The sequence below is a fragment of the Cervus canadensis genome, chromosome 9, assembly GCF_019320065.1.
Source record: "Cervus canadensis isolate Bull #8, Minnesota chromosome 9, ASM1932006v1, whole genome shotgun sequence".
Lineage (NCBI taxonomy): Eukaryota > Metazoa > Chordata > Mammalia > Artiodactyla > Cervidae > Cervus > Cervus canadensis.
In genome coordinates this window covers 12201550-12474704 of record NC_057394.1, presented here as the reverse complement: position 1 = coordinate 12474704, position 273155 = coordinate 12201550, and the positions used below count along the sequence as shown (strand labels likewise).

The 273155-nt window shown below is 42.4% G+C and overlaps 1 protein-coding gene across 7 annotated transcripts; it reads left to right on the top strand.

Annotated features, from left to right (window-relative positions):
* The first annotated feature begins 84589 nt into the window (after positions 1–84589).
* Positions 84590–249411, top strand: MBNL2 (muscleblind like splicing regulator 2). Of its 7 annotated transcripts, XM_043477896.1 has the most exons (9): positions 84590–84820; positions 134412–135188; positions 194127–194291; positions 203093–203293; positions 206021–206284; positions 211878–211931; positions 212577–212730; positions 221283–221377; positions 246592–249411. In XM_043477896.1, the coding sequence occupies exons 2-9, from the start codon at positions 135015–135017 to the stop codon at positions 246604–246606; spliced, it is 1122 nt and encodes a 373-aa protein (XP_043333831.1). In that variant the 5' UTR covers positions 84590–84820; positions 134412–135014; the 3' UTR covers positions 246607–249411. The 7 variants fall into 7 exon arrangements, with proteins under 7 accessions (XP_043333831.1, XP_043333832.1, XP_043333829.1 ...); XM_043477897.1 differs by lacking the exons at positions 221283–221377; positions 246592–249411 and adding an exon at positions 219959–221273; XM_043477894.1 differs by lacking the exon at positions 221283–221377 and having other exon boundaries at positions 84592–84820.
* The last annotated feature ends 23744 nt before the right edge of the window (positions 249412–273155 follow it).

The following is a 273155-nucleotide window of genomic DNA, read 5'->3' as shown; positions in this document are numbered from 1 at the left end:
GATTGAACCCAGATCTCCTTCATTACAGTCAGATTCTTTACCATCTGAGCAACCAGGGAAGCCCTACATATTAGAATTCTTTCAATTGCTTTCTATGCTGAATATCCTTCATTTAAATGCAACACACATATTTTTGTGTTTTTTCCTCCTGTCTTAAAATGTAAATATATTATGCCTAGAATTCATTTGAAGCTTCTGTGCCCACTGCAATTTATGCACGCTGTACCACTCCTTGCTTATAGTCTATAGATCATTTAATGTAGCTCAAAGCCCTCAAAGCTTTGGTGGGGGTGGTAATGGGGCCCTGGGAAAGCTATGATTCTGCGAAGCTGAGAGGGCAAACTCCTGAGCAGTACACAATGACTCACGTTTGTCGGTGACATGAGTCACTCCTGTGCCAAACTGGAGTCCTTAGCTACTACATCGCCCGGGGCTGTTTGTCTGTTGTGAAAGCAGATGGAAGGTAGACTTTGCAGAGGCTGGGGAGCTGCGGCCAAGGAGCCACCTCTCCAACAGGAAGAGTTGTGCTTGCTCACCTCTTCTCTAGGTCTCTTCTATCTCAGAATATCCGGTTCCCTTAAATAAAGCATGGCCAATATTTTCCACCCAAGGATCGGAGCCAGAGAAGTTAACTTACAGAACAAAAACAGAAGAAAATTAATAACTCTATATGGAACATTGACAGAGGGGGGGAAAAGGAACAGAGCAAGAGATATAAAAGCCCAGGGGATGTTATCCTTCTCATTTAAGGAGAACTAGTGCAGATTATTGAAGAAGGAAATGGCAACTCATTCTAGTACTCTTGCCTGGGAAATCCCGTGGACAAAGGCGCCTGGTGGGCTACAATCCATGAGATCACAAAGAATCGGACACAATGTAGTGACTAAACCACTATCACCGCCAATGCGTGTTATTACTGTCCGTGCTGTTGTTGGTCATCACTAACTCTGCATACAGGTTACATAAGCAGGGTGACAACACACAGTCTTGACATACTTTTTTCCAATTTGGAACCAGTCTGTTGTTCCATGTCTGGTTCTAACTGTTGCTTCTTGACCTGCATACAGGTTTCTCAGGAGACAGGTTAGGTAGTCTGGTATTCCCAACTCTTTAAGAATTTTCCACAGTTTGTTGTGATGAATCACAGTCAAAATCTTTAATGTAGTCAGTGAAGCAGAAGTAGATGTTTCTCTGGAATTCCCTTGCTTTTTCTATGATTCAACAGATGTTGGCAAGTTGATTACTGCACTATTTATTAGTAATTGTATACAGAACAGTAGAAAGTGGTTGATTTGATAGAAAAGTTTAGTAAAGAGAAGGTATTAATAATTGTGCATTTTTTTCATTCATTCATTAGTAGTACTGGATTTCCTACAGAGAATGAAACTTGGCTTGTCTTACTGAAATAATATATTCACCTCTGATTTCTTGATTGTATATAGAATCTTCACATGCTGAATGCAAAGGCTTTGTATCTAGCCCCTTGAAAACAATTCCCACCACAATGATATCTTTGAAAGTATTTGGAACTGCTATGGAAAAAGGTATGATACACATTTCATGTCCAGGTAGAAGCTTCTGGAGACAATGTCTGCTTCCCCACAATGAGCAGCGCCCCCTGACAAACTGCCATGAATGGTGTGGAATGCTAAGACTTTGTTGCTTGGAGCATCAGAAGGTTGGGGGATGTTTGTTATTGCACTGTAACTTGGTCTAGCCTGACCAATGCTGAAGGAACAGACAGCAGGTGAGAAAACGCCAAACACAAACATAGTGAGAAAAAAAGTGAACGATTTAGAGATGAAGAAAAAAGGAGGGGGAAAGGAGAGCTAGAGGAAGACATGGAGAAGAGAAGGTCACGGAAGGAAGTGTAAGAGAGAAAAGAGCCATCTGAGGATTTCAAGAACAAAGAGAAGGATAAAAGTGTCAAAGGGAAAAGGATGAGGTAATGGAAGGTGTGGTGGTCCAGAAGACCTGGAGTGATGCTTGCCATATGAAAGTAAGTGTATGGACCTTGATACTAACTATGCATTTTGCTTTATTTCAAAAATTGTTGTTAGCTAATATCCCCTGGGTTATGCTTCAACCTGTATATTTGAGGCCAGTGTTATTTTTACATAGAGACAAGCTAAAACATATGGACATTGGATGGTGTTTGAAACTGAACAGTCCAGCTTTATTAGGAAATAGTAGTTTGGTGCAAAAAAAAGAACTTGATGAATCACCTAGTTCGGAGCTCTTCAGATGCTCTGCTGGGCTTTAAGACCTCTGCGTGGCTGTCTCAGGCACTGATACCTGAAACAAGGCAAAGCAGACCAAGCAATTGACATATTAGCTTGTTTTCCACCAGCGCAGGTACATTTTGATCTGATGTGTATAGCAGGCTTCCATATGAGATTTTATTTGAAGAAAGCATTCTCATTTTAAAAGACAAAGTTTTCAAAACATATCCTGCCCAAAACGGACAAAATATCACAGCATTTTGTCCAGTATTCCACCCAGCATCATGTATAAAATGAACTCTTCATTCAGAATGAAAGGAGGTTTGCAGTTTAAAAATATGACTTACTAATAGAATCTTGTTGGCTAGAGATCTCACTTAATCAAGGGGCCTTAAGAACAGCCAGTGGGTGATGAAAGACCTACAGAGAGGATCCTATGGAGGGAGCACCCTTTATGCTGTGGGGATGACTACTGCAGGAAATTACCTGAAGCTCTGACTTTACAGAAAGCCTTTTCCCTATTCAGAATCCCAAGCCACATTCTAGCATTTTTGTTAGCATGCATGGCTAATCCTCCCTCCTACCCAAAGCCAGGAAGGACTGCCAGGGATGCCCAGGACATATTTTGCTCCCAGGGGACCACGGCCAGTCACCCAACAGTCAGAGAGGTTATTGGCTTCTGAGGATAAAGTGTAGGAGATCAAAACGAAGCCTTAGAGGCCACTTCCTGTTTGGATGAGAAAGCCAAGGAAACCCACAATGGCCATCTCTCAGTTGAAAGGCCACCCTTGGGTCTATTGCAGAGCTGCAAGGGGGATGGGGTTCTCGTTGTTCTGTGCACCACAGTAGATCCCTACTTGTTTGGATAATTTGGTAAAAAGGAGGTGGAAGGCAGCAACATCAGGAGGAGGGTGTTGGACGCTAGATTATAGGGGAAGGGAACGTCATGGCAGTTGTCCAAACAGGAGCAGAGACAAGAGCAGCAGCTGGAAATCTGAAAAGTTAAATGAACTACTACGGTTGGCTCTTCAGCTCCTTAGGTTGCTCGAAAAGTAGGCACGTTGCATGAAGCGTGAGAAACGCCTCGTGGTACTTCTTGCGCTGATTGCACTATCCATTCACTTTATATTATTCCAGACTGAGATCCTTGCAGGAGTGTTTTTCATCTGTGGATTGGTGAGATTTCTAAATTCAGAATGTATGAAGGTAATTGGAGCTGTGTTTATATAATGTGTGTTCATGTTGGCGGTTGTCCGCAGTTCTATTTCCATAATCATGCCTCCCCGCTCAGTGCTGTAACTTTGGCTGAGAGTAAAGCAATAGCCCACCAGTGGCTGGGAATGGTCCCATGTGGACAATCTAGAATGATTTTTTTCCCACTAACTAAAGAAATGTTCATAGGTACCCCATTCTATAGCTTGCAAATGAAATAGGCCATTTCTCACATAGGTTAGAGTTTAGGAGCTGTTTGGTGCTGTAAAAAATATAATGGAGCCAATGAAAACTAGAGCTTTCTCTGCCCTTCATATCTAGAGAGAAAAGAAATAGCATTGAAATCAACATCCGTTTGGGTACCCAAGGAAGGATGGCAAAGATGGCTTCATCTGACTCCAGGGCATGGTCTTCAGCAGAAACAAGAAGAAATCACAGTCTGAGGACATGGTCTGTAGATTCATGGGAGTCGGTGAGGAGGTGACTGAGCAGACGCCAGCGTTAAGAAGCAGTGATACAAAGATGCCTAGTGCAGGGAGTGGGAGGGGAAGGCAAACAGAACCCTAAGGCAGCCAGAACCCTGTTGCTGGCTCTGGGCAGCAACAGGAGAGAACTAGAAAAGAGGAAGATATGACTGCAAGCCAGGCATGGGTCAAGGCTCTGGTCAGTCTAAACTTCTCTGTGCAAACTTGACCTTGGAAAGAACAGGAGTTGGCATGGTTGAGAAGCAGAGATGCTGAACTTTAGTTACAGGGAAAACAATAACAATGCAGACTGTCCCTGAAAGCATATTCATTTATTGACAATGTTCATCTGAGAATTGGTGAAGAAAAAAAATTTTTTTTGTCGGAGCCTTGCTGTATTATTTGAAAAGTTTCTAATGTTTCACAGCTGAGACAATTCTGCCTGTGGAATGCGGGGAGGAAAATCTCGGTAGTCAGGTCCTATTCTCTCAGGTGGTAAAGCCCAAAGAACTATTAAAATAAACCACGGGCACAAATCATTACACATTTGTCAAAACCTATAGAAGGTACAACAAAGAGCAAGTGAAGCCTGAGGTAAACTACAGACTTCGGCTAATTTTGAGGTGTCAGCGTCAGTTCGTCAATTGGAACAACTGTCCACTCTGGTGGGGGATGTTGACAATGGGGAAGGCTGTGCAAGTGAGCGGCAAGGGATCTACAGATATTAATCTACAGATTATTATACAGGTAACCTCTGTATCTTCAGTTCAATATTGCTGTGAATATAAAACAGCTGCAAAATAAAATCTATTTTAAAAGAAGAAAAAAATCTATGATCCTAAAAGGAAAGTGAAAATGATAGTGAAAGTCACTCAGTCATGTCCAACTCTGCAACCCTATGGACTGTGTCTAGTCCATGGAATTCTCCAGGCCAGAATACTAGAGCGGGTAGCCTTTCCCTTCTCCAGGGGATCTTCCCAACCCAGGGATCGAAGCCAGGTCTCCCGTACTGCAGGCGGATTCTTTACCAGCTGAACCTCGAGGGAAGCCCATCCTACAAGGAGGCAGCATCACAAAAGATACAGATCAAGATTACTTTATAATTTACTATCCTCCATGGAAAACTTCAAGATTTTTTTTGCTAATGTATATGCTATATACCTGATATGTTCAGAGTTAATGGGGGTCTTGCATAGGATGTAATGAAATCCAAAGTGACTTTGTATACTGATAATCACTATTATTAAAAGTGGACTGATTAGTTTCATTCTTTGTAGAAACACATATGCAGTCAGGTGTGGTATAACACACACTCACACACACACACACTCAGAGGAATCTTCATGATTCAAAACAAATTAAAAACTCCTAGAGAAGAGCAAAGACCCAAACCCAGCTTTAAACCTGGGAACTTTCCGCACGATTGTTCAGTGTGTGTGTGAATTTGATGGAACAGGTTCTGTGCTCAAGCCAAGACACACCATTGCTGAGGCTGTTTATCTCAGAGATGCAGGGCCTGGGCTTTGAACTGTGTGGGTGTAAAACTGGGGGCAGAGAAAGTAATGAGTTCAAGATGCAGCCCTGGCAGGCAGGGGGAGAATGTGATATTAAGCTTCCTGTGGTACCTTCTCACTAGTGATTAAATGAGGACCTGTTCATGCTCCAGATGGATGTTTAATGCCTTAAGTTAAGTGAAATGTTCCTGGAGATAAATCTGCTTTGGGATATGATCTGAATAGTCATTAAATATTTAATGTCAACTCTGCATCTTCTTCGGAGCTTCCCTGTTGGCTCAGCTGGTAAAGAATCTGTCTGCAATGCAGGAGACCCCAGTTCGACTCCTGGGTTGGAAAGATCCCCCGGAGAAGGGATAGGCTTCCTCCAGTATTCTTGGGCTTCTCTGGTGCCTCAGATGGTAAAGAATCCGCCTGCAATGACAGAGACCTGGGTTCGATCCCTGGATTGGGAAGATCCCCTAGAGGAGGGCATGGCAACCCACTCCAGTATTCTTGCCTGGAGAATCCCCATGGACAGAGAAGCTTGATGGTCTAGGGGGTCGCAAAGAATTGGACACGACTGAGCAGCTAAGCACAGCACAGTCCTGTGTCTCCCTCAGATTCATTAAGTCATCCTCTGCTTTTCCAGAGAGCAGCCTGGCACTTCCCAAGAGATGAGACCCTGCTTCTTGATCCATATCTTCAAAAGCAGCCACCCAGGAAGAACTCTGAACTGGTTGGGGGCAGACACGCTACCCATAAGAACAACCCAGAATAGCAAACATTTAGGGAGCTTGTGAGCCAGCCTGGGGGCTACTGCCTTTCACAGACTCCTTCCAGTAACCTCCCCAGATACTTACTATTACTTCATTTTCCGGAAGATGGCATTTAGCAAAAGACAGTTGCCCAAACACAAATGCCTAGAGACTGGTGGGACAGAGGTTAAGACCCCCATATTTCGAACTCCAAATGCGTGTACTTATATAATAGACTCTTTTACTCCTCCACGGCCTCACATGTTCCTATGAAATCATTTATCAACTGCCTTCCCACATTTGAAAGCTAAATCTTAAGGAGACAGATACCTGGATCCTTTTCCCTCGTGGCTCGGCAGGGAAGTTTCTCTCTCGGACGTGAAGTCAGGAAGTTCGTGGAAATGACTGGCCAGGGCTGCACCCACCATGTCCCATGCCAATCACCAGACACAAGGTCCCCCAGGCGCTTTGGAGCACGTTTTCGATTGTACTTCCACGCGGGATGGTTACCTTCTGTCACAGGAGTGGTTTTTTTTTTGGTCTCCCAAATTGTTGCCAATCTTGCAACCAAAAGTGGAAAAGTTTTTCAATCCACAATCATCAGCCACCCTACATGCACCACTGTTCTGTCCACCAGGCACAGAAGGAAGGGAGCCAGCAAGGCTTTATTCTTGTCGGGCACACGTTTTTGTTCAGTAATCTGCCCAGAAATGCCTTTTGTTCTCCAGAATTATTCACGCTGAGATGTCTCCTTACCTCTCGGAGCTGAAAACCTGAATTTAACAAGATGAATGGTGTGAACCTTCAGACTGCATGGAATGGGGGCAAGATTAGTTATTTCTCAATTGCCAAATAAATTCTAACCAATTTACAGGCCGACAGGTAATGGTTCAAATCCACGGGATCTCTTCAGGTTGCCCTGGTACTAGGAAACTTTTCCAAGAGAAAATATGTACATGTTTTGCAAAGACCACTAAGAGGGGGTTTTCAAAAAGTCAGAGTCGCTAAGTTTGTAGCAGTTGGCCAAGCCCTGAAGAGCATCAAGCAAGGACTTAACAAATACTCCATCCTCACTTTATGTGGTTCTGCCCTGCCCCAAATGATTCTGACCTGCGTATTATTACCTGGAGCCCAAGGAAGGCTGCCTTGGTGGTGGGGTTGCCCAGGGTCCTGAGAGGCACTTCTGGGTGATCTCAGGGTACGAGGAGTGTCTCTGAACCACTCTGACACTCAGCCTGCCCCTAACACACCATAGAGTCTTCAGCTCAACTTTGGGATTAAAAAAAAAAAAAAAAAGGCAGAGTGAGCTTGCCTTTATTTTACCCCTCCCTCAAACCACTAAACGGACCATAAAAGGTTTAAAAAAAAAATGGCTCAGACGGTAAAGTGTCTGTCTGCAATGCTGGAGACTCGGGTTCGATCCCTGGGTTGGGACGATCCCCCCAGAGAAGGAAATGGCAACCCACTCCAGTATTCTTGCTTGGAAAATCCCATGGACAGGGGAGCCTGGCCGACTACAGTCCATGGGGTTGCAAAGAGTCGGACACGACTGAGCGACTTGACTTTACTTTCATAAACCCTCAACAAAGAGGAAACAACAGAAACCTAACCTTGCGCATTGGAAAACAGATGGGTGAATGGCCACTGACTTGGCAGTTATGAGAAAGCTGAAACCTCCAGCCAGCAGCAGGTAAAGACAAGAAGCAACCTGGCTGTGCTTCAGAAATCCAGGCGTGGGGGTGCAGGTCCTTTTCAAAGTGCATGTGAAGAGAGGGTGGAAAACAGGAGAAAGTGTGAAAGTGAAAGAAAGTGTTAGTCATTCAGTCATGTTCGCCTGTTTTATGACCCCATGGGCTGTAGCCCACCAGGTTCCTCTGTCCATGGGATTCTCCAGACAAGAATACTGGAGTGGGTTTCCATTCCATTCTCCAGGGGACCTTCCTGACCCAGGAATCAAACCTGGGTCTCCTCTACTGCAGGCAGATTCTTTACTGTCTGAGCCACCAGGAAGCCTGGTAAACAGCAGGGTGGTTTGAAAATCTGAGAGGCAGATTGATATTGGATTTCTGCTCTCTCTCCCACTCACGCTTCTTACCCCCAGCCCTGGCAGGAGACTCAAGGTGTGTTTTTAGAGGGGTAAACCAGAGGAGTTCTGGTACAGAGAAAGACTAGACACAGCTACGGGCAGGCTTAGCCTGCTCCATGGAGCTCTGGTAAACAATCAACTCAGGGTTGGGGCGGGGTTGGGGAAGGCGTTGGTGGTGCAGAGAGACAATTTGTCATCATTACCAACTTCAGACATAGAAATACTAGCACCCAAGCTAGTTTCAAGCAAGCAACGTAACATCTCTGATCATCTGATCATGGAATAGGGAAGAGATGCCTATGATCGGCTTTCTGTGAACTGGGCCAAGCTGGCTCCAGGACCACTGAGAATGACCTCCAGGTAATAATATGGAGGTCAGAATCTTTGGCACAAGGCAGAACCACCTGAAGTGAGGATGGAGCTACCAGTATTTGTTAAGGACCTCTGTGACGCTACTCAGGGCTTGCCCAACTGCTACACTGGTGGTGTCTATTTCTCAAAAATGGAATCTCACACATCAAACTGTGAAATAACCTCTACCTTCATCCCCTTCACTATTTGATGCCTGTATTCAGGCAGTCAGGATAATGCCTTATAGACAGTATATTGAAAGTTTTTCCGTTGGAGAATCTGACAAGTTGGTGAGAGGTAACATGGACCTGAAAATTCTTACAGCCATCAGTGCCCCCCAGGGTTGCTCAATAAAGAATTTCATCTGAGAGTAAGCTCTCTCCACAAAAGTCTCCAGTGGTACTTTATGCTGCTGCTGCTGCTGCTGCTGCTAAGTCACTTTAGTCGTGTCCAACTCTGTGCTACCCCACAGACGGCAGCCCACCAGGTTCCTCTGTCCCTGGGATTCTCCATGCAAGAATACTGGAGTGGGTTGCCATTTCCTTCTCCAATGCATAAAAGTGAAAAGTGAAAGTGAAGTTGCTCAGTAATGTCCGACTCTGCGCGACGCCATGGACAGAGGAGCCTGGCGGGCTACAGTCCACAGGGTCACAAAGAGTCAAACTCAACTGAACAACTAACACTTTCACTTCACTTCGCTAACTCTGGATTGGAGGAGAAAGACAGAGGCTCTGGAAGGATGTCTCAGAAAAGAACCGATGACTAACCAAACGTGTGTCAAAAAGGAGACTGACATTTATGCTAAAGAGTTTAGGGATTAATCAGTAATAGGTACCTAAAAAATTAAGCAACCCCCCACAATCAATGAAAATAATTACTATCTCAGCGCCAAAAATGAGTAAAAGAAAGGAAATGGAATAGTTCACTACCCATCACAGTTGTGAAGTGTTCTCCAAATTTACGGCAACAAAAAAGACCATATACAGATGCAAATCAACACTGCAATACAATTGTATAAGAAAAATATTGGTTGAGACTTTGCTGGTGGTCCAACGGTGAAGACTTTGCCTTCCAGTGCAGGAGGTGGGGGTTCGATCCCCGGTCCAGAAGCTAAGATCCCACTGCCTCTCGGCCAAAAAACCAAAGCAAAAAACAGAAGCATGGTGTAACAAATTCAATAAAGACTTTAAAAATGATCCACATCAAAAAAACCTTTATAGAAAAGAAAGAATATCAGGAGGGGTAGGTCTGTGGGTATATGCGCTGAAGGTGAGGGTCTATAAAATCAAAATTCTAGTCACCTACTGAGAACTAAAAAAGTGACAGAAACTGTATGGGCACATTATTTAGATACATATAAGTATAATCAAAAGAAATAATCAAATAGAATTAGTTAAAAGTCAAAGTAGTTGGGAGGTAGGTGAAAGAGGCTGCTGGGTTTTTAAAATAAGCCTTGTAGAAAAAATTTTATTCTAATCCCATGTACACAGATAATTTTTGATTCAATAGTAAATGTAAAACAAGAAAGAAAATGATTATATTTAGAGAAAACAAATATAGAGACTAGAACTATCTGTGACTACCTGAATATTCTCTGAATGATCAATTTTAGTATATGTGCTGCCCAAGCGAGCACTCTCTGAATGATCAGAACAAAGGATAGTGTATACTTCAGGCAGAGGTAAACCATGATATATTACCCCCAATCCTAGAGGTCTGATGTCCATTCACAAAGGGCTGACAACAAAGTGGCCAATGACTTGACCATGTCCACCTACCATGAGATTTCCTAATGCCTGAAAAACTTGCCAATATGCTGGCTTTCAATAAATTGTGCCCATAAATTTCTCCCATACATTATGACTACCTTTTGACATACTTCTACGTGGAAGAGACCTAACCAGACTCTAATGATTAATTTCTTTATCTGCCTCCTTCACTAGATGTTGACTCTGTAAATTCACTTTCCCAAATTAAATATTTCTGGAAGACAAATACATTGTGCCAGACTATATAGTGTATTTGGGAATCGAAGGCACTTTTTCCTTCTTTCTTTCATTCAACATTTGTATCTAATATGTCTCAAAGCTAGAGAAACTTGATTAGTGAACAGGTAGAATTTCTTCATACTAGCCCCATAGTCATAAAAGGGAATTAGATATGTACTTTAAAAAAAAATAGACAAGAGATGGACCAATCTTCTCAATCTCATAAGAATCTTGGATGATGTTTTTAGTTTTCACAAAAGGATTTTAACCCTATTTTTCACCAAGTTGAGTTTTTAAGCATATGGATTAGCATCAGCAGTGCAAAAAAGGGAGTGATTCAATCTGTCTGGAAGTAGCAGAGAAGGCAGTGTAGAAGAGAAGAGAAGAGTGTTTTGTTCTGCTTTTATCCCTAATGCCTAGCACAGTACTTGTCACGTGATTGTTACTGCATAAGTGTTTCTTGAATGAATAAATGGTGGATGGATAGATGAATGGATAAGCAGATTCATTTGAAATTCACCTTGGCTTACTAGAAAGATGATTCTAAGAGTAGATGGAACATACATCAGAGACTGTATAAATGTTAATAGATAGAGTTGATTCCAAAAAAGGAATCCTTTGGGTAGATCTGATTCTGTGGCTTCTCTTACAGTCAGGACATGAATATTCCAGCCCTTTCAGCTTCCTTAAGTACAAATTTGAGATGAGCCTAGGCTCGCAAGGGCCATACTTTTTAAAAGGGCTCATTTTCAGAGTTCCTTCTTTCCTTGGCTTAGATTTTGGGGAACCATGGGACTAATTACACCCATGGACTTCAGGATATTTTTTAGCTATTTTTATGTGAGTCAGAAACACATTTTCCATGCTCTCATTCCAAGTTGTTCTCTTTAGCAATGGTTAATATATGTATTTTTAGATTCAGGTTTTAAATAACTTTTCTGTCTAAAATCGAGTTCTGTTCCTCTCTTTCTCACCCTTGTCTAAATCCAAAGGCTTTATATTTGCTGGAAAGGAAGTTACTTTCTTACATTTCAGAGACAGGATAGCTGTTTGGGGACGAATCTCTGTACCATGAACTCTGGAGTGAAAGAATCTTCTGGAATTAAGCAGTTGTCTCTCAAGCCAATTTTGTAATTTAAGGTGAGTCGTAAGGAAATTCCAAATTGCCTTTATCTCACCTTGCTGAGCTCCGCGCTTCCATCCTTGCTGCCATAGGCAAGAAGAACACCCTGAATAAATCTCAGATTGTTTTTCACTGAAAGGAATCATTGCTTCAAGGTAAGAATAAATGTAGGTCCACTGAAACAGGATGAGTTCTGCTTACAAGAAGTCTTAAAGAGCAGTCATTTTTTTTGTTTGTTTCTGTCTAACTGTATTTAGTTTGCATTTAATTGCTGTTTGGAAACAGTGTGGAAAATAAGGCAGCACTAACTTCAGTGGCTTGATTGTGAGGCACTTAAACGCACATAGAGACACAGACAAAATTAGGCGGGTGAGCCTGTAAATATGCTTAAAAGGTCTATGGCCAACTGTAAAGGCATCTTTTGAAGATTAAAATTACTGGCTCCATCAGTTCTCTTTTGGATCCCCGCACTAAGCTCTCTTGGCTTTGTAGGTGAGTAACTCAGGGCAGCGTTTGGGCCATTTTATTTATGGAATGTAATTTATGAGGCAATAATAAACCATTTAAGCCTGTTCTCAGCCCCCATTTATTCTCTGAGCGCGGAAGTGCTTTTCCACTTGCTCTCAGATGGGTGCTGTTAAGCTGCACAACCCCAGTTGGCCAATATCCACTGCCTGCAGTGCTCACGCTCTCTCCAGCCTGGGTGGCTGCCCCTCTGCTTCATTAGAGCTGAGCTAACCGTATTTATTGGCATCAGCTTTTCATTCTCAAGGATAAACACCTTGGAATGAGAATCAGGAATCTGAGCTTTCCAGATGCAGCCAGAGATGGGCTTTACGGCTTGCCGAAGAGGGACTTATTTCATTTCACTCAATAACTGTTTACTTCTTTCCAACCTTATTGCTTCTGACACCATCGTTGAGGCAAAAGTGAAAAGAAGCAATTTGCACTTAATTTTTCAATGAAGATGGAGAATGCCATGCAAAGTCACGTCTGAGATTGAAGTTGGGGTTTTCTGTGGTTAGTCCTCGATGAGCAAAGGGTGATCTGTAGACAAGATCACCTGGAAGATTTTAAAAATAAGGGATCTCAATCCCTCTGTCTTCTTTATAACAAAATCCCCAGGTGATTCATATGCACAGCAGAGTTTGAGAAGCACTGGTTAGGATGTTGATTTTCACTGAAGCCAGTGCAGACTAATTCCAATGGCACTGGGTGCTGAAAGGAAAATTAATCCAGTTGGACTTCATATGCATTGTTATTTAAGAACCTAGAATCTTCTTTTGCCCACCCACCTCTAGAGACTTCATATTTGGCTCCGTTCTCATGGCTTGTCTATTATAATCACCTTCTTGACTCCTTTTGCAGCTAAGTTGAATCTCACCAGAGAGGATGAAGGTAGTCTTTGGGTGGATTCCATGCCAGTTGATGGACTTTAAGGTTGGAAATTCCCAGAGGATGCTGGAATTTTCAGATACTCTAGAGACTTCCTCCTACCTTAGTATCAATAGCATCCTTGTTGCTGTTGTCCAGACAGTCAAGTCTGAGTCTTTGTGACCCCATGAACTGCAGCATACCAGGCTTCCCTGTCCTTAACTATCCTGGAGTTTGCTCAAACTCATGTCCATTGTATCAATGATGCCACCCAACCATCCTCTGTCACCCCCTTCTCCTCCCGCCTTCAATCTTTCCCAGCATCAGGGTCTTTTCCAATGAGTCGGCTCTTCACATTAGGTGGTCAAAGTATTTGAGTTTCAGCTTCAGCATCTGTCCTTCCAATGAATATTCAGGGTTGATGTCCTTTAGGATTGACTGGTTTGATAACATCCTAGATTCTAAAAATTTCAGACAAAACCTGTATGACTAATTATGAATTTTCATTATAATTAACACTGTAGCTATAATATTTTTTATGAATGAACCAATAAGCTTAGGAATTACCATGAAAGTATCTAAAATATGCATTTATAATAGAAGAGCACATTTGAGATGACCATGAATTCTGTCATTACGCTGACAGAATATAAACATACCTGTTAGAACTGGGAACTTAATCGCAGTAGATGAACAAGAGCTTGCCATGTCTTTAGTTGCCCCAGGCTATGAAAATTACTTGGAACTTGGAGACACATTGCATTGTTTAGGATCCATTTTTTTAAGTCTTTATTGAATTTGTTATGTTTTGGCTTTATGGCCTGGAGGCATATGAAATGGTTTTGTGGCCTGGAGGCATGCAAAATGGTTAGCTCCCCAACCAGAGATTGAACCCACACTGCCCTACATAAAAAGGTGAAGTTTTAACTACTGGACCACCAGGGAAGTCTCTAGGATCCATTTTTTAAAATATATTGAGAGTGACTTTTTAAAAGATAAAAGCTCTATATTTTAACACAGCAACACAGGGTCTGAGGAGTGAACCCAGTTGAGATCTATTCCTCCCTTTGCATGTACTGCACACTCTCAGGAACCACCCCCACCAAGCCAACTCTAAGAATAAATAGTATGGTGGGAGACCAAGAAGCAGAATGCTTACTGGGCTCCATCCTTGAATATGTTTGAGATGGAAGCAGTGGCTCATATACAAGAATTCTTGCATAGATAGAGGATGCTCCTGTGTAGAGAGATGAATGTATTTTCTATTGAACACCTGTTACTTTTTAAAATACATGTGTGCATTCATATGCATAAGTTTCTTTGTCTTACAACAGCAGTTCCTGCTGCAGGAGGCTTGGGGAAATTGTGGAACTATGAAGGGAAGGTCCTAGAACACAACAATGGATGGGTATCTGGCGGTGCTCCTCACTCTTGTTTCACCATCGTCAGGAGGAAGTCAGGACAGTCACCAAAGAAGGAAAAGGAGATTGTGCTGCAACCCCACCTCTCCCTGCTGGCTCAGATGGGATGGAGTGAATTGACTCATCTTTGGAATTTACTCTTTCTTTGCATATTGCTCAAGAGTGTAAACCTGCGCAGTTACATTTTTAAAAAATTATCTTTAAGGTCTAACAGAAAACTTTCTTCATACCTAGTCAAGGTTTTTAGGTTTTATGAAGTTTTAGGTTGTATGAGAAGATAGGAGAGGCAGGGCATTTGAGGAAAGATGGGAAGGACCACAAGTCTTGAGAAGTTTGGGCTTCCTAGGAGGGGGGGTTCAGATGTTCAGGGGAAGAGGAAGTAATATCACAGAAGATCATTTCCTTTGCCAGCCTGAGCATGATGAGCCCACTCTCAGCTGCAGAATAATCAGATTTGTAAACTACTACCACCAACAACAACCACACAATGACAACAAACTACAGCCAAGGAATGTGCTCTGACTTGACAAATTTGAGGAGAAATAAGGTATCAAGCCGAAAGAGCATTGTGTAACAGGTGATTAGTGTGGCCAGCTTGAGACAAAAGTACCCCCTCTGTCTGGTCCCTATGGGCAGAAGCCGGGGTCGTCTCCTCCCCCTGCCTGCACTTCCCACTCTCATCAACCACCCCCATCCTCTGGCCTGGGGGCCCAGGTGTCTTTCCAGTTCTAGTCCCCTAAGGTCATTCCCATTTGCTCAGCTGGCCAATGACTTGCAAAGAATTTCTTTTGGACTGAATGGGAGGTGCCTGTGTTGCAGTGTTTCATATACGCAGGGATGCTGAAGGGTGGGACCCGGGGCTGGACCGTCTTGCCCAGGTTTAAGGTGGCCCTCTGGCCCCACTGCCAACAACGAATCACCTTTTGCTAACAGTGTTACCTTTGCCTGGAATGCCTATTAGCACTACCGCACACACACACCATTTCTTCTGTCTAGGCAACTCCTGTTCATCCATCAGGACCAAGATCTCTTTTTATCCTCTTTCTTAAAGGAAGCAGCTATTGAAGCCCTGACCCTCAGTACTTGAGAATGTGACTCTACTTGGAAACAGGGTCATTGCAGATGTAATTTGTTAAGATAAGGTCCTATGAGACTAGTGTGAGCCCTTAATCCAGGGCTTCCCGGGTAGCGCAGTTGGTAAAGAATCCACCCTCCAACGCAGGAGACACAAGAGATGTGGCTTTGATCCCTAGGTTGGGAAGGTCCTCTGAAGAAGGAAATGGCAACCCGCTCCAGTATTCTTGCTTGGGAAATCTCACGGACAGAGGAGCCTGGTGTGATATAGTCCACAGAGTCACAGAGATTCAGACAGGACTGTATGACCAGCATCCATATAAGAAGAGAGTTCACCTGAAACTATGCAACATTGTTAATCAGCTATATCCTAGTACGAAATAAAAAGTTCAAAAGAAAAAAAAAATCTTATAGGCAAAAAATATGTATATACAAAGAAAATAATTTAAAATGTAATAAAATAGTGCCACTTGGGAAATCTAGGTGAAGAGTATGTGGGATATATTGTTATTTTTTTGTAAGTTTGAAATTATAGTAAAAAAAAATTATTTTATGAAATGCATGCACACTAAGTCTCTAAGTCTGACTCATTGCAATGCTATGGATGGTAGCCTGCCAGGCTCCTCTGTCCATGGGACTCTGCAGGCAGGAACACCAGAGTGGGTTGCCATGCCCTCCTCCAGGGGATCTTCCCAACCCAGGGACGGAACCCACGTCTCTTATGTCTCCTGCATGGGCAGGCAGATTCTTTACCACTAGTGCTGCCTGGGAAGCTCTGTTGTAAGAAGAAAGAAACACAGAGAGACACAAATAGACACAGAGAGAAGAGAATCCTTGTGAAGATACAGACTCACAGAAGAAAGATGGCCCAGTGACCATGGAGGCAGAGATAGCCAAGGCAGGCCAAGGACGACTGGCAATACCAGAAGCCCAGAGAAAGGCATTTTCCTCCAGAGCCTTCAGAGAGAGTGCGGTCCTGCTGATACCTTGATCTCAAGCTTCTAGCCCCAGGACTGTAGGAGGAAACATTTCAATTATCTTAAGCCACCCAGTGTGCAATACATTTTATAACAACTTTTTTGAAACATACAGAGACCATCCTCAAAATGCCAGGCACAGCTTGCTGGTGCTCCCTAAATGGGCCCCTACTTCACTAAGGCACCAATCATACTGGTGTGGTTCGGATTTACGTGCCTAACTCGTGATTCCTTTAAGCACTGCTAACCTGCCATATCACCGAGTATCTCCCAGCACAGGTCCTGGAACAAAGAGGGACTCAGTAGATGCAGAACGAGCAGATGATTGCGAAGGTTCACACAAAAGGGGAGGAAAAAGTAAATATTTAATTACAAGTTTTGGGGAGGCAGCAGCCATAGCAAAGAGGGAGGGGTGAGAATGGCACAGTGCAAATACTCCTCTTGTGTTACAACCTAGCAGGGGCTTTTAAAGGGTTTTATCACAGAGTCCCGAGCGGAGCCCTATGTGCGGGACAGCTGCTTGTCTCTAGCTAGCCAATTTACACATGGCAGTGTGTATACGTCAATCCTAACCTCCCAACTTGTTCTGCTCTCTCCTTCCCCCACTCTGTCCACATGTTCATTCTCTCCATCTGAATTTCTTCTCCTGCCCTGTAAATAGGCTTATCTCTACCATTTTTCTTGCCCAGGTGGCTCAGTGGTAAAGAATCTACCTGCAATGCAGGAGACACAGGTTCAATTTCTGGGTCAGAAAGATCCCCTGGAGGAAGAAATGGCAAGCCACTCCAGTATTCTGGCCTAGAAAAATATCCCATGGACAGAGGAGCCTGGCAGTCTACAACCCATGTGGTCACAAACAGTCAGGCACAACTGGGCAGAAGTAGACTCCACATACATGCACTCACACACAATATTTGTTTTTCTCTTTCTAACTTCACTTCACTTTGTTTAATAAACTCTAGGTCCATCCATGTCTCCACAAATGACCCAGTTTCATTCCTTTTAATGACTGAGTAATATTCTACTGTGTGTATAAATATGTGTGATTGTGTTTGTGTACCACATCTTCTTTATCCAATTATCTGTTAATGGACTTTTAGGTTGCTTCCATGTTCTAGCTATTGTAAATAGTGCTGTAGTGATCTGGATGTGTGGGATGAGAGCGGGGGAAGGGAGGCCCAAGAGGGAGGGGATATATGTATACACATTGCTGATTCACTTCATTGTACAGCACAAACTAACACAACATTGTAAATCAATTATATGCCAATAAAAAAATAACGTATTGCATCCATTTTTCTATTCTTCCTCTTTTGCATGTATGCTCAGTCACTAACTTGTGTCTGACTCTTTGCAACCCCATGGACAATAGCCCACCAGGCTCCTCTGTCCATGGAATTTTCCAGGAAAGAATATTGGAGTGGGTTGCCATTTCCTTCTCCTCTCCAACCCAGAGTTTCTTCCAGACCCAGGGATTGAACTCATGTCCCCTGAGTCTCTTTCATTGGCAGGTAGATGGTTTTACTATTGAGCCACCTGGGAAGCCATTCTTCCTCTTTTAGAAACAGACAAATTTAGATAATTTTTTTACAATTGGAAAACAGGTGATTGATTTTCCCTGTTTCTGAGTAATGCCAGGGGGAAGAATGCCTCTTAGCCTAGGCAATCACAGTTCTGATTTTTCACCTGATGTGATGAATCCAATGCCACTAATGACTGTCTCCTGGGCCACATACAAAGGTCTAGTGTAGGCCTCCCAGGGAGAGAGTCAGTCTCATTATGTTCCCAGACTTAGGAAAAGAATATAAACTCTATTTCCAAAACAAATGCTAAGGGGCTATGAAAAAATACAGCCTGAGGGAATGAGGAGAAATGAACATTCTTATAATAATCCCTTAAAAGGGGAAATGTCACCTTAATTTAATTGGGGCTTTGCTATTACATTACTGTTCTTCTCTATCTGTGACACAGTTAAACTCTATTATCTAAAGCACTGACCCAAGATGAGCTACCTTTTCTCAAAAAAAAAAAAAAATCTTCCTGACATCATTTTTCCAATGTCTTTTGTGAGTCCTTCGGTTCTGAATTCATTATTCGGAGGAAAGGAGAGTGAAACAAAACATCAGTTCGAGGGTTTGGGGCATGAGTAGCTTGAAAAGCATATTCAACGTTGTGTTACAGATTTATTCTAGAAAATTTAAAGAGATACTTTGATGATACAAACCGTGGGAAGTAAAGGATGACAAGCGCTCATCAATAGGGACACATGAATGATAGACATCTGAGTACCAGCAACTCACCAGCACCAGGACATTTTATTCCACTAATTATTATTCTTCACAGAGGGAGGTAGTACCTCTATTAAGAATAACATTTTAATATTCGTTGATTCATCGACTCAACAAATATTCTTGGCATTGTCTCTGTGTTGGGTAGCATTCAAGGTATTTCCCTTATCTAAACTTTGTAACGAGAGCAGAGACTACAGGTAGATTGAGTAAAAGGAGATCTCCAGGTTGTTGGGGTGAGGGTCTTTCCCAGAAGGGATTTTTTTATGAGAATCTTGAACTTGAACCTCTAGTGATACACTCATGCTTATTCCAAAGAGGGATATGCTTTTAAAGATACATTTTTTATAAATTACTTTATATACATATAAATATTTATCAATATTAATCATTTAATCTGGCAGGCTCTTCCTATAATTCACAATGTCCATTTGGAGCCCAGCTTTGGATACCAAGAGCCTTGAAATCTGTTCCCAAATTTGGGAGCTGTAGCTTATTACTTGGGGTATAATTCCTCCATGGTGGAAAATGTGCTTTTCCCCTCTGTGGCTACTGCTTACCAATATTTCAAGACAAGTCATTAGAAACCCTTTCTGATGGTAGCAGACAGTTGCCATGAAAACACAAAGTAACAGTTTGTTAGGAACCTAGGGGGGATGGGGAAAACACTGCATGACTATCTTTTGAATATGAAGTTGGTATTCCACATTGATTAAAGACCATATTAGGGGCAGACACGGGGATTTTTTAACTTAGGAGATGAATCGTGTAGGATGCTTCCTCCCTCAATTAAATAAACTATCAGGCAGCTCATGAATCATAGGAACTCAAAAAATCCTTTTAGACAATCTATTAACAAGTTCATATTCTTACACCAGTGGATGCCTTTCATCTCGATCTTAGCTTCAGGTGTGAACGAGAAGGTAAATAAGGCTTAGGACAACCATGTGCCTCAATTCTTTCCTCTTCTGGGTAATTCTGATTCTGCAACATGCAAGGATGGAGGAACCCCAACAACCTGAAGGCCTCCTCTACCCAGATCTACCAGTTGCCTCTGCTCTCATTACAAGTTTAGATAAAAGAAATACCTTGAATGCTGCCCAACACAGAGCAAACACGCAATAATATTTGTTGACTTGATGAATAAATGAATATTAAAATATTAGGTGACTACCTCCCAACTGGGGGCTTTCCCAGTGGATCAGATGGTCAACAATCTGCCTGCAATGTGGGAGACCTGGGTTCAATCCCTGGGTCGGGAATATCTCCTGGAAAAGGGAATGGCTACCCACTCCAGTATTCTTGCCTGGAGAATTCCAGGGACAGAGGAGACTGGTAGGCTACAGCCCACGAGGTTACAAAGAGTCAGACACGACTGAGTGACTAAGACTTTCACCTCCCTATATTAAGAATAATAATTAATGGAATAAAATAGCAAAGAATCATTCAATTTGAAATCTCTGGAATTGAGCTTAATATCCAAAATAACAAAATAAATCTAACAGAACATGTGTAGGAGAGTACACAGGGGTGTAGGAGTGTGTTTAAAGAGATAAGTTGATTGAATTGCTTCTGAAATGCCTCTAAATTGTAGCATTCACCTACATGCTCCACAATGCTGCCATCGGCATTGTCCAAACACCGGAAGATCAATTAATGATTTACTTTTTTAAAAGGTGGATCTTAGAAGTGGAAACCAGGAAGTTGAAGTTCTTATAGAAAACCTAAAAAGTAAAGGGAATAAAGTATTAAATATAAACAGCAAATCAAAACCAAAAAGCCCTAGAGAAAGAACTCTTTTTGTTTATCAGTCTGTATTTCATGGTTTTCAAATTAGACTCACTATATTTTATATTTTTGTAAATCAGCTTATTTAACATATTTAGACAATTATAGTTGAATTTCATATTTAGTCATAAAGCTGGTATATGCAGGACTTCATTCTATGTGGCTCATAGACATGACCTTGGGGGCAACATTTTCCTCTCCTTCTACTTAAGTTCCTTATGTTCCTATATGTAGAGACCATTTAGAAGATAGAAAATGAGGTCTGAGGATTCAGTGCTTCTATCATGTCCCCTGGAAAAGGAAATGGCAACCCACTCCAGTATTCTTGCCTGGAGAATCCTATGGACGGAGGAGCCTGGTGGGCTAATTAGCCCATGGGGTCGCAAAGAGTCGGACACAACTGAGCGACTTCACTTTCACTTTTTTTCACTTTCACATCATGTCCCTAAGTGTTAGTCGCTCAGTCGTGTTGAACCCTCTGTGACCCCTTGGGCTGTAGCCCACCAGGCTCCTCTGTCCCTGGAGTTCTCCAGGCAAGAATACTGGAGTGGGTTGCCGTTTCCTTCTCCAGGGGATCTTCCCAACCCAGGAATCAAACCCAGTCTCCTGCATGGTAGGCAGATTCCATACTGTCTGAGCTACCAGGGAAGCCTCATGTCCCCACAGCGTGTTTTATTTGTCCCTTAACCTATGTATTTGCCAAATTTTAAATTGACTAATTTCTTGCCATAGTAGCATATATTGTGGCAGGAGGGAAAGAAGTTCCAAAATTGTTGATAGTGTATGCTTTAAAAAAACAAACAAAAAAAAAATAGTCCAGAAATTTTAAAAGAACACCTCCAAAACACAAATAATTCCCAAATTAACTTTCATTTCCCTGTGGTTCCCTAGAATTGTCAACAAATGAATAACAGTAAAGAAAAAACTAGATATTATGAAACAAAAGAGACTGGAAGTATTATATAAATATTGTATTCCCCATCTCCATCTCCATTTCCTACTTCACTTCCCCCACCCACCACCCTGGTTGAACTTTCCATTTTCTGATATTCTATATGATTTTTAACTTTGTTTCTTTTCTCCTCCCCTACTGGAAAGTAAGCTCCCTAAGGGCCCAGAATTTTGCATGTTTTATTTTCTGATGCATTCCCAGTGCTTAAACAGTGGCACATAGTAGGCACATCACAAGTATTTTATAGACTGAATAAGGCTAACACAAGACTTGCTTCCTAGGTGGTGGTAAAGAATCTTCCTGCCAGTGCTGGAGACGCAAGAGACACGGGTTCGGTTTCCAGGTCAAGAAGATCTCCTGGAGGAGGAAATGGCAACCCACTCCAGTATTCTTGCCTGGAAAATCCCACGCACAGAGAAGCCTGCTAGGCTCAGTCCATGGGGTCGAAAAGAGTTGGCCATGACTGAGCACGCACACACACAATGCAGGGCTACAAATATCATGTCAACACACGCAGCTCAGAGCCCCATTTTCTACCAGCATTCATGTAGAACAATATGTGGTGTAGTGTTTTCTCAAGGACTACCAGGTCGCTCTTCACGGAAACAATAGGCTAAATAACATTGCTATGGCACTTCAGCAACACGCTAATGCTTTCTCTCGCATTGTCTCTCTAGATTTCCCAGCAGCCTCTTGGGGAGCTTTTCCCATTCTCGCCATATCACAAAGGGGGTTACTGAAGCTCTGATAGGCGAAAGGATTTGTCCTAAATCACCCAACACAGAAAGTGCAGGAGCTTGGACGTCAAGCTGCATCGTTGGAAGGAAAGTTTATTTACTCTTCCTTCAGCCACATGATCTATTATTTCTGGATTCTTCCCAAGCAACCCTCCGTGTAGTATCCCTGTAAATGTCTATTTTGGCAAACAATGACTTGTCAGAAATATATCCCAGTTAGATTGCTTAATATGCCATAATTTCAGATAACTCTTACTGGACAACCATGTTCTTGTAGTTATTATGGTCAGTTTCCTACATACAAACGAGTTCTGCTCCAAGAGCACGTTTTTAAGTCCAATTTGTGCATAAGTCCAACAATGTTAGCCTATGTACCCAACTAACACAATCAGCTATATAGTACTGTACTGTAATAGGTTTACAATACTTTCCACACAAGTAATACATTTAAAAAAGCAAACAAAAAATAGAGAAACCATTTTTAATCTTAAAATACAGTACCTTGAAAAATAGATTAGTATAATACAACAGAGGTATGTTCGCATCTTTGAAAGTTCACAACTTGAAGGTTTGTGTGTAGGGAACTTACAGTAATAGAAACAATTTTGTTCAATGAAATAGAGAGGGTAGTTATCTCAGGTGGTTTCATTTCCCTTCATTCCTATCTCCCAACAGTTGATCATATACAGAATACAGCTGACCCTTAAGTAACACAGATTTGAACTCTGCAGGTCCACTTAGAGGCAGATTTTTCCAATAAATAATACTAGAGTACAATATGATCCACATTTGATTGAAGCAGCAACTATGCAAACAAGTTTATGGAGAGCCAACTGTGAAGTTACATGCAGACTTTCAGCTATGCTGAGTGAGGGTCAGCAACCCAACCTCTGCATTGTTCAAGTGTCAACTATGATGCTGGAATCAAGATTGCCGGGAAAATACCAATAACCTGAGATATGCAGATGACACCACACTTATGGCAGAAAGCAAAGAAGAACTAAAGAGCCTCTTGATGAAAGTGAAAGAGGAGAGTGAAAAAGTTGGCTTAAAACTCAACATTCAGAAAACTAAGATCATGGCATCTGGTCCCATCACTTCATAGCAAATAGATGGGGAAACAGTGGAAACAGTGACAGACTTTTTTTGGGGGGGAGCTCAAAAATCACTGCGGATGGTGACTGCACCCATGAAATTAAGAGACTGTTGCTCCTTGGCAGAAAAGTTATGACCAACCTAGACAGCATATTAAAAAGCAGAGACATTACTTTGCCAACAAAGGTCCATCTAGTCAAAGCTAAGGTTTTTCCAGTAGTCATGTATGGATGTGAGAGTTGGATTATAAAGAAACCTGAGAGCCTAAGAACTGATGCTTTTGAACTGTGGTGTTGGAGAAGACTCTTGAGAGTCCCTAGGACTGCAAGGAGAGCCAGTCAGTCCATCCTAAAGGAAATCAGTCCTGAATATTCATTGGAAGGACTGATGCTGAAGCTGAAACTCCAATACTTTGGCCATCTGATGGGAAGAGCTGACTCATTTGAAAAGACCTGATGCTGGGAAAGACTGAAGGCAGGAGGAGAAGGGGATGAGGAAGAGATGGTTGGATGGCATCACTGACTCAATGGACATGGGTTTGGGTAGACTCTGGGAGTTGGTGATGGACAGGGAGGCCTGGCATACTGCAGTCCATGGGGTCAAAAAGAGTCGGACACGGCTGAGTGACTGAACAGAACTGACTGATGATGCAATTAGGTGTCAGACCCTCTGCTCACACTGGAGATTCAGTGATGAACAGAAAGGGCTTGAGAAAATAATGGTTTCCGTGATAAAAGCTCTCAGTAATAAGAAGAGAGAGGAATTTCCTCAATTGATAAAGAACATCTAAAAAAATCCTACAGCTATTACCATACTTGATGGTGAAAGACTGGAATATTTTCCCCTAAAATAAGGTACAAGGCCACGATGTCCACTTTCACCATTCCTGAACCTAAAACTGCTCTTAAAAAAATAGTAAAGGGTTAATACACACACACCAGTCAATCTTAAAGGAAATCAACCCTGAATATTCATTGGAAGGACTGATACTGAAGCTAAAGTTCTAATACTTTGGCCACCTGATGTGAAGAGCTGGCTCATTAGAAAAGACCCTGATGCTGGGAAAGATTGCAGGCAGGAGAAGGGGGCAACAGAGGATGAGATGGTTGCATGGCACCACCAACTCAATGGATATGAGTTTGAGCAAACTCTGAGAGATGGTGATGGACAGAGAAGCCTGGCGTGCTGCAGTCTAAGGGGTTGCAAAGAGTCGGACACGACTTAGCGACTGAACAACAAAACAAATACACACACACACACACACATAATCTGATGGTTTCATGTCTACCTATTAATCTTTGGGTGCTTCCTCAAATGTCCTCAACATGAGATACATTAGGTTGGAAATTTTGCAAAAACAAGATTTTTCTCCTTTCATAGTTATCTGAGAAAACTCAAGCTGGCCAAAGTCACATAGTTTACTATTTTTTGAAAGTTTCTCGAATCTCTAAAGGAAATCATGAATGCAAAATAACTGTGTAATTGTCCTTTGTACTTAAAGTTCTCCATCTTTCCTAAAGTTTATAGCAGGATATGTGAAAAGGTCAAGTGAGAAAGTCGAGTAACAAGACTATCCATCTTCCTTTCACACTGCTCCTTCAGTTTGCCCTCCCGTTTATGACTGGGGCTACTCTTCCCAAACCTCATTCAGTGGACAGGCTTGAAAGGCGCTCCCTATGGTGTTAGATGCTGACTTGGTGGTGGTCTGGAAGCTTGCTTCATTAAAGTGCTGCCAGGCTGATACGGCCCTTCAGCAGGGAGCTCACACGGCACACTCAGTTCCACAACTTGAATCCCGATGAAATGACTTCAATTTAGCATATTTTGGAAAAGAAATCCAATTACTAATATAAGAAGTATCTGGTTGTTCTTTACTTATATTGCAACCACATCCTAACATCAACCACATAAATCATTAGAACTCCCAGGCTGAAGTTCTCCTAATTTTAGCAGTGGTTATTCTAATCATTCTGACACTACGCATCGTAGCGCCCCCTTTCATTTGGGATAATTGTCTGTGACTAGGATGTCAATTTCCTCACTCACCTAAAGTGAAAGAAAGTGAAAGTCGCTCAGTCGTGTCAGACTCTTTGCGACCCCATGGACTACACAGTCCATGGAATTCTCCAGGCCAGAATAATGGAGTGGGAAGCCTTTCCCTTCCCCAAGGGATCTTTCCAACCCAGGGATCGAACCCAGGTCTCTCGTATTGCAGGCAGATTCTTTACGAGCTGAGCCACAAGGGAAGCCCTTATTCACTAAGATCAACCTAAATTCTATGTACTAGGAGATGGTTAAAAGTTGCATGTGGCTTTGTGATGATATTTAAAATGTGCGTATGCATGAATGATACTAACAATTATCACTCTGGTGCATTGAGCATCAACTATGAACTGGTTGTTATGCTAGGTGCCGTACATGTGCTAGCTCATTCAAAACTCCCGGCAATAGTAATAGGACATAAGTATCACTGGAGTGAGTAATGAACTTGCCCAAAGCTGGACAGTGGAAATGCTGAAACCCAAACGTGGGTTTGCCTGATCTGAAGCATTACACAGGACTGCTCTTCACTCCAATTCTAAGATTTTTTAAAGTGGCCAACCATTCCTACTTAATTATAATAAAAATAAATCCATAGCGCTCAGCACTCATCAGGAGCCAGGCACTATTACTGCTTATATATTTTCTCATTTAATACTCATAAATAAGGCTGGGGAAACCAAAGCCTACAGTGTTTAAGGATCTTGCCCAAAGATCCTTGCACCCAGCTTGCAACTTCAGAGAGTCAGAATTTGAAATATGACAATCTAGTAGCAGAGGCTTTGTTGATAAATACTGCATGATATTAGCTTCTCAGCTTAATAAATGCCTTTGGAGAGAATTTAGCAAAATCACTAGAAGGGTAAAAATTTTCTTTCATGCCATGTAAATGTATTTGTGTGTACCTACTGTACACTACACCCACACACAATTTGTACACTTAAAACCCTTTCTTCACCATATGAATCATTTACAGCTTTAAAATTTACCATGCCAAAGACAGCCCTTCTGCCAACCGAGAATACATCTAGAATTGCCTCCCCACCCCTCCAGCACCACCCGCCCCCCACCCCTTGATTTCCCACTAGGCAAATCTACACGGATTTCTTGGACACCAAGCCAAACAGGATAGGAAAAAAGAAGCAACCTGTGTGCAATTCATTCTCATTGGTCCATTCCAGGATGAAGGAGGAGAGCATATTCATGTGGAACCCAGCATCACAAACTGAGACCCAAGGCCACTGAGGCTCAGGCCACTGCCTGACACTTAGTCAACTGTGAACCCTAAATCCTCCTGCTCTTACTCCAGTGCTCTGTTCCACTTAGCCCTGGGCTCACTCCTCGTCTCTGTTTTGTTCTCTGCATAAAGTGCAAGCAATTTATTTGGGGCAGAGCTCTGATTTGGATGTCAAATAAAACTGATTGATTTTATGATTCTGTAAAGGTTACCTCAAAAGGTGAAACGATTTCTGCAGCAGAAGCGCATCCATAAATCCAAGCTATTTGTGACAAGTCCTGTCCCACAGCGGGAAGATGGATTCTGAAATCTGCAGCGAATCTGGAAGAGATGGTGAATTTACCAGTAGATGTGGCTTAGGAGCGCAGGCTCCTTAGGTATCAGGGAGGCTGACATATACAAAGACAGCGTGGTTAAAGGAGAATTTGTTGTCAATTTTTCCTAGAGTCATACATACCAGGAGAATGAAAAATGAAATTGCCACGCTATTCTATCGGCAAAATAAAACAACACGTCTGACACCTGTTAGTTACCTCACTGCCATCAGTTTAGAGCCCGGGAACATGTTGTCTACAAATGATTCAGAAGGTCAGTGTGTGACTAGAAGCCTTCCAACTGTCTCAGTGCTTCCAAAACTCCCCAGAGGCAAGGTGTTTTCTTGTTGGATGTCATAGGCTAGGTGCTCAAATACATTTCACAGAATCCTTAATACATCTTGAATTTCTGAAAATCCTCAAAATTCTTTGGGATTCTTGGCCCAGAAAATGGAGAACAGGAGCCATGGGAGATGGTGTTGTAGTTGTTGTTCAGTCACCAAGTCATCATGTCTGACTCTTTGTGAGTCCATGAACTGCAGCACGTCAGGCTCCCCTGTCCTTCACGATCTCCTGGAGTTTGCTCAAATTCATGTCCACTGAGGCAGTGATGCTATCTAACCATCTTATCCTCTGCCACCCTCTTCTCTTTTTGCCTTCAATCTTTCCTAGCATTGGGGTCTTTTCCAATGAGTGGGCTCTTCACATCTGGTGGTCAAAGTATCGGAGCTTCAGCAACAGTCCTTTCAATGAATGTGTGTGTGTGTTAGTCACTCAGTCGTGTCTGACTCTTTGTGACCCCCTGGACGGTAGCCTGCCAAGCTCCTCTGTCCATGGGATCTTCTTGGCAATAATACTGAAGTAGGTTGCTATTCCCTTCTCTACCTTCCAATGAACATTCAGGGTTAATTTTCTTTAGGACTGACTAGCTTGATCTCCTTGCAGTTCAAGGGACTCCCAAGAGTCTTCTCCATCGCCACAATTTGAAAGCATCAATCCTTAAGCGCTCAGTCTTCTTTATGATCCAACTCTCAGTGGCACCAGTGGTAAAGAATCCGCCTGCCAGTGCAGGAGACCCAAGAGACATGGGTTTGATCCCTGTGTCGGGAAGATCCCCTGGAGTAGGAAATGGCAACCCATTCCAGTATTCTCCCCTGGGAAATCCCACGGACAGAGGAACCTGGCAGGATACAGTGCACGGGGTTGCAAAGAGTCAGACACAACTGAGTTCACATGCACACACATCTACACCATACGTGACTTCTGAAAAAACCATGGCTTTCACTGTTCAGACCTTTGTAGGCAAATTGTTATCTCTGCTTTCTAATACACTATCTAGATTTGTCATAGCTTCCCTGAGATGCTGACTATAGTATAAAAAGGAAGGAGGAGAGGGATGTGTGTGTGTGTGTGTGTGTGTGTGTGTGTATGCGTGCATGTGCACCCACCAGTCTGTAAAAGAGATATATCACAGAGGATGCATGGACCGTGGTGCACGCTAGTTTAAAGCATGAGGGTCCCCAGAGCATGTTTACTGGTCATGCCAATTGGCCTCAAATAGCTCCCTAAAGCAAGGGAATACTGGAGGTTACTTAAAAACATGGAGTGAAGAAAGGGGGTGAAACCGCAGCTTATGTGCCAAGGAGCATGTCAGGCTCTTCACCGGCTCAGCCTCTCTAGAGCCCAGAATTAATCACAGGGCACAGAGTATGGTTCCGGTCCGTAGGAATGAGGCTGAATGACATAATGCAGAAGTGATTGGCAGAGCAGCGATTCCAGTCTGGTCTTTTGGCTTTGATTGCTGCCCTTATTCTCCTCAATTCCTGCTCTCACCCACCTGGTTCAGGCTCTCATTGCCAATTGCCAGCCTGCCCTGCGTTCTCCTTAGTCCTTAGAGCCTAATCCAACTGTTGTTTTTGTTGTTGCTTAGTCGCTCAGTCGTGTCCAACTCTTTGCAATCCCATGGACTGAAGCCCTCCAGGCTCCTCTGTCCATGGAATTCTCCAGGCAAGAACACTGGAGTGGGTTGCCCATTCCTTCTCTAATCAAACTGTATCAATTTCCAAGTCAGACCATGGCACATTTCTTTAATTCCTTGAAGCAGTACCAGAGGACCCCGTGGTCTGGCCCTCGCACTTTCTAGCATCCCCTCAGGGCACCCCTCAACCTCCCACTTACCCCTTTGGTCATAGTTTCTGCCACGCAGCCGGGTAAATATTCCTCACCACTGCACACTGGCTGTTCTAACCCCTGTTTCTGGAATGTCTGCCCCTCCCCCCTTTGCTGGGCTGACTTAGTATCATACAAGGCTTAGCTGAGACCTCAGTTCCTCTGGGGATCTTGCCTGGTCCCCAAATTGACTTAGAGGTCCCCCTCTGTGTTTCCATAACATTCTCTATATACCCGTGCCATAAAAAATTTGCCACATTATGTGAAAACAACCTTTCTACATCATCTACCTCACTAGTTTTACATTTTTTTAAGATTTTTTTAACGTGTACAGTTTCTAAAGTCTTTATTGAATGTGGTACAATATTGTTTCTGTTTTATGTTTTGGTTTTTTTGGCCACAAGTCATGTGGATCTTAGTTCCCCAACCAGGGATCGAACCTTCATCCCCTGCATTGGAAAGCAAAGTCTTATCCACAGGACCACCAGGAAAGCTCCTCTCACCAGTTTTAAGCTCTTTCAAGGCCAGGGCCAAATGCTACATGTTTTTGGACACATGGGGCTTTCCATGTTGTGCCTTAAAAAAATTTTTTTTTTTTTTTTTTTTGCTTTTCCCTATTATATATAATGGAGAAGGAAATGGCAACCCACTCCAGTATTCTTGCCTGGAGAATCCCATGGACAGAGGAGCCTGGTGGGCTGCTGTCCATGGGGTTGCACAGAGTCAGACACGACTGAAGCAAGATAGCATTATATATAAAGGGGCTTCCCAAGTGGCTCAGTGGGTAAAGAATCTGCCTGCCAATGCAGGAGACACAGGAGACCCAGTTTCAATCCCTAGGTTGGGAGAAAGAAATGGCAACCCACGCCAGTATTCTTGCCTAGAGAATTCCATCAACAGAGGAGCCTGGTCAGCTACAGTCCACAGCGTCACAAAGAATCAGACTTGACTGAAGCGACTGAGCATACACACACATTATGTATATAACACATAGGAAAGGGAGATTTCTCTTAGACAGAGTGGAGAGGTGACTAATCTAAACTGCTCCGGAATGATACTGGCAGGTGGGCAAGGGACATGAGAGATGGTAGGTTTCCAAGAGGAAACAAACCAGAGGGCATTCAAGGGAAACAGCCTCAAATCTCAATCTACAACCACAGAGCTATCCCTGTCTGCACCCGGTTCTTTCAGATTTTCTTCTGACCACATGGAAGAGTTGGTCTCTCTCAGATTTAAATGTATCCTTTCGTCTCCAGATGCCATCTTCCCCTTCCTCCGAAGGCCCTCAGATAATTGATTATCCCTCTCCCCTCCTGAATTCTCAACTGATAAGTCCCATCAGAATTTACACATCCTCTGATCTCAGAACTTCTAGGTAAAGAAAGTAGGTTTCCTATTTTCTTTACCTCCACTTCCATCCCTGAATCCATAAGAATAAAGGAACACAAATGGTGCAGATCCACTAGGACAAAGAGAAACAGGACATTTTGAGTTTATTTTTGTGTATGGTGTTAGAAAGTGTTCTAGTTTCATTCTTTTACAAGTGGTTGACCAGTTTTCCCAGCACCACTTGTTAAAGAGGTTGTCTTTTTTCCATTGTATATCCTTGCCTCCTTTGTCAGAGATAAGTTGTCCATAGGTTCATGGATTTATCTCTGGGCTTTCTATTCTGTTCCATTGATCTAAATTTCTGTCTTTGTGCCAGTACCATACTGTCTTGATGACTGTGGCTTTGTAGTAGAGTCTGAAGTCAGGCAGGTTGATTCCTCCAGTTCCATTCTTCTTTCTCAAGATTACTTTGGCTATTCGAGGTTTTTTGTATTTCCATACAAATTGTGAAATTCTTTGTTCTAGTTCTGTGAAAAATACCGTTGGTAGCTTGATAGGGAGTGCATTGAATCTATAGATTGCTTTGGGTAGAATAGCCATTTTGACAATATTGATTCTTCCAATCCATGAACACGGTATGTTTCTCCATCTGTTTGTGTCCTCTTTGATTTCTTTCATCAGTGTTTTATAGTTTTCTATGTATAGGTCTTTTGTTTCTTTAGGTAGATATACTCCTAAGTATTTTATTCTTTTTGTTGCAATGGTGAATGGTATTGTTTTCCTTAATTTCTCTTTCTGTTTCTCATTGTTAGTGTATAGGAATGCAAGGGATTTCTGTGTGTAAACCAATGGATTAAAGATCCTAATGTAAGCAAGAAACTATAAAAACTCCTAGAGAGAACTAGGCAAAACACCTGCGACATAAATCACAGCAGATCCTCTATGACCCACCTCCCAGAATATTGGAAATAAAAGCAAAACTAAACAAATGGGACCTAATGAAACTTAAAAGCTTTTGCACTACAAAGGAAACTATAAGTAAGGTGAAAAGACAGCCCTCAGATTGGGAGAAAATAATAGCAAATGAAGAAACAGACAAAGGATTAATCTCAAAAATATACAAGCAACTCCTGCAGCTCAATTCCAGAAAAATAAATGACCCAATCAAAAAATGGGCCAAAGAACTAAACAGACATTTCTCCAAAGAAGACATACAGATGGCTAACAAACACATGAAAAGATGCTCAACATCACTCATTATCAGAGAAATGAGGTACCAAACGCAGCAGGATGGCTGCTATCCAAAAGTCTACAAGCAATAAATGCTGGAGAAGGTGTGGAGAAAAGGGAACCCTCTTACACGTTGGTGGGAATGCAAACTAGTACAGCCACTATGGAGAACAGTGTGGAGATTTCTTAAAAAACTGGAAATAGAACTGCCATATGACCCAGCAATCCCACTTCTGGGCATACACACTTAGGAACCGGATCAACCAGACACTGCACCCAATGCATCGCAGCACTGTTTATAGCCAGGACATGGAAGCAACCTAGATGCCCATCAGCAGATGAATAGATAAGGAAGCTGTGGTACATATACACCATGGAATATTACTCAGCCGTCAAAAAGAATTCATTTGAATCAGTCCTAATGAGATGGATGAACTGGAGCCCCTTATACAGAGTGAAGTAAGCCAGAAAGATAAAGAACATTACAGCATACTAACACATATATATGGAATTTAGAAAGATGGTAACGATAACCCTATATGCAAAACAGAAAAAGAGACACAGAAATACAGAACAGACTTTTGGACTCTGTGGGAGAAGGCGAGGGGGATGTTTCGAAAGAACAGCATGTATATTCTATGGTGAAACAGATCACCAGCCCAGGTGGGATGCATGAGACAAGTGCTCCCCGCGCTGCCACTGGGAAACCCAGAGGAATCGGGTGGAGAGGGAGGTGGGCACGGGATCTGGGGAATACGTGTAACTCTATGGCTGATTCATATCAATGTATGACAAAACCCACTGAAATGTTGTGAAGTAATTAGCCTCCAACGAATAAAAAAAAAATAATAATAATAAAGCCAGGTTAAAATAGAAAAAAAAAAAAAGAGAGAGAAACAGGACAGAAATCTACAGTGGGTGATGATAAAACATCAACCAAATTTTGAAGCTGGAAAGAGGGTGTATGAATGAATGGCTGTTGACTTGGCAAAGGAAAAACAGCTGAAAGCTGTGTCTATGTACATAGAGAAATAGCTAGAGAAGCAAGTTGATTTACGCCATAAACCCCAGCACAAACTTGAGACTGGAGGTGTGAGGTACCATACCTCAAAAGGCAGTTTATAAAGGTATGGTTGAAAACAGGGTTGGTTATATAAGAAGCAGACTCCTAAATCTCACCACCCACTTTGCAACCGATTAATCACCCTTCCCTTGCTCAGTATTAGAAGGATTGCTTTTTGGAAAATCTTTTGAAGCAGAGACTCTCCGGGCTCAGAAACACAGCAACCAGGGGAAAGAGGTGATGACTCACTCACCTTGAAAACAAGAAGATTCAGTGCAAGTCCATAAACTGATCATGATATTCTCAGTCCTTTCTCTCCTCAACCCACAGATCACTGGCAACCAGACTTGGGTCGTTAAAAAGAAGACTATAACATTTTTCTGTTGACAAAACACCTGTGGCCGTCAAAGAATGACTAGATGCTAAATCCCAGTGTAACCTTGCTGGGAATGTACTGGGGCTGATAAGGGAGGAAAGAGATTAGTCACTACAGAAGCTGGAAGATTTAGCTGGCACGGACTAGGAGGAACTAGCGGGGCACCCCTGGGATTAGATTTGAGAGCGATTGATCAAGGGGGCCAGAATATACAGCTGGGTAGGTGAGAATACACTGATCTGGGGGCTCTTTCTCAGAAAATGGAATTAAATACTCTGTCTAGGATTCTGGGGCTTGAAGCAGACTCACTATTAGACAAAGCCTGTACATGCTTGCCCTGCACTGAGAAAAACTGAAATGCCTGGATTTCTCTGGCAGATAGTTGTTGATATTATTCAGTTGCTAAGTCGTGTCCAACTCTTTGCGACCCTATGGATTGCAACCTGCCAGACTTGGTTATCTCCCAGAGTTTGCCCAGGTTCACGTCCAGTGATGTCCATAATATGATCATCAAATGTTATAGTCTCCTTTCTAAAGACCCCAGTCTGGTTGCCAGGGATCTGTGAGTTGAGAGAAAAGATTGAGAATATCCAGTCCATGAATCAGTGATGCTATCCCACCATCTCATCCTCAGCGGGACTCATTGGAAAAGACCCTGATTCTGGGAAAGATTGAAGGCAAAAGGAGAAGAGGGTGGCAGAGGTTGGCAGGTGGTGGAGGAAGGCTTAAACATGAATAAAGATAGGCCTGCTGGAGTAGACAGACTACAAGAGGCCCTAAGTCCCTCTGGGGATTAGTCTCTTCAAGAGGACCCAGAGGATACAACAGTCACCGAGGCCGTCAGGAATGCACTGGCAAGAGAGTAAACAGCATCTTTAAGAAGTTCAGCTTGTGCTGCATAAGAATTTGCAAATGCTCTGAGGGGAAATGTCCCAAAGAATGCAAGACCCACCTCAAAATATTCCCCTTCTCTCACAGATCTTGGTCCCTCAAGTCCTAGATGACTTAGTAGCCTTGTGTTACCTCTCATTAGAATATTTTTTATATATTGCTGTATGTTTTCAGTTGTATCTTGTAGGGGATTATTCTGTAATGAACTACGTTACCACTACAGAAGTAGTTATCCCTCCAGCTTTTTGAGGTATTTAAGTTTTTATGCCTGAATATGAATCTTCCTGGGATCTTCCTGACCCAGGGATCAAACCTGGGTCTCCCACACTGCAGGCAGACTCTTTACCATCTGAGCCACCAGGGAAGCCCTGAATATGAATATGAGCCTATAAATAATAATCAGCATTTAATTAATTGATTATACTAACTGGTATAGTAGATTATACTAACAGGAATACACAATTCTTTTGGAGAGGACTTTTGGAGAGCATTGAAAAATTGATGCTTTTGAACTGTGGTGTTGGAGAAGACTCTTGAGAGTCCCTTGGACTACGAGGAGATCAAACCAGTCAATTCTAAAGGAAATAAATTCTGAATATTCACTGGAAGGACTGATGCTGGGACATGAGTTTGGGCAAGCTCCAGGAGATGGTGAGGCACAGGGAAGCCTGGTGTGCTGCAGTCCATGGGGTCGCAAAGAGTCAGATACGCCTGAGTAACAGAACAAGAGCAATTAATAAATAATGAAAATAAACAAGAGTCAAATCGCCAGAGAAAACTGACTAACTTGAGAGGCAGATACAAAACAAACAATAAAGGAGAAACAAACTTTGGGAGATGGCTATGAAGCAGGGAGTAAAAGAATAAAAACATATAGCATCCTTACCAGAGAAATTAGAGAAGCTATTGCAGCCATGAAAAAAAAAAAAAAACAGGCTACCATCAAAATGGAAGAATAACTAGAAACTTTTCAAATTTAGAAATCATTATTTCTAAAACACTATATTCTAAAATACAAATCAGTAACTCTACAGAAGCTTGGAGGATACAGTTCAAGATAAAGTAGCACCAAAATGTGAAAAAGAAAAGGCAAACAGAAGAGAAAAAATAGGAAAATAGGGGGTCCATTCATCAGTTCAATGTTTCAGAAACAGGAGACAGAAAGAAGAGAAGAAAGTTATCAAGAAACAAATATTTTTCTACAAGTAAACACTTGTGCTTGTAAAACAAATCCTGAAAGAATACAATGACTAGAAACATGAACAAGACATATTATCACTCAACTTCAGTTTACTAAGGTTAAGAAGATAATTTCAAAAACTTCCATAAAGATAAAATGTGTCACCTGTTAAGGATCAAGAATTGGAATGGCATCAGACATCCCCATTTACAATAGTGAGAACTAGAAGAAAATGAACAGTGTCTTCAAATTCTGGTGGAAAATGATTTTGCACCTAGAATTCTCCAAGATGAATTATTAAGTATGAACATAGATTACTTCCATTTCCAGACATGTGAAATTCTCAAAAATTTACCTCCTATGCATTGGCTCTTAGGAAGATACTGGAGAATTTGTGCTACCAGAATGATAGAGGAAACCAAGAAAGCCAAAGACATAGGATCTAGGAAACAAGGACTCTGACAGAGAAAGAGCCTGTGTGAGTTAATCCATGGGATTTTGGCAAAGAAAATGCCGGGATGACAGCCCTTAGGCATAAAGAGAGAGCAGCTAGGGTGGAGTGAAGCCAAAGAATAGATGTCGACAGTAAGAGAGGCCTCAATAACATCAACAGCTATGAAAATGGACCTGGTTTATTTACGTGTTTGAGTATACTAACAGGAATACAGAATTCTCTTGGAGAGGCTGGGGAAGAATTAATGATAACACAGAGAAATTTAATGAAAAAGAAACTGTGCAAGATAGAAAAAGCAATAGTGCACTTTGTAGCTCCACATGAGTAATAATTATACAGTAAACCCTGAACATTTATTTAAATAAAAATAAATATTATTTTTTATATAATAAAAATTGTTATATAACCATTTTGAGGAAATAGGGGAAAGGAAATATGATATGGGTACCTAGATTTTCTCTAAGAGTCATTCCACCTCATCTTTCATGGTAGGGAGTCAATAGGAAGGTCCAAAATGAACATTAATCAGAGACACAATGGCAAATATCAACATAAACAGCTAAAAGCATTAAGCCTATTTCTAGGAAGTAAGTCTTGGAGATGGAAGGTTGAGACAGGGGAGGTATAGTTATTTTTATTTGCCTTTGAGCCATTTGACTTTTTAAAACTTTGTACATGTATTGCTTTGAATATATATATATAAATTGTATATAAAATTTAAGATCGAATGAATCACTTACACAATAAGTAAAAGCAATGAGTAATTCATAGACATTTAGGCGTACACCAGCCCCTCCCATCTTGAAACAAAGAATACCATAAACCTCCCTTGACACGTTCTCTTCAACTTTCTGCTCCATTTCATTTTCTTCACAGGCCAGCTTCTTTAGTGGCGATCATCCTCACCGTATGCATTTCTCACCAGTCACTCAATTATTCCCCTCCGTTTCTTACTGGCCTCTTTGTCGTTCAACCCCATGAATTCAATGTCCTTGTTTGACGATGTCAGCTGACTTCTCTTTCTGTCTTACCTACCACAGTTTCTCCTGCTCTCTGTGTCCCTCTGATCACTCCTTATCTCCTCATCCCTCCAGAGCTTCTGCCTTTTCTGTCTGACAGGCCAACGGGCTCGGAAAACTCCTCTCGGCACCTGCCAACTCCGCTTCCAGGCCAGTTCCCAGGTTCCTCTCTGGACTGACCCTTCAACGGAATGTCTTCTCCTTGTTTCCAGATCTGCTGGCTCCTTCAGACATATGGTTACCAGGTTCCCTTGAACTATGCCCTGAATCTCTGGGCCTTTTGCTCACCCTTCTGCCCAACCCCATCTTCTGAGACTGCTGCCTAGACCAGAGAATCCAGTTTCTACTTGTCCAGGCAAACAGTATGCATGACAGCCATAAGTTAGAAAGGAACGTGGTGTTTCAGAGAGAGAAAAAAAGAAGTCTAAAGTTCCTAGAGAAGACAGAGCCAGGGAAACAGTGATTGAAGGTACAGCTGGAGAAAGATGCTGGGGCCATGTAACACACCGCATTTTATTTAGCACGAGAACTTTTGTCTTTTTCAAGGCTAGTGGGAAAGCATTGAATTCTTTGTAGCATAGAATAATTGTGATCAGATTTCCATAAAAGATGAGTTTGGATGAAGTGCAGAGAATGCATAAGATGTGGGTGAGAGCACCCCAGTTAAGAATGGTGCAAAGAAAGATAATGGTAGTCAGATTAAAGTGTGACGGTGGAGACAGAGAGATGGAGTTGAAACAGAGAGAGATTTAGGTGGTAAAATCAACAAGATGCCATCATATTTGGTTGGGGTGATGAGGGAAAGGCATCAAAAACTCTCCTTGGACGGTTGAGTCATTGATCGTAGCAATCAAAGATAATAAGGAAACTGGAGGAGAATCAAGTTTTGGTGAGAAGATCCTGAGTTTTTGAGCTTGAGTTGTGTTTGAGACAGCTAAGCGAAGATTTTTAAGTTAGCTAGCTAGATAGTTCTGGAGGATAGAAGAATTATCTGAGTTGGTAGCTATAAATGATGTTGTCAGAGGTATGTCAGTTTCCTATCATTGCTATAACAAGTTATCCAATCTGCTAGTAGCTTAAAACAATATAGGTCTATTATTTTACAGTTCTAGAGGTCAGAAATACAAAATGAAGGTCAGAGGTCCAACATGGGCTTTGCTTGGACAAATCAAGGTGTTGGCTCAAACCAAGTCGTCAACTCTTAGGGAGAAACTGTTCTTTTGTCTTCCCAGCTTCAAGACACTACCTGCATTCTGCATTCCTTGGTTTGTGGCTCCTTCCTCAATCTTGAAAGCCAGCAAAGGAGCATCTTCACATCTCTGTGTCTCTGCTCTGTTCCTATTTCTGCGTCTATTTCTCTCTTCCCACCTCATTCTCTTTCTCTCTCTGACCTCAGCTCCTATTGTCATTTCTCCTATGATTCTCACCCTCTGGCCTCCCACTTATAAGGATCCTAGTGGGTGCCTTGAGCCCAGCCAGATAATCCAGGAAACAGCTCCTATCACAAGATTCTTAACTTAATTGTATATATAAAATCCTATTTATCATACAAGGTACAGTAATATATTCACAGTTTCTAGGATGAGGATATCTACTTTAAGTGTAGGGACACACCTCTGAAAATGTTTATTGAGTAGGCGATGTAAACAACAAGTGAGGTATTTTACATGAGATGCTGTTTTCTTCAAATCTGAGAGAATCAAACTCAAAGATAGGGAAGCATAATGGATAAAACAAGAGAATAGATAGAATTTACAGTCCTGCTGAAATCCAGGTTGTTTTCACCAAGAAAGTTTTAGGTACTTATTTTTAAGATTTATTTATTGACTGTGCCGGGTCTTCATTGCTACACATGGGCTTTCTCTACCCGCAGCAAACAGGGGCTCCCCTCTAGTTGCAGTTCACAGGCTTCTCATTGCAGTGACTTCTCTAGTTGGGGAGCACAGACTTGAGGCATGTGGGCTCAGTAATTGTGGCTCCCGAGCTCTAGAGCATGGGTTCAATAGTTGTGGTGCGTGGGCTTAGCTGCCCCATGGCATGTAGGATCTTCCCAGACCAGAGATCCTACTGAGGTTCCTTACAACGCAAGACAGATCCTTAACCACAGCACCACCAGGGAAGCCCTAGGTAATTTTGCTACTAAAGAAATTGTTGCTTTTGAACAAGTATAGACTTTGCCATGTCCTCAGTAAACAGAGTACACAGCCCCCACGAAGGTGACCTCACTCATGGCTGGATCCAATGAGATACTCAGGAAAGTTTTGTTTCCTGCCCCTGTAACTCAGATGTGCTAGTCTGAGAGATTTTAGTGTCCAAGGGAGTTCTATTTCCATCAGGGGACACAACATGGTTGCAAAGGAGTAGCAACTTCCTTGTAACCTGGTTTTTCATCATACCACTGGACAAGCAAGCAAAGAAGGATTAGCATTCAGGTTGGCTTGTTTGATCCTCACTCTCAAATGACAATAGGGCACTGCCACTCAAAGATGGCAAGAAGAGATATGAAGGGAACTATTCTGTCTTATAATACCATGTCCATTGGATGACTCATGCAACCTAAACAGAGAGGTCCATCTAGGACTCAGAAGCATATGCATGGCAGGGGACTCCAGTCAAGCAGAAACTGAAGTAGAGGGAAGAAGGAAGTCGTGAAAACTCAGCTACTACCCAAAGGCGAGATGTGGAAACAAGAATTGCAACTGTTCCTCAGATTTCCTTCTTTGTGATGTTACGCATGTATTAAATGTTATCTGAGCTCCTTCTCTTTCCTCTCCCTGCTCCCACTATCAGATTAGAGTCTTCCTTGTGACATGCAGGCCATTTTGCTCATAGGTGGAAGACGACTAATGAGAACGATGGAACACAATGGAGCAAGAGGAGGAGAGGCATCACTCAGTTAATCCAGCTTAATCAGATAATCAGAATTCCAAGAGCATGTTGAATTCACCCTGGAGAATTCCTTCCTTCCACTGTATATTTCATGTTGGCAAGGAAACTGGGTTGATCTCGTGAAAAGGAATGCATGCTGGCAAGGGTGTGTGCATGTTTGCTCATCTGTGTCGGACTCTTTGTGACCCCATGGACTTCAGCCTGCCAGGCTCCTCTGTCCATGGAATTTTCCAGGCAAGAATACTGGAGTGGGTTGCCATTTCCTTCTCCAGGTGATCTTCCTGATCCAGGGATCAAACCTGCATCTCCTGCACACATGCTGACAGCCAAAAACAAAACAAGAAGTACAAAGATCCCCTGCAAGTTCCACCACGTGTAGTGGTGTAGTGTTCTCCATATTTGGAGAATAATTAAGAATAATTTGTTCAAGTTCAAGAAGTTTACAGCATCAGTATAAACGGCTGATTTTTTTCTACTGCAAAATGGAAGTACATACAATTACAGTGGAGTCAAGCATGAATGCAGATCTATCAAAATTGAATGTTACAGAGTAGGTCTCTTAATTCTACTCTCTTTTTGACAAGAAACTGAAGAAAGCTTAACCACATGTGGCTGAAGGATGTGTCTCTAGTTGGGTTTTCTCTTCTGCTTTGATAGTTCAGTACCAGCAGTCTCTCTGTGTATCTCTGTTAGTCCCAATGATTCCTTCCATTATTATATTTAATAGAAATTGCAGCAAATTCTACTAATATCTCTCAGAATAATACTCAAAATTCAGCAACTATGTTCTCAAACTCCAGTTACCTCTATTCTTAGTTACACAGAAGTGAAGAAGATTCCTTCTGTTTCCAGTGCACTCATAAAATTCCTTCCCATTGTTTATTGCCTGAGACTAACATTTTTCTATTTGGGAGATGCATTTTTTCAAATGTGTCCTCATCACCCCGCTGGTCTCTCCCTCTGCCTTTTTCTGAGCCCTCCTCAATCTGCCATCAGTCTCTGCCAAATGCCCAATGGGATTCCCTCTCTGCCCAGATACTCGTTTGTATTTCTCCTAAGTACATAGCAGTAAACACCTGGCCTTTGACAATTTCACGCCCGCAGTTGGGTACCTCTCAGAAAGCATCTCAGCCTGATCTAACTGGAAGGTAAATATGCATCCTTCAGTACATACCTTCCTTTACTTCTTTAATTTTCCTCCTAATGGTATTTTTTAACGGTGTGAAAGGAAAAAATATTGGAATCTTAATGGTAATTTCTTATCCTCACCAAGGTGAATGGTGCCTTATGTTGGGAGTTTATTGTCCTACTTCTTCTGGCATTACCATTTTTTTTTTCAATTGTTGAATTGCTCACATAGAAGTGCTTCTAGGTGAGAGAACTAATTGTTTGGCCTCCATAGGAATCAGACAACTGGATATGAAGCCAAACCCTCAGTCTCTTTTCTTTACCATTGTGCTCTGTCTAATCATTCTCATGAGAGAGAGCAGTGAAGGCTTTTTAAATGGAGCTAGAGATTTCGGAGATGAATATAAAGTATTACAGCTTAAATGATCTTTAGAGACCATCTAATCCAAACCATGCTTGTGAAAAATGAGGAAACTGAGGCTCATCAAATGAAAATACCTTTCCCACAGTTAGGGAGAGAGAAGACTAGTCTCACAGTCATAGCATATTCTCATGGTTGTAACACTACAAGGCACTGCTTCTCTTTCCTGCAAGACCCATGGTGTTATCAAGGAAGATCTAAAGAGAACATTCAAAACAGCCTAGCTCTTGTCACTCGGCTCTGCCTGATGCTTTGTTCAGAATTGAGAATCCCCTCTCTTCTCTTAAAAACGATGACAACAGCTACAACCACCTCAATTGCTTTACTGGTCCCTGGCTTCCAGAAAGTTTTGCTTTCATTTTTCCCTTCCGAACTAAGGATCTGCTCTGATGGTCTCCAACATAATCCCTCACTGTCTTACCTACCTCCCCACCTCACCCTGAAACTGCTCCTCCTTCACCCACCACCAGTGGCCATCTGACTCCCCAGTTTTATTATTTCTTCTTCACTTTTTTTTTTTAATTTGGCTGCCTCGGGACTTAGTTTCAGCACTCAGAATTGTTGTTGCATGTTGCCATGAGGGATCTTTCTTTGCAGTACAAGGACTCTCTCTGCCAGCTGTGGCTTTCAGGCTCAACAGCGGCAGCTCATGGGCTTAGCTGCTCAGGGGCATATGGGATCTTAGTTCCCCGACCAAGGATCAAACCCGTGGCCCCTGCATAGCAAGGCAGATTCTTAACCACTGGAGCACCAGGGAAGTCCCTTCTTTCATCTCTTCCAGACCCTGAAAAATTCTTTACTATGTCACTTTTTAAAAGCAGTTTTAAATTATTTTATTTTTTACATTACAGAATGCTTGAGAATTAGAGAAAAGGGCCAAAGTGTGATTTGTATTCCCATATTTCTAATGAAACAATATTCATTTGACATATTTCCTTTTGGACTATTTTCACATTGCAAGTATATTATCTCAATTATTTTTGTGTTCCTGCAAATTTTTCATGCTTTTTAATCATGAAAGCTGAGGACGGGGTAACATACTTTAAAGATGGAATGGGCCATGAGCCAAGAATATGGGCAACTTCTAGAAGCTAGGAAAAGCAAGGAGAAAGATTTTTCCCCTGGAGGCTCCAGAAGGAACAGAGATCTGCCAATGCCTTGATTTTAGTGTGCAAAGCCAATTTTGGACTTCTAATCTCCAGAATTGTAAGATAATAAATTTGTGTTGTTTTAGGCCACTAAGTTTGGGGTAATTTGCTACAGCAGGGGTAGGAAACTAATACAATCTTATCCCATACTCAAGGCCAGAACTCCAGATGCTCCATACAAAAGACGATGGCTTTTTTCAGTGACTCGGGGTCTCCTTCTAAAGTCTAGCTCCCACCTGCAAGGTCACTGCTTCTCCTTATTTCACCACCTTTGCCCCACACCTCGGTTTTTCCTCTCTACTCAACCCCTTTGGATTAGTGAACTGGACTGACTTCCACCTGGATGCCCTCTCTTGATAATTCAGCTTTCATCTCTTCAGTGTCTGACCTCAGTACCTCAAGTCCTAGGCTGGAAAGAGCACTCTGAGATCAACACCTGTTAGATTAGACAAGGTTTTCAGATCCATAAGACATGGACAATTTATCATTACCCCAGAACTTTCCTGAGCTCTAGACTCCCATGTTCAATAACTAACTGGTAACTTACACCTACAAGGAGGTACTCATAGATACTTAAAGTCAACATGTCGAAAAGTGAATTTATAATTTCCCCAAGAAATGCAAAATTTCTTTTGCATTCCCAGTTCTGGTTATTGGTAACAGCCAATCTTCTCAGAAGAAGGAGGAGGGCATGGCAACCCATACCAACATTCTTGCCCAGAGAATCCCATGGACAGAGGAACCTGATGGGCTACAGCCCATGGGGATCGCAAAGAGTCAGACATGACTGAGTGACTTAGCATGCTCGCAATAATCTCATTCTCAGACCTCAAAGTTATTGTGGGTCCCTCCATCTCCTTATATGCTACCCTATGCTCCACATGGAGAACTGCTCATTTGTGTACTGTGGAACACATAGCTTACCATTCCTCAAGGACCACAATTATAGTAGACTTTATTATTTTAGTATAATTTAGCTATCACTAGCCATTAATACAAAAATGCATGGCTTTTCCAGTAGTTATGTATGGATGTGAGAGTTGGACTATAAAGAAAGCTGAGCACTGAAGAATTGATGCTTTTGAACTGTGGTGTTGGAGAAGACTCTTAAGAGTCCCTTGGACTGCAAGGAGATCCAACCAGTCCATCCTAAAGGAAATCAGTCCTGAATATTCATTGGAAGGACTGATGCTGAAGCTGAACCTCCAATACTTTGGCCACCTGATGTGAAGAGCTGACTCATTTGAAAAGACCCTGATGCTGGGAAAGACTGAGGGCAGGAGGAGAAGGGAATGACAGAGGATGAGATGGTTGGATGGCATCACCGACTCAGTGGACATGAGTTTGAATAAACTCTGCAAGTTGGTGATGGACAGGGAGGCCTGGTGTGCTGCAGTCCATGGGGTCACAAAGAGTCAGACAGGACTGAGCAACTGAACTGAACTAATATATATATTATCAAAATTTGTTTGTCAATGAATGAAACAGGACAGTGTGACTATCTCCCCATATGCAACGTATGTTCCCCTTACTAACCAGAAAACTGCACCAGGCCTTCACCAGTCTAACAACAGACGCTTCCCTCTCTGACCGTGGGTACTTCCAAATTCTTCTGGAGGTCACAGCAAATTAGGCTTTTATTATAGAAAGAGATTATTCCTGTTTTCAGTTTACCAGTTTGTCCTGATAATAGCATTTAAGACTCTGTGCTCCCAATGCAGGGTGGGCAGGGTTCGATTCCTGATCAGGGAACCAGAACCCACATGCCACAACTAAGAGCTCACATGCCATAGCTAAAGATGCCATAGCTAAGACTCAGAGCAGCCAAATAAGTAAATAAACATTTTAAAAAATGATCATTGTACATCATGACACAAGCATTGGTATTTAGATCATATGTGGGAAGGGGTAGCAGCCCACACCTGTCACCACCACTGCTCAGAAAGCATTTCTGGCTTAAGATAAGATGTACTGAAATTGAATCCCATGGGCTCCCAGAGATCACTCAGTGACTTCATTTTGTAGGGGACCCATTGAAGTCCATTGTTTTACTTACACCTTCAGTGAGAAGAATAAGTCTTTACCAATTGATTCCTTGTCCAGATTATTTTGTTTTACTGGAAATGAGATTCTTTAAGATCCTAATTTTTACGAACAGGTGACTGCTTAGAAAGTGTAAGTGGAGATGTACAAGCCATGTGCTTTTTGGTTTAGGAGGTTTGCCATTTTTATGTTTCCAAATGGGATTCAGCCTTACTGCTTTTCTGTTTATAAAAATATATATTCTCATTGCCAAGAAATGAAGGTAACTATAAATGAAGATACATAAGATAAATGCCATCTTAAATCCACCCCTGAGATTTAGTTACTGTTTACATTCGGTTCACATTCTTTCAGGATTTTTGTCTAAGTAGCAAGTAACTCAAAGACTTTTGTCTGCGCCAGAGGGGCAAAAATGAAATTGAGAAGCTAAAAGTTTCAAAAATAGGAGAAGCACACTCCTATTTCTGGTGTGGCAGTAAACAGAAGGAACCAGAGCCCAGAGCCATGCATAAGGCTCCCTAATGTAATTAGAAAGTCAAGCCTATCTGTTTCCTTCTGGCATTGGGAACCTTCACATCATGCAGAATGCAGTTTAAAAAAAAAAAGGAAACCGACATAATATCTTTCCTTAAATGCTCATGAGGACTAAGATATTAGCCCCTCGCCCATGGAGAATTGATGTAGCCCTTGATTTACTATAAAAATCTGCTGGGGAACAATTTCGTTTTTCATCACCACCACTGACAGATTCATGCTCAGAACAAGGCTGCTTTAGGTTGCAGGGGGAATATTTTCCCTAAATTCAACCCACAGAGTAATTGTCCTTAAAATGAAACTACAAAAGGTGAGAGGATCCTTAGGAGGCACTTGGGCTGACAAATGGCTCCGCCGCAGCCATCATCAAAGAGACAGGGTAATTCCATCACCTCACCAGATCCTGGCTCCCTTCCCTGCATGGTGGAGCTAGAAATTCATGTGCAAGACTCCTCACAGGATGCTTCCCCAAATACAAACCTGACAGTGGACATAAGGATGCCTCAAAATGACCATCGTCACACACAAACATCAGGAATTCTCACCGCTCTTGGGGCCATAATCATATCCATCATCTCAGAGTGGTGAGATTTACTGGGGGACACACACGTGCCTCTCCTCCTGTATTTCTGTTTAGATCACAGAATCCACATCTGCCACACACGTACTGAAATCTACGATGCTTTCTCCTCGACCGGATCCACTTTTTCTTATGGTTTTCTGAATCAGCTGACTGAGAAACCAAGCATTTGTATGCAACTGATGCGCGTATAATTTCCCCAGAACAAGGATACATGTGAAAATCAAGCCAAAAGAAAAAGAAGAGCAAGACAAAAATAATACACACCATTAAAGCCTTATTTTTCACAAAACCCACGCTGATTTCCTTTGGGCCATGGACCAGAGCTTCCTTGAGCTCAAATTCTAATCTCCTCATCATGACACCCCATTCCCTCATTTCTGTCAATCTCTTCTGGTCATCTCTCACTGTCCCAGCCACAATCTACTTCCCCAAACCAGGCCTCACTGACTTCTTCACTCTCAATTCCTGACAGAACCATGCCATCCTGGGCTTCCACACCCACACAAGTTCATCTCTCCCTCTGGGACTCTCCTAACTCCACCTGCTATTAAACTGTATCCTTTAAACAGGTGATGCGACCCTTGACCTAGGAAGTCAAAACCTGTCACCCCAAGGTAGGCAGTGAGCTCCACATGCTTGTACTCACCCCGTGAGAACCCCACCCACCGAATTCCAGCAGGGAGGCAGTTCAGTTGCCTGGGTCACTCACTGTTGTAGGAGGGGATTGAGTCTTCCATCTTCATTGTATAAATACTCAGTATACGGTGGAACTCCGGAAATGCCGATTTCAGAGAAAAAGGAAAGAAGTTAGTTCAAGGTGGATCAGTGCATTCTGGCTTTGTTAAGGTGAAATTGAGTATTTTGGTAGGAGAAGAACCAAAATAGTTCTTTATTTCTGTGGGGAAGGACACATACATACATATGGGTGTGTAAACACATGAACATATATATCTTTTGTTGTTGTTGTTCATACATGTATCAGCATAAATGTATATACATGTGTGTGTGTTAGTCACTCAGTTGTGTCTGACTCCTTGTGGCCCCATGGACTGTAGCCCACTAGGCTCCTCTGTCCTTGGAATTCTCCAGGCAAGAATACTGGCGTGGGTTGCCATTCCCTTCTCCCAGGGATCTTCCCAACCCAGGTCTCCCGCATTGCAGGCAGACTCGTTATCATCTGAAGGACCTAGGACACCCCTATATACATATGCATGCACATTTGTTTATATGTATATACATCACATATATTTATATGTATATACACGTATAGGGCAAGTGTGTGTCTATGTATCTGTGTGCCTATATGCATGTATGTGTGCATGTATACACATGCATAGATGCACACAAGCATGCTATACATTTATTTGAGTCTCCCTGGGTCATCTAACAGCAGATCTACACAACCCTCAGTCCACACAAATGAAATTAAGATGATCACGACTTAAAGGGACAGGTAAGGACTTTCAGCCAGTTTTCAGCAAATGGATATTGATGTTTACCTTGGAAAGCACAGCACAGCATGTGCAAGCTGGTGACGCTGCGTGGGCCACCTGCTACCTCGTGCTTCTTCAGTCACGCCTGATTACAAAGATGACAGAGAAAAATACCAGGTAGCCCACACTGATATGTATTTTACCACTTAGTCTGTGTTTGGGCAAAGGAGCTCAAACCGCACATGTCAGCAGTCTATAGGACGGCCTGGGGCTCTGGCCACCTGCCGCAGCAGATCCCTCGCTTGGTGTCCATGTGCTCTGTTAGCAGGACAGAGAGCAAATCCAACTGGCCACAGTAGGTGACAGGAGCTAAGGATCAGCCCTTCCTGAAACCGACCCGTGGCCTCGCTAATGCTGACACTGTTCTGAATAAATTTTCCAGTTCCCTTGTCTTGTGTAAATTAATTTAAAAAAAAAGAAAAGAAACGATCATCAGTAGCGAAATAAAAACATTTTATGAAGACTAGTCGAGTTAGCCTCGCTCTCCTTTGGACAGTGCTTCACAGTTTTGGGGGATTACCCTAGTGACTCAGAGGTAAAGCTGCTGCAATGCAGGAGACCCAGGTTCAATCCCTGAGTCAGGAAGATCCCCTGGAGAAGGGACTGGCTACCCACTCCAGTATTCTTGCATAGAGAACTCCATGGACAGAGGAGATCGGCAGGCTAGTCCATGGGGTTACAAAGAGTTGAACACAACTGAGCGACTAACACCTCGAAGTTTTTTCACTGCTTGACATCTATCATTTCGCTTGTTCTCTATAATAACAGGAGAAAGAAGATAGAATGTAATTTGTTTTTTACGTGAAGATAATGAAAATAGAGAGGTAAAGCTGTTTCCCGTAACTGCTCATGATAAGTCTTGAAAAGTCATGTGTATTCTGTGTCAGATATTTACCCTAAAACAAAAATGCAAAATAGTAGAATGATGGGCTTAGAGGCAGAAGAACTTTGAGTTTGTCCATGTACATCTAAGGACTTGGGCAAGTCATTTGCTTTCTCTGGGACTGATATTCTTATCACTGGAAAGGAAACCCCAGCCTTTTGCATGTCCGAGGAGATGGTGCATACGACAGAATGTTGTGAGTTATGAAGGGCTAACTCCTACAGGGGGTGACCACCCCCATGCTGAGTACTTATCATCCACGCTGATTGTCTGTCTTCAGACACCCATCTGACAGAGTCTGAAGCCTGAATCTGAATTTACGATGTCCAGAGAATACGTCGGCTTCTATCATTCCTTTGCAAACTGGTTACTTATTCAAAATTTGCAGACTGGTTTCATCTTTTACTAACTTATCTGTTGATTAAAATATCTTCTGTTGCTTTGATTCTGAATATTAACACTGAAAGTTTTAATGAATGAAAGATGGGCACTTTCATCGAAAATAAGTCAAATGAAATTGAAAATGTGTTTGTTTACTTGAGAATCAAAATGCCTACAATCAAGTCATGCTACTGTGTATGAGACAATGTAATGACTATCTCTGATAGAAGCGTTGTCACCTGAACCCCCTGTAGGAGAAATTTTCAATTTGTATAAGGATTTGTTCCAGAAGTTCACATGTAAGTTTATACTTATTGAAATTTATAAATTCAAAGCACACAGAAAAACATGTTATCTGTGTCAGTTCAGCCAATGTTTTAACGTTGCTTGAAAGAAAGTGAAAGTCCCTTTGTGGTGTCCAACTCTTTGCGACCCCATGGTCTATACAGTGCATGGAATTCTCCAGGCCAGAATACTGGAGTGGGTAGCCTTTCCATTCTCCAGGAGATCTTCCCAACCCAGGGGCCGCATTGTAGGTATATTCTTTACCAGTTGAGCCACAAGGGAAGCCGTTAATGTTGCTTATTTTATTACCATTTAAAAAATTTTGGCTGTACCTTGCAGCACATGGGACTGAAGTTGTAGTTCCCAACAAAGGATCTGTAGTTTCACAACCCAGTTTTGAACCTGTGCCCTCTGCATTGGAAGGCAGAATCTTAACCACCAGGCAGCCAAGCAAGTCCCACCAATGACTGTTTAATCACTGTGTGGGCAAAATGTAAGAGAAATAATTTTGCCATGTGTTGGATTAGAAGGAATTGTGTGGACCAGCATGATTTTAATCTATTCACCGTTCTTGGGGGAAATTTTACTCATGAATGGGAGCTGTGAGTACACATCCCCACTTTCAGAACAGTTGGGAAAGACACTCCCCTGCCGATGAGAAGAGTCTCCGGGGCAGGGGACCCCCTCCGCAGCTGTGCCGGGCACCTGGCACCTGGCGCAGATGAGAAGGCCCCGTGGTCTACCGGGGCCTCTCAAAGGAGAAGAAGAAAACGTTCCACCCACGCTGTGGGACTTGGCACAGTACATTCCTATATATAGAACATTCATAATTTAGGTGTTTATATGTCATAATTTAGGTGTTTATATTCCAATGCATTTCCTAATTTTTATTCCCTGCTGTAGACATGTAAGACTGGCAGTCTTTAAGAAAGAAATCATCTGGCCCCTGGTTAGCCTTGTTACTATGGCAGCTTGGTTGGCCCTTTCAAGCTTAACATTCAAATCCTCCAATGAAAGAAAGCAATGTGAGAAATTAACATCTTCAGTAATTGAGGCAGACCTGATATTAAAGGACATTTATTCAGGAAAAAAAAAAAAAATCTTCATTGTCCATGCTTTCCCAACAATGCGCCAGCTATTATTTAGCTTTGATCTGATGCCATCGGTATCTTTCCAGTGTAATTTTTGCTTCTGATATGGGTGTGACCCTGCCACGGACCCGAACAGTCACGAGAGAAAATAAGATCAGACCTGGTCCTTGGGGCAGATGTGAAGTGCAAACAGAGGCAGAAAGGAGGCTAAGTAACTTGGAATTGAAAGCTGGGCTATTACCAGAGCCCAGGAAAATAATTAATACTCCGAAGGTTAGATCAGTTGGAAAGCAGGTGGAACCGAACCCATCTGCGAAGACAAGGGTACCCCAGGATAGTTGAATCTGGACAGGCTCATGGGTACCTGGGCAGATGAACTGGCCTGTTTGCTATCCATGGCTTGCCTATCAGGAAACCCAGGATCCTGAGAAGGGGCCAGAAAGTCTTTACACACCAGAGGGTGGAATTACCCAGAGGTTAGAATTACTCCACGTGCAGAGATGTTGATTGGGTTGATTTATGGCAGCCCCAGGTAACACTAGTGATAAAGAACCTGCCAATGCAGATGTAAGAGACACAGGTTCAATCCCTGGGTGGGGAAGAGCCCCTGAAGGAGGAAATGGCAACCCTCTCCATTATTCTTGCCTGAAGAATCCCATGGACAGGACACGGGGTTACAAAGAGTCAGATACGACTGGAGAGACTTGGCAGAAAGCACGCACTGCTATTTGGGGGCTTCCCAGGGTGACCGGTGGTTAAGAATCCACCTGCCAATGCAGAGGGCGCAGGAGCTGTGGGTTCAGTCTCTGAGTCGGGAAGATCCCCTGGAGGAGGGAGGGCATGGCAACCCATCCAGTATTCTTGCCTGGCAAATTCCATGGACAGAGGAGCCTGGTGGGCTACAGTCCAGGGGGTCACAAAGATTCAGACACAACTGAGCAACTGAACACACGCACACGGCAGCCCCAAGAACCTGTGAGTCACGCTTTGGAAAACTGTACTAGAGAACAGTATTAGACTTCACGCTGAAACAAGTAGGTCCTCTGGGATGGTAATAAAGGAAGACATTGAGATTAAAAGGAGGTAAAGTCAAAGGGGGTGCAGATGCCCAGTATCAATTAGCAGTTCCACATGAAGCTTGAAACAAACCAAGGATGAAGCCAGCAGATGAAAAATAAGCCCTAGACCAGTTCTGAGCCTTGATCCCCAGACAGCTTATTTGAGAGGGACTTGGTGGATATTTTGATGTGATGACTCTGCTGCCTATTTTTCCTCTAAGCCTGAAGAACCCTGGCATGCTTTTCAGCTGGACGGTCACATAGAGGCAAGGACCTGCTTTGAGAGAAGATTGCAGGCAGAGACCTGGTGTGGAGAGCTGAACCGGATGTAGATCATCAGGAAGAGGTTGAAAGGGAAGGGAAGCCCATTAGGTGAAAAAGTAGCAGCAGCACCATTGTCGAGAGAATGAATGAGTTCTCCTAACATTGATACTTGCTTCCCTAGACAAGTCGGCCCTGGAGAAAGAGTTACCCAAACAACTGAATTTGGTTCTGCCAGCTTTGGTTCACACCCCGAGGGTGCCTAGGATGGTGGTGGGCAATATGTGGAAGAGTGAAAAGGTTGAACCCTGAAAAGTATGTTTGATGGATGTGGAACTAATGGAAACACATGGACTTGTCGGTTTCCACTGGGCTTAGAGCTGACAGAATGGGAAGAATGTACAGCTCAGGGTTTTAAGAGGCAGCTCCTGTGGCTGAACAAAGCCTGCATCTTGGTGTTACTGATTTTTAGCTTCAGAAACCCTGGGCAAAATATTTGAATTTCAACTATTTTATCAGTAAAATGTAGATAATTATAGTTTCTACCTCTTGGGTTCTTGTGGGGATTAAATGTGAAAATCAAGGTAAAGTGACTAGAAATTACTGGGTAGGTGCTACCTATGAGGGATGTTGCTATATTAAGAAGTTCTTTGTCTTCTCGGCCTTTCTCTGTCAATCAATCCTCCTTCTTTTCATGTGCGCCCTGACCACTGACTCATTCCTTTCAGCGTGTGCACTCACGCTGCAATTTGCTCCATGTTTTAGCACTCCAAGCCAACCTTGCTTTCAAACGAGACTGCTTGAAGGATTCAACTAGACTCTGTCATTTCCTCGCTAACTGTTCATTTTTGCCTCCACCCATCCTTCTTCAGCTACTTTCGCCAGTGTCCCTGGTGAGATGATTGCTAAATCTGCAGGTACCGTTCAGAAGGTTGTGTCGGGGGCTCCTTGCCAGCCCTGGCACTTGCCCACTCCCTGCTCTTTGGGTCTCTCTACCTCCTTGCTGGCCATTCTAGCAGGCTCACCTGGTTTCTCCAGGTTTCTCCATTTCATGAGCTATCATCATACCTTCTCAGTGTCCCAAATCCCTCTCTGCATTGTACCACCTTCCATCACTTTGCCTGGCTCTCCTTGTCTCTCAGCTGCCTCCATCCCTATTGTAGTTCTTTTTCCCAGTGTGTTATTAGAACCTTCTTAACCTCAGAATGTAAAATCTTTTAGACTTATGGAAGTCTCCCCAACATTCCCCACATCTCACACACTCCCTGAAAAGCTTAGTAAATCCACCAAATCACAATTTCTAAAGTGTAAATGTCTTATTTCCTGTTCCACTCCACCCGGTGTTTCCACATTTCAGTAAATGGCTTCCTCACAGACCTGGTTGTCCAGGTCAGAAAGCTAGGAGACATCAGTGATTAAATGCTGGCCACCTCATTCCACAACAATGTTGTCGGAAGGCAGAGCAGAGCTGCCTCCAAAATGTACCTACTTCTTGTCATGTCTCCTCAGTCCCAGCCACCATGACTTCCTTCCTGGACAACCACCACATGCTTGGTCTTCCTGCTTTCAATCTTATCTATCTGCAACCCAGTCCCTACCTAGCAGCCAGGGCTACGTCAGGTCATCCTCACCGCTCAGGGCCTTTAAACACCTTCCTAGAGCATCTCCCATGAACCACCAACACTTTCACCCTGGCCGTCCTGGTCTCCTGGGATCTGGCTCCTATTAACTCCTCCAGCACCATCTTGGATCACTCTCCTCTCTTGATATGCTCCAGTCTCGCTGGTCTTTTCGTTTCTGGAGTAGGTCTAGTTGTTCGCCCACCTCAGGGCATAATAGTACCTGAATATCTTTCTGGAATATTCTTCTGCCTGCAACATTCACCCAGGTCTGTGTGTGAGTGCTTCTTTCTTAGCCTCCAGGTCTTTCCTTCCAAAACACCTCCTTAGAGAGGTCGTCTCTGAACGTCCCACGCAAAGTCCATTCCCCTGGCCCACACTTCTCAACACACACCTTATTTCCTCTGTAGCACTAACAATAATTTGTACTTATTTTATCCTTTAAAATTGTTTTCCTGGGCTTCCCCAGTAGCTCAGGGGTGGAAAGTCCACTTGCCAAAGCAGGAGACACAGGTTCAATCCCTGGTCCAAGAGGATCCTACATGCCACAGGGCAGCTAGAGAACTCAGACGTGATTTTCTCTATGATTTCAGCTATCCCCCAGCCCACCCCAGAGATGCCAGCTCACCCCCTCCACTATGCATGGCTCCCTATTAGGAATCATTTGTCTCTTCCCAACCCTGCTCTCCTTTGGACTGTCTGTGCCTCAGGGACAGAGTATTTGTCACTGTTCTGCTGGAACCTAGCACCTTACATAACACACAATTGGTGCTCGGGAAAAAAAAAAAGTCAAATAAATAAATGAATGAATAAATAGCCCTCTCAGAAGGTTCTTAAAATAGCTGCATTAGAGAACTCATTTATACATCTTACTGAATTTGATAATTTTAAACTAGAAATTCACTATGGCACGTAGAGTGAATTAACACCATATGGGCCATGGTACTAAAATTATATATAATAGCATAATTATACCTGGTATCAGATAATTAGATAAGATAAGTGACTTTAAAAGCTTTTTGGTACATTTTCACTAATGGTCAATTCTTGGTAATCCTGGACATTTTCAATCTTGCCAGTCGACATGTAGCTTGGTAACGACCCATTTTACTTGCGAGAGGCTTATATCTGCGCTGTGTTGTTTTTCTTTCTAATGGTACAGCAAATGTTACTTTATACATTCATTACACTCGACAGCATCAGTCAAAGGTAAGTGGAGGATCATCTCCAAGGACTTCCATAGTCCCAGCAAGACAAATATGTACAAGTGGTTTCATTTGTTGCAGACTAGAGAACATCAGTTTTCAAATAATTTTGACCTTAATCTTTCCCTCACTGTATTCTCTACCAGTCCCATTAAACAATAACAAATATAAACCACCTTTTTGTGCCTTGCAAGGTTGAAGCTCTGTTCCTCCAGCATTCTCTCTGAACATGACTGGAAACCTCAAAGACTGAGAAACGACCTTCTTAAGAGGGAGGTGGATCCAATTGCCAGAGGACGCAAACAGCTCTGCACAGGGCCTATAATTCATCAACAACTTTTGAATAGATATATTAAGATTGCACTGCATTTGAAGTGTCATAGAGGGTGTGTTAGGGATTGTAAAACTATGTAGTCCCTACCCTTCAATTATTTTGTTGCCACTTAGAAATTACTGAACACTCCTGTGTCATTCGAGGGAGCAGAATCTAATTTAAATGGTTGAGAAAGATTGTAAAGAAGGGACTGTCCACAAAGGTAAAGAAAGGCAGGGTAAAAGCAATCTATAAGAGAAGTTGAGCCTCCCAGGGCTTATCAACAGTGTAAGCCGCTATCACCTTCAGGGCTGAAGGGGAAAGGCCAGGGAAAGTGTTCCTGGGGCCATGGAGGAGGGGCCCAGGGCAGCAGCTGGTGCTACGAAAGTAGGAGTCACTTCCAGAAATGCAACTCAAACAAGACAGGAAAACGCCTCCTCCTGGGAGTCCAAGCGATTCAGTCCAAAGAGGACCAACTCCAGACTACTGAAGAGTAAGGGTGAGGGGGAGGCAAAGGCTGAAGAGTCAGCTAAATCCCACAATTCTAATTACCATAATCCTCCCTACATACTTTCTTCTGAACCTTTCCCATTTCCAAGATATTCTTTGCCCCATATGGTTCTGAAGCTCCGTCTTTGAGAATCAGCAGCCTAGAAACATGCAATTTAAATTGAATGTCTCTCTAACGTCCCTTTTGTGATCTTTGTTATTCAGAGTGTTTACGTAGACCAAGGGTCACCAATTACTTTGCCCCTGGAGCTAGATTGTGGAATGCCAGGAAATTGCTTTCAGTGATACTGCAAATTAAAAAGCAGAGTCACAGAACCTCAAAAGACATTGATTATCCAGCCTGCTACTTAACGGCGGAGGTCAGGTACCTCCCATATTAACTCCCCTTTCTGTAAGCTCAGCGAGAGGTTTTTTTTCTATTTTAGTAACAAATATATACTTTATTTCTCATGTAGATAAGTTGTCTTGATATCACAAGCCTACTTTTATTTTAAAAATGACTGTTCCTTGCGTGCACAATCATTCTGCCTTATGCCCTACACTTTTACTAAATCAGAACAAACTGATGAATGAATTCATAATCTCTGCAATAGAGTCATCTTATAATAAATGAAATTATCTATTTCCCATCCCTGGTTATGACGATGATTTCTGGTATTCCTAAGTTATTGAGTGAAAGAAGTGAAAGTCGCTCAGTCATATCCGACTCTTTGCAACTCCACGGACTATAGAGTCCATGGAATTCTCCAGGCTAGAATACTGGAGTGGGTAGCCTTTCCCTTCTCCAGTGGATCTTCCCAACCCAGGGATCGAATCCAGGTCTCCTGCATTGCAGGCGGATTCTTTACCAGCTGAGCCATCAGGGAAGCCCAAGTTATTGAGTTTCTACATTTATTCCATTAGTGTGTCAAGCTCAGCTTTATGTTTATTCATTTTCCTGAAATAGTATTGCTAATCGCTTGAAAGTTTGTTGCTACAATTGGTTTTCTTTTCATTTGCCCTAGAAATAGTTTTTCATTTGTTCGGGCATTTATATGTGTGTGTTTAGTCAGTTTTTTCCAGCCCGTTGTGCTCATTTTCTCTGCGTTCTCATACTCAACTCTCTTGATAAAAATCACATAAATGATATGTTTGTATTCTTTGATCTACAAACAGACTACTACTTTATTTGAAGTATTCATAATTCCCCTAATTTTGATTTTAGTAATGTAATGCTCCTCTAGAGAAAAATATTAATGGGTCTTTTACCTGATTTTTTTATTTTTCGGGGAGGTGGGGAACCTGCAATGCGGTAGACCTGGGTTCAATTCCTGGGTTGGGAAGATCCCCTGGAGAAGGGAAAGGCTACTCACTTCAGTATTCTGGCCTGGAGAATTCCATGGAGTATATAGTCTATGGGGTCACAAAGAGTCAGACACAACAGCGACTTTCACTTTCACTGCCTGATTTTTTATCCTTAATTCTTCTTCTTTATCTGTTTTTTTTCCACTGTAGTTATGATTTGAACCCCTACTTCAATCCTGAACACAAATTTTAAACAGAGATCCTGCTGTCAGGAAGATTTTAGTACAAACAAGACTCCCAAGATTGGATTTCCTGTCCAGTCCTGTCCACTGAACTTCAAACCCATGTTCAGCTGCCTTCTCTCTAATGTCTAACGAGTACCTCCTATTGAGCCCGTCTCTAACCAACGCCTTCAATTCCCTTTGCACACCTGCTTCTCCTATGGTCTTCTCTTCCTTAGTAAATGGCAACTCCATCCTTTTAGGTACTGGGGCCCAAATCCCTGGAGCCATCATGGGCTTCTATTTTTCTATCACATTCCAGAACAGTCCTTCAGAAAGACCCTCAAACATACATAGATCCTTCAAAACATACACAGATCGTGCATCCTGATCCACTGCTGTCTTTGCCTGCTGCTGCTGCTGCTGAGTCACTTCAGTCGTGTCCGACTCTGTGCGACCCCATAGACGGCAGCCCATCAGGCTCCCCCATTCCTGGGATTCTCCAGGCAAGAACACTGGAGTGGGTTGCCATTTCCTTCTCCAGTCTTTGCCTACTGCAACCATCGAAGGCTTCCTAGCCGGCCTCTCTACTCCTACCACTGGCCTCCATTGTCTACCCTCAATGCAAGAGTCACTCTTCCACTCAAAACCCTCCAGTGCTTCCCATAGGACTCAGAGTAAAAGCAAAAGACCCTACAAATTGCTTGCAGAAGGTCCAACACGATTTGCCCTTGCTACCTCTCCCATCTGTCCACTTCCACTGTCCTCTTTGTGCATGCAAGTTTGTCCTATCAGTCTCCCTGCTGTTCCTGAGACAATGTACCAGGCCTTCTTCCTTTCAGGCTTTGTCCATGCTGGTATCCCTTCCTAGAATACTTGTCCTCCAGACCTCCAGTAGCTGGCTTCCTTACTTCTTAATGTCTCTACTCAAGCAGCACCTGGAGAAGGAAATTGTAACCCACTCCAGGATTCTTGCCTGGAGAATTCCATGACCAGAGGAGACTGGCAGGCTATAGTCCATGGGCCCGCAAAGAGTTGGACATGACTTAGCAACTTTCACTTCACTTCTTCAAGCAGCTCGTGGTCAGAAAACCCTTCCTTTCCCATCTTATTGAAAAGAGCAGCCTTCTATGCTTGACAATTCCTATCAATCTTATTTTTCTCTATAGCAACAATCACCTCCTTACATATAATATTGTTATTGTTCAGTTGCTCAGTCATGTCTGACTCTTTGCCACCCCATGGAATGCAGTATGCCAAGCTGCCCTGTCCTTCACCATCTCCTGGAGCTTGCTCAAACTCATGTCCATCAAGTCAGTGATACCATCCAACCGTCTCGTCCTCTGTCATCCCCTTCTCCTTCTGCTTTCAACCTTTCCCAGCATCAGGGTCTTTTCAAATGAGTCAGCTCTTGGAATCAAGTGGCCAAAGCATTGGAGGTTCAGCTTCAAAATCAGTCCTGCCAATGAATATTCAGGACTGATCTCCTTTAGGACTGACTCGCTTGATCTCCTTGCAGTCCAAAGGACTCTCAAGAGTCTTCTCCAACACCACAGTTCAAAAGCATCAATTCTTTGGCACTCAGCTTTCTTTATAGTCCAACTCTCACATCCATATCTGACTACTAGGAAAACCATAGCTTTGACTAGATGGACCTCTGTCAGCAAAGTAATGTCTCTGCTTTTTAATAGACTGTCTAGGTTGGTCATTGCTTTTCTTAAAGTTATGCTCTTTTTAAGGCATAGCTTTTAATTTCAAGGCTGCAGTTACCATCTGCAGTGATTTTGGAGCCCAAGAAAATAAAGTCTGTCATTGTTTCCATTGCTTCCCCATCTATTTGTTATGAAGTGATGGGACCGGATGCCATGATCTTAGTTTTCTGAATGTTGATTTTTCAGCCAGTTTTTTCACTCTCCTCTTTCACTTTCATCAAGAGGCTTTTGAGTTCCTCTTCACTTTCTGCCATAAGGGTGGTGTCATCTGCATATCTGAGATGATTTATATTTCTCCCAGCAATCTTGATTCCAGCTTGTGCTTTATTCAGCCCAGCATTTCACATGATATACTCTGAATAGAAGTGAAGTAAGCAGGGTGACAGTTCATATATAACATATACACTCTTCAGTGTGATATCTCCCGACTAGTATATAAGCTCCACAGGGGCAAGGAGTTTGCTTATTATGCTGTATCCTAGCATGAAGATGTAGCCTAGCCCCAAATAGGTACTTAAGAGATATGTGTTTGATTTTGGACGAATGAACCAGTGGGTAGCAGCTTGTAGCAAGCAACGGCTGGAAGCAAGACCTTAGTCCCCTGACTGGCAATTGAACACTGGTCACTTTGATGGAATCCAGGAACCTTAACCACAGGGGCCAGTGACTAGACTGTAAGTTCCTAGTCTTTGCCTGCCTTATAAGGAGGAATCAGACAAGAAGATAGAAGCTCTAGAAGAAAGTAAAGTATTAGGAGAGCAAAGTACATGTAGAAAGACGTACGGAACAAACTCAGCGAGAGAGGTGCTAGAGTTGCAGCCTTGGGAAGCTCGAATCCTCTATAAGGGGGAGGCTTCACGGTCTTTGTCTTCTTCTTGGCCAATTATCTTGCTTTGACCTCCCTGGCCAGTTTGTCTCACGACCCACCCCTGGGTGTGCATATAACCCTCAGTCAAGACAAATTTCATCGAAAAGGCATATGAGAGGAAAATAGCAAGACTTACTATGGTCTGCCCCCCCCCACCTTCCCCACTGCCTTTTTGACCCCATGAAGCCTTTTGCTCATGCCCCTACGATGGGAAATGTATGACCTCTTGATCTTTTGCAGGGTTTAGCCCCTCACTGATCCTACCATAAAGTACCCAATGTCTAGTTATCTACCCTATTCCTGTTGTTGTTTCTTATATTGAAGTGCAGATCTCAAGATGTAGACAGAATGATGGTCATAAATATGTAGCCTGGAGCCCATTTGTCTCTTGCTTCTGGAAATGTAAACACAAGCCTAGGAGTGAGTATCTGGCCTGAAGCCCATCTTTTTCTCACCCCAGGAGGTGTGAACAGGAGGCCAGTTGTAAATGTCTAGCCTACAGCCCATCCATCTCCTACCTCATGTTGACTGAATGAATAAGCACGGGTAAGGATGGCCATTGTTGAAAGTAGAATGTCTTGATATAGCTGCTATCCAAGATTCATCAGACAAGTGCACTGCATATAGAGATGAGAGATGACTCCTGATGGGAAGACCAAGGAAGGCTCCTACCTGAGGAACCTCTGATCCTCATTCAGGTAGGACTGAAAGCTGATGGCACCTTCGTTAAAAGCTCCTGCTTCCTACCAGACACACCTGGGTTCAGACTCTAACCTTGCCATTTACAACTCTGATGACCTTTTGCAAATCTCTTCACTCTTCTCACCCACCATTTTCTTAACTGGAAATGAGTAATAAGGCTTGTTTCCTAGAGTTAATGTGAAGATTGATAGGATTAATATAGGTCACAAAAAGCAGACACAAAAAGCACATCTCAACACACGGTCACTCTTAGAGAAGCGAAAATTGGAGGAGGCATTCTAGATATTGGGCTTCCCTAATGGCTCAGCAGTAAAGAATCAGCCTGCCAATGTAGGAGACGCAGGTTTGATCCCTGGGTTGGGACGATCCCCTGGAGGAGGAAATGGCAACCCACTCCAGTATTCTTGCCTGGAAAATTCCATGGACAGAGGAGCCTGGCGGGCTACAGTCCATGGGGTCCCAAAGAGTAGGACACACATGAGCACACATAGCACATTCTAGATCTAGAGACCTGGAAAAGCAGTTATAAGAGGTGGGGAAAGACAAGATGTGGCTTGTGAAAAGCAGAAAGTCTCCTCTTTCTGTACATGAGGGCCTTACATGGGCAGCATGAGATAAAGATGAAGAAGAGATGATCATAGTCAGACTTAGGATCTTAGATGACAGTCATATGTGTGAACTTTATCCAAAGGCACCAAGGAGTCATTGAAGACACTGCATAGGGGTGCAGCTGGGCTGAGATGATCCGGATAAACCCATTCTAGTCAAGTGTGAAAGAAGGACTGAGACATTCATGTGCGAGTTTTTACTACAGCATGGAATTTAGAATGAGATAAACCTGGCTCCCAGCCCCCATTCTACAACATTCTAGCAAGTTAGTCTCTCGGAGACCTGTCTCTGTCTGCTTCATGGAGGCAGAAATGGTGCATATATCATATCACACAGTAAACATGAAGCTTCAGTGAATTAAAACATAAAAAAAGCTTAGACTGTTCTGATTTATGGGAGACACCCTATTAAGCTCTTTTCAGAGCCTCTCTGGGTAGTGACATTGGGAGAGAAAGAAGAAGACAAACTCTAAAGGCATTTTGCAGATAGATGCAAAAGGACTCCAATCTTGCAACTGCTTAGAAATGAAAAAGATTCTGATGTGTTCCTTTTATGTGTCTACATCAGCCACGGTTCTTAATCACAAGTAAGAGAATCTGGTCTAATTGGATTAAGTGTTTAATCCTGCCTACCTGGCTCATAAAGTCTTTGGAATATACAAAGAATCAGGCTTGGAGACTATTTAACAGGAACAGAACACAAATCATACCACCAAGTCCCTACTGTTGCTATGGGGAGCAGACATCACAATTCTCACCTCAGAACTGGGCAACAGAAACCAGAAACTCTACGCTTGCTGTCCTGGGAAGCCCAAATCATCCAACCACCACTCTTGCCAGAAAGTGAATTCCACCTGGTACCTACTCTGTCCCCCGTCTCCTTTAAGTGCAAGACTTGCCTGGCTACAACTGATGGGGGTGGAGTATGTCAGAAACCTTCACCAGAGCTGCAAGGGAGGGGGGTGCAAGGGAGTTTCCTGGGATGGGACTAACCACATGGGAAATTCCCCAGATATAGATAGGAAGTGGGGTTTTTCTTTGGTTGGTTTGTTTTTAACATATTTATTTATTTTATCTTTTGGCTGTGGTGGGTCTTCATTGATGCAAGTGGGCTTTCTCTAGTTGTGGCAAGTGGGGGCTACTCTGTGTTGGGGTGTGCAGGCTTCTTACTGCAGTGGCTTCTCTTGCGGCAGAGCACGGGTTCTAGGGTGCTTGGGCTTCAGCAGTTGTGGTGTGTGGGCTCCATAGTTGTAGCACACAGGTTTGGTTGGTTCTCGGCATGTGGGATCCTCCCGGACCAGGAATTGAACCAGTGTCCCCAGCATTGCAAGGAAGATTCTCAACCACTGGACCACCAGGGAAGCCTAGAAGTGTTTTTAAAAGATACTTAGAGGCTACAAATCATGACAAATGTCCATTTCTGCTGTTAACAGAAATTAGGAAGTCCAGAGAAAGAGTATATTTGCTCAGGGTAAGGAAATGTTGAAAAATTGAGTTTGGGGGAGAAATTTCAATGGACTACTCCATGGAATACATCTAGCAGACATTGGACATGGGTTTGGAGTTCTGAATGGCATTGGGGGGATGTCATCCAAAAGTGGAGATTGCCCACACGTTCACTGCTGAGAGTATGGGTTCCATTCCTAGTTAGGGAACTAAGACTCCACAAGCCACACATCACTGCCAAAACATTTTTTAAATTAGAAAAAGTTTTTAAATTGGAGATTGCTGAAGCAATGAAATTTATGAAACTGTCTGCTAAACTCTTAATGGGTGGTTTTGGACATTTCTCCTTGATTTTGTTTCTTTAATTTTGAGAGTTTACTTATAGTTGATAAAGCAAAAATATACAATGAAGCTGAAAAATCTATATTGTTGGACTTCATAGAGTGATAAATTTATCTTCCTATAAGTTTTGTACTATGGGCTTCCAGGTGGCACCCTGATAAAGAATCTGCCTGCCAATGCAAGAGACGAAAGAAACCCTGATTAGATCCCTGGGTCAGGAAGCTCCCCTGTAGTAGGAAACAGCAACCCACTCCAGTATTCTTGCCTGGAAAATTCCATGGACAGAAGAGCCTGGAGGATTACAGTCCATGGGGTCCCAAAGAGTCGTATGAAACTTGAGCATGCACAAGAGTTCTGTACTGGCCAAATAATTATTCCATTCAACATTTAATAAATGTTCAATTTTTATTAGAAGTATTTAATGTCTGACTGAAGTATATAATTTAACCTAGAATTATTAATTTGGTTATTTTAGCAAATAATTATTATTACATAATAATTATTATAATTATCCATTATTTAGGGTTTTTTTGGTAAAAAGGAAAGTTTGCTTTAATCAGAAGGCTGGCAATCTAGAATTATTAGAATTATAAGCAATGATTATAATTAGTTATAAATGTAAAATATATGTTATAAATTATAATTTAATTAAAATTTATTATAATTATAATAAATTATATCAATTAATTAGAATTATTTCAGTTTTGACCTTTTAGTCTTAATGCACAGAATATTAATTAACAGATATCTTGATGAATCAAGAAATACCAGTTACAATTTTACAAGCAATATTCATATCGTTGGCCAGTTGAGGAGACTTTATATGCATTCTGGAAACAGTGCAGACATTATTTTTTGGGGCTCCAAAATCACTGCAGATGGTGACTGCAGCCATGAAATTAAAAGATGCTTGCTCATTGGAAGGAAAGTTATGACCAACCTAGACAGCATATTAAAAAGCAGAGGCATTACTTGGCCAACAAAGGTCCGTCTAGTCAAGGCTATGGTTTTTCCAGTAGTCATGTACAGATGTGAGAGTTGGACTATAAAGGAAGCTGAGCACTGAAGAATTGATGCTTTTGAACTGTGGTGTTGAAGAAGACTCTTGAGAGTCCCTTGGACTGCAAGGAGATCCAACCAGTCCATCCTAAAGGAGATCAGTCCTGAATATTCATTGGAAGGACTGATGCTGAAGCTGAACCTCCAATACTTTGGCCACCTGATGTGAAGAGCTGACTCATTTGAAAAGACCCTGATGCTCAGAAACACTGAGGGCAGGAGGAGAGGGGATGACAAAGGATGAGATGGTTGGATGGCATCACCGACTGGATGGACATGGGTTTGGGTAAACTCCCGGAGTTAGTGATGAACAGGGAGGCCTGGCGTGCTACAGTCCAGGGGGTCGCAGAGAGTGGGACACAACTGAGCCGACTGAACTGAACTGACTGATATGCATTCTGGAGGATATTTTTTCCAGTAAGCACCAAATGAATTTCAGTCTCTGAATGGTTTTCCTACCTCATGGAGTTAGTGTATCAGTCAAGAGTTGACCAAGAAGCAGAACTGCTAAGCATGGGGCCTGTGTGCACGTGTGAGAGCCGGTGGTGCAGTCTCTTGTTGGCTGTGCACCCATCTCAGGACGAAAAGATGGAGCCTTCGGGTCAGCCAGACCGGCAACTGAGGAAGAAAGCTGGGTCCCCTATGCCGCCGAGGTGGGGAGAAGTTGGGCTCTCAGCGCAGAGATGGCACGCGCACCTGGCTCTGAGCCTCGAAAAAGCCGGAAGAGAAGATCTCGCGAGAGTTGGAGGTGGGGTGAGGCGGGATGCTGTGACCCCACCCGCTATGGGGTCAAGGGTGATGTGCACCCACGTGGGCTGCAGACTCTGGAACCTGGCTCTGACCTTCCGAGTGCCGCAAATATGGCTGCGACTGCCCTTCCTCTCCTCCCAGCAAATGTCTCTTGTGACCAGCGCTAACCCAGAACCGTACAAGGAAAGGAATCCGGAGAAACACAAATCTGGCTGAGCCAAGTCGATGCACCACAGTTGTTAAGAATTTCTACTCATAATATTTGCATTTTACACGTTATCTCTCTATGTAGAACGTTAATAGACATTGGACAGCCAAAAAAAAATCCTCTTGGATTACACTTTTTATGATTTTGACTGTAAACAGTTTTAAATAAATTTTGATCACATCTCTTGAAAATGTGCAAGTTACTTAATCCCTCAAATATGACTTATATTTGAGTGTCTTATTTAATATCCTAGCACCTACAGATAACACTTAAAGATGAATGAAACAGCTGTGGAGGATTTTAAACTAATGGCAACCCACTCCAGTATTCTTGACTGGAGAATTCCTTGGACGGGGGAGCCTGGTGGGCTACAGTCCATGGGGTCCCAAAGAGTCGGCCACAACCGAGCAACTAAAACACTTTTAAGTAGACATATTGAATCACTGCACACTAAGCAAGCACTTTGCTCTACCCTCTGTTCTGGAGACAAGTTCCACATGCATTAAGAAGCGGGTGCTAAATGGTTCTTTTGAGAACCTTGTCTACCCAACTTCTGCCCAAGGTCCTGCAGTACTGTATATCCTTCCTTTTTTCCTTTAAACTCTAAATTTGTTTATGGAGCTTCATTATTCTTCATCCATCCTACGCTCTCTCCTTACTTTTGACTTCAGACTCTTCTTTCTGAGATTATTTCCTCTCTCTTGCTCATTAAGCTAATAGCCTAGGAAGAAGAAAAAAAAAAGTTCTTTGAAAGCCACTTCTTCCTTGAAGCCCTTAAGTGATGAGATTTTAATGATCTATCACTTTCTTCTTGGTAAAACAAGGCTGGGTGGGGGGCAGGGGACAGTGAGGGTCAGAGTCATCTGCCCATAAGAAGAAAAGTGAAACTTCAAAGACCATCTTCTCTTTAGAAACACATAAGCCCTCCTGTCTGATTCTCATCTGAGGTTGCAATTATTTCCCTTTTTTCTCCATATTACATAACAAAGTAACCATACTTATAATGTTATAGTTCACTTGCTTGACTGTGTTTTGGATTCTGTGAAAAATAATAGCTTCATTTCACATATTAGTAAAAAAACTACTTTTAGACATATGTCTTCCTAGATATATAGGTAGGCAGGCATGTGTATTGACGGATAGATAAATGGAGTGGTGAATGGGTAGATAGATAAATACATTGAATGTTAGAGGAAGAGGCTACTGGAAATCATTTACCTCTTGTTCCTTTTTAACACCAATGATTCCACTTTTCAAGTTTAGAAAGACAGTCCACTAAGGGAATCTTATTTACCAAACAAAACCCCTTTGGGATATATGTGTGTGTGTGTGTGTGTGTGTGTGTGTGTGTGTGTATAAAATAACCTTCAGAAAGTTCTAGAATTTGGGAATTCTGAATTATAAACCACTGATTGTTCAAGTTCATTGTTTTATGTATAGAAAACTAAGGTGCAAGAATACAAGCAATAAACTTAAACATAGGAGCCAAAACTTGAAACCTAGATTTCCTAAATCCTATGGCTTTCTACTATGCCATTTGGAGAAATACATGGCCTCAGCAACTTGCATGTAAAATAGTCTCATTTGATCAAACATAATTTAAGGGTCAATGCTGGAATACAAATGATACAATTAGGAGTTGGTAGATCTACTTCATCTGTACCAAATCATGTCCTACCTAAAAGATTATGGCCTTTGTAGTTAAACTACAGCTTGAGACTGGATATTTGTCATTTTTAGTGAATTATTATTAATACTTTTAAGATGAGATAATGGTATTGTGGTTATTTTTTAAAGTTCTGTTTTAGAAGTATATACTGAGATGTTTATAGATGAAATGATCTGGATGTCTTGGATTTGATTCAAAATTAATCAGTACTGGAGAAGGAAATGGCAACCCACTCCAGTATTCTTGCCTGGAAAATCCCATGGACAGAGGAGCCTGGTGGGCTACAGTCCACGGGGTCGCAAAGAGTTGGATAGGACTGAGCGACTTCACTTTCACTTTCACTTTCAATCAGTATTGGGGAGAAAATAGATGAAACAAGACTAGCCTTATTTGATAATTATCAACACTGGGTGATGCGTGCATAGGAGCTCTTTACACTATCCCTTCTACTTCTCTTCATGTTTGAATTTTTCCATAACAAAAAGTCAACTTAGAAAAAAAAAACACTGTCAGTGGAGCATCGGGGTGATGACCATAGGTTCTGGAATCAAAATGAGGGAGATTTCAGTTCCAGATTGCCACTTACTGCCTCTCCAGTTATAGAATGCATGTAAAGTAGCTTCCTCACAGGGTTATAGAAATTAAATGAGATAATACATGCAGAACCCTTAAAACAACCCCAGCACATTTGTAATCATTCAAATTTTACCTAATATATTATTGCCGTGATTGTCATTATTTGAAAAGCTGCCTTATCTCAGAGCTTTCTGTTCCTCCACACCTACTGTTAAAAAAGAAATACTAAATGAATAAAAGATGTGAATACTATTATCCTAGGTTTTGAGATAGAAGGAGTACTCACTGAAGTTTTTATATGACATGCAGCAAAGAAGTTGTAAAGTTCGATTGCTGACTACAGAAAGGAAAAGAAAAGAAATGCTCTTGATTATAAAGATGAATCTTTACCAAAATATGAGCAGTCTTATATCTTACACTCAGCTGAGAAGTGGGCATCACAGGTGGCTTTGGCCTGGGGCTGGATGTGTGGTCTGTCACAGCCATCAGATTTCATTCATTCATTCATTGCCAAAGGAATCGTTTGGTGTTGACTCCCTTTGGCTTCTCTTCTTCTGTGTTTGTCTTTATTCCTTAGTTCTTTCATCAGCTGTTTTTCTTGTCTTTTTTCATGGAGAATCAGGGACTAGCACTTATTTGTAACATAGACCACGTTTAATAAAAAGGTCAAGACCCATTGCTTTGCAGAAGACTTGGGTAGGGAGTGGGGTGGGCTGTTGTTGTTCTGTCCCTAAGTTGTGTTCCCATGGACCACAACTTTGCGACTCCATGGACCATAGTCCACCAGGCTCTTCTGAACATGACAGGATGGGTAGTCAGCAGTATTTAGCCAGTACCCGTTTTAACACTGCTAAGTGTATGGATGTAGAAAAAAAACTTGATGTTTTACGTTGCTAAGGTAGAGGTCCTTATTAATTCACATATACATTGTTAAGTGCAAAAGAGTTCAATAATTTCATCATGCAAGCCAAAGTCTTTAGACCATCATATGAGTCTATATCCAGAGCGCCTGTCCAGGGCACCTCTGGCTGTCACCCTCAACCCCACGTTGTAACTGGTCCAACCCCTTCTCGACCTCTTTCATCACCACCCCAGTGTGCTCCAGATAAGACCCCCTACTTCAAGCTCTTTGTGCTTGTTTTCGCTCCACCTCAAAAGCTGATGTCTTAGGTATCGCTATGGCTTGATTCCTTAATGTCTGATCTGATACAACCTTCTTGGGGTGGCCTCACCTGACAACCAATTAATACAATAAACCACCACATGAATCTGCATTCATTATCTCTTTTCTCTGTTTTACTATTCTACCCAGCAGTTATAATCTTTTAACACATTATGTAATTTACTTACTTAGAAAATGCTGATGCTCTCCCCAGCCCATGAAGGCCTGTATTTGTGACTGTTTTCGTCTTTTATGGATTGCCAATGCCTAGAGCCCTAGCTGACACATGCCTGTGTGCTAAGTCACTTCAGTCATGTCTGACTCTCTGCGGCTTTAGGGACTGTAGCCTGCCAGGCTCCTCTGTCCATGGGATTCTCCAGGCAAGAATACTGGAGTGGGTTGCGATTTCCTTCTCTGATGGATCTGCCCGACCACGGATCAAACCTGTGTCTCTCATGTCTTCTGCATTGGCAGGCAGGTTACCTGGCCCAAAGTTAGTGTTACATAAACATAGTTTTTTTGTTTTTGTTTTTTATTTATTTGACTCTGCCAGGTCTTAGTTGCAGCACAAGGGATCTCTGTGGCTGCATTGGGCCCTTAGTTGTGGCATGTGGGATCTAGTTCCCTGACCAGGGATTGAACCCGGGCCCCTTGCAATGCGAGCATGGGATCTTAACCAATGGACCACCAGGGAAATCCCTAAGTAAACATGGTTTAATTGAATGAATGATAATGAATAAATGAACCAGGGAAAGAAGCCCTGAAAGAACTGTAAAACTTGTCATCACCAAATGTGACGCATGTTCATTTTTAACTGGCAAAGGTCATTTCCCTCTTCTGCCTACGTAGGGTCTGTCTCCCAAGTCCCAGCCTGAGAATCTGATTTACCCCCGACAGTCAGAGCAGGGATGAGTGTCCCCTTTCTAAGGGAAATGCCATGTCACTGTGTCATCATCTCCTACAGCTTGAAACATGAGCTCATCTTCTCAATTCAGTAAATCCTAGTTTTCCACATGTAGGGTGGGGGCTGCAGGGTGTTACAAGGTTCCAGAGCTTAACCAGAGAGAGTTTTAAGATCCATGCTTGGATTTAACGCCTTGACCAGTTAGTAAATGTCTTAGAAAAAGACTTATCTGGAATAATAAAACATCCACTTAGAATACTTTTTAAAATACATTCAGGAACTTCCCTGGTGGTCCAGTGGTTAAGACTTCGCCTTCCAATGCAGGGGGTGCTAGTTAAACTCGTGGTTGGGGAGCTAAGCTCCCACATGCTTTGTGGCTATAAAACCAAAATATAAAAAAAAGAATAATATTGTAGCAAATTCAGTAAAGACTTTAAAAATGGTCCACATCCAAGGGGAAAAAAAAATCTTAAAAAAAAAAAAAAGGCTATACAAAAAAAAAAGAAGACAATTTGGAGAATTCCCTGGCAGTCCGGTGGGCAGGACTCCACACTTTCACTGCCAAGGGCACAGGTTCAATCTCTGGTAGGGGAACTGAAGTCCCACAAGTCAAGGGACATGGCCAAAAAAAAAATTTTTTTGAAAGAAGACAATTTTGTTAATCTAAGTATATAGAGGCAACTCACACTGCTAACAAGAGGAATTCTTAGCGTTGTTTCTTTGAACACATAGAGTTTATTTATTACGAAAGCTTTTATTTGCGTTAACTATTTGAATGTAGAAAAGAAAGCTATATTTTCTTAAGAACGTTCAACATTTAAAAAATTATTTAGCAGTTTTAAAATTATGTATCAATTTATTTAGGAAATAATTTTTTTCTAAAAGAGTAGGAAGGGGTTTGCAGCTCAACCCACTTCCACCTGTCCCCCACACTTGTTAGATGTTGAGACCCCAAGTCCACACAATTGTATGTACAGCCGTTCAATGATTTCTGTAAAGTAATGCTAGGCATATAAAGTGAAATGTCAGAAGCACAGTGTGCCCCTTGAACTCTCCCCTTCTTCAGTGTTCTTCCTTAACAGTAAGTTGGAATCTATGAGTCTTGCATTTTATAACAGAGCATCCTCTTAAAAGATTCAACACAGGACATTTAGGATGGATTACAATTTATATCAATTTCCCCCTTGTAAGAAGAAAACTCTCACTCAGAATAAGATTTGTCAGAAGGTGACAGCTGTTTTTTGTTGGATGCAGATTTAGGTAAACAGTTAAGACAGTGGAGCTTTTACTAAGATGATTTAATAAAGCTCATTAATCTGGCTGATTTACATAGCTGACCCGAATAGAATATGAAATTCATCTCTCTGCTGCAGTAGGGTGTCGTCAAAATATACTGATGTACTAAATGCCCTGCCGATGTTAAATTTTAATCCTGAACGTAATCAACCTCGTTAAGACAAAAGACGACACAAAAGGAGAAATATTTGGAATATTGGAAATAGTTCACAGGTATTTTCCTTTGTTTTTAAGTCATATAAAGTGCTCAGTCCCCTCAGGAAAGTATTCCCACCATTATGAAAAAAAAAACAAAACATGAGTTATTTTCGAGATTATAGATCAAAGCTATTAGATCAATCAATACAAAAGCCAATGAGTAGTTAGAGATGCTCTCAGCATCCCCTTGTCTCACTCAGCCACATCCACAGACATGAGTCAGCAAGAAAGCGTTTGACCCAGCAAAACTCACCCTCATGTCTGAATTGTGAGTCATACGACTCTGAGCCTCAGAGCAGAAGCCACTTGGATGTTTTCTATTTTCTAGTTCCACACTCGGTGCTCTCACTCTTCACCACACAGTGGGTGGGTATCATATAGTCTACTTGCCAAGTATGTGACTTTTCACATATGAAGATCCCTTCGTCCCCCTTCAGCTTTAGGAGAGAGGAAAGAGAGAGGGACTCAATTTTACATTTGATCCCAGTAGTTCCTGACATAGCCTTGGCTGTGAAACCTGTAAAACGTGAGAATTAAGCTATGAAGAATAATAATAAAAACAACTGGTAGCAACTATCATTTACTCGAATAGTAATGAGAAGCTTTCAAAGTATTTTCTGAACACCAGCTCCCTTCATCCTGTCAACCGACCTGTGCGGATTACTATTCCCTGTTGAAGAGATGAGGAATCGGAGGCAGAGGGGACCCCAGGCAAAGTCACAAGCTAATCAGTGGGCAGCAGGGAGCTGAACTTGAGGGCTGGCTGGAGCCTGCACCCACTGTATCATGATGCCTTTTCCGAAGTGGCGATATTAGCGACAGTGGAAGATTATGCTAAATGTAATGAAGTTCAAGAGCAGGGATATGAAGTCAGCCATGTGGGTTCAGATTAAAGCTGTTCACTGAACGAATAGAGTCAGCTGAAGCAAGCATTTCATTTCTCTAAGCCTCGATTTCCCCAAATGTAAGATGGATTTGGGCGCCCTGGATGGCTCGGTGGGTCAAGAATCCGCCTGCAATATGGGAGTCACAGGAGACACAGGTTTGATCCCTGGATTGGGAAGATCCCCTGGAGGAGGCAATGGCAACCCACTCCAGTATTCTTGCCTAAAAAATCCCATGGACAGAGGAGCCTAGCAGGCTACAGTCCAAAGGGTCTCAAAGAATCGGACACGACTGAGCAACTAACCACCCAAGACGGATTTAATAAAACAGGGCCAGGTAACAGGGCTGCCTTCCCTGCAGGAACCTTGGTCACCTGTCTGTGGTTGCTTTCTCTCTATTCAGCTCTGTGTCCCTAGGACCCCCAGGTTCCTCCTTCTCTTTGTTGTATGTAGGGTTGTGACGCTCAACTCATTCTACAGTGAAAACCTGTGAGGTGCTTGGGAGAACCTGTAAATGGTCAAGGCTGTGCTGTGCACACTATCATGGATGCTAAAAACGAGCTAACTAGTAAGGGCGAGAAAGTTTTAAATCATATAGAGAAGCACTGTTTGTAGAGCTTGTAATTCTGTAGACTAATGTTTCCCAAAGTGCATTCTTGACATCGATAGGAGCTATGAAAAATAAATAAGCTCAAACATAAACAATATTAAACAAATTTATTTCTTGCAGGACTTCTCAGAGCCTGCTAACACACTGTATGAGTCTCCAAGTGGAGGACACAGCATGCAGTGTTTCTCAAACAAATCTAAAAATTTAAACAAATCTAAAAATCATTTTTTAAGTTTCCCCAGATCATCATGCAAGACCAGTACTTAGCAGGAAAAAAATTGGGGAAAGTTTTGGGCTCTGATGGCACCAACGAATAAACGTAGAACTCAATGCTTGGGGTTGTTTTCTGTGACTTAGGGAGTGAAGTAGTGAGACAAGCTCCACACCACTGATTGCTTTGTAAGGCTGGAACTTGAACCTTTTGAGGAAGCTGCAGCCTGGCCCAGATTGTACAACAGAACTAGATTGTTCCTAGAACTCTAGAAGTAAAAGCTGATTCATGGATTTATTTTATCAGTCTCCTGGGATACAGAAACCCTAGTTACTAGTCCTTAAGCTATTATGAGCAGGGGAGAGAAGTCTCAGTTGTAGATGTATATGGGTCAGGGGCTTGAGAAATGAAAAAATACTGAAAGCATTTACAGAAGAGTAGGAAAAAGTCAGAGGAGAAACACAAAGATTATCTAAAAGTGGCAAATCTGTGACCAGCCCCATTGGCATCTACCACTCCAATCTTAATCTAAAGATGTTAACTGGACAGACATGTACAGTTGAGCAGGTTGTGTACTGCCTAACTCCAGTGGAGCATGTATTTTATGAATGGTGACTGCAGAATGCAGTCACCTGAATAACGCCCTGGAAATAACACCCTGAAAATTTGCCACGCATAACCTCTCTAGTCATATACAGTGGTCCTGGACATTTACCTCAGGGACTAAGTAAACTAACTGAAAATGTGTGCTTACAAAACACTTGTTTGATCTGTCAAGCTGTATCTGGTTCGTCCACTAAGCAGTTCTTAAAGTCAGGGGGCAGTAAAATCAAACAGGCCACCCAAGCAGCTAAAAACATATAAGATATGAATTCAGAATACCATAAAGAAATGATTCAAGTAATTTAATTATGCATTTTAAAATTAAACCTCTGTGTTTTCTTTAGAACATTCAGGGAGTTCTCTGTATTTCCATGTTTCTAAAACAAGCCTTTTCCTCTTTATTTTCCTCTTCATGAACAAGAGAACTCACCAAAATTTCACTTGCCACCTCTCTGCTAAAACTGAGTCTGAATCTTTCCTCAAGTTCTAGGATTAGACTATGTCTAGAGTATTTGTGCCACTGAAGGGCCTACATTCTACACAAAATCTGGGTTCACCACCCACTTATGTTCTTTAGAGACTCAGAGTGAAGCCTTCATCCTCCGGTGCCTCAGTTTCTCTACTTGTAAAATGAATGTAAAGAAAGTGGCCTCCCAGATTGAGTACAAGTATAAAGTAATGTTATGGTAAAGCACTTTTCAAAAGAGAGTATATGAGTGCTTAATAATAATCTTTCCACTATTGAAGACATAAAGATAAATTAGCCCATTTTTCCTCCTCTGAGAACAATGATAAGATTCATATTGGGGTGTCAGTTAGTTTAATTAGGGCAACGAGTACTTATTAGTTGATTCAGTATGAAAAACACATTCTAATTGCCCATTTGGTGAAGCTTACATTTCTAGAAGGTTGGAAATTTTTTGTTTTGCTGTTTTCAATATTAAGAAATCCTTTCAAAGGGAAATGTTGATTTCCAACCAAAAGGCAATTTCTTCATTATACTTAAACATGAAATCTTGAGAATACACTTTTTAAAAGTGTGGTGCAAATTATTAGCTCAGCAATGTTATGTAACTCCAAGTATATATAAAGCAAAGTTATAAGTGCTTAATTATGTTAAAAATAACTTTAAGATTAAAATAGATTAAAAATATCATCTGTGCTTCTTAGTCAGGGATCCAGCAAATGGAGAACTTTTGAAATTACTTTTGGAACACGACAGCTAATGTGTGATGAGAGCTTATGAAGGAAGTCTTTGTGTTTGTAGCAGAGCTTGTGGTTTTGAAAGCTGAGAGCCTAGGTTAGCCAAAGTGTCATATGTGGATAGTTTTCTATTCATTGATAGCAAATTTCTCCTGTCGATATATACAAATGTGTATTACTACAAATAAACATAACTTAAACAATCCCACACATCTGTGAATTTTGAAAAGTTATTTATTTTGAGACCACAGTCAGTATTTAAACTTCTAAGTGGAGGAATTTCAGACCAGATTCTGGTACAAGAAGGATTTCTTGTTCTTGTAATTCAGCCAGTTAGGTGTCTGGAATTTTTGTGTATTGAGAAGATCATGGGGAAGGGCCTGGGGAGGGATGCAGGGAATTCGGGTCCAAGTAGTCTATAGTATTCAGTTCAGTTCAGTTCAGTCGCTCAGTCATGTCCGACTCTTTGCGACCCCATGAACCGCAACACGCCAGGCCTCCCTGTCCATCACCAACTCCTGGAGTCCACCCAAACCGATGTCCATTGATAGACTATACTATACCCAGTGTATACTATGACCCCCTGTAATAATCCTCACGGAAATTTTGAGGAAGTACAAACTTCTAGAGGGTTAAAATTTCTTCTGCTTTAATAAAAGTCAAGCATTGTGTTTCTGTTTCCTCGCCTTCAAATAAGGGGCTAGAATCTAGATGCATAGTAAGATATCTTTCAGCCCTGGGCTCCACGATTGTAATCTCACGATAATCGCCTCAGGGACTGGGCTGCTTTGCAAAATAAAATAATTACATTTGTAAGTGATCAGGCTTGTTGGATAGGCTGGCCATCCAATGGGCTGGGGGCACAGAGAGGGAGCGCGTGGGCTTCAGCTCAGGTGGAGAGATACAAAGAGGCAGGCAAAGTAGTGGCAAAAAATGGAGTGAGTCGAAAAGGAACTGTTCTCATTTTGTTTGGCTGTAGAAAAGAGACCGGCTTAAGAGAGTTCAGGATTATGACTCAGTGAATATTTAACTATGGTGATTTCTTCCTTTCTCATCAAGGCTTTTCAATGCAGAGATCTATAAAGCGTTGGGATTTAAAGGTTTAAGATTTTAGAGAAAGAACACAGTGACATGAGACCAGAATGATGCGAGGTGATGACATTGGCATCAGAATCCTGTTGCTAAGGTGAACCTGTTTTTCTCTCTGATTCAGAAGGAAGGCTAAATAATTGCACATCTCTGGTAAAAGAAAAAAAAAAATCTATCCATGGCATGATCCCTTTCCTGTAGCAGATAAAACAAAGCCAGATGCTTTCTCTTTGGACAAATTATTTTTTTGAACAAAGATAAAATTTTTATTACAAAACATGTCACATGGCCTTTGAAGAAAATTCAGAACACTTTATATAAGTTTGAAATTTTAATGATTGAGAATATACAGTGAGATCTCAGTGGATTATATGCATGAGATGATGATTTGATGAATCAGCCTAAATTTAGTGAAAAGGCAAACAGGGAAACATTTAGAAGCCAAAAGAAAAATCTGTTCCCCTTCTGATGGTTGATGGAGGGAAGGCAGCGAGGGGAGTCCTGGGTTGGAAGTCAGAGAAACAGAAGCCAGTGGAATGGACTGAATTGAATAATGGATTATGCCATTAGTAAGGAGAGAACAGGGGGTACAGTGGTAAAGAATATGCCTGCCAATGAAGGAGACACAGGAGACACGGGTTCAATCCCTGGGTCGGGAAGATCCCATGGAGGAGGCAACCCACTCCAGTATTCTTGCCTGAAAAATCCCATGGACAGAGGAGCCTGGCGGGCTACAGTCCACAGGGTGGCAAAGAGATGGACACGACTGAGCGACTCAACAACAGAAACAGCAAGAGAGAGAACAGGACAGAGCTGAGAAAAACCATGAAGAAAGAAGGGGTGGGATTCACTGACAAAGTGGAGGCCAGAGCACTTGAACACAGAAGTCCCTCCCACGGGAAGGTCTTCCAGAGCTCTCTCTGGAGTTTGCATCTTCGGCTTGGAACAGGCTCCTCCAGCAGCCCATGACACACTCCCTCACCTCCGCAAATGCCAGCTCAAAGGGCACTGTGTCAAGGAGGCCTGTCCTGCCTACTCATTGTAAGGTTGCCTGGTCCCCCGTACCGTGTCCTACTTTTCCTTCTTTTCTTTTTTAAACACTTGACACCTTCTCATTTACTGTATGATTTTTTTTTTTCTCTGTCACACTTACAGCCAGCATGCACTAGGAGCAAAGAAAATGGACTCTGAGGCCAGCCTGCTTGGGATAGATGGGCTCTACCAGTGTGTAGCCGTGTGGCCCCAGAAAGGTTCCTTCACTGCGCCAGTGACTTTTCTCCTCTGTAAAATAAGGCTGGGATAGTAATGGCATGTATTTCATAGTGCTGTACACAACACATAGTAATTACTATGTAAATGTTTAATAAATTGTCTCCACCCCTTTGGAGGGCTTCCCAGGTGGCGCTAGTGGTAAAAAATTTACCTGCCAACGCAGGTAGACATAAGAAATGTGGGTTCGATCCCGGGGTCAGGAAGATCCTCTGGTGGAGGGCATGGCAACCCACTCCAGTATTCTTGCCTGGGGAATCCCATGAACTGAGGAGCCTGGCGGGCTGCAGTCTGTAGGGTGGCTCAGAGTCAAACACGATTAAGTGACTTCTCATGCAGCACGGACCCTCTCCGAAACCCCCAAGACTATGGGAACTCCTGAGAAGCACTTGTCATGAGTGGTATTTGATGGAGGGAAGAGATGAATAACTCATTTTCCAGAACTTGGTGTTCTCATTGAAACATAGAATTTAGATACAGTTACGATTTGGAAGGATATTTCTGCACACAGGTCTCTATAGAACCACCAAGGACCCTCTGCTGGCCAGAAAACCTGGGCAAACGGTCTCCAAGGTTTGAACAGGAGGGACAGCTGTGAACGCATGGTCTATCCAAGATGTCCTGCAGCCACGGGGATGTCCAGGTAATGTGGTCTCAAAGAATGAGCAGTAAGTTAGCCCTGGGGACATGTTGGTCTCAAGTTGGTCACACATTGCTAGCAAAGTTGAGGACCTCCATAGAGTAGGAAGATCCGGCATCTGACAAAAGATGTTGGGGATTCCCTGGTGACTCAGTCGATAAAGAATCCGACTGCCAATGCAGGAGATGCAGGTTCGATTCCTGTGTCAAGAAGATCTCCTGGAGGAGGAAATGGCAACCCACTCCAGTATTCTTACCTGAGAAATCCCATGGACAGAGGAGCCTGGCGGGCTGCAGTCCATGGGGTCACAAAGAGCCGGACATGACGTTGTTGGGTAGCACAAGGTTTCACCGTCAGTCACTGGTCTTGAGTCAACCCTGGTTTGCACTAATGACCCTTGGAAGGCCCCCAGGAAGTGCCACTCCAACCTTGCTGGTTGTGTCTCATGCACAATTTCCTACTCGCATTTCAGGCCTCTCATGTTTTATTCATTTATCTAATGGATATTTATCATCAGCCCCACGTCAAGTACCATGATAGGCACTTGGACTATACTAATGAACAAAACTGGAAAAGCTCCCTGCCCATGGGTACTTACATCCTAGCAGAGGAAATGGACAATAAACAATAAATATCAAGTCGATTATATATGACGGTGAAGTGGCAGGTGCTATGGAAAAGAAAGGGAAGGAGAACCAAGTAAGTAGATGTCCTTCCATCCAGTTCTTATTAAACCCCAGTCCAGCTTGATTCTTCACTCAGAAGATGAGCAGAAGTAATGGACGGGAGATTCTTTCAGGTAACCCAACAAGGGAGCCTGCCAGCCCCCTCTGGAATTTCAGGTCTGGAGGATTCTTCTCTCTGACAGGCACGCCACTTGGCTACAAGAAGGTAGAGACAAGGTCTAAGGATACTCACCCTTTCTTATAAGTGAAGGGTCAAGTTATGGTGGACACAACAGGAAGTGGAAGGGAAGCATGGTGATCTCACAGCTGGCCTGGAAGAACCATGGGGATGAGCTGCAAAAGACGTGTGTGGTCTTAATGAAGAGAGATTATAGGAAAAAGACTCATTGTTCCTTCCTCTTTGCATTTGTTTTCAGAATTCATAATTTTGAAAGGCAACTGGTCACTATCAAGTTCTCCCCGTGAACAGCTGGGAGCATCAGCTTCCTCTTTGATCCAACATGCTCTTCTCTCTTTGACCCACAAGCAGCTGAAATTCTGAGGACCATAAGGTTCACCCACTCCTTAGAAGTTTGTTTTTAAAGCCCTCAGTTTCAGGAATGGACATGTCCTGACCTTGTCTCTGCAACTATAAATGTCCTTGAACCTCAGGACAAGAAGCCTGATAAAGCTGCCATACCAGAAGGAAAAAAAAAAAAAACCCATGGGGACAGGTGATGTTGGCCAACCTATCTCAACTCTTGCTTTAGTGCCATGGTTCCCAAATTGAACCACGAGTCACCCTGGGAGATTGCAGTGAACACAGGGCCCTTCCATGGGATATTTCATATTTCCAGGGGAAACATAGAAATATTTAACATTTGTCAGATACTATGCAAACTATTAATTCAAGGTAATTCAATTCCAATAATAGAATCACACTTCATTCCTTTCAATGATATCATATATCTTTGCAAAGTTAGACTTTTAGCACTTGCTAAGAAGAAAAGCAAGTGCCACACAAAAGTCAATATGGAGCAGGAAACCAGAGCAGTGCTTTTCAATCTTATTGCAAGCTTTGAGAAATGTAGGTAGTGCCCAATAGGCACTCACATTTCATTAATAACTAATTAGGGTTATTCAAGAATGAAATAAAAATATTGTTTTTTCTTTCAAACTTTTTATAGTAACTTTTCAATCAGTTAAAAATTTGTGAAAACCTAAACACTAAGTTGTTAGAACCTAGTTAATAAATAGAATAATTAGATGTTTCTTTGGCCTAGCAGCACAGTGAAAAAAATACTGCCACAAACCAAGAAAGGTTGGAAATCTCTAGTCCACAACCACGTGGACTCCTCAATGAAATCTTGCTAGAATTCTAGAAACTAAAGATGATGATAATAATAGCAGTAGTCATAAGAGTTGTAGTTAACATATACGAAGCATTTATGTGCAATGTTCTATGCAAAGGATTTCTCAGACAGTATTTCATTTACATGCTTTAGGCAATTCATGTTTTTTTAACCCAGAAGTGTTAGTTTTAATTTTTCCCAGAGTCTACTGCCCCTGGACCTACAGAGAAAATGTAGGAACCAGTTGAACTTTTTGTAATAAATTTAATTGAAAACACTATAATTTTTTTCTAACAATTATAAAACAAAGTTTCTATTTCTTGCTGCATTTTCAACAACCTGCATGTTTAAAAACAAAAAAACAACTATCCATTTCTTCTAATTATGCAACTTTTTCTCCAGATTCATAAATAAAAATCCATCAACCAAAATTAATTCAGCATTACTCCATGCTAGGCGGTAGAGACATACAACAGGACTTAAATGCATGGTGTGTCCTCAAACGACTTCCAATAGGATTTATACATAAAACTGTGCTTAGTCACTCTATTGTGTCCAACTCTTTGTGACCCCATGGACTGTAGCCCGCTGGGCTGCTCTGTCCATGGAATTCTCCAGGCAAGAATACTGGAGTAGGTTCCCATGCCCTCCTCCAGTGGATCTTCCCAACCCAGGGATCGAACCCAGGTCTCCTGCATTGCAGGAGAACTTAACCCTCTGAGCCACCAGAGAAGCCTGTGGATACTGGAGTGGGTAGCCTACCAGAGGAAAATAAAAGCCGTATCTACTAAAGGACTAAGTAGGGAAGTATAGAGTAGAAATATTACACTGAGAGAGGAATGTGCCCTGAGGTTGAATTGTCATGGACCTGGCCCATCTGCAAGTTGTTGTCCTGTCTCATTTCTCTCTTGCTGTAAACAAACTTCTCCTTTCTAGCCATCTCTTCCGGAAACTCAACACTTGCACCTGTTCTAGGACACCTATCCATTTCCACTCGAAGGAAGGCTTTGTTTCTATGGAAATCACCTCCATTTTGCACATCATCAAAGATTAATTTTCCTCTTGCCTGTAAGCTTGCTAACTCTGATGTATCAACAAAGAAGATGATCATAACTACATGGTTTTTTGCTTTTATAATATTTCAACTTTTCCTTGTTTAGAGAAATATTTTTTAATATATAGATCAAATCCATTGCCTCTATCATTATCATTTTTTTTTTTTGCCTGAACCCTGAATTTGCCTTTGCCACTTTATTACTAGTGCTATTTTCAAGTTTGGGCACACCAGGTGGCTCAGTGCTAAAGAATACACCAGTGCAGGAGAGTCAGCAGATGCAGGTTCGATCCCTGGGTCAGGAAAATCCCCTGGAGGAGGAAATGGCAACCCACTCCAGTATTCTTGCCTGGAAAATTCCATGGACAGAGGAGACTGGAGGGCTACAGTCCAGGGAGTCACAGAGCGTTGGACATGACTTAGCAAATGAGCACTTTTAAGTTTATCCGTTTAACCATTAAACAGCCTTCAGGCTCCTCTGTCCATGGGATTCTCCAGGCAAGAATACTGGAGTGGGTTGCCATGCCCTCCTCCAGGGGATCTTCCTGACCCAGGGATTGAACCCACGTCTCTTATGTCTCCTGCATTGGCAGGGGTGTCCTTTACCACTAATGCCACCTGGGAAGCCCTCAACCACTTAATAACTATTAATAAATGTCTATTATATCACTACATATTCTAGGTATTGGGATAAACTAATGAGTAAGAAAGACATGGTCACATCTCTCATAGAGACTAGTGAGGTACATAAACAAGTAAGACATATTTAATTGCTAATTGATGTGATAATTGCTATGAAGAATAAAATATCAAATTGTCAGGGACGTTACAGGGGTCAGGAAAGGCTTCCTGGGAGAGGTGATGAGTACATTAAATGTTTCTGGATGGAAATACATTTGATAAAAGTAAAAGGAATAAAAGATGTTTCATGCAGAAGAAATCCAGGCTCTAAATTAGAGAGGGAAGGGACTTCCCTGGTGGTCCAGCGCTTAAGAGTCCACACTTTCACTGCAGGACATGCAGGTTTGATCCCTGGTCTGGGTATTAAGATCCTTCATGACGTGGGGCAAGGCCATAAAAAGGGAAAGGGGGCATAACACAGTCTAGGGAATAAAACTAACATTTACTAGATGTGAATAGGAGGGAAGTGAGTTCTGGAGGAGTGTTGAGAGAATCTACTCAAGTCTTAGTCATTTAATCTGCAGGTAATAGGGAGTCGTTGACTGACTGTGCAGTAATGTCATGATTCAATTTGTGTTTTTAAAAGATGAGTTTTGTTGTGGTGTTGTGAATAAAGTGAGAAGTGAGGGGCTAGACTGGAGGCAGAGAGGTGAAGAATAGACAAAAAGTGATGGGGATTTAAATCAGGCACAAAGCAGAGGAGGAGGAAAAAAAGGAAAAAAAACCCAGAAGTCCAGCTTGGATCTGCAGTACATTGTATTGATCAGTTCATTCATTCCACACACATTTCTTATTGAGACTCTCCTCTTCTGTGCCAGGCACATTCTAGCTTAGATGCTGGAGAGGCAGTGATGACTCTGACACTGACAAGCTGGTTGAGAAGACAGATCTTAAGCAATTAACCAAAGAAATGAATCACCATGTCCTGTAAAAAGTGCTATAAGGTGAACAAGACCTATAAAGTCTTGCTACTCAAAGAATAGTCCATGGACCAGCAGCCGCAGCAGCATCACCTGGGAGCTTGTTAGCAATGCTTAGCATCTACCTAAAAACTACTGAACTAGAATGTGCATGTTAACAAGATCCCTGGGGGGAATTTACATGCGTATTAAATTTGAGAAGCACTGCTCTAGAGCGAGAGAAAACAACAGGTGGACCTGAGCTCATCTTGGGGGTTGGGGAAGGGTTCCCTGAAGAAATGGCCTCTGGTTAGGCTGGAGAGGTAGGCAAGAGCTGGATAGCTCAAGACCTTGTGGGCCATTTTGAGAACTGTCACCTCTTCCTAAGAGCAACTCAAAAGGGTTCAAAGGTTAGATTAGTCAGTCCAAGCGGCCGTAACCAAATACCATGCAGGCTGGTAGCTTAAACAACATAAATTAATTTTCTCACAGTACCAAAGGCTGGAAGTCTGAAGTCAGCATGCCAGCATGGTTGGGTTCTGGTGAGAGCTCTCTTTCTGACAGCCTTTTTGTTGTATCCTCAGTTGGCTGAGAGAGAGAGAAAGCAGAAAGATCTCTCTCCTTGAAGTCTTTTCTTATGAGGACACTAATCCCATCATGTAGGCCCCACCCTCATGACCCCACCTTTCATAAGTGAAAGAAAGTGTTAGTTGCTCAGTTGTGTCCAACTCTTTGAGATCCCATGGACTACAGCCAGCCATGCTCCTCTGTCCATGGAATTCTCCAGGCAAGAATACTAGAGTGGTTTGCCATTCCCTTCTTCAGGGGATCTTCCAGACCCAGGAATTGAGCCTGGGTCTCCTGCATTGCAGGCAAATTCTTTACCATCTGAGCCACCAAGGAAGCCCCATGACCAAATTACCACCCAAAGGCCTCATCAGCAAATGCCATCACACTGGGGCTTAGGGCTTCAATATATGAATTTTGGGGGTGGGGACACGGTTCAGCCTGTAGTAAAGGCTTTTAATCAAAGGAATATGGAGTAATCAGAATTCAATTTTTAAATTATTATTCTAGCTGATGTGCAGAAAAGGGATTGAAGGGATTAAGAATATATGCAGAACACCTGCTAAGAGGCTATTTCAGTAGTCATGATGAAGAACACTGAGAATTGGGACAAAGTTGCACAGGTGGAGATGGAGCACAGTGACACATTTCAAAATATCTAAATATGCTAAACTTGACCATTAGGCTGGAGCTCCAATATTTTGGCCACCTGATGTGAAGAACCGACTCATTGGAAAAGACCCTGATGCTGGGAAAGATTGAAGGCAGGAGGAGAAGGGGACGACAGAGGATAAGATAGTTGGATGGCATCACCAACTGAGTGGACACGAGTTTGAGCAAGCTCCGGGAGTTGATGATGGACAGGGAAGCCTGGAGTGCTGCAGTCCATGGGATCGCAAAGAGTCGGACACGACTGAGCAACAGAACTGACTGATTGAAATTCGACAAGCTTTGATGATAGATTTCATATAATGCCTGGGGAGAGGAGGGTTAAGAATGACTGCCAGATTCTTGGCTGGTACAGTTGGATGGACATATCAATTCTTGAGATACAAATTATGAATTCAGCAAGTTTGTGCATGGCATCTTGCTACATGCAATGACCAATATAGAAATTAAGATAAGAAGAACCATCGGTTAGTGTTTATCATGTATCAGCCATGGTATAGACACTTTACATACAGTAACTTAATTAATATACTATCAAGCCAAGCCTTCTGAGATGGGAACGTCAGCTCTTCACTAAGGGTTAAATGGTCTGGTACAGCAAACAGCGCAGACTGCTTTTACAGGAGAGCATCAGAGAAGACAATGTGAGCAAGGAAGCCATCAGAAAAGAAAGAGGATTCAAGCAGAGATCTAAAGATTGGGGGATATTTTGTTGAGTGAAGCTCTGGGGAGTCAGGTCTGTAGATGGTTCTAGAAGCCATGGAGACTCAGGCATGACTCCACCAGAAAGTACTTAGAAAAACAGCTCAGAAAAATGTGGGTAGAAAGGAGGGCCCAGATTATGGAGGGCCTTGAAAGCCAGTCATTTGGATTTTATAGAGAGAAGACTTGACTAGGAAAGGAACATGACACTACATGACTTTGGAAAACCTGTCTGGCAACTGGGGAGTGTGAACGTGGGTAGGCTTGAATCTCAGAAGCCAGCTTATTAGCATTTGTATTAGCTGGGTAATAGGTCAGAGTTGTGAACTAGCTAGAAGGAAAAAATTTTCCAGATTTAGTTTCACTGCATGCAAATAGAAAATGAGTCAAAGAAGACTAAAATTTCAGGATTGGAATCAAGGGAAAGGTGGTTTTACAGGCATAATCAGAGGGGGGTCAGGAAGCGGATATCCATAAACCTGAGATATTCCATTTACATGAAGCATGATAATAAGGGTATTTAAAAATAGTGGTTTAGCTGTTCAGCCACAGAGATCATTTAAATTTTCAGAAAAATTATAGTAGATGATAGCCTGCAAGTTATGTATATGATGGATTTACACTGGGATGAAACGATAAACATAAGATTCGAGGGGAATAAAGTATGGTATTCTATTAAAAGAAACAACCTACAAGCCATTAGGAAATATTGTGATTTTTAAATGAAATTGGTAAAATCGAAAGAAACCATTACATTCCACTCCAACTGTCACTTCATCACAGATGCAGCGAACAATCACTTATAAACAATAGTACCAAGGATTCAACCTTTCAGACGAATGGGGCTTTGTTCCTGCCTTGGACTAGCTTTGTAATCATAACACAGATTTTCCAAAAAATTCAAAATGTTGTGTTTAGTGGAAGGAAAATGTATACTTTTCGTGTTTTCTAAACACCATACATATATATATATGTGTGTGTGTGTATCAAAACAGTAACATTGACTGGGGAAAATAAATAACGTTTACCAACCTTTCTGTTCCTTTCTTGCTTTATCTCAGGGAACTTCAGCACCTCCACATTATCCTTTGTGGGGTCGCACCTGATGGTGACCCTAGGATCACGGGACAAGTGTGTCCAATAGCAAACAGCCTCTGGTTAATGGCTGCTTCATTAATGACAATATGGACCAATGCACGGTATTTATCAAGTGGTACGTGAGGAAACTTAGAGTCAGGTGACGGCACACCTAATCCTCTCAGGGGGGCCTGCCAAGGGTGAAGCAGAGATATCAATTCTATTGTTCAGAATTCCTCAATTGAAGGCCCCCAGGAGTCTGAAAACTTAGAGAAAAGGTATATGGGCTCCAGTAATTAAGCACTGCCCTAACAGATGTTATACAGGAAAACTGTGTGCGGGACACAAGCCTGTTTTGAATTTTGACCATGCACTTGGGTTAACACGTTCCTCCTCACTAGTGAAAATCAGATGCAAATGTTTTGCAAGGTGTATTCATTTCCACGGCAGACACGGAATTGTTTGCCTTTAAAAAAATAGATAGATAGATGCTTTGTCCAATGGGATAACGACTTCAGTTTCATGCACAACCTGGAGGTCTCCTGAATCTGCCCGAGTTTTGTGTTTTCCGAAGTATTGGCAGTGCTACCGCGGGCTCTGGGCTGGCTAGGCTTAAAGGGTGTTCTCGGGGAGGTGCCCCCTCTCTCTGCTCTGCCAATGATGTGCCACTTTGCCTTGGGGCTCTGACTGCTTTCCTCCGAGAGGGAAATTCCTCTTTCATCAGTATGGATGCACTGTTTTCACACACCGCAAGTGCCGTGTTGCTGTGTCCGTCGTCCTATGAGCGCCCGGTTCAGACGAGCAGCGCTGACGAACTGGCTGGCGATTGGCTGCGCGCGGCGGGGAGGGATTTGTCGGAAGGAAGGGCTGCAGCTTAGAGCAACAGAGTTTAGACTGTCTTTGCTTCATCATCTGAAGGCAAAATTTTCCAGATACGGCAGACGGCTCCCAGAGTACAATAAGCAGGGAATGAGAACTATTTACATGGAAATTTCTTCCTCAGGATGCAGCGAAGAAACCGCGGCCGCTTGATTCTACCAGATGTTCCTGGGGTTACTGTAACAGAGAAGGAGAGACAGAGCTAAACAAGGTAGGGAAATCGTCCCCCCGCCTCTCCTTTTTTTTCCCCCCCTGAATGTTTGAAGAGTTTGCTGCAGTATGCTGCATTCCGTGTGTGTTGCTTCAGGAAGCCAGGGAAACCGGGTTCCACTAATTCAAACGAAATACTTGCAGGGGGGGACCCTGGAGTTTTACGTAACGTTTTGATTAAAAAAAAAAAAAAAAAGAAATGGCCAAGCGTGAATCTCTGCCGCCTGTTTGGGGTGAAGCATAAAATGAGTTTTTATTTCAAAGAATAGGACCATTGATTACTCAACAGAAACCATTTGAATTCTTGGGGGCATTCTTATTTTCTGGTTCTAGAAAAAAATTTTTTCAGACTGCCATAGTTAGCTCCCGAATAAATAAAGTTTACGTTGATCCTACGATTTGAAACCAGGCTCGTGATTAAGGGGGTTGGGGGGGGGCGAGAATACTTCCTGGTAAAGAATTATCGATGAAATGTTTTTTAAAGAAAAAATACATCGACTTATGGGATATTAGGGACCTACCTAGCTCTCCAATGCCATGGCTTTTAATTGAGTTTCAAAAGCACATTTTTAACAAGTCAGCTAGAGGTAGCTTTCTGACAAGTTTTCGATACTGTAGTTCAATGTTTACATTTCTTTTTCTGGCATGTCTGAGCCTTTGTTTCCAGCTTAAAAGTGGAACCATTATATTCAAAAGTAAAGCTGGGTTAATAATGCTTACTGCAATTATCTGATCTTTATGCATTTTTAATGAGAACACACAGCCAGCAGAATAATTTAATGAGGGCAGGCTAGCTTTTTAAAGCTGTGTTTTCACTGTGCCGAACCATATCAACTTTCTTGCCGAGAAGCAGCAGTGAGAAATGATGGAGAAGATTTATTTTTAACACACTTGGCCCAAGAGAAGGAAAGGATATATTTGTTAAAGAATTCTTTCTGCCCTTTTCCGTTTTAAATTTCTGCCAGGCATGAGGAAACTGTGCTTTTTTGTTAGGCCTCGGAAGCATATGTTTACAATAAATGTGTAACATTTTTAGAATAGTTAGCAAGCACTGAAGCGAAGAAAAAAAAAAAATTTGACTTGGCTAACCACTACCATGGTGAATGTTCTTCAAGAAACACCGCTGGCCTTTGAAAAAGACAAAGGTTAAGTGGAAAGATATTTGTTGACTGAATAATATGTGCATTGTGAGGATAATAAAGTAGTAATAATAATAATAATAATAAAGAGGTTCTTAGAGCCTCTAAATAAGATGAAGTTTCTTCAGCCAGCTTGTCTGTTTTGTAAGGAGCAGTGGAAGTCCTCATTTAAATAAGGGCAATGCCACGTAGATTCTTCTAGACCCACTGTTTTTACTTTCAAGGAGAAGTGCAGGACACTCGCCCAGAACTTCTGACGTCATCTCCCAACTATTTTCTGCTGTGTGCTCTTTTATTCAAGCTCGTGGAGAGGAATATTTCTTTATGTCCTGGCTAGGAACGTTCGGACTCTTCTTTGGCAGGTCTTGAGTTATGTCTTCATTTTCCCGTCCTTTCTGAAATCCTGAACCGATTCTCCAGCAGAAATAGGGCATCTCCTCCTACCTGCCTGCTCACGTCGGGCGGGTCGTTTGTCGGCAGTGCTCCGGCTGTGGCGGGGAGTGGACCGGCTCAGCTTCAGGCCTCGGTCCCCTCAGCTCAGCCTGTCTCTTGGCACCTGGGCGGACATCACCACCCAGGGGCCCCGTTGCCAGCTTCCCCCAGGGCCTCTCTTTAGGACCCGGGCTATGCCACCAAATTCACAGCTGGCAGTGATGGTGGGATCAGCTCCTCTGCTAGAAAGATCACCATGCCCTAGGGTCGATGGACCCAGGGAAGGGCGGTCCGGTACGGCAGGCGCTTCGCCTCATGTCACAAGTGGCAGCCTTGGTTACAGCAATCCGGGGACGGTTCGTTTCTAATAGGGAGCCTTTCGGGGAAAGAATTTCCATTAGAACAGCCTGGAGTTCTGGGGAGTTCCCAGCCCTAGTTTGCACGCTCTTTAGGACTGTTTGGGTTGTATAGCCTCTAACAAGCACCCATCTCAGTTTTTTTCTCTCCCTTAATAGAATTGATTAATACTTGCTACACTTCCCTTTATACTTCTAGCATTTTGAGAGACCTTGACCTTGCACCCAAAAAAAAAAAGTTGTTTGTCTCTTGACACAGTGAGCTAGTTAAAAGGGATAAAACTACCCTATGAATGAAACTGTGGAAAATGCCTTACAGTGTTAAGATACAGAGTCATGGATACAGAGCCCTTCACTGTACTTCACGTTCACGTAAAATTTTCTAGGGATATTCATCCTCAGACCACGACATAATTTCCAAGAAAATCAGAGCAGCGCTTGTGTGCGTGTTCTCCTTTGATCTTGTGCAATATTACTAGAAGCTGTGCAGACCAGATCCTTTCAGACACAGGCCTTGTAGTACCCAAAGCATTTAGTGCTCTTTTTGCTTTGACTTGGGTAGGAAATGTGTGCAAGTGGAGTAAGAGAAAATGAGAGGAGAGGAGAAAAATACGCTTGTGAAATCTACTGGTTGTGTAGCGTCCCTGGTTAACAGCCTGCTTTCTGCCTGCTAGTTGTTTTAATTTGCTGTTGCTATGGTAAAAACAAATCAATATCACATGGCTACCAGCCAGTCCCGCTCGGGGCGTGCCATAGAGACTGGAGATCAGGTACTCACGATTCCAGGCAAGAACTGGGAGGAGAGGTTTTAGGTACTGGGTTAAAGAGAATTCCTTATGGGGGACCGATGAGGCTCATGCTTGCGTGTGTTCTCTTCCTTTCTTCCTGCCGATAACAAGAAAAGATGGGTATTGTATGTCAACTAGACTAAAAAAAAAAAAGGAAAGGCATACTGGTTTGTTTACATTTTCCAAAATGACAAAACATGTCCTCAACATAGAAGGAGGTGGCTCCCGTGGGAAGTGGTAAAGGATGCTGATTGCTGAGGAGGTGGGACACCTGCAGGGCATGTTGGTTATGAAAACGGAGTTTGGGGTCTTGAGCAGCTCCAGGTACAGCGCAGAAGAGCCGGTGGGTCACAAGCCATTGCGGTCGCCGTATCAGGCAGAGAAAGCCATCTTCTCTGGGGAGCAGGTGGGCGGGGTTGGGTGGGTGAGGGGTGTTGTGGAAAGGTGGGAGGGGGGAGGCACCAACCAATGTCAGCCTGTAGCCGAGTCCCCAGAAAGCTGGATGTCCAGGGCAGAAGCTGGAGGGCAGAGCAGCACAGGGGCCCGGACACTGACCTCTTGTAAAACCTGCCTGAGCCCCAACCTGAAGGCCCAGCAAAGAAAGAGAAGTGGCTGTGAAGAGACGTAAAGATGTCACGTGCCTGGCCATCCTTTCTGAAATGAACCAGGTGGGCACAGATGTGCATGTGTGGAATAGGAAACTTGGTAGTCCATGCTCTGCTTTCTTGCAGAAGAAGGAGGCAGGAAGACTTGGTGGGGCTTTGTAAATTAGTTGCAATACTGGTTTTTTTTTCTCCAATAGTGTTAAACATAGTTGTTATGTTTGTTTTTTGTTGGATTTTTTTTTTTAATATGTGCAAAGGTTACTTGTAGCTGTGATGATATTCATGGTGAGGAGCCCAGGGTGGCGTCATGGCTGGTCTGCGTCAGGCGTGTGCCTCTATAGCTCAGCATTGTTGAGCGGAAGCTGGGCCTGGCTCTGTTGCTGAGAGTGAACACAGGTGCGAAAGAAAGAGAGGGTGTCCTCTGTGAGCAGAAGCCACATTGCTGATGGTTAAGTTTTTGGCTGGCTTGCTCCCTTCAATATGGCAGAAATGCTTGATAATAAAAATGGACCCACCGATGTTACCTTAGCGCACAGACAAAGAATGCATTGTCTCCAAGATCCTGGGTCGATGTGTTCCATCAATCAGTCAACAAGTGTTTATTAAACACCTCTTGGCTCTTCTGGCTTTTGCTGTTTGGTTAGAACAAGTCAATTACCTAATACCTGCCTCTGAGTATGTGCAAAATACAGGACAGAAAGAAGCGATGCAAAATTGTAAGTTTCAAAGACTTTAATAATAACTTTATTGGGTAATGTTAATTTCACATTGTTAACCATTAGACGTTAATTGTAGGTTTTGAGACAGTTTTGGTGTTTGGGGGAGGATTAAGAGAAGGAATTTTGAGTTTTAAATATCTATCTGTAATTTCTTCACTTCTGCTGTATTTCTCAGCATAATATTGTTTAAATAATACATAATGATGTGAGATGAGGAACAGGCATACAAGAATGCTGCCATCCAAATCCAAAATAGTAGGCCACTGAGAGCGATCGCCCAAGTATCAGCAAGCTGAGAGTCAGCCCCGAAACGACTGGGGAACATGGGCTCATCATCTGAAAGCCTCAACCGTCAATCAGCCAGAGGAAATCCTAGCCCCTCTCCCACACTCCTGAGCCTCAGGGTGGCTGAGATCTCACAGTCCCCATACCAGCCAGGAAACCTGATTCCTGATCCTGGAGAGTTAAAATTCCACACCCCCCCACCCTGTCCTTTTTTAAAAGCACAGGTACTTTAAAAAAAAAAAAAAATCAATTTCTTTTTTTAAACACAAAATTTTGGTTTTGTTTTGTTTTTCACCCTAACATCAAAATTAATGTAAATTCTCTGGGCACTGAAAAGCTGCGAGGGAAGGAACCCAGTTTGGGAAGAGCTCAGAGAAGACAGTGTAAGTGAGCCTCAAGAATTCTTTTTAGCAATGGGTCCTGGCAGGAACATAGGCAGGTTCTAAGGTCTAGGAGCATCGAGGCAAGCTGGATGCCGCAGAAAAACTTTGGGGCAGCGCAAGTGAAAGTGAAAGTTGCTCAGTCATGCCCGACTCTTTGCGACCCCATGGAATTCTCCATACCAGAATACTGAAGTGGGTAGCCTTTCCCTTCTCCAGGGGATCTTCCTAGCCCAGGGATCGAACCCAGGTCTCCCGCATTGCAGTGGATTCTTTACCAGCTGAGCCACAAGAAAGGTCTAAGAATCCTGAAGTGGGTAGCCTGTCCCTTCTCCAGCGGATCTTCCCGACCCCAGGAATCGAACCAGGGTCTCCTGCATTGCAGGTGGATTCTTTACCAACTCAGCCACCTCAGAGGACAGCAGGAAGAATCAGGAGACACCAAAGAGAGTACAGGTTCCCGGGCCTGAGCAGCGTGCAGCCCGTTCTCACTGGGAAACAAGACATTTACAGACAAGATAAAAATAGTTCTCAGTCGCTCAGTCATGTCCGACTCCTTGCAACCCCATAGACTGTAGCCCACCAGGCTCCTCTGTCCATGGGATTTCCCAGGCAAGAGGATTGAAGTGGGTTGCCATTTTCTTCTCTAGGGGAATCTTCCCGACCCAGGGATCAAACCCGCATCTCCTGCCTCTCCTGCACTGGATTCTTTAGCACCGAGCCACACAGATCAGCACACAGATGCTTTCAGAAGAATGGCTAGCCTATGTACCTGTCCGTACCTTCTACGAAGGTCTTTCACAGACTTTATCTCAATTGACAGTTCAAATCTAGGTTTAGAAACTGGGAGCCTAAAATTAGAGCACTCCTGTGGGGACATGCTAGGTAAAGCTCCTGGCGGAGATGAGTTATAAACCGGATTTTTAAAACTTTTATTCACTGATTTTTTTTTTCAGTGCTTAATTGATTTGAATTTTGAAGAACAGGAAAAACTTACAAGTGCCCCTGGAACATGTGTGCACGTCTCTCTCTCGTGTCCTCAGATGCTTTCATGGACAAGGGCATTTATAACTAGTACAGTAGGGAGCCAGGTGCGGCCACAGAACAGGAGGGGCGGATGGTTGGCTTCGCTTTCCCAGCTCTGGCTGCTCAGAAGGCATTAGGGAACAAAACCGTACCCTGGCTGCATGCCCCAACCCAGCCACAAAGTCGCAGCGTGAGCCTGGCTGTGACTGGCAGGAAGGTGTTCTAGAACATAAAATTCACAAAATCATTGTCAGTGGCTTACAGGTCAGAGAAGAACCAAAGTCAGCCATGAAAGCAAAATTCAAAGTACTCCATTTTCCTGTGAGAGCATCTCATTGAGTTCTCTTAAGCCTGTTAAAGGGGTGGGGGCAGAAATTAATATTTTAGTGGCAAGTGTTATAAGCTGTTTTACACACGTATCTTGTGTATTTTGAACCTTAAAGGACATCCATGAATTAATGTTATCCCCACCAAGTTAGGGCTTCCCTAACTGGTGGCGCTGGTAGGAACCCACCTGCCAAGGCAGGAGATGTAAGAGTTGTGTATTTGGTCCCTGGGCCGGGAAGATCCCCTGGAGGAGAAAATGGCAATCCACCCAGTATTCTTGCCTGGAGAACCCCTGTGGGCAGAGGAGCCTGGCGGGCTACAGTCCACGGGGTCGCAGAGTCAGACACAGCTGAAGTGATTTGGCACGCACGCACAAACTGCAAAGTTAACGCTGACCAGTAGAAGTTCCGAAAGGTTCTGTAACACGCCGGTGATCCCACAGCTAGCATTTGGTGGAGCCAAGATTTAAACTCAGACCTGATCATACCTCCGAGTCCTATAGAGAGACAGCACTATGTTTATTCATCTGAGCAGTTAAGACTGAGAAGATAAAAATAATCTGCAGAAAGAAATGAAAGCTCAAGGTGAAAGGAGGAGGTTTATTATTTTAGAAATCTCAGGTATACTTTACATAGTTTACATTATGATACCTAAATAAATGGGTATGATAACACTAGCAGTATCTTACGTCATATATCATTTCTGCTTTTATGCTTATCATATATCTTTTAACGGCCTTTTGTCCCCATCTTATAAATTCAAAACCGAACTTGCGTTTTCAGTTAATTGATTGAGGTTAAGCCATGTGTTAAAAATCTCACTAACCAAAAAATGGAAAAGTTGATCCTCAAAACTATGGGGATCTGTGCAAATGATATTTAATGAGATAAAATAGTCTTTAAATGAAATTACACTGCAGTCTGACTTGGAGTTTTCTTGCAGTGGATGTTGTGATGTGGACTAGAGCCCAACCCAAGCAATTTTGGGGAAGATAGTATGTTTTTAATTAAGATATGGAATTGTTTTCAAAAATCTATAAATTTCTGGCATCTCAGATGCAAGCTCCAATTAATCAACTAAAAAGTATTGGTGAAGTGTATATTATTATCAGTGATTTACTACTTATAATTTAAAATTTTCTGGGAGTTCAGGAAGGTAGAACTGCTTTTGGGCTGGAGAAGTAGATGAGACTTCAAGGAGAAGAGATATGTCCTCTGGCTCTGAATATGCTTTGTCTAGATCAGTGTTTCTAAAATGGGATGTCTACACCCCAAGCTTAGGGTCAGATCATTCCCTCGGTGAGGAAAGGAAACAGTTGAACTTAACATCTTATATATTATTTAGCTCATCCTTTTAAAATGTCAATTTCCATGTATGTTTCATAATGTATGAAACATATTAGTATTATTATGCAAGTATAACATTTTAAAATAAGTAGATAACCTTATAATGGTTGTTCCTGCACAGAAAGAAGTATTTTTCTGATGGGGTGGCATGCTTGGGTGCTAAGTCATTTCAGTCATGTCCGACTCTTTGTGACCCCATGGACTGCAGCCCGCCAGGCTCCTCTGTCCATGGAATTCTGCAGGCAAGAATACTGGAATGGGTTGCCATGCCTTCCTGCAGGGGATCTTCCCAACCCAGGGGGGATCGAACCCACATCTCTATGTCTCCTGCACGGGCAGGTGGGTTCTTTACCACTAGCACCACCAGCGGGATGAGATCCAAAAAGTTTGGGGAGGGCAGTAGTCAGAATTAGAGAAAGGAAGATTATCTCAAGGAGGAACAGCTTGATGTGAGGGCCAGTGTAGAACTGAACTTTGAAGAACAGGGATTAAATATTGGGGAGTAGGGGAAATAAGTTTATTTTTTGACTGATTTTTATTGGAGTGTAGCTGCTTTACAGTGTTGTATTTCTGCTGTGCAGCAAAGTGAATCCGCTGTCTGTATGCACATATGCACTCTTTTTTAGATTTCCTTTCCACTGGGGTCAACGCAGAGCATTGATAGAGTTCCCTGTGCTATGCTGTAGGTTCTCATTAGCTGTCTGCTTTGTACGTAGTATCAACAGTATGTATATGTCAATCCCAATCTTACAATTCCTCCCACCCAGAAATTAGTTTAGATGGAGTCAGAGAAAATCAGAATATGGAAGAACTAAAGAGCCCTGTGGTGACTCAGACAGTAAAGAGTTTACCTGCAATGCAGGAGACCTGGAAAGGGAATGGCAACCCACTTCCAGTAGTCTTGCCTGGAGAATTCCATGGACATAGGAGCCTGGTGGGCTGCAGTCCATGGGGTCACAAAAGAGTTGGGCGCAACTGAGTGACTAACATTTTCACTTTCACTTTTCAAAGAGCCAGGTGTAGGAGTTTCATTTTTGTTAACATCACATCTAATGCTTTATAAGGATTGAGCTTGTGAGATCAGATCAGAGGTTAGAAAGTTTGTAACAAGTGATGCCACCGGCCAGAAAACTTCTGCAATATTTCAGACGTCATGTGGGAAAGGAGTTGGATTAGAACAGCAGTGGGAGAATGGAGGAGAAAGGGCAAATCTAAAAGGTGTCTTGAAGGATAGCAGAGACTGGTGAGAACTTAGAAGAGCCAAAACGACGTTGCAGTTTCTGGCAGGAGAAATATCCGTGGATCCCAACAGAAAGTAGAGATAGGTGGGAAAGGGGGCCGGTCAGTGGGAATGGGGTCAGGAGAGGGAGAGAGGATGAGTTTTGAGTCCTGATCATGGTGTTTTAGCTAATGATGGGTCACCCAAGTGGGTCATCCATAGACATCTGACAACGTCAAATGGAGAAAAGCTTAGGCACCAGGCTGCAAATGTAAACTAAGACACACCCGTGGAAGCCATCGTGGAGGCCAGGAGTGCTCACCACGTCCAAGAAGAAGGGAGCATCAGTGGAGGCAGGCCGATGACCAAGGATGAGCCTTGGGGAGACTGCCAGGGCCCAGAAGAGAGCAAGAGGTAGCAAAGAACCATGAAAACAAGTACCCACAAAGGAGCAACACTGTCTATCAGAAATGAGTAACTGAGACGGTTAAGCACATACCTGGTAAGCACAGCCTCCACGGCTCCGGGCATATTGTCCTGCCGTGGCTTCCCTCTCTGACGTGAGTGCTCAGGCCGTGGCCCTCCTGGAGGCAAACATCAGCTCACTGCCATGGTGAGAGCAATAGAACACCAGACGGGTAAAGAGAATCTCCTCCTATGTATGTGTGTATATACATACACACATACATACATATATATACACACACACGTATATATCTCATATCTCATATATATCATATCACATATATATCATGTATATCTTATATATATCATCCTCTGCCACCCTCTTCTCGTCCTTGCCTTCAATCTTTCCCAGCATCAGGGTCTTTTCCAATGACTCAGCTCTTCACATTGGGATGAGATGGTTAGATAGCATCAGCGACTCAATGGACATGAATTTGAGCAAACTCAGGGAGAGAGTGAAGGACAGGGAAGCCTAGCGTGCTGCAGTCCATGGGGTTGCAAAGAGTCATACACGAGTTAACAACTGAGCAACAAAAACAACACACACACACACGCACACACACGCACATACACTTAAATGTTTAGAGTGAGTCTTCACTAATAATCAAAAGAAATCATTTAAAACTGACAATTATCAACATGCATGCATCTGTATCTCAAAATATACATTTTGAGGGTCTAATTGGTTAGGACAGTCATTCCAGAGTGATTGGAGATACCGCTGGACACTAGGCTCCCTGTTGTTGAAGACCCAGGGTCCATTCATTCCTGGCTCCAAGGTCTCAGTTGAATCAGCCGTAAGGACTGCCTTTAAAGAAATGAGAAGGGACCCACGTGCCTACCATGAGAAAGCCAGAGCAGCCCTCCTCAGACCGTCAAGTGCACACCACTTCCCTGGGGATCTAAGTGGAACGGTATAGAGTCTGATCCAGTTGATCCAGAGTGGGGTTTGAGATGCTGCATGCCTAACAAACTCCCAGGTGAGGAAGATGACCCTCATGGCTCGTCCGGAAGGCTCTACAGCACTTTGCTGGCATGAACATCGATGGTGGTGGATTTCTGAGTCTGAGATGGTTTTTGTGGAGCCTCTGCAGGGCTGAGGGCCGGGACTTGCTTCCTCCACACAGGAGGCCTTTCCAGGCTGCCCGGGCTCAGACTGGAGCTAAGGTTGAGCCTGTCCCACGAGGCTGGCCACGACGCTGCTATGGTCCAGGCTGTGAAGGTGGCCCTTCGGCGTTTCCAGCATCTTTGCGGTCACAGCAGCCGATGTCTGTGGATGGCCCCCGTGCCCGCAATGGCTGTCTCTTCTTTGTGGACACAGACCCTCACCAGTTCCCTAGGAGACTTACTCACCGCCTCCAGGGAGGCTGGTGTGTCTGTTCACACTTCTGCTCCAGAGATATTTTTTTTTTCCTACCAAATATCCATGTTCAAAATCAGCCATAGACTTTTTCCTCTTGATGGTGGTCAGAGCCAGAGCCTGCAGGCCCGACGGCCTCAGTGGATCAGTCTGGGGACCCCTGACCAACTCAGCATTTCCCTTAAGATAATGCTGGTTCTCCCTCCAAAGAACAGGAAAAGTATAGAGGAAGTGTTATGTGCAGTTAACATTTAAAAAATGCTGGTTCTGAAGTTGTGTGCAATGAGTAAAGACATTAAGTGAGATGGCAGCTGTCTTAGATGGTGGCTTCAGTGAACATCCAGGCCTGACCGTGGACAGTCTGAGGTCTTGTTTCATGTCCGTCTTTCTTTCCTGCCCTTGAGGGCTTCATTTTTCTGTTTGTTCAGCCTGGGGCCTCCTCTTTCCTGGGCCAGGAGTCCTGCTAACCTGATTTAGAGGAAGTCTGCCCTGCCCAACTGCCCATTTAGTCCACACACAGATGGCCAGTACTTTTATGCATTTTTAATTTACCCAATAACCTTTGAGGGCCAAAAGGCACCAAGTTTTTATTGAGTTTATTGAGTGCTTACTATATGCCAAGCCCTCTGCTGAGAGCTTTATGTGCATCAAGTCAGTTAAACCTTTTTATGAAGAGAACGAAGTCCCAGGAGGCTGTGTTCTTTGCCAAGGTCACACATGAACAAGCGACAGAGCAAGGCCGAGAGTCCAGTTGGCACATCTCCAAACACCCAGACCTTTTCCAACGGCACTTCCTCTGGGGGTAGCAACAAAAAAGGGATTTGCTTTAGAAAAACTTCTCTCCCGTTTGCATGAACCATTAGCAGAATTCACTAAACGGCTAAGTAACACGCAAACAGGCAAGTCCTGGCAGGCTGCTCCAGCATGAGTTTAGCGTTAGCCATGAATCAAGTCCTCACAGAGGACCTGGGAAATCACCCAGGACGCTGGAGCATCGTCTCCGTGACACGCTGTGAAGAGTGAACTTCACAGTGAACTCCTCTTCCTCACCCCGAGTTTCCGCCGTGTCTGTGTGCGCACGTGCAGAGGAAGAAGCTTAAGGAAAGACCTTGGCCGAGGTGTCCTCCAGACGCTGTCAGTGGATAATGTGCAGTGGTGAGGTCTGTACAAAAGTGAGGTGATTTGTGCTGTTGTGGTTTTACCACCTGGACTTTGCTGTTGTTGAGTCGCCAAGTCACGTCCGACTCTTTGTGACCCCATGAACGTTCCTCACCATCTCCCGGAGTTCACCCAAGTTCGTGTCCCTTGAATCAGTGATGCTCTGAGGACCTGGAAGACCCTTTGCCTTTCCATCAGTGTCTCCGTTTCCAGGCAGGGCTGTTCCACTCACGCAGGTCACCCGTTCTCCAAAAGGATGCGTGGTCCTCCTCTCTGGCTGCATCCCCTGACCATCCTCATGTAACAGGCTCTCCTGTCTTGCCCTGCAGGCTCCTAAGCTGACCCGTGGCCTCTTCTCTCTGCCAGGGTTGTACCTGGCATCCCTACTAAATGGCATACGGAGGCCCCACGTCTCTAGGGTTCTGGTCACACCTGGCTCTCACCTGGGGGAAAGGATGATTTATTTACCGCCTCAGGAAGCCCATCATTTGAACCCTGCAGTATCAGCTTCCTGGCAGCCACCACAAAGACCATCCCCTCAGGAAACAAAACAAACCCTATCTCCAGAGTTTCCTTGTTTCTTTTCTTCAAAGTCCCCTGTTGCAACTAAGCTGCAATTAAGAGGCAGGATCAAAGGGACTGGCGGCCTCTGGGGCTGTGGGACCCACGCAGAGCTTTGCCCTTTTTTAACTCTTTGCTTTCTGGGACCTGCTCCTTCCACCGCGTCTTTGTTCCCCTGGGTGTTCAGGTGTCAGAAGGGGGAGCCGAAGGGAGACGGGTGAGAGTCGGTGGAGCAGCTTTGCACACCTTCCTCGATTCTGAGGGCCACACAGCTGACAGAACCCACGAACGTCAGATGAAAAGCAGTGGGGTGCCCTGTTGGAAGGAGCTGGTGGGGTTCCTGTCTACCCTCCACCGCGGTGCTACCCAGCAGTTTCTAACTGCGGCTCATCCGTCTCGGCGATCACGACCCCATGATGCATGCAGACCACAACCTTTCAGTATAAAATCCTTCCCTGTGCTGAGATGCGAGGTGACTCCCCAAGCCCTCCACTGCTCAGCCCGTGTTCAGGCCTTTGGGATGCCCCCCGAGAGTCAAATACCCCGTCAGCGGGTGAGCCCCTTCATGTAGTTAAAGACAAGTAAGCTTCCTCCGATAGGAGCGGTTAGCGCCGCTGGTTATTTTCAGGAAGTGATACTTTTATTTATGCAACCTAAGACCCGCAGTGTTTCTGGCAGCTCTGTCATATTGGTGAGCCTTATCGCTGCTGTACTTGAACCTTGAACCAGCTGTAGGGGAGAAAGGGGTGAGGTTCTCCATGTTCCCTCAGCTCTGTTCAAGCCTGAGTGCAGTGGGGAAAAACTGATGGATAGGGGCAGGATGGGGGAGGGACAGTCAGCTTCCCCGATGGCATGGAATGATTGAAAATTGATTTCTGTTCCGATGGGGGTCTTTAGGCACCTCTTGAAATAGCAGGCGAGTTCCTGGGCATTGACCTGCAAAACTACCCATAGAATGATTGATAAATATAGATAAGAGATAGATGATAGATTTAGATTAATATATAGATAACACACTCTATATAATACATCACATCTGTTAATCTAGATGGGGCTTCCCTGGTGGCTCAGATGGTAAAGAATTCGCCTGCAGTGCTGGAGACTGAGGTTTGATCACTGGGTCGGGAAGATCTCCTGGAAGAGGAAATGACAACCCACTCCAGTTGTTTTGCCTGGAGAATCCCATGAACAAAGGAGTCTGGTGGGCTACAGTCCATGGGGTCGCAAAGAGTTGGACACGACTGAGCGACTAAGTGCGCGCGCACACACACACATTGATCTAGATATTGATTAATAAAGATACAGATACAGATAGATATAGATTTAGGGTAATAAATGTAGATCGATGGTTATATAGATTAATAATTATATACACAGAAGAGATAGGTAGATAAAAATATAGATAAATGTATATACAAATAGCTATAGATATAGATTAGTGTATGTATATAGATAGATAGGTCTAGATTGATGGATAGATGATAGAATGATAGATACACAGTTTGAACACCACACTGAGGCACTTTTCAGAGGTAAAGTACCTGGCTTGGGATTCTGTTTTGCTGTGTTTGTCTTTGGCACAACAGAAAGGTGATCATTTTAGCAGTAGCTCCGAGCCCTCCCAAGTTTCTCTGCAGCTCTCAGCACGGTCCTTAGCGGCTTAGACACACACTCAGCCTTCGGTAGATGCCAAGGTCACCGAAGGAACTAATTAATCCCAGCTCCCGTCGACAGCAGGCTGCACTAACCCGCCCTCCTTCCTCGAGCAGGAGAAAGCGGGAAGGATTTACTCCCTCCATTCTGCCCAGGCCTACTCAGGGCCGCCCTGAGCAAATAAAGAGAAGGAGGGAGATTGGTAAACCATTTTCCCAATGAGCTGACCAGGCTTCATCTAGAGAAAGCCCAGAGAGGGCCTGTTCTAAGACTTTAAAACTTGAGGGGAGATAAGCCCGCCAGTTTTTCTTAGGAAAATTCCCAGGTTGATATTTAACCTGGAGGTCCCTGGGTTCCTACTCCATCACAACACTGCTTTTTTTTTTTTTTTTTTTTAACTACTAGTTTCACTAATGTCCTTTAAACTCAGCCAACCGTCTTTGCTGCACTGAAAATTTGCCTTTTTAATTGAAACTGCAAATTTTCCAGCTGACCACGAGGGAGCATGAAATTTGCTCCCCCTCAGGGTGAAGCTGATGTTGTATAACCCAGACCACACTAAATAATTGATCAGAGAAATTCATTGAGGGGAGGGGTGGTTTTTGGCAACACCGATGGGCCAACCGCTCAAGATGGGAGGCTGGGGAAGGTTGCGATTCAAACATCGGGGATCCGCGAGTTAATATCCGTCCCCTTAGCCAGATACATGTTGGGTCTTGAGTTAATTGTTCTGCGGCTGTGGATTTTTATTTGAAGTTCTGATCCTTTCCTCTAGCGCAGAAAGTCACCAAGAAGCTCTGACATGGCCCGCGTGCCGTATCAGGTCAGCAGTCCATGATCGGTGGGTCCTCCCAGGCCCCCCAAAGCTTCCAGCACAGGACGGGCATCAGCCTGGAGTTAGTCTCCCCTTACACAGTTTGGCAGAACCAGCAAATCCTGGAGTTAGGTTTGTGACACTCTCCATCTTGTGCTCTGGTTCAAAACCAGAAAAAAAAAAAAATCAAAACCATATGTGCAATACAGTATCAGGCTTCCAGTGAACATTGTGCTAGGAAATAATGATCGGAGACCTAGCCATGAATCCGAAGGCTTGGGAAGGGGGAGCCGACCTGCTCCAGCAGGTAGGGACGGGCGATGCTGTGTGCTTCCTTTCTCAAAATGGCACGTCGCTGGAAGGCATCCAGCCTCTAATGGGGAAAGCAGAGAGGCTTCATCTACTGACTTATTTCCCTCCTTCACATCTTCCTTCTTCCCCTCACATTTTCAGGATTGAAAATTAGAAACACTTTTCTCCTACACACAAAATTACTCCCTCACACACTTTTTTTTTTTTCTACTTTGAAATGGCAATTGCTGCCAGAAAAGGTCTCTCTCTCTCTCTCTCTCTCTCTCCCCTTTTTAAAGTATTTATTTATTTGGCTGAACCAGGTCTTAATTGCAACACGTGGGTTCTTTAATCTTCATTGCAGCACGTGGGACCTTTTTAGTTGCGGCATGTGGGATCTAGTTCCCTGACCAGGAAATGGACCTGGTCCCCCTGCACTGGGAGAGTGGAGTCTTAGCCACTGCATCGATAGGGAAGTTCCCAGAAAAAGGTTTCTCAAAAAACACATGCTGTCCTGGCCAGAACAGTTGAAAGGTTGACTTCAGCTGTAGCCAGCTAGTTAGACATGACTAGCGAGGGAGAAGGCTCACCCTTTGTGGGAAAGCAAGATATGACGGAAAGAGAAGCCAAAGGTGTATCCAGGGTCCTGCTAGGAGTTATTGCCCAATCTGGGTGTGCATTATCCAGTGTGCTCAGCTGATGAAAATCCAGCAAGCTGGACACTTAGGATAAGGGGTGAGGCCTTTTGGTCTTTCCTGCCTTTAGGAAGAAAGTTTTAAATGTAGCTGGTTGTCTGGCACTGTTCTAAAGGGAGAACTAGTCAGAAGGTCCCCCTATTTCCTTTTATTTCCACTCAACATCTCCCCACCTTGGGCTTCCCTGGTGGCTCAGATGGTAAAGAATCTGCCTGCAATGCAGGAGATCCGGGTTTGATCCCTGGGTCGGGAAGATCCCCTGGAGAAGGGAATGGCAACCCACTCCAGTATTCTTGCCTGGAGAATCCCATGGACAGAGGAGCCTGGCGGGCTACAGTCCGTAGGGTCGCAAAGAGTTGGACATGACTGAGCAACTAACACACACTCCCCACCTTACCTCTTTCTCTCCTAAACTTCTGAACTTCCAAGATGAGGCTCTGTCTCCACCAATAACAAGAACCGTGAAGCCATATAATGTCTTACTCCTTGGCCAGTGGAAGTTAATGCTTCAAATGCAAACTTGAAATCATCAGTGAATAATAACGATGATAATCATGATGGAAATTGTAATCATAAGGCCACTTTGTCATGGTGCACATTGTTATGTACACTTTTCTCTCCCTGTTTTTGCTTTTTTTACAAACACATGAAAGTTTTGCTTCAAGGACTTTTTGAAAAATCTTATTTGTTAGTCAAGATTAGTGGAAGAAAGGGACATGCTGGGGACTACAGATGACAGTGCCTTTTGCCCTTTCAAGGGATTGCAGGTCTCAAAAGATAAATAAGGGTGGCTGAGGGTAGCCAGGATCCAGAGCTTGTGGATTGTTAACATAAGTTGGAATCCTGGGTTCCCTTACTTAGTTAGGATGAACAGGAGTTACCAGATCTCTTGGAACTTTGATCTCCTGGTTGGCATAAATGAAGATCACCATGCCACATCTCAGGGCTTTTGTGACGACCTGGCGAAACAAGGTAACTGGAAGTACCCCGCAGAGTGTGAAAGCCCCAGTGTCAGGGGGAGAGAGCGGATCGCTGTTAATTTAGTCTTCACCTGTTTGGCCAGGGCACATGTATTCTATTGAGTGAAATTTTCTTGGTGACAGAAAAATTTGCAGAGAAAAAGAATGCTGTGTGTAAGGTCAAGGTCTTTGGTGTTCCTCATTTCCTTTTTTCTCATGGTATTTATGCTGTAGAATAACAGATAAGATATATAAGTAAATCTTCACGGTGAAGGTAATCCGTGCCACATGGGAGGTATAAGGTGCCTTTCCAGGGGATTAGCTGTTGCCTACGTGAGTCAGGGAAGGCTTCCTGGAGGAGACAGCCTCTGCTGGGCATATGAAGGAAGGGCCAGACGCGGGTGCATGCACTCGAGGAGCGCCCAGGCCGGTGTCCACGGAGCAGGGGGCAGAGTCCAGGAAGTACTCATGGGAGCACAGCTGAAATGTTTGAAGGACCCTGAATGCCACGCTATGGATTCTGAACTTTATTCAGAGTGTGAACTGTTTGTGAGCAGGTGAGTGATGGGGTGAGACCCTGCTTGAGGGGGTCATTCTGTGAGCACAGCTTAGAGCCAGCACTGCGGGCACCCAAGCGTCATGGAGGCATGAGCTGGAATGTGGGAGGTGATGTCCGGGTACGGGGGCAGCATCCTAAGATGGTGGAAAGGACTCACGGAAGCCGAGGGAGAAGCAAGGACTCCATGAACTGAGGTCGCAGGAACCTTCGTGATGCCAGTGAGAACCCCGCAGAAGGAGTGGGGAGGGAAGGAGATGGTTCTGGATCATCGGAAGCTTGAAGTGAAGCTGCAGTGTCGTCGTGGAAGCGTAGGTCATGGAGTGCAGAGCTCCGTGTCATTTGGGACTCATCCACAGAGGAGCCGTAGCTGGGCTCATAAAAGGAGTTGAGATCCCATAAGGAAGCAAGTGTGATCTCGAGCGTGGGTGATAGCACAGGCTTGGGGAATGCTTACAGTTGAGGGGATTTCCTAGACACACTCCCACAGGCAAAGAAATCCAACGTGAAGAGCATTTCAGAGGACAGGTGCTCCTTGGGACAGGTGTGTGGGCCTCTGTGTGGACATCTCCAGCTGCCTTTAGGTCTGTGAGAAGAGATTGGGATGTTCACTCTGCCCAAAAATAACACTGATCAGTGATAACAGTGATAGCAAGGCTTCCTTGGTGGCTCAGACAGTAAAGAATCTGCCTGCAGTGCAGGAGACCCTGGTTTGATCCCTGGGTTGGGAAGATCCCCTGGAAAATGGGATAGCTACCCACTTCAGCATTCTTGCCTGAAGAATCCCATGGACAGAGGAGGCTGGCAGTCTCCAGTCCATGGGGTCACAAAGTCAGACATGACTGAATGACTGACTCAACACAATGATAACAGTATGAATGTGTATCACTGTTCATCATCCTGAGACCAGATGAGAATGGAAGATAATGCCAGATCCTAAACAAAGTTCAGGAAAGATGAGTACTGAGGCAGATGCCACAAGAGGCATTTTTGGAGCGTGGTGACCGGGCAGCTGATCAGCAAGGAACCAGAAGAGCGGAAAGTTAAAACATCCAGGGAGTGGGTGTGGGGGATTTAGAGCAGCCAAAGGAGAGATGAAGTAAGCAGAGGGGAAACAGGGTTAAGATAAGAGGGTGTCTGTTCGCGGGAAAGGGGGCTGGGCAGGCAGATGACACCTGGTGTGCCTTGAAGCCAGAGGAGGCTGCAGTGGATAGACAGGCTGAGACCACCAGGGAGTAATAGTGTTTGAAAATGTGTAGAAACAGGTCTGATCCTGCTGTAACAGGAAAGGGGAAAATCATCAGATATGTTTGAAGGAAGGTAGGTATAAGCTGAGGTTTAAATGCTTTTCCAGGGAGACTCTGAGAGACCTTTGCCTTGAAATGAATCTTTCTTTATTCAAAGCAACCATCATGGGGTGATGCCAGCACACTGCATCGATCCCCAATTATTAATTAAAGATGAGCCTTGCATCATTGAAAGCTTAACTAAAATACAGTGACGGCCACTGCTTTCTAAAGTGCCCCGCCGATGTTATTTGTTGTTCCTTTGTTATTTAGTCGTTCTTCTTAGCTGTTCCCTTTATCTCACTGGGTTCAGCAAATAGATAATTCATGGGCCTAGCACTCTTTTTCAAGATCACAGTCTGTCAGTAGAGATGTTCACATGTGGAGTATTTTTGAAGCCTCCTTATTTGAGCAACCTCCATGCAGTTGAAACCCATGTCTGGTAAGAAGTAGGTGTTCAATAAATGTTTGTGGGACATGATTCAGTGAAATATTTTTTAACTGAGACAGCCCTTTCTAGAGATGATTATTAACCGTGAGTCGTACTTACAAAAATGCATAGTCTATCATCCACCCAAATACACCCAGAAGTTTCTATCACAGACGCAGAGAGAATTCATCCCCCGCCCCCCGCCACCAGAGATTGTGTACATTTGTATGAAATTGTCTTTTAGTACTGAAGAGGGGCCAGCTAAAGCTCGACCCCTTCAGCCAGAGCTCTTTTTTTTTTTTTTTCATTTAAACATCAGAGAAGAGGTACTGCTGATGAAGGCAACAGAGAGATATCAAGGGTGAGATGCATCAACCAGGAAGTTATCTGGAGCGCCCTAACTTTTAAAATAAGTCTCAGTTGCTTAATTGCTGTAGGACAGAGCCTTCTGATTACATTCAGCTGCACGGAATGTACAGCACGTCTCACAAAATGGATTGGCCTATTTATTCGCCCTTGAGGGCCACTTGAAAACTAAGTCAAAGATAAACATGCCCACAGTCCAGGCCAGAATGAGCTCTTGTAGCCGCTGGGACAAGGTCATATTTCTGTGACCACATGGACTGCCCCACCCAGCTCTGTCCATAGGAGAAGAAAGAGGTTGTTCTTTCCGAGCGCATCTCAAAATCCCTTACTGGTTACTGCAAACCCTGGTTTCACCGGCTGCACAGACTCTTGGGAAGCTTGTTAAAAGAACAGATAACAGAGTCCTAGGCCTCAGCCTCTGAGATTCCAACTTGAGACGTCTGGGTTGGGACCCAGGAATCAGCATTTGTTGCAAGACCACAGAGTGATTTGTACACAAATGAGAGAGAGACCTCCTGGCCCAAAGGTTTAAGAGAGAAGTCAAGCCCTGCGTTCATATTCTGGCTAGACCACAGACTAAATGCACAATTTCAGGCATATTAAAAAATGTGTTTGATTCTGTTTTCTCGTCTTTGAAATGAGGGTAGTCATTTCCACTTCTCGGGATGATGGATAGAGTTATAGATTACACACATAGAGAACTGGGTTTATTCTCTACTGCACAGAATAAACACTCAGTACAGAATATTTGGGTAGATTTCTCTGGGTGAACATAAAGCTAGAGGGGACTAATCTCCAGTGAATGCTACAGACCCTCTATACAATTCCGGAAAGAGTAGGGCTTCACCATGATTTTTTCTGCAGTTTCTCCAAGTCTTGCTATCACTCACCAGGAGTTCACTGTTTTCTCAGCAAAATGCAAGAAGGCTTTATATTCTACAAAATAATACTATACCAGACTTTTGGGGAAGACTTATATTTGGTAGGGATGATAAGACATTGGAGCATGTTACCGTGGACTAAAGGAATGTTTTTGCTTTGAAAATGGGAGGACTGGGCCACTTTCGAGAACTTTCATACTGTGAAGCTCTTAGCCCAGCTCCCTGATCGCCTGTGCCTTGAGATGTTTCGGCAAAGATAAAGGTGATTCTGTCCCCACTCAGGCTGCTGTTAGGTCATTCAGACAGAAGGTAACTGGCCCACATGACCAAACTCCTGATCTTACACTTTTGGAATGAATGAATGAGCAAATGAATTTCCTCTGAGACCCAGATATACACCCAACAGCTGCCAGTCCATTTTGGTCCTCTGGTCCCTGAGGAAAGGATGGTCCTTTGTTGCTTGGAGAATAAATAAGCAGAGATTTCTCCAAGGTGTTTCCTGCAACCACACACTCCTTCCTTCCTGGATGTAGTGACCCAGTTGCCTGTGTTGGAAGGCTCAGTGTCACATGTCCAGTTTTTTTCCCACTGAGAAGACATCAACAGCAGAAGTATTTTCACAAGTTAGGTGCTTGCTGGTGCTCCAGGTCATGAGATCTGGGTCACACACAGACAGGAGGAGAGAAGTGTGGAGCTGAGTCCATTTGATCTATACACAGGGAGCAATAACAGAAAAGTGAAAAAGAAATTTTAAAAGTGGGGGTGGAATGCAGAGAGAAATTTATGATACTCTGGGATAGAAAGTCTCAGTTTCAGCTCAGGATATCTACAAATCTTCCAGTTCATTGTGAATCATTTTCAAGAGGCTCATTCTCTCTACTTAGAACATACTGATTAAAAGCCAACTGTGTGCCTGTCCGCAGATGCTTCAGAAAGCAAGCAAAACAAAGATGATTGATAGCCAGCAGTCGCACTGAGGTGTTAAGACACACACACGCATACACATCTTGAACACACACACACACACACACACACACACACACGAGCGCACAATGGAGAATCTGACTGTAACTCTGTTTGGATTAAGGGCCCCAGGCACTTACTGCTTAATCTGTGGAGGGAAAAGCCATCAGAGTTAGACCAACTGGGCCTGACTCCAATTGGAGGGGCCCCGGGTTGAGAAGGATGCCTGGATTTAGATAACTTCGAAGGAGAGCGGAAGACGTCCCATATCAAAGGAAATGGTTCAAACAAAAGCCAATAGGAGGAAATGAGCTCTCATTGTGTGCACACATGGGGCTCCACAGAAAGGAAATTGCCTGATTCAGGACACTTCCGACGCCTCCTGAAGCTTCGAGGAAAGACGTGTGTTCCCACAACCCGGAGAAGGTGTCTTTCTCAACCCAGGGCTGGCCACAGTGAAAAATGGGTAGGACTTTCGATTACAAAACATATCATTGGAAGCCTAGACGGTATTTCCCATGCTTCTCGTGATGCTCTTGGGTGTTTGTAGATAAGAGAACCTAGGGAGCAGGCACATGGGTAAAGCTCATTCATTCTTCGGGGTCCATCAGCTGTCTGAGACACAGCCTGTGCCTTGCAGGGCCACCTCCACTCCACAAGGCCGCTGTTGGCTCCCTGGGGTGGATCAGGCCAACTGGGATGAGGTCCCTTGATCAGTTCAGGCCCCTCTGTTAGACAATAGTAGCATTAGCAGCCTTGCAGCCTGCTGTCATCCATCTGAACTACAGTCCTGACCATGAGCTTTTGATTTCGCAGGATACAGCTTGGTCCTGTCTGGTGCTTGTCCTGGGCCCCATGGGGAACATAGATGTATATATGGCATTCCCAGTACTCAAGGGCTTTGGTGTCCAGAAGAGGATCAGTCATTCCAGTAAACAATAGGAAATAGGAATTTCCCTGGTCCCTGGAGACCCTGAAGTAGGGGTGGAGTGGGGCACCTAAGGGTTGTTAAAGAGGCATGGAATGAGCAGGACTTGTTTTTTTTTTTTTCACCTTTGTGTTATTTGATTGACACTTTGAGTACAGTCAAGCTTGAGTCCGTGAGATGCTACTGTAAGTGGCATGTATAACGCAGGTGCTGGTGGAATGAGAAATGACAGAAGACTTAAGGAGGGCTCCATGCCCAGCGCCCGGCCAGTCCCCCTCCCCCTGGCTGAGAGGATGCGCTCCTCTGGAGGGGTCGCCATTGGCCTCCGCCTCAACCCCCATAGCTTTAGCACAAGCTCAGGCAGCCTCTCCTCCATCTTCCCCCACGTGACTGTCTGCAGCCGTGGCCAGGAAGCAGGTGCGGACAGTGGATGTGAGAGAGAAAGTGGATCACAGGCCAGTGCTCCTTGAATACATCAGGTTTCACTGCACCTTAGGCAGATGGATTTCCAGTTCACTGTGGAGAACGGAAAATTAAGGCCCTTAAATTTCCTTAGCAATTGCTCTTTACCCCTCGGGTCCTTTATTTCTTTGGTCCGTCCATCAATCAGCAGACCCCAGGTGAGCACCCAGATGCTGTTCTGGGTGCTGGGCTAGAAAGAGGTGTTAGCCTGGCACCTGGGCTCAGTTGGCTTATGTTCTAACCAGACTCAACATCATAAAGGTCAACATCAAGGACAAGAGGACTCAAGCTAGCAGGGGGAACAGTGGGCAGGAAGAGTGTCTTTCTGGGGCAGTGGGGTTGGGGGAACAGGGCCGGGAAGGACTTCCCAAGAAGAGACATTTGAATGGGGGCCTTGTAGGAAGCATCCAATGACAGCCAGTAAAGAAGGGGGAGAAGGCTGTCACCATCTCCTCATTATGAGCTCCTTCTAATTAGTGGCTTCTGAGGCTTATCAAGGCTCATCTAGAAACTAAAACTAATAGGCAGTGAGGTTTTTGTTTCATTTTGCCTCTTTCCTCCCACCTTCCAAGGGGAAAAACACATGAATTAAACAGTTATTTTGCCAGCAAATAGTATTATATGGATGCCCCTAAATGAGGCTGTTTTATTCAGCATGGATAGGGCTAACTATTTAGGGAAATTTTTGTCCTGCAGCCTAGATCTTATTTTGTTATCATTCGTCAGAAGCAGCAGGGGAAAGAGTCAAAGTGAAGCTTCTCTACAGATGCCTACTTGTTCTCCACACACCGTCAAAAATGCAAGAAAAGAAACTGCACCCTTCTGCTCCATCGCGGTGTAGACTCTCTCCTGCCCTCCCGGCTGGCCCAAAATGACAAAATAAAAAAAAACACAGTTCATCTCACATGACATTGGATAATGCTGGTTTCAAAATTCCTCATAGTTTAAAGGCCTTAGCGTTACAGGGTTAGGTCCTAGAAATGCTGGTAAAATTCCAATGCGATTCTTCAGTTGCGTTTGCTTTCTTTCAAATATTACCACACGCCCCAAGAAAAACCGCCCTCGTGAAAATAGATGCAGCAAATTTAAGTTTACTCGTGCTTCAAGCAGGCTGATTTTTTTCTTTTTTAATCCTGAATAAACACAGGCTATCATTTTAAGAGCAACAAATTGAGAGAGACAGAGAGAAAAAGAGGCCAGAACCCAGTAATACTGCTGAGTAGATCCTGATCAGAAAGGGAAACATGCCGTCTGGTAAGGAAAATATGGAAACTAAACAGAGACAAGTCAACTTAAATTCAGGTTGATCCCACCAGCCATTGAAGTTCACTGAGAACCGTGAAACTTTGGCTTTTTCGTGTATTAACAGCGCTTTTGTGCCTTTGTTTTACCATGTAGACCAGCTGATAATGTGCCTTGCTCCTCACTGACTTTGCAATCTCATTCTTTGCCACAGATATAATGGCCTGTTTGTTTTGCCACTGATGCACACTGGCCAAAGAATCAGACATTTGTTTTGCAGTGCTTGTTTTGAAGAAATCAGCTCTCGGTACATCTTCCCACTGCCTGTAAAAACAGAAGCTTATCTGGGTGACAGGCACCCCAGGTAGCCTTCCATTTATCCACTACTATAGAAAATGAAATTGAAACATAATAAAAATTCATTTCAATCTAATGACTGAAGAGCCCGAATTAGAGACTACTCATAAAGATGTACACTTTTCTTAATTATAACGACATAACAGCAGTGTGAACCGGCCAAGACTATTTTATCTCATAATGACTCTTAAGAAGTGCTTATTAATGAAGAGATAAGAGTGATTTATAAGTAGTATTCCGGGTATTTACATCTAAATGAATAAATGAATGGTAATGAAATGCCTGAGAAGTTTGTGCTCGCAAGTAGGGTAAATATTCCCATTAGAATTACATGAAGACGGTTCATTTATTCAGCAAGCACGCACCCTCTGCCCTTGTTTTTCACAAGTAGTTCAAAGGTAACCTTTAGCCTAGTCTGGGGGTGGCTTCAGCTCACAAGGGAACTCTGATCGGCCGGTGGTGGCTGCCTGCCTGGAAACTTGTTTTGAGAAATTTTCGAGTGCCAAGTGTAGGCTCACAGGGGAAAAGCACTGGTATCAATTGGTCATGCCTGCCATGGATGAGGAAGGTGGGGAGAGGAGACCTGAGTGACCTCCATTTGCTAGTCTGGCATAGGCCCTTCCAAGGTGTTGCAAAGTTGGAATCCTCACAACCATCCTCTCCGGATTAGACCGCAAGAAAATCGTAATTTGCATGCCGCAGGTAACACTAAATTTCTGGGTGTCTCCAAAATCCAGCACTTGAAAGTTCTTTCTACAAGGGTGGTATCCATGGAACCGTCCTAACTCAATCAAACCCTAAGGGAAAAATTCAGTTGCCTTGACTAAAGGTAGCTATATAAAATGCACTTTTGTGTTTTCTAAGCTTGAGGAAACAAAATGATTTTACAACTCTCCTTTTCTCGCCTTGCTCCTGAAAGTGATATTAGGTGAGCCAAGGTGGTGGGCGTGGGGGCTGTTAATAGGAATAAGCCCTGTGAGATGGGATTCTGGTGTTTTGTTATAGTTTAATTTGTAGTCATTTCTCTCTCTGTTTTTGAAAGAAAGTGAACAAGTGCTTATGTCCCTCCACTAAAACAAATTGGGAATTCAGGGCCAGATCCACAGAGCAGCACAATCTTCTTTGATTTCTAGGTTAAATAACAGATAATGAATAGAGCAGAAGAAGGGAACTAACTCTTTTAAAGCTCTTGCTATGTTCTAGGCACTTTGACAATTACTTTCAAAACATTAATTTTTTTTTCTAATTTAATGTGCCCTGAGAGAGATGTATAATACTGCCTCATTTTACAGATTAAAACAAAACCTGAGGTTTAGAGCATTTAGACTGTTAGTTCAATATGGAACTTAAATTGCAACCAGCCTCTAAAACTGGCTGAAATTTCTGTTTGGAGTTCAAAGTTTAAACATAACCACTTATCCCAACTTTCAAACAGGACTTTGGCAGTGATATTTCAGGCATTGACTAATAAGAATTTTAGAGCTTTAGCATTTTGAGAGCCCTCAATCAATGTTGGTTACTATTATTTCTCTTTATCTGCCTATACATACACATATTCATATATATACATATATATTCATGGGCCAATGCCTGTTGAACTTCAAATGTTTATGGCGAACCACTTTGCCTCATTATTTCAAAAAGAAAAATGTGAATGCCTACTCTTTATGTTAGAAAATGATCTAAACCTCGAAAGGGGAAATTTTTATAGGAGGAAAAGACTGTAAAGTATACAATAAAATCAGCAGTGTGTATAAGGAACCAGAATATCATCCTGACATTTTATACAGTATGTAAATTGCACTTCTAATCCAGGGGAAGTCTGCTTTGAGTTAAGCACTCTGAATAAACTCCTGTTTCTAAAATTCTCTGTCTCTATCTTCTGGTGGGGGGGTAGTAGGGTTGGCGGTAGAGAGAGGTTTTTTTTTTTTTTTTTTTTTAATCTGAGAAGGCTTTTTATTAATTTCTTTTGCTGAATTTTTGACCCTGTAAAGAAAAAGAGAGCTATTGTACTGAACCACACCACAGGACAGGCTCTCCCCCAGACGGGATTTTTTCCTTCCTGCTGAAGGACACAGATACCAGCTTTATGAGCTGGTTACAGTCAGCTTTATCGCAAAGCCAGTAGATTTTCTTAATATACTTATTGCTGTTCTGTAAATAGCACGGGGGCAGTCGTGAATCCGAATACTTATGGGGTCACAATGAGACTGATATTTGATAATCTGGGGAAGACAGTGTTGAGTAGCCTAAATAATGAAACTCGTAATTGGAAATCTTTCTTTTTGTGCAGGCTGAGAGTCTCCCAACCAACCCTTTGAGTACCTATTGTCCACGTCTGAAATTTAATGAGATAGTGCATGCTGGAAGCACTTTATTCACTAGATAAAATTCTATGTAAATGACAGCTGATGATATTAATGAGAATAATTATATTGAGGCTTTTCACTAAGACATGAAGAGAGCTTTAAGATTGCCCACCATGTCTTTTTTAAAAAGATGATTCATTAAAGACTGCCATCTGCTTTATTCTGTTTTTTATGTTCACCAATATTAGGAGGAACAGGAACCTGAATCCTGGCTATATGTTAATACAGAAGCCCTCAGAGAACACGCTATTTGTTTTTCCTTTAAAATAGTTTGCTGCCCTGATTTTTAAAATTCCAGATTGTCTTTTGATTGGATTGTCTTTTGAAAGAGGGTCCAGGAATTCTAAGGTCTAGGACAGAAAACCTCTAGCTTTTCATTCTAGAAGAATGTGACTATGGTTATTCTCAGAGCTCTTAAGGAAGGCATCATTTCTCTTGTATCTGTTTCTCGTTAATCAGTTAAAGTTAATGATACATTTTGGGATTTGCATCTGTGAGTTCAAATATAAAGTATTGTGGATTTTGAGGCAGCGGTGTTGCTTATATGAAAAATGTTTAGAACTCTAGATGTTTCCTTCAGTTCATTCATAAAGTCAGATAGCTTTAAAAAGCAATTAACAATGCCCCCCTGTATTTTAATCATGTTTTGATTTAGTGGCATTATTTTTGTTTTAAATAGTTTATAAGCAGTTTAATATTTTGGATCTGCTGACCGATTGCTCTGCTTGTAACTTTTACCCCCAAACCTAGGTGGACCCATACCTAGAACACATTTAGTTTCAATCAAAACATATATCGCAAATCCTTCATCACACTTTCTCAACCTAAAATATTCTATCATCAGACAGTCTTGTTTTACTTTTAATGTTGCACTGGAAACAATGTTTCTTGGCAAATATTTCTTCCCATATTTATTACTCCTGGATTTAACGTGTAATTATTTATTCTTTGCATAACAATTTACTCCCCATAACATTTCATAGTCATGTTTGACGCTCGTGTACATGGTTGAATAGCTTAGTTGATTAAAGCGTGAGACAGTGATTATGGGTCCCTGATACCGCAGACTCATGTTTCATTCCAAACCTTAGCTAGTCCTTCTAAAAATGCATGCTCCAAGTCCCCAAAGAGACCAAACCGTAGCCCAATATCTTTAGCCATTTGAAACACAAAAACAATCTCTACGTTCACTGCTGCTATTAAGAAAAGTAAAATTCAGATACCTTTTTTTCCTTAGAAACCCCTCTCTTTTTATCTAAAATCCTATCGAATCAAAGGAGGTAATGAGACAGTGGAGCCATAGCCTAAATGTCATGCTTAAACTGTCTCATTTGGTGCCTTAGTGGTTAATTTTCCATTAGTTATGTCTTATTATTAGAAGTAATAACCAGCAGTTTTATAATGTAACATTTTTATTCCCAAGTTCTATGAAAAGTGCTATGCAAATTTTACTATTATTGGAAAGCTGCAATTTGCAAGCCATTGTCACTCTGTTCATTCTTTCCTTTAGTCTCTTTTCTTTAAAGTTGGCCAGCCCCTCTACCACCACCCACTCACTGTGAGTTTGAATTATTCAAATTAACATCAAGTTGTTGAAATACTAAACTGTATTTTACCTTGTGACTTATTTTTCAGTAACACTGATTATTATAATTTCTGCTGATCAACTTGGACAACAGACTACGATATATGATATGCTTATTATCTCATCTAACTGAGCAAAGTTCACAATCATGAAAGTATGTCCAGACTTAGCAAAAGAATGTAATTTCCCGATCTTGCTACTTTCTAGCATTTGAGGCTGTTCGGGCTGGGAAGTGTACCTGCATTTATACATGATTGTCCCTAGATTTTCATAACATTTGACCTATTGTTCAGGAAGTGAGATGTTTGCAAGCATAAAAGCCCAGGGGGCATTTTTAGAATTTTTGTCTTGAAATATTTTTTGTTTTGTTTTCTGGTAATAGAACATTTGCTTCCTAAAGAAAAAATATAAAACATTTATATCACACGAGAAGTGTTTGGATCTGATATTCTACATGGTTAGAAAACATGGTTATTAAGAGCTGCTTAATGTCTGATGATATGACGATACCATCATTTATTTAGCATTTCCTCTCACTTAACATTTGCGTTGTTTAAGCAAACTAATTGTTTGTTCTCATAAATCATGCAGTGATTAACATCCTAATACATAAATATTTAATCCCAATGCCTGATTTTCTTCCTTCAGAATCTAGCTCTAGTGGTATTCATGGGAACTGCTATAGTTTTTGATCCAGTATATATTTGAGAATATTTTTCACTTTCTGGCAGGAACTAGGATATGATTGAGTGTATTTATTTGGAGTAATACATTTTTCACTGAAAATTCAGTAGAGATGTTTCTATTGACTTTTATTAGTGTTTTGTACTGCCCAAGAGAAGTCAGAAGCCAATGAGTTCATTTGTAGCTAACTCTTTGGGGGGGGGGGGGGGCAGAAAGGCTAATAATTTTAGAAATCTCCCTTTATCTCCGTAATTGCTAGGATGTTCACAGGCTTTTTGTTGCTTTGCCTCAAGCACCAAATTCTCTTTGGATCTTCTTTCTCAGTTCCTTTCTGAACCTCCCAAGGCTTTGTTACCTGTACCTTTTAAGTATCGCTCCTATTTCGTTTCTTCCTCTCTCTCTCTAAGGCATTAGTAGTTCTTAGGTTGGATCTTTGTTTTCCAACCTCCATAGCTGTCACTAGCTTTCTGATCATTTTCGTTTTCCTCTTTCAGCATGTTGTATGAATACGTCTGGTGTATCCTCCACCTCATTCATTGACCCATTTTGTACACTGACAGAACTCTTCAGTACATAAAATTAGGTTTTTTGGGTTTTTTTTAATCTGCTATTGAAATGTTGGTTTACTCAGATTCCTTTCTTACGTCAACCAACTACTATTTTTATTTCTGGATAGCTCTCAGTCCCTCTTAAGTTCAGTCTGTTGTCTTTTCTTCCCATCTTTCCTTTTTTAGTTCATATGTCCATGAAGAAAGCATGAATTTTACTCAGCTTTACTGAAAACACAAAGCAAGATGGTATCTTAATATTTCTCACTTTTTTATGATAAACCTTGAGCATTCCATCTTGGTCTTCTTTTTAGTGTGAAAAATCTTTCCATTGGTCTCATGTTGGATCTTCCTTACAAGTCTAGTTTTTTTGCTTGTTTTTTTTCTAATTCATTTATTCATCTTGAATGAAGTCCGCTCAGGCTTGGTCAGAGGGTGCCGGGGAGGGATATGTCCTCTCTGCTCGGTTTCTTGTTATGGGGGTTACTTCTGTCTACCCAGCTTTGCCGAATACTCAGCCTGTATGCGAAGTATCCAACCTGGCCAGGCCTCACTGCTGTCGCTGTTTCTATGGCTCAAGGAAATCAGATCATTGACCTGTTGTTTTTTGGTTTAATATAACTCCTGGGCAAAAGCTGGGTGTTTTCAGTATAACTAGTGGTAGCACAGACTTCAAAACATGTGGCTGATACACTTTCCTTGTTTCTAACCCTGCTGAAAGTTTTCTCTTTCCCCATTTCTTAAATCAACCTTTAGTTATTTTACTAAGGATTTTGCGAGGGACATTAAATAACTACTTGTGCTCAAGTTGACACTGAACCAGAAGCTTCACGTCATCACCAATTGAAACCATAAAAGATCGAGCTTTGTGTTGTTCTGTTTTGTTTTCTTTGTATACGTTGTTTTTTTAATTCTTCAAAAGATATGCCTGCCTGTTATTGCTGAATGATTCACCTATATTTTCTTTTGCCATTTTGTGGATTACCCTTTTTAATCAAATCAACATAAAATTTATTTTGAGGGATGGTACAAGTTTACAAATTAATTTTTTCTCTTCAATTTTTCTAAACCTTTTTCAATACGAATAAGGCATCTTTTCCCATGTGCAGTACTTAGCTTGAATCTTGAGTTCTTGGTGAACTGGGGTCTCTCTTAAGATACTTTTAGTCAATTTCATTGATTTAGCTATCTATTCCTTCATTAGTAACAAACTATTCTGATTGTTTTAGATTAATAGCATATGTATCTATCTACTAGTGCCAATTCCATATACTGTGATTCTTTTTCAGAAATTTCTCTTCTGTCATCTATTTCTTCTTCAGATAAATTTCAAAATCATTTTTAAGTTCTTTCCCATAATCATAATAACCTCTTCCAGCAACAAAAAATTCTTTTAATATTTTATTAAAATTATGTTGAATCTATAATTTTGTAAGATCTAATATTCTTAAATGATAAGAACACTAATCTAGAAATCTCTCTCCATTTTATTCACTTATTACTTTATATCTCCAGATAGTTTGTTAATTTTTATATCTGTCTAAAACATTTTCAGTTAGCATTATTCCCATTTGTTTTATGTAGCTATTATAAATGATATATTTTTCTTTTATGTATTCTACGTGATTATTGCTGTGCTGGAGAACAAGAAGACTATTGGTTCCATTTAACTCTATTTCGTTATCTCATTTCTGGCAGCTCAACAGAACTCACTTTTTCCTAGTGAGAATTAAATTTAATTCTCTTGGATTTTCTAGGTATATAATCATATCATCTGAAGATAATGATGACATTTTCTCTTCTTTTCCAATAGTTATGCCATATATTCCTGTTACATATTAGGGTATCGGCTGCACTGTTTCCTGACTGTTTAAAAATTTTGAACAACTGATCTTCTGAAACTTCTTAAAAGCAAATAGTTAGTGACAGATGTTTCTCTTTATTTTATATCCTGCTATGAATGCAGGCTTCTCCAGAGAATTTTCAACTAATAATGCGACCAGCAGTAGATATTTCATCTTGCTAACTGAAAGTTCAGACCCTTACACATCTCATAAATATTAGTTTTGATGTATTAAAAACACAGTTCAGGCTAGTACATTTAGAGTGCACAGAAGTTTCCTGCTTTATAGAAAATATAACTGATATATACATTTAAAATAAAGAGAATCATGTTTTTTTGTTTTGTCCCATTTATCCATCTATTCATTTATCTACTCAACAGATATTTATTGAATCTTGTAATTAAAGAAAAGAAATGAAAACTACTCATCCCAACCATAGGGAATCTCAGCTTAGACTTATTAGGGATATATAGTTCTGTTCATAGTAGTGTACCCTCAAAAGTTCATGACTTGATTAAATGATATCAAGTGGAAACAATAAGTTCATGTTATATTCTAAAGATTCCTTATGAGTTAAAACTTCATGTTTTTGAGATAGAAACACCTCTGACAGCTGAGTAAAAGCTACCATCACTTGTGGATCTTGTTCCTTTGTTACCAAGGAAATTAAATGTATTCCAAGTTTACTAGTTTTCACTCTCATTAGAAAAAATCCTTAAGCTAACCCTCCCTTTAAGGAATAATGATGCACAAAAATTTTCTTTTTTGCAATTACATTGTACTTCTTTTTATACTTATTACAGAAATTATCAGATAGTGTTTTTTTTTAAGAAGTTTACATTCTAGAAAATGTGCTAGATTTTTTTCTTAGGGGTTTTCCAATACAATTTTTTCAAGCATATAGAATTTTGGTTGATAAATGTTGCTGAGAAAGAAGCATTTAGATATCTAGATTAAAATGTTGTAACACTGAATCATTTCTAAATTTGTTAACATTTATGATTTCCCTTTGAAAAATAAATCACAATTCACACCTAGAAATCTGAAAAGAAAATTCCAATTTTTGAAGCATGATGGAGGATTTTGTTACATTATGATCGGAAAGGAAGGCATTTAGCAAATATCAGGAATAAGTAGCTGATGAAAATTTTGGTTATAAAAATTTAAGATAAAAACTAACATTATTAACTTACTCTAACTTATCTCTATAATAGCCTCTGAAAAACATATGCCTCTATTTTGAAAATACTTTTTCAGTCTAAACATTTTATTTAAACTTGCATTTTGACTTCTTTTGACCTTAAACCTAGTCCCCCATTCTATCATGTTTAATTCTTATACGTGTGGGGATATAAAATGATCTGCAATTCCAAATCTGCTTTTTCATTACCATATTATCCTTAGTCATAATGTAAATTCCTAAGAAAAATAGTTAATTTGATGGATTTCTTAAAGCAAGATTGTCTCTTGTCCAAGTGAGCAAATTGCAGTGGAAATGCAATGGATACCACTTTTCAGTGACATGAACAGTCCAAGTGCTTTTGACCAGCTCTGATGTAGTATATTCATTGGTACATTAGATTGCCAAGCCCCAAAGGTATCACTAAGTCCAGAGTACACCCCCATGATCATTTTAGGCAGGTGAATGGCCTGAAGAAGCATTATTTTATTTGAGGAGTGTTAGTGATTCAGATGAAATCTTTAGCTGCAATGAACTTTGTGTTCCTGCTGCAGTTAACAAACCAAACCCCACTGGATCACAGGTCCCTAAAGATTGCTCTCACAAAAAAAAAAAAAAAGATTGCTCTCACTACTAGGCAAGAAACACAGTCCCTAGATGTTAAAAGTAGAAGCATCAGCCCAGGAGACCCTGTCCTTCAGTATTTCTCAAGTTTTTCCATTGAGGCATCATGATAGCAGAGGAGAGAGGAGTTGGTCTCCTGAGGCTTAGAAGGACTGACAGAACAAGTCTCCTTATTTATTTGAAGTCTTCGAAATCTTGTCTTCTCTGTGTGTATGTGTTAATTGCTCAGTCATGTCAACCCTTTGCAACCCCATTGCCTGTAGCCCACCAGGCTCATCTGTCTGTTGGATTTTCCAGGCAAGAATACTGGAGTTGATAGCCATTCCCTTCTCCAGGGGATCTTCCCAACCCAGGGATTGAACCTGAGTCTCTTGCAGGCAGATTCTTTACCATCTGAGCCACCAGGGAAGCCTGTATATGTATGTTCTAATATTTAAAAGTAACTTTAAATGACTCACCCCTTTTACCCCCAAATTTTTAAAGTAAAATCGATGTTTCCATAAACTATGCTACATGTTTACCTTTGGCCTCGTAGCTGCTCACACCCCAGTTTGGAAAGCACTGCTTGGTGGTTTTTTTATGACTGAGTAAACTCACCCCCAAATCTCCTGGCTCACATGTCACTGTGCAAAAGCTCTTCTGACTCCCAGCCCTACCCATTTTCTAACAATTAGGCAATTAGGCTACTCCCAAAGGGCAGGCAAGTACATTTCAGAGACTCTTTTTATACTTTTCCACTTTGGAAAAAGAGATGCTGGTTGCCCTTTCCTTCTAGAAACTGCCTGGAATCTGATGAACTAGCTGTGTTTTGGGTGGGTAATGAGGAGAGCTGAGCTAATTATTCATAGTTGGTCCATACTCTACCCAGGGACTTGTGCATTCAATCACTCCATCTTCTTTCTGACGCATGGTAAGCAGAGTGCTTCTCTTTCTGAAGGTCACCTTTGGGTAACCTAAAGCATCCACTTAAGTAAGAGGGCTTCCCAGGTGGTGCTAGCCGTAAAGAAGCCACCTGCCAATGCAGGAGCCTCAGGAGATGCAGGTTCAATTCCTGGGTCAGGAAGATCCCCTGCAGCAGGGCATGGCAACCCACTCCAGTATTCTTGCCTGGAGAATCCCATGGACTGAGGAGCCTGATGGGCTACATGCAGTCCATGAGGTTGCAAAGAGTCGGACAGAACTGGAGCAACTTAGCAGCAGCAGTAGCAGCAAGATGAGCGAGAGGGAACCCTTCAAACTGCTGGCCTGGGGCCAGGGATCTTTTTTATCAGCTTTCTTTGGACATATCGGAACTACCATTTGAGAAGCTAGATGAGACCTGGGAATAGCTGTTAGAACTGACGAGGAGTTATAGCGCCGGGCCCAGGGAAGAGCCTGGAGCCAGGATTAATAAATGTTTGTGCTGCTGAGTCATTCTTCCTGGGAAAAGTGGTGCAGACAGGCTCATCTCTGGCCAGTGCTGCAGGATTGCCACTGGCCTTCACCGAAGTTTCTGGCATCAGTGGTCATCTTCCCACCATCGTTCAGGAAGGCCCCGGGGAATGAAATCCTGACACTGGTGTCCTGCATTCAGTCTTCCAAATGCTTTCATGGACAGCTGATCAGTAGAGTCTTGGCAACAAAGGAATGGGGCAAAGGAAGTCTGCATTTTAAAGACAGGCTCAAGGGCACGTGGTTGTGTAAGCTGCAATGTCTTTGACTCAGCATCGTGGATTTGGGTAAACCATCCGTGTCTCCCTTAGATGCACACTGATGTTCAGTCCTGAGAAAGACATTCTGATTGCTGCCAGGAAGACCCATTGCAATAAGCAAAACCCCATTTACGTCTACACATAAAGTTTTATTGTCATCATAAAAATTATTTCCAATTTCACCTCTGTTAGAAAGAGACCGCATTAGGAAAATAATATTTTAATTGTAAAAGCTTTACTTCGTGGTCAAGTTGCTTTTTTATACATAGTGTTAATAACCAAAAAAACGATTTTGGGTACTGGAATAGGCAAAGACTGTTAAGTGGGTAGTCATGGGATGATCTGCGTATCAGAGAAGGTATTATTCAGACTCCACCTTTTTTTTTTTTCCTCTCTCTTATTTTATCTTGTCACATTTGGTTTGATTCAAAGCCACTGGTTCTCTTTGAGAAGGAGGTCAGGCTGGTTTCAGGAATAACCAGCGTTAGAAGAGCAATTGAAGCATGCACATGGGAACGCAGGTGATAAAATCATTTTGAAAAATAATGAACAGGTAACTTGAGAGCTTGTCGTGAGGGTGGTATCACAGGTTATACCAGGTTATTAATTTTCCGACTCAGCAGTACACCTCTTAAAAAAACACCTAAAGGGAAATGGATCTGTTTTGGAAAGAAATGCAAGGGCAGAGAAGAACTGAGGAACTGAGGGAAGTCCACAGCTTGGGTAGAGCTGGGAACGCAAAACTGCTGTTGCTGCTAAGTCACTTCAGTCGTGTCCGACTCTGTGCGACCCCACAGACGGCAGCCCACCAGGCTCCTCCATCCCTGGGATTCTCCAGGCAAGGACACTGGCGTGGGTTGCCATTTCCTTCTCCAATGCATGAAAGTGAAAAGTGAAAGTGAAGTCGTTCAGTCGTGGCTCCTCCCTCCATGGGATTTTCCAGGCAAGAGTACTGGAGTGGGGTGCCATTGCCTTCTCCCAAAGCAAAACTACTTACATTTAAATAAAACCTGTATGTCTGGAAAATAATGTGCAAAATATGTAGTTAAGAGAGCAATGATTAGTGTTCATACATTGAAACAGATGCCTAAGGAGTTCTTGGTTCACCTACAAAATACCAAAGCACCCACCCTGCCTGGTGTTTGCTTGCTCGTTTGTCGAATGACTGAGCGACCGCCACGTTGGCAAGGGAGCATAGAGCCTTGCAAGATGTGGTCCTGAGGTTTGGCGGTTTGCTCCTCCATTCCCAGGAAGGCAAGAGGGCCTTTGTCTGCGCCTCAGTCTCCCCTTCCATAAAATGGGAAGAAGCACCCTTGCCACCCCAGAAGTGGCCCGTGACTGGGAGCGGTTCGGCACGTGACCCGTTTTTTCCTCTCCCCATCTCCCCGTGGCACTCCTCCGAGTGGTGGCCCGCTGTTGCCATGGTGACGCAGAACAGGGTGACGTTGCTTAGAAATGATGACAACTGGCGGCAGCGGGGAAGCAGAGCCACAGTGGTGATTAGCCTCCAAGGAGTGCCCTGTCTGGGCGGAGCGCAGCAGAAGGAGGAAGGATGGCTTTAACAAGTCGTGAGCGATGCCACCTCCCTCCAGCAATTAGCAGTTGTCACCCCCGACAATGCCTCAGCGTGCTGGACGTTTTTATAGAATATCCCTTTGGTTGCCAGATTGGCCCATTTTTTTGTATTACTCAGTACCCCAGGTTGTAAGCGCAGTAAGTATTTGTTGTCCATTTCGATTCTAGCAGTTAGCTCAATTTCCTGAAAGATAAGAGGAGCTGTTGACTCCCACCGTCTTTTGTCACCTGCTTTGTACTTGGGACTTGAGTCATGCCTTATCAATGGCGACTTTGAAAAGTGTGGCAGGAAATTGATTTTTTTTTTTTTTAAACTTCTGGGGTGAGTGAAATGACAACAAAATTAAAATCTTATTTGAATAGATTGATCTCTCCCTGATCCTGAATTCCTGGGTTTGGTTGTTCAGCTGAAATCAAATGGTGCTCTGCAGGGAAAAGTTTTGGGGGGTTAAATAGTGATGAGATACCATCACCTGCATGCCTGACCCTGCTGGTATCTTTCCCACAGGGCTCAAAAAAAAGATGAGTAGCATTCTGCATCCTTCTGGGGCCTTCTGAACCCTAGGAACATCCAATCCAGATAACCCCTGTGTCTGGTTCTGTGATTGTATTCCCCGAAGTTAGTGGGATGTGATTGGAAGTGAAAAGAAGTTGGTGGGCTGGGAGGATCTTCCCAGCAGAACCTCCCTGGGATATATTCAACACCGGCTTGCAAATATCACGAAGAATGGGCACCTAGCAATGCCCATTACTTAAGGGGACCAGGGCAGAGGAAAATCTGCTGTCTCTAGTTTGCCTTCAGAGTGTTTACCCCCAGGGTATCCTGTGTTGATGGTCCCTGCATGCATGCTAAGTTGCATCAGTCGTGTCCAACTCTTGGCAACTCCATGCATTGTAGCCTGCTAGGCTCCTCTGTCCATGCCATTCTCCAGGCAAGAGTACTGGAGTGGGTTGCTGTGCCCTCCTCCAGGGGATCTTCCAAACCCAGGGAATGAACCTGTGTCCCTTAAGTGTCTCCTTCACTTTTAGGCAAGTTCTTTTCCACAAGCACTACCTGGGAAGCTCCATGTGGCTCAAAAAACTGGACCTTCACCTGCTGGAAATACCAGGGTCTCTTGGAGCCCAGTCTTACCAAGAAATAAATTCACTTCCACTTGTAGCAATCTTTTCTTTTTTTTTTGCTGAGAGCCTTCAGGAACCAGTAGTGCTCCCATTCAGAAAGTTCCAGACCCCTCCTTGAGGTCTGAGAGCAGAGCAGCTCCCACCAACACACCTTGAAGGCAGGCCTGGGAGTGTTGCTGAGTTCCCAGTGCATGGTAGCACTCTACGTGCTGTTCTTGTGGAAGAGAAGACATGAAGAAGAAGACCTAAACCTCTGGGATCCCGAGACCTAGATCTGTGTGCTTTCTGCAGCCTGGGGCTGCAGTGTTTAACATCTGCTCCTTCCTGGGTGCTGAGTACAGAGCCTGCACAGAGCCCCCTTGAATCTGAACTCTGGTGCAGGAACACAATGAGCTCCCCAAAGACCCCCCCTTCCCCTCTATTCTCCCCTCCCCACCCCTCCCTACCCCTCCACCAACACACACACACGCCATTGCTCCTGTTAGATCCCTGGGCTCAAACGGCCAGCTAACAAATCTAGGCCAAACCCAGCCGGGCTGATAAGATTTCCAGAAGAGTTCCTAAAAATACATTTCTCCTTAAATCAGCCTTGCCAATCACTGTGCAATCACAGAACGTTAAGGGCAGAAGTGGCCTGAGAAATTGTTGCGCCCTCTCGTTTTTAAAGCTAAGAAATCAGAGTCCCAGAGAGCTAACAGCAAGAACAACAGTGGCTGAGGGATGTTTCAAATCACATCATGAAGATGGAACAAAGCAAGCCATACAGGCGGTACAAACTGTGAGCTGCGTAGTATGTTCTTACTTATTTGTCTATTCAGCCTTTCACTTATTCAGCAAATATTTATTGTGTACTTGCCCTGTCTTGAAGTTTTGATGTTGCCCTAGATGGCAGGGATACAGACAGACCCTGCCCTCAGAGACCTCACATTGTGCTTGGGGGAGAGCTTGAGCAGATAGGTAAGTAAATATGTTGAGTGTCAGACAAGAAACAGGACTTTGGAAGGGAATAAAGCAGGGTGAGCTGGAGTGAGGGGGTAGGACTGATGCAGTATCACATCAGGAACTTGGCAGCATCCTGTCTCTGCTCCTGCTCTCAGGTTGCCGAGGGCAGGTGGAGAAATCATGTATTTCAGAACAAGTTCACGCTGTTGCACTGAAGTGGTGCTTCCTGGGCTTTATCTCTCTGCCCTTGGGGGACATCTCAAGCCCTACCTCAGCCTGTCTCAGCCTGTACCACATCTCTTCACAGACTGAGATATAGGGGCCATAGCAAGAACTACCACACTCCATCTGCCTGCCCTCCAGCTGGAGACCAGCCTGCTGCCCTTGCTCCCTGCTTCCCTTTGCCCCAGTCTCAGAGCCCCCCATTCCACCCTGGCCAGTGCCCAAGTCTCTGCTCCTCCTTTGGGTGCCTCTTCTGGCCCATACCCCCATCCTGCCATTTTCCCATGCTCCTGTTGTGTTTCTTCTCTTTCCACTCAGAAGAGTAAGGAAACGGGGGAGAGTGGTGGAGAAGCAGGTTCTTGCCTCTCTGCTGGGGCTCCACAGAGGAGGGCCTTACGATGCTGTGAGCAGATCTCAGATTCACAAAGGTCGCTTCCCCAGGAGCCCACAGGTGATCAAGGGCCATCTGCCCACTGTGCACCGGAGTCCAGAGCTCTCCTGGCTGCTCCATGATGTTCTTGCAGCCCCAGGTACTCTGGGGAGCCCCAGACACTGAGCACCTCATTTCCCAGCACCCCCTCCTCCCGTGCTAAACTGCTACCTGCAGAGTCAGCGGTGACATCCACCACCGCCAGTTGTCCACACACCCTTGATCTCATGGCACTTAATATTTTTGACTGCTCAGTCCACCCTGAAACTGCATGTCTCTCCCGGCACCTGGATGTAACACTATTCAGAAAACCCTTTGTCTTTTTGTTACTCTTTTCTTCTGGTTTCACCTGCTCCTCTTCTTTCTGTCATCTTTAAATAACTGAACAAAGTGTCTTTGACCCTGTCCAAATCTTTCCTTTTTCTCTCCTACATATATGCGTGTGCTAAGTCGGTTCAGTCATGTCCGACTCTTTGAGACCTCATGGACTGTAACCCGCCAGGCTTCTCTGTCTGTGGGGATCTCCAGGCAAGAATACTGGAGTGGGTTGCCATTTTCTTCTCCAGGGGATCTTCCTGACCCAGAGATTGAACCTGTGTCTCTTACATTTCCTGCATTGGCAGATGGGTTCTTTACCACTAGCGCCACCTGGGAAGCCCCTCCTAGATTATACACACAGATGTAAATATCGTTATAAGTATTTCTGTTTTCTCTCTAATTTTAGCCATTCTGTGGTGTTAGCTATCATTTCTATGAATAGTAATTCCAGCTATATACACATGACCACGACCTCTATGCCTCGGTTTCCAATCTGCCTCCTCTCCCTGACATCCTTCCTCCTGGGCAGGGCCTTTTGAAGTCCTGGGACCCGCATTTTGAAGTCCTCTTTGACAGTTCCCTTCCCTGCATTGCTCACTCCCAATCCCGCAGGCTCCTCTGTCCATGGAATTCTCCAGACAAGAATACTTCAGCCATTCCCTCCTGCAGGGGATCTTCCAGACCCAGTGATTTTCCTGTGTCTCCGGTATTGGCAGGCAGATTCTCTCCCACTGGTATAACTTTGGGCCTGAATTGTTCCTTTTCTCCTGGACCCTTGCTCGAATCACCAACCAACTTCACCACCTGTGAGCTCTTCTAATTCTAATGCATCCTAAGTGATCCACCAGCTGGGGATTTGTCTAGATCTCAAGCGCTCCCCAATATCTACATTACTAATGATCCTGATATTTTATAATGGAGTCTACTTAGTCAGACCTACTCAGCACTATCATCAGTGGAGATAGCACTGCCCCCTATAGAGAACCTTGGAAATTTAAAGGAGCATTATTCCCTCATCGTCCTAATGACCAGGCAACATCTCTGGAATGTAATGTGTGGAAGTAATGGATTTTGACATCTTGCAATGGATATGACTCTGTGGGATTGAAAAGCTAGTCTGTATCTAGTGAGTGCTGAGTGTACAGCTAGACATTCACATAAGTAAAAATGCTATTCTGGGCAATCTGGGTCAAGATCTTAACTCTGTTTCACATATTTGCACGAGTGTTTTTTTCTAATTTTTTATTTTTTGGACAGTCGATAGAACTGAATTTTTTGAGAATGCAACTATGTAAATTGAGGCAAGATTGTTCTTGAACTTGTTAGGAACTTTGACAGGAATTGTTTGGCATTCTGAAAAGCCACATCACCTGTCACACCTACATCAGTTTGCATTTGTGTGCCCATCACACAAGATAAGTCGTGGATATCCACCACTTCATTCTGTTTTCTAATATACTTGTGTCTAAGCTTGGACATTCTAAAACACACATTTATTTTACAAATAGCTTTGTTGCTGTTCAGTCGCTAAGTCGTGTCCGACTCTTTGAGATTCCGTGGACTGCAGCACGCCAAGCTCCTCTGTCCTCCACTGTCTCTTGGAGTCTGCTCAAATTCGTGTCCATTGAGTCAGTGATGCTATCTAACCATCTCATCCTCCGTGGCCCTCTTCTCCTTTTGCCTTCAATCTTTCCCAGCATCAGAGTCTTTTCCAGTGAGTCAGCTCCTCCAATCAGGTGGCCAAAGTACTGGAGCTTCAGCTTCAGCAACAGTCTTTCCAATGAATGTTCAGAGTTGATTTCCTTTAGGATTGACTGGTTGGATCTTCTTGCAGTCCAGGGGACTCTCAAGAAATCTTCTCTACTTTTTTTGATATTTAGTTGTATTTCAGTTATGACAATATATTGATTTTTCTTAAATGTGTGTATGTTGGTTAGATTGTGTATGATTTTCATCTGTTGGTAACAAAAGTTATGTTACGAAAATTTTGTTCAAAAGGCATTGTACATGTACAGGCAGATGAATGAGGCTTTCGGCTGGTAATTACAGAAAGAGAGAGAAAAGGAAAAGGGTCAAGTGAAAAGCAGTCCAGGCCACCAAAGGCAGGAAATGGAAGTTCTGACAAAGGATTCCGTGGCTTTCAGGCCTAGATGGCTGGGTAATTAAACTGACTGCACCCACGGGGTCCTGGACTTCCAGGAAACCGGTAAATGCTGTCAGTCTTAACTGGTATCTAATACAATTGCTTTTATTCTAATGAGAGTAGCTCCTAACTGAATTATAAATGTTTAGATAGAACACACAGGCACAGCAAAAAAAAAAAAAAAAACCACCATAATTTGAATACAAATATGTGTTGAATCTGTTCTATCTAGCTGTAGTTTCAGGAGTATATTTAGAAGTCTCTCATTTTCTAACTGAAGAGGGGATTTTTTTCTCTGCCCATTCCTGGAAATGACAGTGAAAATGGGCTGGAAATGTTTGTGCAGGAAAAGGAACTCTGGATTTTATGAAGTTTTCACTTGTACTGTAAGATACCAGGTCCAAGAGGAAACTTTTTAGTGGGGAATTTCTCCTTTTATTTCTGTTATCATGAAACGTTGGCTTATCTGACTTACTGCATGACCTTGGGTGCCCCAGTGTTTAATTTCCCCCATAGAAGTGGATTTGAAAGTATGTTCAAAAGAACAAGTATCATGTGAAATGAAGACATCACTGGTAGCCCTGCTTAGAATGAACGAGTGTTTGGGGTTAGTTTTTGAAGACCATCCATCAAAGGGTTGTCTAACATTCTCTGAAGGACTTCGTACTTTGCACCACCGTCATGGAAAGAGGCTCTACATTCTTTAAGCTACAGTTCATTTGCTTTGCAAAAATGTATAACAGTGAATAGGAGTCCTTTCCACCAGTGTGTGTGTTTGTGTGTATGTAGGAACACAGATGTAAGGTAAGTTGATATATCTTATCTAGCGCTGATAAGCGTTAGACACCAAACAGAGAGTCGTTAAAATATACTAGTAATTATACTTTGGTTGCAGTACATCCATTTATGGTTTACTGTTGAGCCACCTGGGAAGCCACATATATACTGCTAATTATATTTTGGTTACAGTACATCCATTTATGGTTTACGTATTGGTTGGCCAAAGAGTTCATTTGATGTTAATGGAAAAACCCAAATGAACTTTTTGGCCAGTCCAGTGTTTTCAATCCTCATGATTCCAAACAAGGAAACCAAAGCTCAGAGAGCTTAGGTGACATTTCACAGCTATTCAGGGAAGCAGAGGAGCAACTGACTGGAATCCAGGGTTGAAAATTTCATTCTTACCCACGTGTGTGTTCAGTCACTAAGTCGTCCCCGACTGTGACTTCATGGATTGCAGCAGGCCAGGCTGCCCTGTCCTTCACTGTCTCCTGGAGTTTGCTCAGCCTTATGTCCACTGAGTCAGTGATGCTATAAAACCATCTCATTCTCTGTCGTCCCCTTCTCTTCCTGCCTTCAATCTTTCCCAGCATCAGAGTCTTTTCCAGTGAGTCAGCTCTTCACATCAGGTGGCCAAAATATTAGAGCTTCAGCTTCAGCATCAGTCCCTCCAGGGAACAGTCAGGGTTGCTTCCCTTTAGGATTGACTGGTTCTTACCCATAATCCGTGCCAGAGTTTCAAAGCACGTTTCATTTACATTTCCAATATATTTTTTAAAAATCTTAAAGGTGTCTAGAAACAACAATCTTTTTAAGGACAATCACTTTGGCTGCTGGCTTCACTCTTTTTCTTGGAAAAGTCAGCGAGGTCCTATATGGCTTGGGCAGTTGGGACCGCAATGGTTTCTGTATTTTTATTGGTCGTCTGTGGTTCCCGTGGGGAGGGACCTCTTCTCAGGGCCTGTGATTAGGGTGGGATTACACCACTCCTGGAGGTCAAGTGGCTCTTAGCCCATTGCTTCAGATGGCGCTGCCCTGGGTCCCTCTCCAGCCCGGGCGTCTTCATCTCCCACTCAGGATGCGCTGAGTCAAGGACCAAGGGAGTGCACACGTGGAGAGCTATTTTAAATTAAGCTCCAGAAATAGAGGTGGGGATGTTCAGATTTCAAGCCACTCACAGGAAGGAAAAAAAAAATCATTCTTTTAAATGATGTATTTTAAGAATTTAAAGATTAAAAATAGGAAATCCTCAAGATTTTCTCCACATTAAAATTTAGGAAACTCTGGGAGACATGGTTTCTTTATTGTAATTAGATTTATGCAAAATGAAATTAAAGGCATCCCATAAATTACTTAATGGATAATGAGTCCTTGACTGTCTGACTCAGAAATCGGTTTGTTTTGCAAGGATCCTTTAATCAGCTCCCTAGGAGGCCGTTGTCTGGCAGACAGCTGAAATACCTTAGATGACCAAGAGCCGGCTGGAGGGGTTGTATGCCACACAACTATTTTCCTTGAGGCGGTCTTACGTTTTGATCAATCTAAGGCTCAAGATCGGACATGATGAATGTGTTTCCCTTCAGAAACGTACAAACTGGCTATAAAGTGTTGGTGAGGCGAGGACACCTGGGGTCCTCAGCCTGGGCTTGTCTGAGGGATGTGGCCTGGGGGGAGTTCGCCAGGGTCGGGGAGGAAAGGACCTAAACTCTCCCGGTGACATCATGACATCACAGAGCAGCTATAACAAGCCAACGTGAGCAGCGAATTCTTGCCTACAGTCAAAAGTCACAGCTTTCTGAAAAATCTAACACCTACAAGAGTTTTCAATATGTTTTGAAAAATGAAGTGTCGTGTAAGTGAAGACCCTAAAAAGAGCTTGGGATTCTTCGGTGCCATTGAACAGCAAGTCCACTGGCATTTCAGGAAATACTACAGAACCTTCTTGCGGTATTTTTGAACTTCAGTCTTGCCTTTTCTTTGAAGATGGGTCCAGCAGTGATGGTCCATGTTCATCATGTCTGGTGCTGTCTAGAGAAGCTGGCCCCTCTGTAAAGAGTTCTGGCCTTATGGGACTTGGGACCCAGCTGTTGGTCACCAAGGACCGCCAGCGCCCTAAGACGGCCCTCTCTCAGACAAGGGTCCTGGAAACAACGCTCTGTTTATCCCCACCAAAGGCCTGCTTCATCCTGAACAAAACCCGCAAGCTATGAGATAGTCTATTTTTCAAATTCTCATAGAATCACATCGTATCTGGGGCAGATCTCCCAAGTGTTTGCTGTGTCATCTAGTTTTATTTTGTTTTGACTGATCAGAAACACAGCCACTGGGAGAAGCCCTCAGCCAGCCCTCCTGAAATTGTTTGTGTGGGAATCAGTGACCCCAGGACCTGGCCATTAACTCAGAGCAGACATCTGGGTTCCCTCAGAACCCAGAGGATGCCAGGCACCCAGGAGGATGGCAAGAAATGCTTGCCCCGGTGGTTCTCCAACTTGAGAGCGCTTCAGAGTTAGTCCTGGAAGGCTGCTTAGAACACAGATTGGTGGGCCCCACACCCAGGACTTCTGATTCAGGGCCTCTGGGCTGAGACCCAAGGATCTACATTTCTAGCAAGTTCCCAGAGGCTGCTGGGACTGCTGGCCCATGTACTACACTTTGAAAACCTTTGGGCTAAGGATTCAGGGTTTTGAAGCTCAAATAATTTATCCCTGGGGCATCTTCTCACCTTCACCCTCAACTTACTTGGCAGCAGCAGGGTAAGCCCGTGGCACTTGGTGGAATTTTCCTACAGGATAATACTGGCACTCTCTATTCAGAGCCTTATTCCTTTAGGTTAGAATTTGGTCCATGTGTTACTCACTCAGTCGTGTCTGATTCTTTGTGACCCCGTGGACTGTAGCCCTCCAGGCTCCTCAGTCCATGGAATTCTCCAGGCAAGAATACTGGAGTGGGTTGCTATGCCCTTCTCCAAGCAGTCTTCCAGACCCAGGGATCAGACCCAGGTCTCCTGCATTGAGGGCAGACTCCTTACTGGAGTTTACTTACTGGGCACCCGGGGAGCCCAACTTTGGTCCATATTAAAGTGCAAATGAACAGGAGGAGGACCAGGAGTTTATCTGACAACGATTTGTTGAGTGTGCTCTATATATCAGGCACGGAACTGAACTCTGGGGATTTGAAAATAGTAGTCTGTTGTCTCAGATGGTAATGCAGGAGCCCTGGGTCTGATCCCTGGGTCAGGAAGATCCCCTGGAGAAGGGCATGGCAACCCACTCCATGTTCTTGCCTGGAGAATCCCATGGACAGAGGAGCCTGGCGGGCTACAGTCCATGGGGTCACAAAGAGACAGAACTGAAGTGACCCAGCACACATGCGCAGCTTCTCCACAGACACATTTTAACAGGGGCCCCTCTGGGCAGATGAACTGGAAGATGCCAGCCGCCCCCCGCCCTTTCCCCTCACCCGGGGCGCTGGGAGCTCAGTCCGAAGCTGTGTTCTCACCAAGCCCTCAGGCCACCTAGCTTCCCCGTCACTGCGACCCCGGGGGTGGGGTGGGGGGCCCTCGTCACACCCAGGGTGACTGCTGGGCCCTAAAAGTGTCTCCTTCAGTTCTGGGTTAGCAGCAGCTGGAGGAAGACAGCAGGCCCAGGCCTTTGTAGTGACACCGTGGGATCTGTGCTTGGGGGAACCGTCTCTGGGGGTTCCCTTCTGCTGCAGACTGAAGGCCACCTGAGAAACGAGGGACGCTCTGGGTACGCGGCCCCGGGCGAGCGCCCCCTGCAGGCAGTTCTGTGATCTCCACGGCACCGCCTTGCTCTCAGAAGCTACACCTGGAGCAGATCCACCCCAGGCAGGACCCAGGTCATTGATAAGAGAACCACTGCAGAGAGGAAGCTTGGGGGAGTGGATTTCTTCAATAAATATTGATAGAGCAGCTTCTCCTTTCATCACCTTGCGCTGGGTCAGCACTTTACTGTTCACAAAGTGTCTCTATGTTTCTTTTGTAATCAGTCCTTCATGACAGCAACCATGTGAAGTTAAGTAGGAACTACCAACATTTTACATCGGAAGAAACTGGATCACAGAGAAAATTGACTTACCCAAGGTCAGATGAAGGAGCCTTGGCAATATAAGGACTAGAAGCTGGCTCTTAGGGCAGGGTATTTTCACCATTCCAGAAAGTTCTCTGGCTAATAGAAGAAATGAAAAAACCCTTACAACATGAGTAGAACTATAATGCAAACTACATATGTAATTCTGAATTTTTTTGGAGAGGAGTTGAAAGGAAGCAAGTGAGTTTAATTTTAATAATAATATTTAACCTAATTTGTTAATAATATCAATTTACCATGTAGTAAATATGAAACAATATTGAGATTTTTCATGTTCTTTTTTTTTATACTAAAAGTGCTTGAAATTGGTGTGTATTTTATACCTGAGGTTTCCAGGTGGCTCAGCGGTAAAGAATCTGCCTGCAATGCAGGAGCTCCAGATTCAATCCCTGGGTGGGGAAAATCCCCTGGAGGAAGAAATGGCAGCCCTCTCCAATATTCTTGCCTGAGAAATCCCATGGGCAATTTTATACTTAGAGCACATCTCAATTAGGATGCTGGATTTTTATTGGAAAGATTAATACTTGATCTGTATTTAGATTCTGTGAAATTTACAACTGAAAAGTAGATTCATAGTTGGTCCGAGCATACTGAAAAGTTTTCTAATAACTATTACTGAGGATCAGTTTTTAAGTTAAACTTACATTAGGAAGAAATAAAAAATTTAAATTTAGTTCCTCAGTGGCACTAGCCACATCTCAAGTGTTCCATAACCATCTGTAGCTAGTGGCTTCTGTATTGAAGAGCGAAGCCCTAACAAGTAACCCTGCCTCGCTGGAGCCTCCAGTCTGGTACACTCGGGATGTAATTTGTTCTGTGTGTTCGTATAGTTTAGTCTTGCCCCTTGGCCACCATGTATCATCCTCGCCCATCATTGCCCATCTCCTTCGGTGGGCTCCCCTGACCTGATTTAAATCTGCTCTCAGTTCCTCATTTCCCAGAGCTGCTAGCTGTACCCATTCCTGAAGAGGGAGGTTGTGATGGCCCGAGGGAGGTGGTATCTTTGATAATAGTCGTTGTGGAACTTTAAGGATTGAAACAGAACAAGCTGGGAGAAAGAGTGGATTCACCAACAGTTAGGATAGCAGTATATTTACTTGCAATCTGACGCACTTTCTGGTACATCTTTGACTTACACTGGACTGGCCATCAGAAACTTGGCTCCTCTGTTTTTAAAAGCAAGTTCATCTTGATAGAGTCTGATGGTCTAAATTCTGATTGGATTTTCACAGTAGAAGAAATGGCAAAAAAAAAAAAAAAAAAAAAGAAATGGCACTCTGCTTCTCCCAGGGTGGGGGGTGGGAGCAGGGAACTGTCTTCTTACCTAAAAGTAGCGAAAGTGTACCCCATTCACTGGACTGGATTAAGAGCGTTGTTCCAGTGTGGTTTTCAGGAATACTTGAGTAATTATTCATTGGTACTTGAATACATATTTGCCTGTTTCTTTTCCTACATGTGAAGGGTTGGCCAAGACTGTATGGCTTTGAGGAAGAGAATCTATCTCCTGCATCTTTGTTGTTCTGTGACCCCAGTAAACCCAGGTCCTTAGGACTCAGGGATGCTGTAAAATATTTTGCAAGTATAAACTCCAGCTATCCAGCCCCTCACTGTGTCTCCAACATTATTGGTGCCTCAGCTCCACTGAACACACTGGCAGAAATGTTTCCTTGTCCCTCACTTCACTCGTCCTTTGTTCTCATGGGGGTTAGAGGTGGGGGTTGAGTTAAGAGTGCAGGTCCAGGCTGGTCGGTGAAACCTGACCTAGAGTCAGCTTGGTTATTAAACTCATCTTCTTAAACTCTTGAAGTTAAGATGGTTGAATGTTAGCTTCTGGGAACGCAGTGCTGCCAAACAGACAAGCAGGAGCCTGTCAGGCCCCTCAAATATTTCACAATTGGAAGTTAGGAATGTGTCACAGCTTCCCAGGTTGCCGATGTCCTTCAATGCACATACAGTTATATCTCATTCAAACACTTCTGCTGACAAGTAAGAGAAGGATTGTGATGAAGAAGCATTCCCCCCCTGTCCCAGGAGATGTCCCACTAAATATTAATAAATGATCCACAATCAGATAAGCTTGGCAGATGCCATTGCAGGCCCTCCCCCCATCAGAGACTCATTCAAGGCTGAAAAAAGCCCTATTGCAGGTAAGCCTTGTTCAGCTTGGTTTACCTGGAGTTAACTAAACCTAATTGACGGTCAGACCTACTCTTTCAGGGAACACTTGTGAACCACTCAAGGATTATTGCTCTCTGAACTTATTTGGTGTATGATGATTTTAAATAACCTACTTCCAGCCTCCATTAAGTTTTTAGTTATAAATTTTTTAAAAGGACATCAAGACTAAGGGAATAAGTAAGGCAGCCTGTGGCATATTCAATATATGAAAATGACCAACTTCTGATATTTAGTCTTTCATTCATGCTGCACTGAATATTAAATTTTTTAATGTTTTTATAATTTCATAATCCTTAGAGATATTAAAAGAAACTAAATGGGTTGATTTTAGAAATCTGAATTGACCAGTCATATTTTTGTTGTAGGTCTGTGATTCAACTCCAGCATTCTGCAGAACCAAACATTTTTAAGTTGTGACTCTGCTAAAAACTAAACTGCACTAAAGTAAAGTGAACTTGCATTCATTCACTTAGTCAGTGAGTCGGTCGTCAGCTAAATTGCTCGATAAATATTTTTTGAGGACCTAATAGCCCTGATCTAAGGCACTAGGGAAACGGAAATGAAAAACACGAACAGGGAAGAAAGCAACATCAACCAAGTATTAAAAGTAGAGGGAAAGTATGAGAGATCTGAGAATAATATCAGGAGTGGTCTACCTATCCCTCTCTAAGCTCAAACCTCTGTAAACTAGAAAGGACATATAGGGTGAGGAGTGCACACATCACCCAGAATGACAATATCCTTATTATATAGAAGAGACACATCCCAAATAATTGTTTATAGCATTTTCAACAATAAAATCAATGGCCTAAATGTGAAATTAATTGGAAGCCACGGTTCTAATACACTGTTTTGGCGATTAAGCACATTAGATTGAATTGTCTCAGAATGTCTAATTATTGTGTCTGCCACACTCATCTGTTTGAGTCATCCCTAACTTTTGGACTGCTGCCTGGATCATTTCTGCAATACGGTTGCAGTTTCGTATTCTTCTCTCTCTCTCTTTTAATGCATAACTTCTCTTGCTATATTCAAAGCTCAAAGCTCTAAACTGCACTTTTGCAAATTCGAGATAAGAGCTAAATAGTTTGTTGAAGTGTTGAGTCCATTGAGTTGGGGTGTAAGTTGATTTTATTTTTTAATTGAGAAATGTTTTATAGTATAGGATAGTTGATTCACCACTTATTTATGTTTTGCAGCTTCAAGATTTAAAAGTGCCTGTGTGAAGTCACTTTTGCTGGAAACCAAGTCCGGGAGCTTTTTGTTCAAATCTTGTTTTTCTGTCAAATATACATTACCCTGACCTTACGAGTGGATGAAGATACCTCAACTGTCTGACTTTGCCAATTGCTTGATTTCAGAATTTTAAACGGTGGAAGGAAAAAGAAATCCTGCTAAGATCTGAACATCTCAGTGGCTTATTTTCCAGCATCATCAATAGCTGTGAGTGTCAGGACTAAATATTCTCCCAAGGAGTGCCATGATATTGAGGTCACTTTATTAAAAACAGTTTTGTCTGCGAAACGATCAGGAGACTCGGACGTTTGCAGTCAGAGATGACAGTGAGCACGCTTTTATTGCGGCCCGCAGTCTTCGAGTGGGGCATATTGATTGATGAGTGACTGCCTGCCGATAAATTCTCTCTGCACTCTGTTTCCTGGATTGGACTTCATTAAGCAATTTATCACTTACCTTCAGACTTACATGTGGAATTTTTCACAACAATAGTTTTGGAATCATTGGAACTTGGATTGATTTCGTCATTTAACAGGGAGGAACAGGATCCCAGTTATTTCCTCATCATGGCTTTGAATGTTGCCCCTGTCAGAGATACAAAATGGCTGACGTTAGAGGTCTGCAGACAGTTCCAGAGAGGAACCTGCTCCCGCTCTGATGAGGAATGCAAATTCGCCCACCCCCCCAAAAGCTGCCAGGTTGAAAATGGAAGAGTAATTGCCTGCTTTGATTCCCTAAAGGTAAGAGAATACGTTTTAGGTAGCCACATTGGACTGTCAAAAGGAACGCTTTTCATTGTACTTCTACCAAAGTCTAACAATTGATTTTCAATCCTGTTTTTCTTATTTGTGGTGATTATTGGGAGATTTGCACTCAGATTTTTTTCATGTCAGGCATATATAAATTTTTTACAGGTCCATGTTTAAATTAAAAATACATGATGGTGTATTTTTGGTCTGGCATGACATTCATGTACTCAAGAGTTTTAAATCAAAGTCTGGCTTGTGACAACTGAAGATAAATATTTTATTAACGTTTGATCTTCTGGAGGTTATATAAAGGTGAAGAAATTGAATGTGTCACTTTTATGTGCCAGTTACTCTGATTCACCTCTTGAAGAATTTCTACTCTTGTGGCTTTCTTTCTTGACCAAGGGCTTCCTAAAATACTTCTTAAGAGGTTTTTCACTCTCTTTGGAAATTTGCCATGGCTAACAGGAATTATTAAATACATACTCAGTACTCCTTGAGAACCTACCATGTGTAGGTTAACACATAGCTCATCAGAGAAGAAATGAATGTGCTTCAGGTTGGTGTCCTTGAGCCCTCTGTCTGGTGGGGAAAATACAACAAATGGCTATAATGCAAGACAGAAAGGGTATGTGCTTGGTCGCTCAGTCGTGTCCAACTCTTTGCGACCCCGTGGACTGTAGCCTGCCAGGCTCCTTTGTCCAAGGGATTCTCCAGGCAAGAATACTGGAGTGGGTTGCCATGCCCTCTTCCAGGGCATCTCCCCAACCCAGGGATCAAACTCAGGTCTCCCACATTGTAGGCGGATTCTTTAACATCTGAGCCACTAGGGAAGCCCAAGATAGAAAGGGCCATGTGCCCCAAGAGAAGGATAGAAAGCAGACTTCTGTGATAGAAAGCAGATTCCTAGAAGGGACAGCTGGCTTCCACCTGATTGTCTGAGAAATATTTCTGGAGTCTGTGGCACCTGAGTTGTATACCAAGTTGGGTAGAGATTAGACTTGAAGAAATGGGAGAATTATAGTGAAAGATCTCATTGAAGAAAATGGGGATGACTTAACCCGTAATTCTTTGAGGTGGATTTTTTCCCTAAAATTATGGATCCTATCAATCCCTGACTGTCTAGGATAGTTCTAACATAATCGTGATATTGTTTTCAATGATATAGGTAAGATACATAGCTAAAAAAAAATAAAACTTAAATTTTACATCTCTGAAGAACTTCATATAAATAAGCTTTCCAAACAATAAAAAAAAAAAAGTTGATCCACGCTCTTGATACATAATTTGGGAAATCATAGTGCTATGAGTTTACGAAATAGTGACCTTAGCTTAATTTGGGATATTGAAGGGACTGGGTATGTTTCTTGCGAAAATTTCTTCTTAAAGTAAAAAAAGAAACTATGTCTTGTTTGACTTACAGATAAAAATTGAAATATAAGACTTCAAATCATATTTTAATGGGAAAATTTGTCTATACTAAAAGCAGAATTTATAGCTCAATAGAATAAAATTAAAATTTGAAAAAATTAGATATGCAGTTTACCTCAATAACTACCCCTCTTTTCTTCCTTTCTATCTCTCAAAGCTTATTAGTTTAGAATTTAAAATTATAACTCATTTTGTCTATATAGAATTGAATAGATGGGCGATAAATCACAATTCATATAGACTGCAACAGCATGAGCACATTTTTATATTAGTATGTATTTTGCTTGTAGTCAAAAAAGTAAGTAAAGTATGTATTCACTTCTGTGACTACCACAAATGACAGCATTCTCTGTAAAAAGCAGTGTAGATTAAAAACTAGAATGTAAGAACTTTAAGATATGGAATCAGGTCAGAAATGAGAAATTCATTTTCCAGGTCATCCCCAAGTCCTTTGTTTTATTGAGCCAACCCTTTTTTGGTTGGATATTTACTATTAAACTGAGGTTTTAGTAATTTCTTAAAACTTTCAATTCTTTTAACTAGCTAGGGAAGTATGCCCGACCTGTTAAGGCTCAGTATTTTTTTGACTATCAACAGCACAACTCCCAGATTCTTATACATCAATATCTTACTGGAGATCCCCCAAGATCACAATTGTTTGAGAATTCCCACCCATGAGAAAAATCGAGAACAGTTATGTTAGGATAAAAATGTAGACCAAGCTGTGAGAATGTTGAATACTATTCAGAAAGAAACTTTGAAGATCATTTTCAGAAGTGTCTAGTAAAACCGTTTCCAAGTGTGGAAGCAGAGTTGTATATTGCCTCAAGTTATTAGTTTCCTTTCAGAATTGTAAATTTTTAGTTTATTTAATTTGAGTGCAGTGTTATAGATTTGTGACATTGTCAAACTGTAAACAATATGGAAAGACCCACAGGTCCAGGAGTAAGACGTACCCGAGTCTACCTGCTCAACCACTTCCCAGCCTTCGGTGGGTCATTTATCACTTCTTAGCTTTGTTGTCTCATCAGTAAAATGAGAAAATTCACCAGGGACATTGGCTGAAGAATTTACAGTGCCCAGCACCACGCTGGCCTGTTCACCTTGAAAGGCGGCTGTAAGGAGTACAAGTCCTTACAACAGGAACTGGTAAATAAAAGAGACACTCAAAAATACAGGCTAAAATGACAGATGATGATGGTGATCATAATGAAGCTAATTTAATTTTATTTCATGTATTAAAAAAGGGAACTCTGAAGCAGTAGAACCAGCCTAGGGTAGAAAGAAGGGCAGAGTTTTGAAGTCAAAACATGCCAGGACTTGAAGAAACCCTGGAAGGGACACGGGCTAACTATATCATTTGAGACAAGTTATTTTACCTCCTTGACTTCAGTGTCATCCTATTTTAAATTGCTATGATAATTCCTACTTCATAAGGCTACTGCAAAGACCAACTGGCCTAAAATATACCTGTTGCCCAGCACAAGCCGGATGTGGTAAGGACTAGTGATATTAGTGTCTTTCCCTTCCTAATAAAGTATCACATAGTATGGACCTTGAGTTTAATGCCTGGCTTTACAAGCAAAACGTGGCCAACTCTTAAAGCATCCAGTTCTTAATGTGTCCAAACTCTTAATCTATTGTAATAATACCTCAGTGTTGCAAATTAGTCATGAGGTTAAAAGAAATCAAGTTTGAGGCAGACATCATTTTTGTTGTTGTTATTTATTGCAAGATATCTTCTGTAAACACTGTAGGGTACTTTTATTCATAAAAGCAGGGAAAAAAAGAATCTGTGTTGGCTTATATAGGTACAAGTTAATTTGTGAGCCTTAGATACTCCTTTTTTGGTTTTGTTGTGAGTTAAATTTGTATATGTGACCAAACTTCCATAAATACATATGAAACAAATTTGTGGGTGTTTGGAAAAGAGATTTGCTGAGGTCTTTGTCAAGAGAGGTGTACGTATATAGATGCTATTATAACAGAGATTTTGTAAAACGTACAGAGTTCTCACAGTGACATTTGTAATTTATTCACGACTGTTACCACACTGTGTTTTATGTGAAACCATTGGACATGCAAGCATTTATGATTTTTTAAAGTTACAGTGTTATTGTGAACAGTGGAACTGCTTAAATATTTTACAGAAGGCCAGAACATTCCAGAAGACCCTTGTATCCCTGGAGCCTAGAACGGCATCTCATACCCTGTGAAAGTGAAGTGAAAGTCTCTCAGTCATGTCTGACTCTTTGCAACCCCATGGACTATAAAGTCCATGGAATTCTCCAGACCAGAGTACTGGAACGGGTATCCTTTCCCTTCTCCAGGGAATCTTGCCAACCCAGGGATCGAACCCAGGTCTCCCACATTGCCGGTGGATTCTTTACCAGCTGAGCCACAAGGAAAGCCCCCTCGTGCACTGTAAATGCTCACTAATGGTAGAGTACGTTCATCAGGAAACTTCTCTAGCCTCTCAGATAGGGCGGCTGCATGTGGTTGCATAGGGCACACTATACAGTTAGGGTCCATTTCTCATCATAGTGAGATGGGCACCCTCGGGAGTTGTGCAGTGCACAACCTGTGCAGCCATGCACTGTGGCTCTCTTCTTCACATCCCAATAGATTTCAAACTCAGCGGGCTCTGTGCAAGGATTGAAGACACAGACTGACTCTGGAAGTACAACACAACACTGGAAAATTGACAGGACAGTTATTTCACTTTCTCTGAAACTGCATGTGATACAAAAACTACTTGTCTTTACTCTCCCATTCTATGGGATGTTGGCTATAAGTTGGCTGATGACAAGTAAAATTTTAGTCTCTAGAGTTATGGATGAAAAATTAAAAAATTAGAAGTGGTAGATATGGGACAATCTTGGACAATTTTTTAAAAATATCCCCCCAAAGGTATCAAAATATGTCACTGGCCTCAACCTTAACCTCACATTTTTGAATTACCACTGGGCTCTTCAGTTCAGTTACTCAGTCGTGTCCAACTCTTTGCAACCGCATGGACTACAGCATGCCAGGCCTCCCTGTCCATCACCAACACCCGGAGCTTGCTCAAACTCATGTCCATCGAGTAGGTGGATGGACATCCAACCATCTAATCCTCTGTCGTCCCCTTCTCCTCCTGCCTTTAATCTTTCCCAGCATCAGGGTCTTTTCCAGTGAGTCAGTTTTTCATATCAGGTGGCCACAGTATTAGAGCTTCAGCTTCAGCATCAGTCCTTCCAATGATTATTCAGGACTGATTTCCTCTATGATTCAGTACGATTTCCTTTACAACTGGGCTCTTAACAGAGGCTAATTCTTTGAAGAAATTGCTTGAGTATTTTCTAAATTATATGCCTCATTTTGGCCTGATTTAGAAATATAATCTCAGGTAATTATTTCATTATCAATGGAAATCACTGTAGTCCTATAGAGCCTGTCAGCCAGGCATTTTTCATGCAATTATCTATTCTTTCCAACAACTCTGTAAGGTAAATATTACTCAGGTAACCATTACAAATGTGGATACAGATTCAAAAATATAAGTTGCTCTCCTATACCTTATAAATGGTGGAGCAGGGATCTGATTCCAGGTGTGACTCCAGAACTAGTGTCATCTCTTCCTTCTTCCTAATTCCACTGTAAGGACAGAATTATTATTCTGTAAGAATAATCATCGATGTAATTAATTCTAAAGCTCCATAGCTTAGTAATATTTATGTTTAACAAGTCTAGCATATTGAAGTGTAAAAAAAGCATTCCAAAATAGAAGCCCCCAGGAATGAACCTATTTAGGTTCTTGAATATTAAATATATTTTAAAAGTGAGAAACTGCGAGAGAATGCAAGGCACATGTTGTATTTGTTTTTGCATCTGCACACAAATATTATATCATCACTTACGAGGTCTCAGTAACAAAAATGGTTTGGATTCAAGGTGTTGGAGTGTGTGTGTGCCCCCGTGATTCTGAAATACATGGTTTCAGATATATGATGTGAGAAGGTACAGGACAGCTTTGCACTTTAAGAATTCTTGGATCCGCTGATTAGACTTCTCTCTTTTGAGAGATCGGTTTCCCGACCATGACTTCCACTGTCCCTGTAAATCAACCGCTTCCCGTTTGTGTCCTCTCTCGACACCATTCAGACCTCCATACATAGTTTACCCCTCTGAGTACATATCCCAGTACACGTGGTAAGCTTCCTAAAGGCAAGACTGTCTCATTTCTGTGCCCCAGCACCTAACGTGGCATCACAGCAGAAATCCAATCATGACCACTCAAAGAATGCATAAACCAACAAAGAGTCCTCACAGCTTTTCAAAAGGGATTTATCGATGATCATCAGTGCATTTCGGATCCAGCACTGCTCTCTGCATGAGCGTTCACCCTTTTCTTTAAATATTTCATTTTGCGAGCCTGATCAGCCTCTCCTTGGAATTCTCTCCTGCTCTTTCCCCCACGGTATACTCCTAGTTCTTTCGCCACTCTAACCTGCCTGTCTATTCTGCCTTTAATTCCACCTCGTCCTCCTCTTGCTCCCTAAGGTAGATGCTCTCCAAGACCCAGTGTTGGTCCTTCCTAGGTCAAGTCCAGTGATCAGTTCTGAAAGGGGAGGTGCAAATGAAAGTGTTAGTTGCTCAGATGTGTCCGACTCTTTGCAACCCTATTGACTGTAGTCCGCCAGGCTCTTCTGTCCATGGAATTCTCCAGGCAAGGATACTGGTATGGGACGCCATGCCTTCCTCCAGGGGACCTTCCCCACCCAGGGATCGAACCCAGGTCTCCTGCATTGCAGGCAGATTCTTTATCATCTGAGCTACTAGGGAAACCCTCTGAAAGGGGACCTGCTCTCAAATATTTAGTTCCCACCTCTGTGCTGATCAGTCCCAATTCTGGGTGTGTGCTCTTTCCTTGCCAACTTTGAGACTCCCAATTCCTACTGAACACTTCACATGAATGGTTCATTGTCTCCTGCAGTTCAGGATATTTAAATCCACATTCTTCATCCTGTCCCCACCCTAAGCCATCACCCACTCCATCCCCATGCCTTGTTCCCCAGATGCAAAATCTTAGTTTGATCCTCACCATCATGCTAAGCACCCTTAGTGTTGGCTTTTTTTCCCTCCTTGTCCTGATAGTGGAAGTGTGCATCTTTCATAAGTAATCAAGACTATGGAATCTTTACCCAGAAAAGTGGTCATACCCTGAGACTATTGGCACACAATCTCAGGATCGCAAAGGTTTCATGTTTACCTCTAAAAACTTTCTGTGGACTGTGAGTTAAGGAAGTCTCTCATTCACAGAGAAGTCTGACACATTAAAGTGGGCACAAGAAGACCAGAGGACCATTAAAGATACTTTTTAATTGTTTCCCAAATTTTCCTAGAGCCAAGATTAGCAACAAATTCTTCCTAATGCGCAAGATGTTCTCTGCTCAGGATGGATATACTTTCAGCTTTCCAGGACAAGAGGAGGACCATTACTTCCTGTCTAAGAGCAGATGGAATGAGGTTTGGTGCCTTCAGTGAGCAAGGGAATGAGGATTCTCAAGCTCTGCAGCATCTGCCTAAATGTCTTACTTAGGGCCTGCACACCTGCGGCATTTATTTTATGGATGATGCCACTTTCCTGGGACACAGCTGCTACCTAACACAGTTTACAGTGATGAATCAGATAAGATCACCTCTGTGTTAGTTTCCTAGGGTTGTGATTATGAAATACCACCAACTGGGTGGCTTAAAACCACAGAAATGCATCCATCATCTCCTAGTTCTAGGGGCTGGAAGTTTGATCAAGGTGTTTGTTGGACCATGTTCCTTCTGAAACTCCTACAAAAGCAGCCTTCCTTGCCTCTTCTGGTTTCTTATAGTGTGTGCCTCCCTTGCCTTATGACTGTGTAACTCTGATCTCTGCCCTTGCCTGCAGATGTTTGTCTTCCTGTGTGTCTCTCTTTGTATCATCTTCCCTCTGAGTCTGTGTCCAAATTTCCCCTTCTTACAAGGGCATGAGTTATATTAAGGTAGGGCCACTCCCCTCCTCCAGTATGACCTCATCTTATCTAATTACTTCTGCAGTGACTCTGTTTTCAAATCGAGTCACAGTCTGAGGGACAGGGATTTAAGATTTCAATATATCTTTTGGCGAGGGGTGGAGGGGGACAACATGGGGCAATCCATAACAATAACATCTAAACATCAGAAATCAAGCACCGCGGTCTAATTCAGTGAGTCCAAACTGGATTTCGGAGTCCATCTCCACTCACTGCCCTGGATGGCCACTAGCCAGCATCGGAGCCAGCAAGAGGAGGCTTAAAAAAAACTCCAGTTTTTGATATTGAGTAAGAGGAGGCCTGATGATAAACTGTCATTCTGTGATTATAACGTTCTGTGTTTAAGCGTGAAAGAATAGATAAAAATAATTCACAGAGAAAAATGGCAAAACTTACTTCTCTAAAAATAAAGCTAATGAAATAAAATACCAATTGTAACCTTAATTATATTGCTTAATAATTACATTTGTTTATTTACTCACTTTGCCTTGGGCAGTGATGGTAACTTCTGTTAGTCCGTGTGGCAGGCAGTTCTTGGGAAACCATTTCTCTACATTTATGATAATAAATAATTTGTTTCATATTCTGTTTTTCTGAAGATGGAAATCGCATTTTGTCAGTACCCTTCTTCCGTGCAAGCTCCTGCTTTTATTTTCCAATGTTTTAATACAATGACAAACTAGGAAGCAAAGAGCTTAGGTAAAAGTCCTGGCCTGAGAACCTGTATTGGTTCTGAATTACAACATTGCTGCATGCAAGCTTACATCATTTCACCTCCCTGGGTTTCAGGTGATTCATCAGTGAATATTCACTAATTCATTCATTTGTTCATTCATTCCCTCTAACTAAACAAAAGGTACAAAGTCAAGATCTGTAGGAATCAGCAAGTAATATGAATGAGTGATTCAGCCCTCACTGTTGGGGAGACCTAGGGCTCACTGGAGACAGCAGGAAATTAGCCGAAGAGCGCATCACCCCTCTAAAGATGCCAGCAGCCACCCAGCCACAGACAGCTGTTGCCTGCCTTTTGAGAATCCTGGGGATTTAAAAAAACAAACAAAAGAAGCAGGGATACAAGTTTTGATGTGAAGTTTCCCAGTTTCTAAATCTTGGCAACCAATGAAAATATCTTTAAACCCTGAAGTTCAAATAGAACACACCTACCGGATAGATTCAGCCTAAAGTCTGCCACATTTAGCCTCTGAAATAAACAAGTATTGATCCTGTGACAGGCGCCTCTAAACACTGGGAGTAGAACAGCATATGCAGATTCTTCCATTGATAGAGCTAATTGAGGGTGGAGTGAATTTATAAACTGCTCTTCATCATCCTTGAAAGACTGTTTTCACACCGCTTTGGTGATTCACTCTCTGGTTTTCCCCTTACCTCACTGGCCACTCCTCTGTCTCTCTTCCTAAATCACCCTCCTCCTCCTCCAGACCTTGAAGTGCTGGCGTCTCTCCAGGCTTCCTCCTCAGGCGTCTTCTCGATGTTTGCTCACATCCACGGTGGGCACCTTAATCTTCTGATGACTTACCTAACACATTCTTGCCTCGGGGATTTTGGGCTTTCTGCCCATCTACCCCAAAACTGGACTTCCCTCAATGACCTCATCCTACCCAAAGGCTTTAAACATTTCCTATATGCTGAAATTTTAAAATTTCTGTCTCTAGCCTTGATTTCTCCTCTGTCTAGGCTCACTCATCCGATTGCCAACCTGCCATCTCTACCTGGATATTCAAGTGACTTCTCAAGTTTAATATATCCACTAATAAGTCTTGAGTCCCCCTTCAGTCTACTGTTCCCACGATACCTGTTCTCAGTAGATGGTACCATTTATTCAGTTGATCAAAGTAAACATCTTAAAACTCGGCTGGAATCTTCTGTTACCATTACCACCATGTCCAATCTTTCTCTCTGTTCTATTGGCAAGTCCTAGTCTCTCTGCCCTCAAAAGACATCCTAGATCTGAGCACTTTTCAGCACTTCTGTGGTGACTGCCTTGGTCCAAACTACCATTATGTTTCAAATGGATTGTTATAATAGTCATCCGTAGCCTTCACTTTTGCCATTCCTTACTCTCGTGACTCAACAGTCATGTCACTCTCTTGCTTAAAACTTTTCAGTAGCTGTCCATTTCATTGATGAAACCCAAAGGGCTTTCCCTAAAGCCCCATGTGGTCTGGCCCCCAGCTGCATTCCTGGCCCCACTTTCCCCCGCTTTCCACTGGCTGTTCCCTCTATCTGGAATGCTCTCCCCCCAGGTAACTACAAGCCTCAGTTCTTCACTTTGGTTTAGACTTTGCTTAAATAGCACACATCCCTCCACAAAAGCAACCTCAGAACTTGTCCTTAAGGGATGTCATCTGCCTATGTATCTCTTTCTTAACCGTCTCCACTGCTGGAAGGTAATGCTGTAAGACTGGGGTCTTCATTGCTCTATCATTGTACCTGGCAGCGTCTGGGTGCTCATTCATATTTACAAAAGAATTAAGTAATCTTTGGGCTTCCCTGGTGGCTCAGTGATAAAGAACCCACTTGCCAATGCAGGAGGCGTAGTTTTGATCCCTGGGTCAGAAAGATTCCCTGGAGAAGGACATGGCAACCCACTCCAGTATTCTTGCCTGGGAAATCCCATGGACAGAGGAGCCTGGTGGTCTACAGTCCATGGGGTCACAAAAGAGTCGAACATGATTTAGTGGCTAAACAACAAATATATCCTTAAATCTTTAAAATACCACTTAAAAATACTTAAAAACACTTTGAAGTGTTTTTAAAAAAACACTTTGAAATACCACTGTTTTTCCCACAAAATTCCGCTAACTCTTTTGGCTACCTATTGCTCATTTTTTCCCATTAATCTACAGACAGAAAACCCTTCATGGTTAAAGGTTTTGTACAAACAAGTTCTTTGATTTACAACCCAAAAGGTGTTTCTGGACCCTGTGCATAGTTTTGACTGCCTTGATAGGCAGGTCACATGGAGACGTGCCCACAAGTGTCCGTTAAGAGCTATTTAAATTCCCGGAGTGGCCTGTTTGGCCCCTGTGAGCAGCTAAGTCATCAGTTCCCCAAAGCCTGGCTGTAGAATGATGCTGGTACTGGACAACATTTTCCCTAGTCTGCTATAAAGTCAGGACATTGAAATACATTTGTGTATTGTTTTGTTTTGTTTTTATTGTGATGAGACTATGACAGGAGATCTACCCTCTTAACACATTTTGGGGGGGACTGTGCCATATGACTTGTGGGATTTTACTTCCCTGACTAGGGATTGAACCTTCAACCCCTGCATTAGAAGCATGGTGTCTTAACCACTGGTCCGCCAGGGAAATCCATTACCACATTTTAAAATGCATAATGCGGTATTGCTGTCTACAGGTACAATGTTGTAATGCAGATCTCTAGAATTTATTAATCTAACATACTGAAACTGTATAAATACATTTTTTCCATGAAGATAAATTCTTTAAATTTAAAGGTTGCTTTTTATTCTGATTGTTTGCTTCTTTTTTTTTTCTGATTATCATAGTATCCTTTTCTTTTCTAAAACGATTGTCAATAGATGCGTGTTGTTTTCCTTTTTTCCTTAATGGCCTTACTCAGCAAAAAAAAAAAACAAAACTGGGCAGCCCGATGTCAGTTTCCCTCTCATGACATATTACTGCCCAACAAAATTCATAAAAATCTATATTATTTGGTCTGAAATTCCCACCATTAGACTCACTCCTTTCAGTCACACACAGGAAAGGCTTTGTCATTAGAAAGTTTCCATTGAGTCCACGTTCCCTGAGAGGACCCTGGAACTTCCTGGAACTTTTGTGTTAGCAAATGAAGCCAGCTTGATCTATCAAGTAAGCTCATTTTCATTCTGGGGGAGGAAAAGAGCCTGACCCAGAGACTTTGAGACCTAAGACATATTTGCTTCATTGTACAAGAGCAAGTCCCCAGGAAGTCAAAAACAGCTAGCATTCAGCATAAAGGTCTAATCCACAGCGGGGGCGGGGGGGGGGGCTCACCCCAGGGGGCTGGGGAGACCAGGGTTACTCCGGGGGAGCTTCACCAATAATGAACTTCACCTGTTTTACAATTTCCCCATGAACTTATCTGCTAATACTAAATAGCGTATTCTTTCCACTTGGTTTGGTTCAATTTCCTCTGGCTCAAAGATTACAGTCTAGCATGTATTACTCTTTCGCGGCACTGCTATGACCAACGAGGATAAAACTGATAGAGGACAGATTCTCCCTAAGCACCCGCCCTTGGGATTCAGGGAGTAAGTGGATGCTGACATGTTAATTTGTGATCAACCTTGCCCAGCCATCCTGCCTGACCAGCCAGCATCCCGGGGATTTGACTGATGAGACCGTCTTCTTGAGACTGAGGTCATATACCCATAATGAATATTAAGCCCTGTAAGAAGATGAGATACTGCCAGGAGAAAGAGGAAGAGAAAATGACTCAGGGCTTTAACCTGGTTAAAGCAAAACAAAACGACTAGAGTCAATCTGCTTCAGGCATGTTTATGTATTTCATTTAGATTGCTATTATCGTACTGGAGCATTTCATATTCTTTTGAAAGTCATTGCTTATCATTTTTGATTGAACGTGATATGGACACTAAGGTCCATCAGTAATCAGTCTTAGTATGAAAACTTATTTGCTGAAAAGTAGAAAACAGTTGATATAGGCTTCTTAAAAATGCCCATCTGGTCCACATCTCAAATCTCATTTGGAAGAATTTTCAAGCGCTCTCAGCCCTTAGTGAAATCGTTAATAATGACACTGAAGATATCATTTCCACACCTGCTATGAAACTAAGCACTGACCCAGATGCTCAGGATCTAAAATTAATCAGTAGCAGCTTCATTTGAGTAATTTAATTCACATTGCTTCTCTTCCATTCCCATTGGGCGCTGGGTTGTTAATGGAAACAGTGATACTGGAAAATTTTGGATAGCCAAATTCTTAATGAAGGATTCCAGTAGACCCAGACATTCTGAGTGGTATAGAGAGGTGAGGCGAAGGAAATTTCACGTCCTAAAGAACTTCAATATCTTTATTCATTTATTTCTTCTACGAATAGTCACTGAGCCACTCCTAAGCACCAGACACTATGTTTGGTACCAAAAAAAGACACAAGAACCTTGTTCCAGTGGAACTTATAGTCAAGTGGAGGAAACGGTAGCCAGTGGAAAGTAAACAAACTCATCACATCTTCACAGTTTATCAGGACTGTTATTCATTCATGAAAAGCTGAATGCCCAGAGAATGCAGCCATTGGGCCAGGCGTTGGCATACAGCACTTCATAAAAGCAGACAGCTGTCTTGACCCCGTGGGGTTTTCAGTCTAAGCAAGTGACCAGATGGGAGTAGAAACACCCCCCCCCCAAAAAAAATAGCTATTTTCAAGTTGTGTAAAGTCCTAAAAAGGAAATACAAGGAATGAGGATAGAAAGCAATGTGTCTGAAAGAAAGTGAAGTTGCTCAGTTGTGTCCGACTCTTTGCGACCCCATGGACTGTAGCCTACTAGGTTCCTCCCTCCGTCCATGGGATTTTTCCGGGCAAGAACACTGGAGTGGTTTGCCATTTCTTTCTCCAGGAGATCTTCCCAATCCAGGGGTTAAATCCAGGTCTCCCACACTGTAGGCAGACGCTTTACCATCTGAGCCACCAGGGAAGTCCTGTGTCGGAAGAAGAATTTAAACAGAAAAGATGGCCTGAGATATTTTCCCCAGGAGGGGCTTTCTGAGCAGAGACCTGAAAGGTGAGAAGGAGGCAGCCGTGAGAAGAGCTTCCCCAGCGCAGAGAAAAAGAGTAGTCCTAAAGCCTGGAGAGAAAAGCACTTGGCCGGCTCCTGGAAACCAGAGGCCAGGGTGACTGAGACAAGGAGTAGGAGAGCCACTGTGTGGGACTGGATTTGATGCTCGGTGCTAAGACTTGAGCAAGAGGACGTCTTGCCTCACGGGAAGGCCCGCTGCCTGGAGGAGGAGTTGCTGGAAGGGGCTGGGCTAGGAGCTCGAGAGCGAAGTTTTGCATCTTAATACTGTCCAGAGATCGCCGCCAGTGCCGCCCGGGGTGGATGGGAGCAGTGGAGACGGAGAAGAGTGTATAGATTTAAAGTGTGTTTTAGAGGTAGGTACTACTGGGAAAGTTGCATCTTGACAGTTTATTCTTTAACAATTGTTTATTTATTGGGGGCTGTGCCGGGTCTTCATGGTTGCATGGACTTTTTTCTAGTTGTGGCTATCTGGGGCTTCTCTCTAGTTGTGTGCGGGCTTCTCCTAGCAGTGGCTTCTCTTGTTGCAGGGCACATGTTCAGTAGAAGTGGCACACGAGCTAAGTTGCTCCAAGGCATGTGGGATCTTCCCAGGCCAGGGATCGAACCTGTGTCTCCCACACTGGGAGGCAGATTCTTTACCACTGAGCCACCAGGGAGAATGCTGGAGTGGGTTGCCATTTCTTTCTCTAAGGCCTCTTCCTGACCCAGGAATCAAACCCAGGTCTCCTGCATTGCAGGCAGATTCTTTACAGACTGAGCTACAAGGGAAACCCAGGGAAGCCCCAGGACAGCTTATTGAAAGGGTCAATTAATATGCATCCTTGCTTCATTTGTTCCTGCCTTTATGGTTCCTGGGCCTGGTGGTTTGGAGTGGGATGTTAGCCTTTTCTCTTGAGAGTGCATTTCTCCTGGTCCTGTTCGCCCTGTTGGCCGTTTCATTCTTAATGTTTTCTCTCTGTGTGGCCACTCGGAAGCTGGGTGGGATCCAGACCTCCAGGGAGAAGTTGGTTTCTTATCTGAGCAAATGCACTGCTTTGCAGAATCAGACTGCTTATCTCAAAAACCCTTCTAAATGTGTCTTGTATAATTGAAGTTCCTATTACTTTTGGTTTTCTTAGGGTCATGTCTTGAGATTGGCTTGAATCTCATGAACTTTTCCTTAGCTGTTTTACACAGAAAGTTCTATTGGATCATTTTTTTTTTTCAGCGTTAGTTTTTATTTCCCATTTCAATCCTAATTTTAAAAACCTAGGTTTTTCTTTCAGTTCAGTTCAGTTGCTCAGTCATGTCGTACTCTTTGCGACCCCATGGACTGCAGCACACCAGGCCTCCCTGTCCATCACCAACTTCTGGAGCTTATTTAAACTCATGTCCATAGAGTCGGTGATGCCATCCAAGCATCTCATCCTCTGTCATCCCCTACTCCTCCTGCCTTCAGTCTTTCCCAGCATCAGGGTCTTTTCCAATGAGTCAGTTCTTTGCATCAGTGGAAGAACTGATGGCCAAAGTATTGGAGCTTCAGCTTCAGCATCAGTCCTTCCAGTGAATATTCAGGACTGTGGGGTTTAAGCCCAGTTCTTCAACTACATTGCAGAAAGTGTTCCCAAGATCCAAATTTCCTTTTTCAGAGTGCCTTATGTCTCTCAAATTTCTGAAATCTCTAATTGAAGTAAATGTAAGTTTTTGATAAATGGCTCATTTTCATCTTTATTTACTTATAGGTTTTCTTCTCATTAATTACTTTATATTTTTCTCAGATAATTATTAATTTTACTCATTTTCAACTTAATCATTAATTCATGTTACTGTTATAAATCTTAATGTTTTATTATTAAATAATTTAAGTTTATTTATAAATGTTATATTTTTTCCTTCTAGTTTTTTCTTTAATTAAATTTGCCAGATTTTCCAGAAATTTATCTGTATCATGCTCTTGGTTTAAGCTATCAATTCTACAAAAGATATGCTTTATTTTTTTTCTTTCTACTTCATTGTTTTCCTTCTCACGCATGCATGCCAACTCAGTTCAGTTGTGTCCGACTCTTTGTGACCCTATGGACTGTAGCCTACCAGGCTCCTCTGTCTATGGGATTCTCCAGGCAAGAATAGTGGAGTGGGTTGCCTTGCCCTTCTCCAGGGGATCTTTCCAACCCAGGGATCGAACCCACATCTCTTAATTCTCCTGCATTGGCAGGCAGGTTCTTTACCACTAGCTCCACCTGGGAAGACCTTTCCTTCTCATTAGCTTTCCTTAATTTTTTTTCTCTGAATTCCCATGTTGAATGTTTTGTTCTTGTCTCTCAGTTCTTTTCTTTAAAAAGCATTTAGAGCTGTGTATCTACTACATAAAATAGCTTTGGCTGAATCTTATAGGTTTTTGGTCAATGATGTTCTCACATTTGTTATTTTCTAGTTTGCTTATTAACTCAAGTATTTTTTATGTGACTATTTCCAAAATGTCCAAGTAGTTTGGGGTTTTTTTTTCCTTTAAAGTTCCAATATGAATTTCTTATAATATTTTATTATTAAAATAATGGAGTTGTGCAAGTTTTACTTTAAAAACGTGCTGAAATATCTTATTGTCCAGATCATGATCAGTGTTTTATAAGATGCATTTCCTGTTCTTAGGTGCAAAGTTATATAAAGTCATAGATAATTATAGAAACATTAAATAATTCCTTGTGTCCTTAATTGCTTATTTTTGTCCCTGGGACCTACCAGAGAGTTATGCAGTTTTGAAATTTTAATATGACTCATGTGATTCCTTATATTTCTAAGAACTTTTGCTTTTCATGGACTGACACTGTGTTATTTTGTGCCTAGTGTTTTGTGACTCGTGGCTTTTTTATGTTTCTACTTGTATCAATATGCAGTTGTCAAATTTATTTTGTGTTCAAATCTTGCTTTTTTCTTTCATACTTTCCAAGTATAACTTGTCACTTTTATTTTTATTATATCTTATCTCATGTAAGCATCATTTCTTTAATTTGATTTTAATTTGAATAAATTTTGAAATCGTACCTGTCTTTAATATTAAAAAAGAAGCCTAGGAACTTTCTTGGTGATCCAGTGGTTAAGACTCTGCAGTTCCATTACAGGGGACATGGGTTCAATCCCAGGTCAGGGAACTAAGCCACATACTGTGACATATGGCCAAAAAATGTATTTAAAAATCATTTAAAAATAAAACTTTGAAAGCCTATGTAGCTATCTAAGGAACCCCTTCATTCTTATTCTGAAATCCTTATCGGGACCTATAGTGTCCTCACTTTGGACTTTGTCAGATCATATAGTTGTACCAAGAGAGATAGAACTCATTTATGTCTGGTGTTTCAGATGGGCTGGAAACACAGGAAATGATAGACCTCCTGGCTGTATTTCTGTAATGTCATCTTGTGGATTACCATTTAACATCTCCAAGGATCAAGTTTGATGAAGGTGGAGAAGCCCAGCATGGGCCGTGAACTCTATCACTTGCACCTGGTAGCAGCCATAGCACAGTATGGAGGAAGCTTCTTTCAAAAGAAGACTTTAATCTCCCTAATCTTAAACTTTCCCACCTAGACTCGTACAATGTCTGTCTACTCTTTATCTGCTTCAGTTACCTCCAAAACCCCTCATCAATCAATCCATGACCCTGTTTAATATTGTGCCATATTCCTTGGGAGTTCTTGCCCTGAGAGATTTTATAAAATACCTGAGACAAAAAGGCATGTAGAAATAACAATTAAGTGTCAAACTATTTAGTACTGATTATTAGAGGAAGAGGCTTCTTTGAAAAAGAGAGAGAGTCATTGGCAGTAATAGGCTGCCCTGGTGGCTCAGATGGAAAAGAATTGACCTGTGTTTGATCCCTGGGTCAGGAAGATCCCCTAGAGGGGAGAATGGCTACCCACTCCAGTATTCTGAAGATTTCCATGGACAGAGGAGCCTGGCATGCTACAGTCTGTGGGGTCGCAAAGAGTCGGACACAACTGAGTGACTAACACTTTCATTTCAGGTGGCCAAAATGTGTCAACAGCCAATCCTAGTTAGTCCCTGTTTAAAACATGATGGTACCATTGAGAGGGGAGAGCAGCCAGGATATGAAATAAGGAAGAGCTCTTTATAGGCTAGGCAGAATTAGCTCAAAGGGATGACTGATCCTCATGTGTGTACCCCACACTGTGGCTCCCAACTGCTTTTCCCCTGGGAACTTTCAGAGGCACCTGTTCAGTAGGTCTGGGTATGGATCCCAAGAATCTATTTTTGGAAGCTCTCCAGTGATTCATATGCATGGCCAAATTTAGAAAATATTACTTTAAATGAGCTCATCCTACACTCTGAAACTGTTTGTTCTGCTGCTGCTTGAATCTGTTAAGCATCCCTGAAGGTCTTAAAGTTCCCATTAGTGTTGCAAGGTTCTGATAAGGTACAAATGCCATGATTTCTCAGCGGTAGCATTTTCCAAGTCAGGATTAAAAAAAAAAAATCAGGCACTTTTTCATACCCTTGATGAATACTCTTATTCTTGTGCCAATTTTAATTGCTGTGTTCAGCAACACAATGGCCTGTAAATCATTAGTCATAACTGTAAACTATAAAACAACTGCAGCCAATCCTAGTTAGTCCCAGTTTAACACATTATGGTGCTATTGAGAGGTGAGAGCAGCCAGGATGAGAAATAATGGGGATGAATTAGGGAATGAATTTGGATACATTAACTGTGCAGAAGAAAGATTCAAAGACATGCTGCTGCTGCTAAGTCTCTTCAGTCGTGTCCAACTCTGTGCGACCCCCATAGATGGCTGCCCATCAGGCTCCACCGTCCCTGGGATTCTCCAGGCAAGAACACTGGAGTGGGTTGCCATTTCCTTCTCCAATGCATGAAAGTGAAAAGTGAAAGTGAAGTCACTCAGTTGCGTCCGACTCTTAGCAACCCCATGGACTGCAGCCTACCAGGCTCCTCCGTCCGTGGGATTTTCCAGGCAAGAGTACTGGAGTGGGGTGCCATTGCCTTCTCCGCAAAGACATGCTAGCCTTCTTCAAATAGCAGAGTTAGCATGTTGAAGAGGAAGTATACTTGCTCTATGTATGTAAGGAGTGGAACCAATGTGTGAGGATGTAAGGAGTGGAACCAATGTGTGAGGATGTAAGGCGTAGAACCAATGTGTGAGGTCTGTGGAAAAAAGGTCTTTGTTCAATATGAGGAAAAAATTAATAAACACACCTGGTAGGATAAAAGTTCCCAGCTCCAGAACTTCTCAAGTAATGCAAGCCTGGGATTTGTATTGTTGTTCGTATTTAATCACTCTGCCATGTCCACACAACTCTTTGCAACCACAAGGACTGTAACCGACCAGGCTCCTCTGTCCATGGGATTTCCCAGACAAGAACACTTGAGTGGGTTGCCGTTTCCTTTTGCAGGGGATCTTCCCAACCCAGGGATCGAACTCGCGTCTCCTGCATTGGCAGGTGGATTCTTTACCACTGAGCCACAGGGAAGCACATGGATTTTGTACTGTGTCCTTTAAAAAGTTCTTTCTATGCCCGAGTTACTCTGAGAGAGTCCCATGCTGAACTAATTATTAAAATGGCCACGCTTAGCAAGAGAAATTTTCCCCAGTGTCAGTGTTAGATTATTTGGTTGCCTAACAACCAGTAAATATCTATGATGCAGTGGAAAATCAATAGTTTGTGTGTCTGAATTGATTGTATAGTTCCTAACACCACACTTGGTTCATCTCATTGATGATAAGTACTCCCATTACAATTTGCTATGTATCAAAATGGCATAGAACTGCAACCTGCTCTGTTCTAATTTTTATCAAACATGAGCCAACTCCCCAACTTAACCATAATGTACACAATAGAAATAGATGTTGCATTCAGGTGGGAGTTGACAGGAGTGGTGAGAACAGAATAATTTAGGGATCTGTAAAACTGTTACATGAAGTCAAAGCTAGTAGTGTCTCTAGTGTGATGGTAGAAGTTTAATCATGAACTCTTCATCGTTGGAACTCTGTGGATTTTTAATAACTGACTAATGCCACCGTTTAAGGTATAGAATACATTTTAAATATTGATACATAACATGATTTAATTATTTAATCATAGCTTTCCATCCATCCAGTCTCCTAGGAAACCAACAAAATATATCTGGATAGTTTAAAAGTTTGATCTCGTTTATAAAGGGCTGCTTTACATTATAAGAACCCAAGAACTGTTATTTGTCAAACTTGCACATTAAACATCTGCCAAGATATCTTATTAGGTTTTCTGAGCAATAATGTCTCGGTACAAAATAAACCATGGAAGCTTGTCAGATTCTATCCATACTAAATAACTGAGATGCTCATTTTCCCTCCTTTGTTTGATCTCTCAAGCCCAAATCATAATTTTAAAAAGTGATTGATATGGATTAATTTCACTTTCTCCCTGAAAGATTCAGAATTGCTTTAGGTAACTTTTTATTAGCCAGTCCAGGACATTTTTACAACAATATAATTAATAGCATTTTTAATGAAAATGATGGCATATTAATTGGCAATTTTTGGATGACTGTGCTTCCTAATTACTTATTAACCTTTAAATCAGATATACACAAGGGAGAAGAGCAAGATTCATGTCTTTGAGTATCTGAAAGCTTTTTTTCAAGGTGCTTTTTATAAAAAGAATTCAAAAGAAGTGTTTTTTCCCCCAGAGGAAACTCAAAATTATATCAGGAGCTAAGTGTGGTATGACGCTTAAAAATACATTAATATGCTAGAGAAGTTTTCAGTGTATCTATTCGTGACACTTCAGTGAATCATCATTAATAGACGCGTGGTTTAATAAGACAGTAAAAACGATGCCATCAGTTTTCCTTTATCATTTAAATTTGGAGGTGGTTGCAAAAGGTGCTGGAAAGTGGAAAAATACTATTATTAGTTGAAATGGTCTATTTGAATATTTCCACATATATATATATATATATATATATATATATACTGAAGAATGAGGAAGACCAGACCTACAGAAGATTTCCCCAGGTCTTTTGCCCCAAACATCAAGCCTGACTTCATGAAGCCAAATTAGGCTTTTAGATAAGACGTGGTCTGAACTTATCTCATTGTCATTTAAACAGTAGGTCTATTGAAATAAACATAAACTAGATGAAGAGACAAGTAAGTGGACCTCGAAGTCAAGAGTCCCATTTCATCTAATATGATGGGAGAGATCATTTTTTCTGTAGACCTGCTTTCTTGGAGCTTCTGTCTGGCCTTCCTGTCTATCTAGCACTGTTCAGTGACTGCTGCTATTTGAAGGTCAAAGTTGCTTTTCACTTCTTCTGCAGATTCGTTTTGTACCTGTGCCTTACCTCTTGTTGACTTTTTTCCTGTTGACTTTTCTACACTCTCTGTCTCTGCCTTAATGCATTCATCAGATGTATTTGTGAAAGTCTACTCTTTGGCATGGAGGATCCAGCAGCAAAGATGCTCATAATACGTGCCAGGGTGTGTGCTCTGGAAGCACACTGGGCTAGCCAACTGAGACTGGAGGTTGGGAGAGATCAGACCTGACCAGGAGCATGGAGCTGGTGGTGGTGGGTGAGAAGGCAGAACACACCAACTCTGAATCTTCCTTCTCTAACTCAATGTTTCCTCACTCCTGCCCCCATCTGCCTGGTTTCATGTCTCCATCTTCCATGTCTCCCTATTGGATCCTTGTCTGCTTAAAGAGTAGACCCTATGAGAACCATCCATCAAGCCATAATGCAACAACAGAGAGTAAAACCACTACCCGAAGGCCCTGCTGCACGGAGAAGGCTGCAGGCTGAGAATTCTCCTTCAATGCCTTGCCTCCCAACTACAAAAGGTCTGGTGCAAATGAAGTTATAACTGGCTGGGCTTGCCATTCCCAAGAAGAGATAACTGCCAAAAAACAAGACGTAAAGACAAAATACTAGACTAGAGAAAGAGCAGCAATAAATACATACGGGCACTCAAAGTAAATAAATGGATAGAAAAATAAACCGAATGTTTCTTGAAAGGGAAAAGGCAGACTCATGAAAGAAAATAGTAACAATCATAGCTGTCATTTGCTGAGCGTACGCTATACATCGTTGACTGTACTAGCCACTTTCGATATATGTAATTCTTAAATTTACTATATGTAAATCTAGAAGGCAGATTCTTTTTTTCAATTAATTTATTTATTTTAATTGGAGGCTAATTACTTTACAATATTGTAGTGGTTTTTGCCATACATTGACATGAATCAGCCATGGGTGTACACGTGTCCCCCATCCTGATCCCCCCTCCCACCTCCCTCCCCACCCCATCCCTCTGGGTCTTCCCAGTGCACCAGCCCTGAGCACTTGTCTCATGCATCCAACCTGGACTGGTGATCTGTTTCACATATGGTAATATGCACGTTTCAGTGCTATTCTCTCAAATCATCCCACCCTTGCTAGAAGGCAGAGTCTTAAAGCAAGTCCTAGAATAGTCTTTTGCCAAAGTATGAGCTTAGTAACCATTAAATAAATGAATAGATCAGTATTTCTCTTTGCTTGGTGTCTGTCTCTCTCCCCTCCCCCACCTCCAGAAGGTAAGCTCCTTGAGAGCAGGAACCTCCTTTTGCCTTCTTCTTTACCCTAAGCTCCTAGAATGGAGGCTGGCATTTGGTAGTTACTCAATAAATATGCCTCTTCTAAAGCACGAGGAAACTCAGATTTAGCACGATTCTGTATTTTATGCAAAATCACACACCAAAATGGGACAATTTGGGACTTGCTTGCAAGTCAACCCATGCTTTTCTTCCCTCCATGTCACGCCAATCTGGCCTTTCCTCCTACACAGTTAACTCTCTAATTCTCTCAAGTCTGCTTATATCCCAGAGGTAGTTTTCTGTCTATAATTCACCAGGAAGGCCTTGTTGAAAGGACTGAGCACAATAGCATATATGGGTGAATATTTAGCATTATACCTGTTGCGGGCTTCCCTGGTGCTTCAGTCAGTGAAGAATCTGCCTACAATGCGGGAGACCTGGGTTCAGCCCCTGGGTTGGGAAGATCCCCTGGAGGAGGACATGGCAACCCACTCCAGTATTCTTGCCTGGAGAAGCCCCGTGGGCAGAGGAGCCTGGTGGGCTGCAGTCCATGGGGTCGCAAGCAGTAGGACATGACTGAGTGACTAAGCGCAGCACAGCACCACACTGCCTATTATAGTGGCAATAATCAATTTTCCTTAAAATAATTTTTGAGGGAAGAGAAATAAAGTTTTATTCCTTCTGCTTGTGCTGCAAAAGCCCTAGAGGAGAACAGCTCGCAGCTGGGCTTCAGCTATTGTGATCGTGCAGCTTAAGGTCCTCATCAGCACTTCTTTACGTTATTAAAATGCAAAGACAGATGCACTGAAGTTCATCCTCATAATTCCCTACAGTCATTGTGGTAACCTAGCATATAGCATGAGAGCAGAGTGAAGTGTGTGTGTAACTTGTCGTGGTGAACCCGACTGGTGTGGGACAAAGGCAGCAGGAAAGCAATGGGATGTTCAGACACGGGCTGGATCCCTGGGTCAGGAAGATTCCCAGGTCAGGAGGATCCCCTGGAGGAGGAAATGACAACCCACTCCAGTATTCTTGCCTGGAAAATCCCATGGACAGAGGAGCCTGGTGGACTATGGTGCGTGGGGTCCCAAAGAATCCCCAACATGACTGAAGGGACTTAGCACACACACAGCAGGAAAGCAATAAAATGTTAAAAATTATGGGATTAGGACTGACAACCACTGTGATGGTGGGAACAGTACAAGTGGCTCAGAATTTCACCAAGTGTGGTCACTGATGGGTTTTCTTGATAGCTTATCATACGAGATTCCAGCTACTTTCATCTTTGTTTGTTCTAGACATCTTTTTATTCTTTCTGTAATAATCTTTCTCCCATTTTTTTCCCCATTAGCTGGGCAAAATTGAAGATTGCCAGTACTGACAATGTTATAGAGAATTATGCACTCTCATATGCTATGGAAGTATAAATTTCATTTGGAAGTATAAATTTATATGGAATTATGGAATTTCATATGGAAGTATAAATTTCATATGCTATGGAAGTATAAATTAGCTTAGACTTTTAAGAGTACAACTTGGAAATATCAATTGTATTCTTAAATGTTCATAGCATTCAACTCAAGAATCCCATTTCTAGATTTATACTAGAGATATATTTATGTATGTGAACAGAGAAGCATGTTTAAGAGTATTCATGTTAGTAGTATTAATAATAGTGAAAAGTAAAAACAACCACAAAACTAGCCAATAGGGTAATCTAGGAAGGAAGCTGGTTAAACAGACTATGGATCTCTGCTGCTGCTGCTGCTAAGTCATTTCAGTCGTGTCTGACTCTGTGTGACCCCATAGATGGCAGCCCACCAGGCTCCTCCGTTCCTGGGATTCTCCAGGCAAGAATACTGGAGTGGGTTGCCATTTCCTTCTCCAGTGCATGCATGCGTGCTAAGTCGCCTCAGTCGTGTCTGACTCTGTGCGACCCTATGGATAGCAGCCCACTAGGCTCCTCCATTTACAGGATTCTCCAGGCAAGAATACTGGAGTGGGTTGCCATTTCTTTCTCCTACATCTGACATTTCAAAAATAAGGTGAAATTACTTTGTCTGTCATCAGTATCAAACACATACATATCTGAATTGGAAAAATCTCCAAAACATATTATTTAGTAGGAAAAAAGGCTATAACTGCAATATTTTATATGCTATTATCTAGTTGTACTTAAACTGCATTCCAAGAGATATATTTCTAAAAGTGCATATATAAGGCACCTATTATATATATAATATTATGTATTATATCACATGTTATATTTATATGTGATATTCATGTTATAATATGTAATATCTATACACAATATGTTATAGTGTTTTATAGACATATATATATATACACATGCTACAGCTGGGTTGCTTCAGTTAAGCTATAATAAGAGACCCAACAATCATGTGGCTTTTAACCACATGGCATAGACCAATGGACAAGAAACATTTCTCTCTCATACAGAATGTAATGAGTGTTCCACAGTCATCAGAGCTAGGAGTCCTTCCACGTCATGGCTCTGCCATTTTCAAGCCTTAGAGTCTTAGCATCTGCATAAGCAGGAATGGATCACTACAACATCCAAGTTTCAACCAGTCTTAAGGGAAGGGAGGAAATATGAAAGAAGCCTACATACTGTCTCAAGGATCCCAACTTGGAGGTAACACCCATTGCTTCCACTCACCATCTACTGGTGAAAACTTGGCCAGACATCTACCTCTTACAGCAAAGGAGGTTGGATGTGCAGCCCTGGCTAGAAGACCACACACAACCACAGATTATTACAGTGGAAGTAGGAGGAAATAGATTTTGGCCACCAGCTAGCTGTCGCCTCTACCATGTAGAGAGCATAATACAGATAGAAAACAAAGAGGAATGTGGAGTTTCGCTCTCAAGTGAGCATGGGGCAGCGTTTCAAGGGAAATGTCTGCTTTGTTGACATTCTTTGAATTGTTTAATGTGAGTAGAAGAGATTATGACTGCCTGGGAGCTGGGAACAAGGTCAGTTGGCTAATTTCCTGTCTAACCCTGAGTGGGTTATGGCTCCACGCAGCTCCCTTGACCTCTTGCCTGACCTCTCGTGTGCTAAGTCATTTCAGTCCTGTCCAACTCTGTGTGACCCTATGGAGTGTAGCCCACCAGGCTCCTCTGTCCTTGGGGTTTTCCAGGCAAGAATACTGGAGTGGGTTGCCATTTTCTTCTCCAGGGGATCTTCCCAACCCAGGGGTGGAACCCAGGTCTCTTATGTCTCTTTCATTTCAGGTGGGTTCTTTACCACTAGCGCCACCTGCCACTTTCAAAACTCTGGCCAACTTGCCTTTCTCTCCATCTTACGGTAACTTGACCCCACTGTCCCTCCATGTTAACCACCACTGAAATGCTTCCAAAATATGGATGTTCAACACCTACTGGATTATCATTTATTAAAAAGACAGGTCACCACTGACCTTCATCCTTGCACTGGGGTTTTCTCCTTTGCTCTGTAACTCTCACAGATATATTGAGCATTTTTAACAATACAGTAGAAAGTTGGAGTGATGAGACAGAATTTTCACTGACACTGGCCCTCCCCTTCCGGAAAGTCTGTCTAGCTGACTAAACAAGACATCAGTGTCTGGGCAGATGAGTACCAGTGGCAGTTGATGTGCCTGAGTTAGTGGTGCAGCCATTAAAGTAAGAAGGACTTCAGAATGATGACTGGGAAGGAAGTTTAAGTGACTATTCCTCAATGAGATGAGACTGGAATCAGGCCCCAGGCACATGTGATGTTTGTCTAGACATAAAACCATTCACATGTATTGGGCGAATAGAGTGAAAGTTTATTGACACCTACAACATGCTGTGTACAGTGCAGGCATTTTGCATTCATTGTTGCATTTATCCTACCTTAACGTTATATCATTAAGGTTCAGTTCAGTTCAGTCGCTCAGTCGTGTCTGACTCTTTGCGACCCCATGAATCGCAGCACTCCAGGCCTCCGTGTCCATCACCAACTCCCGGAGTTTACTCAAACTCATGCCCATTGAGTCGGTGATGCCATCCAGCCATCTCATCCTCTGTCGTCCCCTTCTCCTCCTGCCCCCAATCCCTGCCAGCATCAGGGTCTTTTCCAAATGAGTCAGCTCTTCACATGAGCTGAAACATGGAGTTTCAGCTTCATCATCTGTCCTTCCAATGAACACCCAGGACTGATCTCCTTTAGGATGGACTGGTTGGATCTCCTTGCATTCCATAGACACTCTAATTTTACAGATAAGAAAATTGAAGCAAAGAGTTGTTGTTGTTTGGTGGCTAAGTCCTGTCTGACTCTTTGTGACCCTGTGGACCATAGCCCACCAGGCTCCTCTGTCCATGGGATTCTCCAGGCAAGGATACTGGAGTGGGTTGCCACGCCCTTCTCCAAAGAGATCTTATATTAATGATTCAGGATCCTGGAGTTAGTAAGTGCAGGAGGTGGGATTTGGGTCTGGACACCTCTATTTTCTGGGTAGATCTAGGTCTTTCTATGGTTTCTAATTACCTCACTGTGTGAGCATTTCAGGCATTTCAGGAGGACAGTGTGTTAGTCACTCAAATGTGTCAGACTCTTCACCACCTCTTGGACTGTAGCCCGCCAGGCTCCTCTGTCCATGGGATTTCTCAGGCAAGAATACTGGAGTGAGTTGCCGTTTCCTTCTCCAGGAGATCTCCCTGATCCAGGGATTGAACCCTGTCTCCTGCATTTGCAGGCAGATTCTTTACCTTCTGATCCACCAGGGAGGCCCTCAGGAGGAAAAGCAGAGGCGATGGCCTGGAATGGGGCTGAGTGTGGTCTGTGGAGGTACCGGAGGGGCGCAGGCTGAGGGGCGTGATGTCAGCTCAGATGCTCTGGGGGCTGAAGTCACCCTGGGGTCTGAGCCCTCTGCCCAGTGGGGGAGGATCGAGTTACTTGTGGGAAGCACTGGATCTCGCTTCACTTGGCATCGAGTTCTCCCCCAGCCCGGGGAAGGAAGCTCTAAAAGTCAGCCCAGCATCACTGGCCAATTCAACAACTTCACCAGGTTAGAAAGGGGACTCCATTGGCAGAAAACACCCCCAGCCTGTGTGAGTTCGTCAACAGCAAACGGTGATGAGCTCTGTGTTGCTCCAGGTCACTTGTCCCTAGAAGTGAGGCTGGGCGGGGTCTTCCCGCCTCTTCAAGGACTCAAGGGTGCTAAGCTGCACCCGCTCCTCTCCGATTTCTTCTGTTGGACCTTCCCCAACTCTTCAGGAGGTGACTACAGTGCTGTGTTTTCTCAGAGGCCATGCCCTTGAGATGCTGCCAGATCTCTGCCGTGGTTCCTCAGCCCAGCCTCGACCTGTCTCTCCCAGGTACCACACCCATCTCCACTGGCTCCTTCCTCCCGACACCCCTCTCAGCTGGAAAGCCTAAGCAAAAGTCCCCTCTCTGGGCCATTCCCCCGTCTTTCATCCTCTCACCCAAGTCGTGTGTGTGTGTGTGAGTCACTCAGTCGTGTCCAACTCTGCAGCCTGCCAGGCCCCCCTGTCCCTGGGATTCTCCAGGCCAGAATACTGGAGTGGGTAGCCATGGACAACTCCTAAAGGTTGTTTAAAGAGCTTGCCTCCAGGCATACCTCTTTATTCTTGTCAGTCAAATGGGAGGAAAAGAATCTCTGAATTGGATAAGGCCAGGGGTCCTGTACTTCAGAGAGTCTGAATGCCCAACAGAGCAGTGCATTAGTTCAGGTCAGTTCAGTTGCTCAGTCGTGTCCGACTCTTTGCAACCCCATGGACTGCAGCACGCCAAGCCTCCCTGTCCATCACCAACTCCCGGAATTTACTCAAACTCATGTCCATTGAGTCGGTGATGCCATCCAGCCATCTCATCCTCTGTCATCCCCTTCTCCTCCTGCCTTCAATCTTTCCCATCATCAGGGTCTTTTCAAATGAGTCAGTTCTTTGGCATCAGATGGCCAAAGTATTCGAGCTTCAGCTTCAACATGAGTCCTTCCAATGAATATTCAGGACTGATTTCCTTTAGGATGAACTGGTTGGATCTCCTTGCAATCCAAGGGACTCTCAAGACTCTTCTCCAACACCACAGTTCAAAAGCATCAATTCTTTAGTGCTCAGCTTTCTTTATAGTCCAACTGTCACATCCATACATGACCACTGGAAAAACCACAGCTTTGACGAGACGGACCTCTGTTGGCAAAGTAATGATGGCAAGAATGAACGTCAACATTTTAGGAGCAGTGCATACTTTTTTCTAAATGTTAAACAGAGCATTTTGGTTGTGGGTTGAGATCAGGTGGGGACAGCTGTGGAGTTCCTTAAGCTGGAGATGAGAGAATAGGATAAAGTTAAAGTTTGTGATGTGTGATCAGGTGATAGCATGTAAGACTAATTTCAAGTGGAAAAGAGACTGTATTTTTATAAATTGGACAATAATTGCTTTCCAATCTTGTGTACAGTTTCTGCTGTAGAACAGAGTGAATCAGCTGTAAGTAGACATAGATCCCCTCCCTCTTGAGCCTCCCTCCCACCCTCCCCATCCCACTCTCCCCATCCCAACCCCTAGGTCATCACAGAGCACTGAGCTGAGCTTCCTGTGAGTACAGAGGATTTCTATATGTCCAGCACCGTCCCGAGCTCTTTAAAACCGCTATTTCACTTAATCCTCACTACCAACCCAGTTGATTTTTGCCCATTTCGTGGGTGTAGCAACCGAAGCTTCGAGAGTTTGGTTTTTCCCGTGGCCGGTATGTGGCAGAGCCGAGTCTGATGCTTAGAACTTTAGTCCAAATACAACAGGTGCAGAAATGTCACCAGAGCGAAGATGGGGTGCCCCCAGGAGGCTGGCGTGAGTCCTTAATTTCTCACGGCTGGGACTCTGTTGGCTTGAGGGATAGACTGGAAAGGAAGCTGGAGGGCATCACAGAACAGGCTGGCAGGCTGAGAGTAAACTCGGAATGAGGTCTGGGGAGAGGGGACCCTGAGTGAGCACCCTGAGTGCCTAGCACATGCAGGAGGTTATGTCAGCCAGCTCCACAATCGCTCTATGAAGGAGATCTTATTTCATCCCTCTTGTGGCTGAGGAGACGGGTTCAGAGGTTTGCGATAACAGCCCCCTGAGTGGCAGAGGAGGGATTTGAACCAGGACCTTTGGGATCACAGTCCTGCAACTCATTGCACTGTCTCAAATGTGCTTTCAAGCTGGAGGCCTGGGCTTGGGGGCAAAGGGCCAGACGACTCCCAGAAACAGGGAATTGTTGGGAAAAAGAACATGCGAGAGGGCGCAGGGTGACCAGGTTTGCTGCGGGTGAGGTGGCAGGAGTCTGCTGGGTTAGCATTGTCTTGAGCATCTGGAGACTGAAGCTGGTGAAGCCAATTAGGTGGCAGAAGTCACGTGGCTGATGCCAGCTCCTCAAGCTGGAAGCCGAGTGAGAAGAGGAGGGGCCAGGAGAGACCCTGAGAGTGAGTGTTAGTCCCTCAGTTGTGTCCAACCCCATGGACGGTAGCCCGCCAGGCTCCCCTGTGCATGGGATTCTCCAGGCAAGAATACTGGAGTGGGTTGCCATTTCCTTCTCCAGAGGATCTTCCCGAACCTGGGATCGAACCCAAGTCTCCAGCATCGCAGGCAGATTCTTTACCGCCTGAACCACTAAGGAAGCCCAGAAGAGACCCTAGGCATCACCAAAAGAGGTGGAAAAGGGACAGTTGGCAGGGGAAGGAAAATAAAAGAGTGCTGTGGTCAGGGACTCAGCATGGAGGACGTGCAGAGAAAGTTCCAGTCCAAGGGCACCACAGCCAGCCAGCCCACCCTAACCTGCCCAGGCTGCTGCCAGGATATTTTGAATCACGTCAGATTTATTAAGAATATATTAAATGCCATTAGATCCCGTAACCGCAAAGGACGATGAGGTATTTACTCTCTCAGGCACCACTGCTTTGGGTGGCAAAGCGCCCTGTTTGTACAGTGGCTCCATCTAACCGGTTCTTGTTTTCTGATAAAGTATTTGCTGAACACTTGCCTTACATAAACAGGTAGAAAAATAATAATAGTGTATACTCCCTCGGAACGTTATAGGAACGGCTAGGCTCCCACTTAATGAGGTTTGGAAACGACATAGCAATTTCGATGTCCTGTCAAGCTTGTGAAATTGCGATTCTACCAGGATTTTACATCGAGCCAGAACCAGCACGTCCCAGGGTATAAATTAGACATAATTGGATATGCACCGATTCTTTCAGGTCACTGGGATAGAATTTAATGCTATAATTGAATAAATGATACTGTTGTGACCTGAAAAGCCCTCTCCCAAAACTTCTAGCCCACTCTCTGGAATCAGCTGAGGAAGCTGGATCCACTGTGTGACTTTATCTGTGTTTTAAAAACCTAGCCCCACATCTGAAGAATGGCTTCAATTCAGACAACTATTACATTTTCAACTGCCGTGCTGTCGCTTCAGACTCTGTGCAACCCTATGGACTGTAGCCTGTCAGGCTCCTCTGTCCATGGGATTCTCCAAGCAAGAATACTGGAGTGGGTTGCCATGCCCTCCTCCCGGGATCCTCTCGACTCAGGGATTGAATGCACTTCTCGCATTGGCAGGCTGGTTCTTTACAACTAGTGCCACCTGGGAAACCCATGTTTTCAATTGAGGAGGCAGGAGTTTGCATTTCTGAAAAGTTCTCTGGGACTTCTTAGGCAGTCCAGTGGTTAAGACTTTGTGCTTCCACTGCCGGGGTCACAAGTTCAATCCCTACTTGGGGAACTAAGATCCCACATGCTGCGCTGTGAGGCCAAAATAAAATAATAATTTTTTTTTAAAGTGAAAAAGTTCTCTGATTAGTTCTGTTGGAAAGTCATATTTAGAAAACGCTGCTCTGTTACTCAGAGAGGAAAGGTTTGTCACATATTTTATTTGCCTAATCTATGTAGCGGTTGACCTAGGATGCTAAGTAGAGAGGTGTTTATTTGCTCATTGCCTGTACCAACTGTGATTTTAAATTTATATTAAAAAACTGTACATACCATTTTATATAGGTCCAAACATATAAACGTATATAACATATGGGCTTCCCTGGTGGCTCAGATGGTAAAGATTCTGCTTGCAATGTAGGAAACCCAGGTTCGATCCCTGGATTGGGAAGATCCCCTAGAGAAGGAAAAGGCAACCTACTCCAGTATTGGAAAATCCCATGACAGAGGAGGCTATCAGGCTACAGTACATGAGTTTCCAAAGAGTCAGACACAACTGAGCGACTAACAAACATATAAAAACAGATGTACTTTTAAGTTTTTTTTCTTGTTCTGTGGCTTCCAATTTCTGCATTTAACACTCTTTGATTGATCTTAAACTTTTTTTTTTTTTCTTTTGGCCACACCTTGTGGCATGCAGAACTTCCCAGACCAGGGATCGAACCTGAGACCCCTGCAGAGGAAGCAGGGAGTCTTAACCACTGCACCACAAGGAAAGCACCATGCTGTTTAATTTTGAATTTAATAATATTTGCTATTGTCCTTTATGTTATCCAAATTCTCAAATATACTCTGACGTGGAGCAGGAGTGTCATAAGCTGACAAGTGATGGATTTTGTATCAGAGTAGACCTCTGGGACTTCCCTGGTGGTCCACTGGTTAAGGATCCACCTGTCAATGCAGGACATGTCGGTTCAATCCCTGGCCCAGGAACTAGGATCCTACATACTGTGGGACAACTAAGCCCATGAGCCACAGCAAAGACCCAGCACAGCCAAAACAAACCAACAAAGTAGAAGAGCTCTGAAGACATGGTTTTGGATCCCAGAGCTCCACTGAGAAGCTAGATGACCTTAAGCAAATTATTTGCAAAATAGCAATGATAATGGCAGCGTCTAGTCTACGCAGCTCATGGAATTTTCATAAAAATCAACTGGTGTGATAAAAGTGGCAGTGCCTTTTAAACTATTAAATGGTTACAAATATGACATGTTACCATATAGAATTAAAATAACAACTCCTCTATTGTTACCTCCAGGACAGTCCCCAAGGAGAGGAAAAGTGAGAGGGATTTCAGCTGTGATAGTTTAGAGAAGCTCTGTTTGATTTTTCTGTCTGATTTATATATTGGTTTTCTACAGAAGACTTCATTGGAAATCTGCTGCTTAAAAAGGAGGGGTTGAAAGTCACTGTTCTGTGGTCTGTTGGGCTTTCTGCCCATATTCTTCCTTCTTTAATTGTGAGCCTACCCTTAAGCAAGTAACTGATTATTATCACCTTCACAGACATTTTTGAAAGGTAAAATTCCAGTTAGGTTTCTTCCTTGACTTCTTCTCAGTAGTTTTGTTTAAATTCTTGAATTGAGTTGAATGGTTAAATTCGGGTTTTTAGATGAATTACTATTATTCCCAAATTTTGTTTCTACCGTCCCTGTGCATAATTACAAAATTACTATAATAGGAGAACTCCTTCTTAACTAATTACAGTCTACTACTTGGAAATAAGAGTGAATTCGGAGGCTTAACCAGGTATGAGGCAACGTGAGCAAATCAGAAAACTGATCAGTCCCCAGGGCTCAGTTGATATTTGGTGGATATAATTTTAGGTTAACCCGAGAATTCAGCGGTAAAGAATTCTGCCAGTGCAGGAGACCACCCTGAGGAGGAGATGGCACCCCACTCCAGTATTCTTGTCTGGAGAATCCCATGGACAGAGGAGCCTGGCGGGCTGCAGTCCGTGGTTTTGCTAAGAGTCAGATATGTTAGTGACTCATGAATCATAACCTCTTAGAAGCCTAAATCAGTACCTCAGAAATCCCAAATCATGTATTTTCAGGCTTTCTATATATTTTTATCAGATTCTTATGGTGGATGTCTCAGGAAAAGTTCAAGACATTTGACAGGAAGTTACTCCAAAGTAATTAACCTTTCTAAGAGGAACCGAACAAGCCAGAATGAGGAGAAGGGACAGAAAAGGAATAGAACAAATGCATTCACACACATACATACACTGGTTAAGGGAAAACAAACCAAAACCAAAACAGGATTCCAGTGGGACTTTCTCTCCCCCGAGCGTGGAGGGCATTGCCCGTACCCTACGTGGGCAGCTTCCACTGCTAGTCTGCACGTGGTCCCTTTTGTCACTGTATACAGAAGAAGGTGGGAAAAGAGAGATTTTTCCATGACATTAAACATCGTTTATCTCCTCTTTCCCCAGCATTTCTGACCTACTAATCTGCTAGGATGTTTCAGATGAAAGAATCGTCCAACTTGACTTCTCACCACTTCCCAACCCTTGTTCACTGCATTGCAATCTGATTTGTGTTCCCAAAGCTCCACCAAAGTTGGTTATTGATCACCAATAACTATAGAATTGCCATATTCAGTGATCACTTTTGCAACTCTTTTAAAAAGAATTTTTTTATTAAATATTTTTATTTATTTATTCATTTTAACTGTGCCGGGTCTGAGTTGTGGCACACAGGATCTTCAAGCTTCTTTGTGGCATGCAAACTCTTAGTTGTGGCAATGTGGGAATCTAGTTCCCTGACCAGGGATTCAACCTGGGCCCCCTGCATTGGGAACTCGGAGTCTTAGCCCACTGGACCAGCAAGGAAGTCCCACTTTTCAACTTTTGATTTTACCTGGCCTCTCCTTAGTACGTGACATTGCCATGCACTCTACTTTCTCTCCCAGTACCACTCCCTTCTTCCATTTCCCGAAGACCCATATTTGTGGACTCTTTGATTCCCATCGGAGACCATACTGATGATGGTCTCTTCCTGTCAGCTCTGTAACTTCAGTGACACATATTATATTACACTGTGATGATTTGTTGACACTATTGAGAGGCTGGCCCTAGGCCACCAGTGTGACTGCCTTGGCACATAAATTGGAAACACGTCCTTGATGATCCTTATTTAACTTGTTCCCTCTGAACAAGGAACAAAACAGCAAATGCTTCTAGAAAAACCTGAAGGGATTCCCAGCACCAGAAAGGAAGGGGGAAAAAATAAATGTCCTACTTAGTAGCTCATTTTCCACATTGAAAAGGAAAAAAAAAAAAAACACATACATGGGAAGTAGAGAGCCTTTGGACATTGGTCTCCTGGGGCTCAGTGGAGTCTGATGTCGGTTGCCAAGCAACAAGAACAAGGATCAAGGACTTTGAGTTCTCGGCAAGGTGGGAAACATATTTGGATGGATTCTCAACAGGATGTCTGGAATTTGTAGGGAGGCTCAGCCTTGGTTAGCTCCTCAGCGTTCATGAGGTCCTCCAGCATGCCTAGTCCTTCATATGCTTGATTCTTGTTCTCAACATAACATCTTACTCATTTATTTTGCTATGCATGCTCCTTTTATCTCCCTAGTTAAATTGAAAAACTCTTTTGAGGGATAGAAAGGAAACCTAAATCCTATGGTCTCACCTTCCGGCATCTAGTGTGAACTATCTTCTATAAAACTATATTGGGTGATTATTCAACCTACCATCCTAGTTGGTTGTCAAAGATCCTTCTTTCATTTTTCTTAGTGGACACAAGTTTACTGACACTTGTAGAGGCGAGCTTTGCCTGTCAACTTTTAACTTCCATTGATTTTTCCATGGAGTGTGCCAAAACCTTAAATTGATTCCAGTTGCTCAAAAAAGATGTATATTTTTCTTCTACACGTTTTAAGGAAAAAAACATTTGAGTGTGTTTTCCCTAGACTAAACCAAAATCAGATAGTTTTTCCAGGAACGTATGAATGAACAACAAAGTGGTTACTTTGGAAGCAGACATGCCGTTATATAGGATTTCAGGAGAACTCAAGTAATTCCATATTTCACATGACTCCAGGTAAAAGAAAAAAAAAAAAAACTTAGCTGGCAGCAGGAAAGGGGAAAATAAATCCTAAAGCTCTTTTGTGCAGATTTGTGGTGCAGAAACTGAAAAAATTTGATTCAAAAGAAATACGGCAAATTATATTAGGGCATATGAATTGCCTTTAGACAAAAGAATATTCATGGAGTTTTGCTGTTTAAAGATAAAACAGCTCTCTTTCTCGATCACAGACTCACCACATCTTGGATCTGTAAAGGACTTTGGGGAATTAAATTATTTTCCACACAGTGCCAAGGCAGTGACTCCTTGAGGGCAAGGATCACGTTTTCTGCTTCCTCTTCAAAAATGTCCACAGTGCTGAGTCAAGAGCTGTGCGCTCCGTTCCCTTAAATAACAGGCGATGATGTGGGTACTGCTGAATCACAGCTGTGGGGGGTGAAGAGAACAGTCTCATCTTTGCTTTCTGGATTCGTCTTTCTCTTTGACAATGGCCCATTTTGAGCCACAGAGCTATTATAATAATAGGGATCACGTCTCTGGGATTTTTGCCTGTGCCACTCATTCAGATGTCATTCGAAGAGCTAGCCTGGTGCTTTTGTTGCCTGGTGGGCCATGACCTGGTGGGCCCTAACAGCCTGCAGGCCCGCACTTCACAGAGAACCTAGCCCATGGACCTGTCCATTCAGAAACTGTTGCTCGGGTCTTACCTTTGGATCACCGCGGCGCTGACACTGACAATGACTCCACACCAGTACTCCTCTCAGAGTTGTCTAGGAAGCCGCGGCAGCTGTCACGCAGGGTAATTAACACATCCCTCTACAATTATGCATGCTGGTAGAAGAATTTCAAACATTTGGCCACATAACAAATCCATCCCCTCTGTTAGAGAAAGGTCATTGCTCTGGCCATCTGGATATTTACTTTTCTTTAGAAATGAACTTCATGGAATTTTCTCTTGGGAGGGCAAAATGATGAGGACGAATGGGAATTTCCTAGTAAAAATAATCTCGCATTCAACACTGGCCATGCCCACATACTGGCAATCTTAGATTTTACATCCGACCCTTACTTATCCCGCTATTAGCATGCACCATGCTTTAGTCTGCACGCTGCTACGGAAGAGCTGTCTTTGATGACCTTGACATGTTACTATTGGTCTCTGTAGCATAGTACATATCTCTTTTACCATCCACGTGTACCAGCAACCACTTTGGGGAAAGTTGAGAAAGAAAAGACACTGGGAGGAATGCAAGGATAGATAAAGTCCTGCCATTAAGAGAGATACGGGTTAGCAGGAGGGAACACACAAGTGACTGTAATAACAAGGGTCCTAATCCTTAACTGCCAGAAAGATACATGAAATGAATCCCTGCAGGAGTAGAAGACATGTCTGAGGGGGGGCTCATTGGAAAAGATCCTGACGCTGGGAAGGATTGAAGGCAAAAGGAGAAGGGGGCAGCAGCGGATGAGATGGTTAGATAGCATCACTGACTCAGTGGACATGAATCTGAGCAAACTCTGGGAGATAGTGGAGGACAGAGGAGCCTGGTATGCTGCAGTCCATGAGGCTGTAGAGTTGGACACGACTTAGCGACTGAACAACAACAATAAGTAGGCTCAGTGGAGAAGAGGGCACCTGAGATGGGCCCGGGAGGTGGGGGGAAGAGGGCTTTTGAGGCAGAAATAACTGCAGGAGCGAGTTTAGAGGGAGGAGAGAGTGGAGTATTTGGAATCTGAGGGTCCTGCTAGTTGGACTGCTTCGTAGAGGAATATGGGCCATGTCAGGAGATGAAATAACAATGATATGTCCAAATGGGGTCCAAGGAGAGGTGGAACACCACAGTGAGGAATTCAGAATTAATTTGGCACATCAGGACCATGAAGGATTTTGAGCACAGAGACGAAAACTTAGAAAGATGACCTTTGCGAATGTTCCAGGTTGAATTGCATCCTCGCTCTACTGCCTCTACCCCGTCCCACCTCCCACCTCTGCCCAAGTCCTGTGTTGATGTCCAACCCCGCCTTGTCTCTGAATGTGGCCTTGTTTAGAGAGAGGGTCGTTATAGCTGTGATCTGGCGAAAGCAAGGTCATTGTTGTTCAGTTGCCAAGTCATGTCTGATTCTTTGGACTTCAGCACGCCAGGCCTCCCTGTCCCTTACCGTCTCCCAGAGTTTGCCCACATTCATGTCCATTGAATCAGTGAAACCATCAAACTATCTTATTCTTTGTCACCGTCTTCTTCATTAGGTCATTAGGGTGGGGCTCTAATCCAATACAACTAGTGTTCTTATTGAAAGGGGAAATTTGGACACAGAAATGTACCTACAGGGAAGTCAGTGCAAGAGACATAGGGAGAAGATGCCATCTACAAACCAAGGAGGGAGGCCTGAAACAGATCCTCCCCGTGAACCTTTTGGAGGAGCATGGCCCTGCTGATACCTTGGCTTCGGACTTCTGGCCTCTGGAACTGAGACAATCAATGTCTGTGGTGTGAGCTTCCCCAACAGCACTTTGTTAACGCAGCGCCTAGCAAACTGGGCTTCCCTCGTAGCTCAGTTGGTAAAGAATCCACCTGTGATGCAGGAGACCCCAGTTTGATTCCTGGGTCGGGAAGATCTGCTGGAGAAGGGAAAGGTTACCCACTCCAATCTTCTTGGGCTTCCCTGTGGCTCAGCTGGTAAAGAATCTGCCTGCAACTGGGGAGACCTGGGTTCAATCCCTGGGTTGGGAAGATCCCCTGGAGAAGGGAAAGGCTACCCACTCCAGTATTCTGGCCTGGAGAATTCCATGGGCAAAGAGTCAGACATGACTGAGCGACTTTCACTTTCAGCAAACTAGCATGGCGACAGTGGGTGCGATGGGCTGGAGCGGGCAGAATCTGGGCTCTCGGAATGAAATACATGTGCCTCATAGGGCCTGGTGGCATGGGAACTGGTGGCAGAAGGAAGAGAGAGCAATGGAAAATGTCATGGAGAGAGATGCTCTTGACTGAGCCCCTGGCAGGAATGTCACGGTGTAAGCTACGGCCAATAGGCGGCTCCTCGCGCTTTTTCAAGGGTTCACATTGAGCAGGAGAAGGCTTGGGTTCCAATTAGTTCTGGCTTCAGCACCAGTGACCTCTGTGACCCCAGACCAGTTATGTTCTCTCTCTAGCCCAGGGTCTCTACTGTAAAAGGAGGGGATCACACTAGATCATCTCACAGATTCCAGATCCCAAGAATTTGTATTTTGTGATGCTAATTACACAAAGTTTTATGTTCAGATACAATAAAGACACATTTGTGTGTATATGTGAGTGAGCTTTATAACCAACCTGTTTCTACAAGGAACTGGAGGAATCTTTCAGAATTCAGCGTCATTGTTTTTAAAAGGGGCAACAAAATAGAATATCGATTCAGAGGAAACGATCACAGGTCACCTGAGATGAACTCATGACTGGATTTGGACTTAAGCTCCAAGTTTCCTGGCAGTTGAGGCAACAAGAAAAAACATCTGCTCGTCGTCTGATAAAAATCAGTGTAATGTGATTAGTTCTTGAGGAAAAGATCTAGATGATGCTGAGTGCTCAGTTATGATTACACTTTTAAATACTGCTGATTCAAGATACATTAAGCCTTGCAAAAATCCATACTCTTTAATCCAATAATTTCACTTAACCTGAAGAAATAAAAACCGGGCAAAGAGGATGACTGTGTGAAAATGCTTGTCACAACATTACTTATGAAAGTGCAAGACTGTAAGGAATCAAAATGAGAGAAATAGTTAATTTAATCGTACCTCCTTTCAGGGTATTATAATGCAGGCACCGAAAACAAGACTCCCCAGCAGCAGAAAGGAACAAGCATGCTGATGACAGGCTCAGTGAGAACAATCAGGAGATGAAATTATTTGTTCACCAAGCTTATAACTGTATTACAATATGGAAAACATCAAAAAGTAGTCCTCAAATGGCAACAATTGTGATAGAATGGTGCTCTTAATAGTTATCCCCCCCCACCACCATTTCCCAAATTTTTAATAATGTTTACAACTAAATTTAGAAGAACAAGCCAACTCACTAACTTAAGCTTTGCTTTCTAGATGTTCTATAAGGGATTTTAGTTTTTTAGTTCAAAAGAAAGGAAAAGTTTTCAGAAATGCAAAAATAGCCAACTGAAATTGTCTTGCTTGCAAAAAGCTGCTAATCGATTTCTTGAAATATCTTTTGTTTTTTTAGAAATGATTTTTTTTAACAGGTGTGGCTGTTAAAGGTCACACAGAAGCTCTCCTTGTTGGTTTCTGAGGTTACTGGAAAGCTGGTAGAATTAAGCACGTGCTGAGATGCTGGTAGGGAGCGAGTGATGGATTAAAATCTAACAATCCTCCACCTGTAGCACCTTCTAGGCCCCCACACCTTGGTGAAGTCCCTTCCAGTGAGTTCCCAGGCACCAATATTACGTATTTTGCATAGCCTGCCCCATTATTCATTACAAATCATTCTTCTCTGTGCTAGTCTTGATCTTGTTGTTATTTCCTCAAAATAAGGAAAGGAGCTTCTACCTGGTACCGATTCGAATGAAAACAACTAACTATGATCAAAAACTAGTTCTTAGTGTTGAATTGAAACCCTGAGAAGTTTTAAATTTTCAAAACCCTATGGTATGTGAAAACAATCTAGAAATGAGTCATCGCCGGCGATAACCTGAAAAATTGATTCACAGAAGAAAATATAGGTGTATGTCACCCAACAGTCCAGCCTTTGTTGAAGCACTTCCAAACATAGAAGGAAAAAAAAAAAAAAAGCAATCAAATGTAGTAAATCACATTAATAGAATGAAGAGGGAAAAAATGCATTACTTCAGCTGATGCAAAAAAGCATTTGATAAAGTCCAACACCCTCTCATGATAAGTAAGTTTTTCTTCTCCTTGCAACACTCCTCCCACACTTTAAGTCTCTTTTCTAGGTTCTTTTCCTAATTTATGTTTTTCTCACTAGTTTCTGTCTGCAGTTTTCTTTCACTCGAGCAGATCATTTCACACTGAAGTTTAAATGATTTTAAGGTTATTCTCATTGTAAAAGGCCTGGGCCAGAAAGAACAGGAAATACCTCCAAGAAATGAGTCTGTAGTAACAAGGCTTAGAGATTCAGAAGGCCCACGGAGGCTTGTTTGCATTGGTCTTGTTCACTCTTAACACTACTGAGTTAAGAACCAAAATGTCAGTAGCCTGCAATTTACATTCATTTATTACTTATCATTTACTACTTCTACGTTTTTGAAGAATTAAAATTCCTTTGTTAACACTGAAAAATTTTATCTGAGCCTCTGGGCTCAAAATGTTTCTATTATCTAATGAGGGAGAACACACCTTACAAAAGTTACTATGAACTCAATGAACTATTGTATGTTTCAATCTGTATTTTATTGCTGACAACAGCACTGTATGACCTTGGAGACTGTAATACCATATTTACAAGCCACTGTTCACGTGTTCTACAGGCAGTGTTTGGTAACACATGCATCCATGTCCCCCGGCCCAAACTCCTCCCACTCCCCAGGGGAGCACCAATGCTCTCCAGAGAGAGGCACAGGTAATTTCAGAGTAAAGTTTGTTTCAGAAAATTCTTAGAAGGAATTGCATGTATATATGCCAAAAAGAAGTAAATTCTCCCATACCTCAGGCTCCCAGTGGTGCATTCGAAGTTCTAAAGCTCCAACGACTCTTAGCATCCTGACATTTGCTAGGGTAAAGGAAGGTCCAATGTGTTCACTTTAAATCCCCAAAATAGAAACTTAGCTGTCAATTTGATTATTCTGAGGCCGATTTTCCCTGCTTTCCTTCTTTTCCATTCATCTAGGTGCACTCCTGCCCTCTCACCACAGGTTATTAGGTCCGGCGCCCTCACAGAAAGCAAAGCAGGAGAATCTCGGCCAGCGTCCTCTTTGTGAGATACTCCTCAAAGTAAAAATTTTTTAAATCTGATTGAGCAGTGGCTGCAATACTTTGGCCACCTGATGCAAAGAGCCGACTCATTAGAAAAGACCCTGACGCTCGGAAGGATTGAGGGCAGGAGGAGAGGGGGGAGACAGAGGATGAGATGGTTGGATGGCATCATCAAACTCAATGGATACGAGTTTGAACAAACACCGGGAGATGGTGAAGGGCAGGGAAACCTGGCGTGTTGCAGTCCATGGGGTTGCAAAGGGTCGGACATGACTGAGAGTCTGGACAACAACAATTGACCAGTAGGGTGAAACTGGGGAAATAAGACAAGGATTCCTTTATATTGTCAGGTGTAAGTCTGACCAGGACTTTGCCAGGCTCTGTCCTGAAGACCCTTCTCCCTTTGCTGTTCTTCTTTGAGGTGCATCTGAAGTTGCTGGTGGATGGTTTTATCCCCTCAGCACAGCTCCAGGAGACAGGAGACCGCCTGATCCACTCCCAGCTGTCTGGATTTTAAGACTGAGAGGGAGGGTGCAGAGATTGCCACCCATCTCCTTTCGAGGAACAGAGTCGGAAAGGTTCAGGGGCTGGCATGCCGCAAAGAGGGTCTCCACCCCCCCACCCAACACACACACCCCCTCAGCCCTATGGTACTTTCGCCTTCCTCCTTCTCCCAGCCTCTGGCCTGCTCCCTGGTCACAAGGGCAGTGCTAAATGGAGCTCTGTATGAGATCAGCAGTATTTAGCGATTGGAAGTCTGACATAATGCACTTTCTCATAATTTATTAAAGTTGCTAATACATTTGAAAAATCTGTGAAGAACATGGAAAACCTCTGGGTAATATCGTCCAGTGCATTAACCCTCCATTGATTCTGCACCTCAGTCAGAGTAAGAGCCAAAGCCCCGCTGAGGCGCCTGGTCCCCCGGCTCTGGTCACCTCGCCCTCCCCACCTGTCCCGTCTCAGGGACGGCTCTTCCGGCGGCGCTCTCTGCTCCAGCCACACTGCCTCGGTTGCCGTTCTAGAATACTCTGGCGCACTTCCGCCTGTGGGCCGCTGCACTTCCTGTCTCCTCTTCCCAGAGTCCGCCAGGCTTCTTCCCCTGCCTCTGTCAGGCCTCAGCTGGCCTCTGCTTGCTGAGACTTCCTTCCGTCCCTCTTAATAAAAACTGCCGAGTTCCGCAGCCACGCACTTCCTGTCTTCCTTAGACTGATTTTTCTCCATGGCACTTAACCCCATCACACTCACTGTATATGGTATTGGCCAAAAAGTTCTTTTGCGTTTTAAGTTTTTGGCCTGCCCAATGTTTTACTCCTCTGTCTTCTTTAGTGCCTGTCTTCCCCCCCATTAAACGTAAGCTCCATGAGGGTAGGAACTTTTGCCTGTTTTTTTTTCCTTATTCTCTATCCAGTGCTGAGAACAGAGGAAAGTAAAAGTTGCTCAGTCCTGTCCAACTCTTTGCGACCCCATGGACTATGCAGTCCATGGAATTCTCCAGGCCAGAATACTGGAGTGGGCAGCCATTCCCTTCTCCAGGGGATCTTCCCAACCCAGGGATTGAACCCAGGTCTCCCACACTGCAGGCGGATTCTTTGCCAGCTGAGCCACAAGGGAAGCGCGAGAACAGAGGAGATGCTCATGAAATACACAGTGAGTGAATGAATGTCTGGAAATGGTAGTGAATTCTGTCTAGGAACGTGACACACACATTAGTCTGAAACTATAGATTGATATGGGCTTCCTCTGTGGCGCTAGTGGTAAAGAATCCCGCCTGCCAATGCAGGAGACCTAAGAGATGCGAGTTTGATTCCTGGGTCACAAAGATCCCATGGAAGAGGGCATGGCAACGACTCCAGTGTTCTTGCCTAGACAGTCGCATAGACAGAGGGGTTGCAAAGAGTGGGACACAGCTGAAGTAACTCAGCACCACGCGTACATAGATTGATGTATGCATAACCCATGTATCTCCTGGACATCCAGGTGCCTCACCTGCAGATTTTGCAGGCTTGTGCGTTCCCCAAACATGGGGGTCCCTGAGGCTGTTAGCGCTGCCTCCTTCTGCCCTAAGACCTGGAGATATGCTGGCAGCAGCCGACTTGAGTTGCTCCCCTCAATTATTAATGTATTAAAATTCAACTATATTTTTTTAAATGTATTCAATCACTTTAATTGGATTTGTAAGAATGCATGATTTATGAAACACTACATGGATCCTTTCAGCTACTATTACAATCAAATATTATTCATTACTACAGTTTCTTCTCTTTCTTCTCTTCATGTGTCTAGAGTTTCTTAAAGTTAGAAGCAATTTATTTTTCATCTTTTGTATCCACTTGGGCCTAATACAGTACCGCGCATAGCATAGGAATTAATCGTTTATCTTCTCAGAGCATAGGGAGTTTTGGCAGAGCCAGGTTTGGATTGGTTCAAACTTTGGATCTTCCCCTTACTCGCTGTGTGGCCTTGGAAAGGTTACTTAACTTCTCTGAGCCTTGGTTTCCACATCTGAAAAATGGGAATTAAAAATAAGATTTTCCCCCAGCGGCTTATAATAAACACTAACAGGATGTTCCTGTGAAGCACTTAGCACCATGCCTGGTGCATTGTGAACATTCAGTAGATGTCACTTGTGTAAGTAGACGAACATGTGAACATGTGAACATGTGAAAGAAGCACAGTGATTAAGCACAGTGGCTCAGGAATCATATTGTTTAAATCCTGTTTCTTCCTCTGGCTCCTTTTATGACCTGGGACAAGACGGTTAACCTTACCAGGTCTCAGTTCTCTCATGCATCAGATGGAGATATTAATAGTACCTCCCTTTCTGATAGGTTTGCCTGAGACAGTGCTGGTGTAACCCTTAGCACAGTACTTGCATGAATTTAATAATAAGTAGTCAATAATAACAATAATATCAGTATTTACTTGTACTCAATAAATGCTACCAAGTACTGCTACCCTATATATAGTTGTCTTAAAAAAAAAAATACTGGACTCTAATAATGGATGGATTCAGTTTACAAATAAACCTGACCAGCAATTGCTGCACTGTGACGAGCTTAAGTGTCTAACCAATAGTCGTGTATGAATGTGAGAGTTGGACCATTCATTAAGAAGACTGAGTGCTGAAGAATTGAGGCTTTTGAATGTGGTGCTGGAGAAGATTCTTAAGAGTCCATTGGACAGTAAGGGATCAATCCAGTCAATCCTAAAGGAAATCATCCCTGAATATTCATTCGAAGAGCTGATGCTGAAGCTTTGGCCACCTGATGCAGAGAGCTGACTCATTAGAAAAGACTCCGATGCCGGGAGTGATTGAGGGCAGGAGGAGAAGGGGGTGACAGAGGATGAGATGGTTGGATGGCATCACTGACTCAATGGACATGAGTTTGAGCAAACTCTGGAGATAGTGAAGCAGAAGGAAGCCTGGCGTGCTGCAGTCCACGGGGTGGCAAAGTGCTGGACACAACTGAGCGACTGAACAACAGCAAAGTGTCCAACCAGCTCAAGAACCCACAAACAGGGAGCGCTGGGGTTTGCTGAGGGACAACACTCACAGTCTTAAGGAGGAGAGGGAGCAATGTCATATTTCAGCGTTTGGCTGGATGATCTGATCAGAGGGCCTCCAGAGTCTGGGGTTAGTTCTGCCCCCTGGACCAAAGAGATGCTGACTGTGAGCCCCAGGGCGCAGTCTGCCCTCCTCGGTACATCCTGGGGAAATATTTAGCAGCAGGACATCTGAGAAAAATGGGCAGACTGTTCAATGAGGGTGGGTGACAGAGAGGACAAGTCCAGGTTGTTGACTCTTGGTGGGTCTGTAGGTGGGCAGCAGCTGTCCCCCAGTGGGGCAGAGCTGGGCAGACCTTGTCCCTGCACCCCGTCCTCTTCCAAAATCGCCTGGTGCGTCAAAGTGCCTGTGGAGGTGGCCCTGCTTCGCAGGAACACATATCAACCTTTTCAAAAGCAACTTCAAAATGCTGGCCAAATTTACACATTTTCTTTGACTTCCCTCCTGCTTGACTGTGCAATCCTCCCCTCCTCCATCTGCCACCTTCGTGCAATTTTAATATCAAGGACAATTTTTATCAAGTCTTTCTCTGTAATCAGGATATAAAAATGATCCCAACATTTCTCTTTGAAAATGGATCTTCAGAGACTCCGTAGGCCTTTATGCATGACTAATAAGTTCTTCAGTGAAACATTTTGTCTTTTACTAAAATAAATCTCTCCTCTTAAATCTTCCATGTGAAAAATCTGACAGCATTTAAGCCGACGAGTTTCATTTGCAGAAAATCATTGTACTTGTTCAGGATTTGGGAGTTGTTGTACTTTGTTTTTGGTCAGACAAAGGGATCTGGTTACCACAGTTCATGAAAAAAATCAGAATGCCTGTTCACAGACCAAATCCTTGTGTCAGAAGATAGCACAGTGTTTTCCCTTGTATAGTCTCCAATCTCATCAGGAAAAAACCATCATCTGGCATTTCTTATGGGTGACTGTATTTGCTTCAAGGGCTGCGGCAACAATCGCCACAAGCCAGGTGACTTAGAATAATAGGAATTCATTCTCTCACAGTTCGGGAAGCTGGAAGTCTAAAATGAGGTGTCAGCAGGGCCATGCTTCCTTTAAAGGTCAAGGGAAGGAGCTGTTGCAGACCTCACTTCCAGCTTCTGGCAGCCTCTGAAGTTCCTTGGGTTAGAGATGGCCATCTTTTCCCTGTGTCTGTTTACAGTGTCTGTCCCTGTGTCTGAATTTCCCCTTTTTATAAGGACACCAGTCATGTTGGGTTAAAGCCCACCTCGATGACCTCATCTTTATCTAATCACTTCTGTAAAGACTGTCTCCAAGTAAGGTCACATTCCAAGGCACTGAAGCTTAAGACATCAACCTCTCTGTCCAGGAAGACCCAATTCAACCTGTAACAGCCATCCAATGTCGTCTCCCTAATGTCCTTTATCATACCAGGTGCCCACACTGTTCTGAATGAATCTTTTCCTTGTTACCCCATAGCTTCCCCCACGGACAGCAAGGGGCAGGAGAGGGCACGTGTTTCAGTAATGAGGGCCTAGAATTTAGCCTGGTTGACTTTAACAACATGGCCTTGGAAAGTGTCTTCAAACCTCTGGGAGCCTCATTTTCCTTCCCTTTAAATTGGAATAATATATTACGAGAAAGTTGTGAAGCTGTAATAAGCCATTGTGTGTGAAGAATGCTTTTTAAGGTGTAATAGGAATGTTGTGCCGGGTTTCAAGTTTCTTAAAAACGGCTCTTCAGAGGGGCCACAGCACAGATTGCAGGGTGGCCTGGGTCAGGTGCCCACTCTGCCACTGACTCCTTGCAAGACTCTGGGATGAGGTTTCCACCTCTCTGGGCCTCCCTTTTCTCCCATAAAGTGAGCCTATTAACAGTCCCTCTGCTAAGCGCTTGTATTGGAGGTTCGAGTGTGATTTACCAAAAGCACTCAGAAACTGCTGGTACATGATACGTGTACTATTATATAAGGCTTAGCTATTTTTATGGAGGGGAGGATCACATCTCAGTACCCTGTGTGCGGTTCCATCCCCGTTTCTGGCCGTGAGCAGAGGCGCCGCAGCGTTTGCTGAATGAATGAGGGAACGGAGACCCTCGGCTCCTGCCTTCAGGAGACCCTCACCTCCGCCCTGTCATGTGTCTCAGCTGACCCTCCCCCAAGTGGCCAGGCCCACCCCCCACCCCCATCCTGGGTTTCCTCCTGCGGCCGCTCAGTTTGCAGGTCAGTCCCCAGGCAGCAGGTAATCCACACCAGCCTGAAGAGGAATGTGCTTCTCTGTGTTACTAAAAATGAATGCACCCTGAAAAGGACACTCTGCCCTTCCCTCTCCTTCCAGTGCTTCTTCAGCTGATTGGCCCTCTTTTCCTGGTCGCTTGCCCCATCGTCCTCCCTTTCCTGCCCACTCCTTCCCAATGCTCCATCCATACCTTAACCCTCCCTTCTCCTGCCTCCTCCTGGAAGCCTTCCCAGCTTGATACCAACAGTCCATTACTCTGGCTTGTCACAAATATATTTATGATCAGGCGTGATATGCAAAGTATTTTAACATAAACACCTCCCAGGACAGTGACCCATCAGAATGCCCCAGAGCTGGGCCAGGGAGGCCCCCTCCCTGCTGTGTGACCCTGCTGTGTCAGATTTAACTCTTTGATTCCTGAGATTCAGGAGGGGAGCTGGTAGGATCTGCAGGAAGGGACTAGAATGACCAGAGAAGTGGGGAAAACACCTGACACTCAACAGGCTTGGGACCGTGGCTCTTTTTGCAGAGAGACAGAAGTATATCCACCAAATGCCAACCTTTAAGGCTGATTGTCTACCTGTGTCCAAATTCCAGGAGATTCCCCACATGGTTTTCAGTCAGACAGAGAGAATCTGCAGTAACAGAAGGGGTATAATGAAGTTTGCATCTTTGGCTAGATTTCACTTATTTGGAAAATGACCCGTTTCTGATCATACTTTTCAACTGACAATAATAAAAATCATAGCCTGTGTTTCCTAAGCATTTTCTTTGCTTTGGGTGCTATGTGAAAGCCTTTATCAGCCTTTGGGAATTTGACCTCCGCAGAGCGGTTGTGAGTTAGTCTGGTGGTGGTGGTTTAGTCCCTAAGTCATGTCTAACTCTTGTGACCCCATGCTTGTAGCCTTCCAGGCTCCTCTGTCCGTGGGATTCTCCAGGCAAAACTACTGGAGTGGGTTGCCATTTCCTTCTCCAGGGGATCTTCCCCACCCAGGGATCGAACCTGGGTCTCCTGCATTGCAGGCAGATTCTTTCCCAACTGAGCTACAGGGAAGTCCCTGTGAGTTAGTCTGGCTTGTTTTAATTATCCAAATTGCCAACCCTTACTCCTCTCCCCCACCTCCCTCCACATATATCAACTAGATAATTTGATAAAGATCTTAGTCTAAACATGATCTGTCTATTCCTCTAGGGTCATCCCGGCCCCTGAAGTAGGCAGAGTTTCCCACAATCTGTTTACAGCACCTTGAATCCCACCCCCCGCCCCCCATCATGGCATTGCTCACTCTGTGTTCCGACTGCCCATTTAATATTTACAGGGCTCGGCAGGTGATGGGGCTGAATAAGATTTGCTGGCTGAAAGACAAGAGAAGTCATCTGATAAGATGCATCGAGTGCCTACCATGTGGGGGTCCCTGTATTGAGAGGTATAACACATAGACCAGGGGACTTCCCTGGAGGGTCCCTGGAGGCCAGTGGTTAAGACTTGGCCTTCCAATGCAGGGGGTGCAGTTCAAGCCCTGGTTTGGGAGCTTAAGACTCCATATGCCTGTGGCCAAAAAAACAAAACATGAAAGAGAAGCAATATTGTAACAAATTCAATGAAGACTTTAAAAATGGTCCACAAAAATAAAAAAGACATAGATGAGGAAGGCCTGTCCTCTCCCGCAGGAAACATCCTAATGTTGTGATATTAACAATTTCACAGAGCTTCCGTTTCTCCCACAGCCGTGGCCATGCACGCATGGATGAATGTGATGTCAGAAGACTAGACGCTATGAAGTCAAACAGTAACTAGACTAGTTCTGTATTATGTTCATACATCATCACCATCCACGCTGACTAATGTTCCTCTGTGACTCAGAAGACATCGATCTTCTAGCTAAATAAAATAGTTTTCGAATGAAGCATCTGATGCCTGGAAATTAGTTTCCTTACATAACTGGGAAAATGGAGGGACTGTTTTTGATCTCACTGATTTCTCTTACCTGGCACATTTTCAGTTAACGTTTAAAGTTAACAAAACAGAGAATCCTTTCCAGTTAAGACCGAGCTTGGCCCCAGCATCAAACTGACAAACAGCTCTTTCCAATTCTAAGACACAAGAGTATGAAAATTTAAACTGCCCAGGCTCAAGGGCAGAGAAAAGGATAGAAATCTAGAAGAGAAACAGTGAAAAAGGCTTCTTCACATTATTGGAGAATCAAGGGAAGGAGACACGCTCAGTACATTTTAAAGCATATATAAAAAAATTATCTTGAGGCTTAACATTAATAAATTAATTGATTAATTAATTAAATTTCTCAGGCAGCCAGATTCATTTTTAGAAAAAGATTGAAGCATGCTTTGAAATGGAAAACTACAAACAATTCACCCTCTTTGCCTCTCCTCCCCACTTAATGAATTTTTATGTTTCATCTATTTTAAATGGTCACAAATTAGGTCTTTTTTTTTTTAATTATTTATTTACTTAATTTATTTGGCTGCGCTGGATCTTAGTTGCGGCATATGGGATCTAGTTCCCTGACCAGGCATAGAACCCAGCCCCCTGCATGCAGAGCGTGGAGTCTTAGCCCCTGGACCACAGGAAGTCCCTACAGATTTGGTCTTAACCACACAGCAGTGCTTAAAGGAACAGGGCAGTCACCTTGGCGTGACTAAGGAATCACAGGTCTGCTCCCGGAGTACTGGCTGCCCTAAATGCAGATCGAGAGAAGGCCACCTCCAAGCATTTGCAGCTCCCTGTAAGGAAGAGAAGGCACCAGCCTTGGGGAAGAGCCCTCGGCCTCCGCTCCATAGTCCGGGGGAGGCAGGGGAATGATACGCTGTGCCCTCTCATACTGTCTTCTGGGGAGAAATGCAAACGAAACCACAGTTCCCATGTGAGCTGTGCCATCCATCTACACAACCTGATTCATGCTTTTCCTTATCCTCTCCTAAAGTCACCAGCTTCCCTGGTGGCTCAGTGGTAAAGAATCCGCCAGCCAATGCAGGAGATGCAGGTTCAATCCCTGGGTAAGGAAGATCCCCTGGAGAAGGAAATGGCAACCCGCTCCAGTATTCTTGCCTGGAGAATCCCATGGACAGAGGAGCCTGGTGGGCTCCTGTCCATAGGATCACAAAAAGGTGGACATGACTGAAGTGACTTAGCATTCAAGAAAACAGCACGCAAACTCACAGTTGTGTAGCGATTGGTGGTGGGTGAAATCTAAGGCATTGCTAACTGCCCGTCAGCATCCCTGATTTTCCTTAATTTGCGCATCCGACTGCCTCTCCAGTCTTCTTTTATAACATCCTACGTTTTCTCCATCCCTTGGAAGCAAAAGAGAAAAAGGAACACACCCTAGAAAAATTTGTAAAGATCCCCTTTATATCTGTCTTTAATAATAGGGCCTCCCTGATAGCTCAGCTGGTAAAGAATCCGCCTGCAATGTGAGAGACCTGGGTTCAATTCCTGGGTTGGGAAGATCCCCTGGAGAAGAGAAAAGTTACCCACTCCAGTATTCTGGCCTGGAGAATTCCATGGACTAAGTCCGTGGGGTTGCAAAGAGTCAGACACAATGGAGTGACTTTCACTTTCAATCAGTATAATATTTTATGCTATTTGCCAAAAGAGTATAGCATACATAGACTATAAAAGATGAATTATAATATAAATTGGACTAAATTCCTAATAAGCAGAAAGTTCTTATTATAAATTCACCCATAATATTGATGAGATGGGCAATTGTTCATTTTGATGAGACTTCTGGTTATCATTTGCTTGTAGTCATTCCCTGAATCTATAATTTCCTCTAATTCTGATGACCTTATGTGGCTTGTATTTTATTTGCTGTATTATGTAGTTGGAGCTAATGATACAAGGAGCTCATGTAGTTCAATTAGTTTATTTAAATTCAGAAGAAGCCTGAAAGCGTAATCTGTCACTTGCCTTAGAGCAGAGCAATTTCAGTCTCGTAGTTAATGTTAGGAATTAAGCCCCGTAGTAAATAACCATTTTATTCCCCTATGCTTTGTCTTGCCCATATCTTTCTGGAAATGTGCTGGAGAAGGAAGAGAAGGTTCAGGCCAAATGTTAAACTCAACCTTTGCTCCTGACTTAGACCCAGAAAAACGATGAACCTATAGAAATCTTCTCGAACCAAAGCCTTTGTATTTTTTCACTTTCAAAAACTTTGAGAGATCTTGAAACCAGGGAAACTGAGTCTGTGAGCATCTGATACACCCAGCCAGTTTAGTCACTGAGAAAATATCTGCTAAGTAACTTGGGTTTCCCAGGTGATTCACCAGTAAAAAAAATCTGCTTGCCAATACAGGAGACGTGGGTTCAATCCCTAGGTCAAAAAGATCCCCTGGAGAAGGAAATGGCAACCCACTCCAGTATTCTTGCCTGGGAATCCCATGAACAGAGGAGCCTGGTGGGCTCCAGCCCACGGGGGTCACAAAGAGTCAGACATGACTGAGCACAGCTAAGCAGCTTACATCACAGGGACCTAAGCAGTGGTCTCTTGGATTGAATTTTCCACTTCCAGGCTGTGTACACTGTAGGTACTTAATCAGTCCTCCAATTGATTTTGACTCAGTTTACCACTTCTGCTGATGCATTTCATGCCTGATCTGTCATACAGACTTCTCGCAATTCTCAGAACTTATTGGGACTGTTGCCAACAGAAGTCTCTGGTATCCCTTTTTACTGTAACTGTTCTTTATGTGGCTTTCTCCTTTTACCAGATTAGGAACATTCCACAGGGAAATAGATACAGAGTTGACAACATGTAGCAAATTATGGTTTTTTGCAGAGCAACTGTGGCTGTCTCTCAGGCTCTCACAAAGGTCGGAAAGGGTTCAGATGTGGGAACATGGTCACACCCCCATTAGACAGATGAGAAAACTGAGGCACAGACTATTATATATTGTGTGTAAAATTCAGTTTAACCATCTTGGGATGAAGCCACAACCAGAACTGCGGATATTCCCACTATGATGCATAGCCACTTTAAACTAGATTAGTCATGCCATGTTAATCAGCCCTGACAAGTTTCAGCAGGAAAGATATTAAAGAAAATCAGATCTGAGGTTCTTCTAAAGAGAGAGAGAAGAAGAATTGGCACTAATTGTGAGAATAAGAATAATAAAAGTGTTAAATAGCTTGGTAGACAGGCCAGAGGGAAGCACCATGATAGAGAGACTGAACTAGTATCAGAAAGGTTGTTTTTTAATATCAGGTATTTCATCTGCTCTGCAGAGAAGGTGTTAGTAATAATGAGGTGGAGGATGATAATAAAAACTTAACACAGGTCTTACTATGTGCCAGGAACTGTTCAGACACTGTATATGCATTAAATGTTAATCTTTACCCAAGTCTAGGAAGTGGGAGCTATTGTTATCCCCATTTTACAGATGTAAATGGAGACCACGGGTCCCATGGAAAGAACAGCAGAGCTGGATTTTGAGCTCACATAGCCCAGGTCCAATATTTTGCAGGTGGCTTAGTGGTAAAGAATTTGCCCGCCACTGCAGGAGATCCAGGTTCGATCCCTGGGTTGGGAAGATCCCCTGGAGGAGGGCAAGGCAACCCACTCCAGTATTCTTGCCCGGAGAATCCCATGGACAGAGGAGCCTGGCGGGCTACAGACCATGGGGTCGCAAAGAGTCGGACACAACTGAGTGACTGAGCACACAAAAACTTCAGGCCCAGGGACTGCTCCCTTTACCCCTGGTGCAAACTGCTTCTCCAGGAACGAGCCCAAGACAGAGCCGGCTTCAGGAACGTGGCTCCAGGACAAGAGGATCTGCCGCCGCCTCAGGATTTCGCTAAATTGGTTTCCCTCATGTGGAAGGTGAGGGAATCTGAGAGGTTCTTCCCTGGCTTCCACGGGATCCCAAGCAGGCCCCTGGACTCCGAATGTCCCCGCAGGCCACTTTGGGAGCGCGCGCCGTCTGCCCCCAATCTTGAAGTGACGTGAAGTGAAGTGGCTCAGTTGTGTCTGACTCTTTGTAACCCCATGGACTGTAGCCTACCAGGCTCCTCCATCCATGGAGTTTTTCAGGCAAGAGTACTGGAGGGGGTTGCCATTTGCTTCTCTAGGGCTTCTTCCCAACCCAGGGATCGAACCTGGGTCTCCCGCACTGCAGGCAGACGCTTTACTGCCTGAGCCACCAGGGAAGCCCCCAATCTGAGCGTCAGATTTTCTTCCACAGCCTGGCCGGGTCCCTTGAAAACACCATCACGTGCTGAAAGCAGTGAGCAGCCAAAACTCAACTGGAAAAGGTGAAATTCAGTGGATCAGGCTGTGACCCTGGCCCTCAACTGGCATAATCTCCCAAAGGGGCCCTTTTAGAGTCTGCTGATCAGCAGCATGGCTTACACTAAGAAACAATTTCAAATTATCCTGAGTGATACAGCAGGGGCCTATTGTCAGTGTGAATTGTAGATCATATAAAATCCATTGCTTTTCCCATGGAAAACTAATGGGATATAGTTTTCTGTTAGCAATCCCTATGGGCAAAACTCCTACTGTTAATCCCTGTAACAATCTCCTAATTAATCTGTTTTCTTTTTTGCTTCCATATTTTAACTGACTTTTTCAATTAAGAGCATACAAGGAAAAGATTCTGAAACTTGTTTTTAAATAAGCAATTAGAAAACCTCCTTTTCCAATTATGCTTTTTCTTTCTCGCACCAACCTGATTCTGAAATCTTTTCTCAGCCAAAGCTGCATTTATTCTCTCCCACGTCGTGTCATATAATGACCGTGTAATTCTGAGAGCTCAGATCTGTTGTTCTGCCAAGTACATGTTATAGTTATTTAACATTTTTCCTCGTCCTGTTGAGAATCAACATGGGTATTCTGTATTAGAATCTTTCATGGTCGCTTATTTTAATAAACTTAATTCAGCTTGAAATTCTTACTTGCTTCTAGCCATTCTCCCTAAACTAAATTTTCCTGGAGTAGAGAGTATTTTTGGAGGTAGAATGAAGTGTACAAAAATCCTATGTAAACTATGTCCAAATTCTGTTATTGTTTTTAAATAAGTGGATTCCAAACAATGTAAACCATTATATTAGATATAGAAATCTAATAATCAGGATAAGATTTTATTGTTGCTGTTGTTCAGTTGCTAAGTCGTATCTGACTCTTTTGTGACTCCATATCCCTCCAGGCTCCTCTGTCCATGGGATTTACCAGGCAAGAATACTGAAATGGGTAATCATTTCCTTCTCTAGGGGATCTTCCCGACCCAGGGATCAAACCTGCATCTCCTGCCTTGATTGGCAGGCAGATTCCTTACTGCTGAACCACCAGGGAAGCCCAAGATTTTATACACAGCATAAAACATAAATCTGATCTCGCTCTTCTCCTGTTTCAAAATTTCAGTGGCAATCAAGTTCATAGCCCTTAACTTGACTCCCAGAGTTCGTTGTTATCTGGTTCTAGTCGACTTCTTCCTGTTTTCTCTCTTAACATCCTCTCCACTGCAGCCCACACCCCGTTCTGTGATACAGCCTTGAGAAACTTCATGAAGGTCCCAGATGGTTCATCCCCCTAGCACGTCCTCTTCCTCTTTCTCTCATTTTGTATCCTCCCCTTACACACACACACACACACACACACACACACACACACACACACACACACACACACACACACACACACACACACACACACACACACACACACACACACACACTCCAGCCCCCATTCACTCCCTTGCCAAGCTCCTTCTCATCCTTCAGGTCTCAGTTTAAATACATCACTTCTTCAGAGCCCTCGCTTGCCACTGTTTTCATTCTGATGCTCTCCCTCCATCTTCTCTCAGCCTACTCCAGAACCTGGTCCATAATTTGTAATTAAACATTTGTCTGTGTCGCTGTTTAGCTAGTATCTGTCTTCACCACTGGATTGCAAGGCTTCCGGAAGGGAGGCAGCAGATCCTATGTTTTTCTCATCTTTGAATTAACTAGCCCTTTGCTCAGTGCCTGACACAGAGCAATAAATATTTGTGGAATGAAGTAAGGAATGAGACACTAGCCTGGAAATATACCACAAACAAACGTGAATGTGATTCCAGACCACCTGTGGTTTCTATAGTTGGTGGGTCCCACCTGGAGCGAGTGGAGTCCTCTGGGGATACCATCTCCACATTAGACCCTGACGTGGGGCCATAGGCCTGGACTCCTCCAGGGCTCCTGTTTTCCAGTTCTAGAAGGTTCTTCACAAGGAATGCGGGATGGCACTCTCCTACTCCATCCCACAGAAGCTGCACCCATCCTCGTCTGCAGGGACTGGGTCTTACCTCTCTTATCTCTCTGCAAACGGTGTTTAACCAGGAGAGGAAGAGTTAAAATAAAACAAGAAACAATCCTGGCAGTCACAGGGAGACTTTTTCAAGACATTTTTCATCTTCATTTCTTGGACCAACATTGAGAGACACTATTTTTGACAGTTTTGTTTTGTTTCACGGTGATATACAAAGATGCTTTACATTTCTGCTCACTGCCCCCTCTCGCACTCGGGTATGACAACTTGCTTTGATAATCAGCAGTTTTTGTGCAATGATGCGTATCCTGACAAATCTTACTCCTTAACAAAAACTTCCTTACAAGTTGTTTACTGTGTCAAATAGCTTGTTATATTTTGACAGTAGCTTTTCCTTTAGGACTTACAGAGTCCTGTAGGATCCCTTACTAAAATTTTGCTGCCTGGAGTTTTCCTAATCTTGAATTTGTATGCCTCAGACATCCATGCTATGATACCCTTCAAAATATTGATGTTAATATTAGATCAAACTCTTATTCAGGGCCCTCTCTTCAAATATGGGTTCTTGCAGAAATATCCTATAGAATGGATATTTTAAATATAAGGTACTTAAATAAGTATAATTAAGTAACCTTTATCATATTTTCAAATGAAAAGTTAGTCTATAGAAGAACCAAAAAGCCAATCAAAATATAACTAAAGTAGTTTCGCACTTAATGTAAAGATGTGAAAAAGTTTTAGTCACTCAGTTGTGTCTGACTCTTTGCGATGCTAGGGACTGTAGCCTGCCAGGCTTCTCTGTCCATGGAATTCTCCAGGCAAGAATACTGGAGTGGGTTGCCATTCCCTTCTCCAGGGGATCTTCCCGACCCAGGGATCAAACCCAAGTCTCTAGCATTGCAGGCAGATTCTTTACCGTCTGAGCCACCAGGGACTGTAAAGAAAATGATAGACAAGTATTTTTTCTTTCTTTGGCAATACTGACAACACTTCCTCAGTGCTTACTACCTGACAAGCATTTCTCAGCACCTTATAGCTGTACTATTAATAACACATCTAATCCTACAACAGCCCTTAGAGGAAAATACGGTAATTATTTTCATTGTACAGATGAAAACATGATACAGAAGAAGTTCAAGTAACTTGCTCAAAGTTGCAAAGGTAGCAAAAAGCAGAGCCAACTTATGTGCCCAGGCTTCTGCCTTCAGAGCCTGGGGGCTTAACCACTCCTCTCGCCCCCTTCCAATGGACAGAGCCAGGCACATCAGCTTTTTCCACTCCCAAATCTTCTTATATATGCTATTATATTTTAAATCGTGTTAAGTAGCCTCTCATTCTGCAAAGGATAATGCTAGATTTTTACCCTCCCTGGATAGGTTGACTTTGTGACGTAACTGAGTCAGGTAAATGTCGATTTAGAATCCGGCCCTACCACCCACTAATTATACTACCCTTGGAAAGTTTCCTGATCTTTCTGAGCCCATTAGCTATTTTATAACATAGCGATCATTACCGCTATTATAAGGAGAAAATGAGATAACCCTGTATAAACTGTCTGGCACGTGGGTAATCAGTAATATTCCTCACTCCAAGCGTATAAGTAAGAACAGTAGGAAATTGTATTAATTATCATGGAAAAGAAGGTTCCATCAATAAATTACTAATTCAGTGTTGTAAATCATGTTCCATTCCCTGGAAATAGTTTATACAGTTCCTTAAGCGTCCCAGTTGTATCAAGAGATAAGAGCATTTACAAGAAAATAGTGCTTTTCCAGGCTAATCAAAATTTTTGCCTGCAACTGCAAAGCATTACATTAGAAGTGATGTGGTGTTTTAGTCGCTAAATCATGGCCAGCTCTTTGCAACCCCATGGACTGTAGCCCTCCAGGCTCCTCTCTCCGTGGAATTTCCCAGGCAAGAATACTGGAGTGGGTTGCCATTTCCTTCTCCAGGGGATCTTTCCAATCCAGAAATCAAACCCACATCTCCTACACGTCTCCTGCATTGAAGGTGGATTCTTTACCGCTAAACCATCGGGGAAGCCCCTTACATTAGAAGACTAGTGATCAAATCGACCATTATATGAACTAGGAAAATAAAATAGCCAGACTGGTAGACGTCAGAATGTTTCACAAATTCTAACTCTGTTCTATGGAACTCTGCTTTCCCAAATCCCCTCATGAAGCCCATTGTATGTTTGTGCGTGCAAACCCATACGTACATCTTGTATACCTGAACCTTTCTGGGTGTCATCTCTCTAGTGAACTGACTGTGTTTAAAGATAGTTTGAATTGAGGTTGTCTGGGGGCAACTTACCCTCTATACAAGAAACGTCACTCTAGTTCTCCCCAACCCCTACTAATGGGCAGTGGCTACATCCTATATCCCATGACCACCTCCCACCATAGATGGTGTGAATGTATTTGGATACCTGACACGAGGCAGCCAATCCAAAGGCTGGTCACACACCTCTGTTGACGGAGCTGGCCTAATCTGAATGTGTTCTTGGAGATTTGATTGTAGCAAACCCTGAGACTAAGGCCATTGTCAAGGGAGGACAGAAAGAGAAGTAAAATAAGAGATGCCTGAGGCAAATTGGCAGGGCTGGAGGGACCCCAGGACATCACAAAACAATGAGCAGAGCAGAGTTATGATTAAATCTTCATCTTAAAATTCTGGGGAGAGAAGTAGATGGAGAGATGCCAAGACTGCTTTGATTTGGATTATTTTAAGTTGTGGGTCCAGTTTGCCTGTATTTTTACATTAAACCTTCCAATACTGGACCCAAGTTGTCTATTTCAGAAACTTCCCTGTTGGTCCAGTAGATAAGAATCTACCTTCCAATTCACGGGACATGGGTTCAATCCCTAGTCTGGTAACTAAGATTCCCCCGTGCCTCGGGGGTAACTAAGCCTATGAGCTGCAACCCAGCACAGCCAAAACAAACAAACAAAAAAGTGTGTCTATTGCATACATTAGGAAGCCCTTGAAGCATCCACAATATGAACTTGAGCCTAAGGAGACACGCCAACCTTGCCCATGGGTATAGAATTTCTTTAGCAGAAATGTGACCTATTCCTTCTGGTGTCCCAGGATCTGCCTCAGTGTCCTCTCTGCAGAGGGAGGCACAGGTTCTCATGCTGCGAACACTAGGGCCTCAGGACAGCACGGACTGATGAGCTCAGACCACCAGGACTAGACCAGGATCTCGTCTGCCCTTCTCCACGGCAGCGCTGGGAGGTTCACACTTGGGAAGGAACCCGCGCTGCCAAACGCACAGCTAAAACAAGCGGGAGGCAGAGTGAGAACTCCAGATGTTTAGAATTAGGATGACTATAAACAAATTTGTTTCTCCAGATCCACCCAGCTCGCTTTTTAAAATTACTTTTATATCTGGTAAACAAACTCATATTCTCTTTTCTTGGTTGCAAATAGACTAATTCTTCAAGGAATGACAATTCTCATACTGGTTAACACAGTTCATGATTCTTTCTCCAGAAATTGCATCATTCACGCATCAACATGATTTGATCGGTAGTTTGGAAAAGGTGGGAATTCAGTATAAACATTAATTACCATTTGCAGTCACTCTTCAAAGACCGGCTTTAGGCCCACCTGTCACCTAATTAATTTTATTTTTCACTTTGCCAACTATAACGTCCCAACGTTACTTTCATTGTACACACTTCGCTACGTTAAAACATGACATTAAATGTTATGTAACTGTCACAGGAGCTGGGCAGGGACATGGGCAGCAGCATTCATGTAGCAAGCTGATCTGTTGCAGGTGATCATCTGAGTTCACCTGTGCATCAGTTAAGAAATGTCCACTCCTAGACTAATACTCCTTCCATCACTCAAATCAGGTATGTCTTCAGCCAACCTGGAGCACACATTTCAAGTAATCAGATGTGCTGATTACTATCCCCACAGCATAAATGTGGTCCATAATTATTCACATATTGTCATCATGCCAGCACGCATATTTAGCAAGTTCAAAGCTTCCTTTTGATAAGTCACAATAAATGTGCTCCTCTGATCACCCTCCACACTGCTTAGAAGGGCCTGACTTGACTCTCTCCAGTCACGTTTCCTTAGGGTCTTTTGTGAGAGTTAGCATCCATTCAAAACAACAGTAACATCTCGGGAAGCTTCTCTGTTCAACAGGTTTGAGCAAGGTTGACGATCGGCTAATGCCCGATCCACTTCTGTGTGTTCCAACTCTGATGTATGTTCCAACACATCTGCGCTCTTACACACATAGATACACACCTTCGCATAGATTAAGTGATTGTGAAATGGTTGACAACGAGTTGAAATCTACTTCTAACCGTGCTAAAACTAAGACTCTTTTTTTCTCCCCCAGGGCCGTTGTTCAAGAGAGAACTGCAAGTATCTTCACCCTCCCACACACTTAAAAACTCAACTAGAAATTAATGGGAGGAACAATTTGATCCAGCAAAAAACTGCAGCAGCCATGCTTGCCCAACAGATGCAATTTATGTTTCCAGGAACCCCACTCCATCCCGTGGTGAGTACACTGAGGCTAACGAGGACGGGCTTGCTGATGCAAGCGTCAGTACGGGCAATGTACCAACCATTGACCTAAAACGGCCTCTGTCTACTTTGTCTCTTTGGCTACAATTAAAGCAAATAGCTTTGAAGCTAAATAGATGCTGAAAAGAGGGTTTTTTAGATTATCCAAATGGGAAAAAAAATGCATGAGGAAACCGTAGGCAAAGGCAATTTCTAATCGATACCCGGAAAAATCTGTGTCACTCCAGCTCTTTCTCACCAGTCACCTCCATATTTGAGCTATCTTAGAAGGAAAATAGTTCTCCATTGAGAGTATGAATCGATGATCTATGCAAAGAGGAGATTTTGATGCCTAAAACATGTTTAGCAAGGCAACAGATTATTTCGTTTCAATGGTGTCATTTGAAGGAAGGGGAAAAATGAAACCAGAGAAGTTAATGGATTTACCCAATGTCCTGCAGTTAATCAGTTGTGGAGCTGGGCCTAGACCTCAGACATCTTGACCAGGGTGCTTTCTGCTGTCTGCTTCCCCCTCCACCCCGGGCCTGAGAGAAGCCTGAACCAGGATGCCTCAGCCACCCACACCTCCTGTCTCAGAGGCCTGCAGAGGGTGTGGCAGCCGTGGTGAGGACTGCAAGATTAAATGCCAAGGGAGTTCAGTCTATAAATATGTATTGTGTAATATTTTCTCCCTGATTTCACAGTGTTTGAAAGTATTTCCTTAAAGTCTGGAAATTGCTTTAGGAATGAGGCCCTGAGGGAAAGGAGTGCATTTTTTTTGCCTTTAGTGAAGTTCGTTCACATTTGTAAATTATTTGTCAAAAACAAGCTAATATTAAAAAAAAAAAAAAAAAAACAAAGCCAGTGAAGTGAGTGAAATTTGCTCTTTTTTTTTTTTTAAAAAAAGTACATACACAAAAGACGATTGTTTAAAAATCAGTCTTTATTGTATGAAAATTCTATTGTTACTGAAAGCTGCTAAATGCAAAAAGGATAGCTACCAGGGAGTTGTATTTTCTTATTGTGTGTCTGTGAGATGAGACAGGAAGGTGGGGGCGGTCCAGGAAGAGGGGAGAGGAGCTGGGTAGGTGGTTGGCAATCCTGCTTGTCTCCAGGCTTCTACCCAAGAGTAGTGAGTGGCAGCAAGTGGCCAGGAACCAGCTCTGCCCAGAGTGAGAAAAGTGCAGGTGCAGGTGTGAAGGACCCTCAGATAAATAAGCTACAGTCCTGGAGGGGTAGGCAGACTCGGAAAAGGCAAAGCAAGGTTCAGGCCTGGGGAACTAGATTTCAGATGAGTCAGGAAAGGCTGGTTGGAGGAAATCCCGAATAAGAACATCTTAGGGCTTCCCTGGTGGCCCAGCAGTAAAGAATCTCTCTGCCGATGCAGGAGATGCAGGTTTCATCCCTGGGTTGGGAAGATCCCGTGGAGAAGAAAATGGGAACCTACTCCTATATTCTTGCCTGGAGAAAGCCCATGGACAGAGGAACCTGGCGGGCTACAGCCCAGGGGGTTGCAAAGAGTCAGACACGACTAAGCAACTGAGCATACACATAGGCATTTAAGTGGATCTATTTAAAACCACTCACAAGTATATTTTATGGTTTCTTTGTTGATACACACATATAAATTATTTTATTAAATTACCTAAATGCTAAAATAATTTAGTTATACATATTAAATAATGTCTATGGGAATAAATTGAGAACCACCTAGGTCAACACAGTAACAGTGCATTATATCTCACTCATTTTAATCATTCACTTCTTATTTATTTAGAATCTGTAAGGATTGACCCTGGTACTCAATAATGGCCTGTTAATAAGAAATTCCATCCCTGTTCTAAACTGTTAATTGAATTTTCTTTGAAAGTTATGTTTCCATACAGTCTCATATATTAATTAGAGGACAATAATCACGATTACTCTCTGAGAAAGAAGCATTGCGTTTAAATATTTTAAGAGAGGTTTTTAAATCACAAGAAAAATTAGGACGCAAAAATGTAATAAGCTTAAAAGTCATTGACTCTACAAACAAGTAATTTCAGAGTCACAGGAATGAATTAGTGACAGTAGAATAGGTCCTGGAAACTTCCAAGGAAATAGTGTCTTTGCTGATGGTTGAGTTGGGCGTCTTGAGATGGGGACATTCTCCAGGATTAAATGCAATCACAGGCATCCTTATAAGAGAGGCAGAGGGGGAGTTAACTCACACACAGAAGAGGAGAAAAGCAATGTGCTCATGGAGGCCAAGACTGGAGTGATGGAGCCACAAACCAAGGAACGCCGGCAGCCACCAGAAGCCGGAAGAGTCAAGGGGCTGATTCCTCTTCCCTGGAGCCTTCAGAGGGAACAGAGTCTTGCCAGAACCTTGATTTTGTCCCAGTACAACTGGTTTCAGACTTATGGCCTCCAGAACTCTGAAAGAATTGTGTAAGAATTGCGTGTTGTGTAAGCCACCAGGTTGGTGGGAATCTGTTAGACCAGGCTCGGGAAACTAATACATGCAGAAATTGCTCAAGACAAAGAAATTGCTAAACAGAGTCACAAGTGCCACTCTATTTTTAGGTTTCCTTCTAGGGTAAGCTTCTCCAAAGAGCTCTGGATGGTTTTTTCACACCCTTTATCTTCCATCTGCCCTGAAATCTCTCATCTGCTAAAATCTCTCACCAGTGACCTCCATATTGCTAAACAGGTAGTCACTGACGCTTTCATTGTTCTTTCAACCTCTTGGTAACAGGCAATCAGTCTCTCCTTAGTAGCATGTGACCCATCTCCTTTGCAGAGCACCCATTCCTCTCTGGGATGCACCCCTTCCTCTCTGATCACGCCTTCCTTCACTGTCTCCTTTGCCCATTCTTTTCCTCTGTTCTATTTGGGCTTCCCTGATAGCTAAGTTGGTAAAGAATCTGCCTGCAACGCAGGAGACCCCGGTTTGATTTCCGGGGTCAGGAAGATCCGCTGGAGAAGGGATAGGCTACCCACTCCAGTATTCTTGGGCTTCTCTTGTGGCTCAGCTGGTAAAGAATCTGCCCGCAGTGCGGGAGACCTGGGTTCTTTCCCTGGGTTGGGAAGATCCCCTGGAGAAGGGAAAGGCTACCCACTCCAGTATTCTGGCCTGGAGAATTCCATGGACTATCCCCTTGGGGTCGTAAAGAGTAGGATACGACTGAGTGACTTTCATTTTCCTCTATTCTATATTGAGGCTGCCATCACTGATGTTCCCAGTGCTGGCCGCCTCTATCACTTACCTGCTCCTTCATGGTCTCATCAATTCCTGTGGCTGTGGGTCATCTCCAGGCTGAGAACTACCAAAAGCATGTTCCCAATCCAGACGTCTCCTCTGAGCTCCAGGTTTAGCTACCCAACCTCCTACTGGACTCCCCTTCAGATTTTTCACAGGAACTTGACATGCTTAAGACCAGTTTTTCATTCTACTACCTTCTCACCTCAGTAAGTGTAGCTAGCAGTTTCAAACCGAAACCAAACAGGTTCTCTCACATCCGGTTCACCAGCAAGTCCTATCATATGCCCTCAAGCCCACCTACTTCTCCTTCTGCCAGCACCCTCATCTTAGCTGCCATCAACCTTTCTTTCAAAGTACTTTGTAGGCTTTACCCTCCTTGTGGTGTTTGTTCAGTCGCTCAGTCGTGTCCAGCTCTTTGCGATCCCATGGACTATAGCCCACCTGGCTCCTCTGTCCATGGAATTTCCCAGGCCAGAATACTGGAGTGGGTTGCCATTTCCTTCTCCAGGGGATCTTCCCGACCCAGGGATCGAACCCATGTCTCCTGCATTGCAGGTGGATTCTTTGCCGCTGAGCCACTACTCCTGCTTTATTCCAGTGTGCACAGCAACCAGGGGAATCTTTTAAACACATAAATGGTATAACGTCACTCCCTTACTTAAAACCCTTTGATGCTTTCCCGTTTCACTGGAGACAAAGTCTAAACGTGTAGCCTTGATTTTATGGACAGTGTCATCTGCGGTCAAGTCCCTACCCAGCTCACCTCATCAGAGGCCACTCTTGCTGTGTCCACTGAGACCAAACCACACTTTCAGCTCTGTGAACACACGGAGTTCCTGTTTGCTTAAAGGCCCTTACTTTTGCTGGAAGCTTCCTACTGATCTTCACATTTTAACGTCATCATATTCATAAGGACTCCAACTCTATCGGCTGCAACCCACCGCCAATCTCTATCTCTAGCCTCTATCTTCTGTCCATCTCAGAAATGAGGCCTCTTCATTTCTGCTTATCCATAAAATTTTCTTTCTTTGTTCTTCCCCATTAGGGTTTAAGTTCAATAAATGGAGACACCGTGTTCTGGCACCATGTCTGTACCGGCAATGAATATTTATTGAATGAATGACAATGCAAACGGTTCTTTCCTCTTATAACTCTTCTGTCTCAAATTCATTATGTCTGCAAAGTCTCATTCACCTTTCTCCGAGCAGTTTTTCCTTCTCCGAGCAGTTCCTAATGGGGTATGACAGCAGTTCTTCCTTTCCTTTCCTTCCAACCGTACGGCCCCACCCCTCGACTCCCACACAAACATCACATGTACACTCACAATAAAGTGGCAAGTGGGTGGCCTTTAGTAGGATAGAGATTAAGAGCCAGTGCAATCCAGTCCTTAGTGGCAAGATCTCGCACTGAGCATCCTGCCCTCCAGAGATGCTTCTGGGAGTAAAGGGAGAAGCTTAAGAGATGCCATGTTTTAGGCCTTTCCGTTTAAGTACCAAATACCTATCCTTTGAAGTCAGAGTTTTCTAAATGCATGAGCTCTCATGTTCTTGTTTTAAAAAGGCGATCGACCACATTTTAGAGCCATGAGCTACGTCAGGCCTCTTAGTCAGTCCTCCCCAGCCCTGATCCTTTCAAGCCACTACAAAATATCCAAGTGCATGTGTGTATGTCTGTGTGTGTGTGTGTGTGAAGAAGAGTGGAGAGTGAGAAGCCAGGGAGAGAAACACAGGCTCTCGGGGTGAAGTCCAGAGGGAAGATGGCAAGACCTGCATTTCCAGGGAGAGAAACACAGGCTCTCGGGGTGAAGTCCAGAGGGAAGATGGCAAGACCTGCATTTCGGACGTGATTTTCTTCTAGAAGACTTCCTGCATCTCTTGTCCTCTGGCCTTGCTGCAGTTGGTGCTGGGAGGTGACAAGGACCAAATGGATCTCAGACCACCTGGCAACAGCCCCCCTTCCAGGAACCACAGGGCCAGCTCTCCCGGCCCTGGCGGGTGGGCTCCCAAGAGTCCCCTGAAGATGCTGCCTTACTAGCTACCAGCTCAGACCCGAATCCAGACATCACCCTCCACTCTACCTCGAGACTTTCGCTCGAATCTAAGATCTGAGACCCACCTTCCCAGGCAGGCGGCTGTTCAGAGCAGCTCCAACCTCCTGTCTGCAGGAGGCCCTGGGCTGAAGATGCTGCCTTACTAGCTACCAGCTCAGACCCGAATCCAGACATCACCCTCCACTCTACCTCGAGACTTTCGCTCGAATCTAAGATCTGAGACCCACTTTCCCAGGCAGGCGGCTGTTCAGAGCAGCTCCAACCTCCTGTCTGCAGGAGGCCCTGGGCTGACCGTGGGACGTGGCTCCCCACCAAGGCTCACTCTGTATGCTTATGTCTTAAGGACAGCTCGTGGTGGTTTGTTTTTTTTCTTTTTTTCCCCTTCTTCTGTTTGATGAAATTACCAACAAAATCTAGTAAGGGCAGAGGAGTCAGAACAGCCCCAGACTGGGAGCCAGCAGTCCGGGGCGCTTTGCCTCGACTCCACCTTGGCAGCACTGACCTTGGGTAATCCATGCAGCCTCTGGTCTAAATTGCTTTCACCTGTAAGACTGTGCAGTTCTCCCTGCCAGGCTCGCTTCTCGCAGGTGTTGAGGAGATTAAAGCAGACACGGTGTGTGCAGACGCTTTTGAGAACAGCCCAACCTTAACAGATGTAAGGTATTACTGTCACTAATAATAACAACAACAATAATAATATAGTGCCCATCTCTGAAAAGCACTATAACTATTTTTTTTTACTTTTCAACTTCAATGAAAAACACTCTTGATGAGAAAATATTTCATTGACTCTTATCTTCATAAAGTCTATGAACTTTTAACTCTCACATGAAAGAAAACATATACTTTCCCAGTCTACATTCAAAATAGAGACAATGTGTGCCTTCACTTAATAAGATTTTATACCTCTATTGTTATATTGCTATACTAATTACATTCCTATTATAGAATCAATGGATAATTTTGGGGGGGGGCTTTATTAATACTAATTTTTACACTACTAATGATAGGTGCTATTTTTGAAGTCCAACTATGGGAAGTAAGAGAGAAATAACATCTTGCTCAGCCAACTCTTTAAGCTAAGTAGTTTTACTTCCCTTCTGCAGAAAAGCTCAGGGTAAAACTTTCCTGCCTAGGGTAAAAAGGAATAACTGGCCAACCTCAGGATTTTGAATTAATGTCTCCCTTTGTCTCATATTTGTGTTTTTACTTTTAAATAATACTCTCCGTGAACTCTATTACAGCTGTGCATCAGTAGAACAAACTGCAACATTCCTTTTTGATCATTAAATTAGATGAAAAAGTAACATATTTGAGAAAGCAAAATTTAGCTAATTGCAAGAGATTTGTTAATATCCAAAAAAGTTTGGGGAAATGAGTTTTGAGGTTCTGACAGCCCATGGACAGTCAAGATACAACATGAATTTCTGTCACCATGCTCATCTGGGCTTCAAATGATCTACAAGGGAGGGATATTGGGAATTTGATTCAATAGAAAGTCAAAAATGAAGATGTGGGGGAGGGCTTTTTTCTTAATGTTTATTTTGATCATTAGTCTTTGAGTTAATTACACAACTAGTACTAAGTTTTCTTAATATTTATTTTCACTCATTTATGACAGTGGTCCTCAAACTGGGCCGCACATCAAATCATGTAATAAAATTTTTAATGCAAATTTCAAGACCCCCCCTCAACCCAGATCTGTTAAGTCAGAATTTGTGATATCTCTATCTATGAAATTCCCCCCAGGCATTTCTGATCTAGCTGGTTCTTTGAATCACTGGTCTTTTTTGTGATTTATGACCTTTCAGAATTGATTCTCTTAAATCTTAACATTATTTCGTCCTTATACCATTTAAATCACTTGGCTTCTTTTCAACGGTACTGAATTATAAAAGCTACAGTTACTGAAAACCACAGCGTTCTATAATTATGACTCAAATGGGTTGAAAATGGAAAACATACACATATAAAATTTTGTAGAAAGTCAAGGAGGAAAAAAACCCTAGCTGCCATCAATTTCCCATGTTGAGACCTCATGTTGCAACTTTCTCCCAAAGTGAATTTTATGTCGGAGCCATAAAGATCTAAGAGCCCCTCCCGGGAATGCTAGCAGCAGCTCTCACAGGCCATTAGAATCACCTCTTCCATCCCTCCCCACCCCCAGCCACTTCAGTAAAGACTTTCAGCCTCTCTAAGAGCTCCCCGCACAAACTATCAATAATTCACTGTTTTCTAACATGATCATTTGTAAGAGATATTTTTCTGTTACTGCTGTCAACAAAAAACCTGTTTAATACGCACAGATTATTATTTTCCCCATATGTTCCACAACTCAGAGCTATAAATAGACAACAAGAATGTTACCCACAATGTACAAATAGAGAAGGAGCATGACATGGCCAACGGCGTTGTTCAGTATTAGAAAACTGCGTTAACGTGTAATTGCAAATGTCTGAAAACTGGTCCCAAAAATGAATAGGTTAAAAGTCATCTGATAACAAAAACAAACCAACAAAACGATACGGTCCCAAATCAGTGCAAAATTTATTCTAAGAAAAATCTTTATCTAGCATCTTGAATTTTTAACATCAGCTCCTTTAAAGTGAAGCCAAGTTTGTCATTCTCTTAAACGTGCGTTATCTCCTTTCTGAAAGGCGTACTTTCAGGTGAAGATTTTGAAAACCATCATCCCATCCACCCTCTAGTATATTTCGTCTTATCCCTGGACAAAGAGGACAGTGATAAAGAGGTTTTAATAGGGTACTCTATGCCTTTATCACTGCCGAGTTGACTTTGTGACCTAGGAAACCAAAGCAACTTTTAATGGCCAACAGAAAAGTTCAAGCTTTTCCATGCATCCTCTTGGGAAAAGAAGACCAGATCTAGACATAGTTGAGCTAGAGCAAGAAATAGCAGGTCTATGTGAAAACTGGCTATGAATTTGGGGATTTTACATGCTAGTGATAGAATATGGAGGCATACTGGTAAGTCTGAGCAAAATAAAATACCAAATAATCCCCAGTTCTTGAGAGTGTACAAACTTGATCAGTCTGAAAATCAGTCTATATTCATGGTGTTTGTTTTTTCTTCTCCCTGTGAGAGACATGTAGAACACATCAAAGATCATGAGTTAGCATTCCGTAAATTTTACTGCCCTCATGTTGTAACACTCACTAGTGTGGAATGATGAGCCACTGGAATGGAATAACCATTTTCTTTTCTTGAGAACACTTTCATGGGAATAAAAGTTTAACCCGGTTCCTGTAGTTAGGTTTCTATGACATTCTCCTTTGTGTTTATATGGTTTGGGAAAGAGAGGGTCTATATGGTTCCGTTTTTATTAAGCACGAAACAGAGAGGCTTAATGAATTTTCACAGTTCAGCACTGATTTTTGCAACTAACACAAAGAGTCTTATATGCAGTGAGTAGATGTTGCTGGTGATTTTTTAAAGTTTTATTCTAAAGACGTCTTTGTCCTGTGTTATCTTCCTTTAACAGCCCACTTTTCCTGTAGGTCCCGCAATAGGGACAAATACGGCGATTAGCTTTGCTCCTTACTTAGCACCTGTAACCCCTGGAGTTGGGTTAGTCCCAACGGAAATTCTACCCACCACACCTGTTATTGTTCCCGGAAGTCCACCCGTCACTGTCCCGGGCTCAACTGCAACTCAGAAACTTCTCAGGACTGACAAACTGGAGGTACTTCAATTATATTTGTGTTTTGAGATGCCTTTGGGGGTAGCAGTGTACTTCTATGGAAGTGAATGCTTGTAAGGTACCAATTCAGTCTTGCAAAACAGCCACACACACAGATTCACCTAAAAGTCACGCATTTCATAATTCTACTGTTTGAATTGAAGGCCGAGTATAAAGGAAATTAGTCTGTGGGAAAAGAATAAGTTCAATACAAATAAAAATCGATTGTGTGGGATGTATATTCAGAGGCAAAATATGCAACAACCAATGGAAGGCTGAATCAATCACTATGTAGGTCATGGAAATGGCTCCCAAGGGTTCCAGCTGTGTCAGGCATAAACCGTTGCTGGATCCTGGAGAGGTCTGGGGATGAGCAGGTTAGGAAGCCAGCAGCCAGGACAAAGGGGACACTCAGGACAGAGGTGGGAGGTAGTAGGAAAATGACTACAGACCAACTGGTAGGATCATATTTCAGTACTTTAAGAACTACTGTGGCTGCTCCAGCATGTTCCAGCCGGTTGTATGTAGGTAAGCAAGGGGAACTAGAGCCTGGGAGAGTCTAATTATTGATTTGAGTTATTTTCTTTCACTGATATTCAAGTCTTCTAGAAAAGTCAAGAAAACATATTTATAAAACGTAATTCTTAAGTCAGGAGTCAAACCAGCTCACCTGGGTTTAACTTTACTGGGTTAAATTTCTTTTTAATCAGAGCATCCATTTATCTTAACTACTGTATGCTCTGATATTTAATAGAGCATTTTATATGGAGTATAAAGAATCCGATAGATTTTTCAAAGGGCTCCTTTAATTCAATCACCCATTATAGTTAGGTGATACATATGTAAAATTAGGATATATAGTGTGCTTTATCTTGGGATCGTTTGAGAATGTTCTTTCAATGTGCATTTGTTTAAATATTTACTCAATAAATCTTGAAAGTGATAAAAAATGTTGCCTAATATCAGCTTCCATCTGAAGTATATGGATCCCCAAATGAAAAGACTATAAACTCCCGTGCTACTGTTTTGATCCAGCCTACCCCTGTGAATATTGAACAGTCCTCTCCCAGGACTGGAAAAGTGTTCAGGGCGCCACCTGGTGGACCTGTGAAGCTTTCGTGTTCAGTACGTGACTGTGGTTTAGAAAACAAATCAGTCGAGCTGGGAACAAGTTGTCCTTCCCAACAGGATTGGCAGACAAAGACATATGTAAAAATGATTCACGAGGACTTTAGCAAAACAGCTTGCAATTCATTTCAAAGCAGGAATGAGGTCGGCTGCACACAGAGCCCCTAGGTAAATAAATGCTCGACACCCAATGCAGTCTCGGCCTCGAGTTATTCCAGTTACATGGGGATGCTTACTCACAATCTGTGGGAACAGCTTAGTAATTTTTCCTTTGTACATTTTATGAGCTAAAGATGGAATGTTGGATAATATCCAAAGTAGAAGGAAACAATTAATAATTTTGTGATTTATCTGCTTGGCCTTCAAACTTGCCTGGCCACTGGTCAGTGAAACTGTATTTCCCAAGTACCTTTGACTCTCACAAGGCTTCCGGTGTCATGTCAGTGACCCTTCCGATAAGTCACTAGTGATCAAGATGAGAACCACCACATAAGCACATAACACTAGATGTAGAGCCTGAGAAGAAAAGAAGTTACCATTTCACAAATAATTTTTCTCTGATACAGATATTTATAAATATAACTGTTATATGTTTCTTGTGTTATTTCATGTTATTGATATTTAGGGCAAGATTAAGAATACTCTTTAAATCCCAAGGAAAATTTTCTTCATACAGTTAACTCTTGATCCATGGGAATCCTCAAAGGATGGAGCATTTTAGTTACTAGAGATTTCAGGATAATTAAGGACTGAAGAATAAGAAAAAGAAACAATACATCAACACTTCAAAATCTATTCTACTTACTCCCCCCCCCCCCCGCCCCGCCCCGCCGCTTTATCTCTTCCCATATTTCTCTCCTTTTCATCTTTTCTTTATTGTCAAAAACAATATTGTGACTTAAATGAAAGTTTGGGTGTCTTGGGTATCGTAGTTCTTGTAATCTATGATTAGAAGCCCACCTTATCTTTGTAGAGCGGGAGAGATTTAGGGGAAAATGGGAGTATTCACATTCACCCTGCTCTCACTTCCCATCCTCAGGGAGGAGAAACAAGTTTGTCAGATCTCCTTAATTCTTTTTGGAATTGTGCAGCCATGACCTTGAGGCATGATCTTTGGTGAAATAATCCCTCCATGCAAAAAACCCCGCAACTTCCCAGAGTTGTCATGGTAGAAGGAGATGTAGTTATATACAGAAGACCACATTTTACACATATATATGTGTGTGTGTAAATATGTATGTGTATATATATATGTAATCTGCGAATTAGTATATATATATATTTTCTTTCCTTCCTTCCCTTCTCTATAAAATAAACATAAATAAATAAAACCCAAGAACAGTGGGTGCCTTGTTGATTTTTCTCTGTTAACTTAGCTAAAGTGTAGATTTTGACTTACTTGGTCAGTACAGATTCTCACCCCAGAAAACAGGGCGAAGCAAAACTCGAGTGATCACAGTTTGCCCGGGATTCCAGTGACTTGGGTTCTGGATAATCGAATGTTGGTTGGAAATGGCACAAAAGCCAGCATTCAAAGAAAGGGAACGCATCTGCTCCTCGTCTTTTTGTGTTACCCCATCGTGTGCTCTCCCCGTGCCCTAGGTCTGCAGGGAGTTCCAGCGAGGGAACTGTGCCCGGGGAGAGACCGACTGCCGCTTTGCACACCCCGCCGACAGCACCATGGTCGACACAAACGACAACACCGTAACCGTTTGTATGGATTACATAAAGGGGCGTTGCATGAGGGAGAAATGCAAATATTTTCACCCTCCTGCACACTTGCAGGCCAAAATCAAAGCTGCGCAGCACCAAGCCAACCAGGCCGCGGTGGCCGCCCAGGCAGCCGCGGCCGCGGCCACAGTCATGGTAAGTGGGGCGCGCGCGCCGCGCACCTTCCCCGAAGCCCGCGCGCCCGCGCGCCCGGAGCCGCGCCTTCCGCGCGGGCACGCGCACGCGCGCCTCGCCGCCGGGAGCGGGGCCGGCTGGCGCCCCCGCTGCTCCGCTGCCTCCGTCCTGTCGTGGTGCCCCGCCCCGCCCGTTTCGTTTTCGTTCTGTTCCGTTCCTCCCTCCTTCCCTTCGCAGCACAATAAGTAAATCCCTCAGGCGGGCGCAGGGAAGCCGGGGGCGGGTGCGAGGGCCCCTTCCCCAAACCCAGCGCGCCTCTCTGAGCGCGGACGCGGGCGGGACCCGGCTGGAAGGACCAGCGAGGCGGCCCGGAGCCGGGGAGAGAGGAGAACCGGGCGGAGGATGGACCCGGGCCGGGAGCCCCTGCCCCCATCTTTTTGCTCCCCACTTCTTGTTACTTATTACAAAGGCCATGCTGCAAACTCACTCTCTCCCTAAAAGAAAATTTATGCACAACATCAAGTCATGAAACATGAAGATGGAGCTGAATGGATGGTGCTTTGAAAAATAAGAATAATAAAAGGCCTGGAAGCTAGCCCCAAGTTCCTGAGTCACTGTCCTGTCTCTTAGACACAGGCCTCCCCAGCACCCCTGGGAGCTTGTCACAGCTCGACTCAGGCCCCGCCCCAGACCTTTGGGATCAGGACTTGAATTTTCAAACATCCCCAGGTGGATTGTATACATAGTAACGTTTGAGAAGCACCTGCCTAGAACACGTTGTTGTTGTTGCTCGGTAGCTAAGTCATGTCCGACTCTTTCCAACCCCGTGGACTGCACTAGCCGGGCTTCTGTAGTCTGGGATTACCTGAGGGCACGTGAAAGTTTCCAAGGGTAATCACTTCCCCCCAGATTTCTTATTTTATTGGTTTGGGTGTGGCCTAGGCAAGGGCCTTTTGAGCGCCACCACACTGGCTTCTAGAATTCATCTGTTGTGGTGTGAGCTCTCTGGCTTGACGTCTGTGTTTTAATGTATGATAGACACTGGATCACCCACGAGACCGGGCGTTCATCGGGCACTTGCTGGATGGAGTAAATAAATTAGGCAGTTTTCCTTGCCCTCAGGGAGCTTGACTTTCAGTTAGTGACAGGGATAACGGTCCTCCATGATGTGATAGAAATGCATCATGGGGTCCTGTTTCTGGAACTACGAAAAAATCAGTCCTTATTCCTTGGTACTAATAGTGACCTTTAGCGCGGAGCCCTGAATTTATCTGAGTTGTCTGAGCCTTGATTTATCTGCCTGTTACCTCGAAGTGGGTTTCCCTGGTGGCTCAGAGGGTAAAGAATCTGCCTGCAATGCAGGAGGCCTGGGTTGATCCCTGGGTGGGGAAGATCCCCTGGAGAAGGGAGTGGTAACCCATTCCAGTATTCTTGCCTGGAGAATTCCATAGACAGAGGAGCCTGGCGAGCTACAGTCTGTGGGGTTGCAAAGAGTCAGATAAGAGTGAGCAACTAACACAACACACACTACCTGGAAGTAGCAGTCCTAACATCTACAGTCAGTATGTTCTTGAATCATGGAAGGAGCAGTGTACCTAGAATAAGTCAGTGGTAGATGACCTGGGTTGGTGGAGATGAGAGAAGAAATGGCCTTTACGTTTATGCACACAGCCCGATTTCTTTAAATTACGACGCTGTGTGCCCTTCTTTGGTGCAGTTTCCCATCCTTCTCATCAAGATGCACAAAGGTTGTTAGAGTGGATGTCAGTATGTTTAGTTGCCACAGTTTCCTCGATTGTTACACTGTGCCAGATTTGGAGTTCTGATATTTCAGGTGGTCTTGCAGCATCGTCAAAGACAACCCAAAGGAATGTAGATTCAGAACAAAAGCATCAGGTTCTTTCTGACAATGACGTGAAAATTACTGAATCTGCAGTGTCTTTTGAAAGTCAGAGGCTCATTTGAAACCAGTTGCAGTTGGATGAAGTCAAAGTCTTCTTACTCTAGTAACAAGATTACTCAGCACTATGAAGGAAAAACAATTATTTTATTTCTTTAAGAGAATGAATGGGAGTGATGATTGCAGCCAGAAATTAGTATTCCATTCACCTGGGTTCCATGTCTGAGCTCCAAGAATTTCTGTAGTGTAGTTTTTATTGTTGTCCAGGAATTTCTGCTTCTTTTGATTAATTGGACCCTGAAAATGAATTCAAAGCTTTGAGTCCAGAAAAAGAGGCATCTCTTTCCTTTAGAGCCTTATACTTGTACAATACCTCTTAAAACATGGGCATCATCCTCACCAGAATTTTTCAAATGTGAAAATAAGTCAGAGCTTCTCTTTGGTAATTTTAACACAAAGGGTATCTGGTCTTCAAGACAACAGTCTTTCTATATATATACACACACACACACACACACACACACACCAAAATGGGGCTGCACCAGGAGATATTTATTTTGTAAAAGGAAACAAGACCAGCTGCCATCAGCTAGTCAGGAAAACATGTTCAGGAACTTTGCATTCCATCCTACTTGTCCATATCCCTTTCTTCTGCATTGAAGTGGCAGCTCTGGTTACTGTCGTCCACGTTTCTTGACTCCTCAGGTTTGGTCTTTACCTTGAAGGCCTGGCACTGGGTTGGCTTGCTCCTTGATCCGGAAAATCAAACACCTCGCTGCATGCACACACGCTATAGAGAAGGCTTGGAGAGGGGACAGAGGATCAGAAATGCTGGTGAGGCCAGCTAGAATGGATATTCAGTAACTGGCCCATAGTAGGGGCTCAATTAAAGAGAATCTGGTTCTCTGCATAGGTGTCTAAGGAAGCTCCCAGGGTGCACTGGCCTTGGGGATCTCTAAGGTCTGCTCTAAGCCTGAAGATCTTTCAATATAGGTAAACATATGGCTGCAGTCACATGTTATCCTCTAAAACAGAACATCTGTGTACTACAAAGGCACATTATAACATGATTATTCACCCATACAGTTTTTAAAATACATTCCACACGTGTCCCTCAAAGCATGAGATGTGCAAGATATTTATATGTCCACTCCAGGAGCTGCGTGTTTCCTTGAAAAGACAAGGAAAGATCTAGTAAAGATAAACTCAAGCGAGTGGTAGAAAGAGATGCTGTCAGTGTCCAGCTCACTTCAGAGCTCTCAGCTTCTTTGAATTCCTAGTTTATTATAATTTCTGTGGAAATTACATTTCATCAAATGAGGATTGGAAAAAAGAGAATATTAACCTTTCAGGTGATTATCCTAGGGAGAAATACTTAATATCTCTTTTTTCTACCTGGAGACTTCGTTAAATGATCTTTTGTTCAAAATTTTGTTCATAAGCACCAGCCTTTGGAGACATAATCACTCTCCCATTAGCATATCAGAAAAGATCAACCCAGGAGTAGGTGTGTTCTTCACCTCCCAAGGATTGAAAAAGTGAATCAAGAATGGAATCCAGAAAGTCCGGGCCAAAATGATTTTGAGTTTAACCATCCAGTTAATAGGCTTCCCTGTGGCTCAGACAGTAAAGAATCTGCCTGCATTGTGGGAGACCCAGGTTCGATCCCTGCATTGGGAAGACCCCCTGGAGAAGGGAACGGCAACCCACTCCAATATTCTTGCCCAGAGAACCCCATGGACAGAGGAACCTGGTGGCCTCGGCCCATGGGGCCGCAGAGTCCCAACACAACTGAATGATTGACACTTTCACTTTGTTTCATCCAGTTCATGTTGTTAGCGCACTCTATGAGAACAGGCTATGTAGCCTTATGTAGTTAATATAGGCTAATGTAAGCAAAAAAAAAAATTTCATTATCTAGCAATGTAAAAATATATTGGAATAAAAGATTTTAAATACAAGTGGTGTCATGAAAGTTACATCATGGCAAACTGACATTGGAGGAAAGAATACTCAAAGCTTTCTTGTTCTGAATCTTGTTGGTTTTTTCAAATGTTCACAGTTCTGCCTGTAGAACGGTGATTTTCTCTGTGATGGCCTCTATCCAGACTGCCTTCCAAAACATCTTTTCCACTGGCCATTCTAAACCTGTGTTCTCCCTACAGTCCTTTCCACTTTATTTCTAGTTTTTCCCCCAACTCACCCTTAGCCCTTTATCTCCTGTCACTTTCATACTTTTAATCCTGAAACATCAAATGATGAAGAACAGCTCTTTATTGGCCAGGGAAAATGTCATTCATTGTTCCCATTTTAAGGGTTAAATACTATCCCATTTTCTTCCAAATGCCATAGTTGCAACTCAGAGCTTTAGAATAAAACATTTTTTATTTGTTATACAAACCTTGGGGATTTACCTATTGTGCTAAACATAGAAAAGGGGTATTTCATTTCTTTTTTTTTTTTTTTTGCATTGGAGCTATCCCTTTGACTTTATTTTCATAGAATTCCATCATAAAATTTTTAGATTTCTTACAACAATTATCAAGGAGCAGGAAGATTTTCTCATCATGGTCTAAATCAATCACTACTTATTATTATTTCAGCTGTTTAAATGAAACTATCTGCCCAAAGGATGGTTATAAGTTATAAAGATATTATCTTACTTATACTCCAAGCAGTTCATTGCTATTTTTTAGCTGTTTTTGCTATTTTTAGCTATTGTACCTGTTCTAGCCAAGAGTTCCACCTCTCATTAAGTGGGTTGGTCACTGATTATAGTTAAAAGTACGAATAGAATTATTTGATAAAATTATCTTGATATCCGAGGACACCAAATACCCTTCAAAGGGTATTTTCTTAGTGTAATCCCGGTAAGTTGTTTACTATAAATTGAAAAAATTTCAAATGTGGTAGAAAACAGAATGGAAGATAAGTTAGTCATTAGAAACCATACGGTGGAATGAAATGGAAATTTGAGAAACCTACTCTTCAAATTCAAAACTTGTTAAGTTTGGAAGTTTATTGCATATTGCCAGATCCACACTAGCAGAGTGAAGAGAAAAATTGAGACAATTATCCGCATAATTCAGACAAAAAATTAAGATCCAAACCCAAACTGTTTTGCCTAAATAATCTTGTGTTTGAATATTTTTTTGCCTGAATTGTTTGTCTCAGTTTGCCACTTCATTTTGTTAGGCTAGATCATCATTACAACTTACTTTTATAAAAGTTAAAGACATATTTTTTTTTCAACTTGGATCTTATACATAGTACATTCATTATTTTATATTTGAAAACTAACTTATCAGAAGTTCTTCAATCCTGTGGCCCTTGAAAGTTTTGCATTTTTTTCTGAAGCAATATAAAAATGCTTATGGTGTGTATGCAAGCTGCTGTTTTAATTAACTTTCCTGAATTTCAAACATCTATATTTTACTCTCTTATATGCTTTTAACTAAGGTATAGTAGATGCATTTTTGCTTCAATACTAATTTAAGGTGTAATATTCATTTCTTTAGAGAACATTTTTGTTGTTGTGCATGCCTAGTGTTTTGTACGTTGTATATTGCATTCAGAATATTTTTTTCCTTCTCACCTATCCACAATGCAATGCCGTTCCCATGATGCACCTCTGCTTGCTGTTTACCTGTATGTTAATTCGCTTGAATCCCATTGGCCCACTGCCATCATGTGCTCGCTGCCTGTTATTAAAAGACTCAGTCGACTGCCAAAGCAATGAAGCGACCTCTCGAAGCATCTGTAGACCTGGTACTTTGACCTTTCACCTTTCGCTTTGCATGTAGCTTTTCAGAGAACCATCGAGATTTGTATTACTTGTAAAATATCGGTTGCAAAGAATCATTATGTTTAATTAATGAGAAAAATTCAATAAGGTGTTTAGCCATCTCATTTTCATATGTAATATGTGGAATAAATTAATCCTAACAAATTTTAATACCTTTTCCAAAAGAGTGAAGCAAATTTAAATCACTTGGCTCGTAAAAAAATGCTCACGATAATCCTAATTAACCTTGAAATTCAAGAAATTGCCATTTTTAGTTAAAGAAAAGAATAGGTATTAATATTAATAACACAAACGCTTCCTTCCCCTCCGCCCCTTAGAATAGTTGAACTCATTTTAAAAGCTGAAGTCATTTTTCGCTGTTGTTGCTTGATAGTTTTTCTTTTCCTTAGTTAAGATGCTACCGTTTTGGGGTTACCGAAGTCATGCTTTCGCTCTCAATAACAAGTTCTCACTCATCCGACATTGCCGCTGTTTACATTAAGGTGCATGGCAGAGGCATCTCCTTAGCTGTCCTTTTTTAAACGTGTGTGGCGGTTGATGGTCTCTGTGGACACGGAAGGTGTGTTTGCGTCGAGTCATACATGTCTTGTCCGGTCCTTCACTCGCAGGCCTTCCCTCCCGGTGCTCTCCACCCTTTACCAAAGAGACAAGCGCTTGAGAAGAGCAGCGGCTCCAGCAGCGTGTTCAGCCCCAGCGTCTTGCATTACCAGCAGGCCCTCGGCAGCGCCCAGCTGCAGCCGCACGCCGCCTTCATCCCCACAGGTACGTGCCCTGACCGCCCGAGTCCTGTGTCCGTGTGCCCTCGGTCATGTGCTTTCTCTCTCATTCCTTTAAGCTGTTTGGTGGCATCTAGTTTGCTTTTTCAGAGGTACGATCAATACAGCCTGAGACTTGTCCTTGTCCTAGCTATCTAGATAACTTACCTTGCTTGGGACGATAGCTAAAGACGGTTAGGATTCTAAAGCCAAATATTCTGTAGAGTTAAGTGACCGACTGAACCCATGAGAAGCAAATAGCACGTAGGGCTTTGGGTTTCTCGTATTTACACAAACTGTGTAAAACTGTTTATGTAAAGAAGACCTCTTATGTGTGACAATTGAAATTTGTCATTAACCCTGAATGACCTAAAAATAGAAATTCCAGTAAATACTAACCTTTTTTTTTTCTATTCCTATTCAGAGCACTAAAAAATCAAAAACCAAAAAAACAAAATGAGGCTATTCAAATTAAAGCAACCCTCTACTCATATTTTTACATCCATTCTATCTCTTTTGCCATCCTTCTCAACTTCCACCAAGTTCACAAATAGAGAGACCTCTTATCCTCAGTTTCTAAGCCAATGCCTGATAATAGTAGGTGCTAAGGTGCTTTAACTGTCATTCTACTAAGAAATGAATTCCATTAATCATAGACTCTTGAAGGTTAAAGGATTCTTAGTGATCTCCGCATCCAATTGATTGTTTTACAGATGAGAAAGCTGAGGCCCCCTAAATGTGAAGTGACTTCCCAAGGTGGCAAGACTAATAAGAAAAAGACCTAGAACCCAGTTACCCTGAGACCAGTTTGACTTACATGACATGACACCAGCCAGCTTCCATATGTGGAGGCCAGAGTCCTCTTTTGGAGTCTGGAGTAAAACATCAGATAAAAGTGAAGAAGCAAAAATACAATACATGCCAACCCTCCTCCATATTTTTACCCACCTCCCCGACCACAGACCTATATACATATACAAACACAGTCACCATAAATGGCTGGGGTTTTGACCTTTTAATCTGAGCTAAACGCAGGGATAATATTTGCAAAATAAACTTTGCTAGAGGATCAAAAAAAAATTTTTTTAAAAAAGAACCAGGTGTCACTTAAGCTTTAGTGAGTAGACTGTCCATTGAATTCTTAATTTGAAGTCAAAATTTTCATCCCATGATAGTGACTTAAAGGTCAATACAGATGAATAACAATTTTATCATAAAGAAGCATACTGATCCCAATCCACTTGGGTGGACTTTTCAGGTTTCTTACCCATTTTCTCAAATACTGTAGCATATCTGGATCTGTGTGGTTTCTCCAAGGGTCTTATGTTATAGACCTCATCACTAGATGTTTTAAGGGAGAAAAAAAATGTGGAAGAATATACTGAGGGGGAAAACAGAAAAAGGCAAGTCTGTTTCTGAAGACTGGTTAGTGATACCACCACCATTTTCTGGGAATGCCTCTGAAACCCTGGAGCTAAGCCGTGCAAAAGACTGAAGGCCTCGAACCCATACTTAACTCTTCCTCTTTTTGTCAAATCACTGGAAGAATTCTCACTTAAAAATATTTCACCTGGAAACCACGTAAAGACCGCCAAAGCAAGAACAAAGAACATCCCCTTTTTGCCGTGGCCTGATTAGAGTTGGTGAGACCCTTGCGGAGAGGGCGCAGAGGCTGCGCTGGCTGTGTGGTTGTGCCCTTCTGCCCTCTGCTGGACTCTTTAAGAACTGTTCAAGCATGTCCAGCAGCCCTCCATTGAGAGAGCTTTGGGAGCCGAACAGTGGGTCCTAGCCCACTTGATTCTGTGCTTTAGAAGTATTTACAACTGTAACATGATATAAATATAGTGAACAGACATGTGGATCTCATGCTCTGAAGTGTATTTCAACTTCTGTGAAGTTTTCACATGTTCCTTTTAAATGATGAAAGAATAATTTTATTAAAAGGATTTTAGCATAGTCCTGGGCTTCCCAGGTGGCTCAGTGGTAAAGAATCCGCCTCCCGGTGCAAGAGAGGCAGGAAACTCGGGTTCGAGCTCTGGGTTGGGAAGATCCTCTGGAGGAGGAAATGGCAACCCACTCCATTATTCTTGCCTGGAAAATTTCATGGACAGAGAAGCCTGGCGGTTTATAGTCCATGGGGTCTCAAAGAGTCAGATACGACTGAGTGCACGTGCAAACACACACACACACACACACACACACACACAAGCATAGTCCGTCCCCCAGTTAATTCCATAACAGAAAATTAGTGTTTATTTTCCTCTAGTTTTTATTTCAGCTTTCTTTCTCATAGGCCACGTTTGTAGCCTAATTCACGATGATAATGATGATAATCAGTCTTTGTTAATCATTGTTGTTTTAAATCCTGCAAATTAAATGATGATGCTCAAAACTTTTTTTTGATGATGCTCAAAATTTTTTTTTAAACTTGGGAAATGAAGGGCTCATTACTTTTTAACTAACTGATTTTTCTATAAATACATTAACAATTATCATAAAGATGAAACAAAAACTGTTTATGTTCTCCTGGAAGTTAGGCTTTATTGAAAGGTCATTCGCAATGAAGTTTTTAATATACTGCTAAAATTCTCCCATTGATACAATACGACTTTGAATTTTAGGAACTCTGCCTTCAGGCTGGGGAGATACTAATATAAAATATTATGCAAAGTATGGGATTCTTCCCCAAACCCATGCTAATATAATTATCACCCTGGTTGATACCCTAGCACATTTGCAGTGGGTGGGATTTTTCCTTTTTGATAGGAATTATTTTAATCTAGTGGTTATACTTTTTTCTTTGCTGTTAGGAAAGTGACAAAAACCACACACACTTACAAAAATAGCAGCATGATAATTCTTGGCATTTCTCTGACAGGTTTATTCTGAGTTCCTGTAAGTGTTCTTATCACATGACTCTTCAGGATAGTTCTGCCAGTGGCAGGCATTAATTATTTGCATTTTGCAGATGGGAAAACTGAGGCTGTGCGTATGCTGCCAAGTGGGATATATGATTCATGGAAGTGTCCCGATAATCCTACTCAGAGATTCTAGACTTGAAATACTTGTGCAACTGAAGCAGAAGATGTTTGAGAAGTCTTTGTTGATAAAATTAATGCCTTAGGGAAATGCTTCTACCAGTCGGAACAGAGGTGGCCCACTGACTCCCTCATTGACTTATTTCGTTAAGTTGGAAATACAGAGTAAGTAGAACAGGGAGGTGCTAGCGCAGATATTCCCTAATGATCAGAAACCATCCTCTTACATAAGCTTATCACACATCTTGATGAAAGATCGGTCAGTGTTTAGTGGAAGCGCTATGTATATAACCACAGCAGAATGTATTTATCCTATTTAATTCAGCAAGCTGTTCTTGAACACATGGTCTGTTCTGGGTTCCAAAGGAATAGGAGCATACAGAGGAGTTCAAAACAAGCCAAAAGTCAAATATCATGCAAAGCACCTTAGGGGATTTGAGAGTGAAGAAGAAAGAGACAATATATTTGGCTATCAGATCTGCAGTAGGTGGTGGTGATGAACGACGTGGAGCAAGAAAGACTCACTTTGGAAAGAAAGACTTTCGAAGGAGGAGAAATTTCCTTAGGACTTTGAGAGGAAAATTCTAGCAGTTGGGGAAGAGCATCCCAGGCAGGGGGAAGAGCATGGATTGGGAAGAGTGCGTTTGAGGAATAACAAATTGTCCATTGTATCTCTAGTGTGATGTACTGGAGAGGCTGTGTTGGTGGGGGGAGGGTGACAGTGGGGTGAAAAGGCAGAGATGGGGCTTAGAAAGAACATCAGGAGAAGAATCTGACATTGAGTAAGATAGCCACACACTACAAAAATTATGTGTTTCAAAGTTTCATATCAGGCTTCCCTGGTGGCTCAGCTGATAAAGGATCCACCTGCATTGTGGGAGACCTGGGTTTGATCCCTGGGTTGGGAAGATCCCCTGGAGAAGGGAACGGCTACCCTCTCAAGTATTCTGGCCTGGAGAATTCCATGGACTGTATAGTCCATGGGGTCACAAAGAGTCGGATACGATTGAGCAACTTTCACAATGTTTGCATCACTTTTGGCCCCATAGAGATGCTCATCACATTAATTTGGTTGAGCGTTTCAGCCACATCCTGAACTGAGACCAAAAGATAGCTGCCACCCCCGCCCCCTCCCCAGCCCAGCCCAGTGTGGCTGCAGGAGCTGCCGTTGATGGTTTGCAACCCCGTGACATTTGTGTGTGTTCCAGGGAAGCCCATCCATGTTGGAATGTGAAAGAATAATGTGAAATTTCTAAAGGAGTAACTTTGAATCCAGCCATAGTTGACTTTGAAATCATTCACAAACTGAATTTTAGGAACAAGTTGCTCCCAACACACTCACTGGTAGATGAGAACATTCACTCAATTAACTGACTACCTACTTTGTACCCCATAGATGCAGACAGACACAAACCCTGCCCTCCAGAGTTTACAGTGGAAGAGGAGAGGTGGATTTCAATGAGTAGCCATATAAATGTATAATCAGAAATTTTATGAGTATAATGAATGAAAAAGTAAAGAGTTGAATAAGGTTTAAAATGGAAACTGATTTCAGTGGCATGTGAAGATAGGTAAAAGAACAAGTGAACAGTTTTTGGAAGAGGCAACATATACCTTAAGACTTGAAAATGGGGTAAAGATTATTTTAGGCAGAGGGCTTGGGAGAAGCCCAAAGGCAGGCCAAGCATGTGATGAATTTGGTTCAGAGAAATGAGAGGCTAATCTGTCTGGAGCTTGGTGCTGGGGGGAGAGGCGTATAAGATGAGCTGAGCAGACAGACAAAGACTAGACCATGGGAACCGTTATACTAAAAGCAATGAGAAGGCAGTGAGTCATGTGCAGCAGAGACGTGAACAGACCTCTACTGGGGAAGGTTTGCTCCACCAGCAGAATGGAGCCTGGACTAAATGGGGGTGAGAATGGACGCAGGAGGACCAGCTAGGATGTTACTGCATATCCGAGCCCAGATGTCATGGTGATCAGGCTGAGAAGTGGCAGTGGAGATGGACCAACAGACAAACAGAAGGTGCATTTTAGAAGCAGAATTGCTCTGTCTGATTGGTGAGTTGGACCAGGGAATTTCACAAGGGAAAGTGATATCCAAAAGAGCTTTCAGTTTAGGCTACAGCTGCTACGTGGACGGTGATATGTCCCATCTAGCACGTCTGGAGGTGCAGAAACGGTTGCTGTGGGAAGTGCTTGAGTGTATTAAATTTGAGATGCTTGTGAGATCTCCCAAGTAAAAAGGCTGGATAAGCAGTTAGATGGAATGACCTGGAACTCAGAGGAACAATCTGGGAGGGATACATACATTTGGAAACCTTGAACTTGTAGATTATATTTAAATCCTACATTGAATGATACCATGGAATGAATGATATACTAGAAGAAAAGTGTAGAGTAGATGAAAAGGAATCAGTCTGAGCCCTAAAAACTCTAGTGTATAGATATAGAGTGTGTGTCTGTATGTGTGTGTGTTTGTGTGTGTGTTTGTGTCTTCAGAAAATCCAAGAGAAAGAGAAAAGAGTGGTTTATTACAGAGCAGCCAAGTGCTAAATGTTACCGTGACTCAGGAGGTTAGATGAAGATGGAAGTGCTCCAACTGACTGCAGAAATACGGAGTTCTTTGATGACTTAGCAGTTTGAGTGGAGAGGTGAAAATGAAAGTCAAACTGGAGAGGACTGAAGAATAGATGGGGTCAAGGAAGTGAAAGTGGATGTGTAGGTAACTTTCCAGAAGTTTGATTGTGAAAAAGGTTAGAAAGGTAGGGCTGGAGAAAGCTAGGGTGTCATGAACAGGATTTGGAGATGCTTGTATGTATGTTTCCATTTGGATATATTAGCACATGTTTGCTGAGGAATCCAGGAGGAGCCCAGTTAAATAGCCTCTTCTTCTGACTAGTTATTAATATTGGCCTGATCAAAATACAGATCAGGCCAAAAGTCTCCCTCAGGTGTGATCAGTTCAGCAGAGAGAATAAAGACCTACACATCTCAGAGTCTCTTCATCTGGTGTCTCAGAAGGCAGTTGTAAAATCCTAGGTGGGTATACCTACTTTGATTAAAAACTACTTCTCTGGCCACCTGACACCCAATCTTCAGTTATCTAAATCCTTACATTACCTTGATTTTCAAGGAGCTGAACCAGAAGTAGATGATTCTTTTCAATACCGTTCTTTTATTGGTATTCCACAACATGCATTATATTCATGGTCAGTTTTCTGATTCAAGTGTATTAATAAGACCATCCACAGGTTAAGACAGCTATTCCCAGGGAAGGATTGAAATCTACCCCCTCCTCCCTCCTTTCTACCCACCTAGAGGTTTCCTAGGAGTTTCGTCAAAGGTACCCCTCAGGGATCACGTAGTAGCAACCATAACAACCCCCCTAACCCCAGTCCTGTCCCAGCCCCAGTTCTGCAGTTTTGCCTCTGCAGAAGGCAAAACTTGCGTCTGCCTAAGCAGTGCTTAGTTTTATTGGAAGCCACTGCTCCTTTATCATAATGAATCTCATAACAGAAAATAGGTCACACATATCCTGGTCAGCCTGTCAGGGGATCCTCTTCTTACATTAAGGGCTTTCAAGCAGCAATCTAAAATTCACCCGACCCACAACCCTTTGATTTGGAGGGTACAGAATCTTAATTACTGTTTTTATTTTCATATTGTCATTGACACAAAACGTTTTACAATCACACAAGCAAACTCTTGATGCAATAAGGTCAGCGTGATCTTGTGAATACCCAACCTGACCTGGATTTTAGGAATAGATTTCTATTTCTAGCCTTACCCTTGACTCCCACGATGCATGACCTTGGAGTAGTTACTATGCCTCAGATTTTTCATCTGTAAAATACCCACTTCCTGCCTCGGAGGAGGAACTGGAGAATGTCTGTTAAGATACCGTGAGGTCTTAGAGAAAGGAGACCGCCGCATGATCACATGTCATTCTTATATAGAATCATGTCGATGGAGATGAATCCATAGTGTGAAAAGCAGTGAAGACTGTCGGCTTAAAATAAGTCAGATATATCTGTGTCCGCACTGAAAATGTGAATGACTCTGCAGGACTGTGTTAACTAACCCTACTTATTTCTGGTTGTGCTTCGATCTCACTTTGAATGTTAACTCTAAACCGCTAACCTGTTTCTTTCCCTTTATTCACTTTTTCCCCACCTACCATTGCATGACACGCAGGGTCAGTTTTGTGCATGACTCCCGCTCCCAGTATTGGTAGGTTCCAACCTTTTTTATTTGTCTTTTGTAGTTTGTTCAATACCTGCACGTGACCGAGATTGAGTTCAGAGATGGTAGAGATGCTGTAGGACCTGGTAGATCCGAAGGCTTATTTGGCTTTAGAGTTAACGTGTAGGTTTTAAAATGTACTCATAGACTTAAGAAAATGACCGTTTTAATGTGACTAGAGCAACCACTACAAGACATGAAACCACAAGTACGAGTCTGCTTTTTAATGATCTGTATTTTGTTTCTATTTAGAGTTTATACGGTTTTAGCGTAAGGGGGAGAAAAAGCTTACTTTATCAGAGAGGCAGGCTAATTTCATCAATGTTTTAAAGTTTCATGTGGTGTGCCTTTATCTCCTCTTTGCTGTGTGTTAGAGTTATCAGAGTTTCCCAGAAGTACTTATTTTAAAAGATTATAAATGGATGTATTTTGAAAACAAATGTCACAACTGCCTTGCTTTACTATACTTTTTGATTTTGTGTTGATTTATTTGTAATGAGTATTTGTGCCTTACAATCCCCGTAGATGTTAACTTTTAATAATACATACATAAGTTATCCCCACACTTCCCAAAGCCTTGGTTCAAAAATCTGTCTTAAGGACACATGGATTAGTTCCATTTACAGTAAAGAAAAATAAACATTGGTAAAATTTGCCTGTCTATTTCACAGTGACTGTGTTAGAATTTACATCAAGGCCATAATTTTTGCTTCACTGTTTATGGACCCAAATAAACCACAATCCCCAGTAATTCCAGTTCAAACAGGCGGCCCCAAATTGACCCCCAAATTTCAATTTAACTGCAATTCATTCCAAGAAAATTCTGACTTGCCAAATTAGGCCTACATATTGAGGTTTCGATGTTTTAGAATGACGATTAAAAAATGAATATCATATACTCTTACTTAATTTTGACGTTACGTTTTGCATTTTTAGAAGCACCCTTCATTATAGGCACCATAGGCTGTGAATTGGGAATGATCTATTGCTAGAAGTAAAAATGTTTGTAAATACATCAACCAAAGTAATCTGCTTTGGCCTTTCTGGGAATCACTGATTATGTTTTAAAACTTCCTTTAATTGTACTTGTAATAAGCTATTTTCCCTTTTTTATTTCTCTCCCATGCTTCCTTGCTTTGCATTGTGATTGCATGCCATCTGCTGGTTTAACCCATGATGGCTTGCTGCTCTGATATTCACCATGCCAAAATACCACTTCTATTACCATAATGCTACACCCTCCTGTTCATTGCTCCCATGGTTCCCCTCCTGAAAGTACCCATGATGCACAGCGCTACGTCAGCCACTGTCTCTGCAGCAACAACTCCTGCAACAAGTGTCCCCTTCGCAGCAACAGCCACAGCCAATCAGGTTTGCTCCTTTTAAAGCTTTCTTTCACAAATCCCGAACTCTAAATGAGTGCTGATATTTAAAAAAAAAATTCTCGGTGAGAATTTTTTTTTCATGTTTATCCATCAAATTTTATTTTTTTGATTAGTTTATAGCCAGCATTTATGGACAGGTTGCACTTATTTAGAGTTAACATTTACTGCAAATAATGATGTAGCTATGTTTTGTGTTGCACTGTTTGTTTTCGTACCTAATATTGTGTAATTAACCTGACAGGCTTACGTTCCTTTTAGTACAGCATCATGTATCCAGTGGTTTGTGAATTGTTGCAGGAAAAAAAAAAAAAGAGAGAGAGAAAAGCATGCCTGGGGGTGCTTCAAAACTGGCTGTATTTGGATTCAGTTCATTCAGACCCTGTTATTTGTTGTAGAGGAAAAGAAACATTCTCCTCTCAGGAAAGCCTCCCTTTTTCCCTTAGTGTCAAATTTGAGGTCTGAATGATTCTGGTTAACATTTCACCTTGGTCTTATGTGCTCCTCACACTCACTTGGTTCCCAAGTGAGAGCCAGATGGTACTGGAAGCAGAGTACCTACCCACCGAGTTCACAAAGGCTGGATATAACCGATAAAGGGGCATTTAATTCTTTTGGTCTAATGCATGTGCCAATGAGACCATGGATGGACTATTTCTCAGTGAGGGCCAGTTGGCTGTTCCCTGTCGTCACGGGCTGACTGTAACCCTAACCCCAGCCAACCAACTTGCAAACGTGTGCGCTCAGGGTCCCAGGAGAGGAGTATGAGCGTCAACTCTCGCTTGCCCGGAAAACACACACACACACACACACACACACACTTGATTGCGCATGCGCTCCCTTCACAGACGAGCTGTTTTGATTTTGTTCTTAGTATAGTGTTTTGGTTTTTTGTTTTGTTTTGTTTTTAACAAAATCGACTGTACTGATAAAAGACGACAAGAATTATAGGAGGAAGGGGAGGGAAGGTCCCGGGGAATGGAAGAAATTGGGAAAAATCATGTCTGGGTATAAATGGCAGATTCCAAACTCTATTCTGCAGGCAGGAAGGGCTGATTCACACTTCCTTCCTTGTTCAAGTTAATAAGTGTTGCCTGAGCTGTAGGTCTCATCACTGGAAAGATAGGTGTGAGTGCCCTTGAATGAAGAAACGAAGGCAAAATCTGTGAGCTCCCCCCGTGTCCTTTGAACGGTGATAGAGCAGAAAAGAACAAAGGCGGGAGGGGAGAGAGGCCAGGTGGGCACTCAGGCAATGCCAGCTAGTGACAGCACTTCAGCTCATCACTCACCACCTCGACAGGCCAGCTTCCCTCTCAGGAGAGCCAGCTCGGCTTCCAAACAGATGTAACAAAGAACATCACATCAGTTTCTTAGCTGGAGGATTTTTTTTCAAATGATAGGCTAGGAGAAGGGAGAGACAGTGTGCGTCCTTCCATTATTAGGTTCAAAGCTCCCTTTTCACTTGGTCCTTCTTAGTAGGGGAACTGGAAATGTTTCTTTTATGTCTAAGTCTAGCCTTCTTGAGCTATGTTTTTGTGATTTTTGACAGAAGTGTTGCTGTAAGGTCCGTTCATAAGAAAACAAGTTTCAAGTGGAATATAGTTTTGGTTACAGTGGAATTTAACATTATATTTTTATGGCAAGTTAAGCGCTTTTCATACAGAGAGCTCTTTCTTGGGAATGGAAAGGAAATCAAGATAAAGAAATACTTTGGAGTTTTAGGTTACGTCCCTTTATTATGATAAATTCTTGATCCTGTATCATAAATATTTTTGCAACCTAGTGATTTTTTTGGCCCCATTTGGTAGAAAAGTACTGAGAGATCACGTGCCTATAAAGCTTATGTATTTGTGTAGGGAGGAGGCGTAAGCTGTTCAAAAACTAAAATATATCACTTTTCAGCACAGTGTGACTGGTAAAGGAACTAATAAGTTAACTTCAATTAAGTCCAAAAAACTAAAATTACAGGAGTACTTTACAGTAGCTTCAAGAATCCTAGATTCTGTGCTTTGCAATTTATCAGGTATAATCATTGTTGGACTTCACTTCAGTGATGACGAAGAGAAATCCTTTAGTGGCTCTCGATGAAGTTCTTCTTTCATAAGAACATAACAGAAAAAGAACTAGTAGTAAACATAAATTCTCAGATATGATACTCTTAAAGTATTTCAACAAGTTTCAAGGAGCGGAGCCACTACAAAAGAACTTGAAAATTCTTTTAGTGCCTAGGAATTCAGAATTCAGAGAGATTTCTAATGACTATGAAATGGCAAGTTTTCATCTTATTAAGATTTCACCCTTTAACCTTACATTGAATCATATGGATGTGAATTATGTGTCATTTAAACAAAATGAACCTTGTTTCCTCACTTGTGAAAGGAAGATGAGAACTGGATGGCCGCTGAGGTCCCTTCCAGCTCTTGAGCTTCGGCACATCTGTGGTTCCTTAGCTGCCATGCTAGGCCCAAAGCATGAGATGATAGAGGTAACCATTCCATTCTCCAGGGGAATCTCTGTGTCAGGGAAGATTCTTCCTTTTCTTCACTGAGTCATCTGTTCTTAACACAAAAAATGTGGGCTTACATTGGTGGCTCAGATGGTAAAGAATCTGCTTGCAATGCAGGAGACCCAGGTTCTGTCCTTGGGTTGGGAAGATCCCCTAGAAAAGGAAATGGCAACCCACTCCAGTATTCTTGCCTGGAGAATCCCATGGACAGAGAACCCTGGTGGGCTACAGTCCAGGGGGTTGCAAAGACTCAGACACAACTGAGCAATGTAAACATGTGGTAGGGTTTTCACAGTATTCTAGTTCATTGGACCAACTGTCAGTTCAAATAGTTCAACTCTCATAGGTATGTGTAATTAGATACAAGTCATTCATAGAAGAAGAGAGACCAGAACACCCCATGACGGCTCCTCCAGCCCAGAGTTCCTTTATATGTCACCCCATGGCTAGTCAAGATGAACCAACACATTTATAAATTCTACCCTCAGGGCTTAATCAGGATGCCAGCAGTGAAAGTTTTAACTGAACTTAGACTTGGAGTTTCAAATTAAATGACAACAAAACCCAAATACTTTGGGGAAATAAAGAATATTGTTTTGGTTATTTAGCTCTGGGAGTAGATATAAGAACAAAAGTACAATAAGCAAATTTACCAATAGCTATCTCCTGTTTCAGTTAAGTTCTTTGGGCCTTAATATACAAGTTATACCTAATAATAATATTATTTACAAATTATGTAGATGTCCAAGATACTATTCTAAATGATTTCTCATATAATACATTTAATATATCATATATTTTATATCATATGAGAAAGAATACATATGTATGGGATACACACAGCCTTACTATCAGATCAGTTCAGTTCAGTTGCTCAGTCTGACTATAGTGTTATGATTATCGTTGTCCTCATTTTATAGATGGTAGACCTGAAACCAAGGTTAACTACCTTAGTCAAAGTTAAACATCTAATAAATTGTCTTGCTAGAATGTGCTCTTAACCACCTTGCTATACTGCCTCTCTCTATAATTACAAATGAATGAAAGTCACTTATTCCACAGATAAAACTATCTCTAAAGTGAAACTCAATAACAACAAGCCCTGTTGCTTTAGGGAAAAATGAAGGAGTTCTGCTAATGCAGCTCAAACCGAGGTGAATTCCAAGTTGGGGAGACGGGCTGAATCTGAGCAGAGCTTCAAGCTAATTATGTAATAGCCAGGTCACATTTAGAAACTATATACAAGTTGATGTATATTAATTATGATATAGAACTATTTATTAATAGACTATGTAATATTATACCCAGTGAGTAGACTGAAAATTATGAATAATTTCTGTGCAAGTAAGATGAGAACTAAGATGAGAAGTGGAAAGGAATTAGTCATTAGTCCTGGTGAAGCAGATCAGGGCTGCTTTTGTGTGAATCACGGCCCTGGTCTTTAACCCCAGCCTCTGCCGCTCATCTCATAAGTAGCACGGTGACAAGGGAAATCAGAAATGAAAATGAAGGTACTATATAAGCCATTCAGTTTCAGTCCACTAACAGAAGGTCAGAATGTATAAATCTATAGACGCCTATATTGACGCCAATTTAATCTCAGAGTGTCCAGTAAAAGAAGCGAGGTCCATAGTGTAGTAGATGGATTATCTCATTTTTTTCATATTATAAGAAATTTTATTAATAAAATGAGAGTAGAGATTGATATCCCTCCCTGGAATTATTGTGGTATTCTACTGTGTCATTACAAAAGACCCTGATGCTGCCAAAGACTGAAGGCAAAAGTAGAAGGGGGCGGCAGAGGATGAGATGGTTAGATAGCATCACCTACTCAATGGACGTGAGTTTGAGCAAACTCTGGGAGAGAGTGGAGGACAGAGGAGCCTGGGAGAGAGTGGAGGACAGAGGAGCCTGGCATGCTGCAGTCCACGGGGTTGCAAAGAGTCAGACCCGACTGAGTGGCTGAATGACAACAACATCATCCTGTCATTGCTTTATTATTAATATTTTTCTGTTTCAAAAGGGGAGAAAATAATTTCCAAGTAAATATATTTTAAATCTTAGTTTCTTCATTTATATATGGAGATTATTCAGCTTACCTAATGACATCCTTGAAGGCCCAATTATATTCTGAGTCTTTCCCTGAACCCCTGCAGCTAGAATTTCTTTTCCTACCCTCTGAATTCCACAAGGACTTGATCGGCATGTCCCTTAAAGCGTCATCATTAGGTAGATGGAATGACAGCACAAATGTGCAAAGATGGGGAAGTGTGAAGCTTCGTGGAGAAAAACTAACAATCCAGTTGGTTAGAGCACCGGTGTCTGGGAGCGGTAACAGCATAGGTTTGACGTGGAGTGTGCAAGACTTTAAATGCCGATTCCGAGGCCAAGGGCCCGGCCTTTACTTGGCCACTGAAAGTTTTTAAGCAGAAAAGTGAGAGGATGCAACTCTAAGAAGAGCAAGTAGATGGATTCGAGGCAGGAGAGTCTGTGGAGCCCAGGGAGAGGCTTCCACAAGACCTAAACTGGGACAGTGGCAGCTGGCAAGGGGCCGACTTTGTCCTGCCTCTGCCTGTTACGTGGAAACCCAGTGGCTCAGTAGTAAAGAATCTGCCTGCAATGCAGGAGACTTGCAGGAGATGTGGGTTCGATCCTTGGGTTGGGAAGATCCCCTGGAAAGGGAAATGGCAACCCACTCCAGTATTCTTGCTTGGAGAATCCCATGGACAGGGGAGCCTGGTGGGCTACAGTCCACGGGGTCACAAAGAGTCAGCCACAGAGAAATGGAAGAACAATCTCAAGCTATGGCAAAACCTGGTCAAATAAATGTCACACGGCAGAAAAAGAGATTGGGGCTGACATGAAAGGTTACCTGCAGGATGTGGCTTTTCTGTAGGACCTGAATTCAAGGACAGCAGTTGGGTGGATTCCCTGGTCAAATGCCTCTAGGGTGCTGGCTCCTAACCTGTGGTTCCCCACCCCTAACCTGCATGAGACCTCCCAGGCCTTATTCAAAAGAAGGAGTCCCTTCAGATCTGGAGTGAATATGTTTTGTCTGTGTGTCCACAGTTAGAGTTGTACAGACATGTAGGGAAATGATTCATTTAATTCATTCTAGTCATGGGTCCATGCTAGGAAGATGAATTCTTACATATTGGATAATAGGAATATTTTAATGGAGCACCCCATGCACTGCTTTTAAAGCTGGTGAAATCAAATTATATTTCTGGCAAGATGTTAATAACACTAATCAAATCTCCAAAAAGTGCTGGTTGGTGTTTAAAATTAGGACCTTGAGGTCTCATCGCATCTTCTGAATTCTCCTCCAAAGATTAAAGCCATTCAGCTGGAAGCTGGCCTTAGGAAGAGTTTGTTGAAAATTAGTTAATAACATATTATGCATTCCTACAGCAGAAACTAACAGAACATTGTAAAGAAATTATACTCCAATTTAAAAATAATAATAATAAAATGATACATACATTCCTATCCCTTCATTTGTTAGGATATTTTGTATGTCAGAAAATCCCCATTGTGCAAACATGCCTGATAATGTTTAGTATATATAATAATCAATTTCAACCATATCTTACCAGACAAAATAATTACATGCAACTAGATACATATATTATGCTTTATCAGGCATGCTACAAAGTACTAAAGAGAGATGAGAAAAGTTTAAGAGCATCAGAGTTTACTTACTTCTCACATATAAATGTGAACACAACTTCTAAGCTATTTGAGTACAGAGTCTTGAATATCGATATACAGAGTTATAATAAATCACCCTATCCTAACTAAGAAATCTAGAAAGGTCAGGTCATGTTTTAGTTAATCTCTCGTTTCAGAAAGTTTTATAAAACATCTATTATTCAAAGCCATCTGTTAGGACTATATTCAGACAAATGTAGGAGGCATCAAACATTCCCCACTGTTCCCCACTTGACCCATTTGGAGCCTGTGTTTTTTTTCACAAGAAAAATCTGGGTTCTGCAAGGCCCCAGTGTGGGTGAAGTAGACCCCCATCAGCTCCCTCCCCTGAACCACAAAGCAGAGTCACCAGCCTCCCTGTCCAGATGATCCAACTGTGATTCACTCCTTTCTCGCCATTTGCTGGGTCCCGAGAACCAGATGACAGAAAGCCCCTGGGCCCCAAGTATGTTGTGCCCCCAAAAGGCCTGGACAGCAACTGTCTAGACCCAGCCCTTGTGAAATAATGCTGGGGCCGAAACACCCGTCTCAGCATCGCGATGCTGCTGAAGGTGTGTGTTGCACCTTCTCTAACTTTTTGCTGATGTTCTAACTATGGAGGAGGGCTCAGTTTCAGTAATGGATTGGGATGCCTCAAATGAAGAAGAATTGCCATATTAGATAATTTGCAGGGAGAGGGAGTGATTGTGTGTGTGTGTGTGTGTGTGTGTGTGTGTGTGTGTGTGTGAAGACAACAGGGTAGGGGGAGAGAGGAGGAGAGAGAGGGAGACTGATTGCTGTATATCTCTTCAAGTCAAAGAGCAAAACAATAAAAATGGCGGCATTTTGCGTTCATTTAACGCCACTAGTTAAAACTGCTTGATAGAGTCTGAATTCCGTGCCGCAGTGTGCCTGGGGCACTGGAATCCAGACTTGCCGTGTGTGCGTGCTAAGTCGCCCAGTTGTGTCTGACTCTTTGCGACCCCATGGTCTGTAGCCCATCAGGCTCCTCTTTCCGTGGGATTCTCCAGGCAAGAATTCTGGAGTGGGTTGCCATTCCCTTCTCCAGGGAACTTCCTGACCCAGGGATCGAACCCACATCTCCTGCATTGGCAGGCAGATTCTTTACACTAACACCACCTGGAAAGCCCTCCAAACTTGCTAGTCTGGTCCAAAAAAAACAAAAAAAAAAAGCTTGAGGTGCAGGGAAGGAGGGGTGGGAAGGCTGCTCCGTATGTCTTAGGGGGAGCTGGGTCTATGAGAGCCATATAGAGGCAGATTTTGTTTAAGAAATCAGAAAATAAGGGGAAAAAAAAGACCTTTTTTTTTCTGCAGCCACTTTGCAGAACTACCATGAGATTTAATTAATATATGTATTTGCAGATTCTCCAAGGAAAGGCTAAGTTATATAAGTGTTGTGATCTAGTACATTTTCATTTTTCATGAATAATTTACACCTCATGGTGAGAAACTTGGGCAGGATTCTTTTGTATATAGCACCTAAAGACATCATATCAGTTCCAATTTCGTGCAGCTGAAGAGAAAAATGTCAAGGGTTCTTATGTGGAACTTGACTGCATGGTGGATCATCCTACTTTTATTCTACCTCAAATCCCATCCTCTTTTGCATTTTGATGGAATTTGGGGGGCAATCTTTTCAGATTGAAAAGTCATATTCTCAGTAGTACTTCGGCTTTTGTTGACGGTCCTAAAAGTATGCTCATTTTTCTAACTGTAGGTTTTCTCTTTTGAGATAAATACACAGTTCATCCCAGAGGTGTGTTTCCTCCCAGCTGTAGCTGTGTAAGGGAAGAGAGGCGAGGTGCAGTGCAGGAATTTGGATCCATTGCCAAGGGTTGAAAGATGAATGGGGTCTCGTCCTTAATACAAGTTGCTGTGGACAGAGTCAGTTTTTTGATTTATAGGTATTTCTCTTCCCAAGTTCTGCCACTGCTGCCTGCCTGCCCACACTTCTACCTGCATGTCTGGGGAAGTTGTCAGCCTTGCTGTGTGGGTGGATGGAGAGGAGAGATCCTTCCAGTCTCCTGATACAGAGCTAGCCTGAGTGTCCCTCCACTTCCTGGATGTCACGCCTCCACGAGTCAGGGACAAACTGGCATTAGGTGCGGCCTCTTAGACCCTTCTAGCGTTCCCTCTGGGCCACATTGCTGGAGGCAGTGTTTCCCAAGGTCAGACCTGTCTGAGTCTGCTGAACACGCTAGAGACACCAGTGTGGTGAAGTGCTAATGGTACCTAGGAATTTACTGCCTAGTCAGATGTGAAGCAATCAGACAGTGTCATAAAGGGAAAGTGTCAAGTCCTCGAATAAAAAAAAATAAATAAACTGCATGGCAGAACTTTACTCCTAAAGTAGGGAGGTGGGTCTTGAAGGATGTGTAGGAATTAGATAAGGAGCAGATGAACTGTCCCTGCCAGAGTGAAATGTAAGGGGTAGAGCTAGGGGTGAGCTAAGGGGCAAGGAGGGCTAGCATTATAAACGTACCAGCTTCGTGCTTTACGTGTGTCTTCATATTTAGCCCTACCAGATGGGTTCTGTTCTTCCTCTTTAACGTGGGAAGACATCAAGGCTCAGTTTTGCTGTGACTCTATAATCAGTAGAAGGGCCTCCCTTTGACCTCAAGACTCTCTAAGGTCAGTGCTTAGAGAGCACTGGTCTCTCTGAGGTCAGCGCTTTCCCTCATCCTGTCTTCTTCCCCAAGCCTGGAGTTTCAGAAGCAGTCTCAGTCTTTCCCCACAGTAGACGCAGACAGAGCAGCTCTTACTGTGTCAGGTCTAAAGCAGGGGATGGTGTGGCTGAGGCCCTGCATGCAGTGAGTGAGGGGGTGGAGAGGTAGCACACACGGGCAGGACTGGCAAATCCCATGGAGCAATGAGGAGGGGTAGGGCACTGAGGGCATTGAATGGCAGGCTGAGAGCAGGGCAGCAAAACGCTAAAGGGGGGCTTTGCAAACCCCCATCTACTGGACGTGAGTGGGGAGGTGTGAGCTGGGGTAGACTGCAGGCTAACTGGTGAGAAAGCTACTCCATTGATGAAGTGATGAACTGGGATGGAGAGAAAGATCCTTTTCTCATGTGTGGGGAAGGATGAATACAGTCATCCGTTCGTATCTGTGGGGCGTTGGTTCCAGTACCCCAAATGATACCAAAATCCACAGGTGCCCAAGTCTCATATAAAATGGTGCATTTGCATATAACCTATCATCCTCTCTTAGACTTTAAATCATCTCTGCATTACCTAATGCAACATAAATGCTATGTAAGTAGATGCCAGTGCACAACAAATTCAAGTTTTGCCTTTTGGAACTTTATGATTTCTTTTTTTTTTCCAAATATTTTCTATCCATGGTTGGTTGAATCTGTGAGCGCAGAGTCCATGGATATGAAGGAGTACACGTGCTCAGTGCCCAGTCATGCCCTGCTCTTTGTGACCCCATGGACTGGAGCCCACCAGGCTCCTCTCTCCATGGGATTCTCCAGGCAAGAATACTGGAGTGGGTTGCCATGCCCTCCTCCAGGGGATCTTCCCCACCCAGGGATCAAACCCAAGTCTCCTACATTGCAGGTGAATTCTTTACCACTGTGCCACCTGGGAAGCCCGTGGAGGAGGACAGACTGTAACTAAGAAAGTCAGGAACATTCAGGGAGGCATTTTGATCCTTTCTTCTCCCAGTGGCTCTTTCCAGCTTCCGAGTATCTGTGGATTCACCAACTTTCTGGCCCCTGCCACATCAACCTTCTAAAAGGCATCTCTCCCCAAGATTCACATAAAGAGTGGTTCCTGTTGACACTTGCTCACTTTTATTTGTGCTAGTGTGGTAGTGTTGGTCGCTCAGTTGTGTCCAACTCTTTGCGACCACATGGACTGCAGCCTGCCAGGCTCCTCTGTCCATGGGGTTCTGCAAGCAAGAATGCTGGAGTGGGTTGCCATTCCCTTCTCCAGGGTTGATTTGTGCTATAAAGCAGCACAAATGTGCTGACTGGTATTTTCTGCCATTGGTTTATGAGAAACTATAGCTCACCTAACATTTAGACTCCATCATGCCTCAACATCATGTATAATATCCTGGAACTTTGGGTCTGTTTTAACACCAGGTGGTGAAATGATATTATCATCACCCTCCCCTTGCTCAGAGTTTGTGTCAATGAGCTTCCTGTAATCAAGCACAGAGGCTCTTCACTGTTTACTGCAGTACATTTCTGGAAGCAGCATCATTAAGCTGAACGTTGTAAAATGTCACCCGTTTTCCCAAAGTCACTGTCACCTCAGGCACTGCAGGTCTGACCTAAGATCCACATCAACTATATCAAAGCAATGAAAGGCGTTAAGTCCTATGAGCAACCTGACCACAACCAGGCCATCCTTCTACAGTAACAGAAAAAGGGAATGATGATGCAAGTTACACTGTAATTCGGAGCAAGTCCCCAGATCAGCAAGGTGGCTTATTCAAGTCCCATAAATAATAAGAGAAGCATGACTGGGACTCGATTGTCCCTGTCCTGCTTAGGGTAGTATTTTTTCCCATTTGCCACACTGTCTTCCTGAGAAAGTGCTTTAAATGATCATTAAAGGGGCCCCAATGGGTTTCCCTGATGGCTCAGTGGGTAAAAAGAATCTGCCTGCAGTGCAGTAGACACAGGAGATGAGGGTTCGATACCTGGGTCAGGAAGATCCCTGGAGAAGGAAATGGCAACTCACTCCAGTATTCGCGCCTGAAAAATTCCACAGACAGAGGGGCCTAGCAGGCTACAGTCCATGGGGTCACAAAGGATTGGACGCAGCTGAGGGACGGAGCACGCACAAAGGGGCCCCAGAGTACTCTGGAGCATGCACACAGCCCAGAGCTGACCCAGGTAGTAAGTGCCTACCGAGTGCCAGACACTGCGCTAAGCTTTTGTATGAAGTAGTCTCATTAAAACCCCCACATGGCCCTGCAAGGGAATATTCTTATACCCAGTGTATAGATTAAAAAAAAAAAACAAAAAAAACTGCAGTTTTGAGAAGCTGAGAAGCACGTTCAAGATCATCTCTTAAGTGGCAAAACCAGATATGCAACCTTCCATAAGCTCCTAACCTTCCATTTTAAAATGAGGAAAAGGACCTGGAATGGTTAGACAACTTATTCAAGGTCACATAAGGGATTAGAAGCTCAGAAGCCCAGACTTGGTCCTCTCTCTGTCCCTCAAACCACAATCCAGCATGAATGTGCCACCTGGACCTTTTTTTGAACAATCAATAGATTTGCTTCCTCCTTAAAATTTAGAAAGGTTTTGGACGAATCAAAAAGATTAAACTCGATTCCTTCTTTTTCTCCAAATGTCGTCTCCAGTAATAATTTCATAACTTTTCCATTAGTCGTCCTTTTCAGTATTTGTCATTGTTATCCCAAAATATTGGAAAGGACCAGAGAACCACTTTAGTTATGAAGATTCAAGAGAAAAGGAATTGCTTGAGTCAGTTCCAATTGTTCATCTTTTTCTTTTCTTTGCTCTTCTCTGACCCCTGTAATATTAAGGTTGTTCTTGAACAAGGAAAGAAGTTAAAATAGGGTAATCTAAGTAGTTTGTGAAGAATGAGAAGAATACTCCATTGTACTCCTTTGCCTTGGAAAACTGTGTAAAGAGTTGCTTTCTTTTTTTATTTCACATAAGCTCATAACCTGAGTTCTCTTATTTTTACTGCCATGTATGTGGACCTGTATCAGAACAGGTGAAGGTTTAAAAATTGAAGAATGATGTTTATTAGACAAGACTGGGTGTGCAGAAGTATCCATAAATAGTGGTCTGCTCTAAACACAGTGATCTAAGAAATATTATTAAGTGCCATACCTTGTCTAAAGAGTCATATCCGTGTTTTTTGGCTTAGCCTAAGAAACTACCTGGTGGCTCAGAGGGTAAAGAGTCTGCCTGCAATGCAGGAAACCTGGGCTCAATCCCTGGGTCCAATCCCTGGGTCAGGAAGATCCCCTGGAGAAGAAAATGGCAACCTACTCCAGTATTCTTGCCTGGAGAATCCTCATGGACAGGGGAGCCTGGTGGGCTATAATAGTCCATGGGGTCACAAAGAGTCAGACATGACTGAGTGACTGCATTATTTATTATTAAGAAACTAAAATAGGTGAAATATTACCAAATGATAACAGAGCATTATGTGCTTACTACCACCAAGCACTTGTTAATTATATGAGGCTCACAGCAATTTCTGTTAGGGACAGCATTTGATTCCCATTACAGAGATGAGGAGTGCTAAGAATAAAAGATGTGGAATCACTTACCCGTGGTAATACACATATCAGGTCTAGAAACTGGGTTTGAACTGGATTTAAATTTAGAGAGTTTAAAGAGTGCCTGTCATGGGATGTAACTTTCTGTTGCAGTAGACATTGATCATTGTATGCACTGGATATTGATGCTTTTATAATAATAGATTTTAGTTTGACAAATGATTAATATGAATGATAGTCGAGACTTTCATGAACAATAAAGAAATTCAGCCTATATTCAGTTGTCAGTGACAAGTCAAGATATACATACACAATAAGGGATGTGTATTTGACATTTAGAAAACCCTAATCTCATGAAAATCAAGTTTATTATCAACACGTATGGAGTGTCATACAGACCATGTAATGTTTAAATGCACAAAATTATTATTTGAAGGCCTATTTAAATAGAAGCTGAAACCAAATTTTGTTTCGGATTATGAATCTTAAATAGACCAACTGAAGGAAGCCAGGGTGTATCAACAACCACTATTACATATCAGACACTTTATATACATTATTTCATTTAATATTCAGTAGAACTCTGTGAAGTGTCTTATCCATTTCTCAGAGGGGAGAAAACCTTAAAGAATAATTTGCTTAAGATTCAAGCAGGTTGGCAGTGGCTGGACAATTTGAGAACTCAGGCTCACCAGCCTCCAAATCCTGTTCTCTTGTGTCTGCACTATATTTGAATTAGATGGGAGCTTATGGTCAATGTAGAACTGGGATGAAGTTCTTTATATGGTTCCCTTAAAAACTGGTAACTAAAGAATCCACCTGCCAATGCAGGAGACGCGGGTTCAATCCCTGAGTTGGGAAGATCCTCTGGACAAGGAAATGGCAACCCACTCCAGTATGATTGCCTGGGAAATCCCGTGGACAGACAAGCCTGGCGGGCTACAGTCCATGGTGTCGCCAACAGCCGGACACAACTGAGCACGCACTGTCTGTACTTAGTTTAACTACTGGTTTACAAAGTTTTAACCATTTAAGAAGAAAGTTCCAGTGGACGCAAGCCTTTTAAATCTCAGTTCAAGATATGGTTTGAAAATATTGTTAGCTGATGAGATCAACAAGGAAATTCACATTTCAGTCTAGTAAACACAGCTTAGAAAGCAGATGAATGAAGACAACTCACTGTTCTCCATGTGGTGAACTGGCAAGAAACTTCTGTAAAGAGTCAGCCAGGAGGAGTCCTTTCATCTAAGACTTTCTCTCTCTCTCTCTTTTTTTAAAACAACAATAATTTTAAAAGAGATACTGCTTTTCTCCACTGTTTCCACGAAGCCTTACCTTCACATAAATCTCAGATTAAACAAACATCACTACCTAAGAATGAATGTTTTGGGCAGCCTCGAGGGGCAACTATGAAAGGAGTGACTTGAGGTTAATTTGTTGTTGTTTCTTGTTTAGTCACTAAGTCATGTCCAACTCTTTCCAACCCTGTGGACTATAGCCCACCAGGCTCCTCTGTTCATGGGATTTCCCACGCAGGAATACTGGGGTGGGTTGTCATTTCCTCCAGGGAATCTTCCTGACTCAGGGGTCGAACCTGCATTGGCAGGCAGATTCTTTGCCACTGAGCCACCAAGGAAGCCCAGAGGTTAGTTTAGTTGTAGGTAAAGTCATAGAGCTAAATTTCAAAGTGAACCAAGGAATTTATGATGATTCAGATTCCATTTTTGAAACCCAAAATGGGGAGGATAAAAAGAAAGGTGGGAGGGAAAGAAGGAAGAGCGGGTTAAGTATTGGCAAGAAAGGGGAATGGGGTGTTAGTGTTTGATGGGTACCGAGTTTCGGTTTGGAATGATGGTAAATTCTGGAGATAGATGGTGGTGAGATGCACAATAGTGTGAGTGAACTTAATGCCACTGAACTATACTCTTAAAAATGGTTAAAGTGGCACATTTTACACTCTGCCTGTTTTACCATATTTTAAATTGGGCAAAGGATCCGAATAGACATTTCTCCAAAGAAGAAAGAATTAGGGTTGGAAAAAGAGATACCTAATTATACTTAGGTTTTTGTTTTATTAAATCCATACTCTTTTCATATTAAAAATTCCTTCTTGTTCTGCACTTTCCTGTAAGAGTTCTGTTTCCATGAAACAGGTAACTGCATGCAAATGCGCTCAGTTCTTCCTCAGTGAACCGTGCATGTTAGAAACTGGGTCTACTCTGAGGCTCTAACGGAGCCCACTGTTAACTCAATGCCATGCATCTTCATGTTTTTCCTCAACAGATGTTTATAAAGAGCCCACTATGTGTCGTGTGAAATTCAGGACTCTGGGAACATAGCAATAAACAAGTCTCTGTTCTCATGGCTTTTAGCACTGTCAAGCAGACAGGCAATAAACCAACATGTACGCAATGACAGTCAAAGTAATTATCATATCATAAGAATCATCCCCAAAAGTAGAGATGCTGAAAGGATGGGCCTAACCACTGAGCTCTGAGGGAAGATGGTTAGTAATAAAGAAATGAGAGAGAATGCAACTTGCTTGCTTTCTACCTTTTCTTTCTTTGGCTTCCATTTTGCCATCTTTTATACGAGGATATTTGGGACACTATCTGAGGAGTTATTAGAGAGGACAGATGGCAACCTGGTTAACTACCCACCACACTGCAGAGGTGCCAATGTGGTACAAGCAGAGTGAGAAACTCAGGCCCAGAAGGGTCACAGAGCTGGCTGATGGCACAAACAAGCCTCCTAAATTTCCACTCCTGGGCCCTCTTTGACTTTTCCTTTGCATCATTATTTTATACTCACTGGGTGGTTTTGTTCATCTTTCTCTCTCTCTCTGACACACATCCTCAAACACACGGGCCAAGAACTAAAAAGGAAGAAAGCAAAACGAGACTGATTTTTCTGGAAATTTTGTTGGATGGCAGTGTCATCCTACCAGTTCAAGAAATGTGTAAGATGATTAAGTACACAAAGACAGATTTTGTGTCCTGGACGTAACATTCATCTTAGCCTTCTTTTTAACTGAATCCCAGCATTTGGTTTCTTTTTCTGCCTTTCATGTCTTAAAAGCCAGTTCTTAGCAGGCTGAATTATACATTCTGCTACACTGTTAAGATGAATACTTCGGCCAAAATGTGCCCAGGATTCTAAGTCCAACATAATGGTAGTGGATACAAAAGCAGGGCATTGAGCAGGACTGGGGATTCGATGTTGAATCCAATGGGATCTTGTTTCTGTGATTTTTCTTGGCCTGGTTCTTTGGCGTATTACTGGGAGCAAAACCCCATATTGAAAAGAACAGGTTTAAATGAATGCTTCTGAAATTCCTTTTCAGTTGCTGCATAAACTGGTTTTTAAAGATATAAAAAAAGTTTTCTTGGATTCTGCCTTCATGTCCAGAGGTCACTTTCACTGAAATAGCCTCAGATGTGGGCAGCCTGACTAGTCTCAGATAGCCTTGTTTGCTCCACATCTCAAAGCACATATTCTAAATATAATATTCTTAGAAAAATATTTTATATCATAAATATTTTACAGTAAATTTATCTCTTACAATATTTTTCTATAATATTTTAGAATATTTTTATATAGTGTGACATAACTACTCTATATTATTTCTTGATATAGTAGAAGAATTTAGCCTTCCTTAATAGGCAGACAGCCCCTAATTTTAAAAATGTTTGTTCAAAATTTCTTTTGCCACCTGGTTTGGAACTCGAGTAATTTTCCTGTAGAGACAGTGACGGACTTGATGGTTAAGTCTCCAGGCTGGCTGACAGTAGTTTTATTTCACTCATGACATTTCTCAAGGATAATACTGTGCTAACAGCATGGAAGAGGCCAAATACCATATTATGGATGTTTCCACGTCTTTAGGATTCAGGAAAGATGCCAAAAGCATATGCTTAGCCAAAACTTCCAGACGGTGTGTGATAGTAAAGTCCTTCACCTTCTCCACCAGCTGAGGATAGGAGAACCGTAATCTGTGGTTCAACGGTTGGGTGATTGGAATGTTCACTGGGGAAGGCATCTGGAGTAGGAATCGGATATACCACGTGGAGCCAAGATTTCCAGGAGACCAAGAGGAAGATACAAGCTGGGACCTGGTCCTGGCTGGGCCCGGAAGCATTCAGAGCACCCTCTTTATTTGACTTGGGTGCTATATTTGGTTTGATGACTACTTTTTTCCTGACGTTCATGTGGCCCTTCCAGTCTAGCATTTTGTTTTATTTTGACCTTCTCTGGCAGACACGGTCTCACAGCCCCTCTCTTCATGAACGAGCACAGGACACTCTTGAATGTGATCTTCTTTTCAGCACTTCTGTTGCATCAGGGGACGCACACAGAGTAAAAAGCCTCCTCTCAGGTGCCTTCCCCTTCTTACTCCTATATATCACTCTGGAGAAAAAGTCACCTTTGCATGGCGTATGGATTTTTCAGATGATCTGAGGTGTAGATTCCCATCTCCCCATGAAAGCAGAAGTGGTCCTCAGAACTCCCTCAGCTGGTTCTGGGGTGGAGGAGGGGATCGTGTATTTCAGGCAACAAGAGCCTGGGTTTTTCCAGGCAGCATGGACTTGTGCAAGGAGTAGAATCTTACTCAATTCAAGAATTTCCATATTTGTACTGTATCCGGACAATACCAGTTGTCAGTGTGGACCCTGGTCAGTCGTCTTCATAAGGCCAGTGTTACTGCCTTTTATGGAGAAACTCAAATAGTAATATTTTAAATGATTTTTTAGAAAGTATAAATGAAAAAACTTTTTGTTCAAATATCATAGAGTAGAAAATACTAGACAGTCATGAGTCATCAACAAAACAATATGTCTTTGAAAAGAGAGGAATTAGAGTTTGGGGTGTAAACTTTATATTAATGACAGAGGACAAAGCAAAAATCCTGACTAAACTGTTCTTTAAGAAGTTCTGCAAAATATTGTGGGCCTTCCAACTAACCTCAGGTTGCTCGTCTCAAGAGTGAAACTGGTTGTCATATTTGAGAGTTTTCTCCCACAAGTCCAGTCTGTGTCTTTTCTGTATAAATAAAAATCCATTTGGAAAATAAGTCAAATATGGCAGAAAACATTGTCCATCCACCAACCCAGGACAATATTCCCCTCAAATAATGAACTTGACAGGTTTTCAAAGTGTCTTCTCGTATACCGTTCATTCTCTTTGAACACTGTATACACTTAAAGTTTACAGATAGTCATGAAATAGGTCGGCGTTCTTGAAAGTGTTCATTCATGAACATGTATCATGAGAATTACTCTGATGACATAGGTCCACCGAGAGACCAGAGGCATTTGCTTTTGACTTCAGTAATTCATAGTTCGGCCATCCATCGTAATTCACTCTATGATTAGATTCAGAGTTCTTTGGCAGCCAGAAATGTACAGATGTCTGTCTGCTTTTATATGGTTTGCTTCAACCAAAATACAAAAGTTTCACCTCTCAGACAAAACCAGGGAAATTTCAGGCAGTAGAGGATGCTGTGGAGAAGACATGTGGAGGGCTAGGGAGAAGATGGAGAGCATATTAAACAGTTCAGGGCCTGGAAGAAGGGGGAGGCCAGTGGAGAGCAGCGAGGAGGAACATGAGTGACCAAACAGCAAAACTGTGAATAAAGGCAAAGATACTGGGATGGTGAATAACAAGCAGGCTTCCTTAGCTTGGCAAGATTTTTAGGAAATTCCATTCAGTTTTCTGTCTTTAGCTTAATAATAAGTTTTGTTTAAGGAGACAGTGAAACATCCCTTTCTTTAATTACTTTCTGAGGAAATAGGGCCTTGTAACCATGGGAAAGGGCTTCCCTGGTGGCTCAATGGTAAAGAATCTGGCTGCTAATGCCGGAGATGTGGGTTCAATCCTTGGGTCAGGAAGATGCCCTGGAGAAGGACATGGCAACCCACTCCAGTATTCTTGCCAGGAAATCGCATAAACAGAGGAGCCTGGTGGGCTACAGCCCACGGGGTCGCAAAAGAGTCAGACACAACTTAGCCACTAAACAATGCCATGCCTGGGAAAAGACTTCTAAGAACTCTGCCAGGTCTAGAATTTTTCCTCAGGGTGGCATTTTTGTTAACCTGCCATGTTTCCATCCTCTGAGTGATTCTTCCCCCAGCCTGGAATATCTGTCCTTTTATCTAGAGAGAACACGGGTTGAGTGGATGGGGATGGATGTTTCTTTTTCTTGGATATTCTTAAATTCTTAGCTTCTCTGAAAGAGTAAGAGGTATAGATTGTCCAAGGGGTTCTTTTCCTACATCCATTGTTACCTCTCACTTGTGAGGGGTCTGTTGGTCTTCTGTCAGCGCCAACATTGTGGCATCATGTCCTCAGTAAATTCATATTTATTCAGCCATCCATGCAACCGAGAGTTAAGAAGTACATGCTATGTGGCCAGCCCCACTAGGAATCTGAAGAGGAATGAGACACTCACCCTGACCTTGTGAAACTTGATCGTGGACCTAGTTTATGCAACCACCCCTGGTTGGGAGTGTCCACTTGAGCTCTTATGCTAGTGGTATCCAGATTCATTAGGATTCCTTTAGATTTCAGCAAGGCCACACAAATATTTGATAAGGTATGTGTTATCTGCCTCTCCAGACTCAACATTACAAAGACCGTATTGAATGTTTAATTAAAACATTCATTAGTCTTCTTTTCTAATTGTTTTTCATGGTTTGGGTCCCTTGAAACAGTTGGTCTTTTCACTGAAATGTTTATTCCCATCATTTAAGCCAAGCAGTAAGAGTTCTTACTGAACTTAATATTGAGCTAACATTTTAAAGGATAACTCATCTGACATCTCTGAACGTCTGCCATGAACCCATTTACATAAGAAGTGTGAACACGTCTAGAAGTCTTCTGGAAGCCTACAATTTCCAAAATTATTTATATGTACATTTCCAAAATTATTTATATGTACATTTCCTGGAGATCAACCACAAGGTAGAAAACTCAGAATGTATTAATACTTGATGCCTCTGAAGCACTGAGATTATGTGGTGGTTTGTCTTCTTGGAACCCTCTTGCATAAGTGCTAGTTAGTTCAGCTGTTGAGATCGTGCTGGCCCTGCATTCAGATTCAGTGTTTCAGCCTCTGCACAGACTGTTTTGCTTTCCACTGAGTGCATTTCTCAATCTGGTCAGCTCTTTTTCAAGTGCACACCAAAGTTAGGGGCCCATGAGTGACTCAGTCTGAATCCATCATCATCTGAGAAAAGACAAAGCAACATGTGTACTTCATGTCTGGTGAATCAGTCAAGGGAGAGGCAGTCATTTCTTCTTAGGTAGAGGGTGCCAGTTGGTCAGTTACCCAGCTCCTTTGGGTGAAAGAAAACTGTCTGAAAGTTGCAAGATTAACTCCCTGTCAGACCTGCAGTCTCGATCCTGCCCACCATCACCACTGCCGCCTCCCTGCATGATGCCTGCGGCCTTGGCTGCTGTCCAGCCCAGGAAGCTAGCAATCCAGGCTTAGCAGATATCTCCTCTGAAAAAGTAAGGCTCAGGCTTCCCTGGTGGTCCAGTGGTTGGGAATCTGCCTGCCGATGCAAGGGACGCAGGTTCGATCCCTGGTCTGGGAGGATCCCACATGCCTCAGGGCAACTAAGCCCTCTTGCCCTAGAGCCTGTGCTCCTCAACAAGAGAAGCCGCTGCGATAAGAAACCCAAGCACCGCAACTAGAAAGTAGCCCCTACTCACCCAAACTAAAGAAAGCCCACATTGCAGCAACGAAGACCCAGTGGGGCCAAAATTTAATTAATTAAAAGAAAGTAAGGAAGGCTCAAGTAAAACACAAACTGGTAGCTCATAGCTGAATTCAGCCCAAAGATACAGCTAACCCACACAGAGTTGTTTCCACAGGGTGGATCAGCAGCTGAATTTCTAGCTGCTTCTGGCAAACGGAAAGGCCAGGCCATCTAGAGTTCAGGTTTCTGCAGGTGACAGTTGGCTGGAGCTGAGTAGCTGCCGCTCCATTCCTTCTAGACAGGCGCCCTTCCATCTGCCACACTTCCCAGCTGACCTACCCACTTATGCACACTTCCTGCCCGGCCCGCGTAGGCTGAGTCTTCAGGCAATGTCCAACCCAGTCCTCTTTGCAGTGAGCTTGACTGCCATTACACTGGGCCATCCCAGACGGCTCAGATGGTAAAGAATCCACCTGCAGTGCAGGAGACCCGGGTTCAATCCCTGGGCTGGGAGAATCTCCTGGAGAAGGGAAGGGCAACCCACTCCAGTGTTCTTGCCTGGAGAATCCCATGGACGGAGGAGCCATTACACTACAAGTCAATGGTAGGCGCTTCACTGGGGATGCAGTGTTATTATCAAATGGCTCCTCATAACACATTTGGTGGGAAAACAACCCATCTGATGTTCTTTGGGTCCATTCATATTTTGTCTTCAATAAGTAGAACTGAGACTAATTGTGTACTGGGCTCATATGGGAATAATTTAAGGATGTGGATTAAGCCGAATCATTCTGTTCTTAAATCTGACCACCTGGAGGAGATGCTTTTTGCTGCAGCCAACTCATAGTTTTGCTTTGCAGACAGTCTTGTTACAACTAGGGGGTCCACTGAAGATTTATGAATGCAGTCATGATTTGAGATCATGTGTCTTTGTTTTAAAAAATAGAATCACCAATTTTGTGGACATCAGCTATTCTCATTTTTGTGTGTCCTCCTTTTAGTGGAAAAAAAACTGAAAATAATGCTTTCAGTTCAAGACTTTGACCATGAAAAATTAGCTAAAATCTTATTTTAATAGTGTAATCCCCTTCTTCACCATGATTCTGTTATAGAAAATAATACTTACTTGAGGGTCTAGTCTATCAGATTGGTTCAATATGAAGTGAAGTGAAGTCGTTCATCATGTCTGATTCTTTGTGACTCCATGAGCCTATCAGGCTCCTCCATCCATGGGATTCTCCAGGCAAAAGTACTGGAGTGGGTTGCCGTTTCCTTCTCCAGGGATCTTCCTGACCCACGGATCGAACCCAGGTCTCCCGCATTGTAGGCAGATGCTTTTAACGTCTGATTCGATTCCTTTTTCCTATCATGTAGCTTGCCAGGGCTCCTTGGAAGCTGGAGCAGTAGAACTCTGATTGGGTAGGGGCTCCAATTACATAAGCAGACATGTTTGTAGCATCTGTCCAGAGGAGGCCTAGGGTAGGATATGGTTGACCACCTAGGCAAGGAAGACCTGGTGGGGTTGGGGGCGTCCAGCAGCTCTCAAGTCCATCAGCAACTTCTACGCATCTGGTTCCTGCAGACTAGTCACTGCTGCCTCCCACCCAGCCTTCCAGGCTCCATCCACTCCAGGCCCCACCCCATGGCCTCGCCTCTCCCCGGTTCCCAAACTCCCGGGGGTTCTGAGCATCTCCCCTGGCACCATCAGGGGTGCAGACCTGCTCCTTGGAATCACTGCCTCTCCTGGTCCCACTGCAGACTATCACTATACCCTGGAGGGGACTCCCATGCCAGGGAGCAGGATGAGCTAACATCTCTAAGCTCATGCGGGTTTGTGCAAGTACTTGGTACATCAGACAAGCCAGCTAACACTGCTCATGCTGCCTTTCCCGTGTCTTCCAAATAGTGACCTAACTCTTCAGACTCTGACAGAAATTTCTCAGGACCTCCTGGAAAATCAGGGGAGTATCTGTTAAAATGAAAACCAAGACAATAAGGATGCTTCAGGGAGGGGACTTTTAGGAGACCCAGCATGGTAGCTGTTTCTCTGACTTACACAAATGCTGATAGACCCCAGGGGAGTTTCCGACTGCCTTTTCCAAAAAAAACCTGAGCCTTGGTGTCTGGAGGTTGAGGAAGGAACTTTGGGTGTCAGCCTCGGGTTTGACGAGTGCAGGGCAGGAAGGATGCCGCTGAGAGCCGATCTGTGGAGGTCACTTTCGAGAACTGTGGTTTAATTAAACTTTCTTTTTTTTAAATGGAGCAGCTCAGGATTAGGGCTTGTCAGTATCGGATTTGATGTTCCCAGGACCACATATAATAGCCTGCTCTTTCAGGAATATATGCCTTGTGCCTAGATATATTGAAATATTCAGGCACCTCCTGAAGCTTTTGGTCCCCTTGGCTATTGAAATTACAATGGAGGCTGACGTTTTCATGCATAGAACATAGTTTATATGTTTGTATAGAATTGGTGTGAAGACTCTCCAAGGAGAGACAGCAGAAAACACACAAAATTCCCTATTCATCCTATTTTTAAATTACGGTTTTTTGGTGTGAATTTAAAGTACAGTCTAAGGAAAAGCCGTATGAAAACCTAAATAGAAGAGCTCTCTTGCCCTCAAAACAGCTCTTCCACACCCTTCCTACTTGACACACGCCCACTTGGCCCTCTGCTTCCCACCAGAGGTCTCTTCTGATGGAGACTGTCTTCCCCTCCCTGTGGGTCCTGAGACCTGTAATGTCTGTGCCTTCTAATATCACAAGCAGCAATCAAACATTCAGGAGTCCATAAGAGGCTCTCAGCTGGTAACTGGTCCCCATCTGGATTCCTGAATGTATTTCACCCCAGAGTACACTTCACTCAGACTGTACCAAGCTCTATTTCTCAGAAAAGAAATTTAATAATCCAATGGTATTTTTTTTAGAAAAAGGCTACCACCAAAAAAATGAAACACCCAAAGCTTTCCTTCCTTCTAAGATCAAATCTCTTAAGCTTCTTGAAACTCACAACTGCTAGGGGCATTATTCATTTTTTAATTCCACACATCTGGTCCTCAAGCTAGCCCAAGACTTAGACCAGGCTATCGTCAGAGTTTTCTGGCGAAGATGCCAGGAGGCACCGCTTAGAGGTCAGTAGTGCCTGATAAAGACATTTAATTTATGTGTCTTTATCCACATAATGGATTGTGTGTAGGCTGGGGCAGAGGGGGAAAGCAGTCTGGGTAAGCCCAGTTTCAAGGTTGACTTCTAGTTCAGTTAGGCCTGGGTAGTTTGACACATCCGTCAAGTTCAAGTCCAAAGCGTCATTGTAACTACCTTCTATAATTATAGATTTGCCCATTCCTGGGCTCTCTGTTAGATGCTTTTTCTTTCTAGGTGGTTAGGAATTTTCGTTCTATATGGCATTTTCATTTCAGTTAGTAAGCAAGAATGTGAATACATTCTAAAGCATATATTATTCTATTTTAATGTAAGAAACTGAATATTTGTTTTTCATAAATATTTTAGAGAGACTTTGCTAAAGTAAAATGAAAGAGAAAAAAACAGGACATGATCTCATGTCCTGGGGCACATTCTTATTTGGAAACTTTACAGACAGGATGGAAGCTAAGGGATAAAATAGACTAATTCCTATTTAATACTCAAATATCTAAATCTAAAAATGAAGTTATAACCATCTGAAGAATTTGAATATTGGCTATAGGCAACGACTATTCAAAGATACTATGATAATATTTACATATAAATCATATCATTATTTTTATTCATATATGAGTACATGAGATATTTTTTTCTCAATTAATTTTAAATTCCTAGAACTTTCTGAAAAACAAAAAAATGGTCTTATCCAAAGTTTTGAGTTTTCATTTAGTATAAGTATTTAACATACACAAATTCTTCCTCTATTTTTATCAGTTTATACATATCTTATATTCTCAGCAGCAGTAGTATATTCTCATAAAATAAATCTCTTACTTATTTCATGGGAGAAATTATTTAAGTGTATGTACTAAAACTGTTTTATATTAACTGAAGAAATACCCACTTAAAGTGAAAAAAATCCATGTTATAAATTCCAACATAATGGGGTAAGAAATTGTAGAAATGAGGCTTTTGTTGGGAATTGGATCCCAGTGTGTAGGAACAGTGACTGACCTTGACCATGAAGAATTTTTACTGGTTAGTTCATAAACAGAGACTCTTGGCTTTTTAATAAATTTTTGTTTATTAATTGCACAAAGTTGGGTCAAAGCATTGCACAAAAAATAAATATTTTTGTTAAAATGTGTCAGAAGCCTGGCTTTTAAGCTTGACACTTAGTTGAGTGGGTCCCACAGGACAAGCTCCCTGTCCTTTGCGGAGTTTTAGAGTTGGAAATGAACTCAGATCAAACTCCAAGAACCATGGTTTGCATTTAGTTTAGTTTAATCTGTGCTCTAGGGATTATTGACTGTTGTAATTGCTTTATTAGAATGTTATCTCTTGTTTCTTTAATACGGGACATTTAAACAGCTCCTGAACTTGAAACTTGTTGTGATTATATCTTGGGAACAAAATTACTTTCAATGGGAATATATGTTTGAGTGATAAATGCAAGTTAATAGATAAATGTTACTTAATTTATTACACATTTTTAAATATGTATACTTAATCTTTGCAGATAACATTTTGTGTACAAACTAATTCATTGATTAGCCTTCCTGATCATATTAACGAATATTAATTGAATGATAATTGAATATATAATTAGGAGATACAAAGACAAAACTAAAAAAGGAAATTAAGATCTAAACACACTGCATGCCAACGTGTACGCAGTCACAGTTTTACAGAAAATGCTGTGCATTTGAATCACCTTTCTTGACAGTGGCTGCATAGCATCAGTGTCTAAATATTTTCAGCATGAAGGGTGGGGATTATGCAAAATTATAATTGCATCAGAATTATGAGAAATGGCAGAAAATTCCTATTTTTAAATGTCTGTTTTCAAAGAGTAAGACTGAAACTAGCTCTCTTCTCTCAAGAAGGAGGTCTAAATCACACTTGTCTTTTTCTTTAACAGATAATTCTGAAATAATCAGCAGAAACGGAATGGAATGCCAAGAATCTGCATTGAGAATAACTAAACATTGTTACTGTACATACTATCCTGTTCCCTCCTCAATAGAATTGCCACAAACTGCATGCTAAATAAAGATTTAGTTCTTCTGGACAGACCACAACTCTAAGAAGCTAGTGCTGCTATATCATATATGAGTATTAAATATGGTATGCTTAGTATATTCCAACCTAAGATAGTTAACTACCTGAGACCAGCTGTGATGTTAAAGGACATAAAGGATAAAGTTTACTTTTAAAGGGTTTCTAAACATAGTTTCTGTCCTAGGAATATTGTCTTATCTCCATAACTATAGCTGATGCAGAAAGTCCAACCAATTTATTCATTTCGACTCAGAATATTTCAAAGTTAGCAATAAGCAGTTAGCATTAGTTTAAAAAAAGAGAAAGAAAAAAAAAAAAAAACCTATTCCAGGGGCAGGTTCAATTCTAACTTCAATTACTCAATTACTGTCATTTCATTTTGACCACTGGATCAGAGCTGTGTTTCACTTCTTGACAACACGAATGCTGCAGCAAAGATGAGAAGTGAAGTAAAACCGTTACCTGTCCTGCAGGTCTAAAATCTGAATGGAAATTCAAGCACAAGTACTGGGGACACATCGAAGTGTGGTATTTGGTTTGCCTGGAGACGCCGCATTGAATCATGTGATTCTAGAATAACATTAATAGATTGAAAAAGAAACTTTGTACGGTGTGAGTTTCATACCTAACCAAACAAAGTCTTGAAGGTATTATTTTACAAGTATATTTTTAAAGTTGTTTTATAAGAGAGACTTTGTAGAAGTGCCTAGATTTTGCCAGACTTCATCCAGCTTGACAAGCATGAGAGGCCCATGCCAAGTCTAACCGAAGGGATCAGTCTTTCCAACTCACCATCCGGTTGCCTGTTACCGAATAACTCTTCTAAACTAAAAACCTAGACAAACAAGGAAGCTGTAGGTGGGGAGATCTGTATAATATTCTAATTTAAGTAAGTTTGAGTTTAGTCACTGAAAATTTGACTGTGACTTTAATCTAAATTACTACGTAAACAGCAAGTAGATAGTTTCACTTTTTAAAAACTCCATTACTGTTTTGCATTTCAAAAGTTGGATTAAAGGGTTGTAACTGACTACAGCATGGAAAAAAAAATAAGTTCTTTTAATTCTTTCACCTTAAAGCATATTTTATGTCTCAAAAGTATAAAAAACTTTAATACAAGTACATACATATTATATATACACATACATATATATACTATATATGGATGAAACATATTTTAATGTTGTTTACTTTTTTAAATACTTGGTTGATCTTCAAGGTAATAGCGATACAATTAACTTTTGTTCAGAAAGTTTGTTTTAAAGTTTATTTTAAGCACTATCGTACCAAATATTTCATATTTCACATTTTATATGTTGCACATAGCCTATACAGTACCTACATAGTTTTTAAATTATTGTTTAAAAAACAAAACAGCTGTTATAAATGACTATTATGTGTAACTGTTTAAAACATCCATTTTCTTTGTGAACATATTAGTGATTGAAGTATTTTGACTTTTGAGATTGAATGTAAAATATTTTAAATTTTGGCATCACCGCCTGTTCTGAAAACTAGATGCACCAACCATATCATTTTTGTTTGAGAAAAAAAAGAAATCTGCCATTTTAATTAATATTGATCAGAGTCTAATGACTATTTATCTTATATCGTAGATTTGATAACCCTATCAAAAAAAATCACATTCTAAGTGTAATCTTACATAGTGCTTGTATTGTTGCATTTGTTTTAATTTGTGGAAAAGTATTGTATCTAACTTGTATTTCTTTGGTAGTTTCATCTTTATGTATTATTGATATTTGTAATTTTCTCAACTATAACAATGTAGTTATGCTACAACTTGCCTAAAACATTCAAACTTATTTTCTTTTTTCTTTTTTTCTTTGTAATTCACTTAAACTCATTGAAAACGTAGTATACATTACTAAACATAAATTATGGGAATCACCGAAATATTTTTGTAGTAGACTAATTGTTGTTACATTGTCTTTCTTTTTTTTTCTTTTGTTTCATGGTTTTGATTTTTAAAATTATTAGCACACAACAATTTCCAACCCTTTAACAATGGAACATCAAAAATATCACCTATATCCCTAAGCAAATATAGAAGACTGTATTTTTACTATGATATCCACTTTTCCAGAATTGTGATTATAATATGCAAAGAGTCATAAATATGCCATTTACAATAAGGAGGAGGCAAGGCAAATGCATAGATGTACAAATATATGTACAACAGATTTTGCTTTTTATTTATTTATAATGTAATTTTATAGAATAATTCTGGGATTTGAGAGGATCTAAAACTATTTTTCTGTATAAATATTATTTGCCAAAAGTTTGTTTATATTCAGAAGTCTGACTATGATGAATAAATCTTAAATGCTTTGTTTAATTACAAAAACAAAATCACCAATACCAAGACATGAAGATAGCAACTCAGCAAATACTGTAGTTAAGAGCTGAACTCGTCACTTGTATGGGAACCACATTTCACTCTTTGTTTTCAGGATGTAACAGCACTTCACCTAAATATTCTTTGAGCCATATCACTGGTAACATTCCTACTAAACCTCTCCATAAACCTAAAGAATTCCCTCATTCATTACCTTACAGTGTGAACAGGAGTCTAATTTGTATCAATTCTATGTTTTGGTTGTAATATTCAGTTCACTCACCCAATATACAACCAATGAAATAAAAGAAGCATTTAAAAGGATTTCTGGTCTTCCTCCATTTTTTTTATTGTTGAGACAGATTGATAATTAGCCAAACAAAATGGTTTTCACATTCACACAGATAATGTTTGGTAACTTCAAAGAAGAGCAGGCTTTTGATTTGGTTTGGGGGGTTTTTTTGTTGGTTTTTTTTTCTGGCTTTTTAATAGTAGGAAACACAATTTACAAGGATCATTTGAGAACTAGTTCTAGTATTCTTTGAAATTAGAAATAAAAATAAATCCCACCACTCTGCCCCCTACTGTAGAATTCTGCCTGAATATGAAGAGATGTGAACATCAGTAACCAAACGGGGAACAAAACATCAGTTAATTAACAGACAAGAAAGTGCCCATTAATCCATGAGACAGGCTTCAGGTGAGAGCCCAGTTGAGCGCCATGTCTTAGACCCCAGGCTGCAGAGAGGCCGAATGATGAGTCCTGTTCCTCGGGGCCATCCTGGCCCCAGGTAGACCAAGGTGCGCGCTGGAGCTGAGCAGCACACCTGTGGACAGGTGTTCAGCAAAGCCACGCCTCCCGAGAGGTGCTGGGCACCTTCTCAGCCTTCTCCTTTCTCTGTCCTTTGAGGCCCATGGCATTTCTTCAGGAAGGTGGGAAGGGTCCTTGTCATGCAGGGGTTGGCAGAAGTCACCCCTCAATGAGCCAAGGCAGGAATGGGGAGACAAGATTTTCTTCAGGGCAGATTTAAAGCTTCAGGCCTTCTGAGTGCTTATGAGACCCCTCATGAGTAGAAAACACAAACATTCAGCAGACCAGGCATATTACAAATAAAGGCACTTGTATTTTTAAACAGTGTCATCAGGAATTCCAAGGGGGAAGATATTTGCATACTTTTGCAGATGTTTGAAAAACTGGCTCTATGTTTGGATGAGCAATGACTTAAAAGATGGGGACTTCCCCGTTGGTCCAGTGGCTGAGACTTCGCCTTCCAATGCAGGGGGTGCAGGTTCGATCCCCGGTCAGGGAGGTAAGATTTCACATGCCTCATGGCCAAAAAACCAAAACATAAAACAGAAGCAATATTGTAGCAAATTCAATGAAGACTTTAAAAATGGTCCACATCAAAAAAAAACTTTAAAAAGCTGCTATCATATCAATCACTTGACAAGAAAACATTCTCTGTTAATAGTAAGTTCAAGGTGCCAAGCTTCAAGAACAAGTTATTTTAAGTGAAAAATCTAAGACGAACTGTACCCAAAATTGTTCACACCTGGTTGATGAAGTATAATTTTCACGAGTAGGCTGACTTTTTCTGGTACTACATCAAAATCAAAAGAGAAATTTCAACCTGAGAGGATGAAACTAATTTCTATCTTCAGCACAGAAAATGTTAAAATATAAACTAATTCTATAATTATCTGGAAGGTATCTTAATTTGGGGCAGCCCCCAACTAAAAACTTTCACACTCATAAATATATTCTGTTTATTATTAGTCACAGATCTTTTGCAACACTTTAAAGCTTTTGGGGGCAGTCAAGCAAACCAAGATACAGTTCAACATTCTGAAATCCATGAGAAGGAAATTCTGGCATAAAGAATGAGTTCTCCGCTCCCTCCCCCCCCCACACCCAAATAGAGTCTTGGAAATATTAGATTACCATTGCTGTTGGACTGGGTTATCGCCGTTGAAATGACTGAGTTATTGTGAATCAGAATGATTCATACTAGATGGATGAAGTAATAACTTCCCTCCATGCTTTTGGTGGGAGATGGGTTAGCAGGATAAGGAAGGGGGTGGAACTGAGAATATTCCCCAGGGACTAGCTTATGTGTCAAGCGCTATGGAAAATAGTCCACATAGATTCTATTAAATGTATAGAGACCCACCCTGATCATTGAGAATTACTAATCTAAGTTCTAATGACTGCAGAGATTCTTAATCAAGATCCATAGAGGTTCTGCTGTGACAAGTAACCTGATTCTAGGCAACACTGCCTTTCCATGTCTGCCCTCAGGATGACTAGATCCACAGCTTAGTTGAAAACCTCTGTCCAGGTGATTTCAATTGCATAACCAACAGTCATGTGACCTCACTTCCTCCCACTGCTTCAGCAATTTTGGGAAAAAAAAAAAAAAATGATGGCTCAGCCATCTGAGGGGTCGTTTAGGTGCTCAGTGTAAGTGTCGTGTACGCTAGTTGGCCCATGATGTGTGCTCGGACAGTCATATCTGACTCTTTGTGACCTCATGGACTGTAGCCCACCAGGCTCCTCTGTCCAAGGGATTTCCCAGGCAAGAATACTGGAGTGGGTTGCCATTTCCTCCTCCAGGGGATCTTCCCAAACCAGGGATCAAACCTGTGTCTCTTGCGGCTTCTGCATTGCACGCGGATTCTTTACCACTAGTGCCACCTGGGAAGCCCTTATGTCTTAGGTGTTACTTGGCACATATTGTAATAAAGCCATTTCAGACCTCCCCTCCAAATTTGGTGAAAACCATGTAGTTATTCACATGAAATCAGGTATAATCAGAAAGTAACTTTGTTGTGTTCAAATATACTTGACATAATCCTTAGCATTAAGAAGGAACTATTACATCTGTAACATACATGAGAAATCAAGACATAAAAACTAAGTGGCTCTTTTGAGATCACACAGAGCAGCAGAATTCTCAATCCCTGACTTGCCCTAACTCTACAGTCATGTTGACATGAGCTTTATTTGTGGCAAATGTTCAGGCCCAAAATTCAAAAAAGAACTGAGTAAAGCTTTCATCCAGTTCAAGGTGAAGCCATCATCAGAATCCTTTAATAGGATTTATAAACAGGTTTTCTTCCCTATCATGAGAATACTATTTATGAAATATTCTGTCACTCTGAGCTGCACAGTGCTATTCTAAGTTTAGGACAGAACTTAATTCTTTATTAGGACCAGAAGCCACTGAAAGGGATGTGACATTGCCCCATCTCTCCAGTGTTATTCAGTTTTTTAAATTAACTTCAATATGAAATTGAAATAAAAATATTGAAAGCCATTGAATTTTCCCCGATTTTTCCCAAGAAGGGTATGTCCCATTAATGTCCCATTAATTCCTGATGAAGTGGTCCCCAAAAAAGATGTAGCATGACTCTCTGGATAAAAACCACGTATGGATCACATGTCCCTAAAATCCAACTGTGTCCACAGAGTCGCTCCTTTCTCTGATGTCTTTACTCTGATGGATTTTTTTCAGGAGTTTGGATTAACAAACAAAGGGAGATGTTTGCTTATCAACCCTCATGGGAAAATGTAAACGATCTGAATTAGGGGAATCTAATTTTTCTTTTACTAAAGAAAGAAGTGAAAATGTTAGTCGCTCAGTCATGTCCGACTCTGTGCAACTCCATGGACTCTGTCCGTAGAATTCTCCAAGCAAGAATACTGAAGTGGCTATCTATTCCCTTTCTCCAGGGGATCTTCCCGAACCAGGGATCCAAACCTGGGTCTCCTACATTGCAGGCAGATTCTTGAGCATCTGAGCCACTGGGAGCAACTTTCTTTCAAAGGAAAGAAAAAACAAAACAGCAACGAAGTGTCCTCATTGCTGGACTCTCCCTCCAAGGAGCGCTGCAGTGCAGACACAGGTGGAAACTCACTTAAATATAAAACCTGTGGCTTACAGAGGAAGGAAGAAAAGCATACTCCAAGTAGCACGGCACCGTCAGGAACCTGGGTCATATTCTCTAAATGGTGGTGTAGTGAAAATTGGCCAGTCGTGTAGACTCTTTGTGACCCCATAGACTATATGGTCCATGGAATTCTCTGGGCCAGAACACTGGAGTAGGTAGCATTTCCCTTCTCCAGGGGATCTTCCCAACCCAGGGATCCAACCCAGGTCTCCCATGTTGTTGGCAGATTCTTTACCAGCTGAGCCACAAGGGAAGCCCAAGAATACTGGAGTGGGTAGCCTATCCCTTCTCCAGCAGATCTTCCTGTCCCAGGAATCGAACCAGGGTCTCCTGTATTGCAGGCGGATTCTTTACCGACTGAGCTAAATACATTGAGTAAATTGATGGGCTATATATATGGAGGTAACAAACATACCACAGAAGAAATAGATACTCACCAGTCTCACAACACATTTCTATGGGGAGCAACCTAAACACATTATTATCCATAACACTTTCCTGGTGGCTCAGACAATAAAGAATCTGCTTGCAGGGCAGGACACCTGGGTTCAATGCCTGGGTCAAGAAGATCCTCTGGAGAAAGGAATGAAAACCCACTCCAGTATTCTTGCCTGGAGAATCCCATGGACGGAGGAGCTTGGGCACAGTCCATGGGTTTCTCAGAGTCAGACAGGACTGAGCGACTAACACTTTCACATCTGTAAACACAAGGTTGAAGATTTTCCAGTTCTGCAGAAAGGAGTGGTCCGTGTCTGCATTTCCCAGTAGTCTAGTGGTTGAGAGCAAACTTTACGGCGTCACTGTCCAAGTTTGACTCTCAACTCTGCTTTTTACAGCTTCTAAGCGTTAATGTTTTTCATCAGTAAGCTGGGTCTGACAGGATCTCCCTCAACCAGGCATTATGACGATTCAATGAAAAGATGTGCTCTGACCATGGAGAACAGAGTCTGACACAGAGCAAATTCTCAGTGAATGTTAGTAACCATTCTTAGAACAATACTAAAGTAAGCTCCTGGGTTTCCCTATCAGAATTTATGTCCTCATTTTATCCGAACTCCTCTTGGCCACTAAGAGGCACCTCTTCTGTGTCCTCGATGACAATATGTCAAAAGCTGACAGGCAAATTATAGGGGCTTTATAATAACTAATAATGAGCCGCACTGTCTCTGGGGAAGCCTACAATTATTTCAGTTCAGTGAGTGCTCACTGTGCCCTGACTAAGTCCTGCTAAGCTGTTCAAGGAACACAAACAGGAGGAAGGCCAGTTTCTACCCTCAAGAAGCTTTCTGTGGAACAAAAGAGGAAAAATCAACCTGTAAACAATGGAGAAAGGCTAGAGAGTGCTATAGTTTTCCTAAGTCTGCTTTAAGAAAGCCCTCCACAGAAAGTGACTTACAATAGCAGAGATGAATTCTCTCCAGTTCTCCAGGCTGAAGTCTGAAATCACGGAGCTGGCAGGGCTGAGATCCCTTGGCGGCTCTGGAGAGATTCGATCCCTGCCTCTCCCAGCTTTCGGCGCAACATACAGGAGAGCTCAGTCGTGTCCAACTCTTTGCGACCCTATGGACTGTAGCCCGTCAGGCTCCTCTGTCCATGGGATTCTCCAGGCAAGAATACTGGAGTGGGTTGCCATGCCCTCCTCCATGGGATCTTTCCAACCCAGGGATCGAATCAGCATCTCCTGCATTGCAGGTGGATTCTTTACCGCTGAGCCAGAGGGGAGGCCCCCAGCTTCTGGTGGTGGCCTCTGCTTGGTGTTCCTTGGCTCACAGTTATATAACTCCAGTTGCTGTCCCCATCATCCCAGGGCCTTTCCCTTGGGTGTCTATCTTCACATTATCTTCTTATAAAGTCACCAATCATCTTGGACTAGGGCACCACCCCAGTGACCTCATCTTGACTTGATGCCACTGGCAAAGACCCTAGTTTCAGGCTGCAGCTGTCAGCCTTCTTCTGGAATTGCACTGACTAAAGAGAACTGCCTTGTCTGAAGTCTCGCCCCCTCCCCAAGCAGGGCCCTTGACCAGTGGATTGACACAGGAGTGTAAAGGCCCCCAGCTTTGCCCAACTCAGGGCAAATACTGCAAGCGGACCCAAGGCCCCCAGGAGTGTGGGCTGAGGCCTCGTTGAGACCGTGTCACAGCCCAACCTCTCCCTTCGTCCATTTGTGCCTCCTTCCCTTCCACGTGGATAGGAATCCCTGCCTCTGGGTCTGCTTCTCAGAAAATCCAGGCTCTGATAGAATGGCGCCTCTATCAAATGCTAAGGCCATTATTCAGGCATTGGGGTTCCTTTTAAGCAAGAACTATATTCAACGTCATAATTTGATCCTTTTAAATGAAGACCATTATTTGCCTATGAAAGTGTCTCTCCTGAGAGAGTACTGAGTTAATCATCTGAGAAAAAGAAGAAGAAAAAAGTCAACAGTGAAGTATTTTTTATTGTGGATTCCCAAAATGGCAAATTTTCACACACTTTCAGAGGAAACATAGCTTTTATTTTTTAAGGCACCATAGAACGTCATGTTTCACTTGATCTAACTAAATTTTCACTCTTGCTCTTTTGTATTCCTGAGCTCTTTGTCAGTATTTCCTTGAAAAGAAGCCAGGGAAAAAAGAAAAAAAGATCAAAGTGGTTCTTATGGAAACCAAAGACCTTCATATTAGGTTGAAACAAAGCATATTCAGTGCGCGTTCAGTAAATACGATTCTGGAGCCAGATTTGGCTGTAAAACACAAGAGTATAAAACTCCAGAAAGTGACCCGCACCACCCATCAGAGTCATTTCAAGATAACCAAAGCGATTCCTCTCCATCAATCATGACATTTACAAGTTGAAGGGGGTCACACTCAGGAATTAATACAATTGATCTGCACTATTGACCAAGGTGCCCATTAAGACAGCAGGGAGTAATTAAGAAACACACACACATAATCAATGTTGAGATGATCTCAACTCCTCCAAGAGTCATCAATATGTTTTGAATAAAAGCCACATATTTGGTGGCTTTGCTCTGATAGAAATCTTTACAGAAATCAATTGACATAGTTAGTGCATGAGTTGGTGACTAGCTGTGGACACTGGGACTCATTTTCATATTTTCTACCCACATGCACCACTGCAGGAGCTAGGAAAATGAGTCAGTCTGGGAGCCCTGTGCTCCTTGGTCTGGGCTAACCGCATCAAGCCCTGTGATGTGTGAAGGGCCTACAGCATGGCAGTTAAGAGTGCAACACTAGTAGCCAAGCTGACATTGCATTGCATGTGTGTGCTCAGTAGTATCCCCCTCTTTGTGACCCTGTGGACTGTAGCCCGCCAGGCTCCTCTGTCCATGGAGTTTCCCAGGCAAGAATACTGGAGTGGGTTACCTTGCCTACTCCAGGGGATCTTCCTGATGCAGGGATCAAACCTCATCTCTTGTATCTCCTGCATTGGCAGGTGGATTCTTTACCACTGCGCCATCTGGGAAGCCCAGTTCAAATCCTGACTCACCGCTCTCTGTGTGATCACAGGCAGGTGAGTGAACCTCTAGTTCCATCTTCCTTCTCTGTGAAAAAGAGCTGATTAATAATAGTGTTTACCACATAAGGTAGTTGTAAGAATTGGGTTAACATACCCCAAACTCTTAGAACTATTCCTAGAACATAAAAGCATTAACTATCTTTGAAAACATAAATCAAATTTTGAAAAGTTTGCCATTTAAAAGGAATTACTCTGTATGAATCATTTTTCCAGGAGGACCATCTGTCAGCCCTGCTCCTGGAAAGGTTAATTGGGGTTGCTGAGAGATGAAGAATTGATGCTTTTGAACTGTGGTGTTGGAGAAGACTCTTGAGAGTCCCTTGGACTGCAAGGAGATCCAACCAGTCCATCCTAAAGGAAATTAGTCCTGAATATTCATTGGAAGAACTGATGCTGAAGCTGAAACTCTAATACCTGATGTGAAGAACTGACTCATTGGAAAAGATCCTGATGCTGGGAAAGATTGAACGCAGGAGAAGGGGATGACAGAGGATGAGATAGTTGGATGGCATCACTGACTTGATGTACATGAGTTTGAGCAAGCTCTGGGAGGTGGTGATGGACAGGGAAGCCAGGCGTGCTGCAGTCCATGGGGTCGCAAAGAGTCAGACACGACTGAGCGACTGAACTGAACTGAACTGGTTGCCTCTCAGTGGAATTGGGTAAAGCAGTGGCTAGTCATCAGACACTGGCTGAACTCAGCAGATAAGTCATATTTTTTACATCTTGTGGTAATGAACCTCCCAGATTTCCATTTCTGGGGGCAATAAATAGAATAAATACAATGAATGAGCCTCTGGGGAAAAACAGACAGCTGGATAAAATATTTAAAACTTCTCTTCATATGCACTGAGGAGATATCAAGAAAGTAAAAAATGCTCAGAGATTTTTTTTTTAATGGGAATATTTTAATGTGAGCAAGCACCAAATCCATTCTTTGCCTGGTGGCACATGCCCAGCTCTAAGTGGCACGGGAGATCAAAAGCTAGACTGGACCCATCCCAGGAAGTATGGGCCTGCAGCAGGGACCCCAAGACCTACATGGTCAGCAGGGCTGATTCCGGTTTGCTTGCTCACCTAGGGTGACTGATGAAAAATATCCGGTAATCCATATAAAGAATGTTGTTAGTGCAATATTTTAAAAATAAAAACTAATGGGGGAAAAGTCCACAATAACAACATATCAAAATTGTGAACAAGGCTGCGTGTCCTTGTTGGCTTGACCTGCTACTCTGTGCAGAGCGAGCTGACCTTTCCCATCGGCCTCTGGGTTAGACACCAGCCTGATGTCAGACTAGGCCACGCGGGGCTTTCTATGTATTCTGGTGTTTCAGCTGTTGATCTTTCATTAGCTTTTTTCACTTGGTCCACAACAGAAGAAAATACTTTGAAAAGTGCATATATTTTATGTATGAGAACAAATTCTGAAAAGTACACATTTTTCGTTTTGCTTCAGCCTCCAAAATGGCTCTACAGGGTATTGCTATTTGGCTATGTTAGAATGATTGAAAATAAAACCAGCGGACCAGTGGGGCTAACGGAGGCAACAATAATAACAAGCCATGTTCCAAGCTATATATGTATGTGTGTATATATATACATATATATGTATGTATATTTCAGATATACCTGAAATACACATATATCTGTAAAAACATGGTCATGAAAACAATATTTTCCCTAATTATATATTTACTACTCCATTTACCATTCTGTTCTATATACTTTTTTTAAAGTCGTGGTCAATAATCACAAAATTATTTTCACAACTCACAGTTTGAAAGACACTGTTCCAAGTTAACCACTAAGGGTAACCACAATGAGTACAACTATCAGATGGGGAGAAAAAAAAATCACCAATCCAAAAGAAGGTGGGGAAAGGGAAATAAAAAGAAACTGAAAAAAAAAGAAAATAAATAGAAATCACAAAACCAGACAGTAAAATAAATGCAAATATCATTATTGACAATAAATATAAATAGACTGAACTCTCTGCTGTATCTTTGCCAGGCTGGATTTTTTTTTAAAGAACCCTAGGTATGTGATGTTTACAATAAGCATTTCTAAAATATAAGTACCCAGAAAGTTGGAAAGTCAGAGTATGAAAGAGGAGAAACTAGAAAAAACTAACCAAGAGAAACCAGGTATAACCACATTAATACCAGACAAAGTAAATTTTGAAGCCAAGAGCCAATACTAGAGAATCTAAAAGGCTATGTCAAATGATCAGATCATAAAGAAAATCAATTCTATATGGGTATACACATAAAACATAAATGCAAAACATCAAACAAAAATTGAATATAAGCAAAAATTAATAGAACTCTGAGATCCTCATCATAGAAAATTTATACATCTGCTTAGTAATTGACTGACCAAGCAAAATCAAGTACATGAGGAGACAATTGAAATATTTAAAGATCATATCAACATGCTTGGCCTAATAAGCATAGAACTCAAAAAAAATGAATATGCATTACTTTCTTGCACATAGGAAACATTTTTTAAAATTCACTCTGTGCCAGGCCATTAATGCAAACCTCAATAATAAATCACAAATAATGCATATCCAATCACACTTTCCTGGTTTAAAAAATGCAATTGTTAGAAATTAATATAAAGTAACTGGAAACTCTACTTGTTTAGTAATTTTAAAACAGTGCTCTGAATGAAAGAACAATGGAAATTTAAAATATTGAACTGAACAATAATGAAATATATACAAACTTTAAAGATGCAAATAAAATGATGAATGAAAATGTACAACTTAAATATTTATATTAGGAAAGAAAGGCTCAAAACTAATAAATTAACATCTTCAATAAGAAGTTAGTTTAAAAAAAGTAGTGTAAGTCCCAAGAAAGTATAAAGAAAAGAATAATAAATGTAAGAGAAATTTTCCTCAAAATAGAAACTAAATAGATAATATTGAGAGTCTGCTTCTTAAAGTGGATTTATTAATTTTGAGCCTCAGCTAAAATTATGGTGAATATCAATCACAAAACAGATGCATTGGCACATTATCAGGTTAATGAAGAAACACATTTCCCCAAAGATGTAAATATATCATTAAATAAAATAACTTCCATTTATGATTTTTAAAAACTCTCTTGACACATTAGTAATAATAGGGAATTTCCATATCCTGAAAAAGGATATACATACAAAATTATGCCAGGCATGCAATTAATGGCAAAATATTAAAAGAACACCTCTGAGTATCAGTAGCAAGGCAGCTTGCAAACCTTTGCTACTTTGATTCAGAATTGTACAGGTCTTAGTACTGTAATACAAAAAAGAAGAAAACCTATAAAAAATAGGAAAGAAACAAAGCTCATTATTCATTATATAATTTTAATTAACAAATGATGTTAATTTTAGCAAGCATGCGTGTGTGCATTCTCAGTTGCTAAGTCATGTCTGACTGACTCTTTGAGACCCCATGGACTGAACCCCACCAGGCTCCTCTGTCCATGGAATTCTCCAGGCAAGAATGCTGGACTGGGTTGCCATTCTCTTCTCCAGAGGATCTTCCCTACCCAGGGATTGAACCTGTGTCTCCTGCATTGGCAGGTGGATTTTTTTTTTACCACTGAGCCACCAGGGAAGCCCCAATTTTTATGTGGAAAACACTAAAGAATCAACAGATAAATATTTAGATTAATAGATGTGCTTACCGACTTGCTAGAATTAGAATTACCATGCATTCATTAAGATAATCATATTCATTGTAATACAACTGGGATACAACTCAGTGGCTTAAAAAAATAAAAACTGTGTCTCATCATGTGAAGCTAATTTAATTGGAGCAGGTGAGAGAAGGGGCTCCATGATACCTAGTCACCTGGAGACCCAGCTGATAGAGATACCACCCTATTCAACATGTGGTTTCCCAAGGCTTTCTGGCATCCACATCCAGCACCTTAGAAGGAAGGGATAGGGGGCCACAGAGGAAGTTTTTATGGGCCAGACCTCAATGTGGGATACAGCATGGTTACCCCCATTCCATCTTTCAGAGATCAGTCACATGGCTGCACCTACATAGAAGGGAGGCCAAGAAGATGTGTGTCTAGGGAGAAAGGGAAACACCTTTAATGATAACCAAAGTGGTCTCTGCTGCACAACAAATAAAAATTGTATAACTGGGCAGAACAGCAATTCAAAAATACATTTTTAAGCAAGATGCCAGTTATAAAAGGTGGATAAAGACTTTTTGAGAAAATTTTTCAACTTTTTTTGAAAGACTTTAATAAACAGGGATATTTCATGTACACAAATAAGTTGTCACTTCTTCCTATAGTAATCTACAACTGTAAAACCATCCGATCAAAATACTAACATTGTTTATGGTAACTGACAAACTGATTCTAAAATGTATACTGAAAAACAAAGGGCTAAAAATGGCAGAACATTCACAAAGGAGAATAAGGAAATAAGGGAAAGGACTTTTAGAATCCACATCAGAACTAGTTATAAAACTGCAGCAACTAAGACAGGAACTGATGAAATGTCAAACAAGGTAGACCAACGGAACAAAACAGAAAGGCCAGGAACAGTCCACACATATAAGAAGCTTTGACTCATGACAATGACAGAGGACTTGGAAAATCAGTGTGAGAAGGGAAACTATGCAATAGATGGTACTTGAATATCTGGTTATCCAATGGATGAAAAAAATTTTTAATTGGATCTCTACCTCCCACCATACATAAAGGTTACTAATTCCAATTCAAGACTTAATATAAAGGGAAAATCTACAAATCTTTAAGAAGATGATGCATAAGAATATATTTACTAGGTATATTAAATATTTTAAAGCTCAAAATCATAGAGGAAAAAGATCAATAAATTTAACTCTTTAAAATTAAGAACTTTTATTTATCAAGTGGATCAATAAGAAAGATACAAGTAAGTTATCCAATATACATATTATAATAGACAAAAAATTAATAGCAGTAATATTAATAGCAGTAAAGGATTCCTATAATTCAATATGAAACAAAGACAACAACTCACTACAAAAATGAGCAAAAGACATGAACAGACATTTCACAGAAGAAATATAAATGGCCCAAATACATGTGAAAAAATTTCCACTGCATCAATAATTTGGAGAAATGCAATCTAAAAACACAAGATACCATTTCACACCTGTCACGTCATGAAAAAATTTTAAATAGAACAAGACAGATTCTCATACAGTGTTGAGAATTTAAACTGGTATCGTCATCATTTTAGAAAACGTTTTGGTATTCCTAGTAGTTGGTAAAGGCCTGAGCATAAAGGTCTAAGCCCCAACTTACCAGTGATAATAGCTACCAGGGATGATGACAGAAACTGACAGAATTTGCCTGGTATGAGATATGAATTAATCCCAATAGTGTCAAAGTTTAATGTCTTCAAATATGGTATGAGATGTCGCATGATGATTAAATGAGTAGCTTTGAAATCAGATTGCCTGGGTTTAAAGCTTGACTCTGGCCACTTATTAACTGTGACCTTTGTTAAGACCCTTAACCTCTCTGTGCCTCAGTTTTACCATCTCTAAATGGGGACAATAAGCTTGAGGAGTCAGTGAACGCTATTGTAATTACTAATTCCTTTAGATGTTCCCCTGGATACAAGGATGAATGTGTAAGAGGATGGGGCTGGTGGTCCAGACTGGGGCAGTTCCTGCTGAAAACACTGGTTATCCATCTTTGGGGTTTACTGTCTCCTCAAGACTGTTCTTTAGGTGCGGTCTCAGGTGAAGACCAAGTTTGGTAAATCCTCATATTTCTCAGCTAGAATGCAGCATGTTTCTAACAATTTCATGCAAACCACAAAAAACCCCACAAATTCCATGTCTAGTTTCCAGGCATAAATGAAGAAAATGAAGTCGCTGCTATTTTAGAAGCTAATTACTGGTAAAATACTTCCATATTCACATTTCCTGTGAAATAAAGGTCTCTGGCAGGCAGAGCTATTCAGTAACACTTTTGTTCCAAGCAGGGGTTTTCCTTTGGTACAGAACATGCTGTACCCTACTCAGAAAATGTCTGATTTAGTTCTGAAGGGGAGACCATGAAAGCATATAATTTTTCATTACAAACATTTACACATTTAAAAATATCTATCCCATCTCACTAAAGAGATATGAATGCTGTTGGTGAGTTCTTTCATTTTTGAAAATTTTATGATAAATAAATGAATAAAACATACAGAGATGCCTAGTTTAGTGTCTGGAATTCTAACAGTAAGCAAAGAAATTTGACCACAAACAAGCTACACTCGGAACACAAGTTTTAAGACGCCTTCATATCAAATTTCAGCTATTTTGGAAGAATGATCTTTAGAAATATTTTCAGGGATTCAGTATGTTCAATTTTGAGCATTTTCCTATATGTATACTATCGGTTCTTCTCAAAAAGCTGTATTAGTTAGAGAATAAGGAAGAATATAAAGAAAAAATCATTTTGAGCTTTTTGCTTCTTAATGATTGAAGTTAATACAATTCCAAATTGTGTAGGATCCAGACCATGTACCTGGTGCTGTCCAAATACTAGAAAGTACTTCACAGAGTTGAATATTTTGAGTTTGAGCTCAGAATTCTGCAGTTCCCCATGTCAGTTTATCTAGAAAACTACATATATTTTTGAATGCCTCCAAATCACTTGGTATAAGTAGGAAACAGGGGGGTTCCCTGGTGGCTCAGTCGTAAAGAATCTGCCTGCTAATGCAGGAGACACAGATTTGATCCCTGATTCGGGAAGATTCCATGGGCTGAGGAGCAACTAAGCCCAAGTGCAACAACTACTGAGCCTGGGCCCTGAAGCCTGGAAGCCGCAACTACCGAGCTCACAGGCCGTGACTACCGAACGCCTAGAGTCTGAGCTCCACAACAAGAGAAGCCACCGCAATGACAAGCCTGCACACCACAACTATAGTAGCGCCTGCTCTCTGCAACTAGAGAAAAGCCCACACAGCAACAAAGACCCAGCACAACCAAAAATTTAATAAACAATTTTAAAATTATTCCAAAAAAAGAGAAGAAAACATTCTTCCCTTCCAGTTAAAAAAAAAAAAAGTGGAAAGAATAGCCTTCACTTGTCATCTCCAGTTCCTCACCTCTGATTTGCTTTTTTCATTTTAGAAAAGCATTATGCAAAATTTAGGCCATAAAAAGGCACATGGAGCAAAACAACCAGTGGCCAGGTATTGGGTTGGCCAAAAAGTTTATTCGGATTTTCAAAATCCAAACAAACTATTTGGCCAACCCGATACCTACCTTGAAGCCTGATAAATAACCTTATTGACAACACAGATGAACACTGCTCCATCACATAAGTCTCCCTCCTGAACTTGAACTATACTATTCCCACGCATCTCCACAATTTTATCATGTATGTATCCTTAAACCATATGGAGTATTTTTTGAGTTTTTTAACTTTGTGTAAATAGTGTCATAGAGTATGTATTCTTATGCATCTGGCTTTACTCATTCACCCTTATGTGTGAGAATTATCTATGCACATACTTAGCTTACATTCACTCATTTTCACTGCTATATGATGTTCCACTGTATAAATACACCACAGTTTAAGTCCTGATTTAGTGCGTGTATGTGCACACTCAGTCGTGTCAAGTCTGTGGCCTCATGGAACTGTAGCCTGGCAGGTTCCTGTGTCCATGGATTCTCCAGGCAAGAATACTGGAGTGGGTTGCCATTTCCTACTCCAGGGGCTCTTCCCAATCCAGGGATCAAACTCGAGTCTCTTACATCTCCTGCAATGGCAGGCACGTTCTTTACCACTAGCACCACCTGGGAAGCCCCCAGATTTAGTGAATACTGGCTATATTCATTTACTACTGCAAATGGACATTAGTTGTCTCCATTTCTATGTGTCAAATCCTCTGTAACTTTTGGTAATGTCAATTTACATTTTTCTGCCAGTCTGCTATCCTTTGTGACTTAACTTGCATTTCTCCGATTTGTACTGCTAGTACAGTTAAGTCTCTTTCTTGTAAGTTTCTCGCCACTTTAATTTTCTGAAAATTGTTCTACATACCTATCTTATTGAGCGGGAGGTTTTTTAAATTTTTAACACAGCCAAATTTATTAAGGCCTTTTCTTAGTGGTTTAATCATTTGTCCTTACCCTGAGGCCATAAAGATATTTTTGCATATTTTCTTGTATAATAATTTTGCCTTTCAAATTCCTCTGGTGAGAACTGATTTTTGTATACAGAGACCCAATTTTCGTATGTTTTTCCCTTGAGGAGAACGGAAGACCCCAGCCCCGTTTATTGAGTCAAGTACACTTTCCCCATTGGTGTGCAGTGCCAACTCAGACCTAGATTAATTTTCTACATGTGTGTGTTCCCTACTTCTTCCTTCTGTGTTCAGGTCTTTTCAGTTAAAATGAATCCCTTAGAAGTTTCTGTTGGAAGAGCTGGTAGGTGGTTATCTTCCTTAGAAATGCATAAAACTATTTGCCTTTTCCTGAATGACATTTAAGTAAATATACTGTGTAATTGCCCCAAACATTTTGAAAATATCCCATTGTCTTCTGTTCTCTATGATAACAAAGATCCTACAACTGTCCATATGAATTGCTTCTTTACGCATAATCTGTCTTACCTCTTGCAGCTTTATATATTTTCCTCTTTACCTTTGATGTCCTGTCCTCTTAATATAATGCTTCTACATGCAGATTTGTTGCATTTGTCTTAGTTGAACTTCTGCATGTCTTTTCAAACTTTGGGTTCTTTTTGAACTTTAAAATGTCTTTAAAAATTCTTTTTAATATTGCTTTTCCACCATGCTCTTAAATTCCTCCTTCTGGAATTTCTACTAGCTTTAAATCAAAGCTTCTCATTTCATCTTCCATGTCTCTTCATTTCACCTTCCACGTTTCCTATCTATTTCTCTGTTCTGCATTCTGTGTGGTTTCATCAGGAATATTTAACAATTCATTAATTTTATCTTCATCTGCATCTACTCAGTTGTTTAATCTGTTGACTTTTATTTTAACAACATTGTCTTTCATTGCTTAAAATGTCTGCATGCTCCTTTTTTTCAAATCTGGATGCTCTTTCTCCCCCCCAAAATGTCCAGTTCTTGAGGTGAGAGCTCTATTCCTTCTTGTATCCCTTCGAACATTTTAAACATTCCTAAGTGGGAGCGCCCACAGTCTATTGTTCCATGGTCTTGAAGCTTCTGCCCTTGGCTTTCTTATTTTCATATTCTACATGCTGACCTTTGGTAAATCCATTCAGTTCCTTGTTATAAGCTGTAATATACTAATGACCATCACATCTAGGCCAGATATATCTTCTGAGCTCAAATCTCATGTGCTTTCTTCCCAGTGCTTGTATATGCCCCTAAAAATTTCACAGATACTTCAACCTCAGCCTATCCAAATGAGCTCATGACTGTCCTCATAAACCTCTGTGTTTTCTTTCACATTCCCCATTCTTTTTGTTTTTTAACATTTTAATTTATTTACTTTTAACCAAAGGATAATTGCTTTACAATATTGCGTTGGTTTCTGCCATACATCAACATGAATCAGTTATAGGTATACATACGTCCTCGCCCTCTTGAATCTCCCTCCCACCCCATCCCGCCCCTCTAGGTTGTCACAGTCTTCATTCTTTTGAGTGGCACTTTCCTCTTTCTGTTCAGGCACTGAAGCCAGAAACCTGGGTAATATTGCAAATCTGCCCGTGTTCTCCGCTCTTACAATCCAATCAACAATACATGGAATGTTTAGTCGCTTAGTCATGTCTGACTCTGCAACTCCGTGGATCATAGCCTGCCAGGCTCCTCTGTCCACGGAATTTCCCAGGCAAGAATACTGGAGTGGTTTGCCATTTCCTTCTCAGAGTATCTTCCCGACCCAGGGATCAAACCCTCGTCTCCTGGGTCTCCTGCATTGTGGGCAAATTCTTTACCCACTGAACCACTTAAAGCCAAATCAATGATAACCTCTGCATATTCTACCCCTTTGACAAATCTCATGTCCATCCTCTCTTCATTTCTACTATGATGACCTGAGTTCATTTCCTGATCACTCCCTCTGGGATGCTACAATAGTGGTCCAGGTGATCTTCCAACTCTACTTTGGTCCTGTCAGATTTTTAAAATGATCCCAGACAAGAAATATATCAAGATTTTCTTTTATTTCTCTTATTATTGTTGAACCATGAAATCACCAAAAAGATCTTCAAAATATTGTGTGCTCATTTCCGGTCTGAGATGACAACTGAATTGCAGCCTAAGAGTCAGCCTTTCTCAACTTTACAGTAATAGTAAATATATAAAGGACTCGGGGCAGGAGGGAACAAAGACTGTCACATATCCTATTGACAAGACTATGGGAGGAAATGCCAACAACATTGGAGGAAATCTGCAAAGCTGAAATGAACTTCAAAATCCATGGGTGACCCTGAGTCATGCTTTGAGTCCTGAAAAAAAGGTCATGCAGACCTGCAAGGCAGAGGAAAAAGGCATTGTTCCTCCTCCATTGGCTCTCTTGAGGCTGGAGGATCCAAAGTCACTCTCAACCAGGACACCAGGCAACCAGCCTCTTTTGTAGATAATACATTTTGAAGCAACCTGAGTATTGTTTACACACACCCCCTTCCAACCAACAAAGCCCATGTACCCATCTCAGTTAGATTAGAGTCAGAAACCCCTAGAGACCAAATGTAAGACCTAAAAAATTGGGCTGATCTCCCCACCCCTGGCTTATCTCTCACTGTCTCATCAGAATAGAATTCCAGCTCTCTGAAATCATTCTAAACTAAAACTTATAGAAACTCTGATAAAGGTAACCTTTCCTGAACAGACACTATCCATAAAGTTCTAACTGGCTTGCATAACATTTAAAGCCTACTCTATAGATTCAATCTACATTTATCATCTTAATTCTTATGTTACTTTCTAAACATTGAGAACTCCAGATCCATAGTCTTATCAAAGATTTCTAAAACATTTCCAGTGCTCTCCTACCTTCTTGTCTAGGTTCCCCTTTTTCCTTCTGCCTAAAAGACCCTCTCTTCTCTCTTTAAGCTCACTGAAATTGTCTCATTATTAAAAATCCATCTTCAAGGTGCAAATTTCTTCACAAAGCCTTCCCCAAATCCCTAAATTGGAATTAATCTCTCCCTTTCCTGTGTTCCCATAGAACTTACCTTGTACTCTTTATTATAATACTTATCACTGTCTGCCTTATGCAGCTAGCACAGTTTTGCTTCTCCCATTGGACTGTGAATCTTTCTTAATCAGCTAACATATATCATAGTGTCTTCCGTATCATAGCTTTGCAGCAAACATGTATTGAATTAACTGAAGATGAGATGAAAATGAACTTTCACAAAGAGCTTCTCACTCAGGTCTCAATTTTTGCTACTCAACTTTATATTGATCTTTAAAACAATAGCTGAGATTTGTCACAAAGCCAAGCAGCAAGCTGAAAAGGAACTAAATCTTGAATTTCCTTTACAGTGTTAAAGAGGAAACCCAAAGGTGATACCTTCCCTGACAGAGGAAAGCGGAACTAAAGGCCACAAGGGGGGTTTTGGGGTCATGGAACAAAAGGAAGTCCTATTTTCTAATCTCCATAAGATGGTGGGTTTGCTGATCTCTCCTGTCTCACTAGAGAATAAAATATGTCATGGAAGACCTGAAGATGCTACAATAGTGGGAAAAGCAGGAGTGCTGTGACAAGGAGCAGCCGAGATGTTCAGTAGATCCATATCAATTTCTCGTCTTCCCTTCTTCCAAACAAATGGCAAATATATAGTCATTGCTAATTTTAAAGCCAGTTAGGTATTTCTCACACAATAATGAATCAACCACCCAAACAGCTTTCATCGTTACGTCCAAATTAGCCAGACACTTTAACTGTGAAGTTTGCAGTCATCCTGGAGCTAGAGGGCTATGGAGAACTTGCCGCTTTGTATTGGCCGCAAGAACTTCAAAACCCATAATGGTTTTGAAAGGCATAGAAGCTGTGCTTTGGGTTCCTCTTCTCACCAAATCCAAAAGCACACTTGCTCTTGCTTTTCAATCATTTATTCAAAACATTAATCAAGTTCTTGCTATGTCCTAAGCACCGTGCTAAAAACTAGTGGCAAAACAATGAAAAATAGCAAGCATGACCCATGGCCTCATGGAACTTACTTTCCCTTAGAGGAGACAGATATCAATAAAATAATCCCATGAAATGACTGCTGTGAAAGAAGGCCTTGTGATACGTTTATTAGACAAAGGAATCTGAGTTACTCTGGAGAACTACAGTTTCTCTAGAAAGGGATTTTACACTGAAGTTTGAAGGTTGAATAGGAGTTTAATAGGAAGAGTGCAGGGAGGAGAAGAAAAGAGAATGTTCTTGGCAGAGTGAAGCAGGGCATACAAAGGCCTTGCTGCCTGAGAAAAGACATTTGTGAGATAAAAATAACTTTAAAGGGAGCTTCCCTGGTGGCTCAGTGGTAAAGAATCTGCCTGCCAATGCAGGAGACACAGGTTCAATCCCTGATCTGAGATGGTCTCACAAGCCACGAGGTCACTAAGCCCGTACACCACAACTACTGAAGCCCGCACTCTGCAAGAGAAACCACTGCAATGGGAAGCCTGCGCTGTGCTCCGCAACTAGAGAAAGCCTGCATGCAGCAGCAAGGACCCAGCGCCGCCAAAAGTTAGAAAAATAAACAAATAAATAAAATTATTTTTTAAAAAATAGCTCTAAAGCTAACGTGGTAACTACATCACATCATTCTTTCTGTCTGCCATACTACCTACTGCCCAAGTTCATGGGATTCTACAGAAAGGTTCTGTTTAATAAAAGTTAACTGTGTAGCAGTTTGGAAGCTTAAAATTGCAGGCTGTTTTAAAAAGTTGAATGAAAAACGTGTCATCATATCGGGGAGGGGAGAGATGTGAATACCTGAGTGTGTCCAGAGACTTCTGAATTGTTTCTTTTTAATTTTTGTGACCCATCCTCCTTCCACTTCCTCTCTGAGCTCAGATGACCGTCACAGGGTCCAAGTTTTCCCTTCCGTTATTCTGCATTTTCCCCTTCAAATGAAGGACAGTCCTACAAAAACCAACTCAGAAAGGATTTCATTATCCTTTCCTGGGCAGTCACTGGACTTACTAACTAAGCTAACTGCACAACTCCATTGCACTTTGTTTAAAGCTCCTGGGAGAGAAACCAACGTTTTTATTATTTTTTTTAATTATCAGATAAGAGGAAGCTGATTGGTTTTGTACATCTAAGAGCTCATTTCTTAAAATTTCCAAAATTTGTTTCACTGATTCAGAACGACTCTTGAAGCCATATGTTAATTCAGTGTTTTTACCTACTGGCCAGCATGTTCTGATTTCTGCCTTGTTAGGGGCAATACATTAATCTCCTCCCACAATCCTGACATATAGGATTGGCACAGCATTTATTAATTGACCTTTCACTTAAATTGGTTTTCTTTTTACCTTCACCACATCCAACATCTCGGACTGACCGTATCTGTGTTTTTAACACAGTGTAAAATGGGGTCAAGCTGCTACTTCCTGAGCTGCGTTCAATAAATAAAACTAATAGCTGAGATTGATTACCCATTTAGATGGCAAACTACAAAACCCAAGATGGATTGTGTAATTTGCAGCTCTATGACATGTATTAAATTTCCAGACATAAGATAAATAATTCATGTAAATAACCAAGAGAGGATAACCAAGAATGAAGTTGTATGGTTCTCCTTTCACGGCAGGCGAAATAAATGACAAATTTAATGACAAAGTTCATTAACTTTTGACTTAGGTTCTCCTATAAGTGTATTTTAACTAACCACCACCTACTTGAAACCATGTATAGATTAAGGAAATTCTGTGATCTGTCCTTATTTAGAGGCTTTCTTAATTGAATGTCTAGACCCCTCCAAAAATAATCTCTTAGCCTACACGTTTCTTGCTGTTGTTTAGCTGCTAAGTCATGTCTGACTCTTTTGCATGGACTATATGCACAATATATATGGACTATAGCCCACCAGTCTCCTCTGCCCCTGCGATTTCCCAGGCAAAAATACTGGAGTGGGTTGCCATTCCCTCCTCCAGGGGATCTTTCTGACCCAGGGATCAAACCTGCATCTCCTGCATGGCAGGTGGATTCTTTACCTCTGAGCCCACTCTGAATTCTACCACCTTGTGATTTAGGTAATTACGTCCCTCAGATAACGATTGGAGGGCAAAAGGAAAAAAAAAGCAAGTATAAAAAAGGATATGAGTGCTAAATTCTTCTTCGTTGGTGCCAGGAGAGTAGAACCAGGTGGATAAAATGTGAAATGAGTGTTGAATTTTGTTTATACTTGCCCATGTTAAATTGGTAAGCTGAACATAATCACTTAACCCCTAAGGTTTCATAACTTGCAAGATAAGGATAAATAGTCCACTCTATAAGGTGGTTTCATGGCTTAATTAGATTTGAGGAAGCCAAGATAATCCTCATATCCTCCCAGAGAGATATATAAATAAGGGATGATGTGATGTTCAGAGCCTTTAGTGAAGAGGCTCTGCCACTGGGATATTCCAGCCTGGGATGAGAGAGTGGCTACATTTGTAAACTGTCAAAAATAGCATGTGAGACGAGGCAGTGTAGATCCCTAGCCTTCAGGGATGAGAATAAGCACATCTGGGCACTCTGTAGCTCAGAGAGTACTTACTGCTGGTGCTCATACTGGACACTGCTTTCGTCAGTGAAGTCCTTCCAAAGTGTCTACAGACAGCAGAACAGGTTTTTCTGGAATATTCTAAAGATGAAGAGGATTCTGCTTTCCAAGTGTTTTTTTGTAATGGGAGCTATAAGCAACTAACTTGACTTTCACTCTTTAGAAGAATCATTACTGTTACTACCATTCCCATTTTACAGATGAGAAAAGCACAGAGGAGAGTTCAGAGGTCCGTCCAGGACAACAAAGATGGGGGGGACACAAACGAGGCTCAGCTTGAGCTCACTCTGTGCCCTACTATTTAAGAAGCAAAGAGACGGAGTCTGGAATCTTCTTTTGTGTTGACTTTGTTCTTCTCATAGGATCCAAAGTTGGCAAATCTTCATCAAGGATGATAGTTTGAATTTTAGGAATTCCTGAGGCTTTGTATAAAAGTACAGGCATACTAGGGTTTCCCTAGGGCTCAGTGGTAAAGAATCTGCCTGCAATGCAGGAGACACGGGCTTGATCCCTGGGTCAGGAAGATCCCTTGCAGATGGAAATGGCGACCCACTCCAGTATTCATGCCTGGAGAATCCCATGGAGAGAGGAGCCTGGTGGGCTACAGTTTATAGGGTTGCAAAGAGTCAGACACAATTGAGCAACTAAAAGTACTGGCATGCTATCAGTTCTGGGTATAAATTCTCTGCAGTAACCCCTTTTACTTTGGATATAATACTTGGGTTGCCAGGTCTCTCCAGGCATTGCATTGAGCTACCATAATCAAGGAGTCCCTCACTACATATAATAACAAACGAGTCTTTGAAAATTTTCTGGGAAAGTTAGAAATGAGTGAGGAGGTAACATTTTGAATACATTCAGATTAAAGCAGAGGCTTCGTATTGTCTCAATGAGGGAGGAGTTTAGGGGAGTTGATTCTGTCTTTGACAAACTTTCATCAGGTTTTGTAGCCACAATAATACCAGGGGCTCTTCTCTCGGCCCAGGGACAGAGTCGCCCTTTTGTCAGCTCCAGCCCTACCCCCTTCCACATGAAATTTGGCACTAGCATTTTCAAGGACAAGCTGACTTTTCTTAGGGATTTTTTTTTTTTTTTTTTTGCCCGCAACTGTTGGTGTTCCCAGGCTGCTGACTTCTCCCACACTCAGTCTGGGACACACGAGACAAAAAGGAAACCCGTGGAACTCACACTTGTGTCAGTCCTTGGACCTCAAGGCTCCTGGTGAATTGCCTTTTTCTATCTTTCATAGGTTTATGTTTTATATATCCTGTCCTTATAGCTTATATAACCACATATAAGCTATATTTGGAGAAACAGAGAAAAATATACCTACTACATCTTTCCAGAAATGACAGTCTCCTTAACTTGCCTTTGTGTGTATATATGTTCAAATACATATAACATAACATTTGCTGTGTTAACCATTTTTATGTGCATGGTTCAGGGACATTAATTACTTTCACAAAATTGTGCAACCATCACCACCGCCCATCTCCAAAATTTTTTCATACTCCAAAGAGAACCTCTGTATCCATTAAATAATAATTCTTTATTCTCTCCTTCCCCTAAACTCTGGTCACCTCTAGCCTACTTTCCATGTCTATGTATTTGCCTATTCTAGGTTATTTCATGTAAATGGAACCATATCATGTTTGTCCTTTTGTGTCTGGTTTATTTCGTTTAGCTTAATGTTTTAAGATTCATCCTTTTTTTTTTTGGTATTGAAAAAAAAAGGTCCATCCATTTTTTAATGTGTATCACAATTCTATTCCTTTTCATGGTTCAGTAATATTCCACTGTGTTCTATTTATTCATTTATCTGCCAATCAACACTTGGGATGTCTCCTAACTTGCCTTTTTTGACAAGGTAGTGCTGAGGACAAGGCA

What these genes read in the sequence shown, in the direction of transcription:
- MBNL2 (XM_043477894.1), top strand. Translation starts at nt 135,015, where the DNA reads ATGGCTTTGAATGTTGCCCCTGTCAGAGATACAAAATGGCTGACGTTA. An exon ending in CCTGCTTTGATTCCCTAAAG is followed by an intron (nt 135,189 to 194,126) that starts GTAAGAGAATAC and finishes TTTCTCCCCCAG; the next exon opens with GGCCGTTGTTCAAGAGAGAA. An exon ending in TCGAAGCATCTGTAGACCTG is followed by an intron (nt 211,932 to 212,576) that starts GTACTTTGACCT and finishes CTTCACTCGCAG; the next exon opens with GCCTTCCCTCCCGGTGCTCT.